A 288,358-nucleotide genomic window follows, 5' to 3' on the forward strand; every position below is an offset into this window, starting at 1 on the left:
AGGTAGGAGCTAGATGGTCATATTAATCCCCTCCAACTCCTCACTGCCACCCATTTTAGGCTGAAACTGTCAGGAGTAAGGGGGATTTCTGAGTAACAATATACAGTGGTTACCTATCTATTCATGATAAAAGCAGGAAGAAAAGGGAAGGCATTAGGTAGAGAAATATTTCATCTTTTCAATGTCATAAAAAAGACATTTTAAAACACTGGTTTCCCCTCCACACATTCTGCTTATGGATTAGGCATTTTTAAAAATCATGAGTTCTGGTCCAAGGTCTTGAAAAAAAATCACTTCCTCTCCTGGGCCTCCATTTCTTCTTATTAAATTATAGACATGGTATATAACTAGACTAAGAGCTGCCAAATTCTAAGTACTATGACTATATGAAGTAACTTGTCATTTTATGGAGGAAGAAACTTCCTGAATTTAAGGAAATATTTGCCATCCATCAAACAAAATCATTGAAGAAGATGCACACTCTCAATGAAGGATAATTTTCACTTTCCCTCAGCACTTTTTGTCAGCATTTAATCATTCACTGCTCTCTATCTCTTGTGGGGTTTTTTTTTCCTCCCTTAAGCTGTCCAGAGGACAGGGACCATACCTCGAACACTTTAAACTCCATTATGATAGTGTGTATTAAATGCAATAATAGTATACTTACTGCTATGAAGGAATGAATCTTGTTAATATTTCATATACCTACACAGAAGAGTACTCACACCCTGGGGGAGCGTGGACAAAGGGTGAGAGTGATGTGAGGGCAATGACTCTTAAATGAAGGATAAACTCGGTGCAGAATTAACAAGGAGGACCTGAGGCAGAAGACGTCAATGCCTGTGAGTACTCTCAGCTGAGCCATCTCAATCTTGGCATTCCGCTAAGGGTTTCTTCTTCTTCTTCTTATTTACTTATTTATTTTTTTAGCCACACAGGCTTAGTTGCTCTGCAGCATGTGGGATCTTCCTGGAGCAGGGATCAAACCCGTGTCCCCTGCATTGGCAGGCGGATTCTTAACCACTGCGCCACCTAGGAAGCCCACCGCTAAGGGTTTCTTAACATTTACTCTAAACTGATGCCTCCACCATGAAACAGGAAATCACGAAGCAGAAGGAACTTTGGGGAATAACATTGAGAAAAACAGCTGTCAGACATTAAGGCTTTTAATACAGTCCCCAGTATAGTTTAATAATATGTGCCAACTGGGTATTCAAAAAATAGTCAGGATGACGAGAGATGACAGTGACCATCAGTGCTGTGGAGGGTGCAGTGGAAGAACTGGTCCTTAATGCCTTCTGTCCTGTTTTTAGCTCTGTCTCTAACTTGCTTCATCCCTTAGGGCCATCTGTGCCTCTAGTTTCTCCATCTGCAAAATAAAGATCATATCATTTCCTACAGAATTCTGTGGACTGTGCTTTAATATCCTCCAGTGAATCACTTATAAATACAAAGCAGGGAAAGAGAAGCCAAATGCTTTTTAAGCTTTAAGGCAGAGAGTATTATAAATTAAAATTAAGATCTTCTATGTATTCTAATGATTTGAAGTAGTTAATGCAAAGGTATTTACATTACATTCACTTTAGATTTTTTTTAAGTAAATGGGAACGTTAATTAAAAATAAATTCCAGGATAGTTTAATCTATTAAACTCTATATTTTATACATATTTATCTTTAATATGATGAGGGTTTTAAATTAATTTCTGAAGCAAACTAGCATTATTTAAACTTATTCTTAAAAAGCAATAATTCTTAAAAGTGCCTTAACAAATATACCTTCAACTACACTCCAATAAAAATTAAAGCAAACAAACAAATAAACCCCAGGGAACTCTTCTCAATATTCTGTAATGACCTATATGGGAAAACACTCTAAAAAAGAGTGCATGTATGTATACATATAATGGATTCACTTTGCTGTACAGCAGAAACGAACACATTATAAATCAACTATACTCCAATAAAAATTTTTTAAAAGAAATATTTCTTCTTGGTTACTGAGAAGATATGGGGAAAAAATAAAATTTAGAATAGGCTACAATTGCCTAGCTCATACTAACAAACCAAAGGAATTATCTGAATAAACTGACATCATTTGAGCCTATCAGCAAAAAGCCACTGGTCACTCTCTGGAAGCCTAAAATCACCTTATTTTCTCAATTCTCTATAATGATACATATAGTTTCTTGTCTTTTTCTTTTCTTCAGTCTGATGTTGCATTGCAAAATTCAGAAGCTTTTTAACAGACTTTTGTGGGTCTCGTTTTTTAATAGATTATTATTATTTTTAATGAGAGTTTGGATTATTCTTAAATATAGCAAAAAGGCTCCTCCAATCATGATCTCCTCTGGAGGTGGGATGGGGTAGACACTATGAGGAAAAAGGAAGGTGGATGTTTAGGAGGTGAATAACGGCATCTGCTCCAGCTTACGACGTATTCATAGAAATCACTCTTGGAGGTTCAGAATGGTCTTCACAGGGACAGAATGTATTAGATTCTGAAAATCAACTTCCAGTAAACCACTGGAAAACGCGAACAAAATTTTAGGTACCTTTTCCTTTTCAGTGCAGTTTCAATTTTCTCAATTTCTCTAGATCTGCAGTTATTATTTCATCTATATTTAAAACTGTCCAGAGTCCTAGTATTATCTTTCAAGAGTTGGGTTTGGGAAGAGAAGTATCCGTTGTATCATTTGCCTGTTAAATAGTAATGGACTTAATTATTATTAAGGTCCACATAGAATATAAAACCTGTTTACACCAAATTTCCTCCATGGAATCTACAAAGAAGGAAATGCAAAAGGGAATGAGAATTTTGGTAAAGGGAAGCCAAAATAAACTAGAAAAGATTTTTATAAGCATGTATTAATATGTAGAATAGCAGACTATAGAAGCATAAAAATGTCAGAGTTGAAAAGAAACTTAAAGCCTCATTTTTCCCTTCAAGGTTTAAATACAAACTAATTACCTCAGTCTCAAAACAGTGTGGAAAAATACATAATTTTCTTAATGGTTTTGCTATAGCTTAATTTTCATCATGAAAATTGATATCAATTTTTCATCGTGAAAATTTGATTATATCTGGGATAATAGATATAATCTCACATTCAAGGTTTCCTTCCCTCTCACATGACACCATGAGTTCTGTGGAGTGCAAAATGACATCTGTCCTCTGTGTCATTGCCTACACCGTCATCCCTTGCCCCATTTGGTCCTGTGATCCATCCTTCCTGGCCACCTGCACCTTTGGGCCTGAAGCTTTCTCTTTCAAGACACTTATGTAAATACCTGAGTGAGGCCCTGGCTCCTGGACTCACTACCAAACTCTCCACCGGGATCCACACCCTGGGGATCAGGGCACACACTGGTTCCCTTTGCAGTTGCCCAGATCTTTCTTTGTTTTGCTGTATTCTTGGGGCTTTGCTTGGGAGGCAGCATTAGGCCCTTCATCCAGAAGGTACAGATGTCTATGCTCTTAACACTTATCCCTGACTTCTCTTCTCTACTATCCTCAAGTCCAGGGGAGCTTTTTCCACTGAGGGGGGACGGTTCCCCCTCCTCAAACCATCTCAAACCTTTGGCTAACCCAAGGTTTCTCAACATTGGCATTATTGGTATTTTGGACCAGATACATTTTTGTGTGCGGGCTGTCCTGTGCATTACAGGGTGTTAGGCAGCATCCCTGGCCTTTACTCACTAGATGCCAGTTGCATCCCCCAATTCTTGAAAATCATTACCCAGTATCCACTGGGATAATCTCAAGAGTTCCTCTCTGTTCTAAAACCTAGGCTTTGATACACAAAAACTGGAAAGAGACTCAGAGGCTATTTGCTTTCCTTTGAGGCAATAAATGCCTCCCCCCCCCCCCCCCCGAGGCAATACATGTGAATGTGCTGAGCAAGGCAAAGGAGGGAAGAGAAATTAGATGCCTCAGGTAATATGGTTAATATTTCAAAAGCATTATCCCATCTGTGTTGTACTTTCTCACCTGTTGCCTTAAAAGGTACACCACATGTCATCCTAGCACCTCCTCTGTGTGTATTTTACCTTTTGTATATGGACAGCAGTGAATACACATATAGAAAGAAATTTAAGAGAGGGCAGAAAGGGACTGAACCACTAAATTCTGATCAATACAGCTGACCAAAGGATTAGTTTTCACACCCAACACACATGCGGAGAGCTGTGTTTCTCCAGATTGAACTTCCCTTCCAGATTTAGAATTTACACTCCCTCTAGTGAATTACAGAGAGGCTTAGGTGTTGAAGAGAGAGGTAGATCAAAGACCTTGCATTTAATGCCTTTAATGCTTGTATGAGCCATTCCAAGGAAACTGATGAGAACCAGCAATGACTCTACAGACAGCAAATCTTACCTCAGCTCACCGTCAACAGAGATGTAGCCACTTCTCCAGGTGCTGTATCTCTTATTTACTCATTCATTCACTCATTTAAGTTGCAAATAAATGGCTCCTAAGTCCCCAGGACATAAATAGCCATCACAGTTTGTGTTCTATGACGGTCTCCAGGCCTTTATTCTGCCTACTAACTTACCTCCTTGGCACACATGGGGATAAACACTGGTTGAACCTGAGGCTAACAGGGAAGATGTTTTAGCTTCTAAAACCTATGTATGGAGAATCCTAGATCAGCTCAATTTATTTTAAAAGCCTTGCACTCACACAAAAAGGCTTTTGATGCTACCCTGGGCATTAGTAGTGATTTCAATTCCTATTTTATTCACCTACTCTCCGGTCATTAACCACCATTCGTTTTTCTTTTGACTACGGAACTCTAATATAGCAACAATTGGTTGCCATCTAAACCTGCTAAATGTTTACAACTATTTGGGGGAAGTTAATCACTTTGCTGTAAAGTTATTTACATTGGTAGACTACACTATGAAAGCACTAATCCTTCCCCTCCACTGACACTCAGCCTAAAATAAGCTTTCTTCCCCCGAGCATCTCAGATCTGGTGTGCAGCAGCAGCTGTGAACCACCCCACCCAGTCAGGGCTGCCAAGGGCTCGACAGGGCCCAGAGCGGGGCTGGAGCAGCAGCTTTTCTCTCCAGCTCAATCAGACTTGTGCCTGAACTCCAATATTAGCTTAGCACATCAAGTGATTAACTTACAGTTCCTCTGCAATGGCTGAGGCCACTTTGGGTTTGTCTACCTGCACTTAGTCACCTCTACATATTCTGCTCTACTCTGCAGTGGTATAGTAAGTTACGCTCATTCTTATCCAGCATCTGGCTTTTAGATTCACAGCAAAGTCAAACATTATTTCAACACCCTTTTTTTTTTTTTAACCTAAGAATTGTTTAGTTAAGAACTATTCTGGCTTACACAGTTATTTTTTTCTTCAGGGATTCAAATAGTACTTTCACACTGTGTCTGCCTGAAAGTATCATCATTATGAATACTAATAATTGTTGGGGTAACTGCTGAAAACATCAATTTAATATTGTTTTCTGAATAAGAGTGCAAAAAATGCCTCAATCACTCTTTTTAATGTAGCATATAAGCACAAATATTGATATAGTTTTACTCCATGCCAGGCTTTGTGTTAAACAGACCATGCCATTTAACCCTCACAATTGCCCCATGAGGTACACTACTGTCTCACCTGGATTCCCCTGAAAGCCGCGCTTGAGACAAGGGCTTTGTACAGTTGGTTTTGGGGAGGTGATCCTTGAGGGCATGAATGAGGGTAGAGAAATCCAGACAGGGAAGGAGGAAAAAGAGTCAACAAAAGGATGCGTTATTTGGACACCATGGTGGGCAACAGGAACTCAATCTGCTTGACCTCCTAAGAAGTGGAAAGATGCCTCCCACAATTGTCCAACAGAAGGATAGGGGCATTTATCCACTGGTTCCCATGTCCCACTGGTCCAGAGTTACCCCTCGGAGCTAGGGAGCTCTTCCAGGGCAGAGCGCACAAAAGCTAGGCCTTGATGGCTCTCGGGGAAGTAGCGGATGCAGCCAAGAATGGCCCATTGCAGACAGGGCTAAAATCAGAGTGAAATACATGAGTCAGGGCAACAGAAGCCTCTGACACAGTTATTACCTTCCCATTTTACAGAGAGGGAACCAAGAGAAATGGAGGTGACCTCACCTGCTCAAGGTCACAAGGTGGGTCAGTGGTAGAGTCAGGATTCAAACATGGGCCATCCGACCACAAGGCCATGGCCCCAACCACAAGGAGTAACGACGGCGGCACTACACTCCTCCCAGTGTGGCTCCACTTACAGGTTTAAGCAGTCCATCCTCCACGTGGAACCCAGGTTTGGGACATTTATTCAAACACTGCACGTTCTTCTCTGGGAATTCATTTTTCAAGTTGCAACAACATAAGAAAATGCTACTAGAATGCTGCATCTATATTCTGGAAGGAAAATAAACACCTTTCATTTGAGATCACTCAGGAAGAGAGAGGTTCAGATAGGATACCACTTGAGAGGGGAAAAAAGAAACAAACAAAAAATCACTCATACAACTTTTTCTGAGTTCAGAAACTGCTTTTCAATTTTTTATGAAAACATAATTCTTCAAAGAGTATAGAAATACACCTGGCCATGACATGTTAGAAGTCAACCAACTGCTTCAAATATACATAAGAAATATCTACCAAATTCTGGCTCACCAGAATTTACTAAGTTGCACACATACATTATTAGAATGACACCGACGTGGCTACATTTGACAGATTCTTCTAAAGTGGACACAGGTTTTTGACAGGTTATGTTTCCCCTTGATGAACACTGTAACAATTGTGAAGGTTTAAAAGATAAGCCTGAAGGGCCACAACATGAAGCGTGAAGCGTGAAGCGTCAGGGTGAGGCGCTCCAGAGGACATGCAGGGGCCCCGGGAGAGGGGGTGGCAGGCCCCTGTTTCCACTGTGAGCACACAATGAGTTGAAGAGACGAATACAAACAGGAAGGCACTCCCTCCTGGGGAGAAGCGTCTTTGGGTTCACATTCAGGAAATCACGAGACAGCACACCAAGGCGAGGACAGGAAGAGGAAACTCCCTACACACAGTCTGACCTTCTTCCGAGGGACAAGGGCCAGTGGGTTCGAGGAGAAGATCCGTGAGGACCGCTGCCTTTGGGATGTGCCACTGAGGATGCCCCTCCCTTCCAGCTTGCTCAAGACACTGGACTGGCTCCCTTCCGTACTATGAACAGAAACAAAACGCCCTCCAGAGAAGAGCGGAGCTGGTGCTTGATTCACTCTCATTAAGAGTGAAGTGTCACTTGTGGTTTGAATTCACCCCAAAGTAGACTCGAATCGCTTGTGAGTGCCCCCAGGGGACTGATCAGTTGAAGACACTGTCCTCCCTCTCCCTTCCTGTCTGGCTCCTGCTACAACTTCACTGGGAAGGAGGAAGTGAAGAGCTCACCTGGGCTAGGTATTGCCTTGGCATTTTACAATGATGAATTCCTTCTCCGTGTTCTGTTCCTCCTTTGTGCACAAAATGAAGGGAGGACCACAGCTGCACAAACAGACTGAAAATGAGACTGGCAACACCTGGAGTTCTTCTTGGAAGGGAACCAAATTTTCCCACTCTTTCAGGCAGAATCACCTTTCCTAATCAAGTATTTTTAGCTTGATGTTTCCAGAGGACTCTGTATACACTAACTTTGCCTTTTTAAATGACTTCTTAATTCCAGAAGTTTACATAAAATAATCACTTTCAATATATTTTATTCCTACTGATTGCTGCATAGAACCTTTCACATAAGATCACGTGGGAAGAGAAAAGACTACAGAGTGTGGATATTTCTCAGTCTTTCTTCTCTGCCTCTTAAGTTTCTCTCATTCATTGAAAAAAAAAAAAAAGAAAACACAACTTAAGGGGGCAAGACATGATAAAGAGCTTGCAGTGTTTTCCAACCAACACAGTCAAGTTATCTTTCTAAGGTCTTAGTGATGCCAGGAGAAGGTCAGAATAATTAAGGACAGAATATTTCTCTTATCCCTGGCACACTATTGCCATGTCTGTCAAATGGGGGTGTGACAGTCATTCATCCCTCTCCTACATCTCAGCAAAGATGAATGGTGTTGGGAGAAACTGTGAGTCATGTGACTAGGCCTTCCAGAAGAAAGTATCAAATGCCAAGGTCCTATCTTCCCTAAAGATACAGATCAATACAAACCATTTTGAATATCTGTCATTTTAAAATCAATCAAATAGGCATCTTCTTTGTGGCCACACAGCTCCGTAATTATCTTGAGCTTCTCTTAGAGTGCCCCTGCTCCCTTTGAACTCACAGACACTCTTCTGTCCATGGGGCACGGAACCGAGATACCCCCAGAAAATGCAGGTGGAGAATCCACCCAAGACCCATTTCCCACTACCCAGCTTTCATCTTCACAGAGAGGAACGTGGACTTTACTAAGGACATGGATCACTGAGATAAATATATATATGTGTGTGTGTGTGTGTATATATATATATGTGTGTGTGTGTGTGTGTATATATATACGCCCTCAGTAAATAGGACATTTGATTTTTTATAGGTTTCCCTCTCATTCAAAAGCATTTGGCCCATAGAGGAGGAGTCAAGCCATCCTGGGTTGCAATGAGATCATACAAGTCACAGGCCCAGTGAAGGGAGGGCAAGAACATGGAAGGTCTGTTGCTTCCAGGCATTTTCAAGGTTCGCTAGGAGTCCACCTTGGGGAAAATGCTCACTTTATTGTTTCTGCTCATCTTCCGCTCCACCCTGCCTACCCTGGGCATCTTTGTCTGGATCAGCTCTTCTGGGGTGTTGCCCAAGGGGGGAAGGAGCCTCTTCTTGCTGTTTCGGGTCTCTGAGAGCCACTGGGGAGGCAACTCAAAAGGCCCAAAGCCGAACTGCAGGGAATACTTGTCAGGGAACGTCTCAGGTTCCACAGGGACTGCTGATGCCACCTGAGATATAGAGTCCACTGTGCCCGGGGGTGGTGCAGGGGTTGCAAACTGTGGCTCCCGCTCTGCCTCCAGGCAGGAGGGAAGTAGCTCCTTGGCCTGGAGGTCAGCTGAGCCAGTGTACTTGGCCTCACTCTCTTCTTCATCCTCCGTGGGCTTAAAGATCTGCTGCTGCCCAATGTGGAACATCTCCAGGAGCTGGCTGCCCGAGCGCATGCTGGGCTCCAGACTGGCGTCAGCCATCCCGCTCCCCGTGCCCACCACGTTCCGGCGACTGTAGCGGTGGTGCAGTTGTACCAAGGTCCCTACCAAGCACTTGCGGACAGATCTGTTCACAGTGAGGAAGAGCACAGGGTTCGCCAGCAGAGAGACTTTGGGCAGCCAAATGGCCGTGAGCAGCAAGAAGACAGAAGTGTCAGGGACATTGAGCACAGTCTGGTAGACGACCAGCGTGGCATAGGGCACGCTGCACAAGATGAAGACCATCACCATGGACAGCAGGGTGGCATGCAGCTCGGCCTCCCGCTGGGAGGCATAGGGGATAGAGATGGTGTTCTGCGGGGTCCGCAGTGCTGCAATGATGACCTTCTTCTTCTGGCTGGCGCTCAGGGCCCGGCGGATCAGTATCAAGAAAAGGAAGACCACAGCCACAGGCACAATAACCGTGGTGATGTTGTAGACCAGAACATACACCACGTGGCCCAAGGAGTTGCTCCAGACTTCCGTGCACGTGGACATGGCATAGATGTCGGCCACATTGGTCACCGCAAACACAGGGACGCTGGCCACCACTGCATGGACCCAGATGTATATCACTAGTTCTCGGGACCTGGCATCAGATATTTTTCTCTCCAGTGGATAGAGGACTGAGTAGTACCTGCCAAATGCACAAGCAAAATTCATTTCACAGAAGAAGATATACTTTAAATTAGGGGAATCTATATTACTAAAAGTAGTAGGGAAAAAAGAAAGGGTCAAGTTCTTTTATTCTGCCTAAGGCAGAGGAAACCACTAGGGGAATCAGGAAGTTAGACCTTAAGTTTTGAGGATCTTGCTGTACAATTCACAGTTAATTTTATAATTATTGCCACCGGCACTAAATCCCAAAGAGTGCCCTCAATATAAAGGATATCTCCATCTGCTGTAATGACATCTCTTTTTCAATTCAAGGGTAAAGGGAAATTTGTAAAGAATTTTACATGGGCTAGAGGAGCTTGAGGGCAATTTTCCAAGCCACTAAGAGAAAGAAATTTGCACACATATCCAAAGCAGACGCGTGCCACAGTGGATACACATGGATATCACCAGCACTTACAGCCGCTCGCTCGGGGCAAGAAGCAGCCAGTGGGAGGGAGGGACTCTGACAGAGTCCTTCCACAAAATCAGTTCGACTGAAAAAAATCATGCCTGCTCAATAGCCACTGTTCCCATGATGATCACTCAGGACCCCTAAGAGCAATTAACAGGTCTAAAATGTCTGCATGATTAAATTTTTGTTAACATCAAAGAAGACATTTTTCCTTCAAGCTTGTCTTGATTATTCTATACCCACCTAATCAGAATTCCAAAAGCACCTTGTTTCAGTGTCACCTAGGACACGGGGAACCTGAGTCATCTGTCAGCCTCTAGAACCATTTCTATCATGAAAGGGCAGCCAGGAGCCCTCAGAGAGACGTCGAGTTTCTTCACCTTAGCTTGGCCCACGTCTGTGCAGTCAGCTAATGCTGGAGGCAACCTTCCAACCCCATTAACATGCATTCCCTCATGGGGCCAGCCGAGCACGCGTGCCTTCCTGTCACAAGGACTTCTGAGCACCACCTATGTGCTGAGGATTGGGCCAGGCACTGGGCTGCAAAGATGAAAGGACACACAGGAACGTTTCTAAACTAAACGGGAGAAAAAAAAGGCATGACACAAACAATTATAACTGAGAAGATGATGGCTCTCTGGAGGTCTGCATACAGGAGGCAGGGAAAGGAAGAACCTGGGAAAGCTTCAAGAGAAAGTAGCACTGCGGCAGAATCTGGCAGGGGACAAGCTGGGGGAGAGACGGGGCAAACACAACACGACCATGGATGACCAGAGATGCATGGAGCACAGTAAAATGTGTTCTGGATCACTTTCTGGGAAGGGAAAAAAGAGAAAGAAATGTATAAGTGATGCACGCTCCCAATTTTTTTTCTCTGAATATAAATTTTTCTAATCACCACTCAGTAAATCCAATGTGATGACCCTACACCCACTGTCTCTGATTCCCATTTGCTAACTGACATGTAACAAACCCAGGCTTCCAGTCATTTCTGATTCCATTATGGGAAACAGACTGCAACACAAACACACTGGCTCATTACACATCATTTCGTTAGAGTGTACATCTCTAGAGGATGATGCAGGAAGTGTAGGTGGCCTCCCAATTAACTTGCTGACTCGGTGCTGTGAAACAAATATCTGAGAAAGAAGTGAAAGAAGAGACTGTTTTCCCTTTGTCTTTGTACACAACAAACCTATGCTTTCCAGTAATCTGCATCTCTGAATAATGAAATAGGAATTTACCAACTTTGCTTTTCTACTAAAAGAACTTGCTTACCTTTTTAAAAAGTTAGGAATTTGGGATTAACAGATACACACAACAATGTATAAAACAGATAAACAACAAGGACCTGCTATATAGCACAGGGAACTATATTCAATATCTTGTAATGATCTATAGTGGAAAAGACTCTGAAAAAGAATATATAGATATAGATATATCTGAATCACTTTGCTGTACACCTGTACACCTGAAACACCTGAAACCACTGTAAGTCAAGTATACTTCAATTAAAAAAAAATGATGGCAAAAATACAGCAGATTTTCTGCTGGAAAGAAAATAAGGATCTCTTATTATTGGCATATTTTCTTGCCTAAAACCAAAGGCTCAAAATAACCCACAGGGATCATTGCATTGCTTCCAGGGAGAATAGCAACCTTTCCAGAATAATGTGTTCCCACATTAATTGTTGAATTCTATTTTTTTTTTTTTTTTTTTTTTTTTTGGGCACACGGGCTTAGTTGCTCCGCGGCATGTGGGATCTTCCTGGAGCTGGGATCGAACCCGTGACCTCTGCATTGGCAGGCGGATTCTTAACCACTGCGCCACCTAGGAAGCCCGTTGAATTCTATTTTTAAAAAAACTTCAGGATTTATAGCAGCATTATTTACAATAGCCAAAAAGTAGAAACAACCCAAATGTCCATCAACTAGTAAATGGATAAACAAAATGTGGTATATGCGTACAATGGAATATTATTCGGCAATAAGAAGGAATGAAGTAAGTTGTTAAGAGGCTAGATCATGAGTTTTCATAACAAGGAAAATAAACATTTTTTTGGTATTTATATGAGATGATGGATGTTAAGTAAATTTATAGTGAATCATTTCACTGTATGTGTAAGAGAAGTCATTATGCTGTATACCTTAAACTTATACAGTGCTGTGTGTCAACTATAACTCAATAAAACTGGAAAGAGAAAAAAAGAAGTACTGATACCTGCTATGACATGGATGAACCTTGAAAACATTATGCTGAGTAAAAGAAGCCAGGCACAAAAGAACACATATTATATGATTCCACTTATATGAAATGTCCCCCCATATAGAGAGAAAGTAGATTCGTGGTGGCCTAGGTCTGGGGGTGGGAATGGGGAGTGAATGTAAATGAATACGAGGTTTCTTTTTAGTGTGACAGAAATGTTCTAAAGTTCAATTGTGGTCATGGTTGCACAACTCTGTACATACACTAAAATTCATTGATTTGTACATTTTAAATGAATTTTATGATATGTAAATTATATCTCAAAAACTGTTAAAAAAAAAAAAAACCTTTCAGGAAAGAAAAGTCCACAGCGTGGACTGCAGACATAAGACCTCACCAAGCAGGTAGTTAGGGGCCACTGGAAAGACATACTTGCCATGAACACAGAATGGATCAACACAAAAAGGATTAGGCTGTCCACTGGGATGTAAACAGACTTTTCACTCTGACTTTTCAGTTATATTCCAGTTCTGTGCAATGGCACTTCCCAGACCTCTTGCTGAACAAGGAAGAAACATGCAAGGTCACCAAAAAGTGGGCATGGCAAACTGACATCACCTGGTATATATTCAGCTGAAGGGATTCAAGTGAACCACTTACTATTTTTTTTTAATGCAAACTAATTGCCAACATTTAAAAATAACAGAATTCTAGATTTCCAATTTATAAGAAAGTCTGGCCTGCTGGGTTGTGATACTTACAAAGCAGCTATTAGCTTCACCTGCTGAGTAATGACTCCTGTGAACAGGAATGCAGATACACAACCCCAACCTGGCCCATGTCACTTGGTTTTGTCACCTGCCTCATCTGCCCCTGTGGATGGCGAGTTTCTAGGGAGAAACTGTCAAGGAGCTGGAGTGGCTCCCCACAAGATCTGATGGTAAAATGACTGCAGACAATATATCTAAGGAAGAATATGCCAACAAGAATGGAGGACTAGAGAAAGAGAGATAAATATTGGTGTAGCCTATTCAAACACAGGCCACAAATAATTCATTTAGTTCATTTTACCTCTGAGGAGATGGAGACTCAGAGAGGTTAAGCCACTTTGCCCAAAGCCACCAGCGAGAAAGCAGCATAGGTAGGACTTAAAGTCAGACTTCTGGCACTAGAGTCCCCTCTCTTAAGCACAAAGCCAATCACTTCTCCTAGTATGCAGGGGGCTTTCTGTGACTCTGTGTCCCGCCATGCAGACGACGCTGGGCAGCTAATGAAGTCAGGGTTCCAAGCCAGAGAGGCTGAAGTGACTCCACAGGTGGATTCTACAATCCATATCCTCACAGGTCATTATGGTATTAAGCATGTTTTAAATGGACAAAGAGTTTTAAAATTCTAAATTCATATAAAATGTAGTTAAATGTATCACAGGGTATAAAGTCAGAAGAACCAGCACTTGCCCTTCAGCAACTTTTCCTCTCCGTAAATCTTGAAATCAAAAGTTCTTGTGGACACAAAAATATTTTTCAATTCTTGTTTGCGTACTTAATTCTGTTCTCTAAAATGTGTTATTATCTCAACTGTATTCATGAAGTGCTAGCAACAAAGAGAAAAGGCAGGAAGCTGTTGGTTATGAAATCTTTACACTTCACTTTGATAAATTTGATCAAATTTTGTATGATACCAGTAGCTAGGATGTAAGATTTATTTCAAAATGAACATCCTTTAAAAAAGGATGGGAAGAGAAAACAACCACCATCACAATATAAAACCTTGGAAATAAATCCTTCAAAGGAATCCTGGTGTTATCTGACCAGGTCCAACCAAACTATCTAATCATTTGTTAAATAACCACTGAACTGTTCTCTTGATCTTCCAGAAATGTTTTAAATCTGCATCAAAAGGCCCTAATTGCAGAGTTAGCAATCTAATGCGCAATCCACTGCAAATTCCAACACAAATACCACCAATTCCAACCAAACTGAAACTATATCATGATCAGCTCTAGCCCAACAACCTGGTGACGTAACCTCCCCAACGCCACATCTTTTCTCAATGATATCATTTTCCGGAGCCGCTATCTTTTGTGAGGCATGTGTTTCAGCAACTGAATCCCTTTCTGTTGACCACAAGCCGACTAAAAAGCAGTATTTGGGACTCTGACTATTCACTATTTGCTTCAATAAACTTAAAAAAAAAAAAAAAAAAGTTGTGCCCCTGGCTACGTGATCTTACCTGTCCAGAGCAATGGCAGGGAAACTGAGGATAGTCACAGAGCAGAAGACTTTGTGCAAAAACTTGACGACCTTGCAGAAGAGCATGGTGTAGATCCACCAGCAACAGTGAGGACTGGTGCTGAGGATGATGTCAAAGGGCACACAGACCAGGCTGGCACAAATCCCCGAGCAGGCCAGGTTTTTAATGAACCTGTTGGTGACAGATTTGAACACAGTTGTGCGGCAAGTCGACCATAACACCATGAAGTTTCCTGGACAGATAGGCAAAAATAAAAACAAAACAAAAAAATGTTTAAATAAAAAGAAAGAAGACAAAAAAGGAAGAAAGAAGATACAGGTTTAAAAAAAAGGTTGAAAAATCACATTTGAGAGTTCATTTCAAAGAACTTAAATGCGTATGATGTCAATTTATGTGAAATTATTAAATCACTTTCATACATATCAAAAAGTCTAGCAGAATTTTTAGTGGTGAGTTTTGTTATTTAATTTTAGGCATAATAGTATTATGATGATGATTCTGCCTCACCTGAGTATAAACAACTGGTGAGGGATTACTTAACCTCAGCCAGTCAACTCTAAGTTTGCAAATGACTTCTGCATTACTAAACTCTGCAACAGAAACAGGACAAAAGCCACACGTGGCTTAAAATTTTCTAGTAGCCAAGTTTTTAAAAAGCAAAAGGAAGCAGGTGAAATTTTAATAGTGCATTTTATTGAACCCAATCTATGCCAAATATTATCATTTCAACATCAGCATTACTTTAAAAAGTATTAAAGTAATATTTTCATTCTTATTTTTATACTACATCTTTGAAGTGTGGTGTGCATTTTTTAAATTGAATATAATTAATATACAACATTGTATTTGTTTTAGGTGTGCATGGTGTATGTTTTATTTTACACTTACAACACATTTTCAAGTCACACTCATCACATTTCAAGGGCTCTGTAGCCACATGCAGCTGGCAGCCACTGGACAGGCCTGCACTGTTCTAGACTTTTAGCATCAATAACACGCTTGCCTGTCTCTCTCAGAGCATTATCCTTCTGTGGTTTCCACAGGCCTACAGCCTCCTGCTATTCCTCCCACCCTCCCACCTCTCCCAGGCCCTGGCTGCTCCCAGTCTTCTTCACCAGGCCCTTCTCCATCTTCTCTCTCCAGCTTCTCCCTAGGTTAAATCACCCATTCAGGTGGCTCTCCATTGAAAGGTTTGGTGACTCCCACGTACACATGCCAGACTAGGCCTCTCCTCTCAATTCCAGACTCCTGTTTCCCACTAAAAGTCTGATTATCCATCCCTTCTCAGTCTGTTCTGCACCCCCATGGTCCTCCACAGCCCACACAATCCAGGGCCAACCTGCCTAATCTCACGCCATGCTGCCCCTGGCTTGCTGGGCAATGGCCATGCTGCCCTTTTTTTTTCTGTTCTTGAAACACACTGAGGCTGATCTGGTCTCAGCACCTCTGCACAAGTTTTTTATACTGCCTAGCATGGTCCTCATGTGTTTGATTCCTTTTAATCCAGATCTTAATATAATCGCTGCCTCCTCAAAGAGGCCTTCTCTAACCATATTTTTATTTTAAATATTCACTCCTCCCTCCACCATACTCTATCATAATACCCTGCTGTGGCCTTCTTAGCTCTTATCATAATTATTAATTTGTTTACTCATTTTTCCTTCATTTCATGAGGATAAAAAAATGTCAATCTTGTTCACTCTTATAACTCCACGCCTAATTCAGTATCTGGCACAGAACAGGCATTCAATAAATACTTAGATGAATGAATCTGAAAGAGGATAAACAGTAATCAAAAGTCCCTACAGTAAGATAACCCCTTTCGTAGTAGGAATGTCAATGAGAGGCTATTCTAACTCAGCAGTTCCTAAACCCCACTATGTATCAGAATTACTATATCAGACATCCTGAATCATAGTTATAGGTATAGAACGAGGAAACTTCATTTACAACAAGTACTTTAGATAGAATTGGCCCCCAGACTGAAGTTTCAGAACTGCCACTTCTAGACAGAGACTATAGAGACTCTTGTCCCCAGAGTCTCACAGGGCACAAGTCCTCAGGTATGCAGGGCAGCCTATGTGACTAAGACACTCATATCTCCTGGGCACAGGCACAGAGAATGCCCTCTAATGAACTCAGCCAACAGCTCAGCCTCATGAGGAAGGAGAGCCATGCTACAGAGCAGGCTTCAGGGCTGCAGCCGAAGTCACCACCAGGAGCTGTCTTGGTTGTTGACATAACATAATGTCAAGAGTCTCTCTTCAAACACAGTGTTCTACAGCTACTTCTTATCTGCCAGAAAAAAAAAAAAAAAAAACCACAAAAAAAACAGGCACTGTGTTTAGGTAAATAGGCCAGCCGCTTCCAGGAAATTCCCTACCAAACTTTCCTTACATAAGTATGCTGCCTCAGTGAGATAAAGTTTGCGGTGTGAATAAATACACACATCTGTTCAATACAAGAGCTGTTTATACTAATGCCACCACCTCAGGCCCCCTCGGGCTTTCCTGTCACCAAGGTTATAGACTGAGCAATAATGATATATTTGAAGCTCCATCTATATGGGGATTTCTTTTTCTGGCCTTTTCCCAGTGAAATGCAGATTAGGATCTGGCTGAAGCATCTTTCCTCGCTTAAATTGTACAGACAAGACTTAAAATCTGGTAACCATCTAGTAATGAAATTGCCCACTTAAAGAAATCTGCCATGAAGAGAGTGTCATAGTATCTTCAGTTAATACTAGGGCTGTCTCCAGTCACTGGGGGACTTCCTAGAAAGACAATCTTCCTACTTTATAAATCAAGACTTTATAAATCAAGAATTTTCTTTCTCTATCACTTAATCTTTGTCATTGGTAGGTTACACTGAATAAAACATTTTGTATAACAAACAGGAAAATTCACTGCACAGGAGAGGACAGGCTGTGTGCCAAGGTCTCTCACACAGTAGATTCTTCTGAAACTTAACTGAAACTAATCTCCATCATTACCCTCATACTCCTCTCTTACCTTTCTCTCTCTCCTCCCAATTATGTCAGAGACACTTTTTATTGTTTTTTTTTAAATCATACATTTTATTAGTATGTCCACATTTGCCAATGAGGAAACTTGTTTTCAATGCGTTATTACTGAAAAACCTGAGATGGCTATAATCACATTTTATCTCCACTTATTTATAAAACTCTAGGAGGCAGGGATTTCCTTAGTGGTCCAGTTGTTAAGAATCTGCCTTTCAATGCAGGGGACACAGATTCAATCCCTGGTCAGGGATCTAAGATCCCACGTGCTGTGGGGCAACTAAGCCTGCACACTCTAGAGCCTGAGTACAGCTACAGAGCCTGTGTGCTGCAACGTACTGAGACTGTGCTCTGGAGCCTGCCTGCCACAACTAGAGAGAAGCCCACCTGCCATAACGAAGAGCCTGCGTGCCGCAATGAAAGATCCCACATGCCTCAGTGAAGGTCCCGTGTGCCGCAGCTAAGACCCAAAGCAGCCAAATAAATAAATAAATATTTGAACAAAAACAACAACAACAAAAACTCTAGGAGTCATCTGAAGCCTAATCCCTTTTCCTGTTGAGCACCTGAAGCTAAAGAAGCCTCTATGTTCTTTCCCTTCTTTAAACCACCTCTCTCCCGCCTCATTTAAAAACTGACTCATTTGGCTCTAAGAACCCAAATTAGAACAAAGTATCAGGAGAGGAGCATTAATATTAATCTCAAGATCTGATTGGCCACACATTAAAAAAAGTGTGTGTGTGTACACGAGCATACACATCACATGCATGCACACAAATACACACACAAAAACAAAGCAAGATAATTACACATTTGATCACTTAATCTCATGAGCACTTTAGATTCTTCTTAGCTTTACAAGGTACATCAAGGATAACTCAGCATTTATTTTAAATAACACAGTATTCAACCTCAAGATACTTTTTAGTTTAGACATCATGTTCTAAATCAGCCAGTCCCCTTTGGAAATGATTCAACTTCTGTACCCATTCTTCCTTCCTACATGTTCCCATTATATTTTCTAATGCTGGTTTCCATGACAACATTCAGTGCCAGGGCTGTGGGCATAGCAACACAGTTAGTACACACTCACAGCACACACAACCAAAAGAAGAATAAGAGGTAGAGCATCATGGCATTGGTAATACAAATCTACTCTCCCTGGGACTGCTATCACTCTATCGTTCCTCCTCAGCTAAAATACAAATCAAGATTTCTCTTTATACAGTATAACTTGATATCAGACAATGCATAAAAGGACAAAAAGTAAAAATTATCCACCCAGTGATAACTACCTGTAAACTTTAAGTATTTATCTTTCCAAACTTTTTATATATACAGACTTTTTGATTATGCCAGTGGGACCAACTAGTTACACTGCTTTTTCAGATCTTTTTCCATAACAACCATCTTTCTATGACAATAAACAAAAATAGATCTATATTATCATTTTAACAGCTTCATAAAAGCAACAGTGCTTCTATGGTTATACCGTAATGTATTTTGTCTACTGCATATTGATGAGTTTTTTTTTTAAAGTTGTTTTCGATACATCTCTATTATACAATGTTGAGATCAACATCCTTATATATTTAAATTTGGAGGAACTGAACTGATTATTTACTGAGCATAAATTTCTAGAAGCAGAATTTCCAGGTTAAAGAGCTTGCAAAATAATCCTCCACAAAAGGCATATGAGAGAATTGGTTTCCCTATATGCTCACTAAAAGTTCTCTGGTCTCACTAAAATATATGGAATTTTGTATCCTTCCTCAGTCCTAGGTTTCATGTTTTCTGTATTTCTAGAAAGATTTCATCCATTGCCTCACTGAATTTTGCCCTACCCTCTTTCTCCTTATTATCTTCTTCTGGAATTCTTTTTAATTAATTAATTTATTTATTGGCTGCATTGGGTCTTTGTTGATGCACAAGGGCTTTCTCTAGTTGCGGACAGCATGGGCTACTCTTTGTTGCGGTGTGTGGACTTCTCATTGCAGTAGCTTCTCCTGTTGCAGAGCATGGGCTCTAGGCGCGCAGGCTTCAGTAACTGTGGCACACAGGCTTAGTTGCTCCGCAGCATGTGGGGGCTTAGTTGCTCCATATGAGATCTTCCCAGACCAGGGATCAAACCTGTGTCCTCTGCATAGGCAGGCAGATTCTTAGCCACTGTGCCACCAGGGAAGTCCCTGAAATTCTTATTAGACTTATGTTAAACCTCATTCTATTCTCTTAACCTCTCATTCATATTTTCCATTTTCCTTCAATTTATTGTCTTCTGCAAAATGAATGCTATTTCTCATGTCTTCCTTCCATTTTATTGATTCTCAATTCATCTGGAAGTAATCAAATCATCTTTCTTTCTTTTAGCATCTTGGGCATTAAACTTTTTGAAATTTGTATTTGGGTCTACTTCAAACCACCTACTCTTTATCCCTAGTGTCTAGTTATTTTACTATGGCTCTACTCCTTCTTTAATCTGTAATCATGTTTTTAAAATGCTTAAAATTTATTTTAGATTATTCTATTGTTTCTAGTTCCAGACACGTTAATTTTGGCGTTTGTTAGTTCTCCTGGCTCTCCTTGTATGGTTTTCCTCATATGGTTTTCAGTGTTCCGTTATGAGCTCATAGTGTGTGAGGGTTGTTTTTCTGTGGCAGGCTATAGACCATCTTGTGGAAATGTTTCAGGTGGCTAGCCAAGCACATATTAGCACTTTGTTGCCCTTTCATGTGCAAATCAAAAAAATTGCAGTTGAAGGACCATTCTGAGAAAGGTTTAGTGTGTGGGGAAATTTTTACCCTAGGGAGAGGCAGGATATTTTAATGACTAAGAGCATAGACCCTGAAGCCTTACTCCCAGATTCAAGTCCTAGCTCCTCCATTTACTAGCTGTGTGATCGTGGGTGAATTAATTTCTCTGTGCCTCAATTTCACTGTCTATAAAGTGGACATAATAACGATGCCTATGTCCCAGGGATTTAATGGGCCAATACAAGTAACATAAGTACAGCATTTAGCACAGCTTCTTGTGCCTTGTAACTGGAAATGTCACTGTTATTATTTGTTGCCCAAAGTTTCCAGAGGGCACCAAGGAAAGGTCCAATAGAGAAAGAGTAAGAGGTTGGGCCAGAGAAAAAGAAACCTGGAGCCATATATAGAGAAGATAGAAGAGGACGGCTCCCCAGAGGGACTTGAAAGAAAGCAGAAATGAGAGACAAGGCAGAAGTGACTGGCCTGCAGGTTCCAAATGGAATACTGGGGTCTGCCAAGGAAGAAACTCCTAGGTTTACCCCATGGAGGTTCCTTGGGTGGTGCTGGCAAAATCATAGCAGACTGTGTCATGGTGTCATGATGGGTGCCTGGGACTATGGTGTTTGGGTAGTTGTGACAATTTCAGAGCTCTGTCTTCAGGTTTGTGGGATACATACAACTTGTCTCTCTCCTCCTCACTGCTGTTTGGATTCAGTGACTTCACTAAAGCCTTGTCTCCCTGGCAGCGGGGGCAGGGGCCACTGCAAGATCTGCTCCCTCCTAGAATGTCCAGTCTCCATTTGAACCACACACGACAGGTCTCAGACCAAGGACATCTCTTCTCCAGATGGCGTCCTGCTCCTAGAACCCATCAAGCCTATTATAAGATATTCCAAACACCCTACAGAAATCTTGCAGCAGCACAAACATGACACATCTTAATAAATCCCCAGAGTGAATTAAAAACCCAAAGGGTACAAAAAAGGAATCAATGATCTTGACATGCTTTCATTAAGAAAAATTAAAAACGTCAAAGAAATGATGACTTCCTAATAATGCTTTCAATTCAATGATCTAAACAGCTTGAAACCATCGAGATTATTTGTATCATTATGAGAAAAGTTTTTAAAATGCTATCTGGCAAAAAATAATGGTACAAGTAATAAAACAATGATTATAACTATACTTTATTATTTGTTTAAAAAACTTTTTAAAACATTAATAATTACCCACCATCTTCCCAATAGGTAGCCACTAAGCACTCTTGTGCATTTAGACACAGGTTGAGCAATTAAGAATTTTAATCAGAATTTAAATTTTGAAAAAAATTCTATTCAAAATTATTTTGTAAAAAAAAAAACAAACTACAGTTGGCCCTTGAGCAAGTCATGGGTTGATCTGCATGTAATTTATAGTCAGTCCTATGTATCCACAGTTCCTCCACATCCGTGGATTCAACCAACGATGGATTGTATAGTACCATAGTAAATATTTACTACTGAAAAATATCTGCATATAACTGAACCCATGCAGTTCAAACCCATGTTGTTCAAGGGTCAGCTGTATTCAGTTTCTTACCACCTTACTAGAAAGTAAACGTGTTCCTGAACATCTGAGGGCATTGCTCCATTTTACAAGCAGGTATGATTCAGGTGTAGTTTCATTATGGCACTGATTTCTGCAAAGAGTTAGTTTTAAAAGAATGCCAGAGGGGGGAAAAATGTGCGATTGATTAATTAAACACATTTTGAAAAAGAGCAGAGGTACAAATGTAACTTGATTAATTTTACCAAAGCATTCAGTAGTTCTCTACTGCCACTAAGAAAAAAACAATGCAAACTTCTCCACATCATATAACACCCTTTAAGATACTAGTCCTGGCTGCTCCCAGGCTTACTACCTAAAGTTGCAGCATCATGATAGAATGAAATGACCCGGAAATCTAAAGAGCAAATCCATGTTTTTCTCTGAACCCTTAAACCTGCTGCCCAAGCAAACCCTCAAAGGAACTCCCTTTCAGTAGAAAAAGAGAGAGAGAGAGAAAGAGAGACTGAAGGTAAGACAAGATAGGAATAAAGAATTCCTCAGTGTAGAGAACGCAAATGGTACCCCGGAAGGTTCAAAAAAAAAAAAAAAAAGAAAAGACACTGTTAAGCTCTGTGACCCTGGGGACACACCATTAAACTTGAGTTACAAAGCTCACACTTCTACAAGGAAAGCTTAAACAGTTCTAAAAAGGATTCTAACTTATTCTGATTTTTAAAAAATCCTTCTCCCTTTAATCTATGTGGGCAAATTTCCCAGCCACCCAGAGAGTCAGCACTGGCAAGGTGATAAGTAACTTCTTGCCACTAGTATTATTACAAACTATGGCCACAGCAAGAATGTGGAGGAAACCCAGCCTGTAGCCAGAGAGCTGTGCCTGGTGGTTTCAATACAATGTGCTCATCCTCCAAGTCTAAAAGTTTGAGCCTCTCCCTCACTAATGAAGTGTCAATTTGCTGTAACTTGTGATTAAACTATCTAATATCTGCCCAACTGTTTTTAAACTGATCATTATTAGCCTGAGAAAACTGTTACTTTAGTTACAATTAATTTGATTCCAGAGGCTGTTCTGAAATGATATGGAAGGTTCAAATTAAGCAGGAATTGGATTAGCAGGAGTAAGCTAGGTAATAAGTTTATTAAAATTCATGGTGAATTTTAAATAATTGCTTTGAATGAAAAGCATCATATGAAATACACATCCCCAATCTAACCTTGGATGGTTTCTCCTTAGAATACGTGTACCCAATGAATAATTCAGATACAATATTAACAGGCTTCAATTTTGTAATACATAAGAATATAGAAAGAGACGCTGACAATAGCCTCTTCCAATCAGCTCCTGTGAAGTTGCACAAAGAACTTCAGGTGAGTCTACAACAAATGTGCATATGTTTTAGCAACAACGGTATCCCAAAAGGTAAGGTGTACTACATAGCACAATCAAGACAAAGAGATCTCAGGGACCACACCTCCCGCGGTTCTCTTGTGGAAGTTACAATGCCCCTGAAACTAGCTCAATCCCTCACATCTCTCAAACAACAGCAAGATACACACAGATTTAAAAGGCAAGAAGAAAGACACAAAATCTGAAGTTTATAACTGTCCCTCTTTCTTCGACTACTCAAATTTTTCCATGTAAACTAACCAGAAAATTTTCATAGCTTCACAGGATTCCTTGCCCTCTGGTCTCTCACATTAAAGTCAATTAACCCAGGGCTTCCCTGGTGGCACAGTGGTTAAGAATCCGCCTGCCAATGCAGGGGACATGGGTTCAAGCCCTGCTCCGGGAAGATCCCACATGCCATGGAGCAAATAAGGCCATGTGCCACAACTACTGAGCCTGTGCTCTAGAGCCTATGAGCCACAACTATTGAGCCCATGTGCCACAACTACCAAAGGCCATGCACCTAGAGCCCATGCTCTGCAACAAAAGAAGCCACTGCAATGAGAAGCCCGCACACCACAACGAAGAGCTTTCCTTAACTAGAGAAAGCCCATGTGCAGCGACACTCAATGCAGCCAATTAATTAATTAATTAATAAAGGCAATTAACCTCCCTGAAAAGTATATTATTCCCCGAAAAAAAAATATGGTAAGAGTCTCAGTATCATTGTCGCCATCTAACTGTGACAGCTTTGAACCTTTCATAACCACAGGCTTGATTTCCTCCTCAGTAGGTGTATGGAGAAAGCTTCCAGGGAAAAGGAGGAAACCAGTTATCTAACTCTCTCTATTACTATGCATGCTCCTCTTGGATCTGCATGCTAACAAGACATTCCTGATTGAGTAGTAGGAGGCAAAGTAGTTCACTGCCCTAAATATCTACTCCACAGGCCATCCTACTAAGAGGTTCTTGTCTATATTAAATTGCTTAACATAGTCTGGGAAGGCAGGGTCTGTATCTTCTGCACCATTCACATTGCATTAGTCTAGGGGGGTTATTTCTCCCATAAAATACTGTAAGATTATGAAGCCTGAGAAGAATCTTATTTGGAAATTCTGTTGACCCTCATGAGCACCAACCATGGTTTTATATCTAGGAGTTGCTTCATAAATACTCAGATTAAATGAATAAATAAAAGCTTGAAGTTCAATATGACTCTATCAGAATTTTTTCTGTGTACTCAATTTTGTAGCAACATCTATTGATGGCAACTGCCTTTGATCGATCAACAAGCTGAATCAAGATGGCAGAGTAGAAGGACATGTGCTCACTCCCTCTTGCAAGAGCACCAGAATCACAACTAACTGCCGAACAATCACTGATAGGAAGACACTGGAACTCACCAAAAAAGACACCCCATATCCAGAGACAACACAGAAGCTGCAGTGAGACAATAGGAGGGGTGCAATCGTGATAAAATCAAATCCCATAACTGCTGGGTGGGCAACTCACAAACTGGAGAACAGTTATACCACATAAGTGTACCCGCTGGAGTGAGGGTTCTGAGCCCCACATCAAGCTTCCCAACCTGGGGGTTCGTCAATGGGAGGAGGAATCCCCAGAGAACCAGACTTTGAAGGCCAGTGGGATTTGATTGCAGGACTTCCACAGGACTGGGGGAAACAGAGACTCCACTCTTGGCACCAAAAAGTAGCAAGTGCACCAGGACCCAGGCGGAAGGAGCAGTGATCCCATAGCAGACTGAACGAGACCTACCTGCTGGTGTTAGAGGGTCACCTGCAGAGGTGGGGGAGGGGAGGCTACAGCTCACTGCAGGGACGGGGACGCTGGCAGCAGGGGTTCTGGGAAGTGCTCATTGGCATGAGCCCTCCCGGAGTCTGCCATTAGCCCCACCAAAGAGCCTGCAAGCTCCAGTGCTGGGTTGCCTCAAGCCAAACAACCAACAGAGTGGGAACTCAGCCCCAACCATCAGCAGACAAGTGTATTGAAGTTCTACTGAGCTCTGACCACCAAAACAACACCCAGTCCTACCCACTACCATTCCCTCCCATCAGGAAGTGTGCATAAGCATCTTAGATAGCCTCATCCACCAGAGGGCAGACAGCAATAGCAAAAAGAACTATAATCCTGCAGCCTGTGAAATGAAAATCACAGCCACTGAAAGACAGAGAAAATGAAAAGGCAGAGGACTTTGCAACAGATGAAGGAACAAGATAAAACCCCAGAGAAACAACTAAATGAAGTGGCGATAGGAAACCTTCCAGAAAAAGAATTCAGAATAATGACAGTGAAGATGATCCAGGACTTCAAAAAAACACTGGATGCAAAGATTGAAAAGATGCAAGAAAAGTTTAACAAAGACCTAGAAGAATTAAACAACAAACAAACAGAGATAAGCAACACAATAACTGAAATGAAAAATACACTAGAAGGAACCAAGAGCAGAATAACTGAAGCAGAAGAACAGATAAGTGACCTGGAAGACAGGATCGTGGAAATCACTGATGTGGAAAAGAATAAAGAAAAAACAAAAGAAATTAAGACAACCAAAGAGACCTCTGGGACAACATTAAACACACCAACATTTGCATTATAGGGGTCCCAAAAGGAGAAGAGAGAGAGAAAGGACCTGAGAAAATACTGGAAGAGATTATAGTGAAAAACTTTCCTAACATGGGAAAGGAAATAGCCACTCAAGTCCAGGAAGCTCAGAAAGTCCCAGGCAGGATAAACTCAAGGAAGAACATGCTAAGACACCTAGTAGTCAAACTGACAAAAATTAAAGACAAAGAAAAATTATTAAAAGCAACAAGGGAAAAACGACCAATAACATACAAGGGAACTCCCATAGGTTAACAGCTGATTACTCAGCAGAAACTCTGCAAGCCAGAAGGGAGTGGCACGATATACTTCAAGTGATGAAAGGGAAGAACCTACAACCAAGAATACTCTACCTAGCAAGGATCTCATTCAGATTTGATGGAGAAATCAAAAGCTCTACAGACAAGTAAAAGCTAAAAGAATTCAGCACCACCAAAGCAGCCCTACAACAAATGCTAAAGGAACTTCTCTAAATGCAAAACACGAGAAGGAAAGGACCTACAAAAACAAACCCAAAACAATTAAGAAAATGGTAATATGAACATACATATCAATAATTACCCGAATGTTAAATGGACTAAATGCTCCAACCAGAAGACAGAGACTGGCTGAATGGATACAAAAATAAGACCCATATATATGCTGTCTCCAAGAGACCCACTTCAGACCTAGGGACACATACAAACTGAAAGTGAGGGGGTAGAAAAGGATATTCCATGCAAATGGAAAGCAAAAGGAAGCTGGAGTAGCGATACTCATATCAGATAAAATAGACTTTAAAATAAAGAATGTTGCAAGAGACAAGAAAGGACACTACATAATGATCAAGGGATCCATCCAAGAAGAGGAGATAACAATTATAAATATATATGCACCCAATATAGGAGCACCTCAATACAGAAGGCAAATGCTAACAACTATAAAAGAGGAAATCAACAGTAACACAATAATAGTGGGGGACTTTAACACCCCACTTACACCAATGGACAGATCACCCAGACAGAAAATTAACAAGGAAACACAAACTTTAAATGACACAATAGACCAGACAGATTTAATTCATATTTATAGGATATTCCATCTGAAAACAGCACATTACACTTTCTTCTCAAGTGCACATGGAACATTCTCTAAGATAGATCACATCTTGGGTCACAAATCAAGCATTGGTAAATTTAAGAAAACTGAAATTGTATCAAGCATCTTTTCCGACCACAACGATAAGAGATTAGAAATCAGTTACAGGAAAAAAACTGTAAAAAACACAAACAATACACTACTAAATAACAAAGAGATCACCGAAGAAATCAAAGAGGAAATCAAAAAATACCTACAGACAAATGGCAATAAAAATACAACAATCCAAAACCAATGGGATGCAGCAAAAGCAGTTCTACAAGGGAGGTTTATAGCAATACAATCCTACCTCAAGAAACAAGAAAAATCCCAAGTAAACAAGCTAACCTTACACCTAAAGAAACTAGGGAAAGAAAAACAAACAAAACCCAAAGTTAGTACAAGGAAAGAAATCATAAAGATCAGATCATAAATAAATGAAATAGAAACAAAGGAAAAAAATAGCAAAAATCAATAAAATTAAAAGCTGGTTCTTTGAGAAGATAAAATTGATAAACCTTTAGCCAGACTCATCAAGAAAAAGAGGGAGAGGACTCAAATCAATAAAATTAGAAATGAAACAGCATTTACAAAGGACACCACAGAAATAAAAAGCATCATAAGAGAGTACTACAAGCAACTATATGCCAGTAAAATGGACAACCTGGAAGAAATGGATAACTTCTTAAAAAAGTATAACCTTCCAAGACTGAATCAGGAAGAAATAGAAAATATGAACAGACCAATCACAAGTAGTGAAATTGAAACTGTGATTAAAAATCTCCCAACAAACAAAAGTCCAGATGGCTTCACAGGTGACTTCTATCAAACATTTAAAGAAGAGCTAACACCCGTCCTTCTAAAACCGTTCCAAAAAATTGCAGAGGAAGGAACACTCCCAAACTCATTCTACAAGGCCACCATCACTCTGATACCAAAACCAGACAAAGACACTACAAAAAAAGAAAATTACAGACCAATATCACTGATGAATTTAGATGCAAAAATCCTCAACAAAATACTACCAAACAGAATCCAACAACACATTAAAAGGATCATACACCATGATCAAGTGGGATTTATCCCAGGGATGCAAGGATTCTTCAATACATGCAAATCAATCAGTGTGATACATCACATTAACAAATTGAAGAATAAAAACCATATGATCATCTCAATAGATGCATAAAAAGCTTTTGACAAGATTCTGCACTCATTTATGACAAAAAAAAAAAAGGCTCTCCAGAAAGTGGGCATAGACGGAATCTACCACAACATAATAAAGGCCATATACAACAAATTCACAGCAAACATCATCGTTCTCAATGGTGAAAAACTGAAAGCATTCCCTCTAAGATCAGGAACAAGACAAGGATGTTCACTCTTGCCACTACTATTCAACATAGTTTTGGAAGTCCTTGCCACAGCAATCAGAGAAGAAAAAGAAATAAAAGGAATCCAAATTGTTAAAGAAGAAGCAAAACTGTCACTGTTTGTAGATGACATGATACTATACATAGAAAATCCTGAAGATGCCACCAGAAAACTACTTGAGCTAATCAATGAATTTGGTAAAGTTGCAGGATACAAAATTAACACAGAGAAATCTTTTGCATTCCTATACACTAACGGAAAAGATCAGAAAGAGAAATTAAGAAAACAATCCCATTCACTATTGCAACAAAAAGAATAAAATACCTAGGAATAAACCTAACTAAGGAGGTAAAAGACCTGTACTCAGAAAAATATAAGACACTGATAAAAGAAATCAAAGATGACACAAACAGATGGAGAGATATACCATGTTCTTGGATTGGAAGAACCAACATTGCACAAATGACTATACTACCCAAAGCAATCTACATATTCAATGCAATCCCTATCAAATTACCAATGGCATTTTTTACAGAACTAGAACAAAAAATTCTAAAATTTGCATGGAGACACAAAAGACCCCAAATACCCAAAGCAATTTTGAGGGGAAAAAAAATGGAGCACAAGGAATCAGTCTTCCTGATTTCAGCCTATATTACAAAGCTACCATAATCAAGACAGTATGGTACTGGCACAAAAATAGAAATATAGATCAATGGAACAGGATAGAAAGCCCAGAAAGAAACTATGGTCAACTAATCTATGACAAAGGAGGCAAGAATATACAATGGAGAAAAGGCAGCCTCTTTAATAAGTGGTGCTGGGAAAACTGGACAGCTACATGTAAAAGAATGAACATGTTAGAACACTTCCTAACACCATTCACAAAAGTAAACTCCAAATGGATTAAAGACCTAAATGTAAGGCCAGACACTATAAAAATCCTAGAGGAAAACATAGGAAGAACACTCTTTAACATAAATCACAGCAAGATCTTTTTTGACCCACCTCCTAGAGAAACAGAAATAAAAACAAAAATAAACAACTGGGACCTAATGAAACTTCAAAGCTTTTGCACAGCAAAAGAAACTATAAACAAGATGAAAAGACAACCCTCAGAATAGGAGAAAATACTTGCAAACAAATCAATAGCCAAAGATTAATCTCCACAATATATAAACAGTTCATGCAGCTCAATATCAAAAAAACAAACAACCCAATCTAAAAATGGGCAGAAGAGCTAAACAGGCCTTTCTCGAAAGGACACATACAGATGGCCAAGAGGCACATGAAAAGCTGCTCAACATCACTAATTATTAGAAAAAAGCAAATCAAAACTACAGTGAGGTATCACCTCACACCAGCTGGAATGGGTATCAACAGAAAATCGACAAACAATAAATGCTGGAGAGGGTGTGGAGAAAAGGGAACCCTCTTTCACTGTTGGTGGGAATATAAATTGATACAGTCACTATGGAGAACAGTATGGAGATTCCTTGAAAAACTAAAAATGGAATTACCATATGATCCAGCAATCCCACTACTTGGCATATACCCAGAGAAAACATAACTCAAAAAGACACATGCATCCCAGTGTTCATTGCAGCACTGTTTACAATAGCCAGTTCATGGAAGCAACCTAAATACCCATCAACAGAGGAATGGATAAAGAAGATGTGGTACATATATATGATGGAATATTACTCAGCCGTGAAAAGGAATGAAATTGGGACATTTGTAGAGACATGGATGGACCTAGAGACTGTCATACGGAGTGAAGTAAGTCAGAAAGAGAAAAACAAATATCATATATTAATGCATATATGCGGAAACTAGAAAAATGGTACAGATCAACCAGTTTGCAAGGCAGAAATACAGACACAGATGTACAGAACAAACATATGGACACCAAGAGGGGAAAGGGGTGGGGGATGAATTGGGAGATTGGGATTGCCATATATACATTACTAATAAGAAAAAATATCAAATTGTACATTTTATGCAGTTTATTGTACGTCAATTATATCTCAATAAAAGTTCTTAAAATCGAAAAAAAATTTTTAAAAAGCTGAATGTTTACGATCACCCCATCGCCATCACACAGTGTCAGAGCAGCTTGAGAGTGATGTATTCAATGATACATCACGCTATACTATAATTAGTCTAGTAAACGTACACAGAATACTCATGCATTCTATTCTCCTACTCCCTCAGTTCTAGTAACTACAATTATGCAGCCTGAAAGGGAAAATTATGTTGGAAATATTTCCAAAGAACATAAGGGTAGGATAATTAGAGGGCTAAGAAAGGAAAGTGAACCTAATCCTGCTTCAGTCCACGGGGACCCAGTATGGCTGATGCGAGGTGGAGGAATAAGATTTTGGAAGTGAGTGTCTCTTATTCCTTATGATCTGGCACAATCTGACAATGACATTAATTCAGAGTTGAAAACTCCACTCCTTTTTTTTTTTTTTTTTTTAAAGCTGAGTTTGGAAGGAGAAGCAGGAGAAGGGGAGAGGCTGGAAGATGAGGAACAAGAAATGGCTTTTAACAGGGACTTCCCTGGTGGTCCAGTGGTTGAGACTCTACACTTCCACTTTAGGGAGCATGGGTTCCACCCCTAGTCGGGGAACTAAGATCCTGCATGCCACATGGTGCAGCCAAAAAAACAAAACAAAAGCAAACAAACAAACAAATAAATAAACAAATCTTTTCCTAACAGATTTCGCGCCACTCCCTCACTACTGGAGCGGTTCCATTTGCTCTAGAGTAGACTTTCCCATGTCTCCTTCACCACCTTCTCCAATTCCTGCAAGGAAGAAGGAGGCCAGCAGCAGATGGGTATTTGTAGAGTGAGCAGCTGGGGCCATGAGAGCCAGAGCAGCAGATGGTACAAGAGCTGGAGGAAGCAGGATCCAGGCCAGGCCAGAGATACATGGTCAAGGCAGGGAAGGCTCTGTAAGGAAGTGATGGATCTGAAAGTCAGAGCTAGGTGGAGAATAGAACACAAGAGACATTTAAAAGATGAGTTACAGCACACAGCCCATCAAGGCCAACCAACAACATAAGAAAATGGAATAAATGCTCAGATAAAATACCAGGAGCCAAGAGCTCTGTTGGAAGGGAGGACTGGCACGTGGGTAACAAGGAAGGAGCTTGATAACTGAGACAGCCTCAGTCTAGACCCTGAACTTGGATATGACTCCTTGGGAGTCAAGAACTGAACCAACAAGATGTATTTAGGGGCCTTGCAGGTGTAACACGATTTGGAAAATACCTGTAATGAAGGGCATGCGGATGGGCAGGAATAACACCTTTCAGAAAGCAAATTCTTAACACTTCTCTTTCTCTTTTCTCTTTTGTCTCCTTCAAGTAGTAGCAGAGGATAGAAAGAGAAGAGAAGACAACAAACATTGAGAGCAAAATAATAGGGAGAATAATTTCAGTTCCATTTATCTCCATGCCAAGCCCTATTTTGTATGTGCATTTCAGTGACTATTTAAGGCAACGCGGGCCTTCTGTGCCTGAATCTTCATTAGTCATATTGCTGAAAACTGGACAAAAGGTTTCTCTTCTTTGTATCATGTTCTAAGAATCCAGGATTCAAGATTATGGTAACCACAGTGATACAGATAAACAGAGGAGAATTCTCCTAATATTTTAGCATTTCACGAATAATCAGCTTCCAATTCCTGTATTTTTCCTCTAATATTAGTTGATTTGAATAACACTGAGCTGTTTACCATGTAATTTTCCTGCTGGTTCAAAATAAAATCAGCATGAAATACTATTAGCCTGTGTAAAGCACTAAGATCAATGAGGAGATGTGACCTCTTATTTTCCCATTATAAAACAAAAGGCTGGGGGAAGAATTTTTCATCTTGTGAGATACCGACTTTCTACTTTGTGGGTTTGTAAATTACTGGCTTTGAGAGTGCAGTCAGTGTCCCTGATTCAATGTGAATGAAGTAAATAAAATATAAAATCTGTTCACTTTCATTAAGCCCCAGTTTCCATTAGTCTTGCCCCTGACATTATTCTTACAAAGGTATAAGCACTCAAACACCACGGCTGAAGGTAGAACATCGGCTAATAAATATTAGCCAACAAATTTCAACATTACCCCAAGTAAGGAAATAAAAGTGAGCATATATACAATGATCAAGGAAACAGTGACACGCTACAACATTTTAAACTGTCATTTTTCCAATGAGAAACTCTACAATTCTTTAATAGGAATAAAAAGGTAATCCACAACATTAAATTGACTTTATATACTCACATGAATGGAAGGAAGCTGGAAGAGTCATCTATACTTCCTTGTTTCCACTTAAGACTATGTAAACCTTGTGCAGAGAAAAGATATTTTTGCTAACTGTTAAGACTTCTGAGAAAAACAACACCTTCAGGCCCCCCGTGGTAATCAGCTTCCTAGACTGCCCGTGATCCCTGCCTCCTTGCATTCCCGTCCCTATGTAGGCTTCTCCCACAACCCAGTAGGTAAACAATGGGATGTAGCAAAATGACAGTGAGACTTCCAAGGTCATAAAAGAATTGCCACTTCTGTCTTAATCTCTTTTGAATCACGTGCCTTGGGAAAAGCCAGAAGTATTTTCTAGCTACCCATCACAAGCTCTGTGTTTCCTTCCTCTATCTCTCAGCTTTTTCACAATTAAAATTGCTTTAGTTTATTTCTGAGTGTTTTTTTTTAAACTAACACATGTTCACTATTATAATTCAAATGGTTCAGAAAAGTACAGGAAGAAAAACCACCATCCTAAGATAAACATGATTAATATTCCGATCATTATCTTTTAATACATCTCTTTACGTATATAAACACAATTTTAAGTAAATGGTATACCATTTGTACATGCTGTTCCTCTTTGTGGACACCAGTGTGATTTCCTCAGTATTTAATCATAAATAAACATACACACTGTATTTACAGACATATATGAATATATCACGGTTTATTATTCACCCTTTGTCCTCCAGATGGGTATTCACTTTGTTCATGAGTTTTTGCCATTATAAATAATAGTGCAGTAAATATTGTACATATATACTTATTTCCTGGTGTTTATATTTCTGTGTTTGATTTCTCATTTCCACCAACAATGTGTATAGAAATTTTTCCTCCAAAATTTTTGCCTGTAGCAGCCGCTATCACTTCTCACTGATTTTTGCTAATCAATGGGTGAGAAGTTATATGAAGATCCAGAAGGGGTAGTCCTTGTGCCCAGTGCCCTAGGCTTCATGGACAAGGCATCATTTGTAGGGCATATACTTTTCACAATGGATTACTATAACATTTCTGGAAAGCAATCCAGCCAGTTTGGGGTTGAACACTGCTCTAGTCCACCATAAGCTCAGTAACAGATCTACTTGGGTCTGGCAGACCCTCCTACTCATGCTCTGTCTCCCAGATCATATACACTGCCTCTGAGGGGGCGAGCACCCCCAAGAGTGCTGGCACGCATTGCACTGGGGTGCCTACACTTCACCGGCCAGATGAGGAGGACAGTGGCAGGAGGAGAAAAATGAAAGAAACCTTATGCCTCAGAGAAGAGCTACAATCCACAACAAATCAGTCCCCAGAATTGTAGTACAACTCTGATCCAAGAAACATCCAATCTGAGCAAGCCAGAGCAGAATAAGAAATGAGGGACTTGAGGGTGCCAGCTAGAAGTAGAAATGGGAAGTCACTTCTAGAACAATTTACTATTCAGCAAAGGACATTGGGAGGGAGCACATTCTGGAAAAAGTCTCCATAGCTGGAGTAAAGACAGGACCCAGGGATGCTTGAGAGCTAGAAAAACCTCAGGAAAGGGGGACCACACAGGAAGATGGACCTAGTTTTAGCAGGGAAGGTGGGCAAAAGGCTCAGAAGCTGCTTGGCTCCGGGAGTCTTAACTCTCCAGGTGCTCCTCTCTCTAAGCCTGACAGGCTAGCCACCGGAAGGTCCTCCCCTTCTGCGGAGGGCTTCTACAGGTTCTGCAAAGAGCAGGGTAGAGCAAGGCAGCACGTGCACAGTGTGACCACTGTGGAGCTGGAGCCAGAACACCCACAGCATCTGTGCACACACATTGTCTGTTTCCTTCTTGTTCCTGTAACCTTTCCAAATGGCACTTACATGAAATCCATCTTTTCAATGGTTTTTAATTCATACAGTGCACATCAGCTTCTATGATTAAAATCCATCATGCTCATTAAAGCTGCTTCTTCAGCTCTTGCCTGGAGAAAACTGAAGCCCGGAGAGGCCTGAAAGCAGCTACAAGTGAGCCAGTAGGGTCAGCCTCCAAGAAAGAACCCCAACCACTGACACAGTATATCCTCAGGGAATGGTAAAAGTGCAAATCAAAATAAAAAGGACAAAACATTTCCTATCATGGGTTAGCAAGACAAAATAAAATTTATAAGATCAAGTATTAAAGGGTATGGGAATATAAACATCTTTATATGTTTCTGGTAGGCAAGTAGATCACTATAGTGAAAGGAAAGTAACATTGCAGTGTCTATTAAATGCATGTACCTTGAGCAGTCCTACTTCTGTGAAACTGTCCTACAAATAAAAGAATTAATATATAAGGCTGAACATTCAGCTATGTTTGCCGAAGGATTGTTGACCATGAACCCCAAAATGAAAACAACCTGAATGCCCATCATTAGGAAAAACTGTGGCATGTCCCTGTAGGAAGAGAGAAATAGAAAGATACATCGCAGGCTGCCAACACTGATTACTTGGAGCAAAGAGGAATGGGGGCGTGGCATAATACATGTGTGTAACTTAATTTGTTTCTAAACTAAAGAAGTAAAAGGGAAAATATGTTTGTTCACACACACACATGCGCACACACACACGCACACACACATTTCTATTTCTAGCCAGCCTGGTATGATGCTAAAAATGTCAGCTTTAGGGGTTAATTTTTCTATTCCCAAAAGTCTATTGTTAAAATACAGGTATTTCTGCGGGGAGGGTTGGGGGGAACGAATTGGGAGACTGGGATTGCCATATATACATTACTAATGAGAAAAAAAATACCAAATTGTACACTCAAATTTTTGCAGTTTATTGTATGTTAACTGTATCTCAATAAAAGTTCTTAAAAAAAAAACACAGATATTTCTGGGTTTGGCTGTTACCACCTGGGGAGATGATGTTTTGCTCGCTTTTCGGGCAGTGACAGCCAGCTAAGGAGAACTACCTTACCTAGGACTGATAGGCACCTATGTGGGAAGAGAGGGGCAAAGGCGCTCCCTGGCTTCTAGCCTGACAGACATACACCTTGCTGACACTGAGGGAGAGACAATGAGTGGAGAGATGCATGGGGCCGGCATTTCCCACCTTTGCCTGAGGCCAGTGCAACTTCCGCAGGCTGTTCAGCCTTCCTTCTTGGTTCTCTGGGGGTGGAGTTGGCCCTCTTCCAGCTGCAAGGGCAGCCAACAGGGACCTCAACGGGGTCCAGAGAGGTGCACTTAGCATCGACTGAAACAGTAGCAGGGATCAAAGGTGCCAGACGTGGTTTCTTGCAATCAACTTGGGGAGCAGCACAAGTAATCATAAAAGTGTGATTTTCCTCAGCTCCAATAAAATGAAAATGCATGCCCTTGTTGTAAAGAACCAGGAGAATCAATAAGGAGTTTGAGGAGACAGGGGCATGCCCCACGGGCAAACAAACCACTGTTTCCACCCTGATGCGAACCGGAGGGCGGAGGCTCTTCAGCCTGGATGAATATATAGCAAAACTACCCTCCCGCAACATCGCCCATGGGCCTGTTCATCCAGACGGGAGTAAATGGAATGGAAGCAGAGGGTGCTCAGGTTGGAAAGAATGCTCACCAGCATTTAGCGAGCACTTACTCCCTAAGGCTTTACATGCACCATGTGCATTTTATAAGAACCCCATGAGATAGGTGCTATTTAATCCCATTTTACAGATAAAGAAACTAAGGCACTGAGCAGTGAAGTCATGTGCCCAAGTTTATAGAAATAATAAGTGCTGGAGTTGGAAATCAGTCCCACGCAGTCAGACTCCAAAGTCTAGGATGAAACCACAGCACCAAACTGCCTCTGTAGGAAGAGACAACACCTGATTATGCAACCCTGGATGCTGAAACCAAGGACCAAAGATGCATTCCTGGAAATTATCTCGACTCTGGTGGGATGGATTTATGAAAAACCTTGGCTTGAGGAAGGAAGCTATGAGATGAGAAAAAAAATTCCAAAATTTCAGATGAGATGTGTGTGCAGGAAACAAGGAGTTTATAAGCATAACCAATGCTCTGGGGTAGAATCTAGGAAGGTCCTGTAGAGTGAGATTGCAGGTGTCTGCAGGAAAAAGTAACTCACCCTGGGATGGCAGGGTGAGCTTAGGACACACTCAGAAGGGACTTGAAAATATAAGTTGCTTGACAGACTGGTCAAAAATTGAAATGAGAATACCTGCTTAAGCCAAACCTATATGGTAGAATTTGTTTCGACTACTTTCCCTGTTATAATATGTATTCACTTATTGCTTTGACTTTACTGACATTGCCCCCACCTCACCTGAAAACTTGGCGACCTGGTTTTAAAGCTCCAATGCACAGACCTTAAACATCTCCCTCAAGGACAAAATCGGCCCATTTCTGAGTCCCCATCTCTTCTCTCTGGGCAGGAACCACTCTGCTGCCTACCACATCCAGCAACTCGACTCCTAAGCATATACCCAAGAAAAATGAAAACACAAGCCTGCAGAAAAACTTGTACACACGTGTTCATAGCAGTGCTATTCATAATAGCCCCAAAGTGAAAACAACCCAAATGTTCATCAACTGAGGAACAAAGATAATGTGGTATATTCATACAATGGAGTATCATTCAGCCATAAAAAGGAATGAAGTTCTGATACATGCTACAACACACATGAACTCAAAACTATATGCTAAGTGAAAAAGCCAGTCACAAAGGACCACATATTACATGAGTCCATTTGTATGATATGTCCAGAATAGATAAGTTCTTAGAGGCAGAAAGTAGATTAGTGGTTGCCTAGGGCTGGGGTTAAGGAGGAAATGGCAAGCGACTACTAATGGGTATGGTTTCTTTTCGGGGTGAAGAAAATGTTCTAAAACTGATTGTGGGTCTCCTCGGTGAGCCACAGCTGCCCCCCTACCTCTGCAGGCAACCCTTCAACACCAGGAGAGCATAAATTGTATTGACTTTTGACAAGTGGGCAGACAGCAGTATCAAGCAGTATCAGCAGTATTTCGTCTTGTGGAACTGAAAACCACAGCCACAGAAAGATAAAGAAAATGTAAAAGCAGAGGACTTTGTACCAGATGAAGGGACAGGATAAAACCCCAGAAAAACAACTAAATGAAGAGGAGATAGGCACCCTTCCAGAAAAAAAATTCAGAGTAATGATGGTGAAGATGATCCAGGGCTTTGAAAAAAGACTGGATGCAAAGATCGGAAAGTTGCAAGAAAAGTTTACCAAAGACCTAGAAGAATTAAAGAGCAAACAAACAGAGATATGCAACACAATAACTGAAATGAGCAATACACTAGAAGGAACCAACAGCAGATTAACTGAGGCTGAAGGGCGAATAAGTGACCTGGAAGACAGAATGGTGAAAATCACTGATGCAGAAAAGAATAAGGAAAAAAGAATGAAAAGAATTGAAGATAGCCTAAGAGACCTCTGGGACAATGTTAAACGTGCCAACATTCGCATTATAGGGGTCCCAGAAGGAGAAGAGAGAGAGAAAGGACCCGAGAAAATATCGGAAGAGATTCTAGTTGAAAACTTCCCGAACATGGGAAAGGAAATAGCTACCCCAGTCCAGGAAGCGCAGAGAGTCCCAGGCAGGATAAACCCAAGGAGAAACACGCCAAGACATATAGCAGTCAAACTGACAAAAATGAAAGACAGAGAAAAATTATTAAAAGCAACAAGGGAAAAACGACCAATAACATACAAGGGAACTCCCATCAGGGTAACAGCTGATTTCTCAGCAGAAACTCTGCAAGCCAGAAGGGAGTGGCACAATATATTTCAAGTGATGAAAGGGAAGAACTTACAGCCAAGAATACTCTACCCAGCAAGAATCTCATTCAGGTTCGACGGAGACATCAAAAGCTTCACAGACAAGCAACAGCTAAGAGAATTCAGCACCACCAAACCAGCCCTACAACAAATACTAAAGGAACTTCTCTAACCAGGAAACATATGACAAGAAAAGGACCTACAAAAACAAAAACAAAACAATTAAGAAAATGCTAATAGGAACATACATATTGATAATTACCTTGAATGTAAATGGACTAAATGCACCAAAAGACACAGACTAGCTGAATGGATACAAAAATAAGACCCATATATTTGCTGTCTACAAGAGACCCACTTCAGACCTAGGCACACATAAAGACTGAAAGTGAGGGGATGGAAAAAGATATTCCATGCAAATGAAAATCAAAAGAAAGCTGGAGTAGCAATAGTCACATCAGATAAAATAGACTTTAAAATAAAAAATGTTACAAGAGACAAGAAAGGACATTACATAAAGATCAAGGGATCCATCCAAGAAGAGGAGATAACAATCATAAATAGATATGCACCCAATATAGGAGCACCTCAATACATAAGCCAAATGCTAATAACTATGAAAGAGGAAATGCAAGGCAGAAATAGAGACACAGATGTAGAGAACAAACACATGGACACCAAGTGGGGAAAGCGGGGAGGGTTGAGGGGGGATGAATTGGGAGATTGGGATACCAAATTGTACACTCTAAATATATGCTGTTTATTGCCTGTTAACTGTATCTCAATAAAAGTTCTAAAAAATATATATATAAATAAAAAAATAAAACTGATTGTGGTGATAGTTGCCCAACTCTGTGAATATGCTAAAAGCCATTGACTTGTACACTTTAAAAAGTGAATTATCTGTAAGTGAATTATATCTCAATAAAGCTGTTATTGAAAAAGAAAAAAAAAAAGGCTCAGTCAGTGTGTGCCTGAAGGTGTGTGGCACAGAAAGGAGGGAAGTCTTAATATGCATTTAATTACTTTTCCTTTAAAGGTTGCTTTGAGTGACTGTTTTGCAGGGACTGTGGTCTCCCGAATCAGTCAGAATATAAAGACAGCTGGCACAGAAGTGCGTCTGGGCATCTCAGACACAGACCCCAATTTCATGCACTAGAGGAATCTGACATTGCTCCTCACTGGCTGAGCCTCCTGCTCCCCAGGAAGCCACAAAACAGGGCATCAATTAAACATACAAAGTGTTTTGCTTTGAAAATATTCTCTCTCTCTCTTTTTCTTTCTCTCACTAACCCACTCTCACGCACACACAGGGAAAGCCCATTTTCTACTACTTCTCCCCAGATGTTAGAGGAAAAGTACCCTCTCTCTCTGCCTCCACCTTTCATAGTTCAGCAAACAGCTTATTCGTTTCATAAGAGCAAGCTTTTTGCACTAATAACAAATCACAGGCATAATTAGAACCCCAAGCCTAGCATAGCTAATTCTCTTACTAAAAAAAAAGTCTGGTTATGAATATTTTTCAAGAAATTAAAGGATAATTACTTAAAGTTCTAAATCCACTGATGGGCAAAAGGCTATAAAATTAAGGTGAACACAAAAACCTTACATTCCACAAAGATTTATTATGAGGAAGAAGTCAACCAGTTGTTCTCCATTTTTAGAGACTTGAACAAGGGAAAACAGGAAATCGATTGCATCAAAGATACTTTTTTAAAAATAAAAAGTAATATTTTGTCCTTAAGGATGATTAAGCCCTTTAATAGACTTCCTGGAAAGGCTATGAAATTTCCCTTCCTTTAGAGTAGTATCACTGTTATCACTTAAGATTAGATTTGGCTAAACATGAAATAATAGCTTAAGCAGGCAAAAAAGTGTTTCTGTCTCATATAAAAATCCAGAGATTGTCCAAGGCTGCTTACGGGGGCTCTGCCCAACAAAATCTTCAACGTCTTTCCCGCTCACCATTCCACCATCCCAAATAGGAGACCCTCATTTCTCACAGTCCAAGGTGGCAACTAAAGCTGCATGAAACACATCAGTATTTCGGGCAGAAGGGTGGAAGAAGGGATGAAGCTGGGAAAAGGGTAACGTGTCAATTGTCTTTAAGGAAAATTACAGGAAGCTATCATGTGATGCTGTGCATTGGTTACAGGACCACACTGGTTGCCATGGAGACTGTCTTTACTCTGAGCAGCCATGTGCCCATCTAAAAATCAGAGTTTCTATTGTTATGGAAAGAGCGGGAAAGGCTGCTAGAGAGCACCCCACAGTCTCTGACACTGTCTTCAACATTCATCTCTTTCACTTTGGGTAGATACTTCAAAAGGCTTTTCTTTTTATAAACAGTATACAGAGACTGAGAAGAGAGAAAAAGGAATTTTTCACACTTTGTATTACTCAGAGACATTTAAGTACCTCCCTATTAACTACACTTTGAGATAAATTTTTCTTTGTTCCTCTACTTTCGTTTTGAGAAAGGATGCAATTATTCCAGCCCCTCAACAGTCAGAATATTATCAAGTAAGTACAGAGTAAATAATCAATAAATAAAACTACAAAAATTAAATAAATAAGCAAAAATAAATAAACCAAAAAAAAATCCTTACTGTCAAGTCCTTACTCTTTTAAGTCACACCTGAGGCAGTGCATGTGTGACATCAAACAGCCACTTAAATGAGCTACACTGCTGAATCTGGTAGATTCCAGTTGAACTCCTTGTGCAGAACCAGCTCTTAGAAAGGATGTTTTTAGGTGCAGTAACTAATGCAGGTCCAGACTATCAGTGCAGTGGAGAAAGTGGACTGTTCACAATCTCCATAGGTTTTAGATGAGTAAACTTTGGTTTAAATTACACTGTTTAAAACAATGTATAAGGTGCCATATATATATATGTAAACTATAAATACGGATATATAATTATCTCACCAAATATATTTTATTTATTAATAATTAATAACAATAACTTAACAAGGATGTAATAAATACTTGATCCTAGAGACAAATACAGACTTTCTTTTTAGAAAGTATATACTACTTTAAACAATGATATACCATGATACCTGGACAGTCATTGTGGAATTATTTTTATATGAGATTATCATTTAGTTTCTTACTAAAGTCAATTAAAACAAATATCTGTGAAGTTATCCTAACTGCACAGCTAATTACGACAATGTGTACACGTCTGCCATTCTGTGCTGGAAGAGTGATAATCAGAGCCATCGGCTCCCCAGCCAGATCACAATACCTCCACAACACGTCATCTCTTCCATTGCTAGGTGTAAATTCACAGGCTTACCATCCGAGTGAAATGTGGTGTTCTTGACTCACCATATAATATGGGACCTTGGACCCCTCTGTATCAGAACTCTAGTCCCATAGCTCCTCCCCTAACTCCTTTGTTGAGAAAGAAAAATTCAGAGACTTTATGTGAAACTTTAGCCAGTGCCTGGAGCACAGGGAGAGGAAAAGAGGCAAATTTCTGGGAATTTGGGGAAAGAAGGAGGTAAACTCAGCCTAGCAGTAAGTATAAAAAAGATGCAATTTAAATGTAGATGACACTGTCAGATGTGGAATCAGAGCCTGATGGTTGAAATGGAAAAGGAAACAAATGTGGCTCTCACATGGGCATCCAGACTTTGGAGAGCACCTGTGAAATGCCCCATCTGAATCTGAAGAGGGCTGGGGCCCTGCAAGTAGGGGACACAAATCAGCACAGAATGGCCTCACTTGTATGTATTATAAGGTAATTCATAAACAAGAAAAAAAATTATACTTCTAAATCATTATTTTTATTATCCTTTGTTTGGGCCATTGTTAGACTAACCAAGGCATTCAATTTAATCCTGAATAGTAAGAGGCCTACTATCCAGCCACTCCCACCTCATACCCCACCACTGAGAAAACTGCAGTCAACCGAAGCAAAGCTCCAGATCAGCCCCAGTGACTGAATCAAACAGCCACTCCCAGAATCACATTCTGCAAGTTAGCCCACATCTGGAGTTTGAACTTACCAGTTGATTGACAGAGCAACAGCACTCTCTGCTTGTGCAAAAGATTATTATGTAAGCATAGCTCTGCCTGAGTTGGGAAAAAAGCCAAATTCCCAGCTAAGATGTCATCTGAATTTAAAATGCAATAAATCTCTTTCTAGAATAGATATGATTTTTAAAATACCAGACATCTGATGGCAGCAGGTGCAGTTCATAGGGAAGAAAATGCTGACTTCAACAAAAAATAGCTTAAAGATCTGGGAATTTAGCCCAGTTTCTGAACATAGGGTTGCAAGTACTCTCTTCTATGTGATTTTGACTCACTCCCCCCATTTAATTTTCCCTTCAGTCTGAGGGGTGGCCTGTAAAGCTGAGAGCAAAAGCTATTAAACTGCTCTGAAGATATCATTCTGTCACTTTCCACTTAAGCTCTCTCTCTACTGCTGAAAGTAGAAAGAATAATGTCAGTGAAGTGTCAGGGGGATTGGTACCATTGCTCTTCTAAATTTTACCCAAACTTTAATGCCACACAATTAACAGAATAATAATATATAATAAAGCCCTTCAAATATTTTTTTAACGGCCCTTCCAACAAGAAGTAAAATCAGATGCAGATTTCCCCTGATATCCTCTGCACATCACCTAAATAGTATAGAACAACAGAAAGGTGGTCCTCCAATGTTGGGATTCATGAATGTGACATGGAATGCTTGTAAAAATGTAGTTTCCTGGTCCTCTGCCCAAACCTGCTGACCCATAGTCTATGGCGTCGGGCCTAGGAATGTGTGTTTAATAAGCCTCCACGTGATCTTGAAAAGGTAATTTCAGACCACACTTTGGGAAACACTGCTATAAAATGTGTATTTCACCTCAGCCCACATCACACAGCTGTCAATTTAGCTTTTCACCGTCCCCAGTATCCAAATCATAACTAGACAGTGTTTATGGTTCTACCACAGACACAGTCAGACAAAGGGGGATGGGCAATAAACAGAGATCAAGGAATCTTCTTTCAAACTAGTCCTAGTAACCCAAAGGGAGTCCTCCCACCTCACCCATCCCTGAATGGAAAAAAAAAAAAGATTGGGTGAGAATTTGGAGCAAGAACCAATAGGACACATAGATCCTGGCCCAGGAAGTACCCATCTTTTTCCTCAGTTCGCTGCCTTAAGGCAAACAAGCCCTCAACTACCAAGCCCATACACTAGCAAGCCCTCAACTGTACAAGGCTTTGAAGAATCGAAATTGAAGAGCTCAGCAATGATCTCAAACCACTCCAATGCCCTCTCAACCTCTTTCCTCCCCAGATCCAACCAGAAAACGTGCTGAGATAACTCTCAGGCTCTTCTAGGGTGACCAACCATCCTGGTTTTTTCAGGACAGAGGGAGTTTGTGGGATACAGGACTTCCACTGCTGAAACTAAGAAAATCCAGGGCAAACTGAGATGGGATATATGACTTTAGTTAAAAACAGGGGTCACAACTCATCACCAGTCATACTGACCTGCCCCTACTCGACACAGATAACTTCTCCATCCTCATCTGGTTTGGAACTACTTTAAACATAACTAATTTTCTTGCCAAAAGCCAGGTATTGGAAATAGAACTGGATCTATATACCATCTCAAGGTGGTCCTCATGGCACTTTTTCCCTCTGCTCTCCCCCAATTCAAACCACACCCTGAGGGCCAGCACCTCACAGCATGTGTGTCACCAGCACCAGGGAGCAACTCTATGGGGGCCTCAGACAGAGAGAGGCAGGCTTGGCTAGGATACTACTCGAGAGACCGTTTCTAGACCAGGCCTAGACCTAGAAGTTCTGGTTCAAAAGTAGAAACCTCATAACTCTAAAGTCGAACCAGAGCACTCAGAGAGATCAAGTCACATCGAGTCCTTGCTCTCGTGTGAGTCTCAGCATCCAGAATCTTCAGCAGAAACCCAATTATTGCAAATAAGAAAGTTTCCCATTCACCAGACTTTAAATTTACTTTTCTGGGACTTCTCTGGTGGTCCAATGGTAAAAAAAAAGTCTACCTTCCAACGCAGGGGATGTGGGTTCAATCCCTCGTCAAGGAACTAAGATCCCACATGCCACAGGGCAACTAAGCCCATGCACCATAACTACTGAGACCGCATGCCTCAACTAGAGAGCCTGTGTGTTGCAAACTACAGAGCCCATGCACTCTGGAGCCCACATGCCACAACTACAGAGCTCACGAGCCACAACTAGAGAGAAGCCCATGCACCACAACAAAGAGCCCACCCACATGCTGCAACAAAAGATCCTGCATGCTGCAACTAAGACCCAACACAGCCAATAAATAAATAAATAAATTTACTTTTCCTACTAGATAAGACCTAGAAGTTAGAGAAAAACTAAGGTTAACAAAAGATAAATTTCAGACAGTCCTAAGCAGTGATAGAGTGAAGAAGGGAGGTACTTACTAGATAATCTTAAGTGGCTTCAACCTTGGCTACACACAGGAACCCCCTGAACGCTTTGGAAACTCTGATGCCTGGGCCACTCTCAGAGGCCTAGATTTAATCTAGGGATGAATTCATCTGGCTTAGAGATTTTTATTTTTTATTTTTGGTGATTCCAACATGTAGCCTAAATAGAAAATCCCTGCTTCAGGTAGGAAGGGAGGGTCTCTCCAAGAAAGAGACCAGTGAGTAGAGACCTCAGTGAACAGGAGGGAGCTGGGGAAAAAACATTCCAGAAAGTGCAAGTCCCTGAAGCAGGAATCAGCTTGGTGTAGAAAACAATCTAAGTCCCAGGAGGCAGGGACTTTGTGCCTAGACACTGTGCCCAACCAGTGCCTGGAATATAACCAAGGCTTCATATAAGTTTGTTGAGAAAAATAATTTTGGAAAGGCCAATGTGCCTGGAAGTAAAGTGAACAAAGGGGAGGGAGGCATCTGGCAGAGGAAGGAAAAGCAGCCCAGCAGGATCATGCCGTCAGCCACAGGGGAGCCTCTATTGTGAGTACAAATGGGAGTCACTGGAGGATTTTAAACAGGAAAATGATGTGGTTTATTTTTTTAAAAGATCACCCTGGAGAGGAGACTTCGGTCACGGCCCCCACCCACCCTCTTCCCTCTCTCTCCCCTCCGGGGACCACCAGGTGCCACGCCGCGAACATAATAGCTCTTCAAGTCTGCAATAAAAAATGGCCTCCAATAAAACTACATTGCAAAAAATGGGAAAGAAACAGAATGGGAAGAGTAAAAAAAGTTGAAGAGGCAGAACCTGAAGAATTTGTAGTAGAAAAAGTACTGGACCGACGTGTAGTGAATGGGAAGGTGGAGTATTTCCTGAAGTGGAAGGGATTTACAGACGCAGACAATACTTGGGAACCTGAAGAAAATTTAGATTGTCCAGAGTTAATTGAAGCATTTCTTAATTCTCAAAAAGCTGGTAAAGAAAAAGATGGAACAAAAAGAAAATCTTTATTTGACAGTGAATCTGATGATAGCAAATCAAAGAAGAAAAGAGATGCTGCTGATAAACCAAGAGGTTTTGCCAGAGGTCTTGATCCAGAACGAATAATTGGTGCCACAGACAGCAGTGGAGAATTGATGTTTCTCATGAAATGGAAGGATTCAGATGAGGCAGACTTGGTGCTGGCAACGGAGGCAAATATGAAGTGTCCTCAGATTGTAATTGCTTTTTATGAAGAGACTAACTTGGCATTCTTGTCCAGAAGATGAAGCTCAATAATTGTTTGCGTTGCTTTTTATATATATTTATATATATATATAAAATCTGTGTCTTGGTTTTTTGATTTATTAGTGTGAAGAAATAACTACATTCTAATGAAAATCAAGTTTGATATATTCTTTTAAAGCAGTATTGGGGGGGCTTCCTAGGTGGCGCAGTGGTTAAGAATCCGCCTGCCAATGCAGAGGTCATGGGTTCGATCCCAGCTCCAGGAAGATCCCACATGCTGCGGAGCAACTAAGCCCGTGTGCCAGAAAAGAAAAAAACAAAAACAAAAAAAAAATAAATAAATAAAATAAAGTAGTATTGGGGAAGTTGTTGGGGTTTTGTTTTGTTTTTTTGCATCTGTAGCACTGGTTACTTTGAACAAATAAAAGCTTTCTGTAGTTGCTTCCTTTAGCAGAAAAGAACATTTGATACCACGGTATGTTATTTCCTCTGCATTAGAGAATAGCTTTTCTAAATGTTGGGGGAAGTTTCCGTAGTCATTACTCAGTCAGAATTTAGAATTTGCATTTAACTCATATATGCCTAAGGACCATTCTGGGTTTTTTGAATGTGTATACATAAAATATATATGTAAATGGTTTGGGGTTTTTTGTTGTTTAAATAGAGTTACCAAAACAAAAACAGCTTTTCACAACCATGAATAAGCCCATGTTTCTGGGATTCCATCATTTTGAGCAGTATAAGAAATCACTTCAACTTAAAAAGAAAAATTTAAGTCTTAACCTTTCAAATTAAATAATTTTGTAATTAAGTAGACAAATTAATGTAAACAATTTAAATTGGATAATTTTTTAAAGCAGTCCTATCAGAATCTGCATCCATATCTACAGTCATATAAATGTACTTTTATATGCAAAACCCCTAAAAGGAAAATTTTATCACAATCAACAACCTCCCCACCCAAATGAAAAAACTAGCAAATATCTGGTATGTTTTAATTAGCCAAGCAAGACTTAGTTAACCGTACATTTAAAGGTTCCTTTTGGTGAATCGTTTTACAAGAAGTTGAAATCCCTGTGCTATATTTACTGAAAGGCTGTGATACATGTAATGTCTCAGACTTGTTCATGGAAACCTAATCAGATGGTTAGGGATGCTGGCAATATAGGATATGCAGGAATAAATGAGTAAACAAACTTTTCTAATCTAAACTTGATCTGCATGTTTTTCTCAAACTTTACCCCAACCCATTTCTTATGTGTACGCTCAGTCTTCTCAGTATTTGGGGTTACTGGTTCAGCAGAAGCCAGGAAAAACAATAACTTTGTAGTAATCAGAATGTTATTCAACTGCATATTGTTTACTTCATTGTAAATACTGGTGAACAGTGCTCAATAAATAGTTTTATATTCAAAAAAAAAAAAGATCACCCTGGACTTCTACTTCTGGGAAGATGGAGTAGGTGTACTTTCTCTATTCCTCCCACTGAGTGTAATTTAAAACTTTAGACATGATATATCAATCAAACATAAGAAGACCATGAAAAATAGAGAGAAGTAGAGAGAAAAAGTCAGGGGACCCAGGGAACAATACGGTAGTGAATTCTCTGGGTTTTCATGTTGCCTCCTGTTTCTCAGACTTGGAGCTGAACATGTCAGCAACCTGGAAACACAAACACGAAAACAAAACAAAAGAAACAAAAATCCTGCTCCTTTCTAGCAAAGGACTGGGAAAGGGACAGCCTAACAAGACAGAAAACTTTTAGACAATTACTGCAGCCAAATAGCACAGAAAATACTGTGACTCCACCCACACAGGCCAAGAGAGGCCAAGTGAGGAACCCAGACTTTCAGCCTTGCCACGTTGTAATGGTGCTCCATCTCCTGGACTAGAGGTGTCAGAGAAGTCATTGGAGACAGTAAGGACTTTCACCACTGACCGGTGGTAACGACAGCAACAGGGACTGTGGAGGTCATATAGGGAGTGATAATGTGACACTTCTACCCCTCACACCTAGGGAGCCTAGTGGGGAGGGAGGAGAAGAAAAATGTATTGTATTTTTTCTATATTTTTACTGTTTCAATTTTAGGAGCCTAGTGGGGAGACAGAACTAATATCCTACCTAGCTCCCCTTTTGTACATCAACAGGATGAAGTGGGGAACCTGGACCTCTAACCTCATTTGACAGTAACAAAATGGTGCTCTCACTTCCCCTGTCACAGTGGAAATCAGAAAGCACCAACTAAAATAGGAGGATAATAAGATCCACAGCCTCATAACATAACTTCCAAAATGGCCAGATTTCAATTGAAAGATCAATCATCATATCAAGAACCATGAAAATCTCAAACTAAATGAAAAAAGACAATGAATAGATGCTTACACCAAGATGACAGATGTTGGAAATATCTGACAAGTACTTTAAAGCAATCGTCATAAAAAATGGTCCAATAAGCAATTATGAACATTCTTGAAACAGAAGATAATCTCAAGGAAGTCCACACCAAGACACATCATAGTCAAATTTCTGAAAACTAAAGACAGAGACAAAAATCTTGGAAACAGTAAACAAGAGAAAAATGAAGCCTTATTACTTATAGTGAAAAAACAATTAGAATGACAGCAGATTTTTTCACCAGAAATCATGGAGGCCAGAAACAAGTGGCACAACCAAGTGCTGAAAGAAAAGAATCATCAAACCAGAATCAAGTATCTAGTGAAAATATTCTTTAAGAATGAACGGTAGGCAGCCCTACCCTAAAAGAAGAAAGAAATTTCCCTTAAGTAGAAAGGAAAGATAAAGGGTGGAATCTTAGATTTTCAGAAAGAAAGAAAAAAATGGGAACAGTAAAAATATAGAAAAATACATTTCTCTTCTCCTCTTAAGATTTCTAAATTATGTTTGATGATTGAAATAAAAATTATAACACTAATGTGGTTCTAAATGTATATAAAGGAAATATTTATAAGGATTATACCATAAATGGGGAAGGGCAAAGGAGATAAAGTTTCTATATACCATGAACTGATAAGCTGATGGCACCAATAGACTGTGATAAGTTATATGTATATAATATAAAGCCTAGAGTTACCCCTAAAAAACCTATACAAAAAGTTACATTCAAAAACACTATAGATAAATATAAATGGAATTCTAAAAAATGACCAAGAAATCCACAGGAAAGCAGGAAAAAGAGAGAAACAAAAAACTGCAAGAACAAAAAGATAACAAAACAAAAAAAAGTCAGACTTAAGCCCTAACATATCAATAATTACATTAAATGCAAATGTTCCAAATAAACCAATTAAAAGACAGAGATTGGCAAACAGGATAAAAAAATATGACCCAATTATATACTGTCTTCAAGAAACTCATTTCAAATACAATGATATACATGGGTTGAAAGGAAAAGGAAGGGAGAATATGTATTGTGCAAACATCAAAAAAACAGGAGTGGCTATATTAATATCATATAAAGTAGACTTCAGAACTACAATAACGAAAATTACCAGAGACACAGAGGAATACCATATAATGATGAAAGGGGAGTAAATCCAACAAGAAGACATAGTAATCTTAAATGAATATGTATCAAAGAACAAAACATGTGAATCAAAAACTTATAGCTCTGAAAGCAGAAATAGACAAATCCACAGTTATAGTTGGAGACTTCAACACCCCTCTTTCAAGCAACTGATAGAACAAGCAGACAGAAAAATCTGTGAGAATATAGAATTCAATACTACCATCAACCAACAGGATCGAATCAACATGTATAGAACACTTCATCCAACAACAGCAGAATATACATTCTTTTCAAGTGCTCACAGAACACATATCAAGATAGACCATAGCCATAGACATAAAAAAAAACTTCAATTTTTTTAAAAAATTGAAATAATATTCTCTGACCACAATGGAATCAATCTAGAAATTGATAAGAGAAATAAAACAGAAATCTCCAAACACCTGCAAACTAAATAATACATTTCTGAAAAATCTCTGGGTCGAAGAGGGAGTCTCAAGGTAAATCAAAGGATACATTGAACTAAATGAAAATGAAAATACAACATACTAAAAGTTGTAGGACACAGCTAAAGCAGTGCTGAAAGAGACATTGACAGCACTAAGTGCTTACATTAGAAAAGAGGAAAAGTCTCAGATTGGTAATCTTAGCTCCTAACTCAAGAACGTATAAAAAGAGGGACAGAATACACACACACACACACATACACACACACACACACACACACACGAAGAAAGGAAATAAAGATGAGGAGAAATCAGTGACATTTAAAACAAAAAAAAAGCAACACAGAAAATCAATGAAATGAAGATCTGGTTCTTTGAAAAGATCAATAAAATTGACAAATCTCTTACGAGAATAACAAAGGAAAAAAAGACATATATTACCAATATCAGGAATGAAACAGGGGATATCAGTACAGACCATGCAGACATCAAAAGCATAATAAGGAAATTTCTCCATACACATAGAAATTGACAACTTACATGGAATGGGCCGACTCCTCGAGAAGCAAAAACTACAATAGATCATAAAATATGAAATAGATCATCTGAACAGTCCTATAACCAATAAGGAAATTTAGCTTGTACTTTAAAAACTTCCCCAAAAAGAAATCTCCAGGCCCAGTCGGTGTCAGTGGAGAATTTTACCAAGTGTTTAAAATTTAACACCAATTCTACACAGTCTCCTGTAGAATCTTCATTAGAAGAGGAAGGAACAGTTCCCAATTCATTTTATGAAGCTAGTATTATCCTGATATTAAAACCAAAGAAAGGAAGGGAGAGAGGGAGGGAAGGAGGGGGAGAGAGACAGAGAGAGAAAGAAGTACAGAGCAACATCACTCATGAATATATACACAAAAATCCTTAACAAATATTAGCAAACAGAATTCAGCAACATATAAAATAATTATGCATCATTCCCAAGATTACTTCAACATTTGAAAATCAATCAGTGTACTCCCTTATATTAAGACACCAAAGAAGAAAGATCATGATTATATCAATCAGTGAAGGAAAGGCATGTAACAACATTCAACACCCATTAAAGGTAGTAAGCCTCAGAAAAACAGGAATAGAGGGGAACTTCCTCAACTTGATAAAGAACACTTACCAAAAATCTACAGCTAGTATTACAGTTAGTGGTGAAAGACCGAATGCTTCCCCCCCAAGATCAGAAGCAATTAAAGCATGTCCACCATCACCACTCTTCAAAATAATGCTAAAAGTTCCAGACATAAAACTATATATATAGTATGATTCCACCTATATAACATCTTTGAAAAGACAAAAATTATGGAAATACAGACTAGACTAGTGGTTGCTAGGGGCTAAGGTGGGGCTGGTGGTGGAAGGGAAGTAGTTGTCATTATAAAAATCCTTGTGGTGATGAAAATGTTCTGTATCTTGATGTAGAGCTGTCAATATCCTAGTTGTGAGAGTACACCATAATCATGCAAAATGTTACCATTTGGGAAAACTGGGTACATGGGATCTCTGTATTATTTCTTAGAACTACATGTTGGTCAACAGTTATCTCAAAATAAAATGTTTAAATTTCAAATATATATATATATTACATATATGTATGTATGCATACAGTGCTGTCAGCTGTGGAGAATGCATGGTAAAAAGCAGAAGTATCAAGAGAGAGACCAGTTAGGAGAACATGAAGTCATTCAGGCAAGAGATGACTGTCTTAGAACTACCATGGTGGGAGTTGAAACAGAGCAGTGGGTAGATTTGGGATGTATTGTGGAGGTATAATCAACAGTATTTGCAGATGGGTTATCTGTGGAGCATGAAAGAGAGAAAAGTGAAAAATGACTTCTAGGTTTCCTACTTGAACAACTGACTAGATAATGGTGTCATAAACTGAGATGAGAAAGAGTCTATTCTCCACAAACATTTGGGATTTGAGACTATTGTTCAGTTAGATTTTCCTCTTCTTGAACAACATTCACAATCTGGATGCAAATAATTGCCCCTACAAGAGCCTCCAAGGTTCACCACAGGTTATGTTGCTTTGAATAAACTAATGAAGAAAACATAAGCCTGAAAAGACTAGAAACAAGGAAGCACGGCTGAGTCAGAAACCTTTGTTTCTACCATTTCATCAAGAATTGGAATACCAGATGGGGAGGGTGGGGGGACTCGAGGGAGGGTGGGGGGAGAGTCAAGGGAGGGAGGGAATACGGGGATATGTGTATAAAAACAGATGATTGAACTTGGTGTACCCCCCAAAAAATAATAAATAAATAAATTAAATTAAATTAAATTAAAAAAAAAAAAGAATTGGAATACCAGAGCAAGAGAGAGCAAGACAGGGTTCCTCACCCTGAAGTTGTAAATCAACTATTTCAGGTGAACTGTTTACTTAAAATATTTTTTTCCACTCAAACTGATATTCTAGTTGAGGTGTTTTCTTCCTGATGCTTCACCTAGTTAAAGATAATTGGATGGTCTAACCCAAAAGGCAGATGATCATGGAGCATTAGAGAACTTATTTCCTCTGGGACACAAGATGAGAGCCTGGCACTTAAACACAAGCTGGGCTCACTCTTCCTCTAAGCAGCCCTGGATTCACATCCATAAACAGCAACTCTCGTCTTCCTTAGGAACACAAGTCAGTGGGCTGCAGCCCCTGGTTGTCATAGCAACTACAATTTCACACACTGGAATGTTTTGCTCAGAACACAGAGTAGCACTTTTTTTTTTTTTTTTTTTTTGAGCGTGTATTTTAGCACATGAAGAATTTGGTGCCATTTCCAGTCATTTCTTCCACCTCGAATGTTTCTTTTCTAAAATGTCACAGTGACTGAAGACCAAGACCAAAAAAGGATTTCCAGATTTCTCCCTTAATTAGACTTTTGATTGTAATTGCTCACTGGGCTGCTATCTGCCCTTGAACAGTCTCCTGTTCAAGGTACTGTGGTCCAAGGGTATCGTAAGGCCACATAATCAGATTCAGCCCGCCAGGCAACCATAAACTACTGATATATTCTCAAGGAAAGGACTTACTTATTCCTTTATTTCATGTTGTTCTTATTCTTCTGGTCTAGTATCTCCTGCCAGCCCAGAAAAGAAAAAAGAATGATGTGGTTAATATTATGAGAAATAGGGAAAAGAATCCTGAAGGCAATGGCTTCTTGTTGGAGAACAGTTTCCAAACAGCCCTAGAGTGCGTATAAACCACATATACTACACCACTCCTCCACTCTTGCCATAGCAAATATTGAAAATCTACCACAGCCCTCTTTGCCTCTGAGCCCAGTACAAGACCTCACAATCCTTTTCAATACTGCATTCCAGGCAGCTACTACCAATCAACTGGAGGCGGTAAGAGCACTGACACCTATTTGTTATTTGGGACTAGAATCTTAGCCAATGTTTCAAAAATCAAGTCCAGCACACTGTTTGACTGTAGCAATCAAAAAATAATCCTAAGATTTTGCAAAACAAGCTGAAAACTAGTCTGTTACTTGTTGGGTCACTCACAAAGTCAACCAGTCAGTTATCAATTCAGGTAGTTAAAAATCAAACATATTCTTTGATTGACCTTGAGATTCCATCTTTACCCTATAGATTATTTAGAAGTGTGTTTGCTAAGGCAAACAAGGTCATAGGGGAATTCCAGAGAGCCTGTTAGCTTTTTCCTCTTGCCCAAATAGAGAATATGTCCTTACCTGTAAATAGCTATGCTACAAACATATGCACAGGAGAGTTAGATGGCCTGTTTGAAACACACACAGGGTCAAGCATACCCAATGTGGTGTGTTTGCCGACAGATTTCACCCCCTCTGTGATCTGTAATTTTGGAATGTTTGTTAGAAAATGACTTTGGAATGTTTGTTAGAAAATACCATCTTTTTCTAGGCATTGACAACGCCTCCTGTAGTTGGCTAAAGCTGGGCAACAAAGAAGAAAGAGATCTAAGAGATCTGAGGGCTCAGAACACAGGCTGGCCCTACCATGGATGAGAGAGAGAGGCCCACTTTGACCCGCTTGCTGATGGGGATTTCAGGATGATGCTCCTCTGTGTCCGGAGAAGTCTGGCTGACTTTGCTCTTCTGTGTGTATTTGCATTTCCCAATGCTAAAGCCCCACCTGAACATCAAACACAAATTCTCTTCTTAATTATTACGATGCTGGGCACTTTGGAATATCCAGAAACTGATTCCATTTAGAAAGCAGGAACCAGGTGGACCTGCTAAGGGAATCAGCACCAATTAATTACCCTGAAGAAGAGAGGCTCTCCTAAGGGAGGTTCTGAGATAGTCCTGACTGTGAGCACTCTGTTCATCAGGGCCGCAGTAAATCCCTGAAATGGCCCAGGATTTCAATGTTATGGCACACTGTGACAGAATGAAGTCAATAACCTCTAGATGGAAAGCCTCCAAACACCCTCCTTATCTAAGGAAAAAAACATTCCATACAAATGTGATAGCTTGCAAAGCTTACCAACCATGAAGAAATGTAGCCATGGCAGTAAATATTTTCAGGAACTAGATAGTATAAGTTACTTTACCTATAGTATGAGAAGTGTTTGAATAATTTAATTATAAAACTCTATTTTAGTATCAGCATGACTAAGAAACTGTACCTTTATCAAGGCTTTGAAAAAGAAATCTATTTTTTTTTTAAAGATTGCAACAATCCCCATTTAACATTCCACACGCTTTATGAGTGAGACAAGTGGTGCACCCAGCAGGAAACCTGACAACAGTTCACACCAGAGAGATGTCAGTTAGCTGTCAGCTGGAGAGCTCTTAGTATTTCAATTCAAAATTTTTTCATTAAAAAATGTTAAAGTCATGTTTCACAAAGGAAGTGGTAACTTCACGTCAAACCTTACCTAGATGACTTTCAGACCTTCAGACTCATTGTTGAACTATCAGCCCAAAAAACCCGGTGCCTTTTAACATGTTTATTCTCCCTCTGTTCCAGGCAATTATTTAGGACCCTTTTCTTCCCTGGGGATCCTTTAGTAATTTCCATTCCAGCGGCAGTTCTATAGAATGAATGTTTGTGTCCCCTACCGAAATTCACATGTTGAAACCTAATCCCTACTGTGATGGTAACTGGAGGTGGGGCCCTTTGGGGCGATTAGGTTCTGAGGATGGAGCCCTCATGAATGGAATTAGGGCCCTTATAGAAGAGACTCAGAGATCTACCTGGGCCCTTCCATGGTGTGAGGACACAGCGAGAAGATGCCTGTCTGTGAACAAGGAAGTGGGCTCTCACCAGACACCAAATCTTACCAGTGCTTTAATCTTGGACTTCCTAGCCTCCAGAACTGTAACAAATAAATTTCTGTTGTTTAGAAGTCACCCCGTCTATGGTATTCTCTTATAGTGGCCTAAACAGACTAAAATAGACTATCTGATTGCTGACCCTCTTGGTTTAGTCCGTATTTCTGACCATGCCTCTGCCCTTGGAGTGAGAATTTACTTCTGGTTTGATTTTCAGTGTTTGCATGGTCTTTGTCCCCTGGCTTCAGCACATATTTCCCATAGTTCTTTGGGTAACACACCCCTGTTCTGAGAAATACAGTAGCTAACCTACTCCAAACACACACACACACACACACACACACACACACACACACACACACAATCTGAAACTAAACTTATTTCCAAATTTCCATATTGTTTTTTGTGTTTGGCTGACTGGGGGGGGGGGGGGAGGGGGTTGTTCCCTATTGTTTGAACACTAACAATCTAAAACTAGAGCTCAAAAAAATAAAAATAAAAAACTCGAAATTGGTCAAAATGGTGTGTTTTACCAATCATTTCACTAAAATGTAGAAAGCTTTCATATGGAAATAAAAGGTAAGAACTTTTAAACATGATGTCCTACCTGATGAAGTAAGTGACGAGATTCTCCCTCTCAGGAAAAGAAGGCTCACTAATGAGTTTGCTGGCATGTGAGCTGGTTCACATAAGTAAAAAACCATAGAGTTGAAAATCATACAGATTCTAAGAATTCTTTCCAAAAGTCAATGGATCACTACAATTAGTTGCAAGTCACATATCTGCAACAATTCTGTAAGTAACCTATCTGATTTTCAAATAGATGTAGCAGCTCTTATGGGAAAATCATTCAAACATGTTTGCGTTTATTCAGTACAAATGAAGGCTCTGAAATCATTTAGTGATCATCAAATGAGAAATGGTAAGTTTTGCCATATTTTAATAAGATTCCTGATAACTATGACTGCTCTTAAAATAACATGAATAAAGTCTCAATTGCCAAAACGTATTTTTAACCATTGAAAATGCTGCCACGATGTTTAAATTTCCAAAGGTCCCCGAAAATTTTAAACCAAAACTTGAGCAAATGAAGAGACACTGCTTGATCTTACCTAAGACTATTCAACATTATAAAGATATCAACTTTCTCAAGTTAATGTATAAATTTAATACGAATCCAATAATAAAACCAGTAAGTTTATTTTACTCTGGGATTTGAAACATTGATTTTAAATTTCATATGAAAAAATGGTTACTCTAGAAAAATTAGAAAAACCCTGAAAAACAAGAGCAATGTGGAGGAAATAGTTCTATTGCTATTAAAACAACCCATGATGCTTCTTTGCTTAAAGCTGTGGTACTAAGCATGAATGGATGAAAAAAAAATGGAACAGAATAGAAAAAATACACCGAGTACATTTGGAAATTTAGACTATGATAAAGATGGTATCACAACTCATGGCAAAAAAATAAAAAAGAGAGAGAGAGTTTATAATACTAGGCCTGGGTCAACTAGATAACATTTAGAAAAGAACACTTTAGTTTCACACTTCATAACATACACTAGAATAATTCTAAATGGATCAAATTTAAATGTAAAAAATGAAAGCATACAAGTACTAGAAGAAACGATAGTGAGTTCTTTTATAATCTAGAAGTAGGAAACAGTTTTCTAACTATGACTTAAAATCCAGAAGCAATTAAAGATAAGATTGATAAATTTGACTACTTAAAAAAATTTTTAAAGAAACATCTTTATGACAAAAAAAAAACTACAAGTAAAGTCAAAAGACAAATCACAAATTGGGAGAAAATATCTGCAATTTATACAAAAGACGAATCTCCCTAAAGTATAAAGAGCTCTAAAAAACTGACAAGGAAAAAGACCAAAACCCAACAGAAAAAAATGTACTCTTCCCTCCTCCCCCAAAAAGGGGCAGGCAGTTCAAAGAAAAGGAAAGGCAAATGGCCCTTAAAAATATGGGGAAAATGCTTAATCTCACAATAAGAAATTAAAACTACGTTCAGATGCCATTTTTCAGCTATCATGTTGACAACATATTATGCAAGGCTTTGGAGAAATAGATAATATTGTACATTGCTGGTGGGAATGTAAAATGCTTTAAACTCTATGGAAGGAACATGTAACAAATTTCCATATGCACTGGCAACATCTAACAAAATTACATATGCTTTACCCTTTGACCAAGTAGTTCCACTTCCATGAATCCATTTAGAAGATCTCCTTCCACTAATACAAAACAACACACAAAACAGTTATTCATTGCAGCATTATTTGTAATAGTAAAAGAATGGAAACAAAACAAATGTCCACCAATAAGGGACCAATTGAATATACTATGTTCACACAATGGAGTACTGTAAATCATTTAAAAAAAAAAAAAAAAGGATGACAAAGATTTCTATGATATGAAAGGACTTTTCCCAAGATATTCTGTTAAACAAAAATGCAAAGTGTAGAAGAGTATATAGAGTATGCCACCTTTTGGAGGTAAGATATTTGCTTATTTTTGCAAAAGCAATGCCAGAAGGATAAACCTAAAGCTTATGAAAATGGATACCTATAAAATAGAAAGGGATGACTGTAAAGGACAAGGCTGGGATTTTCTAGTTATCCCCTTTTATATGGTTCTCAATTATGAACAAGGTAAATGTTTTATGTATTTAACAGATAATCTTAAATTAAAAGGGGAAAAGCAAACCCTATAATTGAACAAAACATAAACAACTGAACATAATTTTATCTCAAATTAATACCATAACCATACAGGGAAAAGAATAATTTCAAGTAACACTTGAGCCCACTACTCTGCACATCTTTGGCAGTATACTGTCTGAGGACAAAAAGAACAGCCAGAAAATCTTAAACTTAACTGTCATATTTATTGTCTGATTCCGAAGCTAATTTAAGTATATTCTAGAATGAAGAAAATAAGTAATTATATTAATGTCATAAGAGAAAAGAGATTAAAATAGAAAATAAAACAAAAATACAAAATCAGAACTTTGATTCTGATTATCTGAAAAATGTGTTTTCTTTTTCTAAAATGTACTTTTTCAAGGATACCACAAATGTGCCAAGAAACAAAACACTGAAACATTTGAGGAAGGTGGTTACAGACTGTAAAGCAGCAGGAGATGGGGGTGGGGTGGGGTGAGAGTAGAAAGAGTAGGCGTACTCATATTCTAAAACTGAGGGGAAGGAAGGAGCAGCAGGATCAGGCAGAGGAGACAAGATGTGTTTTAGGACTGAAGGGAAGGAAAGAATGGAAACCTGAGAAAGAGACAGCAAGGAGAGAGAGAACAAATATGAACATAAATAACCTATAGAACAGGGTCACAAAGAGCCCAGAATCTAAGTACAAGATTAATTTTAGAAAGATGGTTCTCACTCTGAGACTGGAGAGCAAGGTAGCAGGTGATATACTAAGGTAAAGATGGAAAGTACAGAACTTATCTGAAGGTGCTCATGCCAGCTGACCCCAGTTAGTCCCATATTATATGGGCTAGAAGCCTAGTGGGAGCCAAAGCCACATGAACCTGCCGCCAGCAAGCTGTGTGGGGTTCAGGGCTCTGCTGGCAGGTGCGATGGCACCATAGAACAGGGGCAGCAGACTCAAGCTGGGGTGCAGGCTCCAGATTTGGGGGATGAGAATGAGGCAGAGAAGGATGGGAAACGGTGACAGCGCGTGCCCAGACATGGAGGTCTGGAAATGCATGACTTGTCAGGAAACGGCTGGTCAGAGGCGCAGCAAGGGGTGGACCAGGTGTGAAAGCTGCTTAGGAGTTTGAATTTCACCCTGTGGCCACAGAAGGCCACGGAAAGATTTCACACAGCTGAATGAAATGTGCAGATATGGATTTCAGAACAATTGGAGGGGGGTGAGACAGATGGGAGGCACAGAAACATAGTTCTCAGCAGAGGGAGATAACATTCTATAGGAGTAAGCATGGGTGGGACTGACAAAGGGATAAGATGCAGAGTGAGGAGTGGATGCAGGCAGGGTTAAGGTGGAGGGAGGAACCTGGCATGTTATGATCACCTTTTACAATGAGTGATTAGAACTGTGGTGTCTTTGTTCACGTAGTTCTGGAATAAGAGACAATTTGGGTACCTGGGGAGCAAGACTTTATATAAGCTTTAGAAGTCTCTCCCAATCTTAATATTAACTGGATCCTAGCTATTTCCTCAGGCGGATCCAACCAAAACATGTCCCCTTCAGAATCAATAAATGACATCTCACTAGAGAAGTGGGTTGGGGCTGTGAGGACCTTCCTCCATTGCCTAGAAACTGCTAAGTGAGAAGGGGAGCAGAAATGAATGAATTGAGGTTTATGCTGGCTCAAGGACCAAGCAGGAGATACAAACAGAAAATAAGTCTACGATCATGAACAGCCACCCACCAATTGATTTCTTCAGACTCTCGAGTCTTTATCACTTTTTTGACAAATCTGGCTGTTGGTTAGAAGTAAGTGATCAGTGAGGTAATCAGAACACAGGCTGTAGGAAAACACAGGTTTTTCTCAGCAAATCAATCTGTACACCAGGCTATGAACAAACAGGTCCCAGTGCTGACTGTGGGTGTAGGGGAGCTTCTAAATGAAAGCAGCGGGGCAGGTAGGGTCAGAGGATTTTGGTAGAACATACAATGAGACACAAAATAGGAATTAACAACTTGCGCACTTCTTCACCAGAATGGGCACATTGCTAAGTGCTATGGACTGAATGTTTGTATCCCCCCAAATTCATATGTTGAAGCCTTAACCCCAATGTGATGCTATTAAGAGGTAGACCTTTTGGAGGTGATTAGCTTTATAGATTAGATCATGAGGGTGGGACCCCTGCGATGGAATTAGTGCCCTTATAAGAAGAGGAAGAGAGAGAGGTCTCTTTCCATGTGCACACACTGAGGAAAGGCCATGTGAGCACACAGAAAGAAAGTGGCAAGCTACAAGGCAGGAAGAGGGTCTTCCCAAAGAATTGAATCTGCTGGCACCTTGATCTTGGATTTCTCAGCCTCCATAACTGTGAGAAATAAATATTTGTTGTTTAAGACACCCAGTATGTGATCTTTTTGTTACAACCAAATAAGAGCTAAGAAGCATCTTACATGGGACAGTCAACGTCACTCCAAGACAGAGTAATGCTTTATGTTTACAGCCAATTTTAAAAACTACTTTTCCAAAAGGCTTGCTGTGCTTTCATGGGCTCTCAAGACAGAGGCTTATTTAGGACATATATCCTTAATTATTGCTAATATAAGCATATTAACTCAGTGATTACAACTATATGTGGGACTAGACCAAAATTTCAGTAATCAATCAGCTTGATAGTCTTCTGTGCAGGAGGATTCCTGTTAAATGCAGGAGCTGCCCAGATGGTGTTTGTCCCATAGGAAGGAGCAAGAGGAGCCAGCCCAGGATCTCTCCCTCTTCAGACACTTGATCTTCACCTGAGTGACAGGTCTTCAGCAAGGTACCAGGTTTAGCTTCATAAGAGGGTCTGACTACACCAGGAAGAGGCAATAAGCTTGCTACTAAAATAAATGCTCCTCAAATCAGCACCTTAACCCTACAGAATGTTCTCTGAGACATCTAAGGTTCCAAAAACACTGTACACACACTCCTCTCTTCATTTCATTCAAGTGGCAGCACTGCTCTTCACTTCACACATCTGTTTGTTTTGCAAGTTAAAAAAAAAAAAAAAAAAAGGTAGAGAGCCCTTTGGTGAGCTTTTTGTTTTGCAGTTTTACGGCCCATAATTTTACAAGAGAGTCCCTATATAGGACTCTATCGTGGGTATTTTGAAAAATACTTAGGTTTGGTGGAACTAAAAGTACTCAATTCCTCTTCCTCCATAAAACTGTTTAAAGGGAAAGTAGGGATTCTTAGATCTGGAGTTCCAGACGCCCAGCAGGTGAAGCCATGGGAGGCTGTGGCAACCTGCTCCTGTGGCATCCCCACCAAGCCATGGAGAAGGAAGGGCTCTGCATGATGCTGACCTCTGGCAGGTCTCTTGGCTCCCAGAGGTCCAGACTTGCGCCTCCAGACGCAGGTCACTTGTCACAAGCTATTTACAGAGAGAGTCTGCATGGCCAAATTGTACTTCTCTGTGGTTTCTTTTCTCTTTCCTATCTTCCCTCTTCCCCTCATCTTCATTTCCTCTTTTTAATCTTTTTGTCCCTCTTTTTAATCCCTTCCTGCTTTCATTTTCCTTTTGATTATCATGACCAATTCTTGTTCAAAGGCCTACTGCCTCCCTGCAATAGCACAATATTAATCCTTCACCCCAATCACACTTCATTCTTAGAGATAACCCCCATCATCTCTTCCAACTTTGTCTCCAAATAGACTCAGTGCATTGTGAAAAAAAAAAAAATGTAGACATCATAGCTGTCTCATTAGCAAATATGGAGGGTGATAATGTTCCACTAGTCTATCTAGAATTTTGTAAGTTATTTGGAGAAGTTTTAGTCTCTTAGGTGTAACAAATTACCACAAATTTAGTGGTCTAAAACAATACAAATTTATTTTCTGATAGTTCTGGAGGTCAGAAGTCCAAAATTGGTTTCCCTGGGCTAAAGTTAAGGTGTTAGCAGGACTGGTTCCTTCAAAAACTCGAGGGGAGAATCTGTTTCCCTGCCTTTCTAGCTTCTGGAGGCTGCCTGCATTCTACAGCTCATGACCCCTTCCTCTGATCACTCCAACCTCCTGCTTGTCACGTCTCCTTCTGTAGTTAAATCTCCCTCTGCCTTCCTACATTGTGATTACACTTAAATCCCACCCAGGTAACCCCAGAAAATCTCATCTTAAAATCCTAACTTAATCACATCTGCAAAATCCCTTTTGTCATATAAGGTAATAGTCATAGGCTCCAAGGATTAGGATGTGGATATCTTGAGAGGCCATTATTCAGCCTACCACAGGGGACTTAAGTAACTCCACCCATTTCTGTTCCTTTCAGGAGAACCAGTGAAAGGGAGTGACATCATTCAAAGAAAACCACGAATCTGCTTTTTTAGGAGAAAATGGTAAATTCCAATACTTCATTAATAACATACTATTTGTGACATCTCACAACTTATCTCAACTTATCAGTGTTTCCCAACTCCACACGTAGAAAACTAATAAAATGGAGAGTTGGTGTGGTGGGCAGAATTCTAAAATGACCACGACACTCCCTACCCTGGTGTATGCACCTTGTATAATCTTCTGCCCTTGAGTGTGGGTGGAACCTGTGACTATGATGAAATGTCACTCCCTTGATTGCACTACATGATACATGAGACACCATCATAGCTGACTAGACTGAGATTCTCCTGATGACCCTGAAGAAGCAAGCTGCCATGTTATGAGAGGGCCATGTCACTATGACCTGAGGGTGGCCTCTAGGTGCTGAGAGTGACTCCTGGTGATACCAGCAAGAAAATGGCTCTAAACCCTGTCCTAGAACCTCAAGAAAATTAATTTTGCTAACAACCTGAAGGAGTTTCGACGAGAGCCCCCCCAGCCTCAGATGAGATCACAGCTGCAGCTGACATATTGATTTCAGCCCAGTGAGACTCTCATAGAGGACCCAGCTAACCTGTGCTGACTCCTGACTCACAGAAAAACTGTGAGATTAAAAAAAAAAAATTGTGCTGTTTTAAGCTACTAAATTTGTGGTGATCTGTTATGCAGTAAGAGAAAAACTAATACAGTTAGCAAATATGGAATTTGAACAGGGAGTTACATGGATAGGCTTTGGGTGGGTCAATGAACTATCTGAAATTACATGAAAATTTTCGGGGGCCTATACACATATGTATTTAACTAAGGAATGAATCCATAACTTACATCAGATTCTCAACAAGCCAGTGGCCCATACAAAATGGAGAACACTAAGTTAAGGGGTCTAACGAAGCAGTCAAAAAATAATTTTTTGAGATGTTTCTTTTGAGGGCTCCATCTGGCATGATATCAGAGAGTAGAGAGATTCTATAAAGAAAAAGTAGGGACTAATAAACCATTCTTTGTTAATATCCTTCCATCTCTTACCACACAGGGGAAGGTGGAGAGTGGAGATGCAGGGATATATTTCATTGCAAAGTATTTCTGTAGAGAGAAATACAGTACAGCCTCCCTCCCCCAATGTGGGTCTCAGGGCCTTTAACAGTACCAGTACACAATAGGCAGTGCTCATCACATGCTGAAGTTACCTTCCTCAATTGTCACCTTGACCTCATGCCCCTTTCCCTAACACTCTACCAAGGTTCTTCACTGCTATATGGATAAACGCTTCAAAACCTTTCTCCAAGCTTCCCTGAATGAACTCAAAGTCCTCTCCCCTCATCTCAAGAGTATCTCCACAAACTCTTATCGACCCATTCAGATGTCCAATGCCTGATGGAGTGACACCTTTTTATTACATCATGTCCTAGCAACCCAAAAAGTCAACCTACCTGGGAATCTAACCTTTAGTGCTTTGAATTCAAAGCACCTACATTCATCAGTGTCAACACCATGCTATGTACTGATTCCTACTGAGTGGCCCAAAGGCTAAAATGGAAAGACACTTGAAAATAAGCCCTGAATAGCACTGTAAATGAGACTGCTGTTAAATAGACAAGGGCTAATGAAGCTATAATTATTTTACCCAATTCAGCATTTACTTCCTGAGCACTTGCAAATATGCAATCCACTGAGTTAGGCTCTATGGAGAATTCTAAGACTCTGAAAACAAGTTCCTTACATTCTCAAGGTTAGAATGCAATGCTAGTAGAGGCATGAAAACAACTCAGTAAACTCTTTTTAAGGTAGGAAGAAATGAGTTGTATAATAGAGATACAAACAACATTGTGGGAAAAGGAGATGATACAAAGTCTGACTTGGTGGGCCTTGAAGAATGAGTAGTAAGGACAGATGGAAAGCACCTTCTGGATTGAAAGAGGATGCAAGAAAAGACAGAGAAAGCTAAAAGTGCATGATGTACACAGAGAGAGTGAGAAGTATGAGAAGAAGGAGCATAGGCTGACAACTGGGCACAAGAGGACATGAAGTTGGCAAGGCAGGAGGGAACTTGACTGCAAGAGGTCATAATACACAAACGTCATATAGGTAATGAAGAGCCAGGAAAGGACTTTGATTGTGTTACTGTTGTTGCTGCTGCTCTTGTGAGTGTGCATGTGTGTGTGTGTGTGTGTGTGTGTGTGTGTGTGTTTAATCATGAGGGTAATAGAACCCAAACAGTGTTATAAGAAAATAACTCTGACAATAGGATCAGATCAGAGAAATGAAAGCCCTTTAGGAATCCATCAGAATGATGCAGGTTCAGAGAGCTAACTCTGATCCAACACTAAGCACTATACCTGTGTTATATCATTTAACCTTCAAGACAATCTCACAAAGTAGATACTAGTACTAATGTGCCATTTTCTGGCTGAGAAAAATGAGGTTTAGAGAAATTAAGTAACTTGCTCAAGGTCATAAAGCTGGTGGGTGGTGGTACCAGGTTCCCAAATCAGGTCTGACCCCTGAGCCCAAGTTTTTCCTCCCTTATATCTCAGATGACACGATAAAGTGATATAGGAAATATTTCGGTGGTAGAATCAGTTGGACTTGGTGCCAGATTAGATTTTGGAATGGAAAAGAGAGAGAGAAATCAAATACGACTGAAAGATTTCTGGTCCGAGTATCGGCAAGAAAGAGTGTCACTACGGTAGGGATGACAAAATAGGACTGAAAACTCCAACACTGGCTGAGCAAATGCAGAGCCACTGAATCTGTGAATGTCATAGGTAACCTTGGCTTTGACATTTACAACTTCACTCTATGAGAAACTAACTAGTAGTGCACTAAAGTTCTTCTCATTAATGGATACTTAATGGAAGGTCTACCTCTAAGTACACCAACCAAGCAGAATGGAATAGCTATTGGCACCTTGCACCTGCCCCGCTACCACCAGCCAGCCAAATGCCACAATTGCTATTCAGGTCAGTAGATCACTTATTTTTCATCTTAGTCTCTTCTTGGTCCTCCTTTTGGGCAATGTATTCTTCACTAACTATATGCTTATCACCAAGCAGAAATGTGCAAAGCCAGATAGTGAAATTCAAACTGATACAATTTATCCTCATTAATGGTTCTGATTAAAGATTTTCCAGGCTAGATATTAAAATTACTGGGTAAAATGAAATCTGTGAAATCAACTAGCCATGTTTTTCCTAAAACCTAACAAGATGAATAACAAAATGTATCATATAAAAGTTAACTACCAAGAGGCTGGTTGTAAGTCCAAGTGACTTATCTAAGCTTGCAGTCTTTCTCTCTGTGTTTCCACCAAATGGGATAGGTGTATGATACTTCAAAGCTTTGGTGCCAGTCATCTTCCTCTTCTTTTCATTGATCTTTCTTAGGATTGGACATTTTTTTCTAAGACACCTACCTGTAGTGGTAGGTAAAACCCCCTCCTTAATGACTCTCCAAGAGTTAACAACCACTCAGGAGTTCCATCAGACACTCACCAATGTCCCCTCACGTGGATGATTTACTGATGAGGAAAGTCCTAAAGTCTGTGAAATAACCATTTTCAGATGGATGTGAAATCATCCAGACCAAGCCTTTTCCTCACCTTCTCCCAAATTAATATTAGGCTAATTGGTGTCCATTTTTAATACTAACTGATCCCTCTAAATAACAAACCCCAAAGTTTTTTGATATCTTCTATCTCTTTCCTTTCATTCTTGTTGTGTTTTGTTAATTGCATAGGGACAGTGGTTTGCATGCACTACATAATTTGCAGTTCATCCTTCAGAAACTTCCTGGTGTTAAATGAGTCATCTTGCAAACCTGAAGAATTCAACATTGTCTCTTCCCCTTTGATCATCTTTACTTTCTTCAGAGCCAATAAAAATTAGAGTAATAGAATGCTCCTTCTCATCACTTTCATAAACATTATATGACGTTAATGATGTTCATAAAACCCCTCAAAATTAGGTACAAGCCCAGCAAACATGAGTCCAGCATAGACTAATAGAAAAGGGAAGCCAGTCCACAACCAATATCGCATCTGTTGGCAGCAGGCAGAGTTGATTCCCTTTTGTTAGGGAAGGTGGCTTTGTTTCTACCTGTCCAAGTTGGGTGTTTTTTTGTTTGTTTGTTTGTCTTCAATTCCTAATTATAGGAGGTGCTATCTCGTTTTCTGTGCTTGGTAAAAGTGAAAGCAACCATTTCTGAAAACATTATAGATTACTATGACAATACGAATGTCAATGTCTATTGCTTATTCAACTACAAAGATATCATAATTTGTTTGGTAAGATTTGTTTTCAGAGAAATATTTGTCTTTGTAGTATCCACACTGTATGCACAAACATTATCATATCACTCTTAGAGCTGACACTTTAAGACATTATGGATAAATGCATACGTTTGTACACAAGCAAAGTTGACATTCATAAATATTGAGTGTTTCAATGCTATGTTTGTAGACAGCATAGGCTATTAGGAAGACCACTAGATTGACAGTCAACAACCAGATTCTCATCCAATCTGCCACTCTAAGAGCTTGGTCAAATCTATGAGCTTGGTTTTAGGAGCCTGGTCAAATCCTGATTCTCAATTTCTTCACATATAAAATGGGATTATAACGCCAATCCCCTTAATCTAATGGGTATGTTAAAAAAAAAATGAAGTAAAATATATGAAAATGTTTTGAAAAGTATGATAAACATTTAAAATAGTCTCTATCATTTTGCTTAACTCAAAGAAGTTTCTCACATACACATATGCTCATCATCAACTTCATCAACTGATTTGGGTGTATTTTTTGCAGATAATTTGAATCTATTCTATATTCCTCCCAAAGTTTACTGTTTTTACAAGAATATTTTTAAAAAGAAGAAGAGTATTGGGCAGTAAAATTTTAAAAATTGCTTCAGCATTCATACACCCGTAACCCCTTTCAAGGTCCTAGTAACATGCATTTAAAATTGATATTAAACAAATAAAATAAATAACAGATGCCACACTCCATTAAGGGGGATTTGTAGGAATCTCTTTTCTCTTTGCAGTTAGGAAGTCTCATTGCTAGCATCCTCTTGTACACAGGAAATTCAGTCCCAATAAGACTGGATTTCCCATGCCTTCTCTCTCATCTTCTAGAATCCTAGATCAGTGTGGGCTGCAGTTCTCAAACTGGTGTCCTACCAGTTTGCATGTTTCAACGCGAGAAGTCTAATGTTAACAATGTTTATGCTTAAATTAATGATTTTATACTTTAATTTCTATTGCTATTATTAGGGGATGGCCTAGTCAATAACTCATGAAAACTAGCATTTTTCTTAGCTTATATTCTGGTGGGAAATTTTCACAGTGGCCGGGTAGATGCTCTAAGAATATGTGGTCTACAATAGCTTTTGTTCCTTTGAGATGGTCTTAGAATCAGGGGGAAAAATGGTTACTTATTTTTTCCCCTGATTCTAAGGGAGAGATGACAAATAGAGTCATCTCTCCATTTCCAGAGCTTGGCTGCCTTATCTGTTTAATTATATTTTAACCTATCTTTCTTAATAAATCAATTAAAAGCCTCACAAAAAAAAAAGTAAGAAAAAGAAAAAAAACCCCAATTACTGAGTCTAGCAGCTCTGAAAACACCTAACGGAAATCCATGTTGGTCCCCAGTGCTATTTATGTTCTCTCCTCTCTCATTCTTCAGTTTGTTGTCTCAGCCTAGGGGAGATCTCTTTTATCAAAGTTACTGTTGCCAGGAAACGTAAGAACAAGACAGAGAACAAAAGCTGAGAGCACAATAGGTTCACCTTCTCCCCTCCTATCCACACAGATATGTTCAAGTAAACATCCCGGAACACACGCTCATCTATAGTCACGTTCACCCAGAGCCACCTATGTCCAAATGCAGGCCATAAACACAATAGATGCCCCATCAAATTCGAGCAAATACTGTCCTAAATATCATTACCCTTTACACAATTAGCATCCACCTCTAACCTAGGTCACAAGTACATTAAACCCAAGCTTCCCGGTTCCCAACTTCATGCTCTTTCAACTACACATGAACTATTTCCTGATAGGAGTGTTCTGAAAAAAGAGGCATGTTTTCCTTTACCACAAATATTTCTTGCTTTTAGTTATGAAACCACTTTAAAGCCTTTTGAATAATAAAGCTCATCATTATACCAAGGAAGAGAATGAGACAAAAAGAAATGACCAGAATGACAGTCAGGGAGGGCTGGCTGGCTGAAGGGTCATCCTTTGAAGTCAGGTGGGCAGAACACTCAAAAAACCCCTATGTGTTTAGGCTCTGAGGACAAAGTCCTTCCTGAATGTCATAGGCAAGGTAAAATGAGAGCAGGTAGTACTTGATGCACATGTGTGTGGCTTTGCCTGAAAGGTGGTCCACCCTGGTAGAGATTACAGTGAAAAGTTATTGAGTGCTGTAATGGTACCACAATGGTACCAAAAGCACCACATCTAATGGAAGAAAATCAGAGCAAATGGGATCAACATACCGTTTCAGAAACTATCTGGTTTACCCCTTCACTTTAAAAACAAAGACAGTAGGTCTTAAAGGGTAGGTGATTTGCCCAATACCACAAAGCAGGTCAGAGGCAGAGCTAGGACTAAAACCCAATCCTTAACTCTCTGTCCAGTGCTAAAATCTTGAACAATTATGGTGTTGCTTCATGGAAAAGCCTGCCTAACCTCATTCTGTGATGTTGGAGGAATGTGGTCACAGGAGCCACACATCCCTGACTAGAACCAGCCATCGGGCATCAGTTGATTTTTAGATGCCTGTGAAACACCTAGAGCACCTTTATCCCAAAGATCTACTGAAATCTGGAGCCCAGTGAATTCCACCACACTTCACGTCCTTGTCGTATACCCCCAATGGTAGTCTCTGTTACACTGTAATTCCAACATTGCTAGGGCTTCCTCTCCCTGCCCTTGCTCTCCTCTACTCTCTTTCTTCTCTTACCTCTCACTGTACCCTCTGGAACTTCCAGTCCATGATTAAGACCAGCACCTGACAATATCTGCCTACTTCACAGAATATTCCCTGTAGCTTCGGGCCTTGACTAAAATTCAAGAGCCCTGCTTTCCCACAGGGTACTACTATTCACTCTCCTACACACTCCACCTCGGGGCTGGGCATTGGGTCATCGGATTCCTCACTCCCTATTCCTACATCTAGAATACTGTTCTTCCACATTCATGTAAACCATGAATGAGCTCCTTTAAAGTTCATGCCATCTGGCTATATCTCCTTCTACTTCCTCTTTGTTTCTGTAATCTGCAAGCTTCCCTGTTACTCCTTATTCACTGAAGACTTTAGCCCCTGATTCATAGCCTCTGTCTTCCGCAGACCTTACCATTATCTAGGATAATTTCAAAAGTCCCATGTAGGTGACCATTCCCACAATTCCTTTCCTGTCAATTCCAATGAACTTGATCTTCTCTTTGCTTCACTCACTCACACAGTGAATACCCTCAATCCTGTCATCTCTCAACTTCTCTGGCTAGGAAATCTAATACTGACCACAAATGGCTTACGGGAGAAACTCACTCTCTCTCTACTTTTTCCCCTTCCACTTACTTCTAGAACCACAGTAATCTACCCCCACCACTCTTTTGAAACTGTTCTCCCCCAAGGTCATCATGCATTTGTCTTTGTCAACCCAAAGGACACTGTCTAGTTTTTCTCTGCTGGGTTTGATCCCATGGATCACTCTCTTGGAAAACTCTCTGCTCCCTTTGTTTCTGGGGCACTTCACTACCACAGTCCTCATCCTCTCTCTGTGACCATCCCTTCACTGTCTGCTTCATGGGACTCCTCTTTTTTAACTTGCTTTTTAAAATGCCCTCTCAACATCTTCTCATTAGGTGAACTCATCCATACTCTCATGGTTTAGTCATCTACTCTGATGACTTCTACATTTATACCTTCAAGCTTTGATTCTTATATCTAACTAGGTATTCCACAGGCACTCAAATTCAACTTGTACCAAACCTAAAACCTTTTCTCCTACACACCCTACTCTGTCCCACCTGCTCCTCCCCGTGAACTCAATCTCTTTATTAATGGCACCACACAGAGAGACAATCTAGAAAACTAATCAACACCCTCAACTCTGCCTTAACAGAACCTTCACCCCCACATCTGTTCAGTCATCAAGCCCTGACAATCTTAACTCCTATATTTCTTGAATTTGTCACCAGCTCTTCACCCTTATTGCCATGCCCTGGTCTAAGCCCTCATTATATCTTGCCTCCTAATTGGTCTCCCTGCTCCTAAGCTTGTCTCCATCAAGTCCATCCTTCATACAGCCAACAGAATGACCTTACTAAAATATAAACCTGATCTTATCCTGCCCTGTTTAAAACCACTCTGTGGCTCCCTGAGGCTCAAAGGACAAATTCCAAGCTTCCTCACCAGCCACGTTCAGCCTTGTGGGATCTAGTTTCTGTTCACTCCTCCAGCCTCACTTTTCACCACTCTCTGCCTTATAATTTATGCTCCAGCCACTCTGAAATGCTTATGATATCCATGGAACACAGTATGCTCTCACTGGGTAACTCCAGCACTGCATTTAGCACAATGAATTATAACTATTTTTTTATATTCCTGTCTCCCCCAGTAGACTGTGAGCTGATCCCCTAAGGGGAAGAACTATATCTTGTTCATCTTTATATCTCCGGCATCTAACAAAGTGGTTGGCATGTGGTTAGTATTCAATACTGAAGAATGATTTTTTAGAATCTTCCATTTAAAAGCCATGACATAACCTACAATGTCATTAAAGGACCTAATAGCATAAGATTTATAGGCAATCACTCAGTCAAGTGGTCCAGTGGTGATGTGGCAGTTTGGGAGAAATAGTTTTACACCCATATACCCTAGAAACTGGAAATGCAAAACCAACTTCGATTTTTCACAACAATCCTATTATGTTCTTTTTTGTTGTAATTATTACTATTTTTACCATCATCATCATCAACATATTTTAAAACTTATTCACTGTTAGATTTCAAACTGTTATTAACATTCAAAGGGACTTAATTAAATTTTCTAATTGAACTTTACATCGTTAACAAAGGCAATTGGACGGACCATCATCTTAGCTGTTTCCTATTCTGCACGATTGGTTTGGCTGTTATGTTCTTAATAACTTGATAGTGCTTTGCTCCACACCAAGCTATACTTGGTGCAGCTAGTCCCTGCTAATGTCTTTTAACACCTTTGTGTGTTGCTGTTTGTTAATAAAATTTGCGTTTTTCACTGTTACTAATGTGTTGTGTTTTATCCCCAGTTCACACAAATGAATAGATGGTTCAAAAATGCTCATTAAGAAGGTGTGGAGGCAAGGGGGGCAGGTTGGGGGGGGAATTAATTGGGAGATTGGAATTGCCATATATATATTACTAGTAAGAAAAAATATCAAATTGTACACTTTAAATATATGCAATTTATTGTATGTCAATTGTATCTCAAAAAAATTCTTAAAGAAAAAAAAAAAGTGTGGAGGAACTTCCCTTCTGGCACAGTGGTTAAGAATCCACCTGCCAATGCAGGGGACATGGGTTCGAGCCCTGGTCTGGGACGATGCCAGGGTCCAGCCCAGGCAGGATCCAGGGAGTCCCTTGGGAGGGGTAGAGTCGGCGAGAAAAAAAAGAGACAGAGACAGGAGAGAGAGAGAGTGAGAGTGACTTTAATTTTTGCTCGGGTCTTATATATCTTACATCTTGTTATGTGGATTTTTCCATTGGGGGCCCCATATCCCTCCCCCAAATGTCCCATTGATTCCGCCAGGGGCCAGTCCTTAGTCAGGTGATGAGTCTTCTATGTAATCATTAGTTCTTATCAGTTCTTCGCGTTCTTGTTTTGTCCTTCCAGTGGTTACAAGGGGGAGGGGAACACAGGATAACAATCTCTAAGGGCAGGCCTCTCAGGCGCCCAGGCTTGAAGTGACAGACACATTGTTAGCAGGTTAAGCTTAATTAGTGAGCTACATTCTCTATGCTACGTGACAGCAGACATACAGGACATGGACATAACATAGATACCCGTAATATTCTGTTCTTATAAGGGAAGGGTGCATGGGATATTTTATAGGCAACTTTGGTTTGACGGACCCTCACTTCAGAGGTTTGGGATAATTGTGATTGGGTGAGGCAGCATTCCTGATCACAATGCATGGCCCATTACGGCCGAATTGCCAGCATAGCCCAAGGGTGGGGACAATAAGTTTAAACATTCCTCCATTACCCGGGCTCCCTAAGGGTCTACATGTGATTTGTTTGTGGCCCATAGAATTTCCACAACACCAAGAAAGCGGGGGGTAGCCACCATTCTTGAAGGCAGCGTTGGCGCCCCTCACGCAGAGAGCTCATCATTCCTAGAAAGAAAAAGTACACAAAGGAGACTCATAGTGAAACTAAATCTTGGAGAACTCCGGTACTTCCAAGATGCCTGCTTTGCAGCTCTCCCGAACTGAAGATGCCTTCATCGGAATTCCCGCCTTGCAGGCCATTCCCGAAGTGCTCGGCCTTGCCTGAGCCTTTAGGCAATCCCCGGACGGCTCCCAGCAGGACGATCCCACATGCTGTGCAACAACTAAGCCCATGTGCCACAACTACTGAAGCTCTCGCACCCCAGAGCCTGTGAGCCACAACTACTGAGCCCACTTGCTGCAACTACTGAAGCCTGCACACCTAGAGCCCATGCTCCGCAACGAGAAGCTACTGCACTGAGAAGCCCACACACCACAACAAAGAGTAGCCCCAACTAGAGAAAGCCTACATGTAGACCCCCTCCAAAAAAAAAGATGTGGAGAAAAGAGAACCCTTCTACAATGTTGGTGGGAATGTAAATTGGTGGAATCACTATGGAAAGCAGTATGGAGTTTCCTTAAAAAACTAGAAATAGAGTTATCCTATGATCCAACAATCCCACTCCTGGGCATATATACAGAAAAGACGAAAACTCTAATTAGAAAAGATACACGCACCCCAACGTTCATTGCAGCACTATTCACAATAGCCAAGACATGGAAACAACCTAAATGTCCATTGACAGATGAAGGGATAAAGAAGATGTGGTACATATATACAATGGAATACTATGCAGCCATTAAAAAGAATGAAATAATGCCATTTGCAGGAACACGGATGGACTTCGAATTATCATACTAAGTGAATTAAGTCAGAAAGAGAAAGACAAATACCATACAATATCACTTATACGTGAAATCTAAAATGTGACACGAATTTATCTACGAGACATAAACAGACTCACAGACATAGAGAACAGATTTGTGGTTGCCAAAGTTGGGGAGAGGGATGGATTGGGAGTTCAGGGTTAGCAGATGCAAACTATTATATATAGAATGGATAAACAACAAGGTCCTACTGTATAGCACAGGGAACTATATTCAATATCCTGTGATAAACCATAATGGGAAAGAACATGAAAAAGAACGTATAACTGAATCACTTTGCTGTACAGCAGAAATTAACACAACATTGTTAATCAACTATGCTTCAATAAAATAAATTTTTTAAAGAAGAATTTACACAGGGAACAATACTCAAGATCTTGTAATAAGCTATAATGTAAAATAATCTGAACAAAAATGATCACTTTGCTGTATACCCAAAACTAACACAATATTGTAAATCAACTATACTTCAAAATTTTTTAAATATTTATTTATTTATTTGGTTGCGCTGGGTCTTAGTTGCAGCAGGTGGGCTCCTTAGTTGTGGCATGGGAACTCGTAGTTGCGGCATACATGCAGGATCTATTTCCCCTACCAGGGATTGAACCCAAGTCCCCTGCACTGGGAGTGCAGAGTCCTATCCACTGCACCACCAAGGAGTCCCTACTTCAATTTTTTTTAAAAGCGCTCATTAACTCATAAATGTGTAATGAAAATAGCAACAAAAATACTCTAACTCACAATAATGTTTTACATGTAAACAGTGAACCTCATTCTAGTACAAGAATATGAATACACAATGAGGATGATTTCACACAAGTGAAGGAGGTCCAGTCAACTGCCAAGGAATATCTAAGAATTAGATTATATTGGACAATTATTCCATTTCTAAGTGTGTTCCTGTCATAAACCCTTATCAAAGAGTGGCTTAAAGCAGTCAAATCTTCCACATCATTTCATACTGAATTTCAAAAATTGCACAGCAAACTCCCTATTAAACCTCCTAAGTTTTTCCAAAACAAGTACAAAATAATGCTTTCCAGTACAAAATTGGCTCATTCTGTCACTAAGAGCAAAAAAATTACCCCAAGTTGCATTCCTCATACTAAACAAATGAAAATTACTCTATTTTCAAGAAACCCATAAAGCCAGCCACCAGGTTAATGACAAATAAAATGCTCAGAGGAAAACTGGACTATGCAAGTATTGGCAACTTTAGTAATAGCTCTGTTGGGTATCACGCATCAATGGCATGCAACACGGTAGAATAATTTTAATCACATGCACACTAGTATGTATTTTGTTTCACAGGTGAAATCAGTGCCACACAGAGTAGCATATCAATTAGCACATGAATAGGACATATTTGAGGGAGAACTACTTAAAAACTCTTGGTTCTGTCTCTCACCAAACACCCCATCAATAAAAGAGGTTTTCATTTACTTAACATTTATTTTTGTAAGCTGTTATGAACATTGGAAAAGGTGCCTTAGGATCAGTACTGATGGAATAACCAGCTGTGTTTCCAGTGAGGGAGGAGAGTGCTATACAAACAAAAGCAGTTTTACCTTTATGCCAAAACACCCACAGCTTTATTCACTACAATGGATGACACACAATATGTCTCCTCGTCTTAACCCAGGGTTGTAGGAAATAGTTTAAAATGTGAGTATAATCAAACGACAGCCACTGTGCATTTCTCTTCTCAGCATGCTCTACAAAGAAAAGCCCAGAGAGCCCTAGGCTGGTTGTTCCCCCCCAAGAAGTACTCCGGCTGTCAAAGGCACGCACACTACCTTGAGAACTGAGGAATGAAACTAAAGCATTCCTGTTCCATGCAGATAATGTCAGAAAGGAGCAGCTCCATGGTTTCAAGTGGCAAATGTCAGCAGTATAGGCAGTAACTTGACTTTCCCGATACTCTCATTCAGAAACAAAACATGTTTATTTTGAATATGGAGAACAAACTATAGAGATTCTTTGAGAAGACTGAAGGGCAAGTTTGAGGAAAATGTCCTTGTAGACTTGTACACCTGGCATCTGATGAAACCCTGGCTCTACTCTTCAGGGGAAAAATCACACCATCATTTCTAAACATAGGTTCAATCTACATCATCCAACTTCCTAAAGTGACAGAGTTATCACACGCTCGCTGCCACTCCTGACAAACTCTAATTATGAAGTATTTTCTATTTTAGTAAAATAAGGAGAAAGAAAAAAAAATCACTGGATATGAAACCAATCCTCTTGCTAAATATTAAATTGCAAATATCTTTCACTGATATTAGAAAAACATTTACTATTAATTTTTCAAGCTTTTATGGTCAGCTTAACAGATATTTATTACTTATCTGCTGAGAAGCATGGGATTTTTTGTTGTTCTTCGGGTGGTTTTTTTTTTTAAGTTTTAAAAAATTTTTAATTGAAGTATAGTTGATGTACGGTATTATATAAGTTACAGATGTGCAACATAGTAATTCACAATTTTAAAGATTATACTCCATTTACAGTTATTATAAAATATTGGCTAAATTCCCTGTGCTGTACAATGTATCCTCATAGCTTATTTATTTCATACATAATAGTCTGTACCTCTTAATCCTCTACTGCTGCCTTGCCCCTCCTCCCTTCCCTCTCCCTGCTGGTAACCACTAGTTTGTTCTCTACATCTGTGAGTCTGTTTCTTTTTTGTTATATTCACTAGTTTTATTTTTTGGATTCCCCATATAAGTGATATCATACAGTATTTATGTTTCTCTGTCTGACATTTCACTTAGCATAATACTCTCCAACTCCATTCATGCTGTTCCAAATGGCAATATTGCATTCTTTTTTATGGCTAATATTCCATTATATATATGTAGCACACCTTCTTTATCCATTCATCTGTTGATGGACACTTAGGTTGCTTCCATATCTTGGCAATCATAAACGATGCTGATATGAACACTGAGGTGCATATATCTTTTCAAATTAGAGTTTGCATTTTTTTTCAGATATATACCCAGGAGTGAAATTGCTGAATCATATGGTAGCTCTACTTTTAGTTTTTTTGAGGAAACTCCATACTGTTTCCCACAGTGGCTGCACCAGTTTACATTCCCACTAACAGTGCAGGAGGGTTCCCTTTTCTCCACACCTTTGCCAACATTTGTTACTCGTGTTCTTTATCATGAGAGCCTTTCTGAAAGGTGTGAGGTCATATCTCATTGTCGTTTTAATTTACATTTCAATGATTAATGACCTTGAGCATCTTTTCATGTGCCTGTTGATCATTTGAATGTCCTCTTTGGGAAAATGTCTATTCAGGTCTTCTACACATTCTTTTTGGGGAACTGTGCCCTGCAGCTTGCAGGATCTTAGCTCCCTGACCAGGGATAGAACCGGGACCCTTGGCAGTGAAAGCATGGAGTCCTAACCACTGGACTGCCAGGGAATTCTCTTCTGCCCATTTCTTTTTTTTTTTTTAATAAGTTTCAACTGTTTTTATTTTCTTTTATTTTTATTTATTTGTTGTGTTGGGCCTTTGTTGCTGCGTGCGGGCTTTCTCTAGTTGTGGCAAGTGGGGCTATTCTTTGTTGTGGTGCATAGGCTTCTCATTATGGTGGCTTCTCTTGTTGCAGAGCACGGGTTCTAGGTGCGCGGGCTTCAATAGTTGTGGCACGTAGGCTCAGTAGTTGTGGCTCGCGGGCTCCAGAGCACAGGCTCAGCAGTTGTGGCACACGGGCTTAGTAGCTCTGCGGCATGTGGAATCTTCCCAGACCAGGGTTCAAACCCATGTCCCCTGCATTGGCAGGCGGATTCCTAACCACTGCGCCACCAGGGAAGTCCTTGCCCATTTCTTAATTGGGTGGTTTTTTTTTGTTTTTTTTTTTGTTTTTTTTTTTTTGATGTTGGGTTGTATGAGCTGTTTATATATTTTGGATATTAACCCCTTATCTATCAGTCATATCATTTGCAAATATTTTCTCCTATTCAGCAGGTTGTCTTTTTGTTTTGTTGATGGTTTCCTTGGATGTGAAAACCTTTTAAGTTTAATTAGGTCCTTTTTGTTTATTTTTGCTTTTATTTCCTTTACTTTTAGGAGAAAGATCCAAAAAAATGTTGCTACAATTTATGTCCAAAAGTGTTCTGCCAATGTTTTCCTGTGGGAATTTTATGGTTTCCAGTTTTACATTTAGGTCTTTAATCAATTTTTAGTTTATTTTTGTATATGGTATTAGAGAATACTCTAATTTCACTGATTTACATGTAGCTGTCCAGTTTTCTCAGCACTACTTTGAAAAGACTGTCTTTTCTCCATTGTATATTCTTGCCTCCTTTTTCGTAGATTCTTCTATCACAAGTGCATAGGTTTATTTCTGGGATCTCTAGTCTGTTCTATTGATCTACGTGTCTGTTTTTGTGAAGCACAGTTTTTATTATTAAATTTTTTGAATTTTTTTTTTCAATTTACCTCAAATTATGGTCCACTCATTTTCAAAGTACCCTCTACATGGTCTGTAGTTGCTAAAAGTTTGAGAAACATCATGTTGGCATATAAATAAATACTAAGTACAACATTCTTCGTGATTCTTGGAGAATTTTCCTCTTTATAAGCATAAAGGTCTTGAAACATTCATCATATATTTTCCTTTCTTGTCACAAACAAATGGAATTAGCAATCTACAATTCTTACTTATTTTTCTTATGTAAATAACAGTATGATCCAGAAGATATATTATACACATAAAGACAAGAAAAGAGAACATGTCATGGTTACAAAGTTCCTATGATAAATCTTTGTTCACAAATATGGTTATTTGATCTTTAATGGATCCATTAGAGAGAATCTGCTCATTGGAAATGCCTCAAATAAGGTACCAGATCTGTGCTTGAATATCCTCCTGGACCACGATCTCAGCCCCAGAGTAGGAAAAAAAAAAGGTCCAAACACCTCCTACCCTTGGAAGCAGTCACCAGGTCATGCACACAGAGCTTACTCGAGGGTCATATGCAAACCCCTCATGGCCTACCCCCTTAAGACAGGAAGTCACACTAAGTGTTGGCTCCTGACTGCTCTGACTTTGATGTAACCCTCTTTCAGCAGAGAGCTGCAAACAGTGTGGATAATACCTGATTGTTGCTAGGTACTGCCTTAGGTAGAACATTCAGCAAGTTTTTGCGTCTTGGCATCCTGCAACTTCCAACAGTCACCCTAGCAGAGATTGCAATCTCTCCACATCTAAAATTTCCAACCCTATGTAATGAACTGAACTGTCCCTCAGTTTAGATGAAAATTACAAATACCGTATATAGTGGGAATTAACCTGGCAGTCCAGTGGTTAGGACTCTGCACATCCATTGCAGGCAGCACGGGTTCAATCCCTGGTTGGGGAACTAAGATCCCACAAGCCACACAGCATGCCCTAAATAAATAAATAACCCCTGATTTCCTTGACCCCATCTGTAATTTAAAAAAAACAAAAAAACAAAAAAAAAAACACGTATAAGGACTACCTAACCAGCAGTTTCCCAAAGTTGTACAGGACTTTATGTAACAGAAATCGAACCACAACAGCTTAAACTATGAAAGAGTTGTTTTTCTCATGTAACCCAAAGTCCAGAAGAGGATGGGGTGGCTGCTCAAAGAAGTCATCAAAGCAAGGGCCTAGCTTCTAACTTCCTACTCTGCCATTCTTAGCATGTAGCTTATGTCGCCAGAGTTGTAAGACAGTTATTCCCTCCCCAGGTGTGGCACTCATTCTCTAGACAGAAAGGAAGAAAGGCCTAGGCCAAGGGCAAAGGCATGTGCCAACTTAACCTGTCCCTTTACACCAGTGGAAAAGAAAAGAAAAGAAAAGAAAAAAGAAAAGAAAAGAAAAGAAAAGAAAAGAAAAGAAAAGAAAAGAAAAGAAAAAGAAAAAAAAAAAAGAAAAGTATTCCCAGAGCTCCATCCAGTAAACGTGCACTTACTACTCGCTGGTCTGACCTGGGTTACCTGGGTACCCCTATGTGCAAGGGAATCTGGAAGGTATTTTTAACTGGGCACTCTGTTGCCCTAAACAAAATCAGGGTCTTTTAAGAAAAGAATAAATAATAAGAGCATAGATACTGAACAGGGAACAAGCAGTGGCTGCCACATGATCAAAAACACTTAAGGTTTTGCTCAAGTTTCACAGGTCAAAAGCCACTGACTCAAACCTCAAACTTTCTACTAACTACAGAAGTTTTTTTCCTCCAAGAAATAGCTCTAAGCTCCTGATCCTTTACTGTCAAACTTATTGTTCATGACTGATTTATGTTACCCTGCTCCCCCAAAAAGACTGACCACACTCTAGAAAGCATCACGTTGGTAACAGTGACGAAGAGTCACTGGCTCATCAGCACCGTCTGCGGGAACTGAGCAAGCCCTCTCATTTCGTTCTGCTTGTTGAATTTTTTTCTTGCTGATTCCACAGTAAGAATGTGTCTGTGCCCTTTTTTAAAGTCGGGATGGTCTCCAAAGCAAATCAGGTAAAGAGGGGCAAGGAGGAGGAATGGGAATGCAAAACAAATGCAAAGCTGCCCCACCTCCTTGCTCCAAGGCAGCTGCTCCTGCTCATTAACTGAATCCCCTATCGGTCCCCAAAGTAAATTAGAAACAAGGCTTCCAATTCATTACCTATGGCACAACTATCACAGGACTTGGTAATTACAACACAACTGCCCTCCCTGGCACTGAGGGCAGTCCCCTGGCCTACATAATCAGCCAAGCACTGTCCCTGCCTTCTAGAAAGCGAGTGCTCAGTGATATAGAACAAGACACAGAGAGGAAGACACAATTTCTCCAGATCTCAGACTGAGTACATAATTCAACACAATGTTCCTGCTTTCATGGGGGAATGCTAAACAATGTGTCTTTAGAAATGGGAATCTTGGCTTTGTCTGCCAAGAACTGTGAGACTCAGCAGAGAACTTGACAGGAACACTTCCCTCCTGCCGGGAAGCAGTCCAGTGAAGGAAAGAACACTCACCTAGAATTGAATTGGTAAGACCTGGGGGCTTGCTGCAGCCCAACAAGCCCGGATAAGCCACCTCATCTCCGCCTCACCTTGATTTTCACATCTATAAAATGACAGCATTGAACACAAAGATATCTGTATGTTTTCCCTCAGCAGTGGTCCAAAGGGTCAGAAACATCAAAGCACGGGGCTGAATGATTTTTAAAATGTTACTGAGTTGAGAGAAGCCACACTTGGCACACAAACACTAGAATGACAGAGCACGGGTCAAGGACACAAAATGTATCTACTCATACTGATCTCTTTTTTTGTCAACCATCATGCAAATGTCCATAACATAATGTTAGCAGAAGTAAACTTTAGCAGCTGAAAACAAAATAACTGATTCTGTTCACCTTCAGCTGTAATGGCTAATTGACCTGGGCCTGCTAGCAGCAGCGTGTCACACAATGGTAATCCTTGGGACGGGGCTTTGTGCCTATCGGCCCACCAAATGGTGTAGGCCATAATGTGTCCCTAATTTAAACAGAAAAATAAAGCTCAGGAACAGATAGACAGCTTTTGTTCCAATGGGATACAGGCTGGACCCCAAGGAAACTCTGACGCTGTTTCCTAACAATCTCTGAGTCTGAACCAGTGGTCCTCAAACTTTAGTGTACCTATGAATCACCCAAGAAACTTATTAAAAATGCATATTCCTAAGTCCCACCCTAGAGACTCTGGTTCAGTAGATTTGGGGCACATCATCAAAGGAATGGGTATTTTAGAGAAGCACCAGAAGATGACTGTGATATAGGTAATCCAAAACCCATAGTTGAAGACACACAGGTCATTCCAAAATGGCTGGGAGGAGTCCTTGTACTAGAAAAGGGCCTAGGTTTCTTTTGTTTGGCTAAAAATCACACAGTCAAGAATTAAATTCCCAAAAAAAAAAAAAAAAAAAAAGAATTAAATTCCAAACCAGCATGAAGAATATGTAGGTCCTTGCTTCTAAGGAAAATGGAGATGGTGTGGGCATGAATGGAGCAATGCATACTCCTGACAAACACAGAGAGGCGAACAGTCAACAATCTACCTTTGCTGGAATGATGACGCTGAGTAAGGCAGCTTCATCATTAGACACTGTGTGTGAGTGAATCATTCATTCAACAGGTAAAATACAGCATGGGCAGAGGTCCTGGAGAGCCCTGCAACCCAAGCAGCACTTACACAGCATCATACAATTAATTTCCAAAGAAGTTAGTCTCTTTTCTTTCTGCTTTTGCTTATCTACAGTTTTTGAGTTTCCCGAGAATCTACCTTCCTAGACAAAAACCTCACTCCCTGAAATCTCAGTGCCTATTATTAAGCCTGTCTCAATGATTCTCAGTAGGAAAGATTTAAGGTTCTTCACCAAGAATCCTAACTCCCTTTGCAAAGGAGCATGTATGTCACCCTTCTCTCTGAGCTCTGCCATCAGTAGCTTCTCCAATGTCTTTTTCCCTTTCTTGAGGATCTAGACCTCTGCAATTTTTTGACTAGATTCCAGTTGCAAGAATCTTGTCCACTATATAAGCTTCCAGCTCATTAACTTTTAATGAGGGAGGTAATGGCTTGTAGTTAAGTCACCTCTTCTGGATTAGGGAACTGGAATTCCAAGCAAGACCTTTACCTTCTCTGCCCTTTAATTCCCACCCCTTGTGGCACACTGCTAATGCTCCTGGCATTGCAAGGTTTAGGGTCTCTGCCACTCCCAGGTGGAGATGATTCAGAGAGCAATTCTACCTCCTCCCTCGCAATTCCTGCTTTATGCCCAGGAAAAATAAAATGAGCCCATTCTATTTTCCTCATTTAATAATGTGCTGTGGGACCTTGACTCAAACTGTCCCCAAATATGAGAATGCTAAAGTCTCAAAAAGTTGAAATCATAGGGCTTCCTAGGTGGCGCAGTGGTTAAGAATCCGCCTGCCAGCGTAGGGGACATGGGTTCGATCCCTGCCGCAGGAAGATCCCACATGCTGCGGAGCAACTAAGCCCGTGTGCCACAACTACTGCTCTAGAGCCCATCAGCCACAACTACAGAGCCTGTGTGCCACAACTACTGAAGCCTGCGTGCCTAGAGCCCGTGCTCTGCAACAAGAGAAGCCACCGCATATGTGTATAAAAACAGTTGATTATGTGGCATATATATACAATGGAATATTACTCAGCTATAAAAAGGGATGAGATGGAGCTATATGTAATGAGGTGGATAGAACTACAATCTGTCACACATAGTGAAGTAAGTCAGAAAGAGAAGGACAAATATTGTATGCTAACTCACATATACGGAATCTAAAAATGGTACTGATGAACTCAGTGACAAGAATAAGGATGCAGATACAGAGAATGGACTGGAGAACTCGAGGTATGGGAGGGGGCGGGGGGTGAAGGGGAAACTGAGAAGAAGCGAGAGAGTAGCACAGACATATATATACTACCAACTGTAAAATAGTCAGTGGGAAGTTGTTGTATAACAAAGGGAGTCCAACTCGAGGATGGAAGATGCCTTAGAGGACTGGGGCAGGGAGGGTGGGGGGGACTCGAGGGGGGGGAGTCAAGGAAGGGAGGGAATACGGGGATATGTGTATAAAAACAGATGATTGAACCTGGTGTACCCCCCCAAAAAAAAAAAATCAGTTGATTGAACTTGGTGTACCCCCAAAAAAATAATAAATAAATAAATAAAATTAAAAAAAAAAAAAAGAGAGAAGCCACCGCAATGAGGAGCCCATGTACCACAACGAAGAGTAGCCCCCACTCACTGCAGCTAGAGAAAGCCCGTGCACAGCAATGAAGACACAACACAGCCAATAAATAAATAAATAAATTTATATATAAAAAAGTTGAAATTGGGAACTTCTGAAAACCTTTTGCTGGGATATAAGTTCCATAAAGGCAGGGACTACATCTGGCTCCTTCTTACATTCCCTGTACCTAGAGCAGTGCATGCCACACAGCAGGTGGACAAATAACACTAAAAAGAGCTGCCCTCAGTATCTCCACAGACTTTCCATGGGCTGGGCCTAAGGCACATCCCTTCATTCCTGCATTTACAGTGGCAAACAGGAGCCAGCTTCTGGCTCAGGAGAGCTGAACGTACACATCTCTTCCCAGCTCCAGTTCAGTGATGTTACATTGGTAGCTTGAAATTCACCTTGGTGGGAATATCTACACCATGAAAACTGGCAAACACAAGAAATCAAGGCTTTCTTTCCTAGAGAAGAGCTGGTTGTTAAACATTTACCAGCATACCACTGCCCTTAAGACCTACAATATCTCTTTTCAGTGAATATAAAGGCCAGAAAAAATGAAGCTCAGTTTTGGCAGCTCCAATCTAGAAAATAAAGCAGTATCTGTCAACCCTGATTTGGGTTCCTTGCAGGTCTCTGTAGAAGAGATTGCACTGAAAACTGAAAGGGCTCCTCTGTGAGGACATTTCTCATTCTGCAGAAGGTTACAGTTAATGAGAGTTAACTGAGCAAAGACAAAAATCTGACAACAGGGTTGAAGGGAGGACTGAGGAGATGAGCCTTAGGCCCGGCCCACTGAGAGCCTATGGAGATGCTGAATGTAAAGTTCTTCTGAGCTGAGCAGTATGGAATCATAGACACTAATTATGACTATAAATTATGCTTTCTATTGTATTTTCAAATGTGTTTACAGCATTTACTATGTGCCAGGCACTAGTCAATTTACTTAGCAAATGTTTACTCATTATTTTAGCTGCAAGTATCACACATAACAAGTGTTCAATATCACCCAGACAAAAGAAACTCTTCTGACTCTTACCCTTTTGCTCATGAAAAAGTAGAAATACACATCTGCTCACCACCCACTTAATGGCTCTGGGCTTGTTCACTGTAAGAAACCTGAAGCTGAGGTCCACCTGACCATGGATGAGTTGGCCTTGACTGCATTTCCTTAGGGGCCACGGACTAACTATGACACCGTGGTATACGTCCCTTCAAATTTACAACTGTGGAGTTTAGTGGAAAACAGAAGCCAAGAAGGAGGAAGCAGACAGTGTTGCCGTAGGCCTTCTCGTTTTTTAAGAGTTAGAAGACTAGATTAGGAAGACTCTTAAATCTTTTCCAGCTATGTAACAATGATGATAATAAAAACAAAACTACAAAGCTGGTTCTATTTACCTGTTCAGATATTACACCACCAATAAGAAATTATCTCCCAGACTCTGAACAGTATCAACAATAAATACAAAGTCTCCTTGTAGAGTAGATGATATGCCAGGAGCATCTCCTTATGCTGTTTTTGAGCCAAAATAGCCTAGAGCCCCAGAATGAGACTAAAATACAATAATGACACTCTAGGTAGAAGTTTTTAATCAAAGAGAAAACAATAGTCTACCTGAATAATTTAAGCTATCAAGATGGACCAATTCTCAAGCAACCTGAATTTTGGAAATCAAGCTCATAAAACCATTATTACCACTACTTGATTTTCTTTCCAAGCTATAGTCTATATCCTTCTACTTTATCAGAAGGTTAATAAAAATATTTACTGAGTACATATTATGTGCCAGTACCAGGCTGGGTGCTACAGAAAAAAAGAAAGCACAAAGCACAATCCCTAACCTCAGGAATGAGAAGATTTACTTAGATGAAGAGAGAGAAAGCCATCCCTACAGGGGTAACAGCACAAAGAGAGAAGAGTAAGATTCAAAGTTAAGGAGAGAAATTTCCTGCAGTAAGAAATCACCTTGGGTAGATAGGGTAGAGCCAAGTAGAAAATGTAAACCAAATCCAGACAGTGAGGGGAAACAGTGAAGTAACACGACTCAATGAAGTTGTGCTTAGAGAAGACAGCAGGGTATGGGGAGGACAGAGAGACTGTGAGTTTCTGTTTGAACCTAGCATGTTTGCCGTTGTACTGGGTTAAACTGTGTCCCCTAAAAAGTTATGTTCAAATTCTAACCCTCATCCCTCCGTCTGTGAATGTGACCATCACAGATGTAATCCAGATAAAATGAGGTCCTACTGGATTAGAGTGGGCCCTTAATCCAATGACTAGCGGATTTAAGAGGAGCGGACACACAGAGATAGGAGAGACAAGGAAAAAGGCCATATGAAGTTAGGGGCTTACATTGGAGTGATGCACCTGCAAACCAAGGAACACCAAGCATTGTGAGGAGCCACTAGGAGCCAGAAAGAGGCATGGAACAGAGGCTCCCTCAGAGCCTCTAGAGTGAGCCAACTGTGACAACACCTTGACTTTAGACTTCTGGCCTCCTGACCTGTGAGAGAATACACTTCTGTTGTTTTAAACCACTCGGTTTGTAATAATCTGTAATGCCTGTGCAGTAAATGTGTGAAAATGGAAAAAATCAGATATGAGGTTTCATTATTTCCTGATTCATTTATTATAATTACCATTTTATGCCACCTTTTTTGGTGACTCACAGCCCTCAAATTATATTAATTTACACTGGCAATCTGTGGTATCAAGAATATTGATCCCCCTTTCTTGCTTCTCCCACTAGCCAACACACTAACAGAAATACACATTAAATTCACACAGTTGTGAATTACAAGCTTTGACACTACATTAAAACCAAGATAGATATAGCAGCCAGTTGTGCCAATCTTTCGATGGACTACAACAATTTTGTTTTTTTTTTAATTCAAAAGAAACACTTTTAATAAACCTTACAATCTTTCCCCTCTACCTTTCACCTTCATACACGTTTTTAAAGGCAATTTTCAAAAAACAAGAAGCACTGGGCTAGATTTTCACACAAACAAATTCTATATCACAACAAAAATATACAATTCAGCAAAAATTTATTTTCCTTTTTTTTAAACAGGAGTGATTGCACACTTAAACGGTACTGTGGCATTAAAGAAACCTCAGGTAAAATTAGAGTGGGGATAGGCCTGTAGTGGGAGCTCTCATGCCTCACCGTGCTAGTCAATTACTCCTAACAGGAAGAGATGTACACATACATCTCTAACAAAAAGGTGATGCCTACTTTACTACCCAGCAGGAAGAAGCAAATTTCTCCCCCACCCCTTCCCCAACCAATAGCCCAGCCAATCAGAGACTGTAGCAGTGCAACCAACTAGAAGCCTCCATACTTTGGACCCCCAGCTTCCCCCAATGGACTCTTTGGTTATTACAGCCCCACCCCATTTCCCCATTTCTCCTATAAAAGCAAGTTCCCCTGCCTTGTTCTCTGGATTTGTGTATGGTTCACTTAGCCAGAATTGCAATTCCTCTGGCCCATCCCCTCGTTTTTGCTGGTAAAATAGCTGGCTGTTATATTACAGAAATTGACAGTATGGGCGATGACACTATTAAAGCAAAGACTAGAAACATTAACAGTATTTGCCTGTCATTGTGCTAGATGCTTTGCAGATACTGGCCCATGTCCTTCCGGCATTATGATACAGATAAATACAAAAACTGGCGCTCAGTTAAATTGCTTATTGTATACTCTGCTTTCCGTTAACAAGTACTTCAAAAGCAATATTACAAACGTACTAACAAAACTCTGTAATAACCTTCCCAGGAAATCATCCCATTGGAAAAAGAAACTTGGACAAAGGTTTTTTTGTTAATTAAAAGATATTTATCACAGGGCTATTCATCATGGTTTAAAAAAAAAACATTTTCCACGTTCAAAAACATAAGAATGACTAAATAAATAACAATACCACACAAATGTATAAAATGGTGCTTTCAGCAAACATTCACTGATTTGAGGGAACACTCATGAATATTTACTTCACAACTTTCTATGTTTTTGAAATTCTCTACTATTTTACAATGAGACAAACTAAAAATAATAGGGACTTCCCTGGCTGTCCAGTGGTTAAGACTTCACCTTGCAATGCAGGGGGTGCAGGTTCAATCCCTGGCTGGGGAGCTAAGATCCCACATGCCTCAAGGCCAAAAAACCAAAACATAAAACAGAAGCAATGTTGGAACAAATTCAATAAAGACTTTAAAAATGGTCCACATCAAAAAAAAAAAAATCTTTAAAAAGAAAATAATAAAAGCTGGCCCAACGATAAAATGCCAGCAAGTGGCAGAACCAGGACACCCAGAACTATCTGAGTCTAGAGCCCTCCAGCCCACTACCCAACACTGATCCCATGTAAAGTCCTATTTTTATCCCAGGGACATTATCCTCAAAAGAGGAACAAGTTTGGCATGACCTACTTTTCCACAAAATAGACTATTATGACTATGAGTTTTAATAATCCAAAATATTGCTTCCAGTTCTGGTTGTGGTTTCTTGGTTTTCTGGCGCAACCTACCAGAGGCAGAATTCAGTTTAAATAAATGTATTACACCGAAAGGCAACATAAACCAAGTGAGTCATTTACCCAGAGATAGACTGGCCAGGAGATTAGTGCAAAGAATGCAGACCAGAGCTCCCACTCTAGGCATTTGAGCTGGAAACGAATTCATCAACAGTTCCATATCCCTGGCGAGAAGGAAATTATATCAACACATGTTCTATCTTTAATGAAGCTGAGAATCCTTGTTCTCTTTTGCATGCCTTCCTCTAGGATTCCCTGGGAATCTAGGACACAATGCGATCCACCAAGGACGGCTCCCTAATAAAAGCAAAGATATTTCCTTCGTTTAATTTCAAATAGTTCACTCATTTTATATTCACTCCACACGCACTGACAGAATAGCTATTGTGTACAAAGGATTAAGACTTATCTCTGAAACACACACATTAAGACCATTTTGCAAATAAGGTTTTAAGTCTATTAGCCTCTCGCCTTCCAGCCTTCCCCATCCCTTCTCATATCTGCAAGTACCATGGCAACAATGCATCTGATAGCAAATTGCATTTGTTGCCTATGAGATCATGACCATAGTTATGGAAAACAATTTAAATATTATTTAAAAATTTTATTTGGCCATAGCCTGGTTTCTTTTGGACTTAATTTAATTTATTTCAAGCTCTGAACCTCTATAGCTTAAATAATCAGCTAATAATTCATCCCCAGTGTCTGCATCTTTTCAGGCAGCTCTCCATCTCTATTCCCTGTTACTGTCAAGAAACCCTAATTCATTTAGTGATTTGTGGCTTAGAGGCCACTTTCCAAGCCAGCAAGAGACTCTGTCTGTCACTCTGCTCCCAAGGGTGGCCAATGCAAGATGTTGTCAAAGTTCTGAATTATCATCTGAAAATCTTACCATTCATCACTTTCTCTGTGGACCACATTAGTGAAAATATTTTCATCTGATAAAATATTTTATTTCTTTATTCTCACGAAGCTGTAACAACAATAAATATTATATAGGTCAGCTAGACTAATTCACACAATGATAAACTAATTAAAAATATTCTTTACCCTCTTCATTTACAGAGTAATAGTTAAGACTTCCCTTTTTTAAAAGTAAGATTATGGTGACTTTACCAAGTGACTTGGTATCCTTAAAATCCTTCAGTAAGAATGACCACCATCATGGCAAGATAAGGCCCCCTTACAATAATTCTACAGTTACAGCTGAAGGCTGGAGTGGGAAGCACAGGTACCTCTCCTTTCAATCATTTTTGAATGATGCAAATAATAAATATTAGCAGAGACATGAGCTTACGTTTCAAACAGGAGACAGAGAGTAAAAGGAATATCTGAAGAATGAGAGCAGTCAGCCAGGGAAGAGCTTTTATGGATGAAGAAACAATAGAAGCTAAGGTGAGGAGACTGGGAAGAAAATAACGTGCCCTGGGAACCATGGGTGGTTTGCAATTCCTGGAGTGTAAGAGGTAAGCTCAAGAGGGAAACAGGGGCTAGGTTGCAGAATGTCACTATAAGGAACTAGAGGGAACAGGGGGCCAGGGAAGGGTTCCAAAGAGGAAAGTGACATGATCAGAGTTGTACTGAGGGATAATCAGAACAGGATAAAATTAAGGTATAAAATTTAAGGCTGTTCTTCCAAGGAGCCTGACTGTGAACAGAAGGAAGAAAGGCACTAAAGGGAGAGAAATGCAAAAAAGATTAGGCAAAGGAGCCAGTGGGAGTAAGAGACATTAGAGATACAGGAATGAGAGAGAGAACTGTTGGAGGACATAGATGCTGATGAGTCTGTAAGTTTTGAAGTAAGAACTTGAGAGCTTTACCCACCAGAGACCTCCTTTCTGCTCTAGAGGAACACTCCAATCTAGATCTCTTATCCAGAACGTTAAGTCTTCTGGTTCCAAGCTACCCAGAGTGTAGTCTGAGGACCAATAGCATCAACAGCATCTAGAAGTTTGTTAGAAACACAGAATCTCAGGCTCCATCCCAGACCTCCTGGATCAGAACTTTCATTGTAACAAGATCCCTAGCAGATTCACTTAGACACTGAAGTTTGAGAAGCACAATTATAGACCAACTCTGGAGAACTTTAAGGAATTATGGAGCGTAGGAAAGGAACCAGAAGACTGGAGACAGGGAAAGGGGAGAAGAAAAATACAGCAAAATTCACGTTGGCCAACCTGACACTAGCATGAATTATTGACAGGATAGCCAGAAGTAATCCCTAGGAGCCAGCATGGATGCACTAAGAACAAATCATGCCATAGAGAACAGATTTATGGTTGCCAAAGGCGGGGGTGGGGTGAGGGGGGTGGGGGGATGGAGGAGAAGGTTGGAATTAGCAGATGTAAGCTATTATATATGGAATGGATAAACAACAAGGTCCACTGTATAGCACAGTGAACTGTATTCAATATTCTGTGATAAACCATGATGGAAAAGAATATAAAAAAGTGTGCATATATATATATATATATATATATATATATATATAACTGAATCACTTTGCTATACAGCAGAAATTAACACAATATTGTAAATCAATTATACTTCAAAAAAAAGAATAAATAAAAAAATAAATTATACCAGATTCTCCTTATTTTCTATCAATAAGCCCATGAGATGCAGTAAGCCTCGGAGATACCTGGCTTTCAGTAAAGTATCTAATAAAATGTCTCAAAATACTTTTGTAAACAAGATAAAAAAAATATGGGCTGGGTGACAGTTCTATTCAATGCATTCATAATTGGTTTAGTAATTATTCTAAAAGGATTTTGACTAGTAAATTAAAATTAATCTATATTACCAGCTCTCTAGTGACAAGACTTCCAACATTCTCTCCCTAGACCATTCAACACTTTTTTGAAAAATTGATAATTTAGATGGAGATACCAAAGATACATTGCTGGTATCACTGAGAGCAATAATGTCACTCGGCATAATCAGGATCCACCCCCCCCAACACACACACACAAAATTAACAAGTTGATACAAAGAACTAAAACATTTTAGTTATACTTAGATGAATTAAAATGATGATGCAATTAAAGTGCTAATCTGGGCTCCTAAACAATAAAGACAGGATGATAAAAAAAAAAAAGCATAACAGCAGTACTTGAAATAAAGGCTTGGGAGTTTGAGATGCTAAATTCAATATGAGTCAATATACTGACGTTAACATGAAGTCAATAGGATGTGAGTTCAGTTCAGCCTACCTGCCAAACTCCCCAACAACATAAGATTCATGTTAAGATTAAAAGGGGGCAACAGAGATTTAAACTAGCTTTTGCATTCTATAACTTGAGATAGTACACAAAGACCTCATAGTCAAAAATTATTAAAGATGCCTGATATTAACAAGTTCTAATAAGCAGACCAAACTGAAATGCAGTGTACTTTAGAGCTGCCCACATGCTCCCTTGTTGTTCGTGTTCTAACAAGAGACTTGCATGCTGAATCAGTCATAATTCTCCCCAAAGTCAAATAGCCCTTAATTGGTCCTTCTGATCACCCATTTGCCCCCCTGTTCTCCTTCGTGCCAAGCTTAACATGACCTTTGACTATATTACGTGTGTTCCGATAATTACACTGCTTGTGGCTATTTTGATAAAGACTTAGTTTCTCAGTTTGGGATTGTTGCTGTATACATAGTGGATATTTGAGGGCACACACTTAGGCTTAAAACATCTCAGGGACCCTGGTGGCCTGGGAAGTCCAGACTGGTGACAGGTGGGTGGAATTTCAAGGCTTAATTACTGAAGTATCAAGAAGTCTCAGAAGAAGGCGGAACCCAGGATGAATGAAAGGGCTGAAGGCAAAAGGAGCCCCCAACACTAGGGATGGCATATGACACATCCCCGTAAGATGGCACAGGTTGTATAAATTTTTTATTTCAATCTCGAAGTTTTGTGATTTTTAAAAAATTCTGCACAGTACAAATAGAAGGATGACTTAGTGTTTTCCAATTTACATAACTTCAGACAGTTCTATCATGTTTCCAGCTGCCAGCTCTTCCAGCTGAACCTCCATATGGAGAGATCAGGTTGAGAGACAGAAGGAGTACCTAAAGGTAAGGGGAAGTACTCGCATAACCCCACCACTACTTTTATAAAAGGCTATACCTCAAGAGGCAACCAACCTCCTGCTTTCTGAATAAACAATTTAGTTATTGCTTATAGGATATGGATTGAGATGGAGATGGTTAGCGGGGGCAGAATTAGGAAATTAGAGTATCTCATTCATAAAATTTTGAGGTGTCTTTATATCAGATTTGAAAAGGGGCCCTGCCTATTCATATCTAGAGCATCTATTTTTTCCATATTACCCTCAGACCTTAAGCAACACTAGCTATTAAAATATGCGTAGAATGGGTACCAATAATCCCAAAGTTAAATTTCTACTTCCTCCCCATCTCAACCACCTTCTTTGCAAGAATAAGTTGGCTGAAGGCAATGCTACTACTCCCTTAGCAGGAAAAAAAACAAATCTTCTAATGACCCAAGCACTTACCTTAAGTAACCAGGCTTTCCCCCTTCATCCTCCTAACATCTACTCTCAGTGGTCAGCTCCTGAGGCTATAACCTGGGAGTTAACTTGCACGATGCCCACCTGTCATCACCACAGACACTAAGAAGCTGGCTGGGCATTCCTTAGATCAGTGTTAAAGTGTGAAGCACCTGCATCAAAATCACATAGAGCACTTATTAAAAATAATAGACTCCAAGACCCCAGGCCAAGCCCACTGAAACAGAATTTCTCATGGTGGAACTCAGGAACCTGCATTTCTTAACAAGTGATTTTTACACATGTTAGGTTTAAGACTCTCTGCTTCACAGTGATAATCACAAAAAGAGGCAAAGTGATTTACCAAGTCAACCCATCTCTCAAGAGCAGGGCCAGGCTAGAATCCACCCTTCCTGAGCACCTGGTGTGAGCCTCACCAACTAGAGCCCATTGACTTGTTACTAACAAGAAAAACAATTTGGAGCTCTACAGAGAAGTCTCACCCAATTTTAACGATAAAGGCTTCCCACAGAGAAATAGCCCTCTACTCCTTAATCCAGCCTTTCATGTGGCAGAGGCAGAAAGCTTCATTTTAGAGCTTTTGATAATTTGTAGAATCATTGCTGCTAAAGATTTGCAGCCTTGGGAGAAGGCCACAGAAACAACAGGACAAATACAAAAGGTGCTATTTTCATCAATCAGTGGGAGGGTCTGGAAACTGAAATTTGATTATTTTGTCTCTGCTTGAGTCTCACTTGAACTCTGTGTTCCTGGAAATTACATTCACACTCAGGTTGACTTCAGAGAGTTATTCTTTCCTTTCCATTTAGCAGCCTTTAGAAGTGTTTTTCGTCCTAAGACACTGCACAGGAAGCCCCTACAAAAAAGTAGCTGTAATTAAAGGTGTAAGTGAGCACACACACGGATGCTCTGGGAGCCAGGGAATAAATATCACAAACCCTCTAACATGAGGCAGAGGTGTCCTCAAACATTCTCGCTTAGAAAATACAGTCACTCTTAATACAAGGCACTCTCTCAATTACTTTATTTGGAACAAGCAATAAATTACTTTATTTGGAATTTCATAATGACCTGAAATTACCCCAATCAACGTTACTTTAGGCTTCTTGTAAAGGTCAGCTGATGAAATAATTTTAAAAGAAGGCAACAGTATCATTCATCATTCCTGGGAGTGTGAATACACAACTGCAAGTTTTATAAGCTCTCATTAAAAAGCCACACATGTTTGTGTCATGGAGTTTGTGAATGGCAACCAGACAAATAGGGAGGGAAAAATGCCCTAAAGAAATCAGAATGGTTACTTGCAGCCTAGGTTGAAATTTCAGTGCAAGCTTTAAAAAAAAAAAAGAGGCAGTCTCCCCTTCCACAGCTTGGAAGTGATGATGGGCCCTGAAAAACTGTATGAGGTGGCTCTAAAACGCTTCCAGCAAAAGCAGTTGCTGATATCAAAAAGGTATGTGCAGACTTTGAACAAAATTGCTTCAAGAATATTAAGTAGGAAAAAAAGCATTTCTAAATTAACATACTATTTTGTTATTGGAATTGGAAAATTCTACCAAGCCATCAAGATACAATAGAGTACACCAAAGTAAGGTGTCAGATCAAGAGTGCAAATTTTTCAAAGTTTTGGTCAACTGGTTATAACACTTGAATCCTCACCAACCTGGAGGGTATAAAAGAACTGACGGAGAGCTGTGGGCAGGCACCGAGTCCTACCCATCCAGGCAAGAAGGGAGGGGGTGACTGTCTCTCCCCTCAAGCCTAGTAAGGGGCTTCAACAAGCCTATGCAGACAGCTTGATGTGTGTCCCCTGCAACTGAGGTTCACAGTGAATGGTGACTGGTTCCTGTCTAAGAAACCTACAGGACAAGAGATGGGCTGATGAGCTGCTCAAAGAGAAGCTAGAGTGGGCAGCCTGCACTTCCAGAATTTGTTGGGGCCAAGAATGCATGTGTGTTCCCTTGGATCTGATGTGGGCCACAATGTAAGAGCAATGGCATGGGGTCAGGTCATTGGCTTGTCCAAGAGGGTCACCTGCAGGGGCAAACAGCCCTGAGAAGACAGAAGCTGGAGGTCCAGCAGCATTCACGGGGGCTGAGGACAGAGTAAGCTACCAACCAAGAATATGGGACGGCATCACCACCATCAAGTCCAGAGAGAATGAAGCCACTTAAAACAACATTAATCTTTCCGGCCTTTTCTGTCCCTCCTACATCTCCCCCTTCCACCATTACTTATATCACTAAGCCCCATCTCAGCTTCAGTCCCAGACGCTCAAGCTGGAGAAGGAAGCCAACCAGATTCCTTTACCCAACTTCAAGTTTCTACCAGGCAACAGGACTGGACTGTGGATCGTGGGGAGGGGTGATTTTTTATTTTCAATCAAGTTTTGTGTTTTTGCCTCTTTCATCAGACTTTCACACATTATGTACTAAACTGAGAGTGTTTTGGGACTTAAGAATAACCAGAAGGTATCACCTCACACCAGTCAGAATGGCCATCATCAAAAAATCTAGAAACAATAAATGCTGCAGAGGGTGCAGAGAAAAGGGAACCCTCCTGCACTGTTGGTGGGAATGTAAATTGGTACAGTCACTATGGAAAACAGTATGGGTGTTCCTCAAAAAACTAAAAATGAAACTACCATATGACCCAGCAATCCCACTGCTGGGCATATACCCTGAGAAAGCGATAATCCAAAAAGAAACATGCAGCACAATGTTCATTGCAGCACTATTTACAATAGCCAGGACATGGAAGCAGCCTAAATGCCCATCAACAGATGAATGGATAAAGAAGATGTGGCACATATATACAATGGAATATTACTCAGCCATAAAAAGGAATGAAATTGAGCTATTTGTAGTGAGCTGGCTGGACCTAGAGTCTGTCATACAGAACAAAGTAAGCCAAAAAAAGAAAAACAAATACCATATGCTAATGCATATATATGGAATCTAAAAAATGGTACTGATGAACCCAGTGGCAGGGCAAGAATCAAGATGCAGATGCAGATAATGGACTTGAGGACACGGGGCAGGGTGGGGGCGGGGGCAGGGGCGGAGGAGGGTGAAGGGGAAGCTGGGATGAAGTGAGAGAGTAGCACTGACATATATACACCACCAAATGTAAAACAGATAGCTAGTGGGAAGCTACTGCATAACACAGGGAGATCAACTTGATGATTGGTGATGACTTAGAGGGGTGAGATAGGAAGGGTAGGAAGGAGTCGAGGGAGGGAGGGAATATGGGGATATATGTATAAATACAGCTGATTCACTTTGTTATACAGCAGAAACTGGCACAACAGTGTAAAGCAATTATAGTCCAATAAAGAGCTTAAAAAAAAAAAATAACCAGAAATGTTGCAGAGTTGCCCATGCTTTCTTTTAAGCAATCATATAAATGGAACTGAAATTAAAAGGCACAAACCACTGATATATACAACTTGGATGAGTCTTCAGGGAATTATACTGAGTGAAGAAACCAATCCCAAAGGGTTATACATTATATTACTGCATTTATATAATGCTCTTGAAATGACAAAATTATAGAAATTGAGATCAAATTAGTGGTTGCCAAGTAAGAAGCGGTGGGAGCAAGAGGAAAGTGGATGTGGTTACAAAAGGGCAACAAGAGGAATCCTTGCTGTGATGGAAATTTTCTGTACCTCGATTATACTGACATCAACATCCTGGTTATGATATCGTACTCACCGTACCTGCGGGCCACACAGGTACTATTGGGGGAAACTGGGTAACAGGTACCTAGCTTCTCTCTGTATTATTTCTTAAACCACGTGAATCTACAATTATCTCAAAATAAAAGGTTTAATTTTTTAAAAGGTGCTGAAAGCTGTGTGTACACCAGTGGAAGAAGTGACGACCAGTCTTAATTACACTGATTCAATTCTGATGGCTGAGGATAATTGGTCTGACTCATTTATAAAACCCGCTGCTTTTAGTTGTGCAAAAATCAGGGTTTTGAACTTAATATTTGCTGGCTGTCTTGGTGTATTAGTTTACTATGGCTGCCAAAACAAACTACCACAGATCAGGCGGCTTAAAACAACAGAAATTTGTCTCACAGTTATGGAAGCTAGAAGTCTGAAATCAACATGCTGGCAGGGCCCTGCTCCCGCTGAAACCTGTAAGGGAATCCTTCCTTGCCTCTTCCTAGCTTCTGATGGCTTGCCAGCAATCTTTGGTGTTCCTTGACTTACAGATGCATAACCCAATCTCTGCCTTTGCCTCTTCCTCTGTTCCCCCTGTGTGTCTGTCTTCACTTAGCCTTCTTTTAAGGACACCAGTCATGTTGGATTGAAGGCCCACCCTACTCCAGTATGACCCCATTGAAAGTAATTACACCTGCAACGACCCTACTACCACATAAGGTCACATCCTGATGTACTGGGGGTTAGGACTTCTACATATCTTTTGGCGGGGATGATGGTGCACAACCCATAACACTTGGCTAGAGTCAAAATATTCTGTTTGCTGTTTTCAGACCTCATTCACATCCCCATTCCCACCATGGAGCTTCCCAGATGGACAAGGAGAAGGATGGACAGTGGTTCCCTAACAGTTGATGGAAACTCCATGGCACCACTCTGATCTCACGCACCTAGGAACCACATGTCTCAGTACAGGCAGCCAAGTGCCACCTGTAGCTCCCTGATGACAAACTGTCTCTCAGCCATTCTCCTACAGGGAGCAGCATGCCCCCAGGCTGCTTCAGCAATCATTCTGCCTTTGCCTAGGATCCAAAAGCCTCTGAAAGCTACAGTGACATCCTCATACACATTATGCTGCCAGGTTCAAAATGCTGCCTGTCTTATTTCATAGGCTCACTCTAAATTAAATCAGGCTATAACTTCTGTCCTTGTGGATTTCCTATCAAGAGACCTGCTGTCCCTCCAGATTTTATGAGCACTGCTCCAAGCCACTGGATGTGACTGTGTGTATCTGAGTCCTGGCTACAGGCAAAATTCATGGTCAGAAAGCTCCTAGGCCTCATGCAAATCAAGATAGTGGCTATTTAATTCATTGTTCTGTTTAATTACCCCCAAGCATCTCATTCAATAAATACTTATTGAGCACCAACTATATGCCAGGCACTGTTCTAGATGCCGGGGACACAGTAGTGCATGAAACAAATTTTCTATCCTCATGGCTCTGCATTCTAATGGAGAGAGAGAGAACACTGAACAAACAAGACACGCTCTGGGGTTGTAACTGTTGTTGAGGAAATAAACAGGATGATGTGATATAAGTGGAGAGGGGACATCTGAGCTGCAATTTAAAGGATGAACACAAGCCAGCCACAGGATGTGTCTAGGGAAGAACATTCCAGGGCAGAGAGAACAGCAAGGACAACGGCCTTTACAAGTAAGTATTGAACTTGACATAGTAAACTGAAAGGTGGTTCAGAAACTATGCAGGACATCTCTGCTTTGCTCCTTTCCACCTTCTGCCACTTGCTGCATGCCTTCTGCCTTTGCATTGTCTTTTTTAAAAAATTTTATTTTATATTGGAGCACAGTTGATTAACCATGTTAATGCTAACACAATATTGTGTTAGCTTCAGGTATACACAAAGTGATTCAGTTATACATATACATGTATCTATGCTTTTTTGAATTCTTTTCCCGAGAATATTGAGCAGAGTTCCCTGTGCTATACAGTAGGTGCCTGTTGCTTATCTATTTTAAATACAGTAGTGTGTATATGTCAATCCCAAACTCCCAGTCTATCTCTCTCCCCTACTCCCTGTAACCACGAAAAGATGCTCAACATTACTATTAGAGAAATGTAAATCAAAACTACAATGAGATATCACCTCACACCTGCCAGAATGGCCATCATCAAAAAACCTACAAACTATAAATGCTAGAGAGGGTGTGGAGAAAAGGAAACCCTCCTACACTGTTTGGTGGGAATGTAAATTGGTACAGCCACTATGGAGAATAGTATGGAAGTTCCTTAAAAAATGAAAAACAGAACTACTATGTGATCCAGCAATCCCACTCCTGGGCACATATCAGGAGAAAAACATGATTTGAAAGGATACATACACCCAATGTTCACTGCAGCGCTGTTTACAATAGCCAAGACAAGCAAGCAACCTAAATGTCCGTCGACAGACGAACAGATAAAGAAAATGTGGTACAAGTATACAATGGAATATTACTCTGCCATTAAAAAGAATGAAATAATGCCATTTGCAGCAACATGGATGGACCTGGAGATTATCATATTAAGTCAGACAGATGAACACAAATATCATGTGATATAGCTTATATACAGAATCTAAAAAAATGATACAAATGAACTTATTTGCAAAACAGAAACAGACTCACAGACTTAGAGGACGAACTTACTTACCTATTGCCTATTTAACCTGACAATGCCCACGAGTCCAGCCCACATTCTTCCCTGCACTTGAATGCCTGGACTTTGTGCTGACAAACCTCCTGCTGTCCCACCCATGCCCTGGGCTTGGATCAACTGAGGACGTGCATTTCACCCCTCACAGAAGTGATCTGCTTCAACCATTCTGAGAGCTGAACACTGGCCATGGTGAAATTCAAAGCAGAAAATGTTGAGCAGCTCATTTCCCCAACCACATACCTGCCAGGCACCTCGGACGTCATCCACACACCACAGCTGACTGTGGCAAGGGTTGTGTTTCCCAGGACTCAGCCACAGCCTTGCCCGCTGACCTCCCCATAAGCTCTACAAACACTCAGGAAGCAGAAGCCAGCTTATGACCCAGAGGCTGGTGAGCTCATCACCTCCTGGGAGGCTGCATCTAACAATGGCAGTTTTCCCCTTCTCTAACACTGCTAGATTTTTTTTTTCTGGCTCCTAAATTTTTATATTCATTAACTGTTAATAACTATTTATGTGTAACTAACTTGATTTTTTTAAACAATGTTTAACTGAGAGAGAAAAAAGCATCAGAAGCTCTGTGCTGATTCAGGACCTATGGTCCTGTATTTCGTGGTCCAGTAGACTCTCCTCTAGGCTTCTGCCTCTGCACACGCACAGGCGGCTTTCAGCCTCCTTTATGTTCCTGGGCCCACCTTCCACTCCTGACCTCTTGCTCGGCCAGACATAGTCATCCTCAGTATCCATGAGTATCTCTCCAGCTGGCTTCTGTTCAACTCAGGCTCTGGGTTTCGGCCACTCTTCTTTCCTGGGCATCAGACGTCTGTGGCATCAGGCCCTGCCTGGCTGTGGGAGTGTGCTCACAAGCAGGTCAATCCCCTCCTCAACTTGTTTACACAAATGCAGGATATGAATGGTGACAACAGCACTATATAAATCAATCAGGATATTTCTGTTATGCATGACAGGAAGCCAACTCACAAAAGTTTAAGCAAAAAGGAAGATGTTGGTTTTTTTGGTTCATGTAATTGGAGAACACAGATTCAGGACTTCCAGGGACTGACACATCATGATAGTTTCCCTGTCTCCCTCCACCTCTCTCCCTCCTCTCACCCTCATCTCTGCCCTCACTCTACTGATCAGATGGCTCTGGGGTTCCTTTATCCCTGCTTAGCAGCCCCTTTGTAAAAGGGCTTCTCTACCAACATCTCCATGTCAAGGGCTTTGGCCAAGCTTAGATCCCATGACCCATCCCTGGACTAATCACCGAAGACAGGCAAATACGATCCTGAGACCAGCAAGCCCTGCGTCATGTGCCCACTGCTGTCTCCCAGGGTAGGCGTGGGGCTAAGCAGAGCACTGTGAGGGGCAGTCGTATAAGGAACCACACAAAGTAGAAAGCAGTAGATACTACAGTTTGGTTCACTAAATATTCATTCCATAATCTCCCAACCATCTGCTGCCCTCTGCTACAAAGTTTAGAAAGCTAAAAATGCTACTTTGCAGATTGCCTTGCAGTTAGAGCGCAGGCTTATATCCAAGTTCTGCCCAGCAGATGTTCCCAAGCAGACATGATTAATGAGAGGTCGTGGCCGGTGCAGTCATCAGGTTTTCTCGTAAGTACAGGAGTGGCAGATGCCTTTGGTCCTTTGGGGCCAGCTGTGTTGTACAGTTCTAGAGTCCAATCCCTACATCTCTGGTGGTACATAACAACAGCTCATTTCTGCCAGAACTAGTGGTATGGCTGTGCATATTTCCTAACTGTGTCCCTAGCTCTGCAGCATCCAGGCTTGATTCCCTGAATCCCATATATTCTGTAAGCAACCTAATACCCTGGAAGAAAATTCTTTCTTCATCAACTGGCTAGTTTGATGTAGAAGTAAAACTAACACCTTGCCCTGCTGTATTATGCAAAAATGTGCACATTATGTCCCCTAGTCAGGAAAAAAACAAATATACACCCGTTCCCTGAGCCCCACCCCTCCCTCCAAATAAAAACAGTGAAAAGACCCAGGATCACACTATCTAGCTCTGGTCCCCAAAACAACTGAAATAGTAAACCTTTCCTGTAAGTTACTGACTCCTAAGAAAAACACCTTTATTGTTTTGCAACTTTATTGACTTTTACAATGCTGTCATCCGAAGGCATGACACAATCTTTGAGGTTACAACACTCATGTGAGATAACTGCTTTCTTCCCCCACACTGAACATAGTAACTGTAAACATGGTAATCTTGTGGTTACTTTCTTTTAAATAACTGTTTGTTGTATATTTCATTTGGCAAGCCAGTCCTTCAAAAACCTGAACTCCAATCCATCCTTGTAAATAAAATGTTTTTCTTCCCTGAATGCTTCTATAGCTGTGTCTTCTTTTGACAACAGGCTCTGTTGTTTGCAATTAAGAGCCCTGATAAATACTGGAAGGAGGCTCCGCAGTGGATGCGGAGCTGTTGAGGGAGAGCAGTGCTGTTAGAGGGAAAGGATGCGCTAAGAAAATAAAAACAGAAAATTGTGCCTACATTATTTCATAATTCATATTATGATTGACTGGAATTATGCGGTATTATTATAAACTACAAAATCCAGTGTAAGGAACTTCTCTGGCAGTGCAGTGGTTAGGGAACATGGGTTCAATCCCTGGTCAGAGAAAATCCCACATGTCGCAGAGCAACTACGCCCGTGTGCCACAACTACTGAGCCTGGGTGCCTAGTGCCCATGCTCTGCAATGAGAAGCCCAAGCACCTCAACAAAGAGTAGCTCCCACTCACCACAACTAGAGAAAGCCCTCGCGTAGCAACAAAGATCCAACACATCCAAAAAATAAATAAATAAAAATAAAAGTTCTCATCGCAATAAAAATTTAAAAAAAAAACTGTAAACATAAGGCTAAAGCAGTATTCTTGATTGGTAGTTACCATTTGGCAGGTGAGTCAAGGGTACCTGCATTGCACAGGAAGCATCCATCTTCCATTAGCAAAACTCTCCTTGTCTTTCTCTATTAAAGACCCTTTATGAAGTTCCTAAACTGCCCACATATATTGTCTTCTAGATAAGGTGACCATCACTTGGAAATCAACAATGCACATGGAGTCATCTATCCATGCCACAGGTGCCAACTAAGCATCAGCTGGCAAAAACGTGATCACAGGCCAGCATCCGGTAGCACCACCATGACATAGACCGGGAAGGAGTTTATACTGGACACCTGACTCAGTGTAGCCATCAGTGCTGGACCAGACTAGGGAGAGGCACGAGGGGAGATTCAAAAGTACCTATAACATTTTATTCTTATAAAATAAAAAATATAGGAAACAAATATGACAAAATGTTACCATTTGATATTTCTGAATGACGGGCTTATGATTTGTTAATATTCTTTCTGTATCTTTAAATACACACATCTGTTTGTTCTCATTTTAAGACAAATTTCTTTCCTTTCTACAAAACTCTACGCAATAAAATAAAAGGATATTTCTTGCAAAATCATGAATATTCGGAGTTGAGACTTTGGGACAAAAAAAAGTAATTAAAGATGAAAATTCTAGACAATAAATTAGTTGTTTTGTCAACCAGCATCAGAAATGCTCTACTATACCTTAACTGTCAACATATGCACGCATACCCCAGAGACACTGTGGGTTCAGTTCCAGACCAACGCAATCAAGGGAAGACTGCAGTAAAGCAAATCACATAGATTTTTTGATTTCCCAGTGCATATAAAAGTTATGTTTATACTATACTGCAGTCTATTAAGTGTGCAATAGCATGTCAAGGAAAACAATATACATACTTTAATTAAAACAATAGTGTATTGCCATATTTCAAAATCTTTTCAATGTGTATATTTTATTCCAAACTCTTTTTAAAAATATCTACAAACTTTATTGTTCATACTACTTTACTAATTATACCTAATGGTGTTTGTAAAACAGAGTGTTTACAAGAGAAAATCTATATAATAGATGTTCAAATATACCCGAAAGAATACTTTATTGCTAAAAAATTTTAACCATCATCTTAGCCTTCAGTAAGCCATAATATTTTTGCTGGTGAGGGTCTTGCCTCCATGTTGATGGCTGCTGACTGATCAGGATGGTGGTTGCTGAAGGCTCAGGTGGCTGTGGTAATTTCTTTTTTTTTTTTAAGCTTATTTATTTGTTTATTTTTATTCTTGGCTGCGTTGGGTCTTCATAACTGCAAGTGGGCTTTCTCTAATTGTGGAGAGCGGGGGCTACTCTTCGTTGCGGTGCACAGGCTTCTCAGTGCTGTGGCCTCTCGTTGCGGAGCATGAGCTCTAGGCACAAGGGCTTCAGTAGTTGTGGTGCGCAGGCTCTAGAGCGCAGGCTCAGTAGTTGTGGCACATGGGCATAGTTGTTCCATGGCATGTGGAATCTTTCCAGACCAGGAATGAAACCCATATTCCCATGGCAGGCGGGTTCTTAACCACTATGCCCCCTGGGAAGTCTGGCAATTTCTTAAAATAAGACAACAATGAAGTTTGCCTCATTGATTGACTCTTCCTTTCCTGAATGATTTCTCTATAGCATGCAATACCGTTTGACAGTAGAACTTCTTTCAAAATTGGAATCAATCTTCTCAAACGCTATCACTGCTTTATCAACTAAGTTTATATCATATTCTAAATCTTTTGTTTTCATTTCAACAATCTTCACAGCATCTTTACCAGGAGTAGATTTCATATCAAGAAACTTTCTTTGCTCATTGATAAGAAGCAACTCCTCATCTGTTCAAGTTTTATCATGAGATTGTAGCAATTCAGTCACCTCTTCAGGCTCCACTTCTAATTCTAATTCTCTTGCTATTTCCACCACACATCTGCAGTCACTTCCTCCACTGCAGTCTTGAACCCCTCAAAGTCATCCATGAGGCTTGGAATCAACTCTCTCTAAACTTCTGTTAACATGATATTTTTGACTTCTTCTGAACCACAAATGTTCTTAATGGCATCTTAATGGTAAACCCTTTCCAGAAGGTTTTCAAATTATTTCACCCAGATCCATCAGAAGAATCACTCTCCATGGCAGCTATAACCTTACAAAATGTTTTTCTTAAAGAATAAGACTTGAAAGTCTAGAGTATTTCTTGATCCATGGGCTGCAGAATGGATGTTGTGTTAACAGGCATGAAAAGAACATGAATCTCATTGTACATCTCCATCAGAGCTCTTGGGTGACTAGGTGCCCAAGAGCTCATTGTTAATGAGCAGTAATATTTTAAAAGGAATCTTCTAATATTACAAGAGACAAGGAAGGACACTACATAATGATCAAGGGATCCATCCAAGAAGAACATATCACAATGGTAAATATCTATGCACCCAACATAGGAGCACCTCAATACATAAGGCAAATGCTAACAGCCATAAAAGGGGACATCGACAGTAACACAATAATAGTGGGAGACTTGAACACCCCACTTACATCAATGGACAGATCATCCAAACAGAAAATAAATAAAGACACACAAGCTTTAAATGACACATTAGACCATCTCGACTTAATTGATATTTATAGGACATTCCATCCAAAAACGACACAATACATTTTCTTCTCAAGTGCACATGGAACATTTTCCAGGATAGATCACATCTTGGGTCACAAATCAAACCTCAGCAAATTCAAGAAAATAGAAATCACATCAAGCATCTTCTCAGACCACAATGCCATGAGACTAGATATCAATTACAGGAAAAAAAAATGCAAAAAATACAAACACATGGAGGCTAAACAATTCACTATTAAACAACCAAGAAATCACTAAAGAAACCAAAGAGGAAATCAAAAAATATCTAGAAACAAACAACAATGAAAACACAACAACCCAAAACCTATGGGACGCAGCAAAAGCAGTTCTAAGAGGGAAGTTTATAGCAATACAGTCCTACCTCAAGAAACAAGAAAAATCTCAAATAAATAACCTAACCTTACACCTAAAACAATGAGTAAAAGAAGAACAAAGAAACCCCAAAGTGAGCAGAAGGAAAGAAATCATAAAGATCAGAGCAGAAGTAAATGAAAAAGAAAGGAAGGGAGCAATAGCAAAAATTAATAAAATTAAAAGCTGGTTCTTTGAGAAGATAAACAAAATCGATAAACCATTAGCCAGACTCATTAGGAAAAAAAGGGAGAAGATGCAAATCAACAAAATTAGACATGAAAAAGGAGAAGTAACAACGGACACCTCAGAAATACAAAAGATCATGAGAGACTACTACAAGCAACTATATGCCAATCAATTGGATAACCTGGAAGAAATGGATACATTCTTAGAAAAATACAATCTTCCAAGACTGAACCAGGAAGAAATAGAAACTATGAACAGACCAATCACAAGTACAGAAATTGAGGCAGTGATTAAAAATCTACCAACAAACAAAAGCCCAGAGCCAGACGGATTCACAGGCGAATTCTATCAAACATTTAGAGAAGAGCTAACACCTATCCTTCTCAAACTCTTCCAAAATATAGCAGAAGGAGGAACACTCCCAAACTGATTCTACAAGGCCACCATCACCCTGATACCAAAACCAGGCAAAGATGTCACAAAAAAAGAAAATTACAGACCAATAGCCTTGATGAATATAGATGCAAAAATCCTCAACAAAATACTAGCTAACAGAATCCAACAGCACATTGAAAAGATCATACACCATGATCAAGTAGGGTTTATCCCTGGGATGCAAGGATTCTTCAATATACGCAAATCAACTAACGTGATACATCATATCAACAAATTGAAGGATAAAAACCATATAAAAAAGAAAAAGCTTTTGACAAAATTCAACATCCATTTATGATAAAAGCTCTCCAGAAAATGGGCATAGAAGGAAATTACCTCAACATAATCAAAGCCATATATGAGAAACCAAAAGCCAACATCGTTCTAAATGGTAAAACACTGAAATAATTCCCTCTTAGAACAGGAACAAGACAAGGGTGTCCACTCTCACCATTATTATTCAACATAGTTTTGGAAGTGTTACCACAGCAATCAGAGAAGAAAAAGAAATAAAAGGAATCCAAAGTGGAAAAGAAGTAAAATTGTCACTCTTTGCAGATGACACGATATTATATATAGAAAACCCTAAAGACTCTACCAGAAAACTGCTAGCACTAACTGATGAATTTAGTAAAGTAGCAGGATACAAAAGTAATGCACAGAAATCTCTTGCATTCCTATACACTAACAACAGAAGAGCAGAAAGAGAAATTAAGGAAACTCTCCCATTCACCACTGCAACAAAAAGAACAAAATACCTAGGAATAAACCTGTCTAAGGAGGCAAAAGATCTGTATGCAGAAAACTTTAAGACACTGATGAAAGACATCAAAAACAATACAGTTGGAGGGACATACCATGTTCCTGGATTGGAAGAATCAACATCGTGAAAATGACTGTACTACCCAAAGCAATTTACAGATTCAATGCAACCCCGATCAAATTACCAATGGCGTTTTTCACAGAACTAGAGCAAGAAATCTTACGATTTGTATGGAAACGCAAAAGACCCCGAATAGCCAAAGCAATCTTGAGAAGGAAAAATGGAGTTGGGAATCAGGCTTCCTGACTTCAAACTATACTATAAGGCCATAGTGATCAAGACAGTATGGTAGTGGCACAAAAACAGAAAGGAAGATCAACGGAATAGAATAGAGAACTCAGAGGTAAGCCCAAACACATATGGGCACCTTATCTTTGAGAAAGCAGGCAAGGACATACAATGGAAAAAAGACAGCCTCTTCAATAAGTGGTGCTGGGAAAATTGGACAGCAACATGTAAAAGAATGAAATTAGAACACTTCCTAATACCATACACAAAAATAAACTCCAAATGGATGAAAGACCTACATGGAAGGCCAGACACTATAAAACTCCTAGAGGAAAACATAGGCAGAACACTCTATGACATCCATCAAAGCAAGATTCTTTTGGACCCACCTCCTAGAATCATGGAAATAAAACCAAGAATAAACAAATGGAACCTAATGAAATTTAAAAGCTTTTGCACAGCGAAAGAAACCATAAACAAGACAAGAAGGCAACCCTCAGAATGGGAAAAAATAGTTGCCAACGAAACAACAGACAAAGGATTAACCTCCAAAATACACAAGCAGCTCATGCAGCTTAATACCAAAACAGCAAATAACCCAATCCACAAATGGGCAGAAGACCTAAATAGACATTTCTCCAAAGAAGACATACAGATGGCCCACAAACACATGAAAAGAAGTTCAACATCACTAATTATCAGAGAAATGCAAGTCAAAGCCACAATGAGGTATCACCTCACACCAATCAGAATGGCCATCATCACAAAATCTAGAAACAATAAATGCTGGAGAGGGTGCGGAAAAAAGGGAACCCTCCTGCACTGTTAGTGGGAATGTAAATTGGTACAGCCACTATAGAAAATAGTATGGCGATTTCCTTAAAAAACTTTTGACATGCCTTCCTCACTAAGTGTAATCATTCTAGCTTTTGACTTAAAGTAAGAGACATGCAACTCTTCCTTTCACTTGAACACTTAGAGGCCAATGCAGGATTATTAACTGGCCTAATTTCAATACTGTTGTGTCTCAGGGAATAGGGAAGACTGAGGAGAGGGAGAGAGATAGAAATGGCTGGGCAGTATAGTGGTCAGAACATAAACAACATTATGGACTAAGTTTGCAGACTTATATGGGTGCAGTTCATGGCATCCCCAAACAATTACAATAGTAACATCAAAGAGTACTGATCACCATAACAAATATTATAATAGTAAAAAAAATTGAAATATTGCAAGAATTACCAAAATGTAACACACAAACACAACGTGAGCAAATGCTGTTGGAAAAATGACGCTGAAAGACTTGCTCAACACGAGGTTGCCACAAACCTTCAGTTTGTAAAACACTCAATTATCTTTGAAGCACAATAAAGTGAAGCACAATAAAACAAGATATACCCATAAAAGAATGCTTTATCATGATATAAACACTGCTCTGATTGGGGAGGGTTACATTTCTAATCCTAAACAAAGGAGGTCTGTATTTCATTAGCACATGACCACAGACTAAGGTCCAGAACAAAACAGGACCAGATAAAAGAAAAACAAAACAGTGGACCAAACTTTAAATAAGCCTTTCTGCTCCACCCAGCTCACTGCTGTAGAAACATCTGTAAAGGTGAAATTTTTGCAAATATTCCTCGAGTTAATTGCTTTAGATGACAGCAGTTCCTATTAGAAACAATATTAATGTAGTAGAGTTATGATATAGCCAGATCATTTAATATCCCAGTAGTTACAAATGACTGAGCCCTTTATTTGTAACAACTACCAAACTGGAAACAATCCAGATGTCCTTCAACATGTGAATGGTTAAACAATCTGTGGCCCATCCACACCATGGAATACTACTAACGATAAAAACGGATGGACTACTGATAATGCACATGACAACCTGAATGAATTGCCAGAGAGTGATGCTGAGTGAAAAAGCCAACTCCAGAGGGTTACATACAATACAATTTATAGTATGCATGCATGAATGTGTTATATCTGCATGTGCATTTACAGTTACCCCAAAATAAAAAGCTTAATTAAAAGTAACAAAACAAACAAAAAAAGTAACAAACAAACAAAAATCCAAATGACTGAGCCCTAACAGAGACAAGGCATATGAGCACACATGAAAAGAGGCCTGGTGGAAGGTCTAGTACCCAGAATACACAGTTGATCCTTGAACAACACAGGTGTAAACTACATAGGTCCACTTATATGCAGACCTTTTTTCACTAAATACGTACAGCAGTACATGACCCATGGTTGGTTAATTCCACAGATGCTGGAACCATGAGTACAGGGGGCTGACTAAAGTTATACTTGTATTTTTGAGTGCCCAGAGGGCGATGCCCCCCTCCCCCGCATTGTTGAAGGGTCAGCTGCATAAGGAACTCCTACAACTCAATGACAGGAAGACAACTCAATTTAAAAATGCACACACACAAAAAATGCACAAAAGATCTACACAAACATTTTTCCAAAGAAGATATGCAAATGACTAATAAGGGCATGAAAAGATGCTCAACATCATAAGTCACTAGGAAAATACAAATCAGAACCACAATGAGACACCACTTAACACCCACTAAGATGGCTATAATCAAAAAGACAAATAATAACAAATGTTGGCAAGGATGTGGAGAAATCAGAACCCTCATACAGTGTTGGTAGGAATAGAAAATGATACAGCCACTTTGGAAAGCAGTCTGGCAGCTCCTAAAACAGATAAACTTAGTTACCATATGACCCAGAAATTTCACTCTTGCTAAATACCCAAGAGAATTGAAAATACTATATCCACACAAAAACTACACAAATATTCAGAGCAGCATTACTAACAACAGCCAAAAAGTAGAAAAACCCAAATGTCCATCAATCGGTGAATGGATAAAGAAAAGGTGGTACGTCCATACAGTGGAATATTATTCAGCCACAGAAAAGGAATGAATTATCTGCTACAACGTGAATGAACCTTGAAGACATTATGTTAAGTGAAAGAAGCCAATTACAAAGAACTACTTATTTTATGACTCCATACATGAGAAATGTCCAGAACAGGCAAATCCACTCGGACAGAACATAGATGAGTAGTTGGCTGGGGCTCAGGGTATTTAGGGGAAATGTGAAACAACTACTTACAGGAATGTGATTTCTTTACGGATGTGGGGAGTGAAAAAAATTTCCTGGAATTCCTTAGTGATGATGGTTGCACAACTCTGTGAGTATACTAAAAAGCCATTGAACTGTATACTATATTTGCATGAAATGTGAAATACATGAATTTTAATCTCAATAAAGTTTTAAGTTTTCACAGAATTTAATTTCCAGAAGAACTGGAAAGTTGAGGTTATACATTAAAGTCCTAGAAAGGAGAAGCAAAGGGTTACCAAAAGTATTTCATTCAGATTAAGGTCAGATTGCTTTTCTGTGCTTAACATATTACATTATAAAAGAATGGGGTGGGGAATGCATACAGTATATGGACATCAAAGACAACATGAGGCAGTTTGAGTCAGTATATTAGGAGTTCATCTACCCAGGCTGATAACTATTTTTTTTTCGATCTTTATTGCAGTATAATAGCTTTACAAAAGTTGTGTAAGTTCCCTCTGTACAAGAAAGCAAATCAGCTATATTTATACACATATCCCCATATCTGTTCCCTCTTGAGCCTCAACCTCACGATTTCAAACTCTTTAAGTCAATTGAGGACACCTTATTCTTGATGTAGACTACTAGGTTTCTAGGCATACCAAAAACAGAAAAAGCAGGTATAATAAGGCTGTTGATATTACATTATTATTGGCTATAATTATGACCAACATACTATATTATTATATATAATTATGAAAAATCATCCTTGTGATTATGAATTATGAGCACAAATTAGTAGTAACATTGTGTCTATCAAACATTTGACTAAGGAGCTCCAAGAACTGTCTTTTCGGTTAATGTGGTTAATTTCAACTAGTATCAAAAACACAAGTATATTTCTCTAACAAGTACTGTGAACACTGCTAGTGTCCAATACAATTTCATTGAAAGATTACAGACAATCATGAGCAAATATGGTGTTTCTCCATATCATCTGTGAAATCAGTTCAACAAGTAATCCACACTGCCCCCCCCCCATTTCCTTTGAAATGATTACTTCAATAACCACCTTAAGAAATCAGACAATAAACAACTTGGACCTTTACTTGGGGTCATCAACTTCACAAAGGTTCACTATAGACTACTGCCAAAGAAAGGAGAGACAAGTTAAAAATAGGAACCATGCATATGGTGGTTTGGTAAGAGGAAGGCAGGCTGACTTCTCTATTTTAAAATAAATTACAGGGTAGGATACATACTTGTTGGCTATTGTCTACAGTGCTGATTTTCTTTAAATAAGAGCAAATTCATTTATCTAAAAAAAAAACTCCTAAATGCCTCCAATGATGATAACAACAGATAACAGGCAATTTGTCCAGGAGCTTAGAAGTAATAGACTAGGTCACGAGCACTAGCCTTTTTCAAGTCAAAGCAACAGAGAGGAGTCCAGCTCTCCAGGCATTTGGATTGTGAATCCAAAGAGAGTGGAGAAAAAGAAAGATCAACTCTGAGGAGCTGGATCCAAAACATTTATTGGAAATGATGGTTCCAATTCTTTCTGAGCCCTTGATTTCACATTGTTCACTACTAAAAGTGGTGTGTGACAGATATTTATCAAAGGGCAATCTAAATTATTTGACTGTTTCAAAACCTACAGTATATCTGAAGATATCCCAAGATGTTGCATAAAGAAGACTGAGACATTAGCTCATACAAACCTTCAAAAGGCATTATTTGAATAATATCACATACAATTCTCCAGTTTATTTGCAACGTAGCAAACAATGTTCCCTATGGTTGGAACATTATAGTTATTCCAAGTTGGGAATTTTCCCTCAACAGGGCACTAAAACAGTTTTCAAAAAGAACTGTAAGACATCAATAGTGCAAAGAAATTATTTTCACATAATAGTAGGCCTCTGGAAATCCCAATGAAAAAGTCTATGTAGAGAATACAGGAAGTATATTTGAATTCATTTAAAGGGAAAAACTCATTCGTCCATGTTTAGGCACAGGGGAAACAAGTAGATTAAATCAGTATCATATACTATTCTAGATACTATTCCGTCCTCCATTTACTTTTCATCCTTCTAGTTTCTTCTGGGATAATTTTTCTCTATCTTGGGGTTTCATGAAACTAGGCTTCCCAAGTTGACTTGCCTTGCAACTGACCGCAAATGGCTCTGGAACTTAAGCTCTGAGCCTCAACTGGCATTACCAGGATTTGATGACATAGATATGTCTGTATGGGTCAAATCCTCAGAGAACACTGAACCAAGAATACCAGTAACAAGTGCACAGTGCAATATTATGTAGCTGAGCTTTTAAGAAAACCAGAAATGCCTTTCACTTTTGCACAAGTTCTCTGACTTTTGACTTCTGGAAATTTAACCATATTTATACTTTTTCTGAAAATAAAAAGGAGCAAATGGAATTCACTCTTAGGAGGGCCTAAGTAATGTGTAGGGCGCAATCCTGACTAGACCAAGTCAAGCATAACCAAAGATTAGGTGCAAAATAAGTCTCCTCTTTGAAGACATCCACAAGAGCAGTTTTTGCATGTCAATTAAAGTGCTGTGTGGAAAAAAAAGAGTTGAATTAAAAGCAGATTTACCTAGGAATTCCTGAATCCAATGCAAGTTACCAGAACTGAAAGTACATGGAAAGCAGAACATTTGTTAAATGTGTACTATTTACTCTGTCCTTTACACACATGCTCTGTCTTCTATTTCAATAGTACTCAAATTTTTAGAGTCAAACTATGAAAAAATTTCTCCTGGCACCATCTTTCTTAAGGGTTAAAGTTACCAACAGGAAAAACAAAACAACCAAATACACACACACACACACACACACACACACTCTCTCTCTCTCTCTATATATATATATATACACATACACAAAGAATAAATGCAGAACTAAAAATGCAGCCACTTCTACTGCCTCCCCAATAATCTACTCTTTAAGTAAATGTGACAATACTAGAATTTAACTCTCAAAAATCTACAGTGCATTGTGCCCGGTAACCAGTATGTGTTCAATGTTTGTTGTTTGTTAAATGAATATCGAAAATATTTGGGACACAAACTTTTGCTTTGTTAATGTGCATTTACATACCACTCATAAAAACACATCTTAACATATACACACAAAACTACACATAGCCCCATTGATGTCAACTCCTGAAAATGCTCTAATGACAAAAAGTAGAAGATAAGTATTATGCTAGAGTGGGACAGGATGATGACAATTAGAGAAGCTACGACAGGAAACTGCAAACACAATTCTTCCATAGTCTTTTTAAAATTATTATTACCTTCTGTTATTTATTCCTTTACTTTTTCCAAAAAAAAAAAAAATACAAATATAGTTGGTGTTTCATAGTCTTTTTGATGTCAGTTATCTTGGTTTCCATGGAAATTCACAGGTGTCTACAAAAAAGTAATCTATGCCTACTGTGAAACTTTAAGACTGCTCTTGACCATAATATCACACATAATTATGAACAATCTTTCTACATCCTTATAAATGCCACAGCAGAGAATCTGTATTTCAAAGGAAGCCACATATTTACAAGTAATATGCAATATGTTCAACAAATCTCAACAAAAATGAATATTCATTGTATCATTTATCACTTAAAGAGTAGCTACCAGAAGTACAGGTAATTCTCACACTAGTGGACAAACATTTTTACAAACCACTCATTTCAGTTCATTGATATTTTCTTCCCCGAACAAGTATTCCTAAATTTGTTGTGTGGTGTGTTGTGTTTTTTTATCCTGTCTTTATCCTGTACTAAAAAAAACAATAGGGAGAGAAGTAGATTGGGATTTATTTTGTTTGGGGGTTTAAAAATATCTAAGGCAACATAAGAGTTTAACTCCACAGGATTGTTTACCAGCTGGTTGCTGTTCCGAAGAAGCTAGCCATTTTTAAAAAGCTCAAAATAAGGTTCTCGAAAAAAAAATTTTTTTATATATAGGGACTAGATGGAAGTGCAAAACACATCAGTCATCAGCAACAAAACAGAAGCTCTGTTGCTCGCTATCTGTAAACAAGTAGGGCCAGCGCTCTGCCCTGGTACCCGGGAGGTAAGGCATGATGGGCACCACCCTGTGCCCATCCCGAAGCGTTCCGCAAGGGCCGCCTGGAGATGCTGACCTCCGCAACCCAGGCAACCCGCCCTCCAGCGGGGACCAAGCCCTACCGGAACTCTTCTGCTTCCAGCTTGGGGGCTGGAGTCGACCATCCCTGCTTAACTTCCCTGCAGTTACCCTGGCATTCTTAAGCCTCCTTCAACTATCTGCACTTTCGCCAGGGCACCCCGAAACCCACGGCGGCTCCCCGCTGTCAGAGCCTACGCCTTCGGGGCAGCCCACCCGGGAGGCGGCCCCGCGGGCGGCTTACCGAGCAGCGAGCCTATGAAGATGACGACCTGCACGGTGGTGGTGAACTGGCGGTACAGCTGCGCCTCGCCGACCTCCCCGAGCGCGCTGCGGTTGGCGCCCGACGCGTTGCGCGACTCGCTGGCGTTCCGGGAGATCCAGCTGCCGTTATGCCCCATGGCGAGGCTGGGGCTCCGGCTCCGTCTTCGCCCGCCGGTGCGCCCGCCTCGGCCCTCCGCGCCGCCCTCTTCTGCCCTGGGCGCGGAGGCACGCGCGGGTGCCTTCTGGAGTCCGGGAGAAGCCGGGGCAGCCGCGGGTCCCCTCACGTCTCCACATCGCCAGCCCCGGCGCCTGGGAGGCGGGGAGCGGCGAGGGCGAGGCTTCGCCCCATGCCCGTTCCCTCCTGGGTCCCCGTCAGCAGCCACATGAAGGCGGCACGGTCAGAGCCCGACAAGCGTAGTCCGTCCCTCCCGACCTGAGCGGTCAGCGCGGCCAAGCCCACTCAGCAGAGAGGGAAACACAGGAGGCATTTGGTGGTCCAGGAGGGCGCGCTGCGCTCCCGACGCCCTCTTCAACCTCCGCTCCTTCCACTCCCCGAGGGCCGGGCAGCCCTCTCGAGTCCCCTCCGGCTGACGGGCTTAGGCCCTCTCCTCAAAGGGAAAAGAATATTTGGCTGCAGCCCTTTTTCAGTCCCGCCGGCTTCGAGGCTGGATGGCGATGGGAAACCCGGGAAATGCCCAAGTCAAGTGCCGGGAGCCCTGAGGGGACCTGCGAGTCCCTCCCCCGCCGGCGCCCATGGCCAGGATAGGATGCCCCGAACCTCCCCCAACAGCCTGGGCGCCGGCGCCCGGCCGACCCCCAGCCGCCCGCGAGGTCTTCTCCGGCCCAGCCCCCTCGCTGGGGACCCCGACCTCCTGCCTCAGCGTGCGCCGCAGGGACCTCGTTCCGCGGCCACTGTGCCTCTGCACGGCTCAGCGCGCCCTTTCCCGGCCCCGCTCCGGCCCTCGGCTGCAGGGAGAGAGCCTCCAGACTTTGCGGGGACACGAGAAAACTCCCTCGGAAGGGAAGCGGCACTGTCTACGAGACGGCCAGACTAGCGGCGCGCGCTTAGGGCAGCTGGGGGCGCGCGGCCCGCGGGGCGGTCACGTGACGCGCGTGGCCCCGCCCCCACGCCCAGGCTGCCGGCGGCGGGGGCATCGCGGCGCCATCTTGGCCCCCCCCCCCCCCCCCCACCGTCGTGACAGCCGAGGTCTGGAGCGTGGCAGGCGCGGAAGATCAGCGTCTGGCCGCCGTGGACAAGCTCGCGGCTCCTCCCGGGCTTCGGCCTCGTTTACCGCTCTCGTTACTGCCCCTTATCTCGTTAGCTACACTGCCTGAGGCTGATAATTCCACGTCGTTGGCACCTGGGCAAGGAGCCCAGTCTCCTCCATCAGGCCTTGGGTGTAGCTGAAGCATGTAAAGCAGATGGGATTTAGAAATCCAGTGCACGGCTTACTGGGCCTTTTCTTTGAGGATCATTTCTAAAATGTACACAATACAACCCCAGTCGAGTAGATTCTGGCAATGAAGCGTTGGAGGGAGAAACTTCCTGCGGGCCGATGCAAAAGGTTGGGAAGCTGGGATGAGCGAGTAAACAAAAAATGGTAAAGAGAAGCCGAATGGGAAAAGGAACGGATATGGCATACAAAGAGAGGATCAGGGGAAGAGCGAAAAGGAAAAATGAGAAGAAAAGACAAGGAAAAATGAGAAGAAAAGACAACTAAAAATTTGTCTGGTTTGACCTTATGGGAACTGTTTCATTTTAATGAGTGACAAACACTGTAGAGGGATTTGACAAACGTACTGGTAGGACTAGGTCCCAGGACAATAACTCTTAGGAATTTATTAAAATTACAGTTATTTCTTGTTTGTTTCAAAGCTGATCGTGCTACCATAGGCTTACTTCACTTTCCCTGGTAACCCTTATTACTTACTGTTCTTGAAAGAGCAAAGGTACCTCTTTGTATTTTCAAAATACCTGCACGTAATCCGCTATGTAAGCAGTTATTTTGAACATTTTGGAGACAAAAAGAGAAAAAAAGAAATGGAAGGAAAATTAATGACAAATTGTATTTTCAAAAAAGACATTTCCAGCAGTTAAAACTTGTTCTGGGAGTCCAAACATATTTTTCAAGATGAAACCTCTTACACTGTAGTCATTACAAAACATAGTTTGTAATAATAATTCAGCAATATCCAGCAGACTCCTTAGGAAAGGTTAGGGCAGATGTGTAAATGAGTTGTGTAGTAACAGTTGTAAAAATACCCCTTTACCCACCTTCACCTGCCATCCCTATTCAAAACTACTAAAAAGTATTGGGATGAAAGTGTAGAAAAGATTTTTCAATTTTTCAGATGTAAAGAGTGTTTAATAAAGCAAGAAACTTCTCATTTGTGTATTCTGAGAAGATACCAGTAAATCCTCTCCAGCCCCTAAGCTGGTGTTAGGGTAGGGGGTTCATTGAGTCAAGAAATAACCTGATAGGGACTTCCCTGGTGGTCCAGTGGTTAAGACTAGGTGCTCCCAATGCAGGGGGTCTAGGTTTGATCCCTGGTCAGGGAACTAGATCCCACATGCATGCCACAACTAAGAGTTCGCATGCCACAACTAAGGAGCCTGTCTACCAAAACTAAGACCCAGTGTAACCAAGTAAATATTTTTTTAAAAAAAGAAAGAACCTGATAAACTCAGGTCACCATGATTCTCAGACTTGAGGAAGGATTACCTTGTGACAAAACAGGACCAAGGATGAGACGAGAATGGTGTACTTCTTATGGCCATGGGCTATATGAATTTTTCACTGATTACAAGAAAATTTAAGATTGATGAAAGAGACTGGACATGATTTCAGTATAGTCAACTGTCTATAGTTGTGTTATTTATACCTGTCTGCTCATCACAAACTTAGTGGCCTAAATTACAACAGCAATCATTTATTTTGCTTACAGATATGCATTTCAGGCAAGACCCATTGGGACAGCTTATCTCTGTTCCACATGATATTAACGGGGGCAGCTTGAAGTCAAAGCCAGGGTATGGAATCTGAATCCCAGCTGTTGTTGGGACCTCAGGTGGGCCTGTCAGCTGGAATGCTTATAATGTGGCCTCTCCATGTGGCTGTTTGGCTTTTTCACAGCAAAGCAGCTATGTTCCGAAAGTGAGCATTTCAAGATAGAGTCCCAAGAGGACAAGGCAGAAGCTTGCTGACTTTTATGACTCATTTCAGAAGTCACAGAACATCACTTCCACTGTACCCTATTTGTTGAAACAGTCAAAAGCCGCCACATGTTAAGAGGAGAGGAGGGCACACCTCTCAATGGAGGGAGTGTGCATCACATTGTAAGAAGAGCACATGGAATGAGAGAGATTGTTGCAGTCATTTAAGGAAAATATAATCTGCCAAAAGATTACATTATATAAAAGGAATCTGGATTCCTTTTGTCAAAAAAAATCCTTCCAAATGTCCTGTTTTAGATACTTTTTTCTGGAGTGAAACCTGAAGAGGTAGAAAACCACATAAATTAATTACAATCCTCTTCAGTTACTTACCATGTACAGGTATTCTGGGTTATGAGGTAGCCAATAGTAACACCTGGCAGCAAACTGGCACAGACATAGCTGAAGGCAGGTGATTAGGACCACCAGCCTACACATTTATGTTATCCAAAACTTTCTGGAGCTACACTGAAAGGAGATTATAGAAAATAGAATAAAAAAATAGGCAACCTCTGGCTTTTAGATAATGCTTAGTAATTTTTCCCATAATGAATAGTGTAAGAAGGCATTCTCCCAACTTAAAAACACTTTGTGTTCCCAAAGTTTTAGTTAGTTGTGTAGCACTCAGGATCCATTTCCCTATGGAAATAATAAACAGGATGATAGGATTCCTAGGCAGAGTGAGGGCAAAAAGAAGGAGAGGCTCTGGAGATTAGGGACTCCCAGGGAGGTCCTACTCAGTCAGTAGTCTACTTAGCTCTCCAAAGGTCTACTTTCTTCCGTCTTCACAGAGTTTAAAAGAATTACTCTTCTCCTTGTGGCAGTAGTCCACTCATTTGGAATACAGAAATGTGGAATAGAACAGATTCTCACAGGTTTCTCCAATCACCTGTTCCTTAATCATATACCTCCTGGGATTTGCTTAGGGATTTTACCTCTTATAACCCTGGGAAAATAGGTATGATGGTTAATTTAATGTGTCAGCTTGACAGGGGCCTGGTTGCCCAGATATTTAGCCAAACATTATTCTGAGTGTGTTTATGAGGCAATTTCTGGATGAGATTAACATTTGAATCTACAGACTGAGTAAAGGGATTGCCCTCCTTAGTGTGGGTGGGCCTCCTCTAATCAGTTGAAGATTTGGCTAGAACATGAAAGCTGAGTAAGAGAGGATTCCCTCTGTCTGACAGTCTTCGAGCTGGTATATAAGTTTTTCTCTGCCTTCTGACTTGAAACATTGGCTTTTCTGAGTCTTAAGCCTGGTGGCTTTCAGACTGGAATGACACCATCAGTTCTCTTGGTCCCCAGGCCTTTAGACTGGGGACTAGAACGATACCATCGACAATCATGGGTCTCTAGCTTGCCGTCTGCAGATCTTGGGACTTGGCCTCCATAACTGCATGAGCCAGTTCCCTATGATAAATCTCTGTGGTAATTTTTGAAAGCTTATTTCCTTCTGTTTTGTTTTTTTTTTTAAGTATTTATTTTTAATTTTTGGCTGTGTCAGGTCTTAGTTACAGCACACGGGCTTCTGTCTAGTTGTAGCACACGGGCTTAGTTGCCCTCCAGCGTGTGGGATCTTAGCTCCCTGACCACGTCCCCTGCATTGGAAGGAGGATTCTTAACCACTGGACCACCAGGGAAGTCCTGCCATCTCTGTTTTTTTGCTCATATTCCTGTGGTGTAGTGATAGGTAAAATTTGCTCATAGGTGGTAATAACAAGTCTTTCCATACCTATAGAATGAAACAGGGTCCATTTATGTTCAAAAAAATTCCTGGATTCCAACTTTATTGGGCATTTATTGAAGAGCAGGAAGGGACTTGGGTAGGGGGAAGAAGAGATGGAATAGGACTTGGGATAATTGCAAAGGCTAAGGGGAAGGTTGGGGGAAGTGAGGAGGAGCCTATGGGTTTATTTCCCCTTCCTTCTTCCTTTTCATCGAGTGTTTCTTCCTCCTCCCTCCTGTGCCCCCCAACACTACACTCCCACATGTCCCTACATCTCACTAAAGATGGAGAGAAGAAAAAAGCTGGGAGTATTTTGTGTCAGTAAGCCCAAGCAGCAGCGTGCTGAGAAAAGAGGGATACTTACGGCCTGTGGCTACCCATCTGGAATAAATAGTTCCACTTCCAAACGGCTATTTCTATACCTATATAAAAGACATAGGCAATGCAGGTTATTATGTAAACATTACTAGTGTTCAGTGGTAGCTCATTCTCCTCTTCTTTCAGGCAATGGAAGACTATTTTTCTCAGCTGCCCTTGCAAATTGGCAGGGTCATATGATTATAATGACTAGTGATATGTGAGCAGAAGTGATGAAGCATTTCTGAGCCACGTCAGTGAAAAGCTGGTTGTGAAGTCTCTGTGCTGCCCTGCCATTGTGATTGTGGAAGGGGACTTGTGTTGAACAGGAAGAGCTGAAATATTGAAGCAGCCTGTGTTTCTGAGTCACCATATTGGCCGGGGGGGGGGGGGGGGGGGGGCATATTGCAGATGTCCAGGACACCCACCCAGACATAACACCAAATTTTATATAAGCAAGAAATAAATATTTATTATACTAAACAACCAAGCTTTTTGGAGCTGCTCCTTATCACAGCATAACCCAGCCTATCCTGACAGATAGAGTCATGGAAACTGGGGCCTGCATATTTAAGAGAGCACAGACTTTATTTTATTTCCTGGATATGGAAGGTAATGAGTCAGGACTTTAAAAAAATCTGTGTATTTTGGTGGCAATAAGGATATCCTAGGTCCTTGTAAAATGAAAGTGGTAGCTGATAATAAAGCCTCTGGGCATCTTTGAATTGAACTATTGTATTTTTCAAATCCAAAAACATACTGGTCTCTGACAGATGTATTTAATTTAAATAGCTTTTGGTGGGGAGTGCTTAAGCTTAGCACACTCAGATTGTCTTTTTACACAGGCAAACCTACCAACTCCCTCAGGATAAAGAGTCTAGTAGCAGGGGGTAGCATCATGTTGGTGTTAGTTGGACCTGGGTTTGAATGCCTGCTCCATTTCCACTTGTGACACTGGGCAGTTACAGGACCTCTCTAAGCTCAGTTTCCTCCTCTACCAGATAGGGATAAAAATGCCTGTTCTGCAAGGCTGTTTAGAGGACAATAAAATACCAAGTTAATGAAAACATCAGTACCTGGCATATCATAGGAAATCAATAAAGCTGAACTATAAAACTGATTCCTGTTTGTTGATGCTTAAAGACAACAAATATCAAAATGGAAAAAAATCATCTTTCAACATTTTAAAGAATTCTATCTTTGCAGATATAAATAAAACACTGCCTAACAAGTTCTGTATTTCAAAAAACGGAAGAACCACTTACTTTGCAATTAACAAAGGACAAAATGGCTTTTGGAGAAATTTTGCTTGAAGATTTAGAAGTCCAGAATTTAGCCTTTACACTATTGGGCTAAATACATTTAGTTCATGGTTCTTATTTTGGGGTGTGTTAAATTACCATCAAAGCAATTATCTGTTTAAAAAAAACTAATACTAATAATTTACTAATTATATTTACTAATACTAATAATTTGCACTTTCCAAATTATCTCAATTAACTAGACTGGGAAATGGTTTTTAACAGATATGAATCTATGAGTATAAATCCTAATGTAGTTTCCCAACTTGTAATAGTCTTTGCACCTATAAATTGCTATTAAATTCATCAAGAATATCTGAAAGGTGAGAGATTGAATATCCCTTCCCCCAGAAAGCCTCAATAATTTCACACACACACACACAGAGACACATGCACACACACATATACACTTAGTGATTATAAAGCAACCTAACTTTTTAATAGCAAGTATGCCCAAACTAAAATATCCATGAATATTATCACCTTTAAAGGAGTCACCTTGGGAAGCTGTTTAACTGTTGAAGAATAACATGATTTCTCAACACTTTGTTGGGACTCTCTTTTACAATTAATTTCTGAAGCTGAATATTCTTTCCTATATCATAAGAGGAAACATTCTTTCGCTGATGGTAACAAATATGTCCTTTAAGAATAAATTTGAACTTTTTGAAAGAGCCAAAAGCTACCTAGGGCCAATTCTGGTGAATTAAGTGATTAATACAGTATCTTCTTTGCTAAAAGATGAGATATGACTATAAAATACTACGACTCATAGTCTGATTTGGAAGTAATGGCACAGCTTTGTAATAAAAATATATACTTATTCCAGAATTTAAAGGACAAGATTCATATGGGTATATAACTATGTAAATGCATACAAATACCCACAAAGTGATACAAAAAAAAAAAGCAACTTTTATTTCATACTTTCTTAAGCAGCAGGAGCCACATTGCCTTTTCTACTCCTGCCAGGCCACAGAGAGCTATAAGAACAGTTAAGTGCTTTCACTTCCTACAAGGAGAGGGGAAAGAGGGCAGGGCCAAAAAAGTATTCAAAGAAGTAATGGCTGAAAATTTCCCATATCTGGCAAAAATCATACACCTACAGATTCAAGAAGCTGAGTGAGCTCTAAATAAGATAAAACCAAATAAATCTATACCAAGACATATCGTAATCAAACTTCTGGACACTAAGACAAAGAAAAAAAAATCTTTAAAAGTAGCCATAGAGAAATGCCACTTTACCCACGGGGGAAAACAATGTGAATGATAGCAGAGATTCTAACTGAAACCACATAGGCCAGGAAGAAGTGGCAGAACATTCTTACGTGCTGAAAGAAAAGAATCGCTGACCTCAAATTTCACACCAGTGAAACTATCCTTCAGGAATGAAAGGGACTGTAGTTTTAAAATCTGGGGACAATGACCAACAGTCTGGGAGTTTTTCTTTGGGAATTTGAGGGTAAACAGCAAGACCAGGAGCAGGGAGGGCACGGGGAAGTAGAGTCTGTTCCTTAGAGGACTGATCTAAGGGTTTAGGGAGGCCTGGAGAATAAGGAAATCTTGGAGTGTCCTGACAAATTGTTTGTGAACCCGAGTTAAATAAAAACACTCTTTCCAGGCTGGATGCTCCAAGAGTTTAGAGGTTATCTGCTGGAAGCCAGTCAAGGACCAGTCTTCACTTTCAAGCCTGCTGAGTTATATCATGTAGGGCAACCAAATGCAATGTGTGGACCTTGTTTGGATCGTAATATAAACAAAGCACTGTAAAACAAAACAAAAACAACAACCTTTTCCTTTTAACAGATTATTAGAGTATAATTGACATAAAATAAATTGCATATATTGTACAGTTTGATCAGTTTTGATATATGCAAACACCTGTAAAACTATCACCACAATCAAGATAATGAACCCATCCCTCCTGAGAGTTTCTTCTTGTCCTTCTGGAACCCCTCCCTGCGACACATCTCTGTCATCCTGACCCTAGGCAATCACTTATCTTCTTTCTATTACTAAGTTTGTATTTTTAGAATTTTATATAAATGGATTCACACAGCATGTACTCTTTTGTCTGGCTTCTCTTATAATTATTTTGAGATTCATCCATGTTATTACTATATACATAGCATATTTCTTTTTATTGCTGAAGACTGTTCCATTGATTGTATTGATACATCTCAATTTGTTTTTACCTCAGTTTGTCCATCACTTTTTGATAAGCATTTGGGTTGTTTTCAGTTTGGCAATTAGGGGACTACACACATTCATTTACAAGTCTATTTATGGACATATGCTATCATTTCTCTTGGGCAAATAAATACCTGCAGTGAATAGCTGTGTCATATGGTAGGTATATGTTTACCTTTTTAACTAAAACTCATGATAGGCCTAACTGTAAAACCAAAAACTATATAACTTCTGGATGAAAACATGGAGGAAAATCTTTGTGACTTGAGTTAGGCAAAAATTTCTTGGATAGGATGACAAAACACGATTCATAAAAGATAAAAACTGATAAAGCGAACTCCCTCAAAAGTAAGAACTATGCTCTTTGTAAAACACTGTTAAGAGAATGAAAAGGCAAGCCACAGGCTGAGAAAATCTTTGCAAATTACATATCTGATAAAGGACTTCTCAAAGCTCAATGATAATAAAAGAACAAACAACCCAATTTTTAAAAAGAGCAAAGGATATGAATAGACAAGAGATATATGAATGACAAATAAGCAAATGAAAAGCTGATCAACATTATTAATCATTAGGAAAATGTAAATTAAGGCACAATGAGTGCTACTATACACCAGTTACAATGTTTAAAATTTAAAATATTCACAATAACAATTACTGACAGAGATACAGAGTAACTAGAACTCTCCTAAACTGGTGGTAATACAATATTGTACAACCCTTTGGAAAACAGTTTGCAGGGGGTTTTGTTGCTGTGAAATTTTGACTTTGAAATAATTTCAAACTTACATAAAATTTATAAGAATTATCCAAAGAACCCTCATATATCCTTCACCTAAATCCCCCAATGGTCAACATTTATGTTTGACTTATCATACCTCTCTTTCTTTTCTGAATCACTTGGGAGCTAATTGTATATGTAATACCCTATTACCCCTTACATTTTTTTTTTCTCCCAATTCATCCCACCCCAACCACCCCACCCCGCCCCTGCTTTCCCAGCTTGGTGTCTATATATTTGTTCTCTACACCTGTGTCTCTATTTCTGCCTTGCAAATGGGTTGATTTGTATCATTTTTCTGTATTACGCATATATGCGTTACTATACAATATTTGTTTTTCTCTTTCTGACTTAACTTCACCCTGTATGACAGTCTCCAGGGCCATCCATGTCTCTACAAATATCCCAATTTCATTCCGTTTTATGCCTAATATTCCACTGTATATATGTACCACATCTTCTTTATCCATTCATCTGTTGATGGACATTTAGGTTGCTCCCATGACCTGGCTATTGTAAACAGTGCTGCAATGAACATTGGGGTGCCTGTGTCTTTTTGAATTATGGTTTTCTCTGGGTATATGCCCAGTAGTGGGATTGCTGGGTCATATGGTAATTCTATTTTTAGTTTTTCAAGGAACCTCCATACTGTTCTCCATACCCCTTATGTTTTGAGTGGAAATTTCCTAATAACAAGGACACTTTCTATTGACCACAGTACAACCATTAAAGTCAGAAAATTAACACTGATATAATACTGCTGTCTAATCGACAAGACCCCTTCAAATTTTGCTGATTGTTTTGATTATATCCTTTATAGGTCCAGCATCCACTACAGATTCTAATTTTATACAGATGGAGAATTTTGAATGTAAATTGGGTATTCAGTAATGTTAAGCAATTGTTATATTTTAAAGCTATAAGGACAGTATTATGTTATGTTCGTAAAATGTCCTTATCTGTTAGAGATCTGTACTTAAGTGTTTACAGAAAGAATGATATGATGCCTGAGATTTTCTTTAAGATTCACTCCTCGGGAGCTGTGTATGTGTTGGGGGCGGGGAGAGGGGAGAAATGAAATAAGATTGGCAAGATATCTAAATTTGTTGAAGCTGCGTGATGAGTACTGGGGGGTTATTGTAATATTTCCCCTACCTTTAATGTATGTGTGAAAATTTCCCATAACTAGAGTATTTTAATTAAAAAAATGGAGAAATGGAAGGATTTTTAAGGATTGGAGTAATATGATAGTATTTTTTATTTAGACACATTACTCTGACTACAATAGGAAGAATGGCTTCAAGTGGGGCAAGAATGAAAGCAGTGATTAGTTTCCCAGCTGTTGAAGTCATCCAGGGAAGAGATGATGGTGGCCAGAATCAAGTTAGTGGCAGTGGGATGAAGTGGATGAATGGAAGAAATGGTTAAGTATCTGGATGTGAGAGATGAGAGAGAGGGAATCCATGATTACTCTTAGTTGGCTTGGGCCAATGGGGAATGGGGGGTGCCATTTACCTAGACAGGCATCACTGAAAAAAGAACAGGTCCCCAGTGGAGGGAAGGAGATGGTTTGAAGAGGCCTAGGGTCAAACTAGTGCCTTTGTGTTATCTGGCCACAATTGAGTAAGATACTTGAATAATTATTACTTAACAAACAGTATAGGGGTACAGAAGGAAATGTCACTTAAACTTAACTTGAGAGGACTTCTGTGGCAGTCCAGTGGTTAAGACTTAGCCTTCCAATGCAGGGGGTGTGGGTTCAATTCCTGGTTGGGAAGCTAAGATCCCACATGCCTCTCGGCCAAAAAATAGAAGCAATACGGCAACAAATTCAATAAAAACTTTAAAAAAAACCCTGAGGTAATATAATTATGCTGAATCAACATGCAGCATTAGGATTCAATTGAAGATGAAACCCAATGACAATGTCTGGGTAGACAGATTATTTTATAAACTTGAAAAATTACGGTTGGCGACAGGATATAACAGAAAGACCCAAATTCACATTAAGTAAACTGGGCACACAACATAATTCTCTTCATGGGAATGTTGTTCATAAGATGCCTGAGAGGAAAGACATTTTTCAGTTGAAACTGCATGGTGGTACTATTGATCCCTAGGGTGGACATGTAGGGACAGAAGGCTTAAGGTGAGTCAAAGCGGCTGGAAACAGCCATCCAAGTCTGCCCTTGACAGTTTCGTCTCCTACCCATGCCAGAGTGAAGGAGTTCCAGCAGGCACTTCTATTAAAGAGACTTACTTCGTGAAAACCGTACCCTTTGGCGTTAACATTCCATTCTGATTGATGTGATCTCCCACGCTCCTGCAGGTTCCTCCGCTCAGGTTCCCCCAGCAGAATGTGAGCCAAACCTTTCCCCAGCCTCGCTCCCATGCCCCAGCCGTTCGTGCGCTAACAGCGCTCGGGACGCAGGGTCTCGTCCAAGAGCCCGCCGAAGGCGTGGAGCTACTGCTGGGATCCCGCCGCCGGCGCGGAGCCCCACCCAACCCTGACCCCGCCCCGGCGGGGCTCCCCGCCCACACGCCCACTCCCAGCAAGGAGCTCCGGCTGCAATCCGCCCCCTAAGGGCGGAGCCCCATCCTATCCCGGACCTCGCCTCCGGCTTGGAGCCCCGCCCACAGACCCGCCTCCAGAGCGGCGCCCGCCTGGGGCCCACCCGCCACCGCCAGGCCGCACTGTCTTGCCCACGGCGCTGCTATGGCTGGGGGCCGCGGGGCCCCCGGGCGTGGCAGGGACGAGCCGCCGGAGAGCTACCCGCAGCGACAGGACCACGAGCTGCAGGCTCTGGAGGCCATCTACGGCGCCGACTTCCAGGACCTGCGGCCGCACGCGCGCGGACGGGTAGGAACTTGGCTTGTCTGGTCTGGGCAGGCGTGCTGCGGCCCAACCTCCCCTGGCGCGATCCACCACCGCCAGGCCCTCCCGGCCCTGCTGGCGCCGAACCGCCGACCCTCCTTAGGATTCTGGAGTCCTTTCATGCCTCGCGATCCACCCACGCTCACTTTTTGTCCTCGCACCCGCAGTCTCTCGGCGGGTCTCCAGAACCCCCACCTGGGCCGAATTCTCTTACAGCCTTTTCCCCAAGTCGGCTTCTGTTGTACCTGGCTCTGCGTCTTATTCCCACTGACATACCATAACATCCCTGCCTCCTCACTGTCTTGTCTTTTTTCCTCCCTGACAGCCCTTGAGTTTGATACAACAGCGCATTCATAGCGACCCATTGCAACTTTGTTTGGAAACGATTTGGGGGCTCTTGCATAGATGTTACTGATGCTCTCAATCAGAAGTCTCACCCTCCAGTATGTGTTCGAAACTATTACCCGTATAATCCCACTGTACTCCTCAGGCATCCTCACTGTGCTGTGTGGCGTGGAAGAACTTGCTGTACCTTTCTCCACGGTTCTCAGAGACTATGGAATACATTCTCATTAGCTGTAATGGAGAGGGAGTGTGCTGAGTCCAGATCTTTTAAAATGGCATTTAGCTTAAAATATTATTTTCCTTTTTTATCTGGAAGTACGTTAAGGCATATTATAAGCTGCTGATACTGACAGTTTTTCCCTCATCCTTGAAGAACTATCTACCAAACTATTATCTTTATAGTGTTATTTAAAAAGTAGTACCTTTCTTCATCTGCGTTTAACTCTGGCATTTGACAACATGTGCCTTATCAGCACATCCAGGATTTTCTCAAGAAATAGGATCTTCTGGAGCTGTTAGGGCAAAACATTTTCCTTCTCACCCAATGTTTTCCTTCCTTCATTAACTATTTACTGTTCTAGGTATTGGGAATACAGTCACGCACAAACCAAACCCAAACCCCTTTCCCTCAGGGAGCTTACTTTTCTAGTGCTTAATTTCAAGAGTTATTTTTAACCTGAAATGGTTAAAAATGTAAATATTCCCCTTATAAGGGCTTATAATAAAATCACATAACTTTCTGGTGATCTGGTAACTTCTCTGTTCCCAAACACTGAGAACCAGGAAGTAGGCTCATGAAGCCAAAATACATGTTACAAAGTGTACATTGGGACTCAATACAAAGCTCCGAACGAAGACTTCCTTCAGAGACAGTGTATTTACTTTACACAGCTTAATTATCTGGTCCTAAGGCTGCAAGAAAACAGAAAAGAAAAAGCAACTGCTGTAGGTAGGGATATTGATAATCTCAGAATTTATAGCTGGTGGTCTTTAGCAAGATCGTAAACAACATCAAAAACTGTAATAGGCAGGTAGAAGAATTCAGATAGCTGTATGTACCCTGCGGTATGCGGGCAAATAGGCTTAACACTTTGCTAGGCCCCACAGGCAAATAATTGGTGGTCATAAGGGTAAATAAGAATGTAGTCATTCAACATGGAGAACAGACTTGTGGTTGCCAAGGGGGTGGGAGGGAATGGGGGAGGGATGGACTGGGAATTTGGGATTAGTAGATGCAAACCATTACATATAGAATGGATAAACAAGGTCCTACTGTGTATACAGCACAGGGAACTATATTCAATATCCTGGGATAAGCCATAATGGAAAAGAATATAAAAAAGAATGTATATATGTGTATAACTGAGTCAGTTTGCTGTACAGAAGAAATTAACACAACGATGTAAATCAGCTATACTTCAGTTTTTTAAAAAAGTGAAAAAAAGTTAAAAGTTGTATTTGTCATTCAACAAGTACTTACTACTTGCAAGTCTTTAGGGAAAGGTTACGCAAGTCCACAGTCCTTTATGCAAAACCGTGAGGCCTGTTAGGTTTCAGAATTCAAAAGTGTTTATGTTCATGGCCACATGTGCACATTCCATACTTACCTAATACCTCACTCAGTGTCTGGAGCAGCATCCAGAATCAAACACAATGAAATGTGTGAATATTCAAATATTCACACTCAGTGGGATGGATGAAGACTGTTAATAGCCTCATGCAGTTCAGGCCAAATTTGCTGCCAATAAAGTCAGCCCAGAATTATTGACCTGAGTAAACTGTAGGTTTTTTAAACATCTGAGTTTTTTAAACTTCTTTTTGGGAGATGTGTTATAATGTAGATTTTGGTTTCATAGTGTATATAGATCATTTATAAATAACTAAACATTTTGAGAGTACTTGCTGAAATTCATTTTACATACTCAAGTTCGGACACTGCTAGTTTAAAATATAATTTCCTCTAGAGTTATAAATTTATTGTTAACTTAATTATCTTGGCTAATTTTCTGCCAGCCAAAGGTCTGCTCACTTATACTTTGATGGCTATTGCAAACCTCCCTCCTAAAGCCTTGCTTCTGTCTCTGGGCCCACAAGTAGTGTATGAGTGCTTCTTTTCCTACATCTTCACCAACATTGGAGATATCATGCTTTTTCATCTTTGCCAGTAGATAGATTTATAACTTCTTTAGTTATAAATTATGAGGACCACCTTTGTCTGTAAGCCATGGATTTTTTTCTGTGAACTGTTCAGTATTGTTTGGTTTATTTTTACACTCTGTGGTCTATTTTCTTATTCATTTCTTGGTGCTATTTGTATGTTAATTTATATGTTAAGAAAATTAGTAGTTTTGGTCATATATTGCATGTATTTTTCCTTAATTAACTATTATGAATTTTGATATTTAGGTAATTTATGCAATTTTTAAAAACTTTAATATAGTCAAAATGACCTTTTTTAAAATTGTTGTTACATAGTCCCTGTGGTTTGTTTTTTTCCCTGCTCCCGTGTTCCAAAAAATGAAATCTTCAAGGCTTCCTTTTAATTCTTTCATGACTTTGTTTTTAAATTTCCATCAAATAAATATAGAACCAGCTTTTTTTTTTTTTTTTTAAAGTTCTTAACTCTGTCTGAGTATGAATCTAGGCTCCCCACTTTCACCCCTAACCAGCCCGTTAGACTAACACAGATGATTTTTCTCAGTCTTTTCCACTAATTTGAAATGCCACGTTTGCATTATATGAGAGTAGGTTGGCTTCATAAGGATAGAGTCTCTATATTGGTTCACACCTATGTGCCTACTGGCTGGTAAAAAGCTCTCAAGCTTTTTTTATTGATTGATATAATTCCCAACTGTGTTTGGGTCTATTTCTTGACTCTCTCTTCTATCCCAGTAATCTATTTAGGTACTGTGACCATATTGCTTTCATTACTGTAGATTTATAACTAGCTTTAGTATTTAGTGTGGTCATCATTTACAGAATATTCCTGACTAGTTTTACTTTGGTTTTTCCATATGAACTTTAGAGTCAACTTGCCTGGTTAAAAAGTTATACTGGCCTTTTTCCTGGAATAACATTACTTGTATTTCATTTGAGGATAATTCAGATTTGAATATTTTAATGCTTGTTTAAAATGGAGTCATTTGAACTTGGTGTACCCCCCAAAAAAATAATAAATAAAAAAAAATGGAGTCATAATTATTGAACTTTAAGGAATCTAGCTATTTGTTGTTTTTTTAATTCTTATCAGTTTGACAGCTAGGCAAATACTTGATAACAGAAGGTGAATGAATGAACTTGGTGATTTTTACAAGGTCAGTTACAGAAAAGTATTCATTTTTAGAAAAGGAAATATGAAGGGAAGTCAGCAATTAAGGCATTTGACGTAAAATCTAATTTCCATTTTCTGAGCTTTTACTATCATCTTTTTTTCTCTTTTTTTGGCATCTTCACAGACTTAAAACCAAAAACTTGCCCAGATTATCTGTCTTGCACACGTTACTTTATTTCTAGATTTCTTATTTTTTCACACAGACTAGTTCCTTCCCCACATTACAGGATATGAGAATGGAAGCCAGTAAGAAACAAGAGGCTATGCTGAGCCCACTCTTGCCATCAAAATTTAAGGGGCTGTGATGAGCAGACTCTAGGTAACAATTCTGGACCACACACCTGAAAGTGGTTTGAATCATGTAACTTTTCTTAATATGCTTGTGGTTAAAAACCCATAACATAAAATATACTAGCTTAACCACTTCTAAGCATATAGTTCAATAGTGTTAAGTATAGTTACATGGTTGTATGATGGAAAATTGTGTTAGTATTTCTTTTAATTGACGTATAGTTGATTTACAGTGCTGTGCTAATCTCTGCTGTACAGAAAAGTGACTCAGTTTTACACAGATACATTCTTTTTTTAATGTTCTTTTCCATTATGGTTTATCCTAGGAGAATGGATATAGTTCCCTGTGCTATACAGTATGACCTTGGTGTTTATGCATTCTAAATGTAATAGTTTGCGTCTACCAACCCCAAGTGCCCAGTCCGTCCCTCTCCCTCTTGTGTTAGTATTTTTAATTGATTTTCTAAACCTCACCCTCACTCTGCTGCTCCTCTTGTAAACCAATGAAGTTTAATCACAGGCTGTCATTAACCCTCATGCCTTGGAACCAAAAGATTTGCTCCTGTGTGGAATAGCTGATAAAATTCTCAGTTTTTAACAGTCTTATCCTTCACTCCAGTATTTTTAGCAGAAATTGACACATGCTTACACCAGTGTATTTTGGGGGGCCTGAGTGTGAGGAAATGCCCGAGAGAAGCACATTCAGACTGAGAAACTGGGGTTTCTGCCAGCATTGGCTGGGTGCTCCTTCAGGTGGTGTGCAGTGTGCTGAAAAGAGTGTCCCCCAGGTCAATGTTCCTCATCCTGTGGGGTGTATTAAGATCATTGGGTTTTGTTTCTTGAAAAGCTGTTTTAATTTTTTTTTTACTTTGGGGAGGATTAGTCCAAATGAGCATTACCTCTCCTATGTTTTAGGACTGAGTTTGCATTACTCTTTCACTTTTTATACCTTAAGGATTTGTTTGGCTATTTTATAGTATTTCAGGAGAGTATCCAAGTTCTTGATCTCATTGAGAAGCAAATGTAACTGATATCTCATTGTAGCATGGCTTTCTCTCCATGGCTACTTATTATGTTACCTTCACGTCACTTGCATTTTCGGTTTTTGAAAAAAATATTTTTTCTCATGTAGAATTTTGTATATTTTGTAGCTATACATTCTCCATTGTGTTTTCCTCTCATTAGAGGCTCTCAAAAAATTCTGGTTACCCTTTACTTTGTGTTTTTTTGCCTACAAATATTACAGGAATTTATTATTTCCTTGTGCAGCTTAAACCAAAGATTTTATCAACATTGAATTCTAATGACCATTTATCTTCTAAAGGCACGAAGGAGGCCTTACCCAATCCTAATCTTTAGTACATCTTGGTTGTTGAACTTTTTAATTAAGTCCTGTTCAGCTTCAGGAGTCCTCAAATGCTCTAATGTGAGCTAACACTTGGTATCCTAAACGTGTTTTGCATAAAAAACTCTTCACATGTTGGGGAGCCTCTCAGTTTGCTTGAGAAAAGCCTGGCAAGTATTCTGTTATTACCTTTGAAAGCACTGTTCCCTGACTGTCTTTTTTTTTTTTTCTTCTAGTGAGCTAGTGTTGGTTAGGATTAAGTTTAGCTACATATGATAGAAAACTTAAAATAACAGTTTACTTTTTTACATGTATAGGTCTGGAGTCTAGGGCTTTTTCTGAATTGCTGTTCTACCATTCTTAATGTACCCTTCATGGCCTAAAATGGCTGTCTGACCTCCAGTCATCACATCTACATTCCAGCCAGCTGGAAGGAGAATGGGATAAAGAAGTTTTATCCCTTTCCTTTAATAAAGGTCACTTCCTACAAATTGCTTATTATAATTCTTTCATTCTACTGGCCAGAAATTAATCCACACTGAGCTGCAAAGGAGTCTGGGAAGTGTATCCAGCTAAAAAATCAGGGATTCTATTACAAAGAAAAAAGGAGAATGGATATTGGGGAACAATTGATAGTCTCTACTGAGAAATACCCCAAAGTCTATGCCCCATGGAGAGGAATATCATTCTGGTCCAGTCAAACTGTCAGGCAAAGATAAAGGTCTTACGGGACTTCCCTGGTGGTGCAGTGGTTAAGTCTCTGCACTCCCAATGCCTGGGACCCAGGTTCAATCCATGGTCAGGGAGCCAGATCCCACATGCATGCTGCAACTAAGAGTTTGCATGCCTCAACTAAGAGTTTACATGCCACAGCTAAGGAGCCCTCGAGCCGCAACTAAGGAGTCCACCTGCCACAACTAAGACCTGGTGCAACCAAATAAAACTAAATAAATAAATAAATATTTTTAAAAAACAAACAAACAAAAAAACAAAGATAAAGGCCTTAGAAGTAGCCAGTCACCTGGTAGCTTCAATGTCCTCCTGTTTGGGTTGGTCTCACTTGATACTCAGAACCAGGCAAGTTGTTAGGTTTTTGTCAAACTTATGTCATTCTTCAGTGACCACAGGTCTGTTCTTTCATCCAAACCACCATCACTGGACTCATGCACTTAAATCTGAAACCTTTATGCATCCAGGGGTCCCTCCACTTTGCATCAAAACTCTTTACTCTTTTCTCAAAGTTTGCTTTGGCATTATCTGGTCTCACCACCATTATCACTGCTACCCTGCTAGTGTTGCTCTGCTGTGTGAGTAAGTAACTAGAACACTAGACCAGCATGTGTTCTATGGTGGGCCACCTAGGAGTATTTGCAGGATCCTAATCACTTTTTTAGGCCATTGTTCTATATACTGATGTTTTGCCCGGTAGTCCCCTGGTGGCTGAGAGAGACCTCCTTCCCTGAGGCTTGCCAGCAGTCTTTTTTTTTTTTTAATATTTATTTATTTTATTATTTATTTATTTGGTTGTGCAGGGTCTTAGTTGTGGCAGGCAGGCTCCTTAGTTGTGGCTCTCGGGCTCCTTAGTCGTGGCATGCAAACTCTTAGTTGCAGCATGTGTGTGGGATCTAGTTTCTCGACCAGGGAGAATCGAACCCCGGCCCACTGTTGGGAGCCCAGAGTCTTAACCACTACATCACCAGGGAAGTCCCCTGCCAGCAGTCTTTAACTGGATTCATTGTGCTTGCTTAAGCATTCCCTTTGGTAAAGAATGTCTTCAAAATGTATAGTCCAGCAATGGCCTCTGTTTTCTGAAACTGACTTCCTGTTCTGGTGACTCCAGACATAAAGTGTGGGGTTCCCTGTACCATTTCCTGAGGTCAGTTACATTTCAATGTATTCTTCACTTCCTGCATAAAGACAGAAAGGATTGTTAAACCAGCTTTGTTATCTTACATATGCAGAGATAACCCACTTCGTGTGGCATATGTTATCTATATGTTGCAAGTTCATCTCTATGCTGAGCCTAAGAAAATCCTATCCCTTGGTTTGCGATTGTAGTTTATACTATCTCAGATTGCTGATATAGTTATATGATTCTTGCTCCTTTCAGTTATAGAAGACTACTCCAATTTTGTTGCTTCAGAACAGAAAATCTGCTATTGTTCCTGAGTGGTGTTCTTGCATTTTAGCACCTTGACTTATACCTCTTTCACCTCGGGCCAGCAGGGTCTTGAATATTTTACTTTAAGTAGACCACCTGTGTGGCATTTCCCTTTATTTTTTTATTTTATTTTATTGAAGTATAGTTGATATACAATGTTGTGTTAATTTCTTCTGTACAGCAAAGTGACTCAGTTATAGGCATATATACTCTTACCTTCTTATTTATTTTGACTCTTTAAGTTATATGGGTCAGTATGAATTTACAGCAGTATTCCCATTTGCATTCTGAAATAAAGTTTTCATTGGTCAACAAATAAGAAAATGAAAGGCAGAATAATGTACATGTGAAGATGTGTTAATATAAGATAAATTGACTAGACTCTGTTCTGTTTTTGTACTTCCTCCTATTTTTGGTACTAAAATATTCTGTGTTGTCTCAAGTGATATCTACAGTGAAGAGGGAGCAAAAAGTATTTTCTTGACAAAATTGTAAGTTGGTAATTGTGGTGTCCCTCTAAAATTTGTGGCCTGTGAGTTGAGAAATCTGTAAAGATTTGATCTGATGGAGAAAGCATTGGTAAGATTTTGTTTCAGTCTGTCTAACTGTCTTTCTCTCAGTTTTTACATCTCTAAAATGGAGATATATACCTTTTTCTACATCACTGGATTGCTGTTGGGAAGTGAATAATAATAACACAGGCAAAGACTGCTTGATAGGATTGACTTCAGAATAATCCACCATGGCACTTGACGGTAGGGGCACATATAGATATGCAAGATTGGCCATAAATTGGTCATTGTTGAAACTGGCTGGTGAATACATGGAGTTCATTATATCGTGATCCGCTTTGTTTGAAATTTCCATATTGAGAAGCTTTTCCAAAAGTGAGGCTATTTAAGAGACTGCTCAAGGTAAATAGTTTGTCCTTTTCTTCTTAGCAACTGAGTGTTAGTATTTTTGCTGCTCTTAGCAGCTAGATGCTTTCCCTGTTAAATTCTGTCTACTATATAAAGCAGATAACAGCCAGCCTGCCTTGGTTGAAAAGGAAACAGGAAGCTGGGAGCCTAACAGGTTCAGTCTCATCCTCAGCCTGGGAAGCACCTCACGCTCCCCTACCTGCTTTTTTTTTTTTTTTTTGTCTCGTGAACTGTCATTCTAGAAGAGCCCATCCTCCTATCAGAATCCAGTCTGTCTCTGCTGTGCCCGGGATCCATTGCCTTCAGATCCCAGCTTGGTCTCTTTCCCGCTCTTCCGTAACATGTCCATCAGTAGTCTCACATGCTCTAGTATCCTCCATCTTTAAAACAGAACAAAAGAAATTCATCCCTGGATTTCCCATTCCCTCCCCCAGTCTATGGCCGCACTCTTTGACCCCCTTAATGCCCAAACCCAAACCTCCTTGAAGGAGTTGTCATAGACTTGCTGTGGCCTCTTCCTCACCCAGTGTCCACTCTTTATCACACTAGGGTCTGCTCTTGGCAAGGTCACCTGCAGTGCCCGTGTTTCCCCTCAGTGGATGCTCTCTGTCCTCATCCTACTCTATCTACTTAAAGGAGCATCTGTACAAGACAGCAGCCTTCTGCTTTCCTCTCTTGGGGCCCAGTCTTTTTGTCAGCCTTACCTCAAATCCACCTTCTTCTCTCTCCTCTGCCACTGACACAGGCTGAATTGTTATAATAGCTTTTGACTTCTGCCCTTACTCTTCCCCGTTCATTCTTCACTCAGCCACCAAAGCGATCTTTTAAAATGTGTGTTAGAGCATATCATCTCCATCTTAAAACTCTGACAAGTATTTTACCTAGCTGACAAGGCCCTTTGGGGTCCAGCCATTCCTTACCACACCTGCTTCACCTGGTCTCCCCCTTCCCTCCTGTGTGCCAGACACACTGGCCTTCTTTTGGTTTTTGGAATACACCAGGCTTTCTCACTTCGAATCTCTTATGCACTCTTCCCCTATCTAGAATGCTTGGTCTCTGGCTTGTCTCCATTTAAGTGCATCATCCTCTGATAGATCTTAGCTGGTGGCCACGTTCAAGGATGTTCCCTCATATCCACCGCAGGTCATTCTCTAAGTGGAGTGTAGGGGATGCAAAACTTTACCTCTGTCCTCTCAGGATTCCTGGCTGGATCTGAGAATTAAATTGACATAAGACAGGTTAACAGGAGAAAAGCATATGGACTTTCACGGGTACATAGGAAGCCCTATAGGAAAATGAAAGTCCAAAGAAATGGCCCTGAGTGTGTAGTATATAGTAGGTTGAAGAAAGAGAGGCAGTTGTAGGAAAGTAACTAAAATATAGGGGGAGACAAAGGAAGATAAGAGTTATTTTAATAAGGTCTCTTTGTACAGACTTCTCTCAACCTCGACTCCCTGTATCTGGTAATAACAATATTTCTTTCCCCTGGTATAGAAGGGCATCTTTGACAGGGAGTTTTATCTCCTTCTTTCAGGAAGAAAAGGAAAGTCAGAATGCCTTTCTTGTAATGGCTGTTTTCAAGAACCTTTAGCTCAGTACAGTCCTTATGCCCAGGTGGCATATTTTGGGGTGGCCTATTCTGTTACCCCTCAAGGGCATAGCATCATCTCTTCAACAGCATTTTCTAAACTTGTACTTACATGTTACGTATGTTTTCTCCTACCAGACTGGAAGGAATTTCCTTGACAGCTGAAAGCATGTCTGTTTTCTCACCTGTGTGTGCTAACAGTGCCTGACAGTCAGCAAGTGCTCAATAAGCGTGGGTGATGAGGCATGATGGGTGGATAAGTGGATGAAGGGCCTCAGGAGTCACGGGATGTTTATCCTCCCCAGGACTACATTCACAGAATTGTGCTCTCCTGGAGCTTTTACCAAGGATTATTATAAATCCATAGAAAAACCAAGCTTACATATTTTACTATGTAGTTGATTGTGTAATTCATAGTGCCACATGTAAGGTTCATGTTATAAATTTCTGTTAGAATTTAATGTTGCTAAATACTTTGTTGCCCTTAGAAGAATTTTTATCCTTTCTCTTTTCTGAAAATGCTGCATTTCCCTTTTTTTGCCCTGGCTGCCTGGACATTCCAAGGCAAAGTTAAGGCTCAGTCACAGCAACTCAGGGTTGGCATTAACAAGGGAGGGCTGATGGAAGAGACACAGTTTTGGGAATCAGAACTGGATTTGAAGTCCAGACTTGCTGCTGTGTGTTAGGGAACAAGAAACTGAAAGTCTGAGCCCGAGCCGCCTTGTCTGTAAAATGGAGATCGTACCTACCTCGCAGAGATGGTCAAGTGTCTGGACCACATGCATAGATGTTCCCTCAGCCGCCCCTTTCTCGTAATATATAGGTAATATAAACTGCCTCAAATGCTTTTTGAAAAAAGCATATATAAGTAAAGAACAGTCGAGTATTTGGTGAAAAGCAGTTGGTTGAAAGCATACACAGTTTTAGAAGAGCTCTCAGATTTCATGTCAAGGTTTTCACTTGTTACCTTAATATTTGAAGTATCCCCTGCTCAGGAGGCCTTCCCTGACCCACCTGTCTGAATACCTTCTCCTCCTCCACCCCTGTGCTCCGTGACTCGCCTTTGTTTTCTTTGCAGCACTCATCACTATTTGAAAGCATTCATTTGTCTTCTAGTTTGTGGCAGCTAGTTGTGTTCGTGTCTGTGTAGGTTCGCCTCTGAACTCCCAGTCTCTAGGGCAGGAGGTCATCAGCACTCAGTGACATCTGAATGAATGGAGGCTACATGGGACATTTCAGGTCACTCCTTAGATAACTGTGAAAGGGAAAATGCACTTTTTTGGCAGGTTTTTTTTTAAACTATGCTTTAGGAAAATGTGACCAACACCTATATAAAATAAAATTATGTGTAATATTTTAAAAAGTAGAACTTTTGGCTAAAATATTTATAATTATTATCTTAATCATTAATGATTGGCTTTCTAGAGAAAAAAAGATTTTCTTTTTCTCTTTCAGGCCAAAGAGGCTCCTGAAATCAATTTAGTCCTGTACCCTCAGGGCCTGACTGGAGAAGAAGTATACGTGAAAGTGGATTTGAGAGTGAAATGCCCACCCACCTATCCAGATGTGTGAGTACATTTATAAATAGCCTTGATGTGATTTCAGTTCTCTGTTTTGAAAACACAGGAACAGGTTGACGTTAATGGCATTTTCTCCTTCTGGCCCCCATTCCATTTAAAATTTTATTTCCTATCACCTGCATTTCATCAAAACTACATCAGCAGTAGACATTTTCATGAAACCTGTCTCCTGTGAAGTCAGCTTATAGTCAGTATTCTCTAAGGATGGTAATATTGCTCCATGACTAATGTTTACTTCCTCTGATATGTTAACTTTTGTTTGTTTAATTCTTCATAAACTAGGAAGAGGAACAATCTAGAAAAAAAAGATAAGAGTGCAGTGACTAAAAAAGCCTTGTGTACTTAGTTTTAAAGTTTGATTGGCACTAGGACTTAAAGTAGCCTTCCGAGCCTAATGGGACCTTTACCTCCTAGAGTAAAGGAGGATTTAGAGTCGCCCTGTTTCCCTGGGGGTGAGGGGTGGGTGCTGCTGACGAGTCTTCACTGGGCAGGCCCACGCCCTGCAGGGTGTGTAGCATTGCCGGCTTCTACCCACTAATGCCAAGAGAATTCTCCAGTCAGTGAGACAGCTGGAAACCTCACGTATTTCTAAACTTTCCCTGAAGGTGTTACCCGCTCTGGTTGAGATCCACTCGTAAAACAAAAGCATTAGCTATCAGGACTCAGAGTGTTCTTTTTTTGAAGTACCATGCATATTCCATGTAATCTTTCCCCGGACATTCCATGTGGAAAACTAGATTGGCCTGGATGATGTTTTATCATTTGAGCATGTTGTATAGGAAGCCAGTGAAGGAAAGTGACAAATAAAAGGAAGTACTGCCTTACATAGTGAATGGTAAATGTATGGAATTTGTTGTCTTAAGAGGTGATGGAGGATGTGAAAATACAGATAGGTCAAGATGAGCTCCTCGAAGATAATCCACTTTTAGCCCAACCTCTATGCCTAGAGTAGATATAGTAGGTATTCAGAAAGTTAATTTATGCATTAATTGAAGGGTAATTAATTTTATGAAAGAAAAATAAGACAGTGCCTCTCTAGGTTTTATTTTTCCTGACACTAAATAGGTGGTGTCTTTTCTGACACCAGCTGAGTATCCAAACAATTTAGTTCTAACACTAGCTATCCATAGTTATTGATAGCTGGGTTAGAGACTTAGTCCCATGACAAGACTTCAGATGCCAGTTGCAAATCTCAGTACTTTTGATCAACTGGGTATAAATTTGCAGGTTCCCATGACCCCCCAGGTTTGATAATTTGCTAGAACAGCTCACAGAACTCAGGAAGGCACTTCACTTACCATTACCGGTTTATTATAAAGGATACAACTCAGGACCAGCCAGATGGAGGAGATGCTTAGGCAAGGAGTGTGGGGAGGGGCGCAGATCTTCTTTGCCCTCTTGACATTGACTGATGTTCCCTGGGGGGATACAGTCACCCCAATCAAGGACCACTGCATTAGAGAGCTTTTCAGGTAAATCTTGATGTGTCCACTTCGTAAAAATATCATTTAAGAAACAGCATGCAAATGCTTATAAAAAGTAAAAAAGTAAACATTGTAATATCAGCTACTGGGACTTCCCTGGTGGTGCATGGTTAAAAATTTGCCTGCCAGTGCGAGGGACATGGGTATGAGCCCTGGTCCGGGAAAATCCCACATGCCGTGGAGCAGCTAAGCCTGTGCGCCACAACTACTGAAGCCCACGTCCCTAGAGCCCATACTCTGCAACACAAGAAGCCGCTGCACTGAGAAGCCCATGCACCACAACGAAGCGTAGCCCCCGCTCGCCACAACTAGAGAAGCCTGTGTGCAGCAGTGAAGACCCGATGCAAAATAAATAAAAATAAAGAAATAAAAATAAATTAAAAAAAAATCAGCTACATACAATTATGAATTATGTAGCAAGGGCATAAAGAGAACATTGGAAATGGTAAAGCTAATTAGTGTTGCAGATGAATTTTTCACCATTCTGTTAATATTGGTATATAATGACTGCTTGATTTTTTTTTTTAAAATTATGTAAGTCTTGACTTGGGGAAACATTCCTGTCTTTTGAGATGATATGGTGCAGGAAAACTTTTCTTTTCTGCAAAATGGTCCTTGATGCCACTGTGAGAGAGAGAATCCTGGGTTAGGTGGACCATACCTGGACTCAGTAGTCTCTCTCAGATTTCCATCTATCCAACTAGATTGATGATCGTAGCAATCTATCATACTGAAGCATTGAGAGGATGCCTAGATAAGTGAATAGTAAAGGCTTCACTAAGGTAAAATACCGTGAATTATTCAGAAATGCTGAGTGAGAAGCGATGAGTCATCTTCTCTTCTAAATGAAGCCTACTTAATCTCAGAGTTGTTATTCAATGTGTATTGGTTGGAAGTAAGAGGAACCCCAAGGGACTCCCCTGGTGGCACAGTGGTTAAGAATCTGCCTGTCAATGCAGGGGACACGGGTTCAGTCCCTGGTCTGGGAAGATCCCATATGCCGAGGAGCAACTAAGCCCATGAGCCGTAACTCCTGAGCCCGTGTGCCACAACTACTGAAGCCCCTGTGCCTAGAGCCCGTGCTCTGCAACAATAGAAACCACTACAATGAGAAACCCACACCTGCAGTGAAGAGTAGTCCCCCCGGCTCGCCACAACTAGAGAAAACCCACATGCAACAATGAAGACCCAATAAATAATTAATAATAAAATAAAATAATTAATTAATTTTTTTAAAAAAAGAGGAACCTCAACGGCTAGTTGGACTTCTCCTTGGGTAGAAAGTGTTAACTCTTAGCTCTATAGGGATGAAAAGGAGAGTGTGGTAGGCCTCCTTGGAATAGCAGAGTTTGCAGAGTGTGCATGACTAGACTTATACGTGAGTGAGTGAGCTCATTACAGCAAAATGAGTGCCTGGGACACAGCACGTTGTGGGAATACTAGATGGATCTCTGTGGCTCCATCTCGCCTAGTTATTCTTGTCCTGCTTTATGCTGGAGCACACAAACGATCACAGAGCGCTTGGTCTCTGGCGGGTGAGCTGTCAGCGTAAACTGATGCTGAGGGGCAGAGCCAGGATTAAGCACTGCTGTACAAGGGAGCGCACGGTGACGTTACTAGGCTAGAGTCACACACCCAGCAGGAGTGAGTTTTTTAAAAGGCAGTAAATAGTAGTTGATGTTAGAAATTTGAATCAGATTGTGAAGCTGAAATCAGACAGAGGAGCTGGGGAGACAGCTGATCGAGCCCCCGTACGTCTGGTCCTCGGGGGAAGGAGGGCACCTGGCTACCCACACTGATGACTGGCCAGCCCACTTCTGCCCCACAGGCTGCAGGCGACTCCATGTTGAGCGCTGTGTCAACAGAGTTGCTGGGGTAAAGTTGAAATCCTTTTGAGATGAAAGGAAATGTTCCTGGGGGTACAGAGAGGTTCACAAATGAGGCTCTTATGAAATCCCCAGGCCCTGACCTTGAACTTAGGAAGTATTAATGCAAATAATCTATACTTTCTAGAGTAACTCCTTTTTGTTTTTTTCTTTTCCAGAGTCCCTGAAATAGAATTAAAGAATGCCAAAGGTCTGTCAAACGAAAGTGTTAATTTGTTAAAGTCCCGTCTAGAAGAAATGGCCAAAAAACATTGTGGCGAGGTATGATTTGTTAAACTGGAATTATGAGAGGATGATAAAAATCTCGTCATGTTCACCAGTGTTTGCCTTCCGGCCTTTTCTTTGGGTTAAAGACTTTCCCATTGCACCTCAAATCTAAGTTTCAGTAGGATGTTTTGGTTTTTATTGGTATCTACAAAGGGGAACATTGCTGTTTTTATTTCTTTAATTAACGATTTTTATGAACTACAAATTGTAGCATGTATATAGGTAGTACTATTGATGCTTAAGAATTCTTCTGGAAACACTTTATATAAACCTGGCCATACTTTTTGCCCACTTTGGACCTGGCATCATGACCTCATCTTGACTTGAACCTTTATGTCGGAAAATGTTTACAGACAAGTGATTTCTCACCAAACTTTGCCACCTCTCCATTTTTCATATCAGAAGAACTGTTTTCGTTCTCGATAATTAACAACACCCTCTCCTCCATCAGTGTCCCTTTTGTACCTGAGCATTTACACATAGGTCAGTACTGATTCTTTTTTAATCCTGTGACATCAGCGTCTACATGAGCTCCCCCTTGGGTGGCAGAACACTTTCTGTAGGGCTAGGCTAGGTGAATTCTTAGGGCAGAGTATTACTGTGTGTATTAACTGTTTATACCGTGTGTATAATTACTGACAGTATTATTATCTCTTAAATATAATCCATCTTTTCCTCACTTTTGTATAAGATCACTCAGTGTTTTCGCCTAGGCAGCTCATGCTTAACTATCTCATCCTGTGAAAAGTGAGAGGAGCTAAGTAAGGACTAACCCTAGGCCTCTGTGTCTGTGTTGGACCTGTAGGAAAGTGACTGGACAATTTTTTACTTGCATTCTATAACACAGTGAGTCACAGCCGGCTAAGCTGTGTTTCCAAGAACTTCAGTGATTGTTGTGGTACAGAAAGTGATTGTAGAACAGCCTGGACAAAAAAATAGGCTTTCGGAATTATTCCAACTTTCTTTTTAGTTTAAGTTCTTTCTAGTGTAGTCTAATGTCTAACTGAAAAATAATGTGGAGTTCCACAGAAAATTCAGCTACAGAATCCTCTGGTTTCTCGGATTCATAATTTGTGGTTTTTTTGAAAAACCTTTTCATTTTGTTGATGGTTTCCTTTGCTGTGCAGAAACTTTTTAATTGGATGTAGTCTCACTTGTTTATTTCTACTTTTGTTGTCCCCCCACCCCACCCCCCACCTTTTTTGGCTTTATTTTAAATTATACTCTTTATTTTGAGATAGATTCACATGCAATTGTAAGAAATAATACCAGGAGAGGCCAGGTACCCTTTACTCAGTTTGCCCCAATGGTAACATTTTTGCAAAACTAGTATAATATTGTAATCAGGATGTTGATATTGATACAGTCAAGATACAGAATAGTTTCATTACCACAAGATCCCTAATGTTGCCATCTCCCTACACCCCCATGCCCTCCCATACCTAACAGCCACTCATCTGTTCTCCATCTCTGTGATTTTTCTCATTTCTAGGATGTTATATCTGTAGAGTCATAGTGTGTATCCTTTGGGATTTACTCTCCCCCTCCCCCACCCCCTTCAGCATTATTCTCTGGAGACTCATCAGATTGTCACATGTATCAATAGTTGTTACTTCTATTGCTGAGTAGTATTCCATCTTATAGGTGCAGTACTGTTTGTTTAGCCATCCAGCAGGTGAAAGATATCTGAATTGTTTCCAGTTTGGGGCTATTAAAAATAAAGCTGGTGTGAACATTTATGTACAGATTTTTGTGTGAACATGTTTTCATTTCTCTGAAATAAATGTTCAGGAGTGCAGTTGTGGGTGTATGGTACTATATGTTCAGTTTTTTAAGAAATTGCCCAAATTTTCCAGATTAGCTGACCACTTTACATTCCCACTAGCAATATGTGGGTGATGCAGTTTCTCCACATTCTTGTCAGCATTTGATGTTGTCAGCTTTTTATTTTAGCTCTTCTCATAGAAGTTGTGATGGTTAATTTTATGTGTCAGTTGGCTAGGCCATGGTACCTGGATATTTGGCCAAACATTATTCTGTATGTTTCTGCGAAGGTATTTTTTAGATGAAATTAACATTTAAATCAGTAGATTTGAGTTAAGCAGATAACACACCATAGTGTGGGTGGGCCTCACCCAATCAGTTGAGGGCTTTAAAAGGAAAAGACTGGCCTCCCTGGAAGAAGAGGGAATTGCCAGGAGATGGCCTTTGGACTTGAACTGCAACATCAACCCTACCCTGGGTCACCAGCCTGCTGGCCCACCCTGCAGATTTTGGACTTCCCAGCTTCTATAATCATATGAACCAATTACTTAAAATCAATCTCAATTTTTCCCTCTCCCTCCTTCCCTCTCTCTCTCTCTCTCTCTTTACATATATACAGTCAGCTCTTCATATCTGTGGGTGCTGCATCTGTGGATTCAGGCAACCACAGAATGAAAATATTCAGAAAAAAATCCAGGAAGTTCCAGAAAGCAACACTTGAATTTGTTGCATGCCAACAACTATTTACATAGTATTTACAACTATTTATGTAGTATTTTCTTTCAATTAGGTATTGTAAGTAATCTAGAGATGATTTAAAGTATACGGGAGGATGGGCGTAGGTTATATGCAAATACTACATCATTCTATATAGGGGACTTGAGCAACTGTGGATACCAAGGGATGACTCTGTGTGTGTGTGTGTGTGTGTGTGTGTGTGTGTGTGTGTGTGTGTGTGTGTTTATGGACACATCCCCCTTCTGTTTGTTTCTGTTTCTCTAGAGAATCCTAATACAGATGTGTCCTGCGAGGTGAGGCAGAGTGACTGTTGTAAATAAGGAGGTCAGGAGAGGCCCCATCAGATGACATTTGAGCAGAGGCCCAAGAGAAGCAAGACAGTGAACTGTAAATTTGGAGGAGAGGGGAACAAGAGCCAGTTTGGAGAGCAGCTCTCTTATTTACATCCAGTCTTACATGTTTTATCAGATTTATATAGAAAATGCTAGTAAAGTAAATAGATTAGCAAAAGAAAAGCCCTCCACTGCTTGGCTCCTGGCTCCTTTCTGGTGTGGAAATGGTTTCTCTTTGACATAATAGAAACTGCCTTCTTTCACCAGCTTTCCTTAACAGAGCTTTTCATAGAATAATTTGCCTCTTAGACTCTAGACTAGTGTTTCTCCACTGTAAATAGAAGTAGATCCAGTGAAAGCTACAGCTTCTAGTACCATAAAAAAATACAGCTTCCCCCAACAATAGCTGTGGTTTCTCTCCAAGAGAAAGCTGAACACCAGCTGAACTATATATTCTTATGTACACTGACTTCTATTACTTTTTACCCTACCCCTCTGTTAAGTCCTTTTAGAAACAAGAATTTTTAATCTGCTTCACTGTAATTGAGATAGAAGAAATCTCAGAGTGGCAGTCCTCATCTGCAGAGGGAGCTTGGCACTCTTGACCTGTTTGGGGTTGGAGTAGTCCATCAACGTGGGGTCCCAGAAACCCTTGTTCTGTTGATTTTCCAACCAAGCTATGATTTATGACTCCTAGGGGTTGGGAAAATGGCTTCCGACGCTCACATAGGATGTCTAAGAGGGGGGCCTTTTTCCTTCTTATACTGTGACTGCTTCCCTGAGTGGAAATGAAATGCTTTCTAAGTATTAATTAGCCTCCCACTGGCCCATTACTGGTGGGGAGAGAGTGAGGCCTTGAAACGTTTGCCTCTGTACCCCAGTAGGAAGTTTTCAGTATGCTGTATGGATAGATGAAAGCTCCCATGTTAGCAATGATTATTCTCTGCTCAGCTGTCAGTATGTAGGCAGCTTTTCTAGTTGGGAAGGTAGTTTTTACTTTTTTGCAGTCTTAAATATTTTACCAGATTTATTTATACAGAAAAATATTTTATCGGATTTATGCCAATAATATGCATAGGATTGCAAAATAAAAGTGAGGCTTTTTATTTATCTAGATAAGGATTTGTCTTGATAGCAACCAATTGAGATGAGTGATGTAAAAACTTTTTTCTGCGGTGGTTGTATCCTACACCTTACTTAGAACGTGTCACATCAAAATGAACGTCACCATTGTGAGTGGGTCTCGGATGGCCTGCATGTCTTTCTGTAGTCTAACCTTTGGGCGTCACTTGACCGTTTGTGCTTGATTTCCATCCACGTGTTTAGGTGATGATATTCGAGCTGGCTTACCACGTGCAGTCATTCCTCTGTGAGCACAACAAGCCCCCTCCCAAGTCTTTTCATGAAGAAATGCTGGAGAGGCGGGCTCAGGAGGAGCAGCAGAGGCAGTTAGAAGCCAAGCGGAAAGAGGAAGAGGAGGTGAGAAGCTGGTCACCACAGTGTCCAGCCCAGAGGGCTGCAAGCTCCTATAGGTTTTTACTCTGTCTCTACCTACACGCTCATCGGTATTTATTTACGTTTTGCTCAGCATTTGATCCAAGAACCATGGACTCACGTGAAAGGAGGCCCTCAGGGTAACCAAGAAGTAAATAGTATGAGTGATTGCCTCACAGCAAATGTCAGTGCTACTCCTAGAACCCCTAGTCCAGGTCTTTAAATAAAAGAAAGAAGAAGTTGGTTTCACCAAACATCTTGTGCTCTTTCTGTGCTTGTAAAGCTGTGCAGTAGTTCAGAGGCTATTCCTCCGTCTGTGGGACACGTATGTCATGCCCAAATGAGTAGCCCCAGCCACAGTCGGAACTTTTTTTTGTCCACTAACCATTTGTATTTTTTCTTTAGTCTATTTGCGTAAGGATGTACACTCCTGTATTTAGTCTTTTAATAAACTTATCTAGAACTTATTTTGATGTGGGTTGTTAAAATGAGGGTCTGAGTTTTTCTTTTTTCCCCATTTTCCTAACACGTTTATTAGATAATCATTCATTCTTAAGTGATTTGTAATACTTTCTTTAAAGTGTATTTTACTACTCATTTATGCTAAGTTCTATTTGTAAATTACCTCTTTTGTTTAATTCATCTGGTTTTTTTTTTTTCTTGAGTCTCTACCAGACTCTTTGAATTATTCTATCTTTATAATGTTTGAGTATCTAAGTCAGGACCCCTGTCCCTTCATCCTTCATTATTTTTTTTTTTCCTCAGCTATTCTCACACATTTATTCTAAAAGATAAGTTATAGAATTGCTTTCTCAAAATTAAAACAAAATAAAGCCTCTGGGATTTTGAGTAAAATTGCACTGAACTTACGTATTCATTTAAGAAGAGTTAACATCATGACAATATTCAGATTTCCTATCCAGGAATGTTTTACCATTTATTTTTCTCTCTCAGTGAGGCTTTTTAGTTTTCTTCCCTTAGATGTTATAGGTACTTCCAAGGTTTTATTTTTCCTGCTTTTCTTAGATTCTTATTCCTGGTTCTTTTTTTCCTGCTGTGTTTTCTTCATCCTTTGCTTATGTTAACACTGTCTTTGTGGGTTCCATTCATTTTGTTACTGCTTATCTCCTATTTAATTGTGTAGCCTAGCTGTCACTCAGGGTTTAAGTTCCTTCTTGTTGTCATTGTTCTTAGGCAGACACATTTTTATTAGAAGATATTTAACATTCTTGTTTTGGTGTACTGCTATAACTACATATAAGTTTGGGGTATGTTTTTGCATTTTATATTATTGCTATAATAGTTTTCGGTGAGTCTCTCAATGGTTTTGATATTTATAACCTGGAATTTTAGGGGACTCATAAAAAACACTTTTTCTCTACCTAAATTCAAAATCATTTGAGTAATAGATACGAGTCAAATGGATAGAGATCAAAATGCCACTTTTAATACTAAGACAACTGATGGGGGAATGCAGCTGAAGGTCTACGGCTCATGGGTGTGGTGCCAGCTCAGCCCACCTCCACCCAGCGGCAGAGAGTAGGTGCAAGTACATATTCTCTGCAGACGGGCAGATATCAAAGAGGAAGGGCTCAGTCAAGTGTGGGGAGAAGCGGGAGGTCAGTGGTGTTGCTGCAGTGAAAATCCCTCCACATTGGGAATTCCCTGGAGGTCCATTGGTTAGGACTCCGAGCTTCCAAAAAAAGTCCCTCCACATAGAAATGGGAAGTAATTTTCCCTCCCCACACAGTCTTAACACCCATTTAAGTGGGAAGCCTATTGCGTAATAACGCTGATAAAACTGATGTAACTGCAGTTTGTACTAAGGTTCTATATATTCAGGTCTCTTAAGAGGGGAGAGCTTAAATTATTGAAATTCAAAAGTTTTTTTTGTGATTTCAGAATTTGTATGTTGTATGGGTTTCAGAGATCAGCATTTGATGGTGGTATGATTTATTTCAGCAACGTGAAATCCTTCATGAGATTCAGAGAAGGAAAGAAGAGATAAAAGAAGAGAAAAAAAGGAAAGAAATGGCTAAGCAGGTACTCGAGCAATTCTGCCATACTCACATAGTTTACATTTTGCTGAACATAAAATCTTTTTCTTTCCATTGATGATACTTTATAATGCTTGAACATCTGAGAAGTCAGGACCCCTGTCCTTCATTCTTCATTATTCTTTTTCCTTCATTATTCTTTTCCCCTCCTTTGTTACTGTCAGTCGTAAAGCTTAAAACGAAGCACTAAAAAGTCCCCCAAATATCATTCATTGTACATTTTATTTATTTATTTATTTACTTATTTATTTATTTTTTGGCACACGGGCTTAGTTGCTCCGTGGCATGTGGGATCTTCCTGGAGCTGGGATCGAACCTGTGACCTCTGCATTGTCAGGCGGATTCTTAACCACTGCGCCACCTAGGAAGCCCCCATTGTACATTTTAGATTCTCCAAATAAGTAGCAAAATTTAGAGTTGTATATTATCTGTAGATGACTTAGGCTTATGTAACTACAGTAGTTTTATCAAAAGAGTTGAAGGAGAGAGGAGATTGAAGCTTTGATAATCAACCCAGACTGGAATTCTTAATACTTGGAAAACAGAACTATTTGTTCATACTGAAGAGTGAATGGAAGCCACGTGGATCTGCCCAAGATTTCATTCAGTGATGGAGAAGAAGGATTCAGCAGAGCCGATTTAAAAAGCAGTGGTGGAAAAGGGTAAAGTCCTTTTTCCTCTATTTTTCCTGAGTCTAACTCAATCAAAAAACCAGCTATACATGTTTGGAGAAATCCATAGAGAATTTTGCTTGTTCTCTTCTAGAGAATTATGGCATTAAACTTAAGGGAAACGATGAGGTGCAGTGCGAGGAGGCACTGATGTACTGGCTGAAAGCTTGGGCGTTTTTACTGCCTGGCTCTGTGACCTGGACAGGTGACACTCTCCGCAGCTCATTTTCCTCACCCTTCAAAATGGCACAGATAATGCCTTCCTTTCTGTCTTATGTAGTTATTCCCACAGATAAATGTACTGCCCTTTGTGAACATACAAAGCTGTATACAGGCTTAAGGTGATATTACTGTTCCCACCAACTCTCCTGTCTTACATCTGATCTGCCTTCCTGTTAGCCACTCTGCTCTCTTCTTGTTTGTTTTTTACAGTGTTCAAAATAATTTAATATTGAGGTCAAGATAGATAACAGAACAATACTAATTCTGTCAATAGATAGAAGCAATAATCCAAGCATAGACCCCCTCCACCCCATGTATATATAACTGATTTTATGACTAGAGTACAAAGATAATTCTGGAGAAAGGATAGCCTTCTCAGCAAATGGTACTAGAACTTTTTTTTTTCTTTTCCATTATGGCTTATTACAGGGTATTAAATATGCTCTCTCTTTGAATGCCTCCTTCTGTTCATCTCTTGGTCTTCTCCCTAACTTTTCATGCATTTGCCACGATTCTAAGCATCTTCATTTATAAAATTCACATTCTCTTGAAACTGTAACCTGGCCTTCAGTTCTTGAACTAATACATATATTTTTTTAAATATTTATTTATTTATTTGTTTATTTGGCTGCACTGGGTCTTAGTTGCGGCACTTGGGATCTTTGTTGTGGCTTGAAGTCTTCTCTCTAGTTACAGTGCAGGCTCTCTAGTTACAGTGCAGGCTCTCTAGTTGTGGCACGTGGGCTCAGTAGTTGTGGCATTAGTTGTCCCAGGGCATGTGGGATCTTAGTTCCCCAATCAGGGATCAAACCTGCATCCCCTGCATTGGGAGGTGGATTTTTAACCACTGGACCACCAGGGAAGTCCCCTGAACCAGTACATATTTGGACATTAAATTTTTAAAAGTTGAGCTCAACTTTATTACACTTGAAAACATTCAGCTTAAATAAAATATGCATTCTCTACATATTTATAATTATGTACCATGATCATTTTCAATTTATGACTTATGTCTAAGTAGGTTTTACTTTTATTTTTTTAAGGAACGTTTAGAAATAGCTAGTTTGTCAAACCAAGATCATACCTCTAGGAAAGACCCAGGAGGACACAGAACAGCTGCCATTCTGCATGGAGGCTCTCCTGACTTTGTAGGAAATGGTAAACATCGGACCAACTCCTCTGGAAGGTCTAGGTAAGTCCCTGAGGTTTCTGATCTGGAAGGATGAAAGATGTAGAAGGATTAAAATGAACTTATAGTGAAATTTGTTGGAATTGTCACATGATAGTTTTAATAACTTTTCCAAAGCCTGTATATCTTAATATATTAGTTAGCAATATGAAATAAAATTTTCATTTGTTTTTAACACTTTCCAAGTATCTTTCATGAAACCAGTTTTATGGTTCATTCCCCTTTATAACAGCTGTGACACTTCACAGTCTTGCCTCCAGTGCAGTTTGATCTGACTTTTAATGATCTAATTATTCAGTAAGTGATTTAAGAACTTGGCGTCCGTCAGAATCATCATCCAATCAGATTTCGCACTGTGTGTGTTTTCAGTCTGTAACCCCTTAGGTCCCACCACAGATGTGGGGAAATGCTCCAAAATGGGCACAAGTATAGGAGATCCTTTACATGAGGATGGGAGCCCCAATTTGCTGCCAGGGCTCCCCTCCCTGTTGCTGCTGAAGACACTGGGCTTCCCTGTTGCTACAGGTGGGCTCCTGGGTTGTTCCCTGTCACCAGAGGTCATATGAAAGATACTGTCTCTTCCTCCGCATCCTTTTCCACCAAAGTATTGAGATTGCCTTGTCTATTTGCTGTGACCCCCTATGGACCAGAAAGGAATTTTAGTACAGAATCCATTTGTGAGTAGGTAGGTGATTAAGTAGTGTAGGTATTATAATTCAGCTTCTTTATATGTTTAAACTCTGTCTTGTGAGAATCTAAACAGCACTTAAAACCAACAGTTTCTTCCATAAAAAGAAACATTTTAGGTACCACACTAAAAGCTTATATAATCTTTTGGGTTACAGTTTGTTTATAAGAATGAATCATTTCAGTTCTTTCCCTAAAAATCTACTTTAAAAAAATCAGCTCAGAAATCGTTTTGATATTAATGTTTAACCACCTACTGTTAAGGTGAACTAAGTGTTTTCTTGAATACAGTTTCTGGTAACAATTCCTTTTTAAGATTATAACTCCTTGCACCAATTTAGATTATTTTTGCAGCTGGGCTTCCATTAGGCAACACAGTTTGAAGATGTCAGACAGAGTATTTCACTAGGAAATATTTGACAAATTCCTACTGTGTTAGAAACAGTGGAAATAAATCAATGCCATGAATAAGGATATATAAACACAATTTTTTTAGTTTAAACGTTTGCATTTTTGTGGCTAACTCTAAACAGGGGTCCAAGATTAGTCTTACTTTTGAGGTCAGAGATCATTAGCAAGTTTATTCAAGGAAGGATGGGAAATTCTCTCTCCTGACTTACATAGAACAAATTTTTATGTAGTGCTTGTAGAGGGACCTTTGTATGTCTTGGATAGAATGACATTCCACGGGCATCCAAGAGCAAATCATTTTCATCTGTTGTTTGCCAAGGTTGTTGCACAAACCTGCATGGAACTCTGGCACTATGTCAGCTACTGACTAGAAAAGAATGAATCTTTCTTAAAATATAGTTTACATGCTTCTTTGGTTAAGAAATAAAAATCCTTGATATACCAGAGTACCTCATGGCATGTTCTTGATTCTTTTTCTTCCTTGCTATTCACTGGTCTTTGAGTTGGAAAGCCAAAGGAAATAAGCAGTGTTCCATTTTATTCTTTCAGTTAATAGGTATTGTGTTGGCCAGAAAGTTTGTTTGGGTTTTTCCATGTAACAGAAAAACCCAAACGAACTTTTTGGCCAACTGAATACATTTGATAGGGTTAGTAGAGATGGCCTTGTCGTTGGTATTGTCAGCAGGCAGTATTCGAATTGGCTGTGACTGAAAGCAATACAGTCTAGATCCAGATACTTAATGAGCACTTACTAAAGGCCAGACAGTGTTCTGATTTCTGGGGATTCAATAAACAAGATCAAGAAGGATTCTGGTTTCATGAAGCTTATATTGTAGCTGGAGGAGACTGTCCACAAGCAAACAAGAAAATGTCAGATAGTGACTAGTGCTCTGCAGAGAAATTAAATAGGCTGTCTTTTTGTTGTTGTTGTTAGATTAATTAATTAATTAATTTCTTTGGATGCAGCCGGGTCTTAGTTGCGGAACATGGGATCTTTTTTTTTTTTTTAATTTATTTTTAGTCACAGCATGTGGGCTCTCAGTTGCAGCATACAGAACCTAGTTCCCTGACAGGGATTGAACCCAGGCCCCCTGCATTGGGAGTGTGGAGTCTTAACCACTGGACCATCAGGGAAGTCCTAAATAGGCTGTCTTGAAAAAAGACTAGATGACTACTTTATTTATTTTTTAATTATTAATTAATTTATTTATTGGCTGTGTTGCATCTTCATTGCTGCACACGGGCTTTCTCTGGTGGTGGCAAGCCGGGGGCTACTCTTCATTGTGGTGTGCGGGCTCCACATTGTGATGGCTTCTCTTGTTGTGGAGCACAGGCTCTAGGCATGCGGGCTTCAGTAGTTGTGGCACATGATCTCAGTAGTTGTGGCATGTGGGCTCTAGAGCACAGGCTCAGTAGTTGTGGTTCGTGGGCTTAGCTGCTCCGTGACATGTGGGATCTTCCTGGGGCAGGGATCAAAGCCATGTCCCCCTGCATTGGCAGGCGGATTCTTAACCACTGCGCCACCTACAAAGTCCCTGGATTGCTACTTTAGATTGGGCATTTGGATGAAGGAGTCCAAGGATTTGCTCCTGAGTGACTAAAGGACAGTGGCTTTAGACTGGGGCGTGCGGATACCGGATCTGGATGATGCAAAGGGGCCAGCTGCTCGGCTGAAGACCTGAGGCCAGCCTGGGCCTGTCTTGCCCAGAGCTCATCAAACAAGGCAGTGTGGCTAGAATGACCAAGTATGGAGAGAGTGGCTCAGGGGGTGGACAGTGGCAGGTCATGGAGGGCTTTGCTGGTTGGGTCAGGAGTGTAGGTGTACTGAGCAGCCGTTGGCGTTTTAAAAAGGAGTGAGATATCATCTGGTCCACACTGAGTGAAGTTCTTCCTGGCTGCTAGTGGAGAATGAAGAGCAGGGGAGCAACCGTGGAGGAATGATTTGCACACCTCGTTTCATACCACTCTCCGTCTCCCTCACCCTCTGTGTGGGAGCCACGCTCATCTTCTAGTGCTTCACGCACACCAAGCTCCTTCTGGTCTCAGGGTCTCTGCCAGTCACTTTGCTGCAACCCTGTCCCTTTGGCACGTTGCGCGGCTGACTCCTCATTGTTCAGTTCTCCCCTCGCACATGGCCTCAGACACCTTCCCTGAGCAGCCCCACCCCACTCCCCTGCTTAGTCACTTGTTCTCCAGCCCTCTGTTTTATTCAGTCTCTCCGTGGCAGTTAATGCTAACTGAAATTCATATTCATTTGTTTGCTTTTTTTTTGTCTTTCTCCTTTCATGAAAGTGTCAAGTTCATGAGAGGAAGGACCTCATCTGTGTTTTCCTCAGGGCCTGGAACAGTGCCTGGCAGAGACAGAGTAGGTGCTCAGTAAACACCTGGTGACGGAAGGGAGGATGATAGAAAGGGACAGACAGTCTTTTCTGGCACTGGTAGGGACTGCAGCCTCTTTAACCAGGGCAACTCTGCTTTTCTTTTTATGTGGAGTATATAAAAAATCAGTAACGCTGTATTTAATGAAAGGCTTCCACTGCATAAAACAAGAGAAAGAGAGCAGAAAACCACTCACTGTCCTAGTGAAAAGAACTTAAAGGCCTGATACTCAAGGGCTTGGCCCCCTGGCCCAGCTTTTCACTGATGCATTTTTGCCTTTATTGAACAACTTGATTTTCCGTGTCCTTAAGGTTGTCTTTTTACCCCCTTGAAGGACATACCTTTTATTTTATTTTATTTTAATTTTTTTCACATTGAGGTAAAATTCAGATAATGTAAAACTAACCATTTTAAAGTATATAATTCAGTGTCAAGCTGCCTTTTGTAAAGTGCGGACATAATTCTCCCTTGCCTTCTTCCAGGGAGGTTGTATCTCATAAAGGAGCGCTTTGAACTTTTTTAGGAGAAGCAAAAAAAAAAAAAGATTCTGTAAAATAGTTCATGGTACAAAATTATTTTCACAGTTTCAGACTTGCCTTCTTTATACTTGTTGCTCAAGTATAGCCCAGGATCTAGATACATCACCTGTTTTCACCATGAAACAACATCAGGTTGTCTCCCAGTTTGTTTTCCTTACTCTAACTCTAGATGTGATAACTGCCAGCTATTCATCCTTACAGAGAAGAGATAATTAAGGGTATAAGTGTTACTGAACTGGGTTCTTGGACTCTCTAATCAGTAGAAATTGATAAGAGGCCAGACAAGAAATTCAGGCAAGGCTTTACTGGGACTCATGCAGTAGCACAAGGGAGTGAAAACAAATAACAGGTACCCTTGCTCTCACTCTGAGGTGGGCGGCAAGCTGGTCCCTTAAATGGAGTGAGGGTAGGAGCGGACCTCTGGGTTGGGCTGAAGGGGTGGCGTGGGTGTCCTGCCCATCCCCTTGGTGGTACTGTGTGTGGGGTGCATTCATGCTACTCTGCCTTGCTCCCAACACCTCAGAAGTGGCAGTGGGTTTTTGGTCTTTTTGTATCTTGTTCATAATTTGCCCCAACTGCATGTGCACACAGTTATCTTTAGTCCCTTGCAGTTTCTTTGTATTCTGTTGCTCTAGGAGACGTTTGTCCAGGTACAAGCACTGCAGCAAAGGGTCCCAGGTCCCAGCCTGTCTCCTAAGTGTAAGACATGGACTTGGGAAGCACTGAAGTATAGAGAATGTGGGTAGGAGAAGAGAGAATCCTTGATATGTCTCTCCACACCTGGGATCCTCCATTGTTTGCCGTATCTCCGGTTGGTTCCATGGAGGCATAGACTGATTCACTTCAGACTAAGCAATGTCAGCAAATTGGGGGACCATCTGGTGAGTTAGGCAGGAAGGTGAGACTACCCGAGCCCCCTGTCAATCTATCCTATGTGGCATGTACCACATTTGTCATAATGGGGTGATTAATATTCCCAAACATGTTAAAACCAAGCATTTACACACTGTGAACTAAAGAACATAAAGAGGACTTAGACTAAAATGACTAATAATTAGCACCATCTTTTGGAGGGAGCAAAGCTTCTGATCATTTATGTTAATAAGTCTAGCACATCATTTTAAACCCTCACTCTTATCCTTTTCTCCATAAATTTCAGTTTGCCCCTGGTTGCACAAATAAGTTGAGAAGTAGAAATTTAAGCAGAGCTACAGTATTAGTTATTCCCTGGCGTTTAGACTTTGTGGACTCACATGTGGTATGAGACTCAAGTCATAACTGGTCTTGTCAGCAGTGTGGACGGGTGTTGGGGGAGGGGAAGATGTGTAGGCTTGAAGGTGGTGAGACCAGTTAATAATGGGGTATTTCTTGTGTCCAGGAGACATTTGGTGATGTCCTGAACAGGGCAGGGGAATTGGAGAAGAGAGGCTGATACTTCGGGATCAATTAGGTATAGGAGATCTAGAAGCTTAGGGAGATGTGCACATTTTTGTTTTGTTTTTCTGTTTGTTTTGTTTTTAATATTTTATTTATGTCTGTCTGTCTGTCTGTCTGTATTTAGGCTGTGTTGGGTCTTCATTGCTGCACACAGGCTTTCTCTAGTTGTGGTGAGTGGGGGCTACTCTTCATTGCAGTGTGTGGGTTTCTCATTGCAGTGGCTTCTCTTGTTGCCGTGTCCCCTGCATTGGCAGGAGGATTATTAACCACTGAGCCACCAGGGAAGTCCCACATACGCATTTTTGACTTGTGAGACAAAATGGATGACTGTACCACCAACCAAAAAAAAAAAAAGAACAAAGGGGAAAAATCAGATCAAAAATGGGTAGGAGGGAGGTGGCAGTTTCATTGACTTTGCAGCGGCATGAAGAGTAGATAGAAGGGGCAGACATGGAGACAGCAAGTAAAGAAGTTTGAAAATGAAGAACAATGTGGGGCGTGGGATTGAGGGAGGGGAGGATGGACATGGGAGAGATTTATGGGCTGAGGGGAAGGAGCCAATAGAGAGGAACAGATTGAACATACTGGAGAGAGGGACTAACTGATGGACCAGGATCTCAGAGGAGACTGTAGGGATGGAACGGAGGACAGGGTAGCTGTCCTTCCTCAGAGTCTGGGAAAAAGAAAAAATGGGGCAGATGCCAAGTTACTTTCTATGTGGATCCACAGGAGTGGGCTTCACTGCCCGTTGCTTCATGTTCTCACTGAGAGTGGAGGTTAGGGCCATGCTCAGAGTGAGAGGCTGCTTCCTGGATATCTGTAGCTGATCAAAGCATTTCTTACAAGTGTCCAGTCCTGACCATCAAGAGCGCTCTCCCTTGCCTTGTCCCTACAAAGCTCTCCCGATCTACTCGTTAGTTTTGCATTGTAATCTCACTTCCCAGCTATTGCTTCCCACTCAGAAGAAAAGTAGAAAAAGGGAAAGAGAGGAAGCGGGATTGGGCTTTGAGTGTTTTGAAGAAGTTATGAAGGCAAATGGCAGAGAGTGTCTTCCAAAGACAAGAAAGAGAATGAATGAGCATTCAGTAGTGGGGGGCCCAGTTAGCGACCAGGAATTCGTAGTGCTGCATGCCCCCATTTTGCAGCTGTCTCCAGATGTGTGTGTGCACAAGATGCGGGGTCAGGATGGAATGGAGCTAAATCACTGCTGTAGAACTTCTGTGATGATGGAAATATTCTTGATCAATGCTGCCCAATATGGTAGCCACTAGCCACGTGGGGCTGTTGAGTACAAGCATACCTCAGAGATGGTCAGAAACAGACCACCACAATAAAGTGAGTATCACAATAAAGTGAGTATCACAGTAAAGCGAGTCACATGAATTTTGGGTTTCCCAGTGTATATAAAAGTCCTGTTTACACTATGCTGTAGTCTATTAAGTGCGGAATAGCATTATATTTGTAAAAAAACAATGTACATACCTTAATTTAAAAATACTTTATTGCGGAACTTCCCTGGTGGTGCAGTAGTTAAGAATCCACCTGCCAGTGCAGGGAACACAAGTTCGATCCCTGTTCCGGGAAGATCCCACATGCCGCGCAGCAACTAAGCCCGTGAGCCACAACTACTGAGCCCTCATGCTGCAACTACTGAAGGCCGAGCAGCTAAAGCCCATGTTTCTCAACAGGAGAAGCCACTGCAATGAGAAGCCTGCACACCACAACAAAGAGTAGCCTGCACACAGCAACGAAGACCCAACACAGCCAAAAACAACAACTTTGTTGCTTAAAAAATGCTAAACAGCATCTGAGCCTTCAGTGAGTTATAGTAGTTAACTGATCACAGGTCACTAAAACAAATATAATAATAATGAAAAAGTTTCAAATATTGCAAGAATTACCAAAATGTGACACAGAGACATGAAGTATGCAAATGCTATTGGAAAAATGGAGCTGATAGACTTGCTTAATACAAGGTTGTCACAAACCTTCAATTTGTAAAAAAAAAGAAAAAAGAAAAAAAAAAGCCACAGTATCTGTGAAGTTCAATAAACCAAAGTGCAATGAAATGAGGTATCCCTGTACTTAGGTGTGCCTACTGCAGTTGAAAACCTGAATTTTTAATTTGAGTTTTAATTGAATTTAATTAGCGACATGTGGCTAGTGAATTTAATCTGCGACAGGTGCAGAGCGGGGGTTTGTAGTGTCATGTGGGGAAGACTCAGTGGTGAGTGGGGGATCGGACAGCTTTCCCATTAGCACCTTCAGCTCAGTCCCCAGCAGAGACAGATGTTGGACATTGAATGGGTTAGTAAGCAGGAGAAAATGGAGGGGCAAGAATTTCCTGTGTTAATCTTAAAGAAAAAAAAATCGTTGTCCAAATTTATTTTTAAGGCGAGAACGTCAGTATTCTGTGTGTAGTAGCGAAGATTCTCCTTCTTGTGAAATCCTGTATTTCTCTATGGGTAGTCCGGATCAGCTCATGGTGCACAAAGGGAAGTGTATTGGTGAGTAAACTAGCTAAACTTTTAAATAATCTAATGACGAAAGTTAATCATGAAGGAATGGGGTAGAATTGATGCTACGTTGTCTAGACCAGCGCAGTCCCAGCTGATGGTCATTCTAGCTCCTGTTCTGATGACCAGAAGGAGAAGCCGCTCAGGTTTCCCCTTCTGTAAGATGGAAATAAAAACCCAAGCTCTTGGAAATACTGTTAGCAGAGAGATAATTTAAAATTTGTCATCGTTAGAATCAGTCAAGCTTTTCAAAACCAAAATGGTTGAAATGTTACGAATCAGTAGAATTTTGCAACATGTGCATCTGTTGCTGATAAAATATGTGTAACAAAATGAGTTCCAATGCCTGTGATCTTTAATGATCGTCTCATTTGCTTAATTTGCTGTCCACCTGCTTAACGTTTTCCTGCTTGGCGTGCTATGCCAGACCAGGAAACCACTTCATTTTCTATGTGTTTTATTTAGCACTTTAGCCATCTTATTTAGCAGATGGCTATTTGGAGTGACTCTCGTTCAGCAATTTGTTATTTGAATTGTTTGTATTAAAATCAAGTTTTCAGTATCTACTTCCTTTACCCTAAATGTACATCATCTTTTATCAGTCATACAGATACAGCCACTAATTGGTATAGGGATCACTTGCATATGGTGAATTTGACAATTAAGTTTAATTTGCAATACCATGAGTATTCTTACCAAAGCTAAAAGGTAGCTAAATTACCTAAATCAAATTTGCTTTCTTACGGTATCTTTTTCCCTTCCCCTTGGAGGAGATATAAATAAACAGGGGAGTTGCCAGGGGGAGGGCAGCAGGTGGGGGAAGAAGAAACCAAGCATCTGGAGAGTCTACGATCTGTACACTTAACCTCGGCCGATTGAGGCAGCCTGGGCCATGCAGGGTTCTGCACGTACACAGAGCCTGTCCTGTTCAGACACAGCCACCATTCGGGCAGGTTCAAGACCTTGGTAGAGATGATTGGCTTTGGTCCTGAGACTGTCCTTGATTCTGAGGCATTTCTGACTTATGAATTGGCGACATAAAACTCACTACTTTTAATAATCTGGAGAAATCAGGAAGGCAAATTAATCCAACTGCTTATTACCTTACCTTGGTCTCCTAGTCTCATTGGTACTCATTAGACAGATTCACCTTATTTAATACCCTCATTAGGAAACATTTGCAACCTGAACTTTTTTTTAATAAAACCACTAAGTAAATTATTTAGTTTGTTTTCTCAGGACGGGTTTAATTTATAAAATATGTCCTAATTTTCTAAGAAATGTTTTTGTAAAAGATCCACTAATTAACATTTGCTTTTCAATTTAAAGCTGTGGGAACTAGAAGGAATCAAGAACTTCCCTAGATGTTATTCCCTGTACATATTAAAGCACTATAGAGGCTTCTGTATAAATGCTCATTGTTAGCACGAGCTCTTTTGGTAACATTTTCCTTCAGCCTCATTGCAGTGTGTTCTTTTGTCCCTTTCATTATCCCTATCACGCCAAAGTGACAAAAGGAGGGTGACAATAATAGAATTATAATACAGAATAAAAACCCAACCAGCAATTATAAAATACCCACTTAGTCCCAGTTGGGGAGATAAATATTGCAAGACATTGTGCCATATAATTCAGGAATTTATTTAGGCTTCATGTAAATCACATCGCATTCCATCCCATAAACATTTACTATCATGTGTCTCCAACATGTGCTGCATAGATCCTACATTCCAAAGATTGTTTCCTTTTGTTGACGAATTTTCAGACATCAGGGTTCTGTTTCCCCTTTAGCTAAGAATGTCAGGAGTTATTTATGACTAGCATAACAGATCATTTTAATTAAAATCTCATAAATCGTCAGCATTTCTATGAAGTAAAAGTGCTTCTCTAGGTGAGTTAGTTCAGCCACATTTCTCCAAAGTATTTCTGCTAAGACCACTTTGTCTTATGTATACAGGTTACTTCACTTTTCATTATGAAAATAATGTAGCATCATGGAGAACTATCAATATTATTTATATAGTAAGAGAAAAAGAATACTTTATATCAGTGGTTCTCAATTGGGGTGATTTTGTCCCCTGGGGGACATTAGGTGACATCTAGAGATATTTTTGATGATTAAGACTAGGGTAGGGGTGCTACTGGCATCTTGTGGATGGAGGCCAGGGATACTGCTAAACATCGTGTAGTACACAAGACAGCCCCCTTCAACAAAGGATTATCTGGTCCCAAACGTCAGTAGTGTCAAGGGTGAGAAACCCTGTTATATATGTTACGATTTGGTAAATTCAGGAAAAGAAAGGGTAGAGGGAGCTAGAAGAGAAATAAAATGGTGACATTGTGGGTGATATTTTTCTCCACTTCCGATTTTTTGGTGATTTTCTGTTATAGTCTTTAATAAAAATTTAGATGTTTGTAAGAAAATGTTCGGTGTTACAAAAATTTAGCTCTCCCAGGTATAGATGGAAACCATATGCCTATCATTAAATAAATGTGTCTTTCTTGCGCACTCAAATTTAAACTGTCATGTCTGGTTCCTTCCCTCGAAGCCGTTGGCCAGTTTCTGTTTACTGAGCATATTCACATTTTGTGTTTAGAAAATCATTGATATATTCAAATTTCCAAGTTACTAAAACCTGTCTTCCCTGTGTACACTACTCTGCATTGATGGAGTGTTCCGAGTTCCAGACTCCTTCTATCACGTTAGTTGGTATTTTAGCTGTATGAGGGTTACACTACCACACCAGTAGGCAGTCATCAGAGGTGGACTGGTTATGAAAGTAACATTGTAAATAATGGCTAGTAGAAGGAAACATTAGTCTGATACTAAGATCTCATTGTCAAATCTTGTTCCTTTGTAAAATTTAGTATTTTAGAGCTTGGAGTATATTGTTAAACACCAGAAATTGGTTACAAAAGAGCATGCATTACGTGAAATTTCATTTTTCATAGTTAGTACATGGTATCCATTGTTGAACAAATGAACTGTCTAGTCCCTCTTTTTTCTTTTTTTTTAATGCCCCCAGAAAATGTACAGTGAGATTTAATTATATTTTCTTTCAATGTGCAGGTGGTGATGAGCAGCTTGGAAAATTAGTTTACAATGCTTTGGAAACAGCCACTGGCAGCTTTGTCTTGCTGTATGAGTGGGTCCTTCGGTGGCAGAAAAAAATGGGTCCGTTCCTTACCAGTCAAGAAAAAGAGAAGATTGATAAGTGCAAAAAACAGGTAGGCATCCAAGGTAGCTCACTGAGCAAAAGGACTAATCTCAAGCTTAAGGCAACGACAAAACAAAATAGCTCTGCATTTGATTGGCCAGCAAAGATGACCCAGAGTGCTATGAGATCTGTTTAGCCAAAGGGGATGGTGGAGGACCATAAGTTTTCTCAGCTCCTGCTGCCTCTTTCAGAACTTTCACAACATGGTCAAAACTTTTGCAGCTGCTTCTCAACCTCCTTTCTCAGCCCTTGTTATTCCGTTAATAGCTGTCTCTCCAACTGGGGCTAGAGAGGACTTCATAATTGTGCTATTTGTAACCCTTTGCATTTTCTCAGTTTTCTGAAATGTTACTTCACAACTGAATTTTAAGGGACTGGAGAATTTTATAGTTCGTTTATAATAGTGAGCTTAAGGAGAACATTTAATACTGCATATTGCAGTGTTACATAATAAATAAAGAGGTTATAAAACAGTAAAGCATTGTGTTTGGAAACGTATGCGTATTTATGACAAAAAAGAAAAACTGGAAGTAGGTGCACTGAAATCATAGCAGTTGTCTTTGGGTGATGACCATAAGGATAAATCAGGAGGGTTTCTTTTGTATTAGTGCTTATTAAAATTTTGACAGTGAATCTTTATAATCAAGAAAGCTTATTTTTAAATTAATGTTTCTTTTTTCTGGTGGCCATATCACAAAACACATTGCTTTTGAAACTTGTCCGTCTTTATGAACTAGAAGGTTGACTGTGTGGTTTAGGGGAGAACTCAGTTCAGGGCATGTTCCTTTCTCTTCTTTGAAAGTACACTTTCTATTAAATATTTCACTTTTTTTAATTAATTAATTTATTTATTTATTTTTGGCTGCGTTGGGTCTTCATTGCTGTGCCAGGGCTTTCTTTAGTTGCGTTGAACGGGGGCTACTCTTTGTTGCAGTGTGCGGGCTTCTCATTGTGGTGGCTTCTCTCTTGTTGCGGAGCACAGGCTCTAGGTGTGTGGGCTTCATTACTTGTGGTGCACGCGCTTAGTTGCGCCGCAGCATGTGGGATCTTTCGGGACCAGGGATTGAACCCGTGTCCCCTGCATTGGCAGGTGGATTCTTAACCACAGCGCCACCAGGGAATTCCAAATGTTTCACTTTTGAAGTGAAACACTAGTTAATAGTGACCAACCCAGTTATCATCTTATTGGTTTTTTCCATACCAGATTCAAGGGGCAGAAACAGAATTCAACTCACTGGTAAAATTGAGCCATCCAAACATAGTACGCTACTTTGCAATGAATCTCAAAGAGCAGGACGATTCCATCGTGGTGGACATTTTAGTGGAGCACACTAATGGGGTCTCCTTTGCGGCCCACCTGAGCCACTCGGGCCCCATCCCCGTGCATCAGCTTCGCAGGTATGCAACTCAGCTCTTGTCAGGCCTCGATTATTTGCACAGCAATTCCGTGGTGCACAAGGTTCTGAGCACATCAAATGTCTTGGTGGACGCAGAAGGCACCATCAAGATTACGGACTACAGCATTTCTAAGCGCCTAGCAGACATCTGCAAGGAGGATGTGTTTGAGCAAGCCCGGGTTCGTTTTAGTGACAGCGCCCTGCCCTGTAAGATGGGGAAGAAAGGGGATGTCTGGCGCCTCGGCCTTCTGCTGCTCTCCCTCAGCCAAGGGCAGGAGTGTGAAGAGTACCCCGTGACCATCCCTAAGGACTTACCAGCTGACTTCCACGACTTTCTAAAGAAGTGAGTATCACGGAGATTTCTCTCTAATTGCACTTTACTTCTATACTTTTGGTTGTGCTTGAATGTGCTACACATCTAAGTCATATGTATAAGCTGCGAAGTGAAGAACAGGGTTAGAGTTAACTCTTTGTTCCCCCAGTCCTTTCCCAGCCACATCACGTTCTGTTTTCTCACTTACGTTTGTCATTTCCGTAACTCCTATATTCTTCTAAATGCACTTGGGCTTAGTAACAGATTTTCAGACTACTTTTTGGGGACTGCCTGGTATACCATAGGAAGTCAGTAGGAATTTCTAGGAGGAGAAGTGCCCCAGGTATTCCAAGTGGAATACCTCTCCACCCACCTTTGCTGCTGATTCCTAAGGGGTCAAAGACATGGCCTCCCATTTAGAGAACAGCTTAAGGAGTGCAGTTCTGCCCCTTGTTCTTCTTAACCATTCTTCTTCATTAGCAGTGTCCCCTTCAGCCAGGCTATAGACTGCAGAGGACTTCCTTGCCCTAGTCAGAGGATTTTCAACACCTGTAAATTACAGGTACACATTTAATTACAGATCCAGGTTTTGGGGTTTTTTTTTTTTTAATTGACGAAAACCTGATTTACAGTATTGTGTTAGTTTCAGGTGTACAGCAGTGATGCAGGATTTTTGTAGATTATACTCCATTATAGGTGATTACAGGATAATGGGTATAATTCCCTGTGGTATACAGTATATCCTTGTTGCTTATCTATTTTGTATATAGTAGTTTGTATCTGTTAAAACCAGACCCCTAATTTGTTCAAGTTTTATCCACTTTGAAACAGTCCTTACTGAGAGGTTTTCCTCCAGCCATAACTCTTTGTCCAGGTCCTTCAATTCAGTGATTTCTAGTTTAGCCCTGCCTCTGTTCTCAGTCTAAGCCACACCTAGGTTCTCTCATTTCCTCTGTTAAATAAGATCCCCTCAGTCTGGGTTTTTCTAGATATTCCCCTGGTCTTGCAGAAGTGAACCTGGATTGGTATCTTCCCTTTCTTACACTCTGTCTTGCTTCTCATCTTTTTTCCTTTTCGCATTCACTTTTTTTTTTCGCATTCACTTTTACTCACTTCATCACTCCCTACATTTCTTTTCCTTTACCCTTTACATTTCTTTTTCTGTTCCCATCTATCCCAGCTGCCATTTGGCCTGATCCATATTATTATTTCCTATCACTCATTGTGGTATCCATTACAGAAGTGAAAGTTAGCTGCACTTATATTTAAATAAGATAGTTCTGTGTACCATAAAATAGAAGTAGATGTGATATACATACAATTTTGGGAAGGGGCTAACTTTGATTCTTGATGCTGTGTTCTCTCCTTAAAGTATATAAACATCTAAGATTTCTAAAGAAATCTTTTATGATTTCTCTTGAATGCAGTAGAACTTATAAAGTACTTAAAAATTTATGACTGTTCCCCAGAAAGGCTTAGTTTAGCATGGCAAGTCATTAAGCAGAAGTGAAACTTCATAACCTACTTGTGCTATCTTATCCTAGGCTTTTAAAAATATCGTTCTATGAGGGCCAGTCTTCCTGCCTCTAGAGACTGTACTTTTTTTTTTATTCTCCCACTTATATGCAGCCTGGTGCTCAGCATGTAAATCCAGGAGGAATGTTTATTAAATTAAATCCACTTATGAGCACATTTTGGTCCATAAGTAACATGTATTCTCTAATGTGTGTCTTAAAAATAAACCCATAGTTAAAAGCCTTGGATTAATTAGTTTAGCATTTAGTTTGTACGTTGCTGAGATTATTTTTTTCCTCTCACTGAGGTGTGTCTGCTTAGATGACAAGGAAAGATGGAGTCCTCAGCAGTTGTTAAAACACAGCTTTATAAATCCTCAGCCAAAAATACCTTTACTGGAACAAAGTCCCGAAGGTGAGTCTGTTACGGTGCTTTTCTGATAGTGTATTTAACATAAATTATTTTGAAAGTATGCATATACCCAAGACTGGAAAGGACTGCATGGATAATTTATCTATTTTATGCAGAGCTTTACATAAATCCATTCATTCAGTGTGTCCTGTGTACGTGGAAGTGTTCTGCCATCCTGGTTTTTCCTACCTCTTCTGATGGAGTGTCTGGTCATGTAGCCTCTTAGCATGGGGTAACCCTTCTTGTCATGTTGCCCTTACTGCTTTGGGACTAGATTTCCCTGCTGTCACTCAAGTGGCAGATGCAAGAGCCTCGGTAGCGATTGGGATGATCAAGAGACCTGGGTTTGCCTTCTGGCTTTGTCGTTCGGTCATTTCTTTACTCTCAGTTACCCCTACCTGTAAACTTGGGCTAATTTTGTATTTCTACCTACTTTAATGAGGACAAGGTGAGGAAAGTATTAAAGGGTCTGCCAGGAGAGAAGTACTTTTTAAAACTCCTTGGTTGGGGCCCCTTCCTCCTGTGCTTGCACATTGTTGGATGTTGCAGCTCTTCCGCTGTTTTTAATGCCTCAGTCTCCTCTTACCTTTTGTTTTATCTCAGATTCTGGAGGACAAGATTATGTGGAGACTGTTATTCCTAGCAACCAGCTACCCAGTGCTGCATTCTTCAGTGAGACACAGAGACAGTTTTCCCGCTACTTCATTGAGTTTGAAGAATTACAGCTTCTTGGCAAAGGAGCTTTTGGAGCTGTCATCAAGGTGTGATACAGAGTTGTCCCCAATCCCTTTTAGAGCTCTTTCCCTGTTCCATTTCTTCAGACTTAAGGACTTCTATTTTGAGAGTAGGGAGGGAAGTGAATACAACTATTTGAAACAATGATCATCTTGCCCTTCGTGGAGCTAAAGGCTTTATTTAAAGTTACACCAGACACATTAGGAACACATCATTCCTCTTCCCTTGCTGGATGCAGTGCATTAACGTGAAAACCACATGGTTATAACGGCCCTTCAAGTGGAGTCACGACCTCCACATGAAGAACGTTTTTGTGTGCTTTGGTTCAGAAAGAAAATTGTTCTCTTTTTCTCCCATTTGCTGTTAGAGTTGCTGTAGCTAAGAGGGTTACAGGGTTAGAACTGAGATGGAATTCAAACTGGGAAGTGGCCCCAGATGGTCTTGATGGCTTTTATTTTCCAGCTCTTACTGAGCTGGAAAACTAGTGATGCGTTATTACGGTTTGCTGCTGTTAGGTCTTCCCTTCCTTATTCCAGGCTATTTGGGCTATTATCATCTGCCCCTTGAGAGAGAGATTTCAACTCTTTTTGTGTAATTTAAGCATTTTGTTTGAATTTAAGAGACCCAGATTACTGTTATCAAATCCATATGAGATATGTCATCTTACCCATAAGAAGGTAGCCCACCATCAATAGGGCAGGTGTCTCTTTAGGATTCTGAGAGTATTATTAGGAAGTATTACCTATATCACTGTGGAAGGCCTTGTACACTGAAAAAAGAACTGAATTAGTTTTCCTGTGGTAATCAGGGACAGATAGACAAACTTAAGCAAGTTTCCCAAAAGGAAGTTATAATATCATGGGAAATTTTCAACTTTCTTCTTGAAAATATAGACATTACAGTTAGATGACTAAATAGATCTATAATACTTTGGGCAGACAGATATCCTGATCAGGTAATCTTAGTTATCTTTAAGAGGAGTGGATGATTGAAGTATATATTACCCCGTTAACTCACATTGTAATTTTGATCAACTCCTTTAACTTCTTTATATTTTAGATTCTTGAATGCAAAACATGATCAAACTTCATTTCCTTATAAGTACTTAAAAATGATTAGTAAGCTCATAGAACAAAAACTTCTTGGTAATTTAAGCCCCCATGTTTTTCCTGAGGTTTCTCCCTATGAGAACCCCGTAGCCCTCACACCCCATCTCTTTTTCAGGTTAAGGTAGGGCCATCTGCTCAGAGATCTGGCATTTCGTTAGCAATTGGACCCATTACTGTTACTACACCTTTGCATTTTAATAAATGAATTCCTGAGAGTTCCATTGTAACAAGCCCCACACCCTAGTCAGTGACTCATAGTGTTACCAAACCAACCTTGGGTCAGCTCACCCACTTGCAGTAAAGCCATTGTACTGACACCAGGATTTAGTAAAGGAAAGTGCAGCATTTATTACAGGCGCCAAGCGAGGCGTAAGGGCAAATAATGCCCAAGAGACCCAAACTCCCCAGTGGATTCTAGGGAAGCATTTTTTTAAAGGCCAGGTGATGGAGAGAGTCTCAGGGTGAGGGATCAGTTCATGCACAATTCTCTGGTTGATGGCGAGGTAACAGGGCAGTGTCGCCAGGCTTAACATCAGCAGTCCTCAGGCAGCGACCAGTCTGGGCGCTATGTGCTCACGCTGATCATGCAGTTAGCTTCTCTCATCTGGCGGAGGTTTAGTTTTAGTACCTGTAAAACAACTCAGGAATGTGCATCAGACATGTTATCTATGTCCTTCAGGAAAGAACTGAAGATTCTGTGACTGCTATATGGCTGATTCACTTTTTAAATCATTACCAGTTCTCCTGGCCCAACTGCTTTTTTTTTTTGTCACTACATGTTCACATTCTTTAAATCATTATTGAGCAGCCTTTTGTGACTCAGGGGAGGCCTGGGAGACGAAAGCTTTTCTACAAACAAGAGGCAAGTGGAGGACATGGTGGGCAACTTGTCCCAGGAAGGTCCCATAGGATCCTGCTTGGTTACAATAGTGTGTGTGATATGTACTGATGTACTGAGACATCGGGTTGAGAGACAATGCCAGAACTCCCCACCATCTTCCACTCTATTAACATGGCCGTAAACGAACACAGGGCTGTCAGTTTGGGGAGCACATTCCCTATTGAGGCTTGTGCCAGGTGGCTCACAAACCTTGTTTTTTAATCTCATAACATTCTTATGAAATAGGTATTATCCCATTTTCCAGATGAGGGAACTTAGAGAAGTTATATCATTTACCTGAGGTTACATATATCACTAAGAGATTTCAACCAGCATTCAGACGGACACCTGTTTTACTCAAAAACATGTTTCATACTACTGTTTCCACACCTCAAAGAAGATAATCTGAAACTCATTTTTATAGTATTCCTTTCTCGTTCCTAAAAGTAGTTTTTGGTACAGGAATTAAATAAAGCCTATGAGCCAAGCAAGAGTATGATGCTCTCTTTTGTAACCAAGTAGTTTCTCCCTCTGCTGTGGACAAGTTGTTAGTTTTCATCACTTCAGTTGACCTACATGGTTGGGACTGGAATGTTCAGAAAACAAAATTTTATAAAAAATACTTCAGTCAACCCAATTGCCCAGGCAGTGAAACTGCCCAGGGTAAGAATGCCTCTGCATAATATATGCAGATTTGCTTTTGAAATGTTTTCTTGTATTTTTCTTGTGTTTTCCTTTTATTTTTAATCGTATTGTTCTAGTTTCCTTACATAACGTCAATTGTAAATCTTCAATCTTAGTAATAAAATCAATGGGCAGTAATTGTGTTCACGCCAGTTACTTTTAGTTACTGAGCACCTTTCTCTGTGAGGCCTTGATGCAGGTGCTTTACTCATATCACTTCATTTAATCCTCACAGTCACCTTTGAAGTAAGGCAAGTGACATAAATGCCATTTTATAGTTTAAAAAATTGTTTCAAAAAATTAAAAAAAAAAAAGCATGCTATGTCTCATTTCTACATTTTATTGAACTTCTATTAAAAATATATATAATCCAGATGTTCCCTGATTTGAAAAAGCAATTTTTCTTAAATCTGAACTTATTTCCATTACAGGAGATTCTCCTTTTTAATTAAAAAAAATCAGAGCAATGTTCTTTTAAAACACAAATTCCTCTGTGAATTTATGATTTTATTAAAATTATATGTCTCAACTCAAAAAAAAAAAAAATTGAGTTTCAAGGAAGTGAAGGCATTTGCCCAAATTCTTTATAAGTTGAGAATTAGAATTTGCACACAGGTCTTTTTAAAACTGTTGGAGTTTAGTTTCTGTTTAGTGACTTTAAGTGTAAAAAAAATACTGGAGAGAAACTAAAATCACCTTCTAAAACTTTACACTGAGTTTAGAAAATAATCTTTTAAAAACAAGTTTGGAAAAGCAACAAGGTTTACTTGGAAATTTAGATTGCAGATGCGATATTGGAAAAGCAGGGATGTAATTGTTGATAAAATGAATGATTGAAATGGAGATTATGAATTACCTGGTTGTCCAGTGGTTAGGACCCCACGCTTCTACTGCAGGGGCATGGGTTCCATCCCTCCTCAGGGAACTAAGATCTTGCAAGCCATAGCATGGTGAAAAAAAGAGAAAAAACTAATACAGTAAAATGGAGATTATGTTTTTCCTGGAGTGTTTTAGGAAGCTAAATACATCTAGCTTGGGGTGAGCTATTTTCTAAATTTTTGGCAGCCACGACTTTCTTCAGCTTAAGAGCTTCAGTCGTGTGGTCCTCAACGCGGGGTTCCCTTTGGGAGGGGAGGGGCTGATGCTGCAGGAATGCCGGTTGGTGTGGGGTTCGGAGTGGCTGACCTGCCAGACCTCTCTGCCTTCTTCGCGTGGCAGGTGCAGAACAAGCTGGACGGCTGCTGCTACGCGGTGAAGCGCATCCCCATCAACCCGGCCAGCAGGCACTTCCGCAGGATCAAGGGCGAGGTGACGCTGCTGTCGCGCCTGCACCACGAGAACATCGTGCGCTACTACAACGCCTGGATCGAGAGGCACGAGCGGCCGGCGGGCCCCGCGACGCCGCCCGCGGACTCAGGGCCCCAGGCCCAGGACGGGAGAGCCTTGCCCTGGCCGCCGGCCGGTGACAACGGCACGGACGGCCCGGGCAGCGTGGAGGCGGCTGCACCGCCGCCCATCCTCAGCAGCTCGGTGGAGTGGAGCACGTCGGGCGAGCGCTCGGCCAGCGCCCGCTTCCCCGCCGCCGGCCCGGACTCCAGCAGCGACGAGGACGAAGACGAGGAGCACGAGGGCGTCTTCTCGCAGTCCTTCCTGTAAGAGCTCCCAGGCACTGCCGGCTCATCGCCGCCAAGGCCAGGCCAAGGGAAGGGGACTCGGTTAGAAATACAGTCTCGTGGACCATGATGAAATACATGAATATGGAATTCATTTTTAGAGAGTAACCAAATTCAATCCAAAAGTTTTTTCCCCCTGCTATCTTCAAAAGATCTCTAAAATCCAAGCCCTGGAGGAAGGAAAAATAGAAACTTCTTCCAGTCCCTCCTCTTAATACATTTAATAGGATTTTTTAAAGAGCATTCTTTTTATTTAAGAGCTTCCAACTCTGTGGGACATAAAGGAACTCATTTGGAGTCTTGACATAGGGCCTACTGCAGTTCTAAAGAGCGTTACCAAACCGATAATTATGATCCTAAAATAAAGTTTAATGCATCTCAGAATCCATCCTCCTTATTTACATTCATGGTTGTATTTTACTGTATCCAACTGGATACAGTTTATCGAGACTCTTAGCTATTGAATTATATATAACAGGGAATTTGGTTTCTTTAGTCTTTATTTCTCTTTTTAAGACCTGCTTCAGATTCTGAGAGTGATATCATCTTTGACAATGAAGATGAGAACAGTAAAAGTCAGAATCAGGTAAATATATAGAAATGATACCATTTTATTCATCATGGGATGGGTATATAAGCAAATGTTTGATGTTATATACCTCAGGTAAAATAGTAAAGCCTTAATCTGATATGCAAATATAGAAAACTGTCGATTTTAAAAAATGATTACTTAAAATATGCTACTTATATGGTTACTTATAGGTCTTAATTTATCCACATAATAAAACATGCCTGCTTTTAGAAGAGAGGAATAAATTGACATGCTGGGGTTTTTTGTTTTGTTTTGCTTTTAGTGAAAACCATTTCCTAGAGGATTTTGGGAAACATTGTGTGGTTGAGGATGAGTGTTGAATGCAAATTAATTAACTAAACAGCCTAATTGTGGACTTATATAGGTGTCTCTCACATGAATTAATCTTGATGGCTTACTCTCATAAACCATTCTCTAGAACAGTGTTTTAACACTGGGTTATGATTACCTGTAATGGGTTATGAAATCAGTTTCGAGGGTTACACTGAGCTTTATTTTTAATGCTGTGGAGAGGAATATAGAACACCAAAATGTATCACACTAGTAAAGGTAAACTCTGTTCGTAGAACTTGTCTCTTATGAGTATGTGTATTAGGTGTAATATAAAATACAATATGGCCTGCAAGATTTGAAAAACACTGCTCTAAGCCTTTGACTCCACTCAATTCTCTATCTTTCTCCATCCAGGCCAGCAGAACCCCTCAGTGCTGATGGCTTGGAGTTCAGGGTGAAGCTTTGTAATTTCCAGGGCTGTCAGTTGTTGCTAGAGAAGCCGTCTGCAGCTGGGGGTTGGATACATGACTATATTACCAGCAATAAAAATATAATTACAAGCAGGGTGCGTTCACGGTAGATAAGGAAAAGTCTACATGTAGACTCTCTTAGATAAGCAGTTAAATTGATTTGAATGAGGTCTGAATGTGTTAGCCAGCATTTTTTATAAGTACTTCCCTTTTCTATTAAAATCCCCTTAAACCCCTGAGGAAGTTTAAGGAATAATAGCATAAGTAGTCTAAACTAACTGCTTTGGTTTTAGCATTAGTTATGTATTTAATTATTATGGGGGCACCAAATTTACAATTCTGGGTTTGCTCAATTAAGGGAGATATCCCATGGGCATTCTAATTGATGGGTAGAAGCCCCTAAGAGATTAACAATCTTCTGCAGATAATCCCCAGAATAAATAAGTGATTCAAGAGTAGAATTTGGGGAATTCCCTGTCGGTCCAATGGTTAGGACTCCATGATTTTACTGCTTTGATCCCTGGTCAGGGAACTAAGATCCCACAAGCTGTGTGGTGCAGCCAAAAACAAAAGAGTAGAACTTGATAGTTTCCAGACCAGTTGTTTTTTTCCCTTCAGTAAGGAGAAAATATTGAGAAATGTTTCCACACAAAAAAGTGCAAATCAGAAACAGTGAAATGCTACCTAATGCTTTTCCATACTTGAGGGTAGGAGAGAGTATTTAAATATGTCTATTAGAAGAAAGAATTTTTTTAAAGGGATACGAGTTAGAAAAATGGCTGTAGGAGATAAGCAGACTAACCATGTGGAAAAGTAGCATAGAGGATGATCACCCTAAGTGACAGCTGGGTGGCGGTACTTCATTGCTTTAGACCAGAGGGCAGTGTGCCATTTGGTAATATGATCACATTTAAATTGTTTTAGCTAGAGATGGATTTCTCATCTTCTCTTTCCAAAGTAAGCCTACCATCAAAGGTAGGCACTCCAATAAAACTGAAGGCTTAAAATATTAGCTTGTATATATTCTACCCTCCTTATCCATAGAAAGAAATCAGGTAGTAAGAAGGAATTAACTTAGAGCCTTTCTGTAGATTGTGCACCTTAATACCCACTTCTTTCCTATTGTCCCCATCATTGTTCTGTACAGTAGCAGACCTGTAAACTATGCATTAGATTCTGGTATTGGCAAAATTGCCTTTTAAATGCTTCAGGCATCTAAACGACAGTGGTCATTGTTCCGCTCACTGACCTCCCTTCTAAGGCAGCAAAATGGGCATGTATGTGGTAGGGGCATAAACGACTTGGTGATGGTGATAAGCTTGTTTCATTTCAGCCTCATTTTGAGCTCTCATGTGTTCTTCTTGGGTTAGGATGAAGACTGCAGTGGAAAGAACGGTTGCCATGAGAGTGAGCCACCGGCAACCACTGAGGCTGTGCACTACCTCTACATCCAGGTGAGGCCCTGGCATGCAGCGTGGTGACATGGCAACTCCCAATAGTTGCTGGTGGGTAGATTTTGGGAGGCGAGAACAAGAGAGCAGGCAGACGAGGGCTCACCAGCACTGCCAAAGATTAATTGGCCAGAGAGGATTGGAGCATGGAGGCCCTTTCCCCCAGCCTTGAACCTGTGCTCTCCTGTACTATAGCAGGAGACAGCATAGGGCAGTGGTTCCTGGCTCTGGACTTAAACTTAGGCTGTGTAAGTTCACATCCTGGATCCACCGGTCGCAGCTGTGTGAGCTCAGCAAGGTTCTTCAGTGTTCTATGTCCCAGGTTCCCCACCTATAAATTTAACAAACCATACCTGAGGTCCATAAGGGCTAGACTGTGCATGTATAGAAACTCTACTTTGTCTAACAAGTTAAATCTGGACATGTAAGATACAAAGCACATAACATCCTTGAGTGTACAGAAGAAACACCAACCTGGCTTTAGGAAAGTGGCTTGTCCTGGAACCCCTGAGGGACAAGAGAACCAGTTCTAATGAAGCATTGCTAAAAGGAAGCCTATAGGCTTTGTCCTGCTCACACTCCCAAGGGGCACGTTCTGGACAGTGGTGAGCTCTACTGGCAGAGGGACAGCCACGAACCAGAGAGGAAAACTTGGCTCTGTCCCAGGCAAACAAGATCTGGATCATTATTAGTGTTTTCAGTCACATCTGCAAGGAGGCAGATCTTTAAATGTGAGGTACAGTACTGTGCCCAAGAAGGAACGCTCAGACACGTGTAACATTTCAAAAGAGGCTAGCTAAGTGGGTGTTCTCCTGGGGTGGAATTTGTAGATGTTATTCTGAGCATGAGAGGACATTTCTTTTATTTGCAATATGTTCCTCTCTTTAAAAACAAACAAACAAAATCCTTCTTCATGAGAAATCTCAACTGTGGCACTGGTTTCAGACATTAAGCTAGTTTCATACATCAAATGCTACATGTTGATCTAAGATTTAAATGGTATTGCATTGTTCTCTGATAGATTAATATACTTAAGAAGGATGAGATAGAGCCCTTTCTTTCTTTTTTTTAAGCTCTTTATTGGAATATAATTGCTTTACACTCAGAGCCCTTTCTTGAATGTTTTTATATTTATAATGTTTTGCTCTAGACTTGAAGGTCATCGTCATTAGTTTAACGTACAAATGAGAAAGGCTAATGACATCATTGGATTATTAATTAGCCCTTCTTGGAAATTTAGGTTTAGAAACAATCTTGTAAAACAGTAAATACAATTTTCCTTAATTCTAAGTGTTTTCATATTATATATGACACGGATTTTAAAGTCTTATTAAAAAAATTTTTTTTATTGGAGTATAGTTGCTTTACAATGTTGTGTTAGTTTCTGCAGTACAATGAAGTGAGTCAGCTATGTGTATACATATATCCCCTCCCTCTTGGACCTCCCTCCCACCACACCCCCCCCACCCATCTAGGTTGTCACAGAACACGGAGCTGAGCTTCCTGTGCTTTATAGCATGTTCCCACTAGCTATCTGTTTTACACATGATAGTGTATGTCACTCCTAATATCCCAATCTGTCCCACCCTCTCCTTCCCCACCTGTGTCCACGTGTCCGTTCTCTATGTCTGCATCTCTGTTCCTGCCCTGCAAATAGGTTCATCTGTACCAATTTTCTAGATTCCACATATATGCATTAATATATGGTATTTGTTTTTCTCTTTCTGGCTTACTTCACTCTCTATGACAGACTCTAGGCCCATCCACATCTCTACAAATGACCCAATTTCTTTCCTTTTTATGGCTGAGTAATCCGTTGTATATGTGTTCCACATCTTCTTTATCCATTCATCTGTCATTGGACATTTAGGTTGTTTGCATGTCCTGGCTATCATAAATAGTGGTGGAATGCACTTTGGGGTACATGTGTCCTTTTGAATTATGCGTTTCTCTGGGTATATGCCCAGTAGTGGGATTGCTGGGTCATATGGTAGTTCTATTTTCAGTTTTTTAAGGAACTTCCATACTGTCCTCCACAGTGACTATATCAATTTACATTCCCACCAACGGTGCAAGAGGGTTCCCTTTTCTCCACACCCTCTCCAGCAATTATTGCTTGTAGATTTTTTGATGATGGCCATTGGCTAGTGTGAGGTGATACCTCATTGTAGTTTTGATTTGCATTTCTCTAATAATTAGTGATGTTGAGCATCCTCTCATGTGCCCCTTGGCCATCTGTATGTCCTTCTTGGAGAGATGTCTTTTTAGGTCTTCTGCCCATTTTTTGATTGGGTTGTTTTTTTGATATTGAGCTCCATGAGCTGTTTGTATATTTTAGAGATTAATCCTGTGTCTGTTGCTTTATTTGCAAATATTTTCTCCCATCCTGAGGATTGTCTTTTCATCTTGTTTATGGCTTCCTTTGCTGTGCACAAGCTTTTAGTTAGGTTCCATTTGTTTATTTTTGTTTTTATTTTCATTCCTCTAGGAGGCGGGTCAAAAAAGATCTTGCTGTGGTTTATGTCAAAGAGTGTTTTTCCTCTGTTTTCCTCTAAGAGTTTTATAGTGTCCAGTCTTACATTTAGGTCTTTAATTCATTTTGAATTTATTTTTGTGTATGGTGTTGGGTAGTGTTTTAATTTCATTCTTTTACATGTAGCTGTCCAGTTTTCCCAGCACCACTTATTTTTTTATGAGCAATAATATGGAAAATAAAAATGGTTTTATTGGCATGCTAAGATTATGCATATTTCCCCCCAGTTTTTTTAATACTGTTGGTTTCTTTTTTTCTTTTAGTATTTATTAATTTATTTATTTGGCTGTGCCAGGTCTTAGTTGCAGCATGCAGGATGTTCATTGCTACATGTGAGATCTTCATTATGGCATGCAGGATCTTTAGTTGTGTAATGCACATGGAATCTAGTTCCCTGACCAGGGATCCAACCGAGGACCCATGCGTTGGGAGCACAGAGTCTACTGCCAGAGAAGTCCCTGTTGGTTTCTGTTTTTAATAATAATTAAAAAAAAAAAAAAGCCTTTCCCATAAGTATTTAAAATCCATGGTACATGTTTTAAAATGAAGGATTACATTAATTGCCATCGTCCTCCTTAATTGAAACTCTGTATCATCAAATCCTGCCTGGTTTGTTCTTGTCCGTAGATGGAGTACTGTGAAAAGAGCACTTTGCGCGACACCATTGACCGTGGACTGTATCAAGACACCGTCAGGCTCTGGAGGCTTTTCCGAGAGATTCTGGATGGATTGGCTTATATCCATGAGAAAGTAAACTTTGTAACATTTTATATATGAAAACTTATGTTTACCTAAAATTTATGACAAAATCAAACATTGCAAGATTTGAGAAAAACTAAAACAGAGGGAAAATTATGGGTATGTTGAAATAATCTATTTTTATAGGAAATAGAACATATCAAAAGAAAGAAAATAGTATAAAGCATCAAAGGAAACATTGAAGGATAGGAGAGGGGTCAGCAAACTATGGGCCATGGGTCAAATCCAACACCCTACCTGCTTCTGTTCAGCCTGTAAGCTAACAGTGGCCTTTACATTTTTAAATGGTTGTGAAAATTTGAAAGAAGGGTAATATTTCATGACACCTGAAAATTCTGTGAAATTCAAATGTGTGTCCATAAATAACGTCGTATTGGAACAGGGCCATACCAGTTTATGTGTTGCCTATGGCTGTTCTTGTGCTACCACTGTGGAGTTGAGTAGTTGTGACAGAGGCTGTGTAGCCCGTAAAGCCTAAAAGATTTATTATCTGGCCCTTTACAGAAAAAGTTTGCCAGCCTCCGGCTTAGGTGGAAATGATTGAATATGTCTGGAATATGAGGATGATTTCTTGAGTGGTTTAAATAAAGTGAGAGTGTGATTAATAGATGCCAAGTTATGTGATCCTGACTCAGTGCTGTCCTTCCTAGGAACATGGGAAAACCATAAAGTCATCTAGCGAGGGTGGAGGTGAGACTGAGTAGCATAGCTTGCCATGTATATAAAATGTCACTTTAAAGCTAGAAACTGTCATCATGATGTAAATGCAAATGGAGCTAGCTTCAGGATGAAACGCTGCTTACATTTTAAAAATGGGATTGTCTAATGTGTTAGTCAGTGTAAATGTTTTTTCCTTTGCCTCAATTTTCTTTAACCTTAAAGTGTTTATACTCTATCATATTTATACTAAAAAGCCAAGGCTATAATTTATAGATGTCTAGTTTATAACTGATTTGGTGGAAGCGGAATTTGCAAGGTTGGACATAAAAATGAGCGCTGATGAAGGTCATTAGAACTCTGTTACTGTGCTAGCATCCTGGGGTCCTAGAACCGTGCTCCGTGCACTGTCTTCCTTGCCATCTAGTCTGCTCAGTACCTGCCAACCACTTGCTGAGTATCTAACCACACCTAGAAATAGAGAAAAGCACAAGTGTATGACAAACCCCATACCTGAGAGGGACTTCTGATTTCTTTGAGGGAGCCAAAATTTACCTTCATGTAACAGTGAGAGAGCTCACACGGTAAAGTATTTTTATTACATTTAATTATTTCCTGTATTCCAGTGCTGGAAACAGGAAGCATGATGAGGATGCTGTCAGGAAGGGGAGGGAGTAATGTTCACCTAACAGATAACCACTGAGCACTTACCTGGTATGCTGGGAGTGCAAAGCTGAATTATTAGAATTGCTGTGGAAGTCTTCATGCGTGAGTTGGCTCTTGTAACTGTTGATACAATTCCAGTGAGTGGAGAAAAGCCTGGGAAGGGCAAATAGCATGAAGAAAGGAATAGAGGAAGTAATGAAAATGGTGTGTCTCCCACCAGAGCAAGGGTTTTGTGATGCAGTAGAGAGAAAGATCATTGTGAGCCTGATAGGCAGGGGTCTTGGGTAGCAAGAGGAACCATTTGGATTGGACCTGATCAGGACCACCAGCAGGTAGACTGGGAGAGGGTAGCAAGGGCATAGGCAGGACGGCCAGGAGCCATTGCGGAGGCCAGATGGACTGGACTAGCGTGGTCTGCAGAAGACCTCATCCGATTTTCAGCACCAGGTCAGCCTTTCAAATGAGGAAACAGGTATGATATAAGCTATACTTGGGAAACAATTGTTGGTTTCCTTGCTCTCTTCCATCAGGGAATGATTCACCGAGATTTGAAGCCTGTCAATATTTTTTTGGATTCTGATGACCATGTAAAAATAGGTGATTTTGGCTTGGCGACAGATCATCTAGCCTTTGCTGTGAGTATTTTTTTTATTCACCTGTGCCTGAAAATGGACCCACGTGCCTTGATTATCCTGTCTTCTAACATTCTCATGACTGTGAGTTCCCTGAACTCTGCTGTGTAATCCTCAGGAAAATATACAAGTCTGAAGGGGCAGCTGCAAATGATCTTATAGGCTTTGAAACTGTGAATACATTTTAGTGAGTGCATCCCACTTGAGAGACATAAAATTATTAGTTCGTGGGTGATATTCAGGTCAAAGGCATATAATACTTTATGAAACAATTTGGTATTTTGGTCCACCATGCCAGGCACTGGGCTAGGTGCTTTACACTCGAGGGGCTTTTAGTTAGCTTAAGGAAATAAGGCTCAAAAACCATAAGACATCCGGAGAATGAGTTCTAGACAACATAAATTAGAAAGTATTAATGTCTTCACAACACTGTAAGTAGTTGTTTAACATGCAGAGCTAAACTAATGTGAGGTGAGAGAAATAGTCATATAAGAGTAAAATGTAGGAGAAATTTTACATATGGTTATGAGGATCAAGAAAGGCTGTATAAAGAAAACAGCATTTCAGATGGGCCTTAAAGGATAGGTGGGAGGCCAGTAGGCCGAGATTGAGGGGAGGGCATGGTGACATCAGGAAAGGGGTCTCCCGAGAGAAAAACAGCATAAGCAATGGCGCCGGGGTAAGCAGACATGATTTTTGAAGGCCACCTTGTTGTCTGTTTGGTTGAAACTGTGCATGTAGGGGAACAGTGAGAGAAGATGCCTGAAAGGTTGGGGGTTCTTGGAGGTGGCAGGCCTTGAGTACCAGGGGAAGAGTTTTACTTAACCTCATAAGCCAGAGATTAGGCACCAAAATCTGTGGTAAATGCAGTTAATTCTAAGGATGGTCAGAGAAAGAAGTTAGGACTTGGATTAATGGTGAGAAAAACCATAGGGGCTAAATTAGGAGGTGAGGTAAGAAGGAACAGAGAGGGAGGAAATGGAAGGGAGACAGTAAGGACGTGGTCCTGACCAGGGAAATTTGACTTCGGGGAATTTGAATAATGCCAAGACCAGGGAAGGGCCAGATGATGGAGAGCTTGATCCCCAGACTAACAAAAATAACTTGATATCTGTAGGCTGTGGTGTACGGGGAGGTAGATAAGAGCACAGGCTCTGGAGGTCCACTAACCTGGGCTAGAATCCTTGGGCAAGTTAGTTAACTTCTTAGTATCTTTTCTATAAAATGTGCCTAATACGGGTACCAGCTTCAGAGTTGTCACCAGGATAAAATAAGAATATAGATAAAGCCCTGCAAAGTGCCTGGCTCTAAGAATGTTACAGCTGTTGTTATTAAAGGCAGTGCTTATAGCAGAAATCTGTGGAGTGATGTCAGAAAATAGTGATTTAGGATAATGCGTAAGAGAGTGCTGTCACAGATGTAGTGGAGGAAGTGAGGCTACCTAAGAGGTGTTAGCAGTCACAGTGGAATAGATTTTACTCTTCGACCTCTGAGAAAGAAGAGTAAGAATTGACCCAGATAAAAATAATAGCAGTGGGAAAGTTAGTTATTAATATACCTTTAATCTTCCCAGTAAATAGATTTCTGCTTTGAAATATGAAAATGAATTCGTTTTGGTAAGTTTTGGGGGGCTTCTGCCATGAAAGAGTTCTATGGTGAATTGCCCTTCTTGATCTCTTTGGGTTTCCAGCAAGCTCTGCATTAGTGGGCTAACTAAAAAAATTTAAAGCTCAAAAAAGCATTATTATGGTTATTCTGCTTTCTGTGTAATATTTTTCAGTCTTCATTTAGAAATGGTAACCCATTCCTGTGGAATAATGTAACATTTCAATTTGCTATTTGGCTTACGTGTATTTTTAGGCTGATGGCAAACAAGATGACACATCAGGAGATCATTTGATTAAATCAGATCCTTCAGGTAAATCCAGAAGACTGTATACTTAATTAGTGTGTTAAAAAGCAGTCCACAAAATTTCTTTTTTTTTCTTCTTATCTTTTTTTAACATGCAAAAAGCTTTATGTATGTAATGTATGCAACCTGAGGAGCTGAGAGGTACATACACACCTAAGAAAGGCGTCACCACAGCCTGTGCCGTAAACGTATCCATCGCCTCCGAGTTCCCTCCTGCCCTCTTATTTACTGTGACTGTCATTATTAATTTAGTAATAAGAACACTTAGCATAAGAGCTGCCCTCTAAGGAAAACATTATGTATACAATACAGTATAAAATTTCTCAATATGAAATCTGTTTTTCATTTGTAAAAATTTTATTCTAGAGCAAATTGTAATTATTCATTAAATTAACAAAATTATGAAAATGCTCTAATCTTTTTTCCCTTTTCACTATGTTGATTGTTCTTCAAGACTCTAAGAAATTAGAGCTTCAGTTAGAATAATTCACTTCTGTGGGTAGGTGGTTATACTTTGACGTCAGGTGGTAATGGGAGGTTACCTCATGACCTAAGCCATCTGTGGTCTTCCTGCCCGGTACTGCCCCTTACAACAGCAAAGCCATCCTGTGTGGAGCAGAGTGTGTGGCCATCCACAATTTAGGGTTCATAGCTTGGTGAAATGAATGCTGCTTCTTTCTGTGAATAGTGTGACTAATTAACAGATCACGTCTCACTCTTAGGAAACTTTCTCTTTTTTTTTGATAAAAATTTGTCTAAGTATGTCTAAGTCCTGTTATTGGCAAGCCTTCCCTCTGCCTTCTTCCATACAGGTCACTTGACTGGGATGGTTGGCACCGCTTTATATGTAAGCCCAGAGGTCCAAGGAAGCACCAAATCTGCATACAACCAGGTAAAGAGGAGGCATTTTGGGGGAAAGGAAAGATCTCAAGAGAGAGATAATAGTAAGAATATCAAGATCACAGCATTTGGGGTTTAGTTACCAGCTGAAATAGTCAGGAACATACATTTACTCAACATTTACCCACATGTCTACTTAGTGACTGCTCTAAATAGGACACATGATGCCCAAGGACAGTGACTGAAGCTGGCACTGTTATTGCCAAGGAGCTTACAGTCCCTTCATCCATCTAAAGAAGATGTGAACTAACTGGTCCTGCGCCAGGCCCCGGGAACACAGGGAACGAGGCTGTCAACTAATAAGACATCTTCTTCCAGCCCTCGGGGAACTTGTCCATTAGTGGATGAAACAGGCAATAAACAAGTAAAAAATTTTTAAATCAAACTATGTAAGAGCTAAGAAGAAAAGAGATGGAGTCCAATGATCAGAGAACAAAAAGAGACATCATCGTGTGGTCGACGGACTACAGAACTCCTCCCCAAGAGGGTGGCTTTCAGGATAAAGGAGGAAGAGAGGGAGAAGCCATGCACAGTTGGGAGCTTGACTGGGAGAGGAGGAGGGTAAGCAGAGGAAGTAGCACGCACAGAGAGAAGACTGGGTGAGCGCTAGCGTGGCGCACCTAGGACAGTCAGAAAGAAGGTCGGTGTGGCTACAGCGTGGTGAGCTGTGGGGGCGAGAGGCACGGAGCCAAGTTGGAGGGAAAGCCAGGGTCAGGGGATGCGGGGCCCGTGTGTGGCTGTGACAAGGAATGTGCACAGGCAGCCCCTGAAGGATCTTGAGCGAGAGTTCACTCTAGCTGCTCCCGGAGGCTTTGCCTAAGTCCAGGTGGGGCGGCTGCGCTGGAACAGAGTGGTGGCAATAGAGACGGGGAGAAGTATGCAGATGTGAGATACATGTTGGAGGGGAACTGATAGGTTTTCCGAATGGTGTGGGTGTTGGGTGAGGAGAAGGAAGGAAAACAGGACAGGGCTCAGGTTTCTGCTTGGAGTGTCTGGGGGAAGGGTAGTTGACTGAGCTGAGGAACGCTGAGGAAAGACCTGGGAGATGGAGGAGAAGACGGCAGGAAAATTCCGTCTGGGGCATGTTAAGTTTGAAATGTTTGATGATAAATTGGATTAGAGGTCCCGTCAGCTGTTAGAGACTTAAGACTTGATTCAGAAAAAAGGTCAAAGTCAGAAGGATAAATTTGAGAGTCATCAGCACATGAGATGGGATTTAAAGCCATGAGACTGGGTGAGATCACTCAGGGCAAGACTGTAGTCTAAATTTTTAAAATACACGAGGCAGGCAATTCACATCAAAGTATATTTTCAGACTTGCAGTGGCAACTCAAGCCTGGGTTTTGGTTCTGACAGGGAGCACTGGGCAGTGGCAGAGTTGAAGCAGACCTCCAGATACACAGCGAGGGTGAGGGGGTGTGGAGATAGATGTGCCCGCCCCAAGGGAGGGGGCACACCTTTAGTGTCATCTTTCTGAGTTCGGTTTGCCACAAGTGTAATGAAGTCCTTTAAAGGGCCCTACCCTTTGACCCAGCACTTCCACCTTTTGAAATGCATCCTAAGGAAACAACCAGGGACACCCAAAAAGATTGGTGTAAAAGGGATTTGTTATAGCATTGTCTGTAACAATACAGAACAAGAAGTGCTTAAAAATAGGGAGCTGGTAAATAAATTATGGGATGTCCATGTACTTGAATATGTCATTAAAATCATGTTTTAGAGGTCTTATTTAGAAAAATGACATTATAGTATTAAAATATTCTTGCGGGCGCCACTTTCTGGAAGCTTCGTGAAGGCGATGGGCGCTTACCGTTAGTCCGGATCCAGCCAGAATCCGCCTCCATTCGTCCTTCCAGAGATCATCCAAGTTTGCCATGCCGGAGAACATAGCCCCCCGGAGCGGGTTGCCCGCCTGGGCTGCCAGCGGCCGCAGGAAGAGCACCTATCAGGACTGGGATAAGCCGGCCCAGATCCGCTTCAGCAACATCTCCGAGGCCAAAGCTGTTGCTGATGCTATTAGAACAAGCCTTGGACCAAAAGGAATGGATAAAAAGATTCAAGATGGAAAAGGTGATGTGACCATTACAAATGATGGTGCCGCCATTCTGAAACAAATGCAGGTGTTACATCCAGCAGCCAGAACGCTGGTGGAGCTGTCTGAGGCTCAGGATATAGAAGCGGGAGATGGCACCACATCGGTGGTCGTTATTGCTGGCTCTCTCTCAGATTCCTGTGCCAGGCTTCTTCAGAAAGATACTCATCCCACCATCATTTTCGAGTCAATCCAGAAGGCTTTGGAAAAGGATATTGAAATCTTGACTGACATGTCTGGACCTATGGAACTGAGTGACAGAAAAACTTTGTTAAATAGTGCAGCCACTTCATTGAACTCAAGGGTTGTCTCTCAATATTCAAGTTTTCTTTCTCCAGTGAGTGTAAATGCAGTGATGAAAGTGATTGACCCAGCCACAGCTACTAGTGTAGATCTTAGAGATATTAAAATAGTTAAGAAACTTGGTGGGACAACTGATGACTGTGAGTTGGTGAAAGGTCTGGTTCTTACTCAAAAGGTGGCAAATTCTGGCATAACCAGAGTTGAAAAGGCTAAGATTGGGCTTATTCAGGTCTGCTTATCTGCACCCAAAACAGATATGGACAATCAAATAGTAGTTTCTGACTATGTCCAGATGGACTGAGTACTATGAGAGGAGAGAACCTATAGTCTAAATTTAGTGAAGCAAATTCAAAAAAAAAAAAACAGGATGTAATGTTCTTTTTTCATACAGAAGTCTATTCTGAGATGCTCTGAGTGATCTTGCATTACATTTCCTGAACAAAATGAAGATTATGGTGGTTAAAGATATTGAAAGAGAAGACACTGAATTCATTTGCAAGACTATTGGAACCAAACCAGTTGCTCATGTTGACCAGTTCACTGCTGACATGCTGAGATCTGCTGAGTTAGCTGAGGAGGTCAACTTAAATGGTTCTGGCAAACTGATCAAGATTACAGGCTGTGCAAGCCCTGGAAAAACAGTTGCAATTGTTGTTAGTGGTTCCAACAAGAAGCTGAGTGTTCCATCCATGATGCCCTATGTATTATTCGCTGTTTCCATTCATGATGCCCTATGTGTTATTCACTGTTTAGTGAAGAAGAGAGCTCTTATTGCAGGAGGTGGTGCTCCAGAAATAGAGTTGGCCCTACGGTTAACGGAATACTCGCGAACATTGAGTGGTATAGAATCCTACTGCGTTTGTGCTTTTGCAGATGCTATGGAAGTCATTCCATCTACACTAGCTGAAAACGCTGGCCTGAATCCCATTTCTACAGTAACAGAACTAAGAAACCGACATGCCCAAGGAGAAAAAACTATAGGCATTAATGTCCAGAAGAGTGGTATTTCCAACATACTGAAGGAACTGCTTGTCCAGCCTTTGTTGGTTTTAGTCAGTGCACTGACTCTAGCAACTGAAACTGTCCGGAGCATTCTGAAAACTGATGATGTGGTAAACACTCGGTAATCCGGATAACACTGGCTGACTGGAACCATCACGGCCACTAATGGAGCAGCTGGATTGGAAGAGCACAGCACGCTGGCATTCCTTGTTGTTTGGAAGATTGTTTGCTCTATGAGTTTTTGGGCCTGGTCTTCCAGTTGGCATTTGCTTGAAATTGTATTGACACAATTTAATAAAAATATTAAATATATGGTTTCAAAAAAAATTCTTGCTATATGAGGGGAATAAAGTTACAAATGACAGTGTGGTTCTAGTTTTATACTCCTATGTGTGTGTGTGTGTGTGTGTGTGTAGACATTTTAAAAACGCCACAAAACTGGCATATCTTGGCCATCAATAGTAAATATCCTTAAGCAGTAGGATTATGGGTGGTTGCTATTCTTGATGCTTTTCTGTATGTTCCACGTTTTTCTACAGTAAACTTGTGTAGGAAATAACACATGAATCTTTTTTTAAGACTTTGGAGGTCACTGGTTGGAGAGGCTCTCCAACTCATCCTTGAGTCCAAATTCATTCAGGTTTTCCTTGAAAGTGGCTTCTGTGCCTGTGTGCAGTTCACCACGCGCAGCCTCCCCTTCAGCCAGCTTGCTCTTGGCTACCTCAGGCATACGGCCTTCTGATCACCCTCTTCCCCTTGGCAGCTCCCCACCTGAAACTCTGCCCTGACTTGCCCTTTTACCTTCTTTACTTGTACTTCCATATTTTGTTAGGATTCGCCGCACAGTCTTTCTGTTGTGCTATGTTTCTGTCCTCGTTGGTACAGCTTTGCAATCAGTAGCGGACCATTGCTATCAGCTGCAGACTGTGGTCTGTGTTTCTTTCCCTTTTGAGGTGATTAGTAAAAATGCAAAGCAAATTCTTTCAACAGATCTCGGTTGTCCTTGCTCTGTATTGATTATTCTCAGTGTGTGGCCAGTGGTTATCTGTGCCTTTGTGTATAGCTAAACCAGTTACAATTAATTTTTAAGAAAAATGTTGGTCATGCCAAATATAAAATCTCTCTCATCTATATTTTATACCTATAATTTTTTTTTAGAATAAAGTGAATTTTTTCTAGTATGGCTTATTTTTCACTTATGCAAACATTATCCCAACTAACAGTGCTCATCCTGTAATTCCATAGTAGATTATGCTTTCACATCTAGGCTCTAAATATAATACTTTTTCCTCCTCAGAAAGTGGATCTCTTCAGCCTGGGAATTATCTTCTTTGAGATGTCCTATCACCCCATGGTCACAGCCTCAGAAAGGATCTTTGTTCTCAACCAGCTCAGAGATGTATGTATCAGATGTTTTAGTGCCTTAGTTTCCAGTAACCTGTATCTTAACATGAACATTAGAATTAGATGCAGGGTATTTTTTGGGTATTTAAAACATAGAAAGAGGTGGTCCTACTATAATTTTCTATATTTCTAGTAAACGGAAATCCACCTCTGCTCATGCACTTAGAGCGATAAGAAACTTACCCCAGTTTTATTTATTTATGGTATCATACTTGGAGATATTGCTAGGTTATCATTTTAAAAAATATTTTGAGACTTACTCTTGATTTTAAAACAAAGGAGGGATACAAAACTTTTACATTACATAATATCAATATAGTTACAGCAGTGGGAAGAGGTTATGAAGATAACGGATACTTAGATCTAGAAATTAAAGGTTCCAGTTGAATGGGCCTGGTGTAGTAATGCCTAAAGAATACCATCAAGACCAGAATGTAAATGGGGTCTGGGGAAAATATCAGCCACTTGAATTTTTTTCCCAGTGAGATTTCCATTTTTGTTCTTAGGATTGATCCTTGCCTCTGTCATTGCCCAAAGTAAAAGGGACTAATGTTACAGTGTGCAAGGTCAAAGATACCCATTGGCAATGGCATTAAGATGACAGTGGAGAATAAGGTTTGAGTGAGGGTGATTTAGATTCATATATTCATGAGCAGAGCCAAGCAGGCATGTCTGTTAGTGTATATCACATACAGTGTAACTAAGAATACTCCACTAGGTATCTTGGAAAAAAGGTTTAATGCTTTAACTGCCAGGACAGCATGGGCAGCTGTGTTCATAATGTATCAGAGGAAATGAAATGATTACTATGTCCTTGCCTTGACTTGGAATGTTCTTCGAGGATTATCTCCTTGTTGAAATGCCTTTCCTTAGTCTAAAACTCATGTTTGTTCCCTCATTTCAAGAATATCCCAACTGCCAAGTTAAGGTTATGATTGAGGTCTTATTTACCAGAAAGATGAGAAATTTGGGGAGGGTAGAAGTTTTTGTGTTGTTTTTCTTTTACTCCGTGTTGATGGTTTGGTATTTTTACCTTTTTTAATATGTGCGTTTAATAAAGCTACTTTGTCTTTCTCTGAAGCCATGAGGTTTTAAAATACTTTGTCCTCAGATGAGGTGTTCTGTCACGTAGGCTGTCATTGGGATGAAGTTAGTATGAAGATAATATATTTCCTTGGAAAGATGGGCATCAGGTTTCAAGATGAGTTTCACGTCTGTCTTCCCTTGTTAGCAAATTTTCATTTCTATATTTGATTTTCTTACCTCTGATGAATAAAATGCTTTCACTGTGGCAGTCTGCCAAGCACTTGCTGATCTGAATATAATATTTTTTTAGCCCACATCACCTAAGTTTCCAGAAGACTTCGATGATGGAGAGCATACAAAGCAGGTAATTTTATGATGCTTTAATTACTGTGTTCTCATTCTAGGGTTTTAATTACTGTTTTTCTTCTTCTTTAATTATAGTCTTCTGCCACTCATTCTCTTGTGTCATGGGAACAATGTGGGGAAAAAAATATCAAAAGATGGAGTACTTAAAATGTATATAGACTTGAAATTCACCATAAAAATGCCAAGGGCTGGCATAGAAAACTAGTATACTACAGGTTTCCTTTTTGTGATCCATCATGCTTTTGAAGTACTGTTTGGATGCTTGGCTTAACTATTGAAAAAAAGAGGATGCTTTTACAGCTCATTGTTTTAGATAAAGGTTGGAACTTTAAGAAAAGAAAAATATATTTTAAAACTACAATTTTGTTCTGTCTTATGGTAAAGTAGCTCAGATTATAAAAGGGAAGACTAGACAGTCAGATGTTACAGTAATTGAAAACAAAACAGCTCTCCTCCGTACTATAAATATGTGCACGCGTGTGCAACACGTAAATATTGGCATCTGGCTAATATGAAAGAATAATTATTATAGTGCTTCTGGTGTGGCTTTCTTTGTAGTGCTGGCTGTGTGTCTTAGTGGAGCCTTCCATGGTTAATACTTTTGTCCTGTAGAGGTTTATTGCTTAAACTGACTTCTTAACAATTATAATCAAGGCAAAATCCCTTATTTAAATTGTTAATGTTGAGAACAGAAACCTAGCTGGAACATTGCATTAATTTGCTATTTCTTGATTATTGGTTATGTATCTGGATGGACAAGTCACTTAACTTTTCTAGACTTTAATTTTCCTCCTCTGTAAAACAGAGGTATCAAGTACCCTTTATTTATATTAGCATGAACATCCTACAGTTCAGTAACGTTTAATATGACATCTGTTTATGGCTCAAGGGACCCATCTGCCTCAACTATTGAATTAGGGAAGAACCATTCGAAAATGCATTGAGTCGTGTTTCTACTTCTTTTGTTAGCTGTTATCATTCGAACTGAGTTATTCCCTGTGTTTTAGGGTGTCATAAGTAAATATTCATATCACAGCCTTTCCCTGTAACAAGGTCAGTCTTATTCAGTATTTCCACATGTTGGCAGCTGCGGTGGTGTAGGAACTTAAACCACAAACACAAGTGCAATTATATAGACCATTTCTCACAACAGTGATTGTCCTCCTGTCTCAGGGACTTACCGGGCACCCTTGAGCATTTGCATTTGGGCTGTATAAACTTAGCACCACAGCCACTGTCACCTCCCACATCACATTATTGCTTTTTATCTGTAAGGAGGCAGCATAGAAAATGCTTATAGACTGAGTATAACACAGTTACAGAAATTAAGCAGTAATATGATCTATTTTGCTGAATAGGATATTATTTTTACCAGTTTAATTTAACATAAATTTTCATAAAGTTGTATCATGTCAGTTCCTTTCTTTATGTGAAAAATAATCACCTTTGTTTTTATTTTAGCCTAAAACCAGGGGTAGGGATTGTGGGGGGAAGGATATTTTAAAGATGTGTAATTAGGAAGTACTTAATGAGGTTCATCTAGAAATTGAGATTTTTCTGATCTCAAGTATTCCTCTAACTCCTTATAAATCTTTATTATAAACAATAGAATTACAGAATCATTATGGAGCCTTTCAAAGGTTTATATTGCCTTTAAATGGTTCCCTGCTTAATCAGGTAATAGCTGTGAAGGTATAATAAATGAGTAACATAAAAGAATTCAAGGGAATGGTGTCAATACAGATAACATAAATGAAGAAGGTAAAATAAAAACAAGATGTTTTACACAACTTTAGGGATTCCAGCAGCTCTTACACATTATAATTTCTACTAAAAGTAGGCACCTAAAAATACTTGTTTTATGTTCTTCTATCTTTTTTGATACAGTATTTTAGATATAGTGTTCAGAAGGCCTAAGTTCTTTATAGCTGTTGAGGGTCTTTTTGGTCCTTTGTGGCAGTGAAGAGCCTCTACCTTTTAAGAAAGACTCATATTTTGTTGTTGCACAATTCTGTGACCATAATGAAGTACGGGGGAAATGATACATTCAGAGATTCCAGAAATACCAATTAAAATGCACCAAGTGGAAGAAGTGTGTCTGTTTTGGACCTGAACCAACCACCAGCTTGTCAGGAGAATTCCTGAGCACCGTCCATTACATCCCATCCCCGGTGTTTCATTTTAGAAATCTGTCATCTCCTGGCTGTTGAACCATGATCCAGCGAAGCGGCCCACGGCCACAGAACTGCTCAAGAGCGAACTGCTGCCCCCACCCCAGATGGAGGAGTCAGAGCTGCACGAGGTGCTGCACCACACCCTGGCCAACGTGGACGGGAAGGCCTACCGCACCATGATGGCCCAGATCTTCTCCCAGCGCGTAGCGCCTGCCATCGATTATACCTACGACAGCGACATACTGAAGGTGGGCTTAAGCCATGCCTCGAAAGAGCTTCACCTGGTCCACAGAAGGATCGAGTCGGTTCCTTAATTTTCATGGGTTCCTTTAATGCCTCTAACATATGTTCTTTTTTAAAAAATTGAAATATAGTTGATTTACAATGTTGTGTTAGTTTCAGGTGTACCACAAAATAATTCAGATATGTATATTTGTGTATATAGTTTTTCAGGTTCTTTTCCATTAGAGGGTGTTACAAGGTATTGAATATAGTTCCCTGTGCTATACAGTAGGTCCTTGTCCAACATAAGCTGTTAATCTGAGGTCCATATATGCAAAGTGTGTGCAAATGCATTATTCCAGAAGAGCCACACTTTTTTTAATCACTTGAAGGAATTCCTGACCCACTACCTACTAAAGAGATTAAGAAGCAGTGCTTTCAGACACCGAGCCCCAGCCCAGCTGCCCAGTGTTGAAAATACCCAAACAGCTGAGATCCAGATCAAGTAGCCAGTAGCTCCCAATGCTGGCTACATGTCAAAGTCACCTGTGAGGCCCTTTGACAATACAGAGGCTCAGGCCCTATGTCCAATCTAGTGACTTGGAATCTAAGTGTGAGGTGCTTCAAGGATCTCAGTTTAAAAGCTCCCAGGTAGTTTCTGAAGCACAGGCAGGTTTGGGAGCCTTCAACATTTTCTTTTTTAAAATCAGAGTCTGAAACAGTATAGCAAAATGTTAAAATTTGATAAAATTGGGTGAGTGAATAACATATTTGTTGTATTCTCTATATGTTTCTATATGCTTAAAATAGAATTTAAAAGAGTAGTAGAGAAAGCAGTGGTAAGGTTTGTGGAAGATCAGTATAGATTTCAGGGGTAAAACAGTTTTTCTTTGCTGGCAGTATTAAATATTTGCAGGATTATGCATGACTTTTTAATTTTGGGGTTTTTTGCTTATCTATTATTTCTAAATTTTCTGTAGTGAAATAGTACTACTTTTATAATAAAAAACAAGTGAAAAAGAAAGTTTCAAGAGGCCCACTATGAATTACCTTAGCATATGGGAGGGAGTTTGATGCTATTAGGTGTGTGACTACCACAGTATCCCTGAAAGTCCTCAGGAAGAATTGCGTAGTACTATATGAGTAGCTCTCTCTGAATATAAGAGCTTGGACTTTGAACCTAGGTGGCCCTCCTAAAGTAGGACATGTGGTTTCTTCTCTTCTGAATGTTCAAAAGGGGAATGACTTGTTGAGGTCTCTTTTGTGATCTTGGGATTAAACAATGTAATGCCACTGCAAGCCACAGAAAAATATTATAGGGGATCCCTTTGATTAGGCTTTGATAATATTTTAATTGGCCATATTTTAGGGCAGCTTCTCCATTCGTACAGCCAAGATACAGCAACATGTGTGTGAAACCATCATCCGCATCTTCAAAAGACATGGTATGTCCTGTTTAAAAAATTATATGCCTTTTCAAAATATGTTTTGTTTCCTCATCAGAAAGTACTATTAATGGATTCGGGCGCAACCATATTTTACTTTTAAATTCAGTTATAAGTTGTTGACACCTGTGAAATTTAAGCTTATTTCCATAATTTAGCTTGCTGAGGAGAAACAAATTTGCTACTAAAATACAGTTGGTTTGTGGAGTGAAAAATAGGATTGAATTAACAACCTTAACCTTAAGTGAGCTTTCCATTAGTAAATTTAGAGAATTGAAGATAAACTGATTTCAGTAGTCCCAGTAGCAGATTGCTTAACTGTCAGGTTTGCATTCATTTTATTTTGCATCTGGAAAGAATGAGAACCTGATGATTAGTTATTTTTTCTCATTTGATGTAGGAGCTGTCCAATTGTGTACCCCACTGCTGCTTCCCCGAAATAGGCAAATATACGAGCACAACGAAGCTGCCTTATTCATGGACCACAGTGGGATGCTGGTGATGCTTCCTTTCGACCTGCGGGTGAGGCTGGGAACACTCTGCTGACAGTGCAGATGCCATGCCTGTTCCCGGGGTAGCACCTGTATTAAAGGATGACCTCCACCAATCATTCTTCCCCCCTAGGCTTATATTCTTAACATCACCTTTAGGAAGCATAGTCTTAAGGGAGTTATCAGGGTGAGAGCATTGTGGGAATTTGGTCCACACTTGACCCTGTGTACATCCACCTTAGTGCTTTTGACCCTAGAAGCCTGAGCCCTGCATTGCAGGTGCCACATCTGCGTGTCAGTGTTGAGCTTCGCCAGGTGACCATAGTAGGCTAACCTGGCCAACTCAGACACATAAATGGAGTTTTTTTCTGTATTTCTGGGCTAGGTCTTCAGTAACTTTGTAACATGTTAATGTCTAGAACAACTAAATTCTTGTAACAGCAAGCATCTCTGCTAATTATGTGTGCTGAATTTTGCTCCTGCTTGCTTTCTTATCCCCAGGGTTCCCTTTGACAGCAGCACTCTTACCAGTTGCTTACTCACGTGGTATTGGCTGCTAACAAGCCCATCTGCACTGTACATGCTTGTAACAGACAAAAGGTTACTATTCCTCATGTACAGAAAGCACAAGTAGAGGTGAGGAAAGGCTATAACCAAGCAGTTCTCCGAAGAGAAGATGCACAGGGCTGATAAACTTCTGAAAGATGTTCTGCCTCCCTAGTAAGGAAATGCAAAGCAAAGGTATCTTAACTTCACCCATCAGACTGACCAAAGTATTTAATATCCACAGATGACAACGGTTTAGTAAAATAGGTACTGTAATATGTTGCTGATGGGAATGTAAGTTGCTAAACTTTTAGAAAAGTAATCTGAAAGTATTTAATAACATAAATGCGCATACTACACCCTTTGAGCTAGCAATCCCATTTTGAGGGACTTATTTAAAGAAATAACACATTGGTATACAAATATTAAAAGGACGTCCATTGCCAATTTATCATGGTGGTCAAAAACTGAAAACTGCATGTTCATCAATAGGAAGACGGTTGAATAATTTATTATGAAATACTAAGGAGGTAAAAGATCAAAATACATATATATATATATATATATTTTTTTTTTTTTTTTTTTTTTTTTTTTGGGCACACGGGCTTAGTTGCTCCGTGGCATGTGGGATCTTCCTGGAGCAGGGATCGAACCTGTGTCCCCTGCATTGGCAGGTGGATTCTTAACCACTGCACCACCTAGGAAGCCCTATATATTTAGATAGATCCAGATCTATATGTGATCTGTAGAAATGTCCGTGGTATATTGTTAGATGAAAAGAAGTATGTTTCAAAGGAACTCTAACATGATACCATTTTTATTATATAGAGAAAGAAAAAGTTTAAAAAAACACAACTGAGTGTGTGCATAAGGTGCACTGTGTGTTTGCATGTACCCAGTACGTGTGAGGGAAATACATGCTTCCACACGTGTGTGAATAATGACACATACCAGCTTGTTTGTGTCACCAGAGGGAAGTGTCATAGACTCGAACTTTTGACTGTATTTTTCTGGAGGGAGATATGGAATCAGGGCATTCATTGTCTTTTTTTCATATCTGTGTTTTGCTTTTATGGTTTAAGAAGAAATTCTTCCATACCCTCAAATTTAGTTTTTCTTTTACAGTAAGTCAAATGGTTTGAGATTATTTTGAGTGAGAGGTGAGTAGGTAGCATATCAGATACTTGGGCTCTGTTGAAGAAAGGATAGCGGGGTGAACATTTATTGGGTTGGCCAAAAAATGCCTTTGGTTTTTTTAAGTAAAAATAAAAGACACATTTTTCATTTTCACCAAGAACTTTATTCACCCTTTTGTTCCACTACCTTCTGCCATTTTTCAGGCAACTTCATAATTCCATCTTTCCAAAAACTTTTTATCTTTTTGAGCAAAGAATTGTTCCAGGTGCCTTTTAGAGTCTTCCAGGGAATTGAAATTTTTTCCATTAAGAGAATTTTGTAAAGACCAAAATAAATGGAAATCCAAAGGTGCAATGTCTGGTGAATAGGGTGGATGAATCAGGACTTCCCAGCCAAGCTGTAGCAGTTTTTGCCCGGTCATGAAAGAAACATGCGGTCTTGCGTTATCCTGATGGAAGATTATGCGTTCTCTGTTGACTAATTCTGGACACTTTTCGTCAAGTGCTGCCTTCAGTTGGTCTAATTGGGAGCAGTACTTGTTGGAATTAATCGTTTGGTTTTCTGGAAGAAGCTCATAATAGAGGACTCCCTTCCAATCTCACCACATACACAACATCACCTTCTTTGGATGAAGACCGGCCTTTGATGTGGTTTGGTGGTGGTTCATTTCGCTTGCCACACGATCGCTTCTGCTCCACTTTGTTGTACAGAATCCAGTTTTCACCGCCCTTTACAATGTGTTTTTAAAACGGAACATTTTCATTACATTTCAGTAGAGAATTGCATGTGGCAATATGGTCAAGAAGGTTCTTTTCACTTAACTTAGGTGGAACCCAAAGCGATTCACCTAACCAGGCTGGTGCAAATGATTTTCCACGCTTGATCTGGATATTTTGAGTATGTTGACTATCTCCTGCATGGTATAACGTCAGTTGTTCTCAGTTAATGTCTCGATGTGATCACTATCAGCTTCAACTGGTCTACCCGTCCATGGAGCATCCTCCAGCGAGAAATCGCCAGCACAAAACTTCTCAAACCTCTTTTTATACGTTTGATCAGTCACAGCACCTTCTCCATACACTGCACAAATCTTTTTATTTTTTTAGCAGAGTATGTTTAACTAAAAGTGAATTTTTCTCCAACTTAAAAACCTAGGAAATGCCACAGTGAATAAGGCTGGTGGTTACATCCAGCAGTGGGGTCGGCTGCTGACTGACCAACTCAGGAACATTGCAAGGGGTGTGAGTGGTGAGTGGTGCACAACTTTGTGAATATTCCACCAACAACTGAATTGTAAACTTTAAAAGGGAGAGCTCTATGCTATGTGAGTTACAACTCAAAGCTGTCATTAAAGAAGCGAAAGGAGTGGTGCTTGGCACATCTTGACGCTGACCTTTGAAACTTTATCTTTCAGGTTCCTTTTGCAAGATACGTGGCCAGAAATAATATATTGAATTTAAAACGGTAAGAAACAATAGGGGTTCATTTGGTGGATGTGGGAAAGAAACCAAGGAAGAATGTTTCATCTTCTGTGATCCTTACACAGTAAAGAATTTGGACTTTAAAGTACTGAGCTTGGAAAATGGTTAAAAAGCCCAGTACCCCTTTCTGTGGTCAGGACTGGCAGCCTCCCCTTTGAAGGAATGTAGCATTTGGGTAGGTACCTGAAGCTCCCGGTCTATTCTGTGCCTTCTAAATGCCCCCAAGCCACATGACTAATTATTTTCACAAATGGTTGCTTGGACTGGCTGTTCTTGATCACAGATGGCCCCTTTTAAAATTTAATTGAAGGGACTAGTGGCCAATGGTCTCTGTGTGAAAACTGTCAACACAGGTAACTGAATAAAAGCTGCTTGTGGAGAAATGGAGTAAACCCAGCAGGAATGCTGAACACCAAGGACCGCCAGGCACTTACCACTGGGGAAAGGTTTTGTGTACATTCAAATACCACAGGAGTCAAACACTGAGAGCTTCATAAATCGAAGCAATATTGTTGTCAACAAGACCCCCGACTTTGCAGTTCCTTTCCTAAACAAAGTCAAAGCTCTTTACATGCTTTTATTCTCAGTTCCATGTGAACAATTAGTAATCATAGTCGTAAGGTGTGGGTATCACTGTGTAGAAAGCAAGCACTTAAGATAAAATTACTTTTGTTTGTAATTTCATCTCTATTTCAGACATTAAAAAAAAATTAATCCCTGTAGTTTATTAGTGGCAACACTGGGAATTGGAACCTAGATCGCAAGGAAAGACTATTCTGGGCAAATCTGTCTTTACGTTCTCTTAATCATACTACTGTTTCGTTTTTTTCATATTTATTTATTTTATCTTTTTCAACAATCTCTTATACATATTTCATTCCAGCAAGCAATGACCTTAGAAATGCGGGTTTCTCTCCTCAGATACTGCATAGAACGCGTGTTCAGACCTCGCAAATTAGACCGATTTCATCCCAAGGAACTTCTGGAATGTGCGTTTGATATCATCACCTCTACCACCAACAGCTCTCTGCCCACTGCTGAAATCATCTACACCATCTATGAAATCATCCAGGAGTTTCCAGCACTTCAGGTTCCTTCCCTCTCCTAACGTCCCACGGTTATCCCACTAGATAGAGTCCGTTAGTGAGCGCCTCGGGAAAGGCACGACCGCAGGGCTGCTCCTCAGGTGGCGCTGGCGGTGAATCACGTTGTTACTCAGGTCCCTGGGAGGGTCTGATGTGGCTTTCGAGACTCGTCTCAGGCTCTTACCTCTGCCTTCACAGGAACGGGTTTTGGTTTTGTCCCTTTGGTTGTAGGGTAGGTGTTGTTTCTCTATCCATTTTTCCAAAATTCGAGGCATCAGGCTACGATTCGCAGGGTGCTTTCAGCATGTTGAGAACCGTCAGCTCCCTCCTACACCCAGGCTGTTAACAGCCAGCTTCCCTTTGCCTCATCTCTGCGGACTCCCCAGCCCGTGGACGCTGCAGTGAGCGCAGTGGTTGCTCGCCTCAGCCTTCCATCCCCACCCCCGCCCCCCACGCACACGCGCCCGTTCACGCCCACCACGGCGAAAACCTGTCAGTCACCGTGTGCCCCTGTCCAGATGGACCTCTCTCCCCTCTGCAGTTGGGGCCCTTCCTGCCAGGAAGCTTGCCTGCACCCTCGCTCGTTGGCCAGCCGCCTTTTCTTCTCAGCTCTCACAGCACGTGAGATGAGAGCCCTGTGCCACCTTGAGTTGTCAGTTGTTTCCTGCAAGTAGTGTGCTCTTTCAGGGCACACTTTCTGTACACCCCCCTGCACCTGGGTCAGCACACGGCTCACCGCCCTGCGACTACTCATTGGCTGACTTGTGTATTATATTCCACCAGCCCTGCTTATAGGTCAGTCACTACTGAATCAGGTCCTCTCCCTCTCTGAAATCTGTGTCAGCTCGCTCAGCCTTTCGAACGTATCTGGAGACCAAAGTATTTCTGATGTGTATAATAAAGTATTAAATTATATTATACTCTGACTACAACAGTGTAAGAAGAATGTATACGAAAAAGTAAACCTGAAGGCAGTATGCTAAAATTCAGTCCTTCCATTGGGTCAGGTTGGTAGATTGGTGATAAGATTGTGGATTTGGTCACGTGCCTGTATTGCTTTTATAATGAAAATAATAATAACTTCTCTATCCTAGGAAAGAAACTACAGTATTTACTTGAACCATACCATGTTACTGAAAGCAATACTCTTACACTGTGGGATCCCAGAAGATAAACTCAGTCAAGTCTATGTTATTCTGTATGATGCCGTGGTGAGCATTTAATTACTTTGAGTTAATATCAAAAGATAATAATAATAGTTCATGAGTATTTTCTTAGTGATGTAACCATAAAACTGAATTGGGAATTTTATCTCCTTCCCTCATCGCTCTCAGGTAAAAGGACCAATTGGCTTTGATTCTATCAGCAGCTAACAAGTGTTGGTTGAGCTTTTATTCTGTACTAAGCCTTGTGCTACTTAGGGACCTCTAGGGTGTTTTTTTCAGGGTAACTTCTGAAGATTGGATTATCTTATTTAATTTATAATATAATAAAGTTCTTCACTAACCTACTTCTTGAAGCAAAAAAGTCACTAAGTAATTGGTCCTGACACTTGTCAGGAATAATTTAAAAAATAGTTAACCTTTACTGAGCATGTACCGTGCACAGTATGTACATGCCAAGCGTTGTTCTAAGCTCTTTACATGGATTCACTCACTCTAATCTCACGAGCACTGTTGTCCTTTAGAGAGGCCAAGAAAGGGAAGTGTTAGTTTTGAAAGTAAAAGACTCATGCCCTGCCCTTAATTCTTCCAACCTGTCTGAGCTTATCAGTAAAGTCATTTATAGGCTTGGATTGGTTGAACTGGGGGAGACTGGTCCAGACCTCTCTTGGGGCCTCATTTATCACCTCCTTCCTATAGGACTAGGGCAGGGGCACCTCCCGTTACTCTTCCTAATTTAGCTACATCCCAGGCTTCATTATCCTCTACTATGTGTGCAAAGCCTGGAGAGGAAACAGTGAGCATCTTAAATAGTATCATATATAACTGTGCTGGGATGGAATTGAATCCTTCCTTACCTTGTCTATTTTCTTTTCATGTTAAATATTATTTTTATAATAAATAAGGAGATTCAGTAACTAACAGTGCCAGACAGCCTATGCTTAAGGCAGGACAAACAAGGGAAGTCCATAACAGCTTACTGTTTTTTGCACACTATAAAGCTCCACTAGCTTTTTCTTGTGTCTGCCAAGGACAGATCAAGGGCCCTAACTTTACTGTTTGCTTCTTCGTGGTTCTTTCCTCCTCCCAAAGTGCTACTGCTGTTTGTCAGGGACAGATACAATGTAGTGTCAGTGGGATACTGGCAGAAACCCCGGGGATGGTACAGAGGGCTTCCCATCTCTCTTGTTCATATCCTGAGCATGGGGTGGTGCTCAAAGCCTGTCTGCACATGGCTTTTATTAGGGGACGTGGATCAGTTGACTCCCTCCCAGCCCAACATAAGCATCCTGGTTAAGCCTTTCCACCTCTGGGTCACCTCACCATTCATCAAGTGCAGCTCTCCCCTTATTAATTCTTTTATGTCAGGGATATTCACACTTTTTTTTATTGGAATATAATTGCTTTACACACTTGTACCAGTTTTTGAGGTACACCAAATATTTATACACATATCCCCATATTCCCTCCCTCCCTCGACTCCCACCTCCCCCCACCCCGTCCTGGCCCTCTAAGGCATCATCCATCATCGAGTTGATCTCCCTTTGTTATACAGCAACTTCCCACTGGCTATCTATTTTACGGTTGGTAGTATATATGTGTCTATGCTACTCTCTCACTTCGTCCCAGCTTCCCCTTCACCCCCCGCCCCCCCCCCCCACCTCGTGTCCTACAGTCCATTCTCTGCATCTGCATCCTTATTTTTGTCTTGTCACTGGGTTCATCAGTACCAATTTTTTTTTCTTAGATTCCGTATATATGAGTTAGCATACAATATTTGTCTTTCTCTTTCTGACTTACTTCACTCTGTATGACAGACTCTGGGTCTATCCACCTCATTACATATAGCTCCATCTCATCCCTTTTTATAGCTGAGTAATATTCCATTGTATATATATGCCACATCTTCTTTATCCATTCATTTGTTGATGGGCAGGGATATTCACATTTTAAAAACATGTTAGTTACAGTTTTGTGTGAACTGTGGAGGGAAAAAAGTTTTTTAATCAGGGTTAATCCATCCTTCATGATGAGGAGCAGTTTGTCCAAAATGAAGGATATACCTGTCAGAACTAGCCTGGAAGTTGCATCTTGTTCATAGCCAAATTTGGTAACTCTCGTTGTTACCTTTTTCTTCTTCATTAGACTGAAAAGCTGACAAGGAGAGAAGTGGAAGCTAAATTTTGTAATCTGTCTTTGTCATCGAATAGTGTAAGTACCTTCTAACGATGTGATCACAGCTCTCTCTGTAATTTTGTGGTACCAGAAAATGCCACCAAATTCTTGCTGCAGTAAGGCAGCAGCGCTTCCTGCCGCCTCAGACAATTTTCCCCTTGAGTGTTGGTAGGTGCCATGGCAACCTCTGGGATTAGGGGAAGAGGAACCAGTGCCGTGATCAAAGAATGCTGCCGCTTTATGTGCTGTAATAACCCTGTTCCTCCCTGACCGCCAGATCCTTCTCTTTCACACCCCTCATAAAGGCTGTCTGTGCTTGTGGAGCGGCCTGCTAAGCAGACCTCACACTGCTTGGCCTCTTTGGAAATAGATTCTTCAGGACTAGTTTGAGGCAAAGAGCTCTGCAAACTCATTTGGGTGTCCGCCTCCCATGCTTCCCCCTGCCCCCTGGTCTTCTAACACCCCAGAGCTGCATTAGAGCTCTTGCTTTTCTGGGGGCATTTCCTGCTCCTAAAATCTTACATTTGCTCGCATTGGCAGTGAGAAAAATCTCATGGGGTAAATAGGTTTGTCAGTTCTTTCTGTAGGTAGATTGGGCCCAGATCTTTGGCACAGTCACCCACGCTTGAGTCCCTGAAAAGCAGAAGACAACAGGGATTTCTTACATTTTCCTGAATATTTATATAAGAGAAGATTTTTTTTTTTAACTTTGCCAGAACCCTTCTAGACCTTGGTCTGACACTCAATTACATAATCCTGTGGTGGTGAGCAAAATTCACTCATGGGGTAGATTAGAATATGATTTTCCGCAGGCCAGGCAGAGTCATTCAGATGTTTGGACACCTACAGTGTGTCAGGCACAGTGCTACGTATATAAAGAGGAGTTGGTTGAAGAGTCCACAGACTGCTTTCAACTTCTTCATTCATATTGGCCTTTAAAAACCATGAGGGCCCCGTACAGCATGTATCAACCCTCAACTCTTTTTTTTTTTTATAAATTTATTTATTTATTTTGTTGGCTGCGTTGGATCTCTTTTGCTGTGTGCGGGCTTTCTTTTTAGTTGCGGTGAGTGGGGGCTACTCTTCGTTGTGGTGTGCGGGCTCCTCATTGCTATGGCTTCTCTTGTTGCAGAGCACGGGCCCTAGGCATGTGGGCTTCAGTAGTCGCAGTACATGGGCTCAGTAGTTGTGGCTCACGGGCTCTAAAGTGCAGGCTCAATAATTGTGGTGCACGGGCTTAGTTGCTCCACAGCATGTGGGATCTTCCTGGAGCAGGGATCGAACCCGTGTCCCCTGCATTGGCAGGCGGATACTCAACCACTGCGCCACCTAGGAAGCCCCAACCCTCAACTCTTTAAAACAACTTTCACAGGGCACCATGGTTTAAAGAAATCACTCAGATAGTTTGCAGGTTGGGAAAGTAAACCAGATACATAACACTAGGAACTCTAGAAATTAAACCAGATTACCTCTTAAATGTTAAATATTAGAGGAGACGTTAATAATTACAAAGTGACCCCAATGGCATAATGTTGTAATATGGAGAACAGTATGTACATAATACCCTACATGTGTACACAGCACACACCCATGTGCAGAAGTCCTGTGTATAAATGACACGAAGGATCTGCCCAAGAAGCTGCCCAGTTCAGTGACTCCCTACCCAAGAGGTTCTTTAAACTAATGTCGCATTTCAAAATATTTCACACTTGCACATGATAGCTGCATTGGTTGCTAAAATGTCAGCTGCTTTGCTTTTTGCTAAATCTCTACCCACAAGTCATTTGATATTAAGCATTAATTCGAAGTTGTGTGTTTGATTAGTTCAAAATGAAAAATTAATATCTAATATAGGCATATGGTACTCTCATTATCTTAAAAGGGAACTCTAAGAATACGAGTAAAGAGAGTGGAAATATTGCAGGAGAGTTTCAAATATCTGGTCCAGTCTTTGTATTTTACAGATGAGGTACCTAAGGTTCAAAGAGATGTGTGAGTTATCCCAAGTCTCATGGAGTTTAGTTGAAGATAGGGTGAGGACCAGAATCTGAGGGTGTTAATTCTAGAGCTTCTGGTGGTTTATTAATGGGGTGATATAATGTTAAAATTTATTGAGGAGAAAAAATTTTTATTAAGAAGAAAAAAATTTTTTTAATGAAAGACAATTTTAAAATTTAAGAAATTTATCTTTAATATAGTAAAGAAATTATAGATTTTAACAACTGGATTTTTTAAAAAATATAAGTGATTTATGATTATTAAACTATATTAAGCTAAATGTTCATTCAGCTCTTAGTTTCCATGTACCAGGTTTTGCCTGCCTGTAGTCTCAGAGTAGCCACAATTTTGTTTCTTAGTTTTCACCTTAGCTCCTGGGAATCTTTTTTTCTGGTTTTATGATCATAGTTATTTCCTCTTCCACCTGCTGTGTGCCAGGGACTGTGCCTGGCCCACAGATAGGTCACTGTTAGCCACTGCCCCGTCCTGGGGAAGGTGATGAGTACAAGCTGGTGAGAGCTAGGATCTGAGATGAGGTCTGAGCCAGATGAAGGAAGGATCAGGGGGCTGCCTGTAGGAGATGGTATCCAAACTGCATCTCAAGGCTACAAATAGGAATTATTCAAAGGGAAGACAGGGAATTCCTTACTAATTCAGTGTAGTATTAGAACGAGTCAGACTTTGCCTTCCTGTCGCCCACTGATGTGCCTGTGGTAATGGGAATTCATGAGTATGAGGAAGTCAAAGAGGAACAATACTGGCCTGAATGTATATGATGGAGGCTTTGCTAGTACCAGGGTCTGCTCTGCTGGGGTCAGCATTTGCTGTAAGTGTGTGCAACTAAAAATTAACTGTGAGTAGGTACCTAAAGCACTTGAGGTGCTTTAGAGTTGTTGGAAAAGGATAATCCTTGGGATTGTGGGAAAGACTAAAATTACCCATGACCACAAAATCCACCCTTTCGGGGGTGCAAAAGCTCTGCCACGCCCCCCACCCCCACCCCACCTTCCCCACCCACCCACCCCCTCCACCCCCTGTGTGTAAGAAACACACTGCAAAGTGAGTCTTTCTTGTCATGGATTTTGGAAGCTAACTGTGCCTCTCTGCTTTCCAGCTGTGTCGACTCTACAAATTTATTGAGCAGAAGGGAGAGCTGCAAGATCTAACACCAACAATAAATTCATTAATAAAACAGAAAACAGGTGTTGCCCAGTTGGTGAAGTATGGCTTAAAAGATCTAGAGGAGGTTGTTGGACTGTTGAAGAAACTTGGCATAAAGTTACAGGTTTGGCAACTGTTTGATCCTGGCAGTGCAGATTTGTAGCACTTATAATAGCACAAGGAGGAAATGGGTTTTATTTTATAATTGCTAGTAAGTGTTTTATTTTTCCACAAGAACACTGCTTTCTACATTTTGGAACATTTAATATCTAGCAATAATTTTGGTTTAAATCAGAATTTCTTTGCAAGCATCACAATTCCTATTGTGCAGCAATTTTTATTACGTCAGCCTCAGAGAAGTGGTTATTCTTGAAGAGAACAGAGCTTCTCTTACTTGGCAGGCTATAGTTAAACAGACCATGTGCCAGATCTTACTGAATGTTTTGTTTATACTAAATAGAGTGTTCTGATACTAATGATGGAAAATGGTGTCTTCAGCATTGCACATTCTAAATCTCGAGCCCTTGACAATTTGTGCGGCATTTCCCTTGACAGGTCTTGATCAATTTGGGCTTGGTTTACAAGGTGCAGCAGCACAGCGGAATCATCTTCCAGTTTGTGGCATTCATCAGACGGAGGCAAAGGGCTCTATCTGAAATCCTTGCAGCTGGTGGCAGATATGACCTGCTGGTGAGGGCTTACCCTGTATTTGTTGACTTGTTCAGATTTAATTTTATTTCTTCCTCAACTTGTCATTTTGAAATTTTTCAAAACTACAAAGAAATTGAACCACTGGTATAATTGAACACCTGTATGTATTTCATCTGGGACTAGAAATGTCTTGTGCATTACATTTGTGATGTTTTTAACTTCTGTTTAAGTAACTGTAGGTTTACAGGATGTTGCAAAGATAGTACAGAGAGGTCTTGCGTACTTTTTACCCAGTTTCTTCCAATGGTTAAAGCTGGCATAACTATAATAAAATATCAGACCCAGAAAGTGGAATCCATACACTGTATGTGTCTTATTCTGTGCCATTTTTTCACACTTGTAGATTCCCATAACCACAACCACACTTGAGATACACTGCAGATGGAATACAGAACCTTAATCCCCTTTATGTCCCCTACCCCATCCCCCATTTATAATTGTATTAAATATTTCTTCAACATATATTGAGGTCCGCATAAGACAGTATTGTGCTTTTTGCTTCCAATGAGAAGCTCAAGAAAAAAGACAGTATGTACCCAAAATTTCTGGGTTCTGATGAAAAACTTGCTGTTATTTCAGTTATTTTTCCCCATAGGAAAGGTGATTCTCACTCAGTGCTTTTAAGATTTTTTTTTTTTCTTTAGTTTGACATTTAGTTATGATGTATCTTGGCATGACTTTTTTTGGATTCGTCTTGTTTTGGATTTTCTCAGCTCCTTGAATCTATAGGTTTGTCTTTTGCTGATGTGGGTCCCCCACCAAGCCCCAGCAGGCATCAGAGAAGGCTAAATGGGGAGCCAGGACTTCCATGCCTGCCTGGGGGGTAGTGCCGCTCCCCGCCCCCACCAGCAGAGTCAGTGGAGGCCAGGATCCCTGACTTCCACCGCCACCCAAGCAGTAGCAAGGGCCCCCTCCCCTCTGGGGTGGTGCTGGAGGAGGCTGCGTGGGAAGCTGGAACTTCCACTGCTATCCAGCATAGTATCAGTGGAGGAATGTTTCAGGCGTTATTTCTTCTACAGTTTTTTCGGCTTTACCTTCTTTTTTCTCTCCATCTAGGACTCTCATGACACAAATGTTAGACCTTTTGTTAGGCTCCTGTGGTTCTGGGACATTCTGCTTTACAGTTCAGTTTCTCTGTTGTTGAGATTGATTTTTATCTTCGATTTCTCTATTTCCACTGTTATCTTCATTTATGCTGTTGGACCCATCCAGTGAGTTTTTTGTCTTCTACTTCTTTGCTTAGACTTGCCTTTTTAAAAATTGTTTCAAGCCTGTTTATAATGCTTGTAGCATTTTTATGCTGGTTGCCTTAAAATCTTTGCCAGATAATTCCAACATCTATGTCATCTCACTGGTGTCTGTTGATTTGCCTTTTCTCATTCACTTTGTGATCCTGGTTCTTGTTATGGTATGCGGTTTTCAGTTGTATCCTGGACATTTTGAGTCTTACATTATGAGACTCTGGAACTTAGATCTTCTGCTTTAGGAGGCCTCCTCTGATACTGCACTGCTGGAGGGAGGGCGGGGGGTGGGCGTGGGGGTGCCACCTTGCTGCTGTCGGTTGGGGGTGAAGATCCAGCTTCCCACTCAGCCTCCTGCGGCACCACCGCAGCGGGGCAGGAGCCCTTGTCACTGCTTGGGTGGAGGTGCAAGTCTGGGATCCTGGGGATCCTGGTCTCCACGGACACTGCTGGGGGAAGCATCACTCCCAGACAGATACGAAAGTCCTGGCTCCCAATTCAGTTTTCTCAGACGCCACGCTGCTGGGACTTGAGGGGCCTCCTTCCATCTGGGTAAGGGTGAATGTGTTAGCCCCCACTGATGTTTGGCTGGAGCAGGGCAGGTATTGTCTAAAAGCTTTCTGTCTTGCTGGGTTGCCCCTTTCTTGGTTTTTTAGCCAGAGAGGGCAGACTTTCCTTGGGGCTTTTTTGTTTGTTCTCCTTGGCATTTCTGGGTTGACGGTTTCTCCAGCACCCAATCCAGGGTATATGGGTCAAAAACCAAACCCAGGGAACTCACCACATGTTGTTCCTCAGATCCCATGGCCCCTGGTCAGCCCGCCATCTTCTCTCCACTTTGAGAGTCGTCTTTTGTGTGTTTTTCATGTAACATCCAGGGCTTTTAGCTGTACTTATCAGGAGGAATAGGGAGAGACGTACCTACCCATCTTGGTCCAGAACCTATGTGTGCAACTTTAAATTGTGTAGTAACATAAAGTAAGTAAAAAGAAACAGGTGGAATTAATTTTAGTATATTTTATTTAACCCAGTCTATCCAAAATAGTATGTAAGCCTGTAATCAAATGTTTTAAATTATTAAGGAGCTATTTTATACTTTCTTCTAACTCTTTACAGTTAGCATCTCTTTAACCTGATATACCCAAAATACTATTATATTTCAACATGTGATCAAACATCTAAAAATTATTAAGGAGCTATTTTACATTCTTTTCCATCTGAGTCTTTGCAACCAGTGTGTTTTACATTTACAGCACGTCAATTCGGATTAGACATTTCAAATGCTCAAGCCCCATGCGGCTGGTGGCTGCCAAGCTGAGCAGCGCAAAGCTAGATGCAACATTCGTTAACATTCCCTGAATTTGCATATGTGCTTGCTTCTCTCTCTTGCTACACACACACCTCCACATACACACCCCACACACTTGAATTTGTTGAACCCTTTGATAAGTTACAGTACATGCCCCCAAATCATTTCTTTTCCTATAATCACACTTTCTTCTCCATTTCATAAGCAGAGCTATATGTCTCTCTCCACAGATTCCCCAGTTTAGAGGACCACAGGCTTTGGGGCCAGTTCCTACTGCCATTGGGGTCAGCATAGCCATAGACAAGATAACTGCTGCTGTCCTCAACGTGGAAGAACCCGTAAGTTCCAGCTTTTCTTTCCAGCATGCTTTGAGATGTCTTTCATTTTATAGTCATTCACAAGGAGCCCCAGACGTGGTAGCTATAGACAGAGGTTTTGGGAGATTACCTTTGCCGTGAGAGACAAGCCTAAATCTTGGTGTCAGTACTTAGTCTCTGCTTTCTAGCTGGGCGATCTTAGTCCACTAGCGTTACTCTCCTCGTCTGCAATACGGGATGTAAATGTGAGATATTACACTTGTTAGCAGACTCATACAAAGCCCTTTGTTCATAAATACTGCTGTATTTTACAAAGCTGGAAATGATTTTTTCCCTATGTTTCAGGCAAGATTAGTTTTCCCAGAGAAAAAGAATATCTTCCTGATGACTTAAAAATAATTGCAACTACCCTATCTTAAAAGACTAATATAAAAGTTTTTTGACTGTGTCATTTTTTTTTTTTTTTTACCATGTTGTCTTGAGGCAAAGACTTCTGCATTTATGTTGCTGTACACGATTTTAAGATGCCTATTTTCACATTTGCGCTGCCTCCTTGGTCTCACATATATGCCCACAATCTCCCTCTAAATGTCATCACTCTGTTTCTGATCCAGGTTACAGTAAGCTCTTGTGACCTCCTGGTTGTAAGTGTTGGCCAGATGTCCATGTCCAGGGCCATCAACATAACCCAGAAACTCTGGTCAGCGGGAATCACAGCAGAAATCATGTATGACTGGTCACAGGTAATGAGACAAAAAGCGCCTGTGAGTAGAATGCACATAGTCATGGCTTCAATAGGAAATCATCCTCTATGGCTTTAGTTTTTGCCAAACTCTTTATCTCTGTGGTTTCAGTTGCTTCCTGTATGGGTTTCTAATTGTTGCAGTAACAAATTACCATAAACTTAGTGGTCTAAAATAACACTTATTTGTTGTCTTACATTTCTGGAATTCAGAAGCCTGAAATCAGTTTCACTGTGCTAAAATCAAGGTGTCTGATAAGGGTGATTCCTTCTGAATGCTGAAGTGGAGGAGAATCCACTTCCTTGCCTTTTCCAGCTCCTAGAAACCTCCTCCATTCCTGCTTATGGCCCCTTCCTCCATCTTCCAACTCAGCAGGGTAGCATCTTCTTTCCTCTCTGCCGTTTGCTTCTGTGCTTCCATCTCTAACTGACCATCCCGTCTCCCTTTTTTCAGGACCCCTGTGATTATACTGGGCCTATCCAAATAACCCAGGATAATCTCATCTCAAGATCTTTAACTTAATCAATCTGCAAAGTCCCTTTTACCATATAAGGCAACATAGTCACAGGCTCCCAGGGATTAGGATGTGGACATCTTTGTGGGGCCATTATCCAGCCCAGCACACTTGTCAAAGGCATCCTGTGTTTAGTGTGTTTGTAGCTTTATATCCTCAGACTTCCCACAGCAGGCCTAACACTTGCTCTGAGTGTGGAGGTGAGGAAGATGGCACCACTGAGCACCTGCCTACCCTGTAGAAAGGGGCGCCTTTAGATAACTAACCTCTGTACAAGCAGATCGCAGAAGGGGCTGCACTCCCAGGTGGTCCTCCAAGTTGTACACATGTTCACTCACACTCGTGGTGCCCCAAAGAGTGAAGAGATGCCCAGGGAAACAGAACCCTACCCTCCCACCTGCTTCTTCCACATTACCTGCCAAGAGCCGCTGCTGTCCGTTTTTGTGTGTGTTATGTAAAAATTCATGTCAGAAGTATGCTGAGCAATAAATTATCATCATTTGACAGAGCAGTATCCTATGCCATTTGTTTACTTGTTTCATAAATTGTTAGAGAAGTGTTCTGTCCTAAAGTAAAATTATAAGCTCAGTAACAGTGACTTCAGCCCTGCCCCGGGGCATCTCCTGCAGACTTCTCTGCTCTGATGCTCTTTCGCTTTATGCTTCAGTTCTGCTTTTCACCTTCTACTATTTCTTTTGTTGCCTTTGCTTTCCCCAAAGGCCTTTTAACCCTCTGTGTGTGTATGATGTGTATTCTTGGCACCTTCTATCAAGATGTGAAGCTTTTGAAAACCTGTTACTATGTCCTGACCACTTTGAATGACCTGGCCTCTTAGACCAACAGTGAAAGCAAAGAAAGCAAAAGAAGTCTCGTTCCTCCTTTGAATTCTGTACTCTCCTTGCTTAATATTTATATATTTAATATTTTTATAAACCCTGAAATCAGCATGTTTAGTTACTCACTTTGAGAATCCACTGAACACAGTGTTTTCATTCTCCTTAATTACTTGAAGCTGTTCTAGCTGCTCTGTGTTTATTTGTTTCAGTCCCAAGAGGAATTACAGGAGTATTGCAGACATCATGAAATCACCTATGTGGCCCTTGTCTCAGATAAAGAAGGAAGCCACGTCAAGGTAAAGACCAGAGGAAATCTTTCACAATTCTACAGTCAGATTTCCCAAACTGTGTTAACCATGGAGCACCCAACCTTCCCACTGAGGTCCTGGCCTTGGGTGTGGGTGGAAAGCCATTATTTCATTCTCCTTTTGAATTGCTAGGCCTGTTTTTGGAGAAAGTGTGTAAAATAAGGAAGAGAGAATCTGAATTTAAACACTTTTCTTTGAGGTTAAAAAAAGTAAAACTTAAAAAACTATAGCTAAGTTTTTTCCCTACTTTTTTCCCCTTGTTCTCTTTGTCCATCTAAGAAAATAATAATATTAACTATAGCTGATACCTGCTGGTTGGCATATCCTCTGGCTACTTCCTAACCGATTCTACTACGTTGCATTTAACTAAAATGCTCATAAATATATCACCTCATAACCTTTATTTCTATTTTTAAAGGGAAAAAAATCAACATATTTTCCTCTTGCTTTTCTCTTGTAATGTCTTTGTCTGGTTTTAAGAGCAGAGGGATGTTGGCTTCATAAATTAGTAGAATCTTCTGTTCTCTGGATAACTTTATGTGTGTAGAACTGGTATTATTTCATCCTCAAATATTTGGTAGAATTCCTCAATTATTTGGTAAAACCATGGGGACCTAGATAAAGAGCTATCAGGTTGCCTCTTTCTCCTTAAATGAGTTTTGGTAGTTTGTATCTTTCTCAGAATGTTTCCATTTTACCCAAGTTTTCAAATATTCCCTTCCACTATCTGTAGGACCTATAGCGATAGCCCCTATTTCATTCCTAATACTGGTAATTTATGTCTTCCCTTTTTCTCCCCTCATCACCCTGGTTAGAGGTTTATCAGTTTTGTCTTTTCAGAAAACTAGCTTTTGATGTCATTGATTTTTCTCTATTTTTTGTTCATTCGTTTTGTATTTTATTAATTTCCATTCTTTTTTTTTCTTCATTCTGCTAAATTTGGATTTAGAGACGGTCACTAATTGAGGTTTGCTTTGTAGCCACTCTGACCATCCCTGCCTTTTTATTGAAATGGTTAGACCATTAATATGTTGTGCAATTATTGAAACAATTGGGTTTAAATCTGCCATTTCACTATTTGTTTTCTGTTTGTTCCAACTGTTCCTTTTTTTCCGTTTTTTTCTCTTTTCATGCCTTCTTTTTAGATTGAATAGTTTTTTTTCCATTTTATCTCTACTTTTGGTTTACTAATTATAACTTATTTTTGGTGGGATTTTTTTTTAGAGACTTCTCCAGGGTTTATAGTATGTCTTTAACGTATCACATTCTGCCTTCAAAAATATTATATGCCTTCATATATAGTTGTAAGAACCTTAAAACTGAATATTTCCATTTCCCCTCTCTCATCCTTTGTGTTACTGTTGCCAATTTTTTTCTACATGTTATTAACTTCATAGTACATTGTAAGTATTTTGGTTTTAATTACTCAGTTATCTTTTTTTTTTAATCGGCTACGTTGGCTCTTCATTGCTGCACACAGGCTTTCTCTACTTGTGGCGACTCTTCATTGTGGTGCGTGGGCTCCTTATTGCAGTGGCTTCTCTTGTTGCAGCACATGGGCTCAATAGTTGTGGCTCACAGGCTCTAGAGCACAGGCTCAATAGTTGTGGCACATGGGCTTAGTTGCTTTGCAGCGTGTGATATCTTCCTGGGGCAGGGATCAAATCCATGTCGCCTGCATTGGCAGGCAGATTCTTAACCACTGTGCAACCTAGGAAGTCCCTAGTCAGTTATCATTTAAAGAGGTTTTTAAAATAAGGGAGAAATGTCCTTTATGTTTACCATTTCTAGAACTGCCTATTCCTTTGTGTTCAGCCAGATATCATTTTTTTTCCAGATCTTTATTAGAGTATAATTGCTTTACAATGTTGTGTTAGTTTCTGCTGTACAAGAAAGTGAATCAGCTATATGTATACATATATCCCCATATCACCTCCCTCTTGAGACTCTCTCCCACCCTCCCTATCCCACCCCGCAAGGTCATCACCAAGCATCGAATTGATCTCCCCGTGCTATGTAGCAGCTTCCCACTAGCCATCCATTTTACATTTGGTAGTGTGTATATGTCATTGCTACTCTCTCACTTCGTCCCAGCTTCTCCCTCCTACCATGTGTCCTCACATCCATTCTCTCCATCTGCATTTTTATTCTTACCCTGCCACTAGGTTTATCAGTGCTGTTTTTTTAGATTCCATATATATGTGTTAGCATACGGTATTTTTCTCTTTTGTGACTTCACTCTGTATGATAGACTCTAAGTCCATCCACCTCACTACAAATAACTCAGTTTTGTTCCTTTTTATGGCTGAGTAATATTCTATTGTATATATATGTGCCATGTCTTCTTTATCCATTCATCTGTCGATGGACATCTTGGTTGCTTCCATGTCCTGGCTATTGTAAATAGTGCTGAAATGAACACTGTGGTACATGTATCTTTTTGAATTATGGTTTTCTCAGGGTATATGCCCAGTAGTGGGATTGCTGGGTCATGTGGTAGTTCTATTTTTAGTTTTTTAAGGAACCTTCATACTGTTCTCCATAGTGGCTGTATCAATTTACATTCCCACCAACAGTGCAAGAGGGTTACCTTTTCTCCACATCCTCTCCAGCATTTATTGTTTGTAGATTTTCTGATGATGGCCATTCTTACGAGTGTGAGGTGATACCTCATGATGGTTTTGATTTGCATTTCTCTAATAATTAGTGATGTTGAGCATCTTTTCATATGTTTGTTGGCAATCTGTATGTCTTCTTTGGAGAAATGTCTATTTAGGTCTTCCGCCCATTTTTGAATTGTATTGTTTGGTTTTTTTTTTATATTGAGCTGCATGAGCTGCTTGTATACTTTGGAGAGTAATCCTTTGTCCATGGCTTCATTTGCAAATATTTTCTCCCATTCTGGGGGTTGTCTTTTTGTCTCATTTATGGTTTCCTTTGCTACACAAAAGCTTTTAAGTTTCATTAGGGCCCATTTGTTTATTTTTGTTTTTATTTCCATGATTCTAGGAGATGGGTCAAAAAAGGATCTTGCTGTAATTTATGTCATAGAGTGTTCTGCCTATGTTTTCCTCAAAGAGTTTTATAGTGTCTGGCCTTACATTTAGGTCTTTAATCCATTGTCAGTGTATTTTTGTGTATGGTGTTAGGAAGTGTTCTAATTTCATTCTTTTACATGTAGCTGTCCAGTTTTCCCAGCACCACTTATTGAAGAGGCTATCTCTTCTCCATTGTATATTCTTGCCTCCTTTGTCAAAGTTAAGGTGACCATATGTTCATGGGTTTATCTCTGGGCTTTCTACCCTGTTCCATTGATCTATGTTTCTATTTTTGTGCCAGTACCATACTGTATTGATTACTGTAGCTTTGTAGTATAGTCTGAAGTCAGGGAGCCTGATTCCTCCAGCTCCATTTTTCTTTCTCAAGAGTGCTTTGGCTATTTGGGGTCTTTTGTGTTTCCATACAAATTGTAAAATTTCTTGTTCTAGTTCTGTGAAAAATGCCATTGGTAATTTGAGAGGGATTGCATTGAATCTGTAGATTACTTTAGGTAGTATAGTCATTTTCACAATGTTGATTCTTCCAATCCAAGAACATGGTCAGATATCATTATGATTTCATTTTCCTTCTGCCTGAAGAATTTCCTAATATTTCTAATTAGTGCAGGTCTGTTGGTAATGAATTCTCTCAACTGTTATTGGTCTGAGAAAGTCTTCATTTTGCCTTCATTTTTTGAGAGACATTTTTGCTAGGTATAGAATTCACTATTTACATTTTTTTTTCACTTTAAACATGGGTTTTATTGTTTTCTGACCTGATAGTTTCTGTTTAAAAGTCTGCTTTGATCTTCTGTATATAATGTTTCTTTTTATTTTCTGGCACCTTTTTAAGATTTTCTTTTGTCACTGGTCTTCTGCAACTTGAATATGATGTACCTCGGTGTGATATTCTTTATATTTAATACTTGGTATTCATGGAGCATCTTTGAACTGTAGATTTATAGTTTTCATAAAATTTGGAAATTTTTCATACATTATCTCTTCAAATATTGTTCTGTCCCTTTTCCTTCTGATTACAGTATGTTAATCATTTGATATTGCCCCACACCTCATTGAGGCTCTGTTTTTGGTGGATTTTGTTTGTTTTTTCTTGCTCACTATGCTTTATTCTGGATCATTCACTTATGTTTTCTGCAATATCTTAGCTGCTATTAATCCCATCCAGTGCATTTCTTAGTTCAGATATTGTAGTTTTTTCATCTGTACAAGTCACATTTGTGTCTTTTTTTTTTTTTTGTCTTCCATTTCTCTTGTCACCATGGTTGTTTCCTCTATATTCTTTATAAGATTTATAATAGTCATTTTTAATTCCAACATCTTGACATTTCTGGTCTGTTTATGTCTACTGATGTTTCTCCTGGTTATGAGTTATATTTTCCTTCTAATTTGTATGCCCAGTAATTTTTGGTTGTTTGTTGGACATTATGAATTTTCCAGTTTTTGGTGCTGCGTTTTCTTATGTTTCTATAAATCCTGTTGGACTCTGTCCTGGGATGTAATTAAAGATCCTTGGATTCTGTTTGATCCTTTCTAGGCTTGATTTTAAGTTTTGTTAGGGCAGGTCCAGGGCAGCCTTTATTTAGTCTAGGTCTAATTTAGCCCCACTCCTAAGGCATTGCCCTGTGGAGGATTCTGCCTGCGGCCCCATGCATTATGAAGTCTCTCTACTCTGGTAAGAACGAGAACTATTCCCAGCCATGTGGATTTCAGAAATTATTATGCCTACTCACTTCTGCTGGTTGTTTCCCCAGCCTTAGATAGTTCCCTCTCACCCATGCACAGATCACTTCTCAAAGATGTGAGTGGACTTTTCTGTAGAGCTTCAGAAATCTTTCTTTCTCTGTGTGTAGTCTCTCCTCTTCAGTCCTGTGCCCCACAGTTTCTAGCCATCTTGGCCTTCCTAAACTTCAGTCAGTCTCCCCAGCTGGGCAAGCCTCCTGGCCTCTGTTAAGGTTCCCCCTCCCTGCCCTGCCATCTGCAGACTTCCTTGACACGGTAATCTGGGGTACTTGTAGGCTCACTTTGTTTGTTTCCCTTGTTGTCCAGTGTCTGAAAAACATCATGTATATACTTCGTCTGGTTTTCAAGTTGTTTAAGACAGAAAGGCAGTTCTTATCGTAGTTAATTCTTCATGGGAAGATTTTTAAGTCCCCACTACTAGTCTGCTTGTTAGTCACAAAATCATAAATGACCCTAAGTCCTACCGATCAAGCCCCTTGCAGAGCAGTGATTGCTCCTGTATTATTACCAAGAGATGATCTTCTAGCCTCTGCTGGATAATTCCAGCATTGCAACCCACTGCTATAATGATTAGCAAATTTTAAAAACTTGAATCAGAATCTGCTTTCCCAGATTTACATTCACTGGTCCTAGTTCTGCCCTCTAGAATGGTCAAAATAACAAGTCTAATTCTTTCTCCTTCTCTTCACTACCATTACATAAATTTTAGGAGACCACTGCCATGCGCATCACTTTGTGTCCTCTTTTCTGGTTTAAACATTCCAGTTACTTAAGCCATTCCTCATAATATGTGATTTCCAAATCCTTGACCCTCCTACTTAACCTCTTCTAGACACACTTTGTCAATGTCTGTCCTTAAACGTGATAGTGGAATTCTACAGTGTTCTAGAGTGTTCTAACTAAATGAGAAGGGTCTGTGACCTTCAATCCAGATAATATATTTCTCCTAATGCAGTCTACAAGTGAACTAACTTTAGCAACCATGTGGTTCTTTTGGCTCGTTCTGAATTTATCATCAACTAAAAACCACTGGCCTTTTCATAGTCATCACCATGTCTGACTGGCCTTTTACAATGAGGGCTTAATGACGGGACTTCATATTTATCTCTGTTAAATGTGATCTTGTTCATTTTAGTACATCATTTCAGCCCATCCAGCTCTTTTGACTCTTCTGCCGCTGTTAGTGGTGGGTTAATAGCATCACCTTCGTATTTAAAAAGCAAGACATCACTTCATTCACCCACTTAGCGAGTGCATATTAAGCATTCACAGTGTAAGAGGGATTGAATTTAGGGCCACAACGGATGCAGGGGCATTTAAGCCACATGTCCTGCTCTCAAGGCTCCTATAATCTGGCAGGGAACAGAAGACATTCATGCATGATTAGGAGCTAGAAAATGCTCAGTGCCATGAGAGTCCTACAAGAACAGTCTCTGAGGATTCATCAGCCTGAGATTACTACAGAGGTAGCAGGGAAGTCTTCAGAGTGGAGGTGGGGTTAATGCTGGACCCTCGTGGATGGGGAGGACATCGGTACATGCTAAAAAGCAAAGCAATAGCAACAGTATTGGTAGTTCTTTCAGTAGATTGTCCCAAAGATAGAGGCAGGCCAGCAGAGAACTATTCTGGTATTACCCTGAATAGTCCACTTGGGGTGAAGCAGGATTGTGAAGAAGGGCACTTCAGCAGGAGAGAATGGTTCTAGCTAGATCATGGAGAGCCAAAATGCCCAACCAAGGAACTCGGACTTGATTTAGCAATTAGTGAGGAGCCAGTGTATGTTTTTGGACAGAAGGGGACATCAGAGTATATATGAGAAAAATGAATCTACAGGGATATGTAGCATGGAATGAAGTGAGAGAAAATTAAAGATGGGGTAGCCAAGGGCAGAATGTCAGGCTATCCCAAGCCAAGGCAGGGTGCTAGCCATGGAAGTGAAGATGAAAAGACAGGTACCATAAAGTGGGATGACAGGACTAGAGTTTGGAAAGGAGGGGGAGGAGCTGTAGAAACCTTGGTGACTGACCCAAGAATGTTTAAGGGGAAAAGCATGTGAAAGAATCAAATGAAATAGGAGCTGGTTCATCTTGGCCTTTTCTTTTTTTTAATTCTGTCCTCTATAATAAGCTATTCTGATCTAGACCAGGGTTTCTCAGCAGCCACATTTTGACATTTGAGGCTAGATACTTCTTTGTGGGGCTGCTGTTCTGTGCATTGTAGGCTGTTTAGCAGCATCCCTAGCATCTACCCAGTAGATGCCAGTAGCACCCCCACCCCCACCCCCACCCCAGTTGTCACCACCACAAATGTCTGTAATCATTGCCAGATGTCCTGAGGGGAGGAAAATCACCCCTGGTGAAAAGCCGCCAGCCTAAACTTGTTGACTTAGTAGTCTTACTGTGGTGCTCTTCAGCCTGTTGGCTTCAGAAATGATGGATCTGTTTCATTGTTTTTTTTTTTTAAGGTGAAGTCTTTTGAGAAGGAAAGGCAAACAGAGAAACGTGTGCTGGAGTCTGATCTCGTGGACCATGTTGTGCAGAAACTGAGGACTAAAGTCAGTGATGAGAGGACTATCAGGTAACTTAGTAAACAAAAGCCCAGAAAACCAGCTGCAACTGCCTGTATAGAATTTCCATACATTTATTTTAAAATTCAGTTTGATCCTTTTGAGAAATAAAGATAGGTCAGGATAACTTTTATTGAACTGTTCTGTTACTTCTGAGTAACTCAGCAGTTTAAGTATATGACCCCCATGTAAAACTAGTCATAACTTACTTTCATTTGTCCTTCATAACATGTCAAAGAAAATTGTATCATTTTGAAAAGCCTAAAGAACAAAAATCTATCTGCCATTATCTTATCTGGTCTGTTAATCAGTGAATTTCAGTAGTGTTTTGAAAGATCTAATATTCTGGGACATAATAATGTTCTGGGAAAAGATCTCACATACTCATCATAGGAATGAAAGTTGGTTCAACTCTCTGGGTAGGAATTTAACAAAGTTAAAAGCCTTAAAACTAAAATTAAAAAAAAAAAATTGACGCAGCAATTCCACTTTAGGAATTTATAGTGAAATTATTCCATAGGGCTATGTACAAAGATGTCTTATCAAGGCACTGTTTATAATAGCAGTTCTTAAACTTTTTGGTCTCAGAACCCCTTTATACCCTTAAAAATTATTTGAGGACCCCACAGAGCTTTGTTTATGTGGATTATATCAATAATTTCTATGTTAGAAATTAAAATGTAAACATCTTAAAAATACTTATTTTAAAAAAACAATAATAAACTCATTACATGCAAACCTAAATAACATTTTTTAATGGAAAATAATTATTTTCCAAAACACAATAAATTTAGTAAGAAAGAGTGGCATTGTTCCACCTTTTTGCAGATATTGTTAATGCACTGTTTTACATTTTTGTAATCTCTGATGCTTTAGTAGAAGAAACTATATCTTATCTGTTTCTGCATTCAGTCTGTTGTGATCTCAAATGTCATGTAGTCTCTGGAAGATTCCATTACACATTAATGAGAGGATAAGAATAAAAAGGATACTTAACATTTTAGGATTATTGTGAAAATAGTTTTGACGTTGCAGATACCCTGTGAAAGGATCTCAGGGACCGCCAGGGGTCTCTGGACCACACTTTGAGAATCTCACTTATGATATCACAGTATTCATTGATAGAAGATTGTTCAAATTACAGTAAATACAGGGCAATATTGTGCAGCCTTTAAAAATTATTATTCTAGTAAAGCTGAGTTTATTACAAAGAAGGATGTCCACAAATAAGGTGTATGGTATGATCCCATTTTTGTTTCAACCAAAATATATAGCCCATACATAGAAAAATGTCTGGAATGATGGACCAAAATTTTAATTATAGTTATTTCTGGTTAGTAGGATCAAGGGCTCTTAATTTCCCTTAAGCTTTTGTATCTATTTGTAACTCTTGTATTTATGCTCATAATCAGAAAATACAGTACTCTACTTTTTTTGGCTCGTATCAGTGATTCTCAACCAGCAGCAGTTTTGCCCTCCAGGGGACATTTGGCAAGGTCTGCAGATATTTTGGGTTGTTAAAACGAGAGGCGCTACTGGTAGCTAGTACAGACCAGGGATGCCGTTAAACATCCTGTAGCGCAGAGGACTGCTCCCCCCACCCCAGCAAAGAATCATCTGGCCCAAGATGTCAATAGTGCCAGGACTGAGAAATCCCGGCTTATATGAGATAAATGTTCTTGCTTGTTTCTCCTCCCCGGCCCCCGGCCCTGCTTATCGGCACCTAGCCTGAATACATTCACCACTAGGCTTTTTCTAAGGGAATATAGTGTTCTCGAAGTCACAAGGTATTAGGATTAAGAATCCAAATCAAAGGCAGAGGTTTAGAAGAAAAAACAAAAAACAGTCAACTAATTAATAGTGACTATTAATAATAATACAGGCAAACATTATTAAGACACTGAACAGACCAGACAGGATTTAGTTTTAGCAGAGAAAGGTTTAAAATCTCTCCTCCATGTGAATGGTTATTTCCCTGTTTTCCCAAGACAGAGTGCTATTATGTCTCAAAGGCTATAAATTAATTCAGTCTTTGCAAGAACATCCATTCACAGCTTTTGAAAGAATCTCATTTACTAAATGTTCTCCTGTGGGTGATCACCAAGGTTGCTGCCATAATGAAGGTGGGGCATTGCTAATGTTTCCTTGTATTGTGAGGGGAGCAGAAAGAACGCCTATTATATTTCATTGAAATTAGCTTCTTATGTTGAGCCGTATTTCAAACCCAGCTGAATAAATCAGAACGTTGTCTCTAGAATGTTAATTTGAAGTGACATCCTTTATAATTTTTATTTGCTCTTAACCAAAAGCATAAATCAAGTGCAGATTTTTCTGTTTTTGTTTTTCCTCCACTAATAACCAATATTATTAAATATTTGTATATTTAATAGAAAAAAAGCCTCCAAGTATAGCTCACTGTAAATTATCTGTGTTGCTTTTGTCTTATTGACTGTTTATTCTAATTGTTTTTGTTTGCTTGTTTTTAGAGAAGCTTCCGATAATCTTGCAGTACAAAATCTGAAGGGGTCATTTTCTAATGCTTCAGGTATAATTACTAATTGTAATCTAAACATAATAATGCTTGTGTGTGTGTTATGTGTCTGCTCTAAATTTATGACTGTGGCTAACTCACTGCATCAGAAATATACTCTTAAAGTAACATATATACAATTAGTTACACCAAATGGAATTTACCTCTTTGAAACCCACATTCTAGAAAATGATAAAATCACGGGGAGTTTGGTGGACTCTTTTGGTCCTAATATATCTCTGTCTTACCGTCCTGTTTTTACATGTGGCTTAATCTTCCTTCAGTTCAGTTTATTATATAGATAAAATGTGGATAAATTTTCCCCATATAGAAGACTGAAGAAAAGTATTTTGAAATGCCTTGGAGAAAAGACACTATATACATTTGTTTTAATGAAAGCCAAGAGGGAACAGTGGTGATAGTTACACCTTTAGCTTCACCACGTCTGTCAACCCGACATGCAATGTCCCAGTGAAGTCCACAAGAAGACATACTTGGCTTTTAACAGAATTGGGTCTTCTGGGTTCATTTCTGTTAGCAGATTTTGTGCCACCATCAGATTTCAAATACTTCGAGGAATTTAAAGAAGTATTAGAGCTTGGGAAATACTGCTTTTTTTTTTCCTTAGGTTCACGAGGTTTTTGATGCATACTGCCTCCCTGTGCCTTTGTCACCTCCCACCTGAGAAATCTGGTGATCTTGACAGACGCGTCAAAACTGCTGGGGGTGTGGGGTTCTGGGCTCCTTCTGGTCGAGTGCAGGCAGTTGCAGAGACAGAACACAAGGCTCAGACATAATCCAGTCCATAGAGTCCCCTCGCCCAACGTGGATTCTAATCATCTCTGCCATCTCTGTGGTGTGTTACAGAAAGTGGGACCAGATAAGGCCATAACTGCTCAAACTCTCTGTTTCAGGTTTGTTTGAAATCCATGGAGCAACGGTTGTTCCCATTGTGAGTGTGGTAGCCCCAGAGAAGCTGTCAGCCAGCACTAGGAGGCGGTATGAAACTCAGGTATATGGTCAGAGTATCCTCGGCTTTCTAATCTGAGCTACAGAGGAGGAAGAAAATAGGAAAGGAAAAGAAGAAAGTTTCCTGGAAATGTTTTCCTTCCCACTTCCTGAACATGGTGACTTCTGAAAATTTCATCAACACAAAGCCTCTCTGGTGCCAGGATTCTGCCGCATTTGTCCTCCAAAGAGGCGTCCGTGTATACTGTGGGCACCCAGAAGCAGCTGTTGTCAGGATGACTGGATCCAAACAAGAACTTTCTGACCCAGCTCTAATAGCAGATGGGGTTTGTTTGGTTTGGTTGTAAATAACAAAGCAGAAGAGATCTACCACAAGACGTGGGGCAGGTTTCTCAATGCATACATGTTTTTGGTATCTGCTATTTGCCTGATTCTGTGCTAGTGCCAGGAAAAACATGTGACATGGCCCCAGTCCTTGAAGAGTTTATAACCTTAGAAGCATATGCATTATATAGTTGGAGAAGAGAGGAAATCAGTAATAGGATGCTGAATTAAGTATACTGAATGAGTGTTAGAGTGCACTACAGACAGGGGGGAGACAAAAATCAGTGTTTGCATGGATGACCAAGAAAGGCTTCCAGGAGGTGATCCCTGAAGGATTTAAACAGGCAGCGAGGGAAGATGAGGGTGTTGCAAATGGGAGAGACAGTAGGAAGGGAGGTACAGACAAGGCTATGAGCACAGTCGGGACACTGGCCTCATTTGGGAAGAGGTTATAAGAGAGCAGTCATTATTTAGGAATGTAATTAGATTGAAATGCAAAAGACCTAGTTACCTCATTTTATTAGCTTTCCTGGCTGTTTCTCAGGATGTTGGGTAGAAACTCATTTTTCGTATCTTTCTACCATAGTTCAGTTCCATGTTTTCATTGCTGTCACCATCCCCTTTTTTAAATTTAGCTTAATTCTAAAATCTCCCTGCTTCTACATGCACTGTTTTACTCTACTGAGATTTTATTAGGTGTCATTTCAAAGTTATAAAGAAATGAGCAACTAGGTGGATTAGTAAACAAATAATCAAGATAGGCTATAAAATTTCATTTCCCCTGAGATCATAATAGGCTAGATACTCATCTTAACAAGGTGGATTAAGAGTAAGCCCTTACATAATATCTGGGATCCCTTGTAGGCTTTGGTTTGTCATCTTTGATTATTTCCTAGAATAAGAAGTGAAATGGCAAGAAAGATGGCTTGGTTTGACAGGTTCTGAATTCTAACATGCTTTCTTCTTGTTAGGTACAAACCCGACTTCAGACCTCCCTTGCTAACTTCCATCAGAAAAGCAGTGAAATTGAAATTTTGGCTGTAAGTCACTTTCTTTAACTCTTTGAGGGTGGCTTTTGTCCATACTGTCAAAGTAGTTTCCTCAGAGGTCAGGGCTTTTTTGCTCAGTGTTAGTAGCATTGGGATGCAGGCCCGTTTCTCCTCGTTTCTTCCTCTGAAAGATTGCGGGGAGGGAGACTGAAAATGAAAATCATCATTTTCCTAAATGTTTCAGGCCTTTGCAGGTAAGAGTATCAAACCTTTGGGGTGCGGTGTGTGGGGCCTGGGCGTATTAGTTCACCAGTGCTGAGATCGCATCACTGCCCAGTTCAGTAAGCAGCACGGTAGCATCCCATTCGTGTTGCTCCATCCAAAGTGACACCATAGTCACAAGTCAGTATGTGCTACCTAGGTTCCCTGACATGATGTGCATTTTTGTGTACCAACAGGTGGATCTACCCAAAGAAACAATCTTACAGTTTTTGTCATTAGAGGTAAGCAAGATGAACTCTTCCGCATTATGGCTTTTAAAATCCCAAAGCTTTGCTATTGACTTGCCAAAAGAAAGTTGAAAATGGCATTATTTTCTTAGTGATATTAGGTATTTTCTGGCAGTCCCAGGAATTTGGTAACATTGTTCCTTTTATGTGACGTATGTATTACTAAATCAAATTTTGAGAGAATCACACTTTTCTAGTGACTTTCTTTTAAATTTCAGAGATGATTTTAACGAACACCTAGTGCTTTTACTGTGTGTTGGGCTCTCGCAGGCCTTGTTCTGAGCACTTTGCCAATATTAACTCATTTAATCATAACAACCCCAAGGGATACATACTGTTACCTTTTTACAGATCCCCATTTTACAGATAAATGGAATCATTTTATATTTTATGGAGAACAGAAACAGAGAGTTTAAATATCTTACTCAAAGTCACCCAACTAGAAAGTTGCAGAGCCAGGATTTGAACCTAGGCAGACTAGTGGAGTCTGTGTTCTTACCCACTATACTATGCTGCTTCAACAAACCTTCATTCCAACTAGGGAAGCTTATTTGCAGAACTAGAACTATATGGAAGATCTTTTTGTAAAAATTAAATTTAGGTCCTTTTTTATATGCTTTTTTTTTTTAAAACAGGTACATACCCTTATTATAGAATAGCCTAACTGAACTTTAAAAAATTTTAATACTTACCTTTGCTATAGGCATGTTTAACTATAAGAATAACTAGAGGTGATTGTTGCATCATACCAAAGAATACTTTTGTCTATCCAATGTTTAGTCACAGATTAAGTTAGATGAAGCACTGTCAGTCAGGATCTAGTAAGCTGGTCTTGTAAAGAAACTCGATGCTTCTAAGGAAGAACCCTAGCAGTCTCCCCATTAGTTCTCTCTCCCTGTAACTGATCTCTTCAGTATACTTAAAGGGGGGAGTGGCACTGACATTTCATCAGTGACCCAGAAAAAGGCAGTTTTAATAAACCCTAGTATCTGTTAGTAAGTCTTATCTATTTTTTCCTAGTGGGATGCTGATGAACAGGCATTTAACACAACTGTGAAGCAGCTGCTGTCACGCCTGCCAAAGCAAAGATACCTCAAATTAGTCTGTGATGAAATTTATAACATCAAAGTAGAAAAAAAGTAAGTTATCACTAAGGCTCTGCAGGTTTCAACATGGGTTAAAACTCGAGGGGTTTTTTTGTTTGTTTTGTGGGGGTGGAGGGGTCCTAAAGAGGGTTTTTTTTTTCCCTTCAGATCTTTATTGGAATATAATTGCTTTACACTGTTGTGCCAGTTTCCACTGTATAACAAAGTGAATCAGCTGTATTTATACATATATCCCCATATGCCCTCCCTCTTGAGCCTCCCTCCCACCCTTCCTATCCCACCCCTCTAGGTCATCACCCATCATCGAGTTGATCTCCCTGTGTTATGCAGCAGCTTCCCACTAGCTATCTATTTTACATTTGGTAGTGTATGTATGTCAATGCTACTCTCTCACTTCCTCCCAGCTTCCCCTCCCCACCATGTCCTCAAGTCCATGCTTTATGTCTGCATCTTTATTCCTGCCCTGCCACTAGGTTCATCAGTACCGTTTTTTTAGATTCTATATATATGCATTAGCACAGTGTATTTTTCTCTTTCTGACTTACTTCACTCTGTATGACAGACTCTAGGTCCATCCACCTCACTACAAATAATTTTGTTCCCAAAGAGGGGTTTTAAAGTGACAAATATTTTGTTGTCTTGTTGAGGTTAGATGGCTAATAAGTTGCTATGTTAGAACTGCAATTGGTAACCAGTAAACATTCCTCAGGACTGTGAATCATAGTCATGATCTTGTCGATGATAACAAAACACAGTGGTCCCAGCAGCAGCTATCCCAATTACAATTGTTAATCATCCATGTAGCTCCTAGAAACATTTAAATGAATGAAAACAAGTGCAAATACTTTGGTTTATCCTGTCTTCTCCCTTCTTTTGCAGGGTGTCTGTGCTATTCCTGTATAGCTACAGAGATGACTACTACAGAATCTTATTTTAATCCTAAGAACGATCATTGCATTGTTCAGACAGGAGCTTATACTATAAAATGTTGTACATTCATTGTAATTTTAAATTAGCTTTACAGTCTAAGAAGCCATCCTACAAAGTTGAGCTTTGTAGGTTTTTCTTGTGTAATATATTATCAATTTATCTTTTGAATATAATAAATGTTTTCATACATCTGTTGCTTTTTAATTGCAAATCTATTAGCACTAAAGGTTTTGTGGTGCTAGAAGACAAAAAAACACCTTGTTCTTAGCCCTACATACTAAGCACATGAAAATGTCCAAGGTAAAGGATTTAGATAAAGAAATCAAATATCATCATTAACTTGGAATCTTTATTCTTGATTTTGTAATGATCTTATCCTCAGTTTGGTTAAGCAAACTCTCATTTGGCTACAAGAACTCGTTCAAATTTGCTAAAGGAACTATGATGATAAAATTATACAGCCAGTTGGGAAAAATACCCATGAAATAACTTTTTATAAAATTGTCAGGTTTCAATTCTAGTAACCTGTAAGACAGGGCCGAAAGCCTATCATTCCAGAATGAGGAGCTATTGCCAGAAACTTTTTACGGGGTAGGAAAAGGAATAAAAGATGGTCAGTGCTGATAAATACAGGTTTAATGATACAGTGCTCTTCACAGATGGCTACAGAGACTATAAACTATTATCCAGGAATATACAACCATACAACACAGACCGCTTAGCCAGATCTAAAACAAACTGGCGTCTTATAACTACCCTGTAAACACTGCAGCCCTTCTTCCATCCAAAAATGACCCTAATCTCACATGAAAACAGTTATTGTAGGGAAATCAGAAACCCAGCCTTGTGGCCAAAAGTAAAAACCAAAGGAAAAATAGCAATTCAGTGGTTAGTTGGTGAAAGCGAGAAATCTGGTGCCCTTCACTGCGCTGCTTTGCTCTTCTTACTCTTGCTCTTTTTGTCCCTCTTCTTCAGGCCATCCATGTTAGCTCTCAGTAGGTTTGAATAAGCCTAAAAGACACAGAGCGTGACCTTAGTGGGAAGACTTGCAAACTGGTGGAGCACCTGCCCTACTTCCATAACGGATTCAGGGTAGCCAAAATCAGAAAGCCTATCTGATAAAGCATATAATACCATGTATCCTAAGGAAAATGGTGTAAGGAAAATACCCTCACATTACAGCAGCTTCTGCAACACCCACTAGTGAGTTGAACATTTTTAACTTTAAGCAAAAGTGGAAAACTACAGGCAACTTCTCAGCTATACTACATGTAGAGCATATCTGAAGCCTAAGACAACAAAAGCTGGCTAAAAAAGACAATGTTGAAAGTAAAATTCATAGCCTGGCAGCTTTTACTTGTAAACTACTGGTAAAACATCACAAGAGAGCAGTGAACCTAAATAGCAATCTTAACCCCATGTTAAATATTATGACTCTTGCCGTGAGAAATGGGACAGAGAACACCAGAAACTCACCATTTGAAACTTATTCACTTCCTTGGAGCTCACCTGGAAAAGAAGGGGGAAAAGGTCACCCATTATCCACACAGGAATCATGGGCCTCACCCAATAACTCAAAAGCCTCATGAAAACAAATCCTAGTCTTTAAAAATATTTCTTCCCAATTGCAGGGATCATAATACACTAAAAGCTATTTTTCTACTCCACTTTCCTCTGCCTGAGGGACAAGCACAGTAGCTCTGCACTTTGAGAATTGTACCAAAACAGGAAAGAAGCAGAAGTGGGCTCCGTAACAAGCTATGCTTCTCGCCTCTGTTGAAATCTCTTACACATGGCACTGACTTTTTCTAAGGGTTCTGAGAGATGTCAAAGGACTTAGTATTAGCTTTTATGCAAGATACATTTAAATTACTCCCACCTCATCTTATTTAAACCTACCATTAATTCAGGCCCATTTAAGCAAAATGCAAGCTACACAACGAGAAATTTTACCTCTGAAGATTCCTTAGTTTTCTGTATTTCATGACACCCAACTTTATTTTTAAAAGCCACGTAAATTTGCTTTACTGTAATAAAAGTCTTCTTAAGATAACTGGTAATGAGAGACTTATCAACTAATTATGGCCTACATTCTCATGAATATCCTATGCTGATGTGATTAGAGGGCAGTCTGGTTCTGCCCCAGCAGAATAAAGAAGTTTTCGTTTGGAATCCAAGGAGTCTCTTGCTTTGTGGCATTCACCCTCCACTTTGAAAGGGAACACTAGGACCCTTGACTAAATTATACACTCTCAAATACAAAGCCTAATGTAATAGGTGTTTGGTACATGAACCACAAAGATAAAAGAATAATCAGCTTAGAAGTAAAAGCATCTAAAAAAAAAAAAGAAGAAGAAGTAAAAGCATCTGATACCAAGAAACTTCACTGAAGGCCCAGCACAGTAAGGGAATAAGGAATCAAACATGCCAACTGCTTCTTACAGTGCTACTCTTGAGTAAGGACCAATATGTTAATTTTATTTCTAAGAAGTGTTTGACTCCTACCTTCTTCATGTTAATTTTGCTCTTGGGTTTTCTATTACTAAGGAAATAAAAGAAGACCCTGATCCCAAAACCTAGGGGAGCTACACACTAGGCTTCATTTAAGAACTAAAACCTAAAAACAAAACCTGGTTCAGATATACCCCAACCTCAGTTAAGTTCAAGTATTAAAGCTCCAAAATTAGGAGTATTAGGAATCCAACTCACCACAGTGCTGATCTTCTTCTTCCCATCAGTAGCTCTTAACAGACACTTGTTGTCTGAGGGCTCAAAGCCCTCCACAGGACCTTTCCTTGGAATGGGTTTAGTTCGACCATCATCTGCATGACAAATACATCCTGGTGAACACAATCAGATGCGGATGACAGACAGACAAAAAGCTATTAAGTAGGGGAAGGGATACAAAGAGAATACCTAATCCACCTCCACTGATCTAGGTCTGTTAACCACATTATCTGTTATCACAGACGGCCTGGCCACACCTAGGGAATCTACTTGCCACTTCCAGGATGAGAACACTTGTCATTTCAAAGCAGATTAAAACCTCACTATCACGGCGCAGTTTAGGATCCTTGACAAAAAGAAGAGCCCTGACATGCTTGGGGCCAACTGGAACCGGAACCGATTTAGGTGTTTAGGTGCTGGGGTCCCCTCGAGCCAGGAAAAGGTTGAGGAAGGTAGGGGTAGGCGGGGATGCGCGGCAGACTCTGGGCCCCCGGGGCGCGGCACCGCTCGGCCTCCCAGCTCCCTTCCGGCCTTGCTGCGTCCACAGCTGCTTACACTTCTTCAGGGTGATGAACACGCTGCCCGACAACCGGCACTTCTGGAAGAGCCTGGTCAGCTCCGTCAGGAACTGGAACACAACAAGCCCGGCCCCGTTAGGCAACTCTAAACCCCCTTCCCGCCTCGTCAAGTCCCAGTCCCTCCCGCAGAAGGAGACAGAGGTCCCGAGCTAACCCACCAACAGTATCGGTCCCTCAGCCGGCCCGCTCTGGCTATACCTGCTCACTCTCCAGCAGCACCATCCTGGCGCTGCCGGCTCCGCTTCGTCAGCATAACCCCCAACAAGTCGGAACCGGAAGTTTCACCGGGGCTGGGCGGGACTTCCGCCGTTAGGTTTCAGCTCTCTTCCACCCAATCCCTGCTTCCGCCCTCTACCCGCCCGCCCCGCCCCGCCCCGCCCCGCCCCGCCCCGCCCCGCCCGCACCTGCGCTCTGAGTCGCCCCCCTCCCCCCCAGCTCCAACGACCCTGAGGGTTCTTAGGCTGTGCGGGCCTTCACAGACACGCAATCCTCTCACCCAAGCAGAGGGAGCGAGTGAGAGCGCAAAGGGATTTGATCTAAGCCTATAGTTGTGTATATTCAGCTGTACCGTTGTTCGGTGCTTCAATTTCCTCAACGTATAATAGTACCCACTGTGTGGTTGTGAAGAGTAAATGAGCGTGTATTAAACATCTACAAGAGTGCCTGGCACAGGGAGGGTGCGCAAGAACGGTGGCTGTTGTTTTCATTACATTATAATTCCCTAGGTGGTCATCCGCACTATCCCTCTTCTCGGACCAAGCTGGGTGGCCCCGGCTCTAGCAAGAGGGCCTGGAGTCAGGTCTGAGTTTCACCTCTGGGTTCAGTCAGGAGACCTGCGGTCTAGGCCCTGATCTACCAGTAGCCAGCTTGAACCTTAGGCCTTGGAAAAGTCAAGCATGAAATCATGCTTCACTGCGGGTCTCTTAGCCTGTGCCAGGCACTGTTGTAGGAGTTGGGGCTACAGCAGGGTGCAAGACAAGTTCCTGGTTTCCTGAAACTTGCGTTAAAGGAGTAGTGAGGAAATAAACAGTAAACAAGGAAGTACAACTTCAGATAAAGAGTGCTGTGGAGACAGCTGAACAGGGTGATATCACTGAGAGTGACAAGGGGGCTACTTTAGGTTGGGGGTCAGGGATATCCTTCTAAAGAGGAGAACTTTGAGCTGAAAGCTAAAGGGAACAGCCATTCAAAAATCTGGGGACAGAGTGTTTCAGACACAGGGAATTGTTGTGGTCCGAGTGTGTGTTGGAAACAAATTTCCAGATTCAAGGCAGAATGCAGGGAAGATAGAGTTTATTAGAGAGAAGGGTCGCTGCAAGAACAAGCGGTCTGACTTCCTGGTAGCCAGGGAAAGTCGACCCTGAGCATGGGTTGCTGGCCTGTTTTTATAGCCAGGGAACCTGTGGTTATCTGCTGACTGGGCAGCGCATGTATACTTTTAGTGTGCTGAGCGGCAGAAACATGGGGCAAATATCTTTCCTTATATGGGATGGGCAAGGAACATGGCATGCTGCTTGGAAAGGTTTTGGGACATTGCAATTGTTGCACTGTACAGAGTGTTAGGAGTCCTGTAGCTCTTTGTTCTGGCAATATTGGCCCTTTGAGTTTATCTTGTTCTTTGTCCTTGCAGCACTGCACAGGGATGGCTAGAACAAGTGCCTGGAAGGGGAAACAACTTGCCCCCTGTCCACAAGACTTGGAGGGTGGGGGTGGAGCCAGCATGTGGAAGGAGGGGTGAAGGAGTATGGAGAGCTCAGAGAGGTAGCTGCTGACTAGCTCATTTAGGGCCTATGGCCATGGTAAATTTGGACTTTGTTCCAAATACAAAGAAAAGCTTCTTGGTAAGGAAGTTTTAAACAGAACAGTGGTAATCCAATTGACATTTTTTAAAGATCCTCAGTCTGTGGTGTAGATAAGGCACTGTAGAAGCAAGGCAGGAACTGGGGAGACCAATTGGAGGGTTGTATCAGCTTCCTATTGCTGCTGTAACAAATCTGCACAAACAGTGGCTTAAAACAACATGAATTTATTCTTTTACAGGTCTTTAGGTCAGAAGTCTAAAATCAATGTGTCTGCAGGGCTGCATTCCATCTGGAAGCTTCAGGGGGAAAATCTGTTTCCTTGCCCTTCCAGAAGCCACCTGCATTCCTTGGCTCATGGCCCCTTCCTCACATCATTACCACCTCTTGCTTCCATTGTCACATCTCCTACTCCTGACTTGGATCCTCCTGCTTCCCGTTTATAAGGATCTTGTGGTTATATTGGACCTTCCTGGATAATCCAGGATGATCTCCCCATCTCAAGATCCTTAATTTAATCACAAAGTCATTTAAACATGTAAGGTAACATATTCACAGGTTCCAGGTATTGGGACATAGATATCTTGGGGAAGGGATGGGGCTTCCACAGAGGTTATTGTGAAAGTCCAGGTGCTAGCAACATCTGCAATCAGATTAGTGTATACGTTGAAGGTAGAGTCAACAAGACTCTTACTCAATTGGCTGTGGCCATTAAGAGGAAAAGAGAAATTGGGGATGACTCATAGGTTTTTGAATTTGAGCAACTGGGTGGATGGTGGTGCCATTTACTAAGATAGGAAAGACATGAGAAGTAAATAGTTTTATAAGAAGATGAAAATGGGTTTTTTTGGTCTTGTAATATCTGAGATACCTATTACATATTCATGAAGTAGCAGCTGCATATACAAGTTTGGAAGTCAGTGGAGAAGTAAATAAAAATTAGGGAGTCATCTTCATATTCCCATGGGACTAACACAGACTGGAACATTCTGGTGAAAACTCCTCCTATAGGGCTGCCAGCACAAGACCACTCTGCAATGACCACCACTATGAATAATCTCTAAAGGGCCCTGGGCCTTGGTATCACTAGCTCAGAAGTCAGAGTCCTGGTTCTGAGCCCCAACTTGGCCAATCCTAGGTCATATGCTTGAGCCCAAGTCCTTGGGTGGGTGAGGGGGTAACCCTGTGACCCTTCTATTTTCATTGCCTTTCTTCAAGACCCACATAATGGAGGATTACAAACAGGTTCAGATCCTGGAGAACCAAAAGCCAGCATAGGTCTGCTACGCAAGATCATCAGGGTGCTGGACATTTGGAAGAAAGCTGAAATCATCAGGGAGTGAACAAGTTTGAGATGTGTTGTCAGATTACCAGGGAATGTGAGGCCTCACTTGATATTCATGGTCATGAATTTAAGTGGAACCAGTTACAGAGTTAGGTTGACCTAAATGATGACTGTTATGCTCTCAGCCTCTATCATTCATTGAACACTGAGCAATGCTCTTTAGAGCCACAGGCTTGGTGCTGGCAACACCAAGGTAAAGGAAATGGCCCTGTGCTCGAGGAGCACAGAGCCTAGAGGCCGTGATTTATCTGGGGCCTTGTCAGGATTAGCCCTCAATGTGGACACATCTCTTTGTTTCCCATGGGCTCAGTCATACCTCAGTCACACTCAAGAATCAACAGTCATGCAAGCCACCCTGGGTGACACCTCAAGGCCATCCCATGAGAGAAAAAGCCACTCTAGTAAAAGAAATACTCAAGTCTGCCAATTTTAGCATCACACATGGCCCGGTACAATTCAACTACCAACAGAATGTTCTTTGGGCTTTTTCCGTGGGAAGTGATTAAGAGCACCTGTTCTGTAGTTCAGTGAGTCTGGGTTCAGATGGCACCTCTGCTACTTATTAATTACGTGACCTCAGGCAACCTCTGAAGGTCTAAATCCCTTCGTCAGCAAAATAGTGATAATAATACTTAATAGATGTTATAAGGAGTTTATAAAATACTATATTTAAGACCCTTACGCTTGCTCCAATGTGGTAAATAGGGATAGTTAAATTAATTAAAATTAAAGAAAAATTCAATTCCTTAGTCTCGCCACATTTCAAGGACTCAGTAGCCCCATGTGGCTTGGATAGTACAGGTAAAGAGCATTTCCATTAGCACAGATTCTATTGGACAGCACTACTGCGGATGGCATTGAGGCTGGCATGTAATGAATTCTCAGTAAAGAGTAATAAGCAGTGCCGTTATTTATAGACCAGCCACCTTCCATCATTTGGATACCACCTCTTGATCTCTGCCATTATCCAAACACCACCTGCACTATTAGTTAACAATTTTAAGGTGACTCATTTTATACTTAAACAAGTTTATTTACTATCGTTATCATAAACAGAAAACCAATATTTTTGCCATAAATAAAAGGATAACAAAAAGAAGTATTATGAAACAAAATACTGTGGCTAAATTTAAAAATTTTAATTTAAAAATTAAAAACAGTGAATAAAAGCAACAAGGAAGTGAATCAATTTATAAAAATATGTATCTGAAACTAAATTCCCCAATGAGAAAAAAAAAATGGAATTTTTTTAATGATCAGTCAGGAGTAAAGGTAGCTCAGTGAACAAAGATATTGAAAGTCTCTGTCAATAAGATGTGGTTAAATTCTAATGTTGTCGAGCACCTGAAATCCTACCTTGCGATCAGGTTGGTGGCTTTTAGCCCCTGCAGCAGAGTATGTGCAGCAGGAAGCTGGGTCACTGTCTCCCAGCCATGCAGCCCAGACAGCTTCCGGCTCCTTCTCCCTCATCCCAGGAGACTGGGGAATGGAAGATGGCTCCTAAATCTTCTCCCTCGTCTGGGCCTTCAGGAAAGGCCTGCGCAGCACCAAGGGCAACACAGAGCCCCTCAGCCTGGAACACTGGCACCTACTTGGGGCCAAGTGCAGCACCGCTACCAGAAAGCCTGGGAGAAAAAACACCTGGTGCTCCATGGCCATAGCGGCCCAAAGCCTGGAGTAATGTCCTGCTTATACCACCTAAAGGCATCGCTCCCAAAAGCTGAGGTCACACCTGTCCCCCATTTAGTTTATTAGCTTTTAATAAGAGCTAGCGTTTGAATTAGGATCAAGGGTCTTATTTAGGCTAGGGTTGATTAATTTACAACTGCAGCCACTCTAATGCAATCAAGCTACGCAGTATCTAGAACATAGGGTGATGGTTGTAAACATGGACGCTGCATCCTAGTCCCTGGGTTTGAACCCCAGGTCTACCTCTCTCTGTCTAAGTTACCAGAGGCAAATGACCTGATACCCCTGTTAAAAGATAATTTTAAAAATTAAAAGGTGAAATCATGACTCTCATATACATATTCAAGATCTGTTTACCTTATCATTTTTGAGGAAACCAGGTAGTTGCTACAATTCGTTCAAAGGAGACTCCAAAGAACAAATACATACATACAAGAGGATTATTGCAATCAACGTGTAAACAGAAGCAAATTGACTTTTCCACAAGAGGAGAATTTTGTCCCTCAAATAAACAGAATTTGAATATCTACAGACAGGAATCATTGCATTGCCATCAGTTCTCTACAACTGAGAGTTGCAGACAAGCTCAAAGGCAATGAAAGTCTCTAATCAGATAGCCCAGAGGATGTGCTAGTCTAAACACCACCAAGTTTCCCATTGGAAACACCCACTAATGTTTTTTGCCTATTCCAAATTTATTTAAATCCTTCTGTGCCTCAGTTTCCTCATCGATAAAATGAAGATGTAATTCTAGTGCCTCCTTCACTGTGTTGTGGGGAGGAGGACGTGAGCTAAGGTGTGCGTTGTTACATCCTAGTCACTTGGACTGGAGTTGGCTGTTCCCCTTTCCTGTTTATCAGGTATAATAGATTTATTCTATAGAAGCAGATCATGACAACAAGCATGGATTAGTGCCCATCTTGCCAGATATTGTGCTAGTTTGACTGTTTCTAGTTTCTGAGGGGGACCACACCTCTGGTTCTGACCTGCCTCACTGTAGCCCCAGTGTGCTGACTTTAAGATCAGCTCAGGATGAAGGAGGGCGGGAGGGTATCAGCAAAATGCAGCAGGAAATGGTGTTGGATGGGTTTGGGTTCTGAGTGACAGGAGTAAGGACCTAAGGCCGGGAGCCCTCCTGAGTCTGCGGGAGGTGGTTAGGTCTGGTGGAGGCATCTGAGAGAAGGCAAAGGGGTGGCCAGAGGGAGATGGCCACACAGATACTAGAAATGTTCTAGAAGTCTGGGTCCCCAGAGTGAGAGAATAACCTCCTGATCACCATGGCAGCACACCCCCTGGACTGAATCCAACCAGACACTTGGAGCTACCAGTTCCTTTATCCTCTCTGTCAGTCATTCAGTCAACAAATGTTCACTGTGTGTCTTCTTGGGAGATTCAAGGCTCCAGGGACGTCCGCCCCTGCCTGTGCCCCCAGGATGTCATCCTGGACTTAGTGTCCTGAAGAGGCAGCATGAGAGCACCGTGCTGGAGTCGGGGGACCTGGGTTTGCTGCTGGGTCTCTACTTTGTGCGGGACCTTGAGTGAGGTGCTTATCTGTAGTTTCCTGTGGGTAGTTCCCGCCTCGAAGTGTTGCTTTCAGGTTTCAGTGAGACAATCCATGCACAGGGCTAATGTATTTAAATTTTTTTTTTCATCATTATGTTAAGGACTTAGACTAGATTGCTGAAGTCACGTCCACTTTCAAATTTATGAGCTATTGCTTCTCTCCCCGCTAGCCCCGCCTGAGAGCCCTAGGGAAGTTTCCAGCGCCCATGAGCGCCCGTGGTTAGCTCTGGCCTTCCCCTTGCTTGTGGTGAGGTAGGGGAAGTAGGCAGTGCCACCAGGCCCTCCCTCCAAGGCGGGCATCTCAGGGATGGGCGTGCTGCCGCCGGGCCCTGCCTGCAGCGCTCCTTGGGGCCGGCAGGGGACACCCTGACCTCGCCAGTCAAGTGCGGCCACGGGCAGCCCGAGCCTTCCCAGATCTTGTCCCATGACCTTAGACCATAAAAATATCCAAGATTGTTACCATTATTTTTCAAAATCACCTCTGGTGAAGCTAGAAGTTTCTCTGTAACAAATATTATCATTCATTCAATCACCGAACATGGACTAAACAAGCACCCACTGATGCCAGGCATCGTTCCAGATGCTGGGGTCAAGGGAAGTGGACTGAGTTCTGTGTTAGAGACTCCTTTTATCTCAGACAATACCTGGCTTATATTTATTGAGAAATGACTAGTGCAGGCTCATTTCTGGTTGCTGTAAATATATTCCTCTGGAACGCTCACGATAGTCTTGTGAGGTGAGTGTTGTTTGACGTCCATTTTCTGGCTGAAGACACTGATGCACCAGGAGGTGGAGAGATGTGCCTTCCTCACACCGCTAGTAAGAGGTGGAGTGGAGATTCGAACCTGGGCCCGCTGACTTCAGAGCTAACCACCATGCTGCACTGTCCCTGATGGTGCGAAAAAGAGGCAAATGGTGCAGCCTGAGGGCAGCCCAGACTGGAGACAGGGCTTTCAGATGTCCAGAAAGGTGGTGAGAAAGGGATAGGAGACGGTGAGGAAGGAGGGAAGTCAGAAAAGAGGCCAGCTCTGGGTGCAGTAGAATAACCTGGGACTCTGATCTCCACCTCTCATCTTTCCCTGTCTCCCTCCCAAGCCCCTGTCTCTCATCCCACCCCACCCCACCCCCGCCACACAGGCAAAATCCTGCCTCCTGGGTTCTCAATTCTTGGACTGTAGGCCCAACTCAGCACTTTCTGGCTGTGTTTCTGAAGAAAAGTCACTTCTTTAAACTCTATGAGCCTCCATTTTCTCAACTGTAAAATGGGAATATTCTGCTCACACTGCTTTGGTGGAGTGGTACGTGAGAAAGCACGGCAGAAAGGCTGGGTTTCATTGTTATTTTCCCATCTTACTCAGGCAGTGCCCTGAGTATAAGCACTCAGGCCTCCAAAACACCTTCCCCTCCACCCCCACCAAAACCCCCGTCTCTCACTAACCTCAGCTAGCTGTGCAGAGGCCACCCACCTGGTAGCTAAATCATGCTAACACGTTCATGACAGATGGTCAGATACGTCACACACACTCCATTTGTGGAGGCAACTTAGGCAATGTTAAACAAAGAAAAGACTCTGACGGTGGGATTTCAGGTGCTGTGGCTTTGGGGAGATTTCCAGTATCCCACAGACTACACCCCATGGGCCCCTTGGCCCCACGTGCCTGGAAGGTCAGCCAGGTACAGAATCGGGTGGTGGCACTCATGAAAGACGTGGGAGCTTTAATAGGGTCTCCCCTTCTCATTGATGGTTTCCTTCCTTGCTGAACCTCAGAAAGGGGAGGGCCACCACACTCCTTGTTGTACGAGGGGAAACTGAGACCAAGGAAAGCAGGCAGGGTTATTGCTCAAGCCGTCCCAGGCAGGCTGGAGGTCTGGGGTGTGAAGAGCCCTGTCCTCTTCTTACCTTCCTCCTCCCCCTACTTTTAAGAGTTTAGCGAGTGGGAACAGGGGCCCCTTTATTCAAAATGATCAGCGATCCCAAAGTTTTAATTTTCCTGCCTGGAAGTGAAGGACAGGAAATTATGCAGCCAGAGTTTCTGGACAAATTGCCCAGGTGTCCTAACTCCCCAAAGGGACAGATGCCCTTCATCTCCTGGCCTCTGTCATCAGTCACCCTCGATGGTGCAGGGAAGCCCACCCCGTCATTCTGAGAGACCAGCAGTGCAGATTTGTATGGGGAAACCTAGACAGACACAGTGAACACACTCCCCACCAGATCAGAGCCAAGTCCTTGCCATAATATCAACGAATCACTGACTTCAGTGAGTCACAATATCAATCTACAGGAGGCCTACAAGACCTCTCTAGTTCGACACTTTCCCTTCTAGCTCTTCGCACGTAAGAAAACTGAGTGAGGCCCAGAGAGGGAGAGTGACTTGCCCAAGGTCACAAAACTCCTAAAGGCCGAGTAGAGGCTGGAAACCCTGAGCCCCAGGCGCATGCACTTCCCACTGCCCTTCACACCCCTCTGAATGTTCCATGCAGCTGGCGGGGAGGCGTAGGGCCCTCTTGATTAGCCTAGGGCAGCTCAGGCTATCTCCTAGCAGGCAGGCTCTGTGTCAAGCTAAGCCCTCCCTTGGGAAAGGAAGAACCTGGGACCCATCCTCACACCCCAGGCACCAGGCATCGGGTTAGAGGCTATAGGAGGCGGCTTCCTTCTTGGCTGTCATCCAAGGCCATTTCACAATGGGGGGAAGAGCGCTGGGCTGAGAGTCCGGGGTTAATGCTCTCTCCACCTCTACCCCAGCCCCCCTCAGACCCCCCTGGGGACAATGAGCCAGACCCTTACCAGAGGCTGGGGGTGAAGTAGGGAGATGGAGGCTGGAGAGCCATGCTGGGAGTCTTGTGAGTGGCACCCTGGGGTGGGCAGCGGCTGCCTTGCAGGTGCCCCCCATTCTCCCCTTTCCCTGGCCATCCACCTGCAAGCATTCACACTGGGGAATCCTGTGTAGATGGGAGGTAGTCCACTCAGGCCAGCGTCATAACACTATCATTATTAGTCAGAGGGGGATCTGGAAGAAATCTCGGAGAGCAGCGAGGCCTTGGGCAGCTTCCTGTAATGAGGCGTCGTGACTACTAGGCAGAAAATTCCAGGCAGCGAAGCCCAAGGCATCCTTCTTCTCCTCCCTACATGCCCCAGTATGGGGTGACTGCAGTTCACACAGGAACCAGGACAGAGACGGTGGGACATTCAAGGAAGATTTATTGTGTCCCTACAATAGGGTCAGGTCTGAGATCGGTTCTGTAAGGGATCATATCTGAAGTAGGAGGCCACAGTTAGGGACCCAGATTCTCCTGTCTTTAAGTCTTAAAGAGGAGACGAAACAAACCCAGGTGAAATGTCAAACCACAAAACAAGGCAGTGTGAGGTTGGGGCCCACATGCTCATACTGGATGGTCCAGGATGGCCAGTGAGGGGGCAGGGGAGTCATTGTGGACAAGGCCAAGGAGACCCAGAGAACGGGGAGAATTTGGCTCTGTGGAGATGGTGAGAAAGGTCTTCCCGGCAAGGAAAGTGAGATGAGGCGGGAGTGAACATGCACATTCAGGGGACAGGATCCTGTTTGCACAGAATGAGGCTGGAAGTGTGCCTGGCCCAGGGCCGCTTCCTTCCTCTGAGCTCTCCCTCCTCGAATTTGGTCTTCCTCTGTATGTACGGGATGTCGCCGGCCTAGGCAGACAGGTGGCCACGTGGAGAGCTAGGCAGGGGCAGGGGGTTGCCAGGCAGCTCAGCCCCTCAGCCAGGGAGCCGTCTGACAACAGGAAGCAGCTGCGGCAGGTTCCAGGGCTGTGCTGGCGTCTGTCACCCTCCTTCCACCCCGGCTGCAGCCCCTACAGAACAAACTGTTCTTCGAGAAGCTCTGGGGACAGAGGGCCCACACCTGCTCCCCAGGTCAGTTTGGACAAGCTGGGGGCCCAGCAGAGGCGCACCATGGCCCAGCAACCCCCTCACCCCCACCTTGCCTGAGGCCATGAAACACAAAACAAGAGCTTTGGGCAGAAGCAGGCCCTGACTGTTCATAAAGATCTCATCCTAGAATTTCCAGTGATGTCTCTAAAAATAGGAACTAAACTCCAGGTCCCAAACTCCAGACTCAGTGAGGATGCTAAGTGGTGTGGCTTTGCAGAAAGAACACTGGAGTTTTAAAGCATGGAGTTTTAATCTGAATTCTGCCACTAAAAACTGTGTAACCTTGGACAAGTCACTTTCCATAGGCAGATTTCAGTCTCCTTCCTTGTAACATGGGGAATTGGGACTGATGAGCTCTGGGGGGGGGCTTCCAGTTTAAAATGTGAGAGTCTAATGCTCCGAGGCAGCTTTGGGGTTGCTGTGGTAACTGGGCTCGGGTAGCTGGGAGAGAAATTAGGATGAGAGTCTGATTGAGGGCTAGACAAAATGGAATGGGATTCAATTTAGGGCCTGAGATGGCAGGGTTTTGTCTCCCCAGATCCCCATGATAAAGAGAAGTGAGTCTGTTGGACTTAGAAGACCTCAAGAGGAGCTAATTTTATAGAAGATTCCCCAGCACTTGGTGAAGAGCTAGAGCCCTCCAGATAGTTTGAGGTTATCCCTCAGTCACAGCGGCCCACCCCCAATGTGCAATGAGCTGGGGGAAGGGACACACCTGAAAGCAGAGAGGGCTGCTGTAATGCAAGGAAGGAAAGAGCCCAGCCTCCCCAGTGCTCTTCCCCATATAAGCTACCCCTTCAAATTCCTTCACCTGCGGACCAAGTCTTTCAGGCCACAGCTACGCTAGACGTAAATGGCTAAGATTCTGACTTTCTAGGACCCTAGGGTATAGTGGGAGAGGCTTTCAGAGGTGTGGGGACTAGAAAATGGAGAGAAGGGGGCAGTCCGGATATCCCAGGAGCCATGCTTTTTCTGAAGCCAGATCTAGGCCTGGTAGCTCAGATCAGTTCCCTGTGGGCAGTGATGTGGCAGAAGGCCTTGGGCTTCCTAAATGCCTTCTGGGTCACTTTCTGCAACCCTCCACATTTGCCTCCCAGGCCTCAGCAGCCCCTGAGAGAAGAGTGCAGTGTAGCTCTCATCCATCTACTATCTGCTCATCGTTCGGTGCGGGGGGTGCGGGTGACACTGCTCTCTGGCCTCCCACCAGATCACCCACGTGGCTTAGATGCTGTCTGCGCTGTTTAAAAAGGAGCCACAACCCTAGGCTCTTGGAGGCAGCTTCAGCACGGGGTGGAGTGTGTGGGGTGGAAGGGAGGCTAGAGGGTGTGGGAGAGGGGAACACGCTGGTCTCTGTTAGCCTTTAGTCTGCAGGGCCGCGTGCTGCCAAGACCAATGTTGGCAAAAAGCAAAGGGAGAGAGGAGGAAGAGGGCCAGCAAAGGGAGAGAGGAGGAACAGGGCCAGACCAAGTTGATGTGTGGTGCTTCCTAACTGCAGCCCAGAGCAATGCAGGCATGGGCTTGGCATGCTCCTGCCTCTGTGTGTGTGTGTGTGTGTGTGTATGCACACACATGGGTGTACATGCACGAGAAGGTGTGTGTTTGTTGGCCTGGGTGAGCGCTGTCCATCACTATAGAGAAGATGCCAAAACTCTGTGTTTACCATTAGGGCCAGTGGTGCTGGGAGATGCAGAGCCAGAAGCCACCCCTGCCTACCCCAAGACATTGCTTCTCACAGGAACAGAGGAAGGGGAGAGGTGGACAGGCCTGCAGCAGAGGCTGTATCTTCAAGGAGAGATCAGTCAAGCCAGCAGCCCTCCTCACTCCAAAGCAGCCCTCTCCTTCTATTTGTCCGGGAGCATTTAATGAACAGCTCCTCTGCCTGGGGCACCACCCTCCCAGCACCAGATCCATCCCTCTCCCCCAAACATGCTACCTGGCAGGAGGGCCAGATTTCTACATACCGAGGAAGGGCTTTAGGACAGCACCTCTAGTACGAAGTAGTGAAGGAGGTAGGCTTTGAAGGACAGGAAGGATTTGGAAAAGCTGAGACTAGTGGACTAGCAAATGCGTGGGGCGAAAGAGACATTTCAGGCAGGAGGACAGGTTAGGAATACATGTGATTTGTAGGGAAGGTTAAAAGCAGGCCTCTTTGGTTGCACGTTCTGACACATCTCTGACACCAACCGGGAGTCCTGCTATTCAATTCAGAGTCAGTTCTGACACTACCTACTGGCTTAGCTTCAGATCCCACAAGTGGAAGGACAGAGTCCCCAAGAACACTGCCCTTACTTCAGATAACAAGTGCAAATGGGGTCCCCAGGCTACCCATACTTCTGTCTGATTGGCTACAAATTCATACAATAGTTCCCACTACCCTCTTCAGGTTCAATAATTTGCTAGAATAACTCATAGAACTCACTAAATGTACTACACTTACAGTTAGAGTTTTATTATAAAATATATTTCTAGAATACCCAAAGGGAAGAGCCGTAATAGGGGAGGTCTGGGGGCAGAGTGCAGAGCTTCCATGCCCTCTCCCCACGGATCAGGTGTGTCACCTCACCTGGTGAACATCAGTGTGTTCACCAAGACAGAAGTTCCTCTGAGTTTCAGTGTCCAGAGTTTTCATGCGGGGTTTCACGCAATAGGCACGGCTGATTAAACCATTGACCATGTGATTGAACCCCATCTCCAGGCACCCACCCCTCCCCAGAGGTTAGGAGTTGAGAGGGGATGAAACGTCCCACCTTCTTTCTAGCAGGGCCAGTCCCCGCCCCCCCCCCCCAAACTACCTAAGGACCCATCACTGGTCACCTCATTAGCATAAACGCAGCTGTGGTGGAATGGGCTGGTTATGGATAACAAAAGACACTCCTATTACTCAGGAAATAACATGCATTTTTAAAGCTCTGTACCAGGCAAGGTGAACCAAGACCAAATATACTTTTGTATTATACCACCCACAGTTGTCATGGAAGTTCCCTGCAGGTCAAAGAGGAGGGAGCTGGGGATGGAAAGCTAGGAGGGGGGAATTCATAAGGTCAGAAACTGGTGGGCAATCACCCCTTTCCTCCCAAGGAAGTGGAAGCAGAGGAGAGGTAGTAGAGACAACTCCCTCGCTTTGGTATATTGGTAGAGTCTTTCAGCCTGTTTGTTGTTCAATTCTCCCCCAGGTGTTTCATCCAGAAGGAGAAGGCATCCCCCAGTCTCTGCATTGGCACCAAGGCCCCCACGATCCAGGTCTACCTGTTTACACTCCTCCTAGTTCAAATACCACTTCCTTCTGGAAGCCTTCCCTGATTACCCCCATGAGACGCTATCCTGCTCTGAATTCCAAAAGCCCTTTGGGTCAGTCCATTCCCTACTGCCCTGTGTTGTGACTCATACTCCTCCTCCGCAGTTTGGTCCTAAGCTCCTTGCCTTACCCCTTGCTGCTTCATCGGAAACAACCAGCACTGTGTGGAACATTTTGTATAACATCTGTGAGCTCTCTGCAGACACCCATGATCATCATCGCCTCCTCTGTCCCTAAGGAGCGCGATGCCTTCCCTTGAAGAGTCCTGTCTCTCTGAATAGAGTGTGAACATCTACTCCACCAGACTGTGAGCTCCTCCAGGGCAAGAACATGTCTCTATATTCCAAGCTTTAGCACAGCCTGCCGAGCAGTGGGTGCTCAGACGTGTTCTGAATGAACTCAGTTCCTCCTAGAAAGTGTCACCCTTCTCACATTTAGGAAAGATCAAGAGAGTAAGGGGATGACTTACGACTTATACCGAAAAGAATGAGAAGGGGGGCTAAAACGAGGGCAAGGCTGCCCTGTCCCACAGGGTCCTGTACCTCCTGGGCCTCCTGCCCTTGGTGGGTGCTCCACGGCAGGCGGGAGGACAGGCAGGATGAGAAGTCAGACCAGTCTGGGCAGGCCGGTGGGCAGATGGGCGGCCGCAAGCAGCACACTAAGCTCCAGGGGCAGGCCCCGCGGAAAGGAGCCCTTTCCGGGGACTGTGTGAAAGCTTTCCCCTGGAATGGCTTCCAGCCCCTGGAAACCCCAGGGCAGTGTCCAAGCCACAGTCTAGTCTGATGGTTATCACTCCGAGGCCCCGGGCTGAGTGGGAGCAGAGCTGCTGGGCCATCAGTCCTTCCTCCAAGGTCAGGGCTGTTGCTCCCCGAGGCAGCCCTCTGAGGGGTCCGCCGTGGGCAGGCTGGGCGGGGGGGAGTGCCATCCCTGAGGATGAGGCTGCTGTCCACCTCCCTCGCCCAAGCAGCATCCCATGACACGGGATTTCTCCAGGGAACTGGGAACCGGACATGAAAAGGGACATGACACCCACGGTTTCTCAGTGGCCTCCAAAGCCAGCAGAAGAGTCAGGGACGGTCCCTTGGCCTCTCTCTGCAAGCTTCAGGGCCTCTCAGGTAGGGGCTTGTCTCTTGCATCCTTGGATCACAAGTCCTTTGATTTTTCTTTGGCCCTGGACCCACCCTACACCACTGAGCATGATACCCGGCATCTTAGGGAAGCCCCAGTTTGGGAATGGAAGGCATGGAGAAGGCCTGCTTCCAAGAAATGGTTAACTCATCCTCTCCCCTTCCCCCAGGCCCCTTGCACCTGCAGGCTGCGGTGTGTGGTTTCCCACAGCTGCAGCTGGCTCTGCGGCAGCCCCCTCCCTCCCTCCCAGGGAACCTGAGAGGCCCCGGGCCTGGGGCCCCTGGGAGGGGTGCCTCAGCCCCGGTCCAGCTGCTGGGGGTAGCAGAGGAGGGTCTTGCAGCCCTTGGACCTGGACCTGCCACAGGGAGCGCTCTGGCTGAGTGACCAAACCTGGGAGAGGCCTGCTGGGCTTCCCCCTGAAGCCAAAGGCAGAGGCTCCTGTTTTGGAGGTAACCACAGATGCTCTCCGTGGGGCCTCTCAGCCCTTCCCTGGCTCTCCTCCACTGACTCCTGGAAGAAGCTGGTGGCCTCTTTAGTGCGGGCTCTGCATCCCCCCACGGGAGGGGAGGGAGGGGAGCTCCTGACGCAGAGGGTGGGTTGAGTGTGAGAGGTGAGTGGGATGGACAGGAAGGAAGAGGAGGAAGTGAGATTTGGCAGGGCCGGGCCTCCGCTGGTCAAGGCGGCCTTGAACCCGCAACGCTAGACTCTGGCAAGCTGTGTTCTCCGTCTCACCTAGAAGAGGGCAGGTTGCCACAGAGCCTGGGTGGATACCCAGACGAATGTGCTCAAGGGACACCTTGGAACACCGCTCACTCTGAGGCAATGGAGCAAAAACTGTGGGAGGTTTGCTGCCGAGACGTTTCCCCAGGATGAGAGAGCAGGGTCCAGAGGCTCAGCCCGCTGCTAACAGACCCACCGCCCTGCCCGCAGCCGCTGGGCTCGCACCCAAACCCCAGGAGGACGTCTGGCTGGTGCCCCACGAGGTGCTCCACCCAGGTCCCAGCCGAGGGATGTACACGTGGGTCCAGAGCCTCGCGAGATGGAGGGATGGGAAGGTCGGGGTCTGACGGGCGCAGGCGGGGACAGGGCCCAGGGCTCCGGCTCATCTCACGTGCGGCTCCAGGCAAATTGCTTCAATTCAACACTTTCCCTGTGAGGGCTTATGGCCTCGGACTCAGGGCTTCAGTGGCCTCCAGTCTGCAGAAGCAGCCCAGCTCCCCCTCAGAGACAACTCCCCCACCCGGGATAAGAAGAGGGAGGGCGATTTGGCAAAGGAGGCTTGAAAGGAAACAGAGCTACCCATCTGCAGAAACCCCTGCGTCAGATGTGGGGAGGAGGGAGAGAGCGGGCCCAGCGAAAGCCACAGAGTCGGTGCTCACGCCTCTGCCTCAGGACGAGGACAGCTGCAGGGTGGCAGCCAGGCCTGGAGGAGGTGAGGGTGCGTGCTGGGCGGGCACCGGGCAAGCTTCGATCTTGGCTCCTGGGCAACCTGACACCCCTAAGGGGGTAGGGCCAATGCCAACCACCCTGGCCAGTGCCAAGAGTCGGCTGTGCACTCCAGACTTGTGCTTGGCCGGTTTTCTGCGGTGCCACGTGGCCACAAGCACGGAGCTCTGGCTGGGCGTCACTGCTGACTCCGGTTTGCCCTCAAGTGTACAGAGGCAAAGCCCCACGAAAGAACGCTGAGCTCCTGGGAAGAGGGGCCTCGATGAGGAGGCCTGTGGGAGGTGATCCTGCCTACACGGGGAGACGGACTTGGGTATTTTCGCTTTGTGGCTCTTCTTACACTACCGCGGGCATTTACTTGTTGTGGTCATCCAGACCCCACCTGTCAAGAAAGTTCCAGTACATCTGTGGCTGGGAGAGCTACGGCCCGTGTCTGGCGTGCCACCTTCTGATTTCCGCCTTCAGCAGCATTGCCCTTTTCCTCCTGGCTCAGATTCACCCATTTTGACAGTATCCGTATGGACCCTTCGCCAAGACTGAAATGCTCCATTATTGAGTTAGGAGACTTCCCATTCGTGCATTTATCTGTGTTTCGGTCCACGAATATTTAGTGAGCGCCTGCTCTGTGTGATCCATTGTGTTGGTGTTGGGAACACGCCGGTGAGTCAAACAAGGCCCGTCCTTGGCGAGCTGGTGGGCTACACCCCAGACGTCACAGCCGGCATCACAGGGGGTTACTATCTGCCCCCAACCATGGCTACTGAACACTTTCAATTTCTTCAAAGAAAGATCTTAGGGTCCTTAGAAGACAAGAACCCCCCCAAATAGGACTGTGATCTTTCAATATATTTTGTTATTTTATTTTTTTCTCCAACTTTATTTATTGGCTACGTTGGGTCTTTGTTGCTGCGTGCAGGCTTTCTCTAGTTGCACCAAGCAGGGCCTACTCTTTGTTGTGGTGCGCGGGCTTCTCATTTCGGTGGCTTCTCTTGTTGCAGAGCGTAGGCTCTAGCGCATGGGCTTCAGTAGTTGTGGCAGGTGGGCTCAATAGTTGTGGCTTGTGGGCTCTAGAGCACAAGCTCAGTAGTTGTGGCGCACGGGCTTAGTTGCTCCACGGCATGTGGGATCTTCCCAGCCCAGGGATTGAACCCGTGTCCCCTGCATTGGCAGGTGGATTCTTAACCACTGCACCACCAGGGAAGCCCTATTATTTTATTTTTAAATATATAATTATAGTCACACAGTTCAAATACCAAATGACATAAAAATCTCAGTAAGAAGCCTTCCTTCTAATCTTTTCCTAACAGTTCTCATCCCCTATTATAAAAAAAAAAATTTATATCCTTCCAGTATTTCTTTACATAAATACATTTTCTTGGTTTTCCACATTATTATTCTATAGAGAGTTTACTATAATCATGGTTTTTCTTGACACTATATGCTAGGGATTGTTCCATGTCCACATATAGAAAATTCTCCACTTTCTCTTACAGCTGCAAAGCATTCCTTGTTCTAAACTAGTCCTCTGTTGACAGCACTAGGTGGTCAGTCTCTAATCTTTTGCTGTCAGACAGTGTGGGACCTGTCCTTCCAGATGTGCGCAGGGCCCGAGGGTTGGGACATCTGTAATTTAGAGAGGTTCTGCAAACTGTCTTCCGTAGAGGTCTGGCCATATTCATCCCCACCAGCTGTGCATGAAAAAGCCTGTTTTCCCACCAGGTTGAGATTTTTAAAGAGAAGGGAAGGAGGCAATGTCAGGGCTCCAAAGAAGTGAGGGATGGAGAAGGCCAAGTCCGGAACGGAAGTTCAGAGCATTTAGCTTGGCCAATGAGGGTGCATGGATAGCTGAGGGCTATGTGGTCCAGGCCATGGTGTTTTGTTTGTGTTCAAGACATAACCATCACGGCTGATAACCAGGGTACTCTTCCCTAGGGGAGCAAGGGACTCCAGGAAGAGACCCTATGAGGAGAGCCTGAGGGAAGAGAGCTCAGCTAATGAATGGGTGGTATACGAGTGAGGATCACCATACCCAGCAGAAAAAGAAAATAAATGCAAACTATAACATGATGGGTTTTCATTAGATCTAGGGAAGAACTTGTAACTTTGAAGGTGAGCCACCTGTTGTAGGGGGTGGAAGGAATTGTGGAAACTCCTCAGTGTGACTTCCAGAAGCATCACCCAATCATTCGTGCAGCAAATGTCAAACCCCAGCTTCACACCCAGCACTGCCCGAGGTGCTGAGGATACAAACGTGAACAGGGCAAAACTCTCCACTCTATGGAGGTCTAAAGAGGCTGAGAGCCAGTAGACAAGTATGTAAATAAATAAATAAACATTTCAGATAGTAAGGGGAAGGCGTAGAGATTGGGGGTGGGATGGAAAAGAGGGAAATCCTTTCTGAGGAGGTGACATTCGGACAGACACATGAATCAAGAGAAGTGGCCCATTCACTGAAAAAGAGAGTCCAGGATGGAGGAAGGCACGAGCAAAGGTTCAGGCCCTGAGGGTGAAGGAAGGAGACTGCTCACAGCACAGAGGCAGAGGGTGAGGCTGGAGGCAGTGGCCAGAGAGGCAGGCAGCAAGCTGGGGAGCCTCCGGTGGGCGCTGGACCACGGCAAGACGTCTGGGTCTTATTTTAATAACAGAAAACCGAAACTAATCACAGAGACACATGTTGCATGATTCTCTTTATGTGAAATGTCTAAAATAGGCAAATCCATAGAGAGAAAAAGTAGATTAGTCTCTAAAGTAGATTTGCCCAGGGCTGGGAGAGTTAGGAGGAAATGGGCCAGTAACTGCTGATGGATACGACAGGGGGATTTGGAGGGCGGGGAGGGGGGGAGTGACTAAAATGTTCTAACATTGATTGCTGTAATGGGCACACAATCCTGTGAATATACTAGAAAACCATCGCATTGTATACTTTAAATGGGTGAATTATATGGTATGTGAATTATATCTCACAAGGGATACCCATGACGTGCCCAGTACAGACGGAGTAACTGTAGAGCTCTCTTCATAGGACTGCCGGCCCTTAGCGTGTGGCCATCAGCATGGTAGTGACTCTGATCCTGACATCTCCCCTGTCTAGAGTCCTGTCATGTCCCTTGAGATTCCCTCGGCTTCCCCTCTAGTTTGGTGCCCCGCTGTGGTAACCAGTTTTGCACAGGCCTCAACCAGCGTCACACACATGTAGCCGACAGTGTCTCTCTGCGTGCCTCTTAAAGCCTCCTGACACCCTGATGTGGGGGGACACCCACGGAACCCACCTGGCGTGGATACATGAGCCACCCAGGAGTGCAGGGAGTTAACATCCATGGGGTAACTCCATAGGAGCTAACGTACAAGTGCCCGCCCCCTTTCTTCTGGGAGGTTCTAAAGTACATTTTATAAAGCTCCTCAGAAGGTCCTGCAGGATGGAGCAGCAGTCACCCATAGAGGCAGCCGACCAGTTCACACACCTAAATCAGCAAGCCTCTATCCATGTTTCACTCTTCCTCTCCCTCCATCCTGCTCCCTGGGTCATATTCCCAAATAAACTACTCACATTTAGCCTCTGTCTCAGACCCTGCATTGGGGAGATCCCAACTGACATACTATCTACTAAGGTGCAGAGGATTAAGGTCACACAGCTCATCAGGGTGGAGCAGGGATTCACATCCAGGCAGGCGGTCCTGAGCCGGAGCTGCTGTTTCATCCTCTACTCTGTTCCCCATTGTCTCTCAAAGATTCCAACCTCTAGACGCCACTGAAATTCACAGGCCAAGATGGGATCTAAGCAGAGAGAGACTGCAAATAGGAAAGAATTCCCCACACCATGCTAACACCTAGAGGACAAGAAGAGGAGGAGCCAGCGAAGGAGCTCAGGAAAGAGCTGCCACTGAGGTAGGAGGAAACCACAGCAATTTCTCTACTATGCAAATGATGTTGAGAGACAGGATAAGATGACAGGAAACTGACCTTTGGATGTGCCAACAAAGAGGTCATTGGTGACTTGGACAAGCGCAGTTACAACGGAGTGGCAGAGACAAATGCTTGGCTGGAGTGGCCTACAAGGGTTTGGGGGTAAGGATGTGGGATGGGAGGAAAGGGGCAGCAGTTGGAGAGGGCATAGGGTCAAGGGAGAGTTTGCTTTTAGGATGAGAGGGATGACAGCACATTTATCTGCTGAAGGGAAGGATCCGGTGGAGAAGGGCAGTTGAATAGTGCAGGAAGGAAAGATATGGTGTGCGGCCAAGTCCTGGAGTGAGTGAAGGGGTTGGAATCTGGTGCACAAGTAGAGGGGCTGGCCAGCAATTTGAGAGGAGGCCATCCATTGTAAGAAAGGAAGGCAGCAACTAGGGTACAGGTGCAAGCACCTTGGGAGAGCTGATGGTGAGAAGACAAGTACTTTTCACATGATTGCATTTTTCCTTAGAAAAATAAGGAGCGAGGTCATTCGCTAACAGCGAGGAAGAAAGAGGAAGTGTTGAGAGCTGGAGAAGAGAGGATACGTGAAACGCTCATCTGGAAAGTGGGGCAGTGAATCTCTTAGAAAAACACAATGGGATTACTGGGCAAACTGAGTGCCCACTTGAGGTTTGTGGTCAGAAATGTAGAGTATGGCTAGTCAGTGTGGCTGTGAATTCTCCCCCCGCGATGTTCAGCTACTCAGCACAGGCGCAGAGTAGATAGGGCACTGGGGTTAAGCAGGGTTGAGGTGTGTCAGGAGTGTCCAACCAAAGGGAAAGGACCAGAGAGTGGAGGCCTTGTGCAAAAGGGCGATTATTGTCACAGACCACAGACTCAAGCTGGAAAAGGAGGCTAATGGGAGGTCAAGGGACTGCTGGACAGTGAAAGAGGGTGAGTTCAGTGGAATGGAGGTTCCAAAAGGGACAAAGAATAGAACAGAGGTGATAGAGTAAAAGAGCTAAAAGCACAGGAAGTGGTGATCAGAGAGTGAGGGGTTCAAAAGTGTTGAGCTCAGGCTATGGCCATGGGAGTGGGTGGCAGAGGTGGGAAGAGGACTGGTACAGAGAGGAGGTCAAAGACCACCAGTGGCAGGTGTTGGGTAGATCATCTATGGAGATATATTTCCCTGCCCACTGTGTCTAAGATAGCTCCCCATCCCCTGCCTCCTCAATCCTTCACCTGCTTTTTTTCACTTTCATAGCATCTCTGCCTAATATTTTATGCAGTACTTATTTGTTAATTACCCTTGCTCCCATGGGAATGTAAGAACCTTGCGGGCTGGGACATTTTCTCTCTGGTTTACTTCTATACCGTCAATTCTAAGAATAGTACCTGGCACATAATAAACGCTCAAAAATATTTGTTGAATGAAAGAATGATTGTTAAGTTCTCAAAAAATAATGAAGGAGTGGCGATGGAGAAGAAGGTCATGAAAACCAGGCACTAGAATATTCTGGCATTTAGTGGAATGGCCTAGAGTATGGTAAATTTCTACAACTCGGAAGGGTGGTGGCTGATTGGGTCTAATGGCAATATCTAACCCTCCTGAAACTCACCTAGATGAGATAGATTTTTCTGATGCCTTCAAAGGAGATGAAATTTTAGAGTGAGGAAGAAGGAAGAAAATCCTAGAAATTACCATCAGGAGTAAGGAGGACAATTCCTCACCTCCAAATTCCTTGGTATGAGGGATGTAGAAGAAATAGCAACCACAGCAGGTGTCTACAAGGAAGTTAGGTTTTGGGGATCAGGGAGGTGTCCATTAAGAGCAGGAAAGTGAGGGAATATTCAAAGAGAAGGTTGAGTATATGGGGAGATTTTGCTGATGAAAAACCATGACTTCCAGAGAGCATAGTGAAAGGATTTGGGGGATTGATCAGATTAGGGGAATTACAGGAGTAATTAGGGGAGCTTTATGGGAGTAAAAGTCTAAGGGATGAGGATGACGAAGATCCTCAGACTTCAGGTGGTGACTGGGGACACAATGGTGCAAGGCATGATGGGATTATCCCGATGGTCTTTCAAGGAAGGTGGGTAAGAGGTCTCATCCCAGGCTCCTCCTCCAGCCTGGGTCCTTGGGTGGTAGGTGGCACTGAGGCAGCGCTGTTGGGGTTGGGGGAGGGGAAGTCTTGCCAGACACCAACTGCTCAGAGTGGAAAATGAGGGCAGCATTGGGTACCAGAAGGAAAATTGAGTGGGCGTTCAAGAGGCTAGAATATTGTCTGTCCCAAACTTTCTTATAAGCAGTTACGTACCTTTGGGCAAAAGGGGCATCTTTTTCCTTACCTATAAAATGGAGAGGAGAGGAGATGCCTCCCAGCTCTGTAGCTCTTGGTCTCTCTCTCTTCTCCCCTCCCTGACCTCCTGTCTCCTCAGCCTCCCCACCACTTAGCCCAGGCTTTACTCTCATGGGACCCTTGCTTTGTATTAACCACACTCCCACGGTCAGGAGAGCTGGGAGGCAGAGCCAAGCTCTCTTCCTCTTCCCTGGCTCCAAAATGCTCCTTGCACTGTCCCATGCCACTCCGATCCTGAGCAACCAAGGAGGTAGGCATGCCCTCCCTTGGGCGTTGAAGTGAACCACAAACACGAGCGAGGAGGGAGAACTTCCCACAGGCCAAGGGGAAGACTCTAGCAGGGACAAGTGACAAAGCCACAGACTGACACGGAGGGGTTCCGCAGGCCCTCTGGAAGGGAAAGAAGCCAGCAGCCCTGGCTCCGGGATGGGCTGTTTACTATCCAGCAACCCTGGGAGCCTGGGGCCCGGCCCAGGGAACCAGCCAGAACAAGGCTGTGGCCGGGGGCTTGGTGTGAAGCCCTAGACGAGGGTGTGGAGCAGCCACATTCTCCCCCAGTCTTTCCCAACAGCCAGGGGGGTCCTCCCCGATCCTCTGGGCAGGGGGAGTGATGGCCGCCTCGCTCACCTCACCTGCGGGAAAGGTCAGACCATCAGTGCCAGCATGCACAAACCACTCGCCACGCATCAGGCATTAAGCTCTCCTCACAGCAACCCTCTAAATTGGCCTCTACCAGGACTCGCCTTTCAGGGATGAGGTGACAGAGACTCAGAGCCTCTAAGTACCTTGCCTGAAGTCCCACCACCAATAAGGGACAGAGTGAGTGTCTTAACCTCTAAACCACACAGGTTATTTCCCTCAACAACCTGTGAAACAGGTATCATTGTCCATTTTACAAATATGGAAATGAGCTCAGAGCAGTTATTTGTCCAGGGCCACTGGGCTCACGGGTGGCAAAACCAGGATTGGAGCCCAAGCCCGACTCCAGAACCCACCCTCTTCTCACTGGGCCACACAGCGGCCCCAGTATCGGCACGGAGTGGGGGAGGGGGAGGGGGGCTTCAGGCTGCCCTGCCCAAGGCCTTAGCTGTGAAAATGAAGAACCTGCAGCCTCACCTAGGCAGGCTCTGCAGGGTTGAGAAGGGAGCTAGCCAGACGCTGGCAGGAAGTGTTTTGCTGTGATACACCCTCATCCTCCCAGAACGCAGGCAGCAATACCTGCCCCTCGTGAAACTCACCTGGAGGAGGTAGATTTTCTGATGCATAGGAAGAGAGGCCCACGTCTCGGCCTTCTTTGAGAACTCTGGCTGGTAAGTGGCTATTTACACCCCAGCGTCTCTGGAGAATCTCTGGAGACCTTGAAGTCATTGTCAGCTGGTAAAGGTTAACCTCACCATTTCTCAGGTTGGATAACTGAGGCACGGAAGGGCACACTCCTTCAACGAGTCCTTTTCTGCTGTCTTTTGTGTGTAACCTGAGGTGGAGACAAGATGTGTCAGGCAGCTAGCTACTGCTCTCCAGAAGCTGCAGGTTAGGAGGGGGTGGAGGATTACTGGGCTGCACCCCACAGGCCTGCAAGCCTTGTAGTTGCTAGTTACCCAGCTTTGATACCAAAGAGAGAGTCCAGAGACCGTGAAAGAGATGTAAATGGATTATTGGATAGGGGGACCTTACGCAAAGGTTCTTGCAGCGACACCCCACGGTGTGCAGCAGACAGCGGGCAGGCCATGGCAGTAGGCTTTGCTCCTGGGGGAGAAGGAGGCTACCATTTATAGGGGGGATTGACATCAGGTGGGCTCATCGGTTACCAGGGACTAATTAAGCCCTGTAATTTAGAGGATTGTATAGCCACCTGAGTGAAGCAGAGACTGGTCAGGCAGGGGATGTACAGAGAGCAAGAGATCAGCCACCTGTTTTTCTTTTTTTTCTTTTTCTTTGTTTTGTTTTGTTTTTTTGGCTGTGTTGGGTCTTCATCGCTGTGCATGGCTTTCTCTAGTTGTAGTGAGTGGGGGCTTCTCTTTGCTGCGGTGCGCAGGCTTATCGCGGTAGCTTCTCTTGTTGCGGAACACAGGTTCTAGGTGCACGGGCTTCAGTAGTTGTGGTGTGTGGGCTCAGTAGTTGTCGTGCACAGGCTTAGTTGCTCCCACGGAACATGGGGTCTTCCCGGACCAGGGATTGAACCTGTGTCCCCTGCATTGGCAGATGGATTCTTAACCGCTGCATCACCAGGAAGTCCCAAGAGATCAGCCATCTTGAGTGGCCTGACCATACGGGGAGATGTGCAGGGTCCTACAGCTTCCGTTGGCTGATGAACGTGCGCTGATGACGGTGAAGCCACCCATGGTCGGCCATGTGGTTCAGGGACCTTCAACCACTCACACTGAAAGTCTGCGGGCTCCTGCTTCATCTTGTGGCCACAGGACCACACTCCACCGACCACGCCCACCTATAACACATACAATATGTGCTCTATAAATGTTAATTAGCCTCACACAGGGCTCAGGAAAGGCTGTGGGGTGAAAGAAGGTGGTGTTTCACCTTGGCCTTGAAGGGCATTTAGTTGGTGCAGAGATGCGGGGAGAGGACCTAGGCTGACAAAACAGCACAAGCAAGGCTCGTTGAAGGGAGAGTATAGTGTGAGATGAGATTTGGCCATAGCTCAGAGTTCCCAGGTAGGAACCTGATTACCGACCGCATGGTGATTTACAGTTCTTGTTCTTGAGACCTGGACTTCTCTTAGGCCCAGAACCACATTCTGCTCCACAAGCCTTATCCCTGGCATGGAGCTGCACCTGCCTACACAGAAAATCTTTTACAAATTGCCCCTGAGGCACTGGATAGGCTGCCAAGGACCCTGCCTGATGATCTGGTGCATCCCATTCATTGCGGTGCCCACACCCTGTGCTTTAGAGCTGTCTGCAGCCATGGGAAAATTCTCTCTCTGTGCTTCCAATATGGTAGCAACAGTCACCTGTGGCTATCAAGCACTTAAAATGTGGCTAGTGAGACCAGAGTCTGCATTTTACATTTTATTTAATTTTAATTAATTTAAACAGCCATGTGTGGCTGGTAGTTACTGTATCGGGCCGTGCAGGTGTACATTCCTGCCTGGGCATGGACCATCAGCTCCATAAGAGACAAACTGTGCCTGGTTTTACTTACAGGCTTCTCCCCAGCACCCACTCAGCGCCTGGAACATGATTGGCACTCCCTTAATGAAAAGTTGCCAGAGAAACAAATGAGCGAATTCTCTGTTTCCCTCACTGCTCTATAATCTCGTTAAGAGTAGATACTGTCTTTTTTGGGTATGGAAAAAACCACGTAACATAAAATTTTCCAGCTTAACCATTTTTTAAGTGTACAGTGCGCTAGTGTTAACTATATTCACACTGTTGTACAACAAAAGAGTGTGTCACTTTGTGTTCTCAGACCCCAGCACAGCACCTGGCACATACTCTTAGTAAACATTGGCTGAAGGACTGAAGAGGGCCATGCTTTTGAGAAGCCGGAGCAAAGATTCCAGTGCCACCTCCTACCCCACCCCACACATTCCCTGGGGCTTTGAGGATACCCTGCAGTGAAAGCCCTGAGTTACAAAGAATTCAACAATCCATTGGAGGTAGGAAATAAAATAACCTTTATGTTTTTAATTTATAAAATAAAATTTAAGCCACATAATGTAGGGACTGACAGCAGTACATGTATATAATTTATAAATACATGAGTATCTGGGGGTGCTGCCCCTCGACTTTTTGCTGACTGGCTGGAAACCGCTTCTCTAGGACCCTGAGATAGACTGATGTTTCTAACTGATGAATAGAGTCTCTCTCAGCCTCCAGCTACTTTCTTCCCTAAGTTCAGGGGACCCTCAGTAAATAGTGATAATAAATAGCAGGTTGCAGGTGAGAGCCTGAGGAAGGCTGGACTAAAGGGAGCTTAGCTCTGCTAAGGGCAGTCTGAGAGCTGTGACTGCAACAGGGAAGAACTTTGGTATTCTATTGTGAGTTAATCACTGAAAGGATTTGCCTATAAGCTTATAGGCAAATCTGGGAACCCTGGGACCTCTGGGAACCCTGCCTCCCAGGTAATGAGTGTTAAGCTAACATACCTTTGTTTAGCTCACAGGAAACATCCAGACCAGGCCCACCTGTGAATGGCTGCAGGAAGGAAGAAATTAACACATCCCCTGTGGTGTCTGGGGAACCTAGACTTTATCTCCTCCCCTTTTAGTATAAAAGTAGCCTGAATTCTAACTCGGGGAGGATGGTTCTTTAGGACAGTAGTCTGCCATCTTCTCAGTCTGCTGGCTTTGCAAATAAAGTGGCTGTTCCTTGCCCCAACGCCTCGTCTCTCAGTTGACTGGCCTGTTGTGAGGCAAGCAGCAGGAGCTTGGACTCGGTAACAAGAACTGAAGCATTGGCCGCAAGCATCTGTGTGTTTAAATCACATCTATTTTTGAGCTCACTCCTAGCAGAGGAGTCAAAATTTACATTCTGACCCTCAAGTAAATTTTCAGTCTTAGTCATGAAATTGGGGCATCACACCCCAGGAGTACTCAAAAGGAGTTGTGAATCAAGTGTAAGAGAATCCATTCTCTGATCCTCTCTTTCCTAAAAGCAATCTTCCTAAAAAGGCACCTAAGACAAGCCATCCTCTTTCTCATAAAGAGGGCTTTATGAGAGACAGCTGCACCTCTCACCCATCCCGACCCCCACTGTGCCCACTGCATTGTGGAGTAGGTATGAGAACTCTCAGGATGCGGTAACAAGTCCTTTTGTAAGTCAGATGGTTTACAATTCTTTGCTTCCAACAAAATTGGAGATGCTAATCAAATTGTCAGCAGATCATTAAAAAGAATATGATAATAATATTAGGCATATAACTTGGAAGAAGTCCAAAGAATTAAATGACATTCTTGTAACAAAACTCATTGGTTTCCATTTATTTATTTGCTTACATATGTGAACAATGTTTCTCAATGTTTAAATCAACAAAAATAAAACATGGGAATGAAATAGATGCTGAACATTCAGTCTAGCAGTGTCATAGTCATTTACATATAGATGCACAATTGGGAAGAAAACTTGCCCCTGCCACCTCGTTAAAAGATATTTCTAATAAAAATTTACTTTTTATGTTTAATAGTTGTTTATCAAATTTTATAATTATTTACACGGCTATGATCAATCAAGTATTAATCATTGTGACAACTAAAACTATAACAGAAATTGTTAGCTAAGGAAGGTTTAACTTAAAATTTTTTATTGATATATTACTCAATAGAAGATTTTCAATCATAAAAATACATCATATTAGGATAAAGTCTATACCAGGAGTAGAATGGAAAAAAAAAAGCTCATGGAGGGAAAGGAACAATGTAAATTTCCAGCTGTTGAAAAATCAGAGTCTGTTTCCCTATTTTTTAAATGAATAATGGAGAATATCAAATTGCTATGATCAGATTTAATATGAGGATATTAAACTGCTGGACATTTAAAGAGATTCAAAGATTTTGAAATGTCAATATCCATTTTTCCTTGAATTTTTGTGACTATAATACGTAATCAAATAAAGGCACACGGAAAGTGAAAAAAAAATCAACGTTCATAAAATGCTAGAAAGGATATCCTTGGGAACTATTGAAACTTGCGATGAAAAAAAATTTTTTTTTTGATATGTAAGAAGTGGATTTATTTAGAAAGAAACACACTCCACAAAGTGTGAGCCATCTCAGATGGTGAGAAAGGCCACGATGAAAAATTTCACTTGCCAACTTAAAAAATACACGAGGGTACGTGATGTAAAAAATCCCTTTAGAGGATCTGAAGACCACTGTCAGGGAGTTAAGGATCCTGTGTCTGCAGTGCCCGCTCCCACCCCTAAGGTACCGATCAGCCTCTGGAAGTGCATCGGTCCTGCTCTGCCTTTACAGGGAATCTTTGATGTGGCCAAAAAAAAAGAAAGAAAAAAAAGGAAACTTTAAAAACAAACCAAACCCCTCCCTAGCGCGCCCTGCCCTGGGGCTCTGGACGCCGCCGTCCTGTCCACTCGGCCCACTGGGCTCAGCCAGCCCTCAGCCCCTCCCGCGAGGGGCCAGCCGCCGAGCCCCACTCTCCCCCTCCCACCTGCCCGCCCGCCCGCCCAGGCCACCTCCTCCCAGCCCCCGCCGTCCAGCCCCGGAGTAAATAAACCACCGGGCAGGGACCCAGACAATGGGCCTTGGCGAGGAGTTAATGGGCTGGGCCTCTGGCGTTCGCCGAGTGTGACCGGAGCTGGCAGGGGGCCTGGCCTGGCGCCAGCATCGATTACGACCAGACGGAGCCAGAGCAGACTTGGCATGGGCGGGCCCCACAGCTGGCAGATTCAGTCACCCTGGCCACGAGGGCATGAGGCCTGCCCCGGGGGCCGCTGCCACCCGCCGGCCGGGCTCCAGCCAGCTGCGTCACTGCCAGTGGCGAAGGGCTGCCTGCTGAGCCTCCAGACCCTCCGTCCTGACCTTTGGTCCTCCCCAGGGGGCTGTCCCTGATACAGCCTCTTCCTGTCCCAGGCAGCCGCGGAGGCTGCTCTGTGGTCCCTCCGACTGGTGGGGGGGGGGGTGGGGGTGGCGTCGGGGGTAGGGGACGGGGCAGGATGGGCGAGGGTGAGGACGGCAGGAGGTTGCTGAGCGTGGCTGGTGTCTGTCAGCAGGAAGAGCAGGTGAAGCGGCCCTCCCCTCTACGCTCCAGATTGAGGCTTGCTTTTCCTGTCCCTCGAAAACCCTGCGGGGCCACTTGGCTCTGCTCCACCTCAGCAACCCCACCCTGAAGAGGCAGTAGGAGGAGGTGGCAGGGGAGCCAACCTGAGGGCGCTCTCTCAAGGCTTGTTGCTACAAAGCTGTTCCCGCTGCAATCTACAAGCGGGCTTGGCTGGGTGGAAGGGAAATTCCTTGCTTTTTTAAGCTGAGTTCTCGCTCCCAGACTCCCCTTGGATGCTCTCCCCTGGACAGTGAAGTACAGTATAACCCTTCATCCCCGCACGTGTCTCCCTCTCCAGTCAGCTCCCGAGCCTGTTCCGAGGAGACCCACGGTCTCACAGTCTTGCTGATTTGGCCCTACTTCAGGGAGATCATTCTGCTGGGCAGAGTCTCCAAATTTTAGGGGATGGTCGGTCCGTCTCTCCCCTGAGAGATCCAGAGAAAAACCCAGAGGAGAGAAAACACCTGGCTACGTACCCAGAGTGACAGTCCCTGCTCCCTGAGGCCCCGGGTGGAGAGCAAGGAGGTCAGGTCCTGCGACAGCCTGATGGTCCCACAGCCTCAGAGCTGCAGGTGCACCAGGGGCATCCCAGCTCGGGAGGCAGTGATAATCCTGCCCCACCTGTTACCCAGAGAGGGAGGATGAAACAGGGAGTGAGAGAGGCATTTGAAACAGACCTCCGAGTGTAGAGGAAGAGCAGTGAGCTCTCATGCCTCATCAAGTTCTCTCTCTAACCCTCTGTTTCCCTCACTTCCCTCCTCAAGCTCTGGGACCAGATCCTCTACTTCTCTGTGAGTTGTCCTCAGGGGGAATCTGATAGGTGATGACTGACTAGCTGAGGGTGGGAGACGGGGAATGGGAAGAGGACGTGTGACCCTCCGAATGACAGCTCTCACAAAACTAGGGACGTGCAGCCTCCGGTTCTCCACATGGGAGCTGTGAAAGACAGAGGCAGTGATGGGTAAGAAACAGACTGGTCTGGACTGCGGGTGAGAACTGTCCAGACGTTTTGGACAAAGGGAGGAATGGTGGGAGACGTGACTTTTCTATAAAAGAAATATGGACATTTGATGGAGAAATAGAAATACATACAATTCTTTTTTCCCCACTACGCTTACTCTTTTAGAGTCCTTTGAGGACCTACAAAAATCACTTAGGTCGTTTAGGAACATAAAACGTGCTATGCATAGCTTGGCTCATAAAATTGTCACCTTTGTTATATGGTTTTAGAAATGAGAAGGCCTGTTAAAAAGTTAAAAACGTGTTGTTAATGGAGAGTCTGTATTTTTTGCCAATATTTTTTAAAACCAAAAGACTCCGCAGGGAGTTTGATTTTTTTTTTCACCCTGCCCTTCACCTCTCCAGCCAGGACTCATCCTTTTGGCGTCTGTTTATACAGGAGCTTGCAGACCTTTCACGCTGGATAACCTCACACCCGGGGCCGGCTTCACGGGTGTGTGACCCAAGCAGCCACACAGGGCCCCATACGTGCTTCGAAGGGCCCTGCACTTGGTTAAATAGTCTGCGGTCGCCATTTAAAAATGTTTCATCATGTTGTAAACAAGGGGCCCGCACGTTCACTTTGCACTGAGTCCCACAAATTCCACAGCAGGTTCTGCTCACCTCCTACCAGTCCCCCTGCCTGAGGCCAACGCTGACCCGCGGGTCCGGGTCCCTCGCTGCTGGGCATCATCAGCGCACCATCTCTCCGGGACCCCGACGGCCTTGCCCTCACTTAACTCTCCTTTCTCTGTGCCGGCCCCCGCGTTCCGCCCAGATCCTCCACGGTCCCCGGCCAGCGCATCAGCATCTACCTCTTTCATCCCCCTCTCCACTGGCTCTGGCGATGCCAGGAACCCGACAGCATCGTGAGCCTGTTTCCAGCCTGGCGTCGGTTTGAGAAACCGGGCTTGCTCGCCACACCAGCTGGGGTTCCCCTCCAGAAGCATGCCTCACGCAGAGCAGGCCACCTTCAAAGGAGCCATGCCTTCCTGGTTGCTGCCTTTGCATCCTGACCCAGTCTGTTGGTGTTTTTGCCGTTTTCCTGTCAGCTTGGGGGGAGAAGTTCAAAGAGACTCTGTCTTCCTTTCTGGCTTCCTTTCCAGACAGGGCAGCTTTCTCTGGCGGCTCCCCACCCCATCTCTCTCGAGGAAATTGGTGCCTTTCCCACTCCGTCCCTCCCCCCACAAGGTTCACTCCTAAGGGTTATCCTGAAAGCAGGTATGTGGAGGGAGGGAGGGGAGAACCTGAAGCACAAGGCAGGTCAGAGGTCAGCCAACACCCTGGCTTGGGGGTCTCTTTGTCAACGCTCTCCTATGGAGTTAGAGCAGGAGGGTTGGAGAGGAAGGAGGGAAAGAATGAACTCCTGGGGCTAGAAGAACATTAGCACCTCTCATTAGAGCATCTGCGGCACCCGTTCTGAAAGAAGGTGATAGATTTTTCATAACTTGCTTCTCCTGGACACACTTCCTAGGGGCCAGTGACAAATGCGAGTTTGCCCCACCTGCTGCCTTCCTGCGGGCGAAGCTTTGCAGGGAAGCTATTCACTGGGAAGAACCTTGGATCTCAAGGGTCTTGGAAGGGGCCTCCGAGCCCAGAATGTGTGGCGGGCACTCCCAGCCCCCGATCGGGAGCTTCCCGGTTCTCCCAAGGCATACGTGTTGCTCGGCACTGAACTTGGCCAATGTAACTCCTCCAGAAGACCTAGTATATTGCTCAGGAACGTGTGCTTGCACGACGAACACCACACCTCCATCCCTGCTTTCCCTTTTCCCTCCTCTAACTATTAAGATGGGTCAACAAGCTCTGGGAGTAGAAATGCCTTGCCTTCTGTTCCCATATCAGCCACAACCACTCACAGCAGGAGAGCCTGACGGGCCCAAGGATAAGCCCAGGGCTCCGAGTCTAGCCTTCCAGATGGGCACTGAAGCCAGCCAGACACAAACTGTGTACTGTCCCCGGAGCTGGGGACAGGACTAAATAAGTAGGACTGTGAGCAGGCCAGGAGACAAGGTGAACAATAGGCCCAGCGTCAGTGGGAACACTCTCTGAAAATCTAAATCCCGAAAGGGTCGAGGGAACTGGTTTCCAGAGAGACGTCAAAGGATAAGCCTTGTGGAGAAGACTCAAACGGCAGAGGAATATCTATTGGGGCTCTGGAAAAAGGGGGAAGACACCATGGGGCAGGAGAAGGACAGAGGAGCAAGTGAGGGCACTCAGCAAAGGCTACTTCTCACCTCCCAAAAGGGAAGACGAGTAAGGGTGGAAATTTCCTCTGAGCAAGACTGTCAAGCTGCCGGGTAAAAGTGGAAGGGGAAAGAGGTACACAGGGCAGGAAAGTCACACCATTGAAACCAAAGGGATTCACTTTGAGCCTAGTGAGAAGAGGAGAGGAATGGAGTACAGGGTGAAGTTTTAGCCCCCTTAGTCAATCTTTTGACCCAGCAGTGCTGGGGACGTTCCCTAATTAATGCAAATGGACTTGAAATACCCTTTGTGGCCAGCAATGGTTAGCTGCGCACGAATTATGTGCCTTCCATAGCACGCGGGTGATGCTGAGAAGCTCCCACCCCGCTGGGGACCCTATCCCCTAGCTCCCCTTGCGTAAGTGTGGTACCACGTGACTAGTGCTCACTGTGGAAAATGAATGGAGCTGGTGTGTGTCATTTCCAGGCCGATGTGGTTAAGAAGCCGATTGTCTTCCTCACCCTCTCGTTCCGCGTCTGTAGTGGCTTTTGAAGGTACATGCTGAAGTTGGCTGAGTGACAAGCTAGAAGGAGCCTGGATCCCTGCATCACCCATCAAACACCCACATTAGACAGCTGTGTGAGTGAGAAGTAAACGTTTTTGTGTTAAGCCTTTGAGATCTGGCCAGGGCAGGGTGGGGGGATGCTATATAATACAGTGGTTAGCGTTCCGGATACCTCTGACCCAGATGTTGCACTTATAGAAATCATCAGAGACGCAAAGATTTAGAGAGCTTAAGAAGAATGAGCAAAACCTTAGATGGTTATCATCTCAGTGAACACTGCCCTGGGCTCTGAAATGTGGGAACGAGAAGTGGGCAGCCGAGGAGAAAAAAACAGATTGGGCAATTGTAGTGTAGTACAAATACTAATAGTTGTGATGGGAATAAGAAAGAATAGCAGTTGAGAAGAAAATAAGAAAACTGATCAACAAGGTTGGTGGTTAACAAGTTTGCAGAGTGAACCATCTGTGCAAACATTTTGAAAGAGGCTGGTGAACAGCTCCTGGCATGGAAATACTCTGTTAATTGTGATCGGGGGTAGTGAGCATTTTTTTGTAAGAAATCCTTTGACATATGATTAACTTCCCAAGTTCTCTTTTACCTTTTGTATCTAGATTTCTCCAGCCCAAGAACCCCAACATCACTCTTTTCATGAATCTGAAGCCTTTTCATCTCCTTTTCAAAAGTGATCTTTCTCACCATCCTCTCCGTCCCCAGGCAGTGAGAATATTGGTAGAGTAAGTACTATTACTGCAAGTTATGTCTAAAACATACTATATTTGTATATTGCTTATACTTTCAAATTATTTTTACATATAGTTTCACTATTGCAGAACTGTAATCCCTACTTCAAACAGTATCTTCCAGACTGACTCATATACACCACTCATATATACCAGAGTTGATTTTCAAATTTCTATCATTTCTCTTTATTTTATTTTTTTGAAATAGTAATCTCAAATGTGGGCAGAAAATGAAAAAAAAAAGAAAAAGAAAAAGAAAAAATTGTTCCCCCTTGGTAACTATGTTAGTCAGGATAGGCTAGGGTATGCTGTAATAATAAAGTAACTCTGAACACAATGAATACAAAAAAGGTTTCTTTCTTTCTTATGCTATGTGTTCATTCCAGGTTGGCCAGGGGCTCTGCTCCACATAGTCCTCAGGGACCCAGGATGACAAAGGTTATACCACGTCGTAGCTGCACTACCTGGAACAAGAGTCCTCCTCAATCACTGGAACAAGGAAAGAGTAAAAGATGGCTCACGCCTATTTTCTGCCTGGAGGTGACACAGCATTTCTACTTCTATTTCACTGCTCAGAAATTGTCACATGGCACCCCTAATATGCAGGACTAAATATAGTGTTTAGTGAGCACCAGTGTCTTTGCCATAATTACTATGTCTTCTCCCATCCCGTCTGCCATTTCCTCTCTGGGACTTTACGTATATACTGAGATTGTACTAGGTCAAGGACAGCAAACATGTGCTGTCATTTCCTCCTCCCATGCCCAGCAGACAGTGCTTATTGATCGTGGCACTCTTTTCTGCTACGTCTAGAGGTAGCATCAGAATCCTTCTCAACACAGGTGGCTGGCCAGTTTCTCAGTATCATCACTAGAGATGAAACTTATTTGCCATTCCCTGTCTCTGGAATTTCACTGACCCCTAGGACACTGGTTTCCTTGGCTCCACTTCCGCTACTTTCTTTGGGGTGGACATGAGACCGGCAGACACTTGATCATTTCTGTTATCTATACTGTTTACAAATACCTGAGCTGGGGCCTCCAACGTTACCAGTGATTTTGGGCTCTGGTATTTTCCCTTCAACTTCTACCACTTTGATCAGGGTAAGAACAATCAAAGGAAACTTGACTTCCTTCACAGCTAACATGGGCTAACACAAAGACTGAAAGAAAAGAAATCTTTAGGGAAAAAACAGAAATGCAAGTCCTTCTGACCCAGAACTTTGAAATGGAGCAGTCCAGACCTCCTCTCCAGAAGCCTCTAAAGTTTCACAATTCCCTCCCCTAGACCAAGGAAGAGAATCTTCCTTTCCTATCATCAGTGACATGGAGCAAACATCTTTCATAAAAAAAATTATAAATTAAAAAAAGATAATATCCCTTTCCTTAAGAGTTTAAAAAAGTAGGATCACAATAAGAAAATCCAGAATGTCCTTCCTTTCGGATATTAAAACTCTGCTTACCATTTTTTGTTTCTTGCACGCTTTATCGAGAGCCCTGGGGTCTCTGGTAAGAGATACTTTAGAAAATAGAGAAGTTGGGGCAGGCTGCTGGCTTCCTTGTGTTTCGTTGTTGGGTGTTTTTGTTTTTTTTTTTTCTCCTCTAAGTCGTTTTCCAAAACTTCTTAAAGTCCTCACATTATACAAAGTGAAGATTTGTTCTCTTACACCAATAGTCGAGAAGTCTCTCCCGACAGAAGTTTCACTACTGTTACTGTTTGGAATTGGCTCAGCAGACGTAAACAGGGTCATCCGGGGCCAGAGAGGGTGGGTGTTTAGTTTTAAAGCTCTGGGGTGAAGAGTGAAAGCATGTGACTCCAGCCTGGCCAGAAACAGAGAAGCCTTTGTGTGCAAGGAGCAAGCGATTGGCAGTCCCGAGGCTAAACACAGGGGGAGCGGGAAAGAGAGGCCTGACACCAGTTTCAAGGGTCTGACAGGATGCCACTGGAGGGAGGTTAACTCTTTGTGTCAGGCTTCCAGGCTTCCGTGGGGAGAGCTTCTGTTTGTGGCTCATGGCAGGGCAAAGAACTTCAAGAAAAGAAGTAGAGCTTCCTTGGCTTGCAAAGGGACACAAGTACGCCTGCAGCCAGGGTGGGGAAGAAGCAGCCTAAAGCAACTGGAAGCAAGAGCAATGTCCAAGGGGAGAGTTTTGGATAGATTATTCCATAGAACTTCCTTGGAGTCCTAACATCTAAGCACTGCAGGTTGTTCGTGTGCCAGTGCTCCCCCCAAACTCTCCCCTTTCTCGTCCTGGATGCCTGGGACGGACCAGAGACAAAAGAGCAGCCTGGACCACATCTCCCCCTCAATGTCCCGCCTCGAGATGAGGAGGGTTGTCACTGCCAGAGGAAGGCTGGCAGGCTGCTGACTCAGCCCACCCTGGCTGCACCCTCAGGCACCAGCAGCCCATGGCAGCAGCATTCACCGAGATGCCAGGGACCCACGGACACTTGGTAAGCTTGGGCTCTGCTCAAGGCCAACACTGAGCCTCGCCCAGCATCCTACGCTGCTCATAGCCCGCCTGCCCCAGGGCCAGCCTGCCCTTTCCCCGACCCCACCTCTGCCCAGAAATTGCTGCATTCAATCTTACTGAAGTGAGCAAGTCGAGTTTCCTGAAAGTCTGCAAAAATCTGACTTCCAGACTTTGGCAGGGGAGGAAAAGGAAATAAGATTCATTTTGCCACTTAAAACCTGGACCCAGGGGACCCAGGAGGCGTTCAGAAATAAATATGGCAGAGGGCAGCGTAGCTCCATGAGCATCACATCAGTACTTGTTCCATTCCTCCCACTGTTACTCGTCACTCCCTCCCTCCACAGAGATTTCTGAGCGTCATGCAAGTGTCAGGTTCTTGGCTGGATAGTGGGGATGTAGGGGTGAATGAGACAGACCAGTTTCTGCCACCAGGAGTCTGTCCAGACAGGCACAGAGCCATTCACATGCTAATTAAGAAAAAGCTAATCATCGTACTAGGTAAATGGTGGCTGCTGGTGGCGAGAGGTGGTCCTGAGGGTATGACATCCATGCGTACAGGTGAAATTCAGTTTCCCCAGTCAATGAAATGTCACCAGCTCTTCTCTGCATTTTAGGAGGGGATCACCGAATTTAGGAATATGGCCACAGCAGCAGCATGTTGAGGCAGTACTGAGCCTTAGTGCTCCAGCACAAGGCTCACTGACCCCAGGTTTGATCTACCAGACCGTGGTCGCTGTTTAAAACAGTACTCAGCCCACTCGAGTGTGTGTATGTGTGCAGTCCCTGTAAAATTTGTACCTGGTGCTCAAGGGCATTGGGCAAATGTAATGATGTGTTAGAAACGAGGCACTGAACCCTCTCCACTTCAAAGACAGAATCACTGGGCAGAACCCTGGATTCGCTCAGGTGAAAGGCAAGAACCTTTTATCAGGGGTTCCCAGAGTTCCCAGGCCTTTGACCTTGATGGCTCCTGGGTCTCCCATGGCCACAGGCCATGCTCTCCTTCGCCTTCAGCATCCAATTGCCTCCCGCCAGCTCCTTCAGCACAATTCTCAGAGACACCTTCATCAGAAGCCCCTTTCCTCCCTGGGTTTACGAGAAGGCACCCAGGCTCACTGAAGCCCCTTCAAGCTAGATGAGGTAGAAGGGCCACAAAGACAACCCCTGCCCAGGCTAGGGCCTCTGAAAGGACCAGACTGCTGTCACGGCTTCAATCCCCCTGTGTGCTGATGGAGAAGTGGGAGTCTCTGAAATCAAGAATGCAGTAGAATAAATACAGTGCCTCCAGAGACTACAACACCCTCCTTCACGGTGGACACAAAGGTGAGGTGTCTGCGAGGGAGGGTCACTTCTCGTGGGATAAGCAAAGGCAGGAACAGAATGAGGAAAGAACTTGCTTTGGTTTCTGAGTTTTTGCAGTACTCGTTCTTTTGCTTGTTTTCCTTAGTCTCTCTAAACCTGTGACCAAGTGACAAGGTAAAGAGACCCAATAAACTGCCTGAAAGCTTATACAAAAATTCTTGAGTCTGTATATTCTGTGCCTTCCCCTGAGGAGAGGATCTGTATACAGTTTCAGCAGAATCTCTTTTAAAAGAGTTCAAGACCCAGCAAAGAAACGGCAGAAGAAAACGCTGGGCAGGTCACAGATGTGCCGTCTGGCCTCACCCCAATGTACAGATGAGGACACCAAGGACCAGAGAGGTGAAGCCACTTCCGTACCCTAAGTCATTCAGCCAGTTAGGGACAGAGTCAGCTTAAAAACCCAGTCAGGTGGGCTTCCCACTGCTTCATAGCAACTGGCTTTCTTTTAGGACCTAATATTGAGCGCAGGGATCACGTGTTTCTTTCAAATCTGTGCGTGGACTTACAGTGGCATCATGGTGACGGGCTCCTGGTAAGGGGCTCCTCTAGGGCCGTCAACTGGTTCAATGGACCTTGTTTGTTTCACAGGTAGGGCTCGGCATCAGTTCACACGCTAGTGACAGATCTGCCTGCAGGTAGCATGGAGCCAGGGCCCCTTTGAATGGCAGCAAAGCCGCAGCCAGACAGGATACCACTTACACCACTTACTCTCACCCTCCCTTCGGGGCAATTCCAATTCTAATTCCACTCAGAGCCTTCACACTTAGGAGGGCAAAAACTTCTCCAGGGGAAGCACAGGATTAAGGGCAGAAGGGCTGGTTTCAGGGTCCCGGGGAGTCTCATTTTCCACAAAAACTCGTTCTAGGACTTTCTGTAAGGCCAAAATCACAGGCAGTGAAAACTGCCCTTGAAAATCCTGTCAGACACCCATGAAGTACAACAAGGTCACGTCTCAGGAAACCCCAGACAGCCAGCTTTCCTTTAGGTTGGAAGAGAGTTCTCTTGCCTCAGTTGAACGGCCAAGGAAACCACTGACATTTAAGGCCACGCTGGCCTAGAAAAACATATCTTTGAGGGATGAGATGCTGGCGTGATAAGAGGCCAGGAAAGAGCTGTCGTGCATGTTGCCGTGTCACCCTCACTCCAGGCACCACATGTTCACTGAGCGCAGAGCCGGAGACCTGTCTGCCGCACTACAGCACTATATGCACGTCTCTCTCTCTCACTCCTCCCCCCGCCGCTGCATCCTCACCCCACACCCCTTCTCGTTGAGCTGAGTGTGCATTGAACGGGCACTCCAGGAATCTCCACCTTAATACTAGCCTCTCAACCTGCTGCCACCTTGGGCTGCCACTTCTGAATTCCTGACCCACAGAAATGGTGAGATAATAAATGTTGGTGGTTTTAAGCTGCTACATTTGGGGATGATTTGTTATGCAGAATACAAATATAAGAATACACATACAGGGACTTCCTAGGTGGTGCAGCGGTTAAGAATCCACCTGCCAATGCAGGGGATACGGGTTCGATCCCGGCTCCAGGACGATCCCACATGCTGAGGAGCAACTAAGCTCGTGCGCCACAAGTATTGAGCCTGCGCTCTAGAGCCCGTGAGCCACAACTCTTGAGCCCGTGTGCCACAACTACTGAAGCCCATGTGCCTGGAGCCCATGCTCTGCAGTAAGAGAAGCCATGGCAATGAGAAGCCCGCGCACCACAATGAAGAGTAGCCCCTGCTAGGCGCAACTAGAGAAAGCCTGCTTTCTCTTTCAACTAGAGAAAGCCTGCAGCAACAAAGATCCAACACAGCCAATAAATAAATTAATTAATTTTTTTTTAAAAAAAGCACATACAGAATACTCATACAAGGGGGCAGCTGGAGAGGCAGGCTAAGGAATGTGGACTGGATCCAGTAGGGCAAGTTTTCCAGTGGGGAGGGATGGGATGGAGTCTGTCTTTTAGAAAGGTCCTCTGGCAGCAGAGAAGGCCCTGTGGGTGGGACAAGGCTGGCAAAGACCAGGTTAGGGGCTCTGCAGTTGTCCAGGGAAAAAGAGTTACATTGAAACAATGTAGCAGAGATAGAAGATAGGTACAAGGGCTATTTCCAGATAAGAATGGTCACAGCTTACTGATCAGCTGCTTACAAATAATAATAATAAAAGTAATATTATTAGCAATATTAACAGCTAACATTTATTTGAAAATTAACATGTAACAAACACTATTCTAAGCTCCTTACACATATTCACACATTTAACGCTTACAACAGCCATATAAGGTGGGTACTATTATCATCTCATTTTACATATGAGGAAACTGAGTCACAGAGAGACTCTGTGACCTGCCCAATGTCGCTCAGCTGGCAAACAGCAGGGCCTGGGTTCAAACTTGGGCAGTTGTGCCTTTAACTTCTCACTGGACTTCCTCTGGAGGGATCAGAGAGAGAAGGGAGGGTCCAGTGGGGACAAGGATGAGCTCTCAGGTTTCTAGCTGGGCAACTGAGTGCAGCCTCACCCAAAGTAGGCGCAGAGGACTTGAAAGAAAGTCGTTACTGTCACAATCACCTAATTCCCTGCAAACCTCAGAGGAGCTGCTTTACGGGCTCAACTACAACCCCGCACATGAAATGTAGAATAACATCCGGACACGGCACCAAGCCCCACTTCTACCACACTCCAGTAAAAATAAACCTCTCTGTCCAAATATAGAGTGGTTAGAAGTGCCATGTTTTACAGGAGAAGAGGCAGTCATTTGGCATTAAAAATAGACAAGTTTTGGCTTCCCTGCAGACCTGGGCAAGAGCACTGCAATTTCCAAATGGAAACCAAGATGGATGGGGTAAACCCCCCTCTGACTGACTCAGCTATTTAAAAAGCCCAAGGAGAAAATGGTATCCCTTTTCCATGCCTCCGTTTTTTCATCCATAAAATGAAGAGGTTAGACAAGACAACTGACATCTCCTCAAGCTCCCATTCTCTACAAGGCTAGGAACCAGAGTCCAAGGCTGATCCTCAGAGAGCTGACAGCTTCCTAAGTCTTGGGGGCCCAGCACAGGCACAGTTGGTTGGCCCTTCAGTTCACATCCTACTGCTGATAGGACAAGAAGTGGTTTTTCCCAAGGATTTTTAGAGCTCTGTCAAGCACTTTACCCCTTTGAGTCAGACACATTGTTCATCCGCAAAGAAAGATAAGCCAGGAAGTCCCCCGACAACTAGCCTACCCGCCCCCAACCCCCGCCCCCGACGCTCCCGTGAGATGCTGCTTTGATAAAAGGAAAGAGAAGCCCAGCTTGACAGGGGTGGGGGGGTTGTGCGGAGGGGCCACCAGGGCACTTTTGGTCACTGAGGCTACGGTTGCTGAGGGCCGGCCCCAGGCAGATCCTCTGTACACACTCTCCTTCATCCTCTAAGGCAGGCACAGCTGTAATTTACACATGGAAGAACTGAAGGCTCAGAGAGGTTACACAACTTGCCTATGGTCATTCAGCTGGTGGTGATCAGAACCAGATCCAAATCCAGGTCTGGATCCAAAGCCCATGTTTCTCCATCTCATGGGGCCTCTACTGTGCTGCTTACTGTGTGGTCAGAATGGTTCTTCACCTCCTCAAGAGGGGAAAGGACGTCCTGACAGAAGCCAGGGGTCCTGGGAGGTAACTCAGGAGGGCAACTGAGAAGCAAGTTGAGAGTCTAATCCACTAACGGATCTCCTTGCCCTTTTACTACACCTTGAAAAAGACCAGCTTTGCCTTAAATGGTTTTATTAAAAACGGTACCAGTTGATGGGGGAAAAGATACACACACATACATGCATGTGAAGAACACAAAACCAAATATTCTGTACACGTTTAAAAACAATGAGTCCCCATCCCCTCCCTCTCTCTTCTTATTTCTCTCCCAGAGGCGGAGTGCCTAGAACCGAGGACAGCTAAGCCGGGATGGACAAACTGCTACATGCTCACTGGGTCTCCCCCGACAGGCCCTGTGGACCCAGGCATGGGGCAGCCCGCTGCACAGTGCTCACAGAGCAGGGAGAGGTGCCGGTCTCCTGTGCAGAGAGAGGGGCAGTGCGCACCGGAAGCCTGCAGGGCTCCGAGCACCTTCAGCCCAAGAGGCCGGCACGGCTATGAAAGAGAGCGGCTTTCTCCGCTGTTCCCTCGAGGCTCAACGTCCCCACCAGCCCTGAGGCACCCACGGCCCACAGGGTCCCCAGGAGGCTTCACAGGCGGATGGGTTAAGACGTCCGGCCAGGGTGGTCTCTCACCAAGGTGTCTCCACCTACGCACAGAGGGACTCCACAGCTTCATCCAGCCTGAGCTACAGCACTGATCTGCAGAAGCCCCACCGAGCTGAAGTGCCTGCTTCTGCTGTCCTTCACGGGCCCTAGCCCACTGCATCAGGTCCCTCCAACGAGACAAGCTCGCAAGCTCTCCACGTGCTCCTTGCTGACCAGCACAGTCACGGTGGCTCCCCAGCCCCCAGTGTTCAGAATGGCTGGACCATCCCAAACCACCCCCTCCCCCTGCCATGCCCCATCCTTGGGGACAGAGAGACAAGTCAGCCAGGCCTCTCTGAGCGCTCAGAACGTGCCTGCCACATACACTCCCGACACAGACCCCCTCCCCCAGGGGCTCGTGGAGGGCACTGGGAGGTGATCTTTTCCTGCCTTGGACTGAGCAAGAAAAGGCCACGGGGGCAGCTCTCCAGCAGCCCAGACTTTGAAGCAGGCAGAGGCAGCGAGGCCCGGCTGAGTCCTCCAACTCTCTGGGGGAGTCAGACAGCTGGCCTGAGGGGGTTCCGTCCCCAGTTCTGTCTACCGGCTTCCAGAAACCCCTACTCTGGGGTCCTGAATTAGAAGGGCTGTTTTGACCCTGAATATCAGGCTTCCCTTCCTCCAGGGCATTCCTACCAGGGAGGGAGCTTTCCAGTTCCTCTCCCACCCCCCACGCCCCCCCACCCTCAGCAAAACCACAAAAGCTCCACAAGTCCTCTGTTGGTTACAGGTCAGGAGCCAGGTCAGACTCTCCCTCCCTCTAAATCTGATTCTCCACCCCCTAACGAGAGACAGCCAAGCTCCTGGGGGTGGGGGATGGGAAGAGGGAGCCCAGGGGGGAGGGACGTGTCTCCTGAGGTTGGACTTGAGGAATGTTCAGACCCACTCACCCGGCAGAGGGGGAAGGGGCCAGTCTAGATCACTAAGCCAATTAAAAACAGCCAGCCAGGAGGAACCTCTCTCCCTCCTGGGGCTATTCTACCTCCTGGGTTGGGGGCGGGGGGGCCGGGCCCCGGGAGGTGGGGAGAAGAAGGAGGAGCGTTTTACATTTTGCCCTGGTTTGCTCAGGATAGTGAGTTAGTTCCTGGCTTCACAGACGATGGAGACAGTGCAGTCAGACGACCCTCCACCCAGCCCCAGGCACGATGTTCAGCTGAGTGTCTCAAACACTGGGCTCAGTTCTTAGGATAGGCCACAGGACATCTTGCCCAGGCCCATCAAGGTCTCTAAAGATGATGGCTTTGCCTCGGCACCAAGGCCTGGACCATTTATTTGCTCTCACTCGGCTCACGTGGAAAGTCTGCTAAGAGGAGGTAAAAGTGGCTGGTAGAAATAATCCTGGTTTTCTTGTGTGTGCCACTCAAGCATATACCAGCAGCTCGCCCGTCACAGCCTTGGTGCCAGAGAGGGAAAAACAACACCTGTCCTATGCACATCAAAAAATGGTGTGGAGACACACAGGGAAGGCTGGATTTCACAATGGTCAGCTTGTCTCAGCACCGGTCTTCATGCCTGTTCCCTGGGTTCCTTCTTGTAAGCAGGAACCTATCTTCTTAGCAGACAAACCATGGTACACACCCTGAGAATATAATTCTGGCCAAGCATAGGTAATACCTCCAAGAACATCCAAGCAGAACAAAACCAAGCCTTGCGCGCAGTTTGAAGTCCCTCTCTGAGCCACTGTGAGCCCATAGGGCACCTTTGTGCAAATTAGGAAAGGCACCTCTTCCTGTAAGCAGACACAGCCCTACACTAAGGCATACAGCTTAGTGAGCAGAGCACGGGCTAGATTATAACTTCCATCACTTTCCTCTGCAGGTGCCCTTGGGCAGTGAATAACCTGCCTGACCGTACATCCAGAAGATCAATGTGTCCTTCAACAGCAACGAAGACCTCCTCTCTGTAGAATCAGAGAAGCCTGGGCTTGTTCAGATCTGAGAGTCTACTGTGGACTCCTCCAATTTCCTTGGGTAGCCCTGGGGTCTGCTCTGCCCAAGGAAGCCATCTTTTCTTTGGGCCTTGCTTCACCGTTAGCACCAAGGTTAACTTTTCTCACATATGCAAAAACGATAATTTAATTTCTAGGTGTCTGGTTAACAGATTCCCTGTGTCTTTTCAGATCCCCCATGTCTGCTCTCAGAGCTGCCAGACAGGCTGCTTTAAATTCTCTCCACTAGTGCCACAGCAGGGAGAGGGAAGGAGTTCAGCGGCAGCTGGGATCCTGCCGAGTTTCAGGGCACACCTGTGTGGCCTGGCTGGAAGCTGAAGGAAGACAGGAAACGTGTACCCAGCTTTGACGATTCCGCACTCGAATCACTGTCTGTTACTCTAAAAGACACATTTCAGCTGACAAAGCCACTGTGCTGGCTTCTTCCTGTATCCCACTAGGTGTGGGAGAGGAATGGGGATAAAAGGGAGGAGGTATGCGGTTTCCAAGGAAACCAAGAGGTCTGGGTTCCTCTAGGCTGGCTCTTGTAGGTGGGACGGCCGTCTCCTTTCGCCAAGCCACCGCCTTCTTGGCCCTTCTGGCCCTAGCGTGCTGCTACCGTGAGTGGGACACAGTCTGCTGTCGAAAGAAGAGCTGTTGGCTGCAGCACGGCGACGAGCTAGCTGGCTCACCCCTGGTTGACACCCAGCCAGTCCCAGGGAGCCAGAGGGGGCAGTGGTTCTGCACCTCAGGACCAACCCTGGGCCTCCCAAGCAGGACCCGGTCAGACATGAGGCCTACCCAGACGTTTGGTTCATTTTTGCGGCACATTTGAGGGGTCCGTGGAGAAGCCCAACCCTCCCTGAGGTCTGCTGGAGATGACAGGGGCTGGGCAAGAATCCCTGAGCCCTTGGGGCAGACAACGGCTGGGCGCAAGGAGAACCCAGACATGGAGCTGGCTGACTGGCCTCGTGAAGTTGCCACGCGCAGCTGGAAAGCCCCTGGCTGAGGCCCTGGGGGGTTAAAGCAGTGTGACCCATAGGATCTGGGTCCCATCCACGGTGGAAGGCTGACAGGTTTGGTGGAACCAGGAGCTCGAATCCAGTCTCCTATTTCTTAAACAAGTCCCTGTGGGAAAACCAGAGTCCACTCGCCGGAGCACATCACACTACACGGTCGTCTTCAACCACTGATGACTGAAGGATCTACCCGTCCAAGCCTTTGGGAGGTCCCACATCACAGACACACCAGCCTCTACTTCGACAGTGTTTGACAAAGGCCCCCATTCCTCGTCGAGGCCCTGAACGGGGAAAGAGGTCCCGCTTGGGTATGTCTTATGTACACAGAGAGAAATTTTTAAAATAAAAACACAAAACAACAACTTCACAAGACACAGTGTCAGTCCTCGCCGATGTCCTTCCGTGGTGCCCCGTGTGAAGAGGGCAGCCCAGCCTCACCTGGGACCTGCCCCATTCCTGTTCTCATCTCCATTCAAAGCGAGGTTGTGTAGAAAGAGGAGGATCTGCCACCACACTCGATTTCGATTCTGCTGATGCTAAAAGGGAAAAACAAAACAAAACAACAACATAACTCCTAAATGCAGCCTTACACGACTCCTTATCATTCCCAGTCAAAGTTCAGATACGCACGTCTCAGGGCGGCACTTTAATCCCATCAGGGCAGCAAACTGCGGGGAGATGGGGGAGGGATGAGAGACGTGGTGATGAGGGGGAGATAGTTGAGTTCTCCAAATACAAGTGCAGTGCGGTGCGAACGTTAAAAAGAAAAGACCAGCCTCTTTATGCACTGTGCACAAGAGGATTAAACTTTTTCCCCTGCTTGCAGGATTTTCCAGAGTTTAGCCAAGTGCTGCTTTTAATCAGATTGGCTCCTGAGCCCCTCAAACCTCAGCTGCATGAACAACAAACTTTCTTCAGAAAGAAAGAGAAGTGCCCCCCTCTCTCCCCCAACTCCAGAGTAACACAGAGAACAAGGGGGAAAAGGGGGGGAGCCTCCATCTGCAAGTGATTTGACACTGTGAAGGTCAAAGGGTTAATCTTCCATTTAAACCACACTGCTGAGGCAGCAAAAATCTGATTTCATCCAGTGCAAACACGCACACACACAGACACACGCACGCACACACACACTTGTGCACCCGCCCTCTCTCTCTTCCCAGCATCTCCAGCTCCGCGCTGCCCTTTTTATAGCTGCTCTTGACAGTAAGCCATAAATAACCCCTCTTGGAGCGCTTTCCTACTGACTGCAGCCAATTAAACGTTAAGCAAGAACATACTTGAAAACAAAACAAAAACAAAGAATGCACACTGCTCTCTGGAGGTTATCCCAGGTCCTACTGTCAGGCAGGGAAGCTGGGGGCAAAGGTCAGGGGTCAGTGGCTCACGGGATTGTGGCTGGTGCCCCGCCTACACAGGTACCATTTCCCAGGGGCCAGCAGAGGTCCGGAGGAGACCAAGGGGTGCTGCAAGAGGCGGTCTTTGTTCTCTCTTTATCTGCCAGGGCAGGAGGACGAGGCTGGGACCCTCTCCACAGGGTTCTCAGTGGACAGGGGAATAAAAACCTAGTGTGCAAAAACGGAGTCAGCAGAGAGGCTGGACTTGGATCGTCGCAGTGGCCCAGGCAGCAAGCACGTTTATGTGAAGTGTGTGTGTGGGTGCGTGTCTGTGTGTGTGTGTGTGTGTAGGGGAGCTGCAGCCCCTGCTGTCTTTAACTGCAGCCCCAGGCCCCTCCAGGCAACTCCCAGCCAGAGGAGAAGAGGCTAGAGTAAGTCAGTGGCAGAGCTGGAAAGTGAGCCCGGGGCTCCTGGATTCCCAGAGCTTCACAGGACGTCTGGCCCTGGCCTCTCCGACCTGTCCCCGGCAACTGTGCAGGCCGTTGGTTTCCCTGTCACCCTGCCTGAGGCCACGAAGAGAAGAGCGGTGAGACGTCAACTGAGGCTGACCTCAGGGCCTTGTCATGTATTGCCCCTCCCCCCATACACCTGTAGCAATAGCATTTGTCTTTTCCCTGCAGAAGGGGAGACTGGAAAACAAGCCAGAAAGTTGGAGACACAGTTCCTGCCGGGAGGAGAAGGGAAATCAGGGTGTGCCACACAGGAGGCCTGGCAGACTGCGACTGGGGAGACTGATGGCTTCCTCGTGTTTTGTAAACAAAGACAAGTAAAAAGAGGAAACACACCCAGCTTAACAAAATCTGGTTAGAGTAAAGCAGCGTGAAAATGGACTCAGCTGCAAACCTGAAGACTCAGGCCTGCCTGCAGCAGCTGGGCAGAGCACCCTCTCCTCCTGCTTCCCCTCCCCAGCTGCTACCCAGGACAGGTGCAAAGGTCACGGGGTGGAATAGGAGGAAAATCCAGGGAAAGACTGGTCTCTGGGGAGGCCAGTCTGCTGGAATTCTGAGGCTCCTCCGGTGCCTGTTTAAAAAGGCCGAGAAACAATAACAACCATGATCCTAACGGTAACTGTAAGTTGAGCGTGTCGGGTTCTGTGTTTTACATCCTTGCTTCTCAAAGTGCGGTCCACGGACCAGAAGCGTCAGCATCAGCTGGGAGCTTCTTAGAAACGCAGACCTACTGAAGCAGAATGCACATTTTTAACGAGATCCACTAGACATATTAGAGTATGCGAAGGACGGGTCTACACACATTAAACTCCCCTGGTCCTCTCAACAACCCTATGACACAGGATATATTCTCATGCTCATTTTACAGATGAGACCATTCAAAGAGTTAGGTAACTTGGCCAAGCTATGGCAGGGACTGGGCTAAACCCAGAGCCCCTGGCCCTAGAGCAACGTCCTTACGCATCACCACTATGCTCTGAGTGCCACCACATACCTCTCTTTATACCAAAGCAGACCCTCTGTCCTCCTCTTCTCTAAATCATCTCAAAACAGCTCAAGGGCCAAGGAAGGAAGATCACAACTCTACGATTTGGGGCCTGGACCAATCTCATCTCTGCACACTTCCGTTTCTCCCCACATTCCCCGCATGGAGGCCGCCTGCTATCTGGGTAACTTCCTGGGCCCTGAGGTCTCTGGGGATGAGGTGAGGAAGTGTCCTCACTCCAGTCACTGGGGGTGTTGGGGAACCCAGAAACAGCTGTGGGTGAGACAGTGCTGTCAGACTGGAAGGCTGAGGTCTTCCTGGGAGACACAGATAGGCCTAGGTGCACACGGGCCCAGCCTCAGGAAGGACCTAGGTTCTGTGCCTCTGCCTGGGACAGGCCTCAGGGCTCCTGAATGAGTAAGGAAGGCACTCTGGGCAGTGGATGGCTCCCCGGGCCAGGGATTTGAGGACCTGGTAGGCTGGGGTCTCCCACCAGCCTGTCTGAGGCCTCACTCTCCTTACAGGTGAAGTGCAGTGTGCTATTAGATCAGTGGTTCCCACAGCCAGCTGTATCACAGAATCTCTGTATTGTACATTCAGAGTCCCTGGGTCCCACCCAGACCAGCTGGGGCAGACTCTTCAGGGAAGGGGCCCATGAATTTGTATATTGAACATGCTCTCTGAGTGACATTTTTTAAATCAGAAGTAACATTTATTGTCTATTTTAGTCATAAAAGTACATGCTAGCTGTAGAAAAATTGAAAAATACAAGAAATTAGAGAGGAGAAAATAACATCACTCATGATCCTATAGCCTGGAAGAAAATGTTTCATGATTTGGTATTTTCTTTAGTCTCTTTCAATCTCTTCCCACCAGAGTAATGACTTGGCCAAGCCGGAGGTAAATCCTGCCCAGGTGCTTCTAAGGCAGCCAGGAGACAGGCATTTGGAAACCACTGAGGTGTTTTCCGACCCTAAGGTTTGGTGATTCAGAGTTTGTCATCCACAATTACCTTCAGGATTATAACTCAGAGCTCCAACCGATGAATCCAGTTAGCCTGGCAGAGGGTCCAGGTGGGCCTGGAGAGCAGGATGCCTAGTACAGGGTCAAGCTGGCTGCCTGGGCAGCCGTGAGACCAGCAAGAACAGGGCCTGGGAACCGATCTACTGCCCCAGCGACCCTTTATGTGGGCATGAGCAATGCCACACGTACCCCACTCAGCCTTCTCCTGCCACAGGGCAGCCCCCAGAAAGCCTTTTTTTTTTTTTTTTTTTTTGGCACACGGGCTTGCTTAGTTGCTCCGCGGCATGTGGGATCTTCCTGGAGCTGGGATCGAACCAGTGACCTCTGCATTGGCAGGCGGATTCTTAACCACTGCGCCACCTAGGAAGCCCCCCCAGAAAGCCCTTTTTTGAAAGGAAACCGAGTTGCCACATAAGAGAATCAAAGAACGCCTTGATTTTTGAGGAACAACAATAAATAAAATATTTTTTGAAAAATTAAACAAAAGGGCCTGACTAGAAGGGAAAGAATAAGGACTTGAAGGGAGGCCAGGGAGAGAAGCAGTAAAAAGGAAGGAAATCAACATTCACCGAACAGGATGAGGTACACAAAGACACCAAAACACCAGAGCACGTGGATCCTTCCAGGAGAGGGTGTGGGGGAGAAGGAAGGGGGAACCAGGAAAGAGGACGATTGGCCTCTGACTCTCAGGCACCTGGCACAGCACCCAGTGGTGCACAGTCTGAGATCAGTGAGTGCCAACCCCTGGCACAAGGCTCAGCTCCCACAGGCTGGCTTGGGACCTCTCAAAGTTTGGGAGCCTGCAAATAATGGGGGTTCCCGGAATGCACAGCCAGGGTACCCTCAGGGGTAGGAGATGGGAAGCTGATGGGAATTCAAGCTTACACCAGAGCTCTCAAATTCAGAGTGGAGAGGGTAGGACCAAGACATGCAAGGAATAAACAGAGGTGAACACCTCAAGGGAAGGGGTCCTCACATTGTAGATAAAAAATATTCTCTTCAGTTAAGAGAGCACAACCAGGCATGAGAGACTGAGGGTTATTCCTCCAGTCCCGCTTTCTTTCTGTGGTCAGGGGATGAAGGCAGTCAGTTGACGACGGTGTGAGTCACCCCCACTGTGTGCAAGGCAGTGCAACTGAACACCCGGTCATTCGTCCTGGATAACAGGGAACGTGCAGGGCACAGAGTAGGTATTCAACAAGCATGCTGCACTGACTAGAGAAAAGTCAGCCCTGCAAGATAACCCACTTGTCTGAAGCCAGGAACAACTGATGTCTGGCCAGGTCTAAAGATGTACTTGATGTGATAGGATCAGCCTCTTGCCTAGAAAGAGGCCCAACTAGTAAAAGGCTTTTTTTTTTTTTTTTTTAAAGAGCTGGCTGTGGTGTCTGACAAGGTTGGGTTACACAAATCAAACTCTCTTTCATCCCACATGGCCTCTGCCTTAAGCACAAAGAGTGTTCCCTGCCCTCCCCAGATAAGAATCTCCCTCTGTCTCTCCCTCTTCGGATCCAATTCACACCCTCTGGGGACTTTGTGTGTCACCAGTGTACCAGATGCTCCAGCAACAGCTAATTCACCCCAAAGAATTCGAGGAAGGAGCAAAGCTACACTGTAGCCCTGATTTAAAAGAACCTAGCACACAAAATGCAAATGTACCAAACAGATAGCAATTTATAACGTCTCATACTTAGAACACTATGCTGTTATCTCTTTTGCTCCTCACAAAGATCTGGGACATAGGAAGGGCAGGTATTATTTTCAATCCCATTTTATAGATGGGGAAGCAAAGCCTCAGAAAAGTTACCCCAAGCAAGTTAGTTGGAAGGGGGTGATCCAGACCCCGGACTTCTGACTCCAGAGCTATGTTCTTTCACTAAAATATTACAGTGTGCATGTTCACATTATGAAAATGATATTAACTGAGAATTGCTATCTAAGTGCTCCCCTAGTATGTTTAAAGAAACTGTTTCCAGGTTATTAACTATTTAGTAAGGATGCTGTGGACCAGAAAAAAATAAACCTTTCAGAGGCAGAGCTAACTGAAGATCAAACAGAAATAAAGCCAAAACTGGTCTGAAATGATAGCTTCAGATCATTTTCCGAAACCATGCTCAGTTTCTTTAAAGTGCAGAGTTGTATCTACCCTGCTTTACAGGGAGATACTCTCTACAAAGTACAGTTTTCCTGTCTCACCTCTTCCCTTTCCCCCATCAACTCTAAACCTGCCACGGTGAGGCTGAAGGACAAAGCCTTGCTGTTGAGAACAGGAATACAGAGCTATGGAAGACTTCAGGAAAATTCCACATAAAAGAAGTTTGGAAAATGTTTGTTTGATTCAGCAAACTTTTATCAGGTACCCAACTGAGCTAAGAGTTATGAAGCACACAAAGATGAGCAAGCTGTAAGCCTTGTCCTCAATTCTTTTACAACCTGAAGGGGAGAAAAGCAAGAACACAGAACTCAGTTTTACAGGAGGCAGAGCTGGGGTGGGGCAGTACGTGGGAGCTCCATCAGATTCTCACCTTCTGGGCTGTGCTTGCTGAGGAGCAGGAGGGGGTGATGGGAAGACCATGGTTTTAGGATCCATCAGACCTGCATGGCTCCCAGCTCAGCTACTTACAGTGTAACATGGGCATGTTATCCCACTTCCCCAAGCCGCGGCTTCCGATCAAATGGGGATAATGGGGTCTCGTAGTACAAGGTTGCTGTGGTGATTAAATGAGAAAAGTATACATAAAGCATTGAGCCGGTGGCTGCCCTGAGCATCTCCCGCATCCCTGGTACGGACAAAGGCAACCTGGGCCCAACTCCAGTCTGCTGAGCAATTCCCTCTATACCCTCAGCTCAGGGCACTGCCCCCCACCCCACCCCCGGCCCTCTGCCCCCCAGGAGCACTATCTTCTAGGCAGACTCACGAAGTCCTGGGGCAATCCCTGACTTTTCACTCTGAGATGGGCCGTGGCAGCCAGAGGCAGCTGGGCTCAGTATTCCAGGCTGCCAAGCTGGGCAAAGGATTCGGAGACCCATGGGGCAGCCCCTTGGGCCCACTGTCCCAGATTGCTTTTGACCTAGACACCTGAGGACTGAGCAACGTGGCCAAACGGAAAAGGAAAAAAATCCTCCTTGCCAAGAGCTTCCTCCGCCCAGCCAGCAGCGCTCACTCCTGTTGAGGAGTTCAGCTCCGTTGAAGCCACCAGCCACCACCATGGCAACACCAATCACTTCTCCCAGGAAGAAAGGGCAGCCTGGGGCTGGCTCTGTTGAAGACAGGAGGGCTTCCTCTATAAGTGGAGGCCACTGGCCTCAGCCACTGGGGGTGGGGGATAGGGCTGTGCTTGCCACCCACATCCCCAGAGCCGTGTGCTGCACCTCCGGCGCCTGGAGGTAGGAAGGACGGAGGCCCTTACCCAGCTTCTCCCAGGGATGGCTCTGTCTCCCCCAGTCTGAGAACAGCTCCATCAAACTATTGGGCAACTTCTTAAGAACTCAGAGAGGAAGCGGGGTGTGTGTGCTCTGGTCAAAAGTGAGGGAGACAGAGTCAGTGCCCAACTGAAAAAAAAAAAAAAAAGTGAGGGAGAGAGGGGACTGGGGAAGGCACATATCTGTTGAAGGTCTTTACAAGGCAGTGGAGAAGCCCCCCCTTCCCCCCCCCCCCCCAACCCCTGCGCCAAAGGCTCTAACTCCCAACCTGGGGCCGTTGCAGCTGGCTGTTCTTGCCCCGCCCGGGGCCAGTCCCTGGACAAGACAAGCAAGCTGAGCATGGCAGGCTGGACCCTCCTCCTCACCCCGCACACTGGCTGTTCTTGAACTGGTCATGGAACATGCCCTCTTGGTTGCCAGACACAGATCAAAAGGCAAACCAGCTGTTTTTCTTTATCCTTCTTTTCTAGTGCCTCCCCCAAACACCCTCCCTCCCATCACCCACCCCCGGAAAAAAAAACACAACAACAACAAAGCCAACCCCATCCCCATGGCTTGCCTTGGTGGGGAGGGAATGAATTGTCCGGAACTACAAGGCCCTTCTCCTGGAAGAGAGAGTAGTCAGGTGCAGAGTTGTGTGGGGAACTCGGCTGTAGTCAGCCACGCTGATGACTCAGAAGCTAAATATAGCGAGCGATATAAACAGAGCCAGCCACAGAGCAAACACAGGGCCCCCAGGCCCCGGCCCTGGCTCTCACGCACAGCGCGCTCCGCAGCCCCTCCCCCGGCCTGATTCCTCCCCAGGCACTGTCCGAGGGGGACCTCCCACTCCTGGGACAGAGGCTGGCTCTGTGGGGACCCTTCCCACTCTAGGGAGAATCTCCGGGGCTCCTTCCCAGGGCTGTCCCATCTAGAGCCTGAACAACTGTATTAGCCATAGTCTGAGCTCCATAAAACCACTCACCAACAAGGGGAGCATCCCAAAGGGTCAGGAAGGAGTTAGGGGCTCCCTGAACAAAGCATCCAGGCTGCTAGCAGAGAAGCCACTAGCTAATAAACCATGCAAACACCACCTTGGGTATAACTTCCAAAAGAGCTCCCCAAGAACAAAATCCTAAAATCATCTTTTAACCCATTTCCGAAAGTGTTAAACTGTCCACGCCTTAATAGGTATACATATTACAACTTCTAAAGGGCTTTCACATCAGCTCTACAAGGTGAGTATGAGAAATCGAGGCTTGGAGAAGTCAAATGCTTTGCCTGTGAACACAGAACTCACAAGTGTCAGAGTGGGGATTTGAACTCGAATTTGCCTCTAAGCCCAGGATCCCGTCTGTGATCTTGCAACTAAAGAAGGTTTCAACTGGTTGGCTGAAATTTTTCTCAGAAGTCATTTTCCAGAAAGTCTAATTACTATTCAGGGAATTTCCAAATCTGACTGTTCTGAATGGAGCCACTCCTAGCCCAAGTGAGAAAGCCGTTTCCAACACGAAGAAGTCCAATCCTCCTATAGCTTTACTCATTCGACAGTCTACAGTGGCCACCTTACCGCCCCTAACCACCCCCCCCCCCAGGATTCTTGAGGATTCTTGGCTTCTTAACATTGCCCAGAAGTACCCCACAGATTTCAAGATGGTGCCATTGGAACAGGAGACTCCTCTAATGGGAGGGGACACCAGCTTCTGTCCATTATTTGGCTCATGCTGGAGGAAACCATGGCAGGTGGAATGGAAAGAAGCTGGGACTCACCTTCTGGCCTGAGCAGCCCTTGAGCTCAGGGAGGAAGCCAGCCTATACTGCTATCTTCCCTGTAGAAGCTGGGCGGACAAGAAATACCAGGGCACCCTCACAGAGCCAAGGTCAAGGTAGGCCACATTCAGCAGACCACCAGAGATCACTTGTTGCAACTGGGTAGCTCACAGAAGAGCAAAGAGGAGAATCTTTCACTCCTGACCCAGCCAGAGGAAGTTAGGGGTGTATGACCAGGTTTGGAAAGGCTTTTACCTCCAATCCCTCTGCCTGCAACTCTCTTGCTGCTTTGGAGACCCAAAGCGCTGACAGCAAGCACGTCACTGACACTGATCTTCTGCCTCCAATTCCTTGCCCAGAGAAGCCACCCTGAACGGATCACTTGGGTAACCAGGCTAGGCCTCCATCTAGCAACCTCCTTGAGAAACATACTGGGAGGGCTTATGGCCCACAAAAACCAGCACCGGGGGGATTTGGAGCATCTTGCATCTAGGGTCACGCTGATGCACTCACTTTGCCATAAAGCCATCCTACTGTGCACTACGAGCATCACACCCTTCCCTGGGCGCCACATCTCCCAGGGAGAAGGCTTCCCCTCACACAGAAAAAGAATAACTGAGGTCCCTAATCAGGGGCAAAAGGCAGGAGCTCATATTCCCTACAGGACCTGGGGACCCACGTCTACTGTCTGACCCTGGGACACTATTCCAGACCTGAAGAGAGAGGAAATGGCCAGGCCCCTTCAACCTTTTTTTACTGCCTCTTGGGTTGTCTTTCTTGGTCATCTACACTCAGCCCACAGTGATGGAGACTGACCACCATTCCCCTAGGAGAAATGTACAAGGCCAAGGCCCACAGGTGAACAGCTCACACACCAATTTCTCTGGACAGGGCAGGTAGAAGGGAGCTCACAGGAGGCAGCTCTGCTCAGGGACAAGCTGGACAGGTGGGGTGGGAAACGCACTGTGAACTGACAAGAACAAATGTGAGGGGCAGACATAAGGAAACTAGCATTAAAGAATACCTACTGTGTGCCTGGAACTCTCATATGTATTTTCTCACTGAATCTTCATGATCAGATTCTGTGGCATCAGGTCTAATTTACAGAAGGGGAAACAGGCTCTGCCAGGTCCAGTGACTTCCCGGTGGCTAGTAGGTGCCAGAGCTGGCACTCAAACCTGGGCCTTCTGACTTTGTACCTGCAGCCTAGAGACTTCACCCTAAATTACCTCCATCCCAGTGCCTCAGTGTCCCTGCCTGCAAAGATGAGGGGAAGGAACCGGGAAAGAAGATGAAGGATAAGAATGTAAGAGTGTAAGAGTGACAACCATACTGTGTGGATATGAAATATTTAGACATTCGTTTATACCTTATTCAAGTTCAGAAGTGACTCACTTCTTAAAACTAGCTGCTAAAAGGTCCTACGCGTGCCAGCGCTTCACCTGCCCATAGCCATCATCCCAGCCCCTCCCACAGGACAAGCTCCTAGGGAAGAGAGGAGGCTGAGCAGGCAGGAGGGGGATAAAAGCAGGAAGACTCCCGTGGGCGAAAAGCCTGGCTCTTCGCAAGAGAAAACTTGGGGAAACCAGCTCTAGGCTAGAAAGGCCTCGTTGGCCAGCCTCTTGCCACTGCACGGTAGAAGTGGGTAGCTGGCAGGATGGTGGGGGGTACAGGGAAGTCAGGAGCCAGGAGTGGGTGGGTGCAGAGTGGGGGAGACTCTCCTTCAGCTTTCCTCCAGCTCTGCCCCTGTTCCTCCCCGGCAGGGAGGCTCTGGCTGAGAGGGCAGCACCCTGTGTGGAGTTACACCAGGCCCTCAATGGGAGAGCCCTGGACTGGGGTCAATGAGGCCAAGCAACCAAAAGCAGGGTCAGACCTTGGGATCGGGGCCTGTTTCTCCTGTGCAGCACTGAGTCAGGAAGAAAAGGCCCTGGGCTGAGTTCTAGTCCTGTGCCAGGGCTCAGCTGGGCGAGCGAGGGCCCCCCAGCCTGCTCCCGAGCCTACAGGGGCTCACCAGTGGATGGCGGAACATTCTGGGAAACAACTGTTAAGAGAGATCAGGTCTATTGGGAATGCAGAAAACTGCCTTCCAGATAGTTCTCCAGACAAGCCTAGGAGACCCACAGCCACCGTGTCCTCCATCAGCTGCAGCACTGGGACCGGAAGCTGTGAGCTCAGGCCAACCACAGGCCTATACAACGAGAGCAGAGTGAATGGGCAGCAAGAAGGCCAAGAGGCAGAAATCAAGAATCAGAGTACGTCCACTCATGGACTGAAGGGGAAACGCTAAGCCAAGTTTCCACAGAAAAATCACAGGAGGGAATAGGGGCTAGAGCTCAGAGGCAGAGGAGGTGGCCAGGCTGCCTTACTATCTAAGCACAGGGCCACCCTCCTTTCCTGAGGGACTAGGAGAGCCACCAGGACCAGGTCAACCCCCAAGTTGCCCTCAGAACCCCTTGGCAGAGGCACTCAGCATATCTAACCCCCGAAGGCCTGTTCTCAGGAAACGCAAAGTCAATTTCTCTTCCCTCTAGTGCTGGCCATGGTTTGGCCCTCAAGTCAAACCTTCCATTACCAATTGCTCTCCACTGGTCACCTGAAGTTCCCTACGTGACCTCAGGGTCTGCTCAGTCATGGTGCATTATTTATTCTCTTGAGTTCCTGACATACAGTCAGATACACACACACACACACACACACACACGCCTGACTGGGCCAGGGACCCTGTCCCAGAAGAAGAGAATCTGTTCATTTCCAGGTGGCGTGCCTTTGCTTCAGCGGTGGTTTGTACTAGCAGGGATCCAGCCTTAGGCTCCTCTCCCCACCTTGGCAGCCATCCAGAAAGTCAGCCCAGAGAGGAAGGGTTAAGCGCCCGGGGGGCCGGGCCAGACAGCGGCTGCAGAGCAGGGCAGCCTCCCGCCCGTGGCACGGAGGGCTCCTCCAGCACGAGCCGCCAGCCGCCGCCTTTGTTGATGGGCCGTGCCGCGTGCTCCACTGACACGCGATGCTCCGCCCTGGCGGGGCTGGTGCCAGGCTGCCGGCCAAGCACCCGGCCGAGCGCCTGGCTGCTGGTCTGGAGAGACTCTCCGGGGTACGCACTCCAGCATCCCAGGCCCGGGTTCCCAGACAGAGACAATGAGGAGGGGCCTCCCCAGCTGGAGAGTGTCAGGTTACAACCGGTTCCACCACGTTCCCCAACTCGGGCCCATCCCTGGCCTTGATTACCCATGTCCCACTGCACCTCAGCCAGACACCCCCGGCAGTCTAGTTTTCCTCAGCACCCTGAAAATCTTCCCCTTATGTCTCTAAGGGACCATCTCCCACCCCTGGCCTCAAGAAGAGACAGTCTGTCAATCAAGCCTGCACAAAGCTGTCCCATTCCCCAGGAGGCATCGCAGCATCTCCCTCCAGCCTGAGCTGAGAGCTGGCAGATAAACAACTTGGATCTCAGAGGTGAGGGCAAGAGCGATCACCCAGTCGGGCCCATCCAGTCCACGAGAATCACCATAGCCAGAGGCCAAAACTCTGGGACCTTACCCCTGGGGCCTGGCAGAGACAGAGTTGCTGAGGCAGGCCGCAGCCCCCCAGCCCCAGCAGACACACCCCCCTCCCCGAGCCCCCCATGCCTACTTGCTGCATATGAAGCCGATGGAACTGGTCTGCAATGCACTGAAGTTTTCGGGCAATCTGTACCTCTGCTCGATGTTGCCACTGCCCCTCAGGGGGCTGCTCACCGAGGGGCAAGACTGCAGGGAAACCGGCAGGGAGGGGGAGACGGTAGCCAGCATTGCCTGCAAAGACAGAGGGCCCACATCTCAGCACGCTCCACAACGGCCCCATCCTCCCCACGCCTGCCACTCCTGGTCGAGACCTGGGGCTGAGGGTAGACCCTAGTATGGGAAAGGAGAGGAACTCTGCCTGCCTTGAGCAGAGCACTTTGCCAACTGTGGACAGCCTGACCTGCCTGCGGCCCAAGAGTATGAAAGCTGCTGCTGGGAGAGGAGAAGGGAACGGCCCCAGCCTTGCCTTCGGTCCTCCACTCACTAGCAGTGCCGTGGCCAAGGTAATAAGTGCGGGTGAACTTGCCAACCTTCTGGCCTCATTTACCCAGCTACGCGTGACCACAATTTATTATTTTATTCACACAGCAGTGGCAGGCTGAAGCTCCTCTCTGGAAAAGCACGGGAGGGAGCTCTCCAGAGTTCCTGGGTTGAGCAAAGCAAGTGACAGAGAAAGAAAAAGCCAGAAAGTGTCTTCACTTTTTAGCGCAGCAGAGAAAGGCCGCTCTCAGGCCCTGCAGCTCTGGGCAGTGGCACAAAAAAATAGGGGGGAATAGATTCCTCACAGATCAGCCAAGTTCCTCTCTGGAGGCTGCCCCAGGCCAGACCTCCAGACCTGCGCTCCTCACTTACCAAGCGCTGGCCACCGAGCCGCCGCTAGGGGCGCCCACCCGCCTGCTCCTTTCTTTCCCTCTTCCCCGCCTGCCAGCCTCATTCATCTTCTCAGTCTCCTGCCAGGACTGCTTGGCCAGAACTGTCCTATGGGGCAGCTCCCTCTGGGAATAACTGCAGTGTCTCAATCTGCTCCGTCAGACACAGCAAGATAGCCTCTGAACCTTCCCGTCTCTCCATAAGCTTCGTGCTAAATGAAGAAAACAGACTGTCTAACCCTGTCCTTTTGCCAGAGGAGGGCATATTGCTCATAAAAACAACCACTGAAGCCCACAAATGAAGGGGTCTTGTCTGATTGAGCCTTGGAAACAACCCCTTTTCTGGCAATGAGCCCAGGCAGGCCCAACCTCTTTCTCCAGTTCCCCTTCCAAGCACAGAAAGTCCCAAGTGGCAACCGGGAGCCACCTTCTGCCGTCAGGAACCTTCTCTCCCAGAACAGGCTGGGTTTTTCCCTTCAGTGTCAACAGCAAGTCACAGAACCCCCAGCCTTCTCCAGGGCAACACTAGTCACTTTCCGGAAGGTGCACCTCTATCACGACACAAAAGGCTGGGCCACACAACAGGCCACAGGATGTAAAAGCTGAGACCCAGGCATCCTTCTTCCAACCCAAGGAGACACCATGGACCCAAAGATCCCTCCAGGAAGGGACAAGAGAGCAGAAAGAACGGCAAGGCAACCTGCCCTGCTTGCGGCCTGAAGAGCGCAGGTGAGGAGCAGTAACAAGTAGAGAGGTGGCAGGTGAGAGCTGAGGCCTCAACAGCCCCCGCTGCTCAATTTGGGGAAGGAAACAGCAAAGAGCAGGTTTGGGGAGGGAAAGTCCCCTCTTTTCCCCCAGTCTCTAAGGGAGGAGTCCTGACGCTAAGCGCACTCACCATAAAAGAGTCGCTGGGGCTCCTCAGTCACCCCACAAGGCAGCATGACACCCTGACTCGGGGAGGCTGGACTGAGAGTCTGGGTAGCCTTGTCTTCCTGGCTGGTGGATCGAAGCCCAGGGCCACAGCAGTGCGTGAGAGGGAAGAGCTGCAGACGGCTGAGGGGGCAGTCCAGCTGGTTCTGGGCAAACAGGTCAGCAGAGAGCAAGCTCCCGGGCTGGGTCCCCGGCTCCCCATCCTCTGGCTGGAACACATCATCCTCCAGCTCCTCCACACACTGGGATGGCTCCATCTCCCCTGTTAGGGTGCAATGCAGGCATCCGCGAGGCTGCCCCCACCGGGAAGGACTCTCTTCCCCTTCCTTCTTTCCTGCTCCCCCTTCTTACATGGAGAAGTGGGGTCAGGCACTGATGACAGACAACCCTAGAGATAAAGCACTGCCAAGACTGACACCCGCCCCCATATGTGGGCTGCCTTGCAGTCCTGAGACTCTCCATGCTTCTCCCCTGGGCCCACTCAGCGCCACCTTCCCCTCGGCCTCTTCTTCTAACCCAGGCTGGTCCCCATCACGCAGTTTGACTGCTACTGACTCTGAGCCACAGCCGGGGTGTGCTCAGCTGCTACAAGTGCACAGGGTACCTGGCGGAATGTCAACAAGACTAGTCTCTGTGAGTGGCTGTGGGAGGGCAGAGGGCTCTGTGACTGGCTGTACACACAAGGCTCACAACACACACACACACACACACACACACGCACTCACTCACTCACTGGCCTGAGGAGTAACCACCAAGCTCCCATCTCAGTCTGAGCTGAGCTCCAGGCTTGGCAGCAAAAACAAAAGCCAGCTATCCTAGGCCGGCCAGGTTCCCTCCAAACCTGCTAAGCCCCGCCCGAGACTCTAGGCTCCACCCTGGGCTTGCTCAACGCAACAAACAGGCTCAACGATGTGGTAAGAGTGTGTCCTGGGAGAGAGAGGGGAGAAAAACCCACGTTAGTCATTGCAGCTGCCCTCTCAGCAGAGGAGAGCTGTCTGCCCACCACAGCTTAGCCTACAGGCGAGGTCCAGCATCCAGCAGAGTAGCCAGACTTCCCCAGCTCAGTCTACTCGCTCATCTCCATGACTTCAAATCTTTCCCCACAGCCTGCCATTCCTGCCAGTGCTGAACCTGAGATTGGTACAACCTGCCTCACAGAAGGAAGTGAAATTCAGCCCTCTCTCTGTGACCTCACCCGCCACCTAAACTCCTCAGATTGTTGATAGGAGTTTCCTGGGGATAAAGAAGTTCCACTTGCTCCGCCTGACGGTTCTTGGAATCCCGAGCTTGCAGCCACCCAGCATCTTGAGCTCCCAAGCCAACCCCCTATACATATGGTCCCTGGGGCAGCCAGAAAAGCAATCACCTGAATGGTTAAGGATACAGAGAGACAGTGTTTGTCACTGCCAGGGTCAATTATAGGTCCCCTGGGAATTCTGTCTCCCAGTGTCTTGCCTTTGAAGAACAAGCCAAATGGTCTGTGGGTTGGTAAAGTACTTAAAGGAAGCTCAGTTAAATTCATAAATCTTAGCTTTCTCAAAGGCAAGCTCTCCCTGAGGCGCTTGCGTCCCTCCATCCCAGCCTGTCCTTGAGCTCTGGACGATCCCTATCCTGCCCCCTTCCCTGAACAGCGAGGAGATGCCCGCTTGGATGGCAAAACAGACACATGGTGTTCTTTGGATAGTGTTTCCCAAAGGGGAGTGAGAGAACTACAGCTTACCAGTGCCAGGAAACAAGGGTTCCCTCTGAAAGGACGAAGTGCTGTCCTGCCAGTCACCTGGCAGGGGCTCCCCTCCAGCCCTTCCACCTCCTCTCAGCAAGCTGGCAATCCCAACCTAAGATGGGGCCCTCAGAAGCCAATCACAAGCAGGAGTCATTGTCTTGGGTTTTCCTTTGAAGCCTATCACCTCCCCCACCCCCTCCCAGCAAAGCCCCAAAGTTCAACCCTTGCCCGGACTGGACAGTGGGGGAGGTGCAGCCCGCGGGTGTGGCTCTGAAAGCCTGGGGGGACCCTTCCCACTCTCCACAGGAACTGCAGGTGGCTCTTCTGCAGGTGGGAGCCTCTAAATGGGTGCCGGGCAAGGTCAAGTGTAAATTGGGATACAGTAAAGAGACGTTCTTCTCCCCTTCCCCTGAGTTGAAGAGGTGGTGTCCAAACTGGCAGGTAGAGGGCATTTCTTAAGTGCACTAAAAGGGAAGGCTTTACTCCTAGCAAACGGACCTAAAGCTTGCTGGAGCCATCCCAGCCGTTAAGGATTCTAACAGGGATGCTGAACTCAGGCTCCTCCTCCTAGAAGAAGCAGTAGCTGGACATTCTGAACCCCGACGAGGGCTAAAATCTGGGAACGCACACATACACACACACACTCACGCACTCATACAACACACAGCAGACCTGGGTGATTCCAGGAGAGAATCTCGGCCTCCGAGTCGTGGTGCCAGGGCTCCGCGCCAGGGTCCAGCGTGACGAGCACTCGGGGGCTTGGCGCCCAAGCTCAATTGGGAAGGAGGGAAAAAGCCCAGCTGTTCAGGAGAGGAGCCTTCAGACTCTGCAGGGATGCAGGACGTCCCACAACTCCCTGCCCTACCCCAAAATCAGATCCCCAGGCTGGGCCGTTCTCGGGCGCCCAGGTCTGCTCAACAGTACACTGCAGGTTCCCCTGCCCACCTGGACCCAACTCCTTGGAGTCTCAAATGCTACTACCCCCACGCTCCTTCGTGGAGCAGCGCACTTAGATGTTTTGCACCCCGTTCCCACACCAGCGCCCCAATCCACGGTCACTCCAGACGCCCACAGCCCAACCCTTCCCGGGCCCCCACGCGCAGCGTGATCCTCTCCCCACTTCCCCAAGGAGGTGCGATCCAACTCCGCCCGGCCCCCGGCCGTCCGGGCGCTCACCGGGCTGCGGCGGGAGGCAGGAGGCGGGAGGCGCGGGCAGGGGCGGCGGCGGCGGCGGCGGCGGCGGCGGCGGGCGGGCGGGCGCGGGTGGAGGCCACTCTGCACCGCGCGGTATTGTTTCCAAAATACGCCCGCTCGGGGCATCCCGCAAACAGCTGATGAGGCCCCGCCTCCGGCGCGTCACACCGACGGCTGGCCAATGGCGAGTGGAGCCCCAAGTCCCGGGCTGGGCGGCTGCCAGGGATGGTCACG

General features: G+C 42.7%; 4 protein-coding genes and 1 pseudogene across 12 annotated transcripts; 2 read left to right on the top strand and 3 right to left on the bottom strand.

The window, feature by feature from the left end:
- Window positions 1-8,520: 8,520 nt before the first annotated feature.
- On the bottom strand, window positions 8,521-115,019 carry GPR176 (G protein-coupled receptor 176). The gene is made up of 3 exons (XM_057722923.1): window positions 113,981-115,019; window positions 14,664-14,916; window positions 8,521-9,793 (listed from the first exon to the last, which is right to left on the bottom strand). The coding sequence occupies exons 1-3, from the start codon at window positions 114,135-114,137 to the stop codon at window positions 8,671-8,673; spliced, it is 1,533 nt and encodes a 510-aa protein (XP_057578906.1). The 5' UTR covers window positions 114,138-115,019; the 3' UTR covers window positions 8,521-8,670.
- Window positions 115,020-126,229: 11,210 nt separating this feature from the next.
- Window positions 126,230-223,009, top strand: EIF2AK4 (eukaryotic translation initiation factor 2 alpha kinase 4). 3 transcript variants are annotated; one of them, XM_057721640.1, is made up of 39 exons: window positions 126,230-126,432; window positions 137,884-137,996; window positions 141,537-141,639; window positions 145,806-145,958; window positions 147,936-148,016; window positions 149,967-150,115; window positions 157,960-158,072; window positions 161,152-161,309; window positions 162,504-163,039; window positions 164,832-164,938; window positions 165,539-165,696; window positions 169,562-169,995; window positions 170,533-170,602; window positions 172,722-172,805; window positions 175,963-176,085; window positions 177,948-178,052; window positions 179,910-179,967; window positions 180,774-180,853; window positions 185,556-185,657; window positions 186,999-187,052; window positions 189,240-189,476; window positions 190,820-190,895; window positions 191,296-191,417; window positions 194,484-194,533; window positions 195,472-195,640; window positions 196,730-196,846; window positions 198,944-199,009; window positions 202,086-202,256; window positions 202,688-202,822; window positions 205,621-205,728; window positions 206,322-206,450; window positions 208,010-208,096; window positions 215,372-215,484; window positions 217,960-218,018; window positions 218,918-219,015; window positions 220,268-220,336; window positions 220,744-220,788; window positions 221,815-221,933; window positions 222,780-223,009. In XM_057721640.1, exons 1-39 carry the CDS (start codon window positions 126,289-126,291, stop codon window positions 222,835-222,837), a joined length of 4,953 nt encoding a protein of 1,650 aa, XP_057577623.1. In that variant the 5' UTR covers window positions 126,230-126,288; the 3' UTR covers window positions 222,838-223,009. The 3 variants fall into 3 exon arrangements, with proteins under 3 accessions (XP_057577623.1, XP_057577624.1, XP_057577625.1); XM_057721641.1 differs by having other exon boundaries at window positions 202,718-202,822; XM_057721642.1 differs by lacking the exons at window positions 126,230-126,432; window positions 137,884-137,996; window positions 141,537-141,639; window positions 145,806-145,958; window positions 147,936-148,016 and adding an exon at window positions 148,411-148,692.
- On the top strand, window positions 180,876-185,523 carry LOC130845055 (T-complex protein 1 subunit delta-like; annotated as a pseudogene).
- A 150-nt stretch (window positions 223,010-223,159) lies between the features above and the next one.
- SRP14 (signal recognition particle 14) lies at window positions 223,160-226,420 on the bottom strand. 2 transcript variants are annotated; one of them, XM_057721644.1, is made up of 5 exons: window positions 226,334-226,420; window positions 226,113-226,185; window positions 225,540-225,652; window positions 224,307-224,339; window positions 223,160-223,841 (listed from the first exon to the last, which is right to left on the bottom strand). In XM_057721644.1, exons 1-5 carry the CDS (start codon window positions 226,355-226,357, stop codon window positions 223,752-223,754), a joined length of 333 nt encoding a protein of 110 aa, XP_057577627.1. In that variant the 5' UTR covers window positions 226,358-226,420; the 3' UTR covers window positions 223,160-223,751. The 2 variants fall into 2 exon arrangements, 1 of the variants encoding a protein (XP_057577627.1); XR_009051317.1 differs by having other exon boundaries at window positions 224,307-225,652; window positions 226,294-226,398.
- Window positions 226,421-265,489: 39,069 nt separating this feature from the next.
- BMF (Bcl2 modifying factor) lies at window positions 265,490-288,220 on the bottom strand. Of its 6 annotated transcripts, XM_057721653.1 has the most exons (5): window positions 288,107-288,212; window positions 287,603-287,701; window positions 285,173-285,469; window positions 283,479-283,639; window positions 265,490-271,364 (listed from the first exon to the last, which is right to left on the bottom strand). In XM_057721653.1, the coding sequence occupies exons 3-5, from the start codon at window positions 285,462-285,464 to the stop codon at window positions 271,263-271,265; spliced, it is 555 nt and encodes a 184-aa protein (XP_057577636.1). In that variant the 5' UTR covers window positions 285,465-285,469; window positions 287,603-287,701; window positions 288,107-288,212; the 3' UTR covers window positions 265,490-271,262. The 6 variants fall into 6 exon arrangements, with proteins under 6 accessions (XP_057577636.1, XP_057577632.1, XP_057577635.1 ...); XM_057721649.1 differs by having other exon boundaries at window positions 285,173-287,730; window positions 288,107-288,220; XM_057721652.1 differs by lacking the exon at window positions 287,603-287,701.
- Between the last annotated feature and the right edge of the window lie 138 nt (window positions 288,221-288,358).

Source organism: Hippopotamus amphibius, chromosome 2, assembly GCF_030028045.1.
Source record: "Hippopotamus amphibius kiboko isolate mHipAmp2 chromosome 2, mHipAmp2.hap2, whole genome shotgun sequence".
NCBI lineage: Eukaryota > Metazoa > Chordata > Mammalia > Artiodactyla > Hippopotamidae > Hippopotamus > Hippopotamus amphibius.

Coding starts and splice junctions, on each gene's coding strand:
- BMF (XM_057721649.1), bottom strand. CDS start 285,464: ATGGAGCCATCCCAGTGTGTGGAGGAGCTGGAGGATGATGTGTTCCAG. Junction 283,640..285,172: donor GCCCCAGCGACTCTTTTATG/GTGAGTGCGCTT, acceptor CTGTCTTTGCAG/GCAATGCTGGCTACCGTCTC. Junction 271,365..283,478: donor ATCGGCTTCATATGCAGCAA/GTAGGCATGGGG, acceptor TTTCCCTTTTAG/CATCAGCAGAATCGAAATCG.
- GPR176 (XM_057722923.1), bottom strand. CDS start 114,137: ATGGGGCATAACGGCAGCTGGATCTCCCGGAACGCCAGCGAGTCGCGC. Junction 14,917..113,980: donor CTTCATAGGCTCGCTGCTCG/GTAAGCCGCCCG, acceptor CTATCTGTCCAG/GAAACTTCATGGTGTTATGG. Junction 9,794..14,663: donor CCTGCCATTGCTCTGGACAG/GTAAGATCACGT, acceptor TGCATTTGGCAG/GTACTACTCAGTCCTCTATC.
- EIF2AK4 (XM_057721640.1), top strand. CDS start 126,289: ATGGCTGGGGGCCGCGGGGCCCCCGGGCGTGGCAGGGACGAGCCGCCG. Junction 158,073..161,151: donor GCACAAAGGGAAGTGTATTG/GTGAGTAAACTA, acceptor TTCAATGTGCAG/GTGGTGATGAGCAGCTTGGA. Junction 176,086..177,947: donor TGGCTTATATCCATGAGAAA/GTAAACTTTGTA, acceptor CTCTTCCATCAG/GGAATGATTCACCGAGATTT.
- SRP14 (XM_057721644.1), bottom strand. CDS start 226,357: ATGGTGCTGCTGGAGAGTGAGCAG. Junction 226,186..226,333: donor TGCTGCTGGAGAGTGAGCAG/GTATAGCCAGAG, acceptor GTTGTGTTCCAG/TTCCTGACGGAGCTGACCAG. Junction 223,842..224,306: donor AAGTGAATAAGTTTCAAATG/GTGAGTTTCTGG, acceptor TGTGTCTTTTAG/GCTTATTCAAACCTACTGAG.